The sequence below is a fragment of the Rattus norvegicus genome, chromosome 7 (genome assembly GCF_021556685.1).
Source record: "Rattus norvegicus strain SHRSP/BbbUtx chromosome 7, alternate assembly SHRSP_T2T, whole genome shotgun sequence".
NCBI classification, from domain to species: domain Eukaryota; kingdom Metazoa; phylum Chordata; class Mammalia; order Rodentia; family Muridae; genus Rattus; species Rattus norvegicus.
In genome coordinates this window covers 137,918,657-138,207,014 of record NC_141540.1, presented here as the reverse complement: position 1 = coordinate 138,207,014, position 288,358 = coordinate 137,918,657, and the positions used below count along the sequence as shown (strand labels likewise).

General features: G+C 46.7%; 3 protein-coding genes, 2 long non-coding RNA genes and 1 pseudogene across 25 annotated transcripts; 3 read left to right on the top strand and 3 right to left on the bottom strand.

The window, feature by feature from the left end:
• Positions 1–10,862: 10,862 nt before the first annotated feature.
• Positions 10,863–11,407, top strand: Tpt1l1 (tumor protein, translationally-controlled 1 like 1). The gene is given in 2 exon segments (XM_087559864.1): positions 10,863–11,200; positions 11,203–11,407. Coding segments are annotated over 2 exon segments (516 nt in total). The 5' UTR covers positions 10,863–10,872; the 3' UTR covers positions 11,391–11,407.
• A 42,804-nt stretch (positions 11,408–54,211) lies between these two features.
• Positions 54,212–54,822, bottom strand: Btf3-ps7 (basic transcription factor 3, pseudogene 7; annotated as a pseudogene).
• Positions 54,823–60,483: 5,661 nt separating this feature from the next.
• Positions 60,484–194,512, bottom strand: Pced1b (PC-esterase domain containing 1B). Of its 19 annotated transcripts, none has more exons than NM_001039454.1 (5): positions 193,993–194,061; positions 162,297–162,379; positions 159,222–159,287; positions 83,629–83,764; positions 60,484–62,130 (listed from the first exon to the last, which is right to left on the bottom strand). In NM_001039454.1, the coding sequence occupies exon 5, from the start codon at positions 62,074–62,076 to the stop codon at positions 60,778–60,780; it is 1,299 nt and encodes a 432-aa protein (NP_001034543.1). In that variant the 5' UTR covers positions 62,077–62,130; positions 83,629–83,764; positions 159,222–159,287; positions 162,297–162,379; positions 193,993–194,061; the 3' UTR covers positions 60,484–60,777. The 19 variants fall into 19 exon arrangements, with proteins under 19 accessions (NP_001034543.1, XP_087413697.1, XP_087413696.1 ...); XM_087557571.1 differs by lacking the exon at positions 193,993–194,061 and adding an exon at positions 194,334–194,512 and having other exon boundaries at positions 60,496–62,133; XM_087557570.1 differs by lacking the exon at positions 193,993–194,061 and adding an exon at positions 194,334–194,512 and having other exon boundaries at positions 60,496–62,130.
• LOC148004966 (uncharacterized) lies at positions 156,289–161,481 on the top strand. The gene is made up of 2 exons (XR_015625984.1): positions 156,289–156,550; positions 157,444–161,481. It is a non-coding gene; the product is annotated as an uncharacterized LOC148004966 (long non-coding RNA).
• Amigo2 (adhesion molecule with Ig like domain 2) lies at positions 194,248–197,370 on the top strand. Of its 3 annotated transcripts, none has more exon segments than NM_001437904.1 (2): positions 194,248–194,526; positions 194,916–197,370. In NM_001437904.1, a coding segment is annotated over 1 exon segment (1,563 nt). In that variant the 5' UTR covers positions 194,248–194,526; positions 194,916–194,973; the 3' UTR covers positions 196,537–197,370.
• Positions 197,371–209,333: 11,963 nt separating this feature from the next.
• On the bottom strand, positions 209,334–211,021 carry LOC134479563 (uncharacterized). Its single transcript, XR_015625983.1, has 2 exons — positions 210,930–211,021; positions 209,334–209,625 (listed from the first exon to the last, which is right to left on the bottom strand). It is a non-coding gene; the product is annotated as an uncharacterized LOC134479563 (long non-coding RNA).
• Between the last annotated feature and the right edge of the window lie 77,337 nt (positions 211,022–288,358).

Here is a 288,358-nt window from a genome sequence, read left to right as displayed (position 1 = left end):
AAATTTCAAAACGCCTGGTTATAAAGAGAAGTTTCTAAAAGCTGCTAAAGAGAGAAAGAACACCAAGAGTGCTTGGTAGTCTTTCAGACGTCTTTTCCCTTCAACTTCCTGTTTCCTAAAGCTTCACTCAGTGTTTATCTCTGAATTCCCTCATTACCATTCCTCTTGTTCTTCCTATTGAAGATGGAAGTCTGTCACAAACACGAAACAGTAACTTCTCCAACTTCTGTGTTTCCTCTTTTGAAATAGTCTCTCTAGAAAGCCCAAACTGACCAGGAAATCATGACGTACCCCAGGATGGTTTTGAGTTTTTGATCCTCCTGCCTCGGACTCTCAAATGTTGGAATGACAGGCATGTACCGCCACAGTTGGATTCCTCCTCTCCTAACCATTTCTAGGTCTGCCCATCTTAGGCTGATACACACACACACACACACACACACACACACACACACACACACACACAAATTCCAATGAGTCACCTCTTCAGTAATCACCTGACCTGGGCAGTAGTCAAGTGTGGATCACATCTTCCCACAGCCTGGCCGACCTCTGTTACCAGGCTGTCTGCAGAGACTGGCTCCTACTGGCTCCTGTAGCAGCTTCTCGCTGTCTCAACCCCAGGTGGTAGGAGGTAAGGTTAACAGGCAGGGAGTAATTGCCACAATGCACACAAGACATTTTAAAATCACAAACGCCATCATGAGAATTCTCCGAGACGAGTTCCTGATGGTACAGCCACCCATACCTCGGTCTCAGTACCATAGGGTTGGGACAGCCACCCATACCTCAGTCTCAGTATCACAGGGTTGGGACAGTAAAGCAGCAGAGGGAGACTGAAAGCACTAGCTATCGTGTCTGATTCAGTCTCTCTCTGACCTCTCCCTGGTCTCCCTTGTGTTGTAATGATGATTATTGTGTTATGCTCTTCTTGGGGGTGATGATAAGCTCATACCTCAAGTTCCTTCTGGAACTATTTCATTAGCCCAAGTTCCTGTGTCCTTGTAGATCAGAGATGCCAAAAGCTAATCCAGCATTCACCTTCAGATGCCTAACAAATCATCCCCAAAGTTAATGGCTCACAATAATGGCGTGTCTGGCAGTTCTCCTCTTCCAGCAAGTTCTCCTGGGACTGGTCACACGGCGACTGTCTTTTTCCAATGGAAGATGAGAAGCCAGAACCTCTTCAAGCTTGGGCTTGAATTCCCTCGTTAGCCTTTGACCAGCTTCTACTGATTAAAGCAGGGTGAAAGGCTGTTCCGGATTCAAGTGGTACCTGACTGCTAGGAGGGAAATGTAAACGTTTATTCTGGCCGCTTTTTACAAGGCCATCGTTACAATGTATCAGTGGAGAAAAAAAAAACAGGATTAGAGGAGCAGAGAGAAAAACCATTGCCTTTCGTTTATGCCATCCTGTTTTAGTTAAGATATGGAAAATCATGAGTAGTGCATATACTTCAGCGACAAAATATTAAAACAAAATTCAAAGCACTGTCTTGTACTGCCTTAGTTAACCGTAATAATAATCTTACCCATTTACATTTTAAAGAGCCAAGACATTCAGTCTGCATATGTTTTGGGATTCTCTAGTTATAAAACCAAACAGGTTTTATATGGTAACCTCCAGAATGGAGCTTGGCCCACAGTGTCTGCTGTAAATGCTTTTCAACCCTGAGTCTGAATGAGAAGTGTGTGTGTGTGTGTGTGTGTGTGTGTGTGTGTGTGTGTGTGTGTGTGTAGGGGGTGTGTGTTGAACGAAAGGACTAGACTAGCAAAATCTGTTCTAACAGCTCAGTGTTTACACACAATTCTCAGCCTGGCAGGCTAGCCTTTAACTGGCAAGAAAAGAAACTTGACTCCCATGTCATGCAGTGTGGATTGGGAGACCCAGTAACGGCAACCTCTTACTGCATGGGCAGCAGGAATTGTAACCTCGGCAGAACCACCACTGATCTTTAGTCCCCAAGGCGGCCACTCAACTGGGAAACATTGTATCTTTGCAGACACCAGGCTTGCTCCTCATCCTGGTCAAGAATCACCCAGAGGAATTGTCTTTTGTTTTGTTTTGTTTGGCACTGGGAACACAAGTTAGCCTCTTTATTACATTTGACGTACTTGGTGGTCAGTCTTATCTGGTGTGCTCACCAGTCCTTCCTGGCTCCCCAGATTGAATGCTGATAACTTGAAACAATGGAGTTCACCTCAAATACTCTTACAGACTCATCCTTGAATGATTTTCCCATCCGGAATGAGCTTTCCTAAGTTCTGCTTGTTAAACGTTGGTAAGAATAAGCTGGCTGTTCATTTAGTGGTCATTAGAAGCTGCCATGGCCCTTCCCAGGAAGGTCAAAGAGTAGCTGCTGTCGGATGGATGCCTAATTTAAATGAACAAAGGAAATTGCTTTCATCGTTCACGCTGCCCTTCTAATTGAACTGAATGTCAAGTTTCCACTCCATGTTTCCCAGCAAACGCTCGAGCTACTAATGCATCCAGACCAAATCAATCTGCATCTGTCTACTCTGTACCCTGGGACCGCATACACTTCGGATGCATATTTATTCTGCGGATTTCATTTCCATGTTAATTAGACCGCAGGTTCCTGGAATTTCCTTTCTGAGTATAATCTTCGTCCTACAGTCAGTCTGACAAGGATGGCTACGTGCTGTTTACTTCGTGAGAGGGGATGTGTCTGCCTGGCTCTCATGATCACTGAATATGGACTTTCTAGATCAAAACTGTACTCCTAATAGAATAATAATGTTCATTTACTGAGGGCTTTCAGACTCTATTGACTCGCCTCAGTGTTTTGAGGAAGGCACTAAACACAACAAAGTGTGTGTGTTTTCAACAACATCAAACATTGTGACCTTTCCTCCAACAACCTCTGCTCTCTTGCCGTGTAGTCTTCTTGTAAATAACTAGTTTTATTACTAAATTTATACATGTAAAGTACCAAAGAGTGGGGAAACAGCTTAGTGATAGAACCCTTTCGTAACATGCTTAAGGCCCTGTGTTCAGCCTTTAACCTAGGCCAGCCTGGTCTACAGAGAGACTAGGACAGCCAGGGCTGCACAGAGAAACCCTGTCTCAGAAAACAAAACAAAACAAAACCAACAAATAAACAAAGACCCTGTGTTCAATCCCCAGAACTGGGAACAAGCACACTGTGCATAAAATCTGGAAATTATCATCACAACTACATTTTGATGCCTTTCCCACTCACACAGGTACATAAAGAATAGGTTTTTAAAAAGATTTTATTTTTTTATATGTGCGTGTGTGTGTGTGTGTGTGTGTGTGTGTGTGTGTGTGTGTGTGTATACACATGAGTGTCACACCCACGGAGACTAGAAGGAGACATCAGATCCCCTGGAGCTGAGTCACAGGCAGCCGTGAACCACCTGGTATAGACACTGGGAACTGAACTAAGTTCTCCAGAAAAGCTTCATGTGCTCTTAACCACTGAACCGTCTCTTCAGTCCCAAGAATAGATATATTTACTCTGGAAAGCAGGGCAGAGTGAACTCTGGTCAGTTTATCACTATTGGGGTGTCCCAGGCAGGGGAGTGAGAGGCTCTGCTCAGAGTAGGGGGTCTGGGGACAGCATCTCTAGTGATGTAATATTTTAGCAGAGATCTGAAGGATCAGAGGACAGAGGGAGCTATGCCACGGCCTGGGGAGAGGTTGATCCAGCATGGAGGGCAAGGAGGGTTAGAACCCTGCAGTTGGGGTGTGGCTGGTATGACCTGAGCAGGAGTGAGGGAAGTAGGTACGTCCTGATTGGAGAATTGACGAGTCGGAAGCTACCTCAGGAGGACAGGATGGTGGGAGTCTCAGGCTCCTGTTTCCATCCCGTTCCCTCATGTTGGGTGAGACAGGCTTTGGCCTGGAGACATGACACAGCATATCCGGTTGGAAACTCTTGCTTGGTCCTAACATTTCCCAGTTACTAGGAAATATGAACGAGCTTGCAAGTGTGGGGAAGGAAGGGCTGCTGCATTAACTGTGTGAAATGCGTTGATGCTTATGAAAGTTTACCGTAGTTCAACTCCCGGACATGGACTGTCGATGAGATTGCAGGAGAGAAAACTCCCCTCTGCCCTCCTAACAGTCCTCAGTTGGCCTGAGAAGTAAGCGGACATCAGACAACGGGGCAAGGCGTACAACTGAATACTTGGTGTATATGTAGGCATCTGCAGAAAGGAAAGGAAGATCCCAAAAGGGTAGGGCCAAAAGGTTTTTACACAAAGAATAAACTCTGGGGACATAAGGGGACACTAGGATTTAGGCTAGAGGCTGGGAATTGCGGGGCACTGAGTGGCAATTCTTTGTGCCTGCCTGCTTTGCCACCGTTTCCTAGGTTCTGATGAAGGAGGACATTCTTTCCTTAAGGAAAACTTCCTGGTCTGCTTCTAGAGCAGTGGTTCTCAGCCTTCCTAACACTGCAGCCCTTTAACATAGTTCCTCATGTTGTGAGGAACAAAATGATTTTCATGGCTACCTCATGGCTATAATTTTTTTTCTACTTTTATGACTGTAAATATCTGAGATGTGGGATAGCTGATATGTGACCCTGTGAAAGGGTTGTCGGACACTTGAGGGGGTCGTGACCCACAGGTTGAGAACCACTGTTCTAGGAGAAAGGGGGGGCGGTGTGTAGAGAGTCTGTCCATCCCTTACTGGTTAAGTGCCTTCAGCTGAAAATACTCACTCACCGTGTCCATATTTCGCCATGGCTTCTCTGAGTCCCTTCACTCATGGGAAGGCTGAGCTGAGGCAGCAGCAGAGACATTTCAGAACAAAGGCTCCAGATCCTGCAGGTTCTGTTCCTGTTGCTTTTGAGATTTCCATGCTACCTTTCCCGGGGAAGGACTTGGTGACCGCAGCAGCAAGCATGCTTCTGTCAGCGTGACAGGAGGGGCAGCACCTACCAGGGCGAGAACAGCAACCAAGCTAACCAATGTAAGATAACCTTCGTTTGCAAATCTGAGGAGCAAAATTACAGGGTTCAACTCTAAGAGACAGAGGAAGCCCGGCTCTGGATGGTCATTGTGATGCTCCTCATTAGTGATTGGAAGATACAATGTTACAACTCCAGCAGCTCACCTCAAGGGAGCAGGGATTGACTTCATCATCAAGGGAAGTGGGGACAGCTAAGTGATCACCAAATGCTATCATGACATCATTTGTTGAGACTAAAGGTCTTTGGAGGTCGGGGGGAGATCTGCTAATCAAAGGAAAACATAAACTGACTTTCTAGTCTTTTTATCCCCTATGGTCAGAAGAATGTATTCTCTGCCTGTAAGTCAAGAGGGAAGAAGGGGCTGGAGAGATGGCTCAGCGGTTAAGAGCACTGGCTGCTCTTCCAGAGGTCCTGAGTTCAAATCCCAGCACCCACATCGTGGCTCACAACCATCTGTAATGGGATTCGATGCCCCTCTTCTGGTGTGTCTGAAGACAGCTACAATGTATTCTATACCTGAAATAAATAGATAATTCTAGAAGGAGGAAGAGGAAGAAGAAGAGGAGGAGGAAGAGGAGGAGGAGGAGGAGGAGGAGGAGGAGGAGGAGGAGGAGGAGAGAAGAAAGAAATATGAAGTTAGAAATTGTCCCAGGAGAAATTTCACCTTTCCCTAATATTTCCATGCATGTTGATTTCCTAATCATGGACAGCAATTCACCAGGCATGTTGGCTGAGTTATATATAAGCCTGTGTTTCATTTTCTTACCCGGAGACTTGGGGCAAGTTAGAAAGATTCCCGAGTTTCCGTCTGCTCTCACTCAGTAGGAGGAGTAGCCAGAGAGACTGGGCAGTGGTGAGGGTAAAATGAGATGGCCGTAAGTGTGGCGCCATGTTGGAGAAGTGCTGGCTCTGTATTGCTATTGGCAGGAAATGATACAAACAAGGCTTATTTTTAAGAAGCATTAGAATCAGGAAAGAGGTTTGGGATTCTATGGCTTACTTACCCTGCATGAATCTGCTATGAGGTCTAGTGCAGACAAACTTTCTTCTCTTTTCCTTTTTCTTTTTTTTTTTAAGGTAGAAGTTGAAATCCAGGATTTATTTATTATATATGAGTACACTGTAGCTGTCTTCAGACACACCAGAAGAGGGCATCAGATCCCATTACAGATGGTTGTGAGCCACCATGTGATTGCCGGGATTTGAACTCAGGACCTCTGGAAGAGCAGTCAGTGCTCTTAACCACTGAGCCACCTCTCCAGTCCCCGAACTTTATTATCTTAATGGGCATCTTCCCTGGAAGCATTAGGAATATAGGAACAACATGAATGGCTACAGATCTTGAATTAAAACCATGGGTGCCAAAATAAAGTGGCCCACTCTAAAAAATTAAGAGGAAACCTATACTTCTATATGCACAAAAAAGAAATCCCAAGATAATGAAATAAAGGTATTTTCAGATTAAAGAAAACCAAGACTATACAGCTAGTGGACTCCTATGAAACACAGGAAGGAACATGTCAAGGAAACTGAGATCCACGGAGTTGATGAAACAACGATGAGAAGAGAACTATCCTGGTAAATGTCATTTAGAGTTGAATTCTTTTTTAAAATGATGGGCAACCGAAGCAGACACAGTGATACATCACTGTACTTCCAGCCCTCGTGAGACTACCAGGAACACTGTAGGTTCCAGGCTAGCCTAGGCCACACAGCAGCAAAACGGGGGAGACGGGAGACGTTTTATAATTGAAAGGAGAGATTATTCTGTGGTAGGTTCTTTGAGTGTCTTCGTGTTGATACTTAAGATAGACTGCAATATAAAGGAAGTGGTAAACGGAGCTACAGGGTGGTAAGAGTGCTATATCTCACATTAACCAATATAATATTGAACTAAATACTTAGGAATATTAATAGTTTGTATGTATACTCTCAGGAAACCGTGTGAGTACTGGGTAATAAAGGGTTAAAATATATAGCGTTATCAATTTAAAGGGGGAGGGTGTAGTGGTGTGGCTAAATGGCACGGACCACTTAGCACACATGAGGCCATGAGTTCTGTTACCATTACCAAAAAAAGAAAGAAAACATAATAAAATGGAACACAGCAAAATGTTCAACATCTCCCAAAGAATGCGGAAGGGGGGCACAGAGACCAGATAAAAAGGGAATAAAGAGAACATAATGTTCAAACAGCAGCACTAACCCAAACCAAACAATAGTTACAAACCGTTAAACAAGAAGGTTTTTATTTTCTATAAAAGGCCAAGTAGTAAATCTTCTAGGCTTTGAAGCTATACATGCTGTCACAGCCACCGAATTCTTCCACCGAAGAACAAAGAAACAGGCGCCCTGTGCTCTCACAGAAACTCAGTCACAGGAACAGAAGTGGGCTGGACACAGTCCGCAACCATCGCGCTGCTTAGTCTAAACCCAGCCAAGAGGCGGGGTCTGATGCGCTAGCTGACCAAGCGTAGACTGCACTGAAACCCACTGCGAAAAGTAATGTAAACTACAAGCCAGGTAAAACTACAAGGGAGAAGGCATTTGGCACAAAGAAAAGAGCTGGAACCGTAAAGGGACTCACCTGGAAACACTTTCTCAAACATAGCAAGGAGCAACGTTTATCGTGGGCACCCTGCAGGGTTCTCAAGTCGATACAGGCCAATGTATAACCAAAACCACCAAACGAGCTCGTGCCAGGACTGAGACATTGGTTTAGTATTTAAGTCACTCAAGTACATCCGCCATATTAACAGACTGGGACGGTTAATTCTCCGTATCAGTGTGACTAGATTTAGAATCTCCATGGACACAGACCGCCAGGCATGTGCTTGACACCAACCTCTGGGCAGAATAAAAAGAACGGGAGCAGAGCACCTTCCATTCCTGTCTCTGCTTCCTGCCGGCGCAATGTGAGCATGCGCCTCAGCTCCTGACGCCATATCTGTGCTTGCCAGCGGAGCCAAAATAACCCTTTCCTTCCTAAAGCTGCCTTATCCAGGCATCTGGTCACAGCAGCAGAAACACACACGGCCCAAGGAAGCAACCTCACGTGGATTAGCAAAAGACATCAGAAATTAACACGGATGCACAATAAAATTCCTAACAAGCTAGGGAGAGACAGCGGCTTCCTCGGTCAGTTTAAGTCAATGTAAAAGCATCTACAGTGATGAGAAAGTCATGAATCTCTCTCATAATAGGACTAAGAGAAATATAGTCATACCTCAGTATCTGAGGGAGTTTCCCCAATCCACAGGTGTTGAACCTGAGTGCATAAAATGACGTTATACGTGCATGTGACTCGTGCATAATTCTTACGTGCGCCTGTGACCCGTGCATATTCTCTTGAGCACCCTAAATCATCTCTAGTTGTCTCACAGTATCAGACACTTGGGGACGTTCTTGCATCCTCTTCTTAGGGAGCAGTAACAGAAAGCCTGAGAGCTGCTCAGTACAAAAGCAGCTTTTATTTTATCTTTTTCAAATGCAGTCTATGCAGAGTCTATCTAAGGATACGGAAGTCTGGCTATGTGTTCTTTAGAGTGCGAATTCAGAGGGTATAACTCCAATACAAAGCAAAGGATTGCACTGTACCCATGCCAGGATAAGGAAAGGTACTGTAGTTTTGAAGAGGGAAACGAGGTGTGGGGGTAAGGGGCATCATTTGTTTCTCGCCCTAAAACTCGTAATTTCTTGGACGGAGTCTCCGTCAGGGTCACTGTTGCGGGGAAAGGGTTTGGGCTTCCACCTCACTGCTCACCATCAAAGTATGTCAAGACAGGAACTCAAGCAGGACAGGAACCTGGAGGCAGGAGCTGATGCAGAGGCCATGGAGGGGTGCTGCTTACTGCTTGCTCCCTGTGTCTTGCTCAGTCTGCTTCCTTATAGAACCCAGGACCACCAGCCCAGGGATGGCACCCCCCACCATGTGTTCAGCCTTTGCAGTCAATCACTAATTAAGAGAATGTCTTACAGGTTGGCCTGAAGTCTGATCTTACAGAGACATTTACTTAATAGAGGTTCCCGCCTCTCAAGTGACTTTAGCCTGTGTTCAGATGGCATAAAACTGTCCGTCACAGATAGGCACACCACAGTGACTTGTTAAGTTGTATGTTATGTTGGTTTTATGTGTTTCCCTACATCCCTGTTACACTTCACATTAAAAAAAAAAAAACTGAAGGGAAAGGAAGTTATGTGTTTTATTTTGTTGTTGGTTTTTTTGTTTTTTGTTTTTTTTTTGTTTTTTTTTGTTTTTTTTGTTTTTGTCTCTGTGGTGTTGGGGACCAAATCCAGTGACCTGTGACTGGTAGGAAGGTATTCTATTAAACTATGACCCAATCCATATTTAAAAAATTTTAAAGTTAGTTTTGCTAGAAGGGATAATTTAGGACTAGAGAGGTGCCTCATCGGTTAAGAGCACAGGCTGCTCTTCCAGAGGTCCTGGGTTCAGTTCCTACATGGCAGCTCATAACCATGCATAACTCCAGTCCTGGAAGATCCCTCACCCCTTTTCTACCACTGCAGATGGGGTATATGCATACATGTGGTAGACAAATGTACATTCAGACAAAACACCCACACATGTAAAAATAAATAGCTTTAAAAAATGGTTTGGGGACCTGGAGAGATGGCTCAACAGTTAAGAGCACTGACTGCTCTTCCAGAGGTCCTGAGTTTGAATCCCAGAAACCACACGGTGGCTCACAACCATGTATAATGGGATCTGATGCCCTTTTCTGTCATGCAGGCTTATAGAGCACTTATATACATCAATCAATCAATCTTTTAAAAAGAGGCTTGGCCTCTTACTTCCCATAATTTCTCACATTTCAATATTAAACTCTAAGTACTACACAGAGTGGTGAACTCCTCTCAAGGTCTTTTAGTCTAGTGGAACAAAGACCATGGTTCACCTGCTCAGCAAAGGGGAGGAGTTTTAGCTTTCTTATCTGTGTGGTGAGACTCAGGCTAGCGAATGGTCCTCCCTGTCTGTGTAAGTCAACTGTCAATTACTATATAACAAGATTTGAAATAACTAACTTTCCAGAGACGAGATTTATTTTGGCTTAAAGTTCTAGACACTATGTATGTTATTTCCATCAACCTGACACAAACTAGAGTCATCTGGGAGGAGGGACTATCAGTTGAGAAATTACCTCCATCGTTCTGGCCTGTGGGCATGTGGGGGGGGCACTTTATTGATTTATGACTCATATGGGCGGGTCCAGCCCACTCTGGGTGATACCATCCCCTAGCAATCTTGGGCAGTATAAGAAAGCAGGCTGAGCAAGACTCAGAAGGTGAGCCAGTAAGCAATGGTCCCTCCAGGTTCCTGCCTTGGATTCCCATCTTGGATCCTGTCAATGGTGCGTTTTCGTCTCTGAAGTGGAAATGTCTTGGTTTCTTTGGAAAGTTAGTTATTCCAAATGATGCTTCGCTGGGGCGCACAGGTGAAAGGATGTCTCGCTAAAGCAGACACAGGAAGGAATTGTCTTCCTAAGCAGACGCTGCCGCAAGGCAGCTGCTGAACCTTGCAGTTTCTTCAGGATTGAAACTGTAGCTGCTGGTTAATACCTGGTGTCTGCTTGCCTAGAGGACTGGTCCGTAGCTGCAGAATTGTATTTGGTGTTTGCTACGGGACTGAACTGCTACTGAAGGAGAATGAGCTCGCCCCCAAAGAACTTTTGCTGAACAGGTCCACTTCCCCCACATCCTAATAACTTTTCTCTTCAACTACCTCTGCTAGGTGGTGGGCTAGAGGAGAGGTTGAATCCTTATTCAAATTTGTGCCATAAAAAATTATGCCTACTTTTCCGCCCGCTCTCCCCTCCTCCCGAGCGCCACTCTGGCTGCACTGCGTTCGCTCCGCGCTGTCAGGCTAGCGCCACTGTCTCCAGCCGTCACCATGATCATCTACCGGGACCTCATCAGCCATGACGAGCTGTTCTCCAACATCTACAAGATCCGGGAGATCGCGGACAGGCCGTGTCTGGAGGTGGAGGGCAAGATGGTCAGTAGAACAGAGGGTGCCATCGATGATTCATTCATTGGTGGAAATGCTCCCGCTGAAGGTCCGGAGGGCGGCCGTACCGAAAGCACAGAAGTCACCGGTGTTGACATTGTCCTGAACCATCACTTACAAGAAACCAGCTTCACAAAAGAGGCCTACAAAAAGTACATCAAAGACTACATGAAATCACTCGAGGGCAAACTTGAAGAACAGAAACCAGAAAGGTAAAGCCTTTTATGACTGGAGCTGCAGAGAAAATTAAGCGCATCCTAGCTAATTTCAATAACTACCAGTTTTTTATCGGTGAAAACATGAATCCAGATGGCATGGTTGCTCTCCTGGACTACCCTGAAGATGGTGTGACTCCATTCATGATTTTCTTTAAGGATGGCTTAGAGATGGAAAAATGTTAACAAATTGGATCTATCGCCTGTCACCCATAATTGGCTGCTGCTTACCATCCATACAACACCAGGACTTAGGACAAATGGGACTGATGTCATCCTGAGCTTTTATTTTGACCGTGACTTATTTGGAGTGGAGGCCCTTTTTTTTTTTTTTTTAAAGAAAAAAAAAACATGTCATGCGGGTTGTCTAAAAATAAAGTGCATTTAAATTCACTTAAAAAATTATGCTTACAAAATCTAAGACAAATAAACCCTATCCTCTCCAAGTTGATTTTGGCCATGATGTTTGCCACAGCCACAGAAGGCAAACCAGCACAAGAGTTCTTCCAGTTCGGGTTGATTGGCTTCATTGCTTTTGGTCTTCTGGTGAGGCAGAAGGGCTTGCTCCATCACAGCAGAAATTCAGGGTAGAGCAAGGCCTCTGACATCATGAAGCAAGGAGCAAAAGGGAAGAGGAAGGGCTCAGGATCACGTGACTTCCTTCTGGACACGATCTTAATAATCTAAGGGTCTCCCACGAGATACCATCCTGTAAGTGTCACTGTGAGGACCAGCTCTTTACCACATGGGTCCCTGGGGACAAACGACATCTACAATGTAGCGAGGGAGGGCTCTGGGTTGGGCCTGCAGCACATCAGCAATCAGAGAAGCACCAGCCAGCAACCTCTTCAGTCTGTTCTCAGCCTCAGTCAAAAATCTTCCCTGATTGAAAAACAATGTCGCAAATTGGCCTTAATTACCTAAAAGCTTTTTAATATAAATCCCTTTGAAGATTATTTATAGCAGAGCCATTTTGTATCATTAAGATAATTCTATCTACATTTGAAGAAAACTTACTTTAAATTCCAGTTAATGACTCAAAATTCTTTTTTTTTTTTTTTTTTTGGTTTTGCTAACTTAAAATAGTGCTTAGAAATAAAAATTGGGTCTAGGAGCTAACGGGAATTTTGAAAATAAGCATAGATAGCGTGTTAAAGGTGGTGGGAAAACCACCAAATTAGTACCAACTCCTATCAGCACTGCGTGGAAAATACAGACCCACGTAGGCAGACTGGAGCAATTATGCTCTTAACAAAGTCCATTGCCAGAGCTGGGACAATGGCTTAGAGCTTGGGTTCTTTTTTGTTTTTCTTTTCTTTTCTTTTTTCTTTTTTTTCGGAGCTGGGGACTGAACCCAGGGCCTTGCGCTTGCTAGGCAAGCGCTCTACCACTGAGCTAAATCCCCAACCCCTAGAGCTTGCGTTCTTATTGGGAGCATTAATTCTCTCCAAAATTCGCTCGATGGCGAGTGGAAGCTTCTCTAGAACACCCAGTTTAGTAGCCTCTGTGTTTCCTTGTTCCTGCTGAAGTTTTCAACTTGTAAATTGTGAAATCTCCAGTTCCCTTCTTCGGGGTTGGTTTCTAATAAACCTTTTCGTAGGTGGCTGGAGAGATGGCTCACAGGTTAAGGGCACTGGCTGCTCTTGTAAAAAGCCTGAGTCTGGTCGTCAGTGATCACACTGGGTAGCTCACGGCTGTTGGTAACTCAGCACTGAGGGATCTGACACCCTCTTCTGGATTCCGCAGAACAAGTACGGAAATAATCAAATAGCTCCTTGAAAATCTTTATACTTAGAAAGTAGCTTGCCCCTCTCACCTAATAGAGTAAATTTACTTAAATAGAGGGAAGATGCCATACACAGGCACCACTCTAGGTATACCCACAGCTGAAAAAAACATTTCCTGCTCTTGTAAAACACATTTGCGGAAGTAAGAGACAAAAAGGAAATATATCGTATGTTGTTTTAGATGGTACTAATGGACATGGGGGGGGGGGAAGAAACCACTTAACGATGTGTGGAGAAGTAACAACAGGTAGGGGGTTGGGAGGTGGAGGGTTGATACAATTAGAAAGAAAATGGTAAAGCCAGTTGTTTGAAGAATATTTAAAAGAGATCAGAAGGTGAGTCACACAGACACTTGGGGAAGAAGCTTGTAAACAAACAGAACAGAACTGCAAAGGCTCTTGTGGCTAAACACCTGGAATGCTCAGGAAAGTGTCTGAGTTCACTATGGCTGGAGCGAATGGGCACGAGGCCCATGGTTGGAGTGGCCAGCGTGGCCTTTCTAATGTTGCAGGGATCTGCTATTTCCTACATAAACGAAAGCCATTGGAGAGTCCCTGGTCTCGGCTGGGTGTTGACAGGAGGAGTCTATCTCTGCAGATGGAGTAGATTACAGGGAAACAAGAGCACGGAGAGATATTAAGAGGATATTACAGTGATGCAGGCGAGGGAGCGTAATTCATGCTGGAAACCACCGTGTAACAGTGCACGTGGCACTACATTAAATATAATGAAAGCATAACAGCAAAGGCTCGGCCTGGAAAGGAACTTATTTATAATTCGTAATTCCCTTGGGAGATGAGGTTTATTAGGACAAAGACCTCAAGGCAGGAGGGAGAGCATTAGACAGAAACATTGTAACGCATGAAGAATATGAGTGTGACCAGCACTTAAAGAGGAAAAAGAGGGGGCTGGGGATTTAGCTCAGTGGTAGAGCGCTTACCTAGGAAGCGCAAAGCCCTGGGTTCGGTCCCCAGCTCCAAAAAAAAGAACCCCCCCCAAAAAAAAGAGGAAAAAGAGGCTTCTGCAGGCCTGTATTTTTTAAAACCTACTTTAACAATGGTTCCTAAATGCTTCAACCTCCCTATTAGCCCACCAACCAAAGGTAGGGGAGGAAGATGGCTAATAGGACAAGGGGGACCTGTTTAGAAGTAGTTCTTTGGGAGCCATTCCAATTTTCATCGTCTGCAGTCCAGTCCACTAGCAAAACACCAAACATGAATCAGCAGCAGCAGCAGCAGCAGCCTTATCCAGAAGAAACCTCTAGGCTTAGCATGTTGGTACAAGTCTGCTGAATCAGCAAGAAACGGCTGGAGCACCGTCAGAAGTTCTGTGGTGCACTTCTCTCTACAAAGTCACTGCAAGCGAAGATCAGAAAAGAAAGCGAGACGAGCCAACACAAGAGTGTCGTCAGTGAAGACCAGCGTCAGAGAAGCCCAACAAGGACCAGCAAGGCGAACCAATGCCAGAGCATCGTCCGCTGTCTGCCGGGTTATACGTGTACTCTTCCCAACCATCACGTGTCCTCTCAAATGTCCACTCCAGCAAACCATCACATGTCCTTTCACCAGGCAGCTTCCGGAAAAACATCCACGACATAAGTGAGTGCCCCCAACAAAACCAGAAAGCCCCACTTCAGGCTTCCCTTTAAAGCTTGGAGAGGGGATTCATTAAGAGTTAAGGATAAGAGAGCGAGAGATAGGAATGGGGAGAGAGGGAGGGAGGGGAGAGAGAGAAAGAAGGAGGGAGCCAAAGAGGGAAAGAGAGAAAAAGGGAGCAATCACTGCCACAAAGGGGATAGAACAGAGGAACCTCCAAAGCCACCTTCATCAGTCCCCAACCTAATCCCCAGGAGAAAGAAAAGAGAGAAAGAAAAGTTACGTTTCGTAAACTTTTAGTGGTGGTGGGAAGTTTCGCATCACATGATGTGGTTCAGCATGATATGTGCAACAAGGAGCACGGTACTGGGTAGAACCAGAAATCAGGGGCTGTTGTTAGAGCCACAGAAATGTAACTTTTTAACTCTCCCAGAGAAAGGGCTTCCTGGAAGTCTGGGGTGTGGCCTGAAGGTGTGGGACCATGTTCTAACAGTAACAAGGGGTCAGATTTGGATACAGGTCAAACAGAGAGACAAGAGAATATACTTGTGGAAGAAAGAGATAGAAACCACTGAGATGAAGGATATGGGCAGGGAAAACACGGGACACATTGCATCCATTTTCACATTTGAAATGTCTGTTTGGTGACTGATGGCAATGTTGACTAGTGTGCTTAGTCTTGTCCTTCCAAAATTCGTGTCCACCCGAATCCTAGGATTCTCGTTTTTTTGTAAGCAGGGCTAACATAATAAATTAAATAAACATGAGGTCCTCCTGAACTAGGATGAATTAAAAAATCAGGGACCAGAGTGACCCTCTTAAAGGTTCACTTTGGGGAACCAATGAGTTTATTGGGTTTCCTTACAAAGCATAGGTGAGGGGGAGGTTGAAGAGATGGCTCAGCGGTTAAGAGCACTGACCGCTCTTCCAGAGGTCCTGAGTTCAATTCCCCGCAACCACATGGTGGCTCACAACCATCTGTAATGGGATCTGATGCCCTCTTCTGGCCTGAAGATAAAGCACCCGTGTGTGTGTGTGTGTGTGTGTGTGTGTGTGTAATATTTATATGTGGTACCCACACATGACAATATATACCGAGATCATCAGCCTAGAATGCTCTCTGAGCCTCAGCGTTCAGGTGTCAGGGCTCCCCTTCATAACATGGCTGACTTCAGGTCACTGATACTGATGACCCAAATCCCCAACTCAGTCACATGGCAGATCTTTCTGGAGAGCCCATCCTTGTTCATTACGCTATCTAGGAGTGGTCAGTCCCCACCCAGAGTTGCATTGTCTATCCACTATGACTTGGGACACTCTAGTAAAGAAAGACATCAAAGGTAACCCCCCCCCCAGGAGCCAAGGATAAAGGCCTTTGGAGATTACCGACTCACTGCAAGGTGTAACTGGCCTTCCCTTGCTTCCTGTGTTGGAAGGGAGTGAGGGAACTCACAGCTTCATTGGCCATTCGGTTTTTTAAACTGCTCCCGCTGTTCTATAAACTGTCTCCTCTTCATTCTCAGACTGAAATGGAATCCACCCTGCAGACGGAAAAACAGCCCTTAACCAACCAGCGCCACACACAGGATACTCCAGCCGACGCAGCCAATCAGCCCCAGATACAGTGCCGAGAAAATTACCTTTAATATTTCATCCAAATTTCACAGAGACCCAAATGTTTCATTTAAGTGTAAAACAAAGATAACAGAGTGTTTTTAGCAAAATGTGCCTTTCTTCTAACCGAGATGTTCGTTCCCAGGCACTCAGGATCCTCACCCGGCTGACAAGTTACCCTAAATCACCTTCCCAGCATGCAACGCTCCCGTCAGAGGTCAAGCGTGTTTCAAAAGCTTCTTCAGTGCACTTCAGAGACATGTCAGCCAGTCCATCAATGACCAACACTGGAAGGTACAGAGTCTTGCTCTTGGGGTCTCGGGGTCCAAGGGTAGAGAGGAAAGGGGAGGCCTCACGCGGACTTAAGTGGGAGGTTACTGTTACAGCCTGGGGCTCAGGTCTCCATACTTTGTCTTCGCGGTGGAGGAGACATCATGTGACCCGGATCATTCGTTTGACTTTGGCAGCAGTTTCTTTTTGGAAGTCCTAGCCTCTGAACCCAATGAGGACCACTGGACTGTCTTTCCACCAGATGTTAAGTTTTTTAGTCATTCTTTCCTCTGCCAGGGGTGCCTAGACAGATTTAGTCCCACAACAGGCCTAGGGGTTGATCTGAGTCCTGGCGCTTTCTCTGGGAGCTTCGAGGAACTGTGAGATAGGAAGAATTCATGTTCTCAGGAAAACAGAGTTGCTTGCATAGAGGGCCACCACTGTGCTGGCTCAATGGGTGACAATATTCAAGGATACGGAGTAAATTATTATTAAAGCCCTCATTGCAACTCTCATGCTAGGTGATTGTTTTAAGCCACTAAGCGGTTTCGTCTACTCCGTAGTATATCATTAGGAAAACAAAAGACTTTCTCTTGTTGGGATGTGGCTTGCTGGTAAAGCACTTGTCTGGCATGTTCAAAGCCCTGAGTTCAATCCCCAGGACCACCACCACCACCACTACACACACACACACACACACACACACACACACACACACACACACACACACACATACACCCTAAAACTGGAACAAAACCATGTGGTTGAGGTGAGAGTGAGATGTAGAACAGCTACCACACCAAAAATAAGAGATCAGAAGCCCCATCTTGACCCACAGACAAATTTTTGCCACCACTAAATTAATTTTTTTCCCATGTAAAAGACAAGTAGTAACTCCTTCCATTGCTCCCTGTGTCCACATCATCCCATCCATACACTCTGTCAGATGGATTGTCCAAGAAAGGACAGGACAGTGCACGTACACAGTCAGTCACTCCATCCCGGCTACTCTGCGGTGCTGCACACGTCCCATTTGCACGGCCTCGGAGTAGCTTACAAGAAAGAGCCGCCCTCCACACTCCCTTCACTTCACACTCTGTTCCTACCGCACAAACAATGAGCGGTTTCTCTGCTCTGCAGCAGGACGGGATTCTCACCTACCACCTCGCCCTCCAGCCCAAAGAACCCCCTGTGTGTGCTGCGTCCATGACAGCACAGAAGAACACGCACCAGGGGATCCTAGAGAGGCTTAGCCTGGGGCATCTCAGCAGGAGGGTACTCAGAGGCTCACAGGACCCCCTGAATTGGTGAAACGTTTAAAGGAGCAAAGTTTGGTTCTAGAAAGGATGGCATCAGGAGCTGGAGGGATTCTGGTGTTCTTACCGTAATAAGTGCTATCCAGGAGGCTGACACTGCTCTTGGTAACTGTCACTCGTTGGTAGCTGGTGTAGACAGTGGTTGGTGTTCTGTGTTTTGTCTGTGCTCAGACAGCTGCCGAGTGACCTTGATTCTACCTTCTGCATGGAGAGAGCAGAGTTGCCTCGTCTGATAGGATGGCCGTGACTCTGTCTTCCTTAGACAGAACAATGGAGCTAGCTACCATTCCAGAGCAGCCCACAGTAACACTAAGCCCAACTTATGTTAGCACACCAACTCTGGGTGTCGGGCTGCCCTCTTCCTTCTTATGTCTCTGAGCACACCATTGCATGATGGTCCTTGGAGCTGGGGCCATCGAGGTAAGTAGAAGGCAAACTCCAGGAAGAGCTCACTCAGGCACCAGCCCTGTCCTGGGGAGTATCTCCTCAAATTGTGTGCCTCAGGCCCTTCAAGTGGGTCGCCATCCTGCTCCACAGAATCCTTGCATGTTGTCTCTGTCTTCCTGTCCTTCCTCCCTTCTCTGCCTGTACCTCACCATCGCCATCTTGCCGTGGGCTCACTAATGACTCTGCAGTCGCCACACGGATTTGTCTGGCTTCTCACTCACACTGTGGACCATGACCTGGATGGCTTTCTTAGCATTCATGTCTCTTTTCAAGTGCGACCTCAAAAGAGGCCTTCCCAACCCACTCCAATGAAGGCATTCCCTGCCCGGGCACTTCCTGTGTCTCTTTACTTTGTTTTATCCTTCATCCACGTGTCAGTATTTGGACATTTTTAATGATTCCTTGTCATTCTCTGTCTTCACCAGCGTCTGGATGCTTGTTAAGTAACACAGGCAAGCATTTGTCTGCCTTGTTCAGCCCTTCATCTCCAGGCTTGACATGGTAATGTTTTCAAAGGTCAATGCACATTTATCTTATAAAAAAACAGTAAACAAGACGTACGTGTGTGTGTGTGTGTGTGTGTGTGTGTGTGTGTGTGTGTGTGTCCTCAAAGCATGTGTTGGCAATGAGGGAAGGATACTGACATAGGATAGCAGAATTCTGGGCCTCAGGCATGGAGTATAATAAAGTTTAATAACTGCTTATTTGATTTGGCCCACATAAACAGGTTTTAGTAGATTAAAAACCCAGATTCACATATTCACGAGTATCTATGCATATGCAGATACATGTACAAACACATTGCTAACGGATGCCCTGCTTGCCAAGTATTTTAAAAGTTTAGCCTAATAGTTTAATTCAAGTAATACCATTAATAACCATGTTATACTTTAAAGGGGAAGTTTTGATATTCAGATTTTTTTCGTTCCCTGGTTATTTTCAAATCCACAAGATTTTAAAAGTTAGAGATCCGGCAAGGGTTCAATGCAGGGTTGAATTGCTGACTCAGCTGTCCCTGAGCCATTTCAGGAATGAGGATCGGATGTAGGATGGAGATAATAGGGAGAGAGGGAAGGCAGGTTCTCACTGGTCAGGGCCCCTCTACCGATTATCACCTACGGCACGGCTAACGGTTGGTTGTGGTAAGAGTCCTTGGGTTCATAGCTCCAGAAACTCACTTCACATGGGCTCAGTAGAGACCAGGCAAATACAGCATCAAACCAGGTAGGGGTCTTGTTTGGGGTGAGTGGCCATCTTCTCCTCATAACCAGATGACCCCCACGGCTTTTGACTTCCCTGAGTCTTTACTGGCTCAGCCTTCATAGGCACTGAGAATTTGTGAGTGTGTGAGGCCCCTGCCCGACCTGACTGGGTCACAGACATTTTCTAAGTATCGTTTTGTCCTCCCTGGAGGCCCTGCCAGGCAACCTCTACAGGGTACACAAGGTCACTAACAGCTCTTTGTCTTGCACCTCACACTGACAACAGGGCGGTGTCTTAATTGACTTTTGGCAAAGCCTAGTCTAGGTACCTACCTCCTGCTTGCCCAACTGCCTCTTCGTACAGCTTAGCAGAAGTTCTCTCTCCTAGCCTCAGGGATCTCTCTCTCCCTGCTTTGTGCTGCCCAGGATCCTAGGATCCCTACGTCTACCCAGCGAACTGCACTTTGTCGGTCCTAAATCCTGCCTGCCTCTCCTGCCTCCCGGCACCATCCGCATTCAGTGACAATGTTTGACTGTTTGAAGGACTGGGGACGCCCCCTAGACATGCTTGCACATGCTGGGAAAATATTTATTACTAGGCCTCCTCGCCAGCCTTCCCACTGGATGAGGCTTGAACAGAGTAGAACTTGGTCACAGCTGTTCTAGAGATTCGATGTCCCCAGCTACCTACTTTAGGTGGAACAATTCTAGGTGGCAAATAAGTAAGATAAAATAAGTCGGACTCTGCATGCGCAGATGCAGGTCAGGAAGGCTCCCCGGTCACCCTCTGGGGGACAAACGGGCTTTGGGAAATGGGGTCCAGACAAACTTGGGCTTTAGATTGCACTGCTTGAATTTTCTAGTTGGAATATACTTTTATATGTTATCTATATATTCGATATGTTTTCATTTGAGGCTGATAGTGAGACAGGGTCTTACTACGGTGGCTTGGCTTGGAACTTAGGATGACGTCACACTGACTCCCTCTGCCTCTGCCTTCTAAGTGCTGGGATCACAGCTATGTGTCACCACGTCAAGAGTCTTTAAGGCAGTGTCTCATACATCCCAGGCTGGCCTCAAACTCAATTTGTAATTTTGGACAACCTCGAACTTCTGGTCCTCCTGACTCCACATCCCAAGTGCTGGGATTGCAGTCAGTTTAAGAAGTGTCGGAGACTAAAGCCAGGGCTTCGAGAAGGCTACGCCAGTGCTCTAAGAAAGAGGAGGCATCTCTACAAGGGGAGAGTGCTTCACTGGCACAACCAGGGGTCATGACCTATCCATGGGGTGAACGCTGAGTGAATGGGGGTGGGGAGTGGGGGGGGTGAGGGTGAATGTGTAAAACTACCAGGACATTAAAGCTATTTTGTAATGATTCAGTTGGGGGCAAGGTAGATTGTTTAGAACCTGGAAATATTTTTTTTTTCTGTAGGTGAAACAGAACGGTCAAGCTGGGAGCCAAGCCACTGGTTTGGGTTAGGGACTATAACCCAGTACAGTCTGATTCCAGGCCATGAGGCAATTACCCAATGTTCTGCCACCTGGGCTAGATCCCTAGCTGTGGTGGCTTGGATGAAAATGGCCCCCCACAGGCTCATAGGGAGTGTACTATTAGGAGGTGTGACCTTGTGGGATGAGTTATGGCGTTGTTGGAGGAAGTGTGTCACTGGGGGAGGCTCTGAGGTCTCAAGATGCCCAATCCAGGCCTAAGGCGGCCTTCTCTTCCTGTTGTCTGCCAATTCGGATGTAGAACTCTCAGCTCCTCTAGCACCATGTCTGCTTGTGTGCCAGCATGCTGCCCGACATGAGGATAATGGTCTGAACCTCTGAAACTGTATGTCAGCCCCCAATTAAACGTTTCGCTTTATATGAGTTGCCATGGCCACAGTGTCTGTTCAGAGCAATAGAAATCCTAAGTAAGATACTAGCTCAATAATTAAAATGATTTAAAAAATAAAGGCTGAGGAGCTGGAATGAAAGCTCAGGAGTTAAGAGTACCTACCACCTTGGAGATGACCTGTGTTCTCTTGCTAACTGTGTTACCCAGATAAAACTGTGGCGTCCTGCAGGCTAAAGGAAGCCTGTCCCCGCCTGGATTTGATTGGCAATAAAGTACTGCTATACAGCCAGTGGCTGGGCAAAGGGAGATGGGGACTCTTAGAGTTGCTCGGGCTAAGACACAGGGGGAGGAGGGGAGAATTGCCATGAACAGATTTAGAGTTGCAGAGGGGAGATCATCCGAATTGTAGGCCTAAAGGGAATATGGCCTCCATATTCCCTAAAGGGAATATGGGCAGCAAAGATCAATGGGCTTCACAGAAGGTAACAGACAGCAAAGTTAAGAGTAGATTCAGAAGTTGTTGAGCCAGGAGTAGAGGGAGAAGGGCATGCTAGCTGCAAGAGGCTTACAGGTGCCCAGCCACTGAGCTAGTGGGGCATGTTAAAAATAAGCTTGTGTGTGTGTGTGTGTGTGTGTGTGTGTGTGTGTGTGTGTGTGTGTGTGTGTGGTTTCATTCTCGGATCCAAAAATAGCTCCCAGGCAGGTCAGAGTGCACCAGGATCCATCAGGAGTCAAAGAGTTGTAGCAAAAACCTCACCACTACAATGACCCAGGTTCGATTCCCAGCACCCAGGTGTTGGTTCACAACCACCTGTAACTTCAGTTCCAGAGGCTCCAATGCCCCTGTGATCACCAACTATGGGCATGGTACGCGTACATACGTGCAAACAGAACACTCATACACATAAAATAAAATAAATATTTTTAATTTTCATTTCCTTGTTTGTTTTTTTTTTTATTTTTCCAAACAGAGTTTCTTGGTGTGGCCCTGGCTGTCCTGGAACTCATTCTGTAGGTCAGGCTGTCTCTGAACTCAGAGATCACCTGCTTCTGCCTCCTGAGTGCTGGGGTTAAAGGTGTGCACCTCTATGTCCCACTTTAAATTTTTCCTTTTTAATTATGAGTTTAAAGGCTGGGTCCCATGGGTCACCACTATAATCCAGCACTTGGGAGGCTGAGGCAAGAGGATCTTCACAAGTTCAAGGCCAGCCTGACCTATAGAGTAAGGCCCTATCTTTAAAACAAAATAAGTTTGGGAGAAGAAGTATGTAACGACTTGAAAATAGAAAAAATAAAACCTTAGCTCTTTATATGATTGCATATAATTTTTCTTAGACTCCTGGCCTGGGAGTAAAAAGAAGAAAGCAAGCGAGCGTTCCTGAGGCCTCTGGGATCCCTGCGTTTCTTACTGGTGACGCATGGCCTGCCGCTCACCCCCAAACTCTGCATTCTCCAGTGAATATCTGTGCATCCTTCTCTGTATCCTCCTCCCCTGGCACCACACGACTGGCATCTGTTGTAGTAAGAATTCATTGGGGGTTTCTACCCAGCCTTCGATCCAGAGAAAAGACACAAAACCTTTATATTTATAATAAGCCTTATTAGCACTAGAGCTGGCAGATATCAGCCCTCTATGCTATTGTGTCTACTTCTCTGTCAATAACCCCAAGATATGTCTTGCAATGTTCCACCTAGACTTCTTTTACTCCAACTGTTTGGCTCTCATGGACAGTTCTCTCTTACCCCATAGTGTCTTTCCCTCTCTCTTCACTTTCCTCTCTTCCTCATGGTCCCATCCTCAGACCCCAAGCCCCAGGAACCAATGCCCTGCCTACCTCTCTTCTGCCCAGCTGCAGAAGTTTTAAATTAAGGACCAAGGTCACGGGGCATCATTTGGTGTACATGAGGATCTCCTTGTCTGTGAAGTAACCAGATCCTGGGGGCCGATATTTATCATATTTATCATCACAGTACGGAGCAACAGACCAAACCTCGACAGGCATCTTGCGTGGATCTCCCTTCCCTGACAGAGGCAGTTCTTTTCACTGCCATTAGCCACTCTCAACACCACTAATTGCCGGCCAGATCAACCCCTAGACACTCCGAAGGGAAATAGATATACGACATCTCTCCTAGGGGCTAGCCCTGGCTGGACTCCTCAAGTCAAAGGTAACGAAAGTCTGGTGACTGCCTAGCACCCTGTGAAGCACTCTGGCAGGGAAAGCTGTTGTAGATGCGGTTATGGGGCCGACGGCAGAGCAATTCTGGGGAATTAGAAATAAGAATCACGGAAACAGATGAGAAACTTATTAGTGACGGTTGTTAAAAACATGCACGGAGAAAGGGGCCTTGAAGAAGAGTCCTGACAAACTCGACGTGGAGGGAGCAGCACATGCAGGCAGACAGGTGCTAAACGAGAGAGCGAGGGCAAGAGGATCAGACACACAGAGGGGAAAAGAAGGGCGGGGCTTTGGGGAAAAAGGGCGAATCGTGTAGCTCCGACGAAGCTGTACTGAGTACTGACGAAGCTGTACTGAGGCGCGAACACAACTCAATGTTGCTCTATTGTGTAGTCTTGCAGCAGGTACAGCTAATTTCAGCAAAACTGTAAGCATGGTGCGGAAGAAAGCCTCCATCCACTCCAGAAAGGAGACTACCCAGGCCCCAGGCAAGGAGTTATAGGCGAGGGAACCCAGGAGGAGAGCTGCACTTTTGTCGCGGCAGCCATGTTTCCTCACGGTCAGAATTTTCCTTTGTGGTTAAACATCCTTGATTCTGCGTTAGATTGACCCCACTCTATCAGGAACTAAGGTTCCAGGGCCTTCACCTACACATGTACACCGATAAAAGATCTGTACCCTCAAAATCAAACTCAACATCATACCGGGCACCGGTGGCACACACATTCAATCCAGCACTTGGGAGGCGGAGGCAGGCAGATCTCTGGGAGTTTGGGGCCAGCCTGGTCTACAGAGTGAGTTCCAGGATGGCCAGGGCCACACAGAGAAAGCCTGCCTCAAACAAAAACAAAGGACAAACTTCAACGTCATTGTAGAATCAGTTGTCACAGTGTGGCTTCAATAGCCCTTCTCTTTTGTGGGGATCATAGGATGAAATGCTCTATAAAAGATCTGGTCCAGCATGGCTTGGGACAGAAAAGGCTCACCTTGTTGTGTTTTGAAGGGGGTTAGTTCAGCGCGGAGTGAAATGGATGACCGGGAGTACCGAGTTTATTGGAAGAGCCATTTGTAAAATGAGATAGAAGTTCTAGCTAGCCCATATAAAAGATACACAATCCTGGTATTTTATTTGCGAGCTGCAAGTCTACACTGGGCAAGTTTGGGGCTATTCTAACTCATATCCCAGCCATACGTGCCTTGTTCCTTGCTGTTTCTCCTGGCCATGTCCTTTCATGGTGGCTTGCTCCTCTCTTTGTGTTCTTTCTCCCTCTCTACCTGTAACCCCAGCCAGGTAACTGAAAACCTGCCTACTATTGCCCAGTCACAGGCTTTGGCCTTTGATTGACCAGTTAACTTGGGGAGCAAGGTACACACAACAGAGGCTGGTATACATGACAGTCCACAAACAGATCTTGGGGTACGGAATTTAGCATTTGAATACAAGCTGCACCTGAGCAACCTCCTACAGTTATTAATGCCTTAGACAGAAAGGCAGTAGCGCTGGGGGTGGGGTAAGGGGGTGGGCGTGGGGTTCTGAGGAGAGTTCAGATCCCAGCGCCCAAAACAGACAGAAGCATAGCAGTTTCTGAAGGGAGGAATTGCAGTCTCTGTGGCAGAAGAGGGGTGTCTTAGAGCTTTCTGAGGATGGGGGAGGTCTTGAAGCAAAAGCCTGCCACCAGGATCTCTGATTTCCAGGCAGGAGGCAGGGAAGGGGGTGGGAGCAGGATGAGTGGTATCAATACCACCTTTGATGTAATGAGTGGTATCAATCACCGGGACCCACTCAGTAGAAGTGGTTTCCACAGGTTATTGTGATGCCTACTCTTCGTTGTCAACTTGACCATGTCCAGAATTTACTAAGTGTAGGATGATGTCATTACGCAGGTGAAGGCCGGTTCAAGATAGAACGAGGTCTATCATTGGACGAGAAGGAAGGATAGTCAGGAGAGAAGTTTTAGAGAGAGGAGGAGACTGGATCGAGGGAGAATATGGAGGCTGATGTTAAGATTCCTCTCTGCACATACATTTACAGGTTGTTATGAATATTCTTAAGGGATGGGTGTGTACAGGGCTTTGTGTGTCTAGGTGGGCAATTATATCTTATCAGTTGGATCAGAGGTTATTGTGTTGTGTGTTCTTTCATGTGGAGATTTAAGTTCAAGAGAATATGTGGTGGTTGGAGACACTAGGCCGCCACAGAATTGGGATGTGTATTTCTAGCATGGTGGCAGCCTGCCTTGGGAACTAGATGGGTGGAGAAATTGTTGCCAGGCTCAGAGAGAGGTCATCGGCGGTGTGGCATGGGATGGAGCAAAGCGGGTGAGACGGTAGAAGACACGGAAGAAGGAAGCTTGCTTCTTACTTGCACTCTCTCTGGCTGCAGTGTATTCCTTCACTGGCGTTAGAGCCTACTTCTCTGGGTTGCCAGCATACACTGAAGGCCAGCCGAGAGTGAGCACCTACCGGATTCTTGGAACTTCTGTTGGTAGACAGCCATTGTTGGAATAGCCGGATCACAGCCCATAAGTCATTCTAATAAATCACATTCATATACATGTATTAATAAATCTATTATGAATGAAGATGATGAGTCGATATGTATTCTATCAGTTATGTTTGTTGGGGAGTCACCCCAAAAGCCACATGAACACCTATCTCAGTCAAATTGTGGTAGTTTATTGAACACACAATCCCAAAACTGATCCATCAAGACCACAGCCCACAGGCTCAGGAGCTGGAAGCTGCAACCCCAAACATTGCTACACAGACAACCGTGAGCTCTGGATGGAGCATTCATGCCCACTTGGACACAGCTGTATCCACTTCTGTGGGGTGATGTGAGGTGACCCCAGGAAACTCTTCCCTGGGTAGTTGAAGGATCAGGGATCCCCAACACTGACATTTTCCGTTTAGAAACCCTCCTTTCAAATAAATTGCACATTTACAAGATGGAACCTTTAAAATTATTTTATTTTTTAGGGGTATGGGTGTTTTGTCTGATGTCTGTGTTCCTACCACATCATGTCGGGGACCCACAGAGGACAAAATAAGGCATCAGATCCCTTGGAATTGATGTTACAGTTGGTATAAGGGGTGTGTGTGTGTGTGTGTGTGTGTGTGTGTGTGTGTGTGTGTGTGTTTGAACCTGGCTTCTTTGGAAAAGCGCCCAATGCTCTTAACTGACGAGCCTCTCTCCAGCTCCAACATGGGGCCTGAGTTCTAATCCCCAGCACCCATGTGTGCTGGTTTGGGTGAGAAATGTCTCCCCTATGCTTTAAGATATGAACACTTGGTCTCCAGTTGGTGGCACTGTTTGAGAAGGATTAGGAGGCGTGGCTTTGCTGGAGGAAGTACGTCAGTCACTGGAATTGGGGTTTCAGACTTTATATATTTGGTTGTGAGCCTAGCCTTTAACGGCTGAGCCATCTCTCCAGCCCGGTTTCAGACTTTAAAGCCCAGTTCCATTTCCTATTTGTGCTTTCTGCTTCCTGCAGCCACCACACCTGCAGCTTGCCATCGTGCTTCCCTATAAGAACAAGCTCTTACCCTTCTGGAATCATAAGACAAAATAAAGTCCTTTCTATAAGTTGCCTTTTTAACACAGCAGCAAAAAGGAACTAACACAGCAGATAAAAAACAGGATAGCACCACATGTGTCTGTAGTCTCTGGGTTACCACAGCAACATATGCAACAGAGGTTGCCTATACAACAGAGAACATGTGTCTCCTCAAATAGGGTAAAAGGTGAGCGAGATATCCAAGGTTGCCTTTTGACCTCCACACATGTGTCATGGCACGTACAAACTCTTACTCACACACATAAACCCACAAACAGCATACAACAATTTTAAAAAGTTAAAGGAGAATGTCTAGAACATTGTCTTTAGGACCTGTCACCTTGCACATTGAGTCATTATGTTGTGCACATTAATGAGTCCAGTTATTTCACATGATTAAATGACCTGGGATGGGGATCGAACCAAACCACTTTTCTTCAGTTTCCCATCATTATTCAGACACATTTGTATTCCACCACCACCATCTTCATCATCATCATCATCATCTACCATCACTATCATCAATCGTCAATCATTATTATCAATCATCATCAATCAACATCATCTATCATCACTCATCATCACTCATCATCACATCAATCATCATCAATCATCATCATCAATCATCATCATCACCATTATCCTTATCTTCACACATTTAAGAAGTGATATGGCTATGATGGTGGTATATTCTGGCAATGCCAGACTGGGGAAGCTGAGGTAGGATTGTGAAGTCATGGCCGACTTGGGCTAATTGGGGTGGGAGTGGGGAAAAGAAAATTCCAAAAGAAGACACTTGTTTGAGTTTCCTGAGAGTAAATATGCACATGCAAGGCTCTCTCCACACCTTAACTCCCAGACTCCCTTTTCTCAAGGCAAGAAACTTCTGTCTTCTGGGGTTGAAGTGGCCAGCCTGAGGTTCAGCAAGCTCTTGGTGACTGTCACACCTGAGGCAATTCCATCAGGCAGAAGCCATTCCGTAACTTGACCTTCTTGGCTTCTCTAGAACAGTCCAGAGCACATCCTGTTCTTTTGACAGAGAGACATAGAAGCAAGAGTAGTCAAACTGGCCCAAGCCCCCTGGTTCTCCTCTCATAGTTAGGGTTGCTGCTCACCCAGAATCCTCCCCCATCTTTTCCGTGACCATCAAGAAGCCATACTGGAACCACTTCCTCTGGACCCAGAATTCAGTCTGCTGTGGACACTGAAGTGCAGTGGTTCTCAACCTTCTTCATGCCGTGAACCTTACAGTTTTTCATGCTGTGGTGACCTCCAACCATAAAATTATCTCATTGCTACTACATAACTGTAATTTTGCCACTGCTATGAATCAGAATGTACCTATCTGATACGTGACCCCTGTGAAGGGTCATTCTGTCCCCCAAAGGGGTCACGACCCACAGGTTGAGAACCACCGACAGAGCGTCTATGCTTGGCCCCTACTTGGAGAATTCTAGGCTCTTTTGCTCATTCCTCTCAACCTGGGGGTGCTTAGAAATTACTTACTCATTAACTAATTAGTGCAACGATTTGTTAATGAATCTAACATCTGTTCCCCACCCCCAACAGGCAGAAAACAGAAAACTCCCAACGAGCCCTGGGGCTTGGTCCCCTCTGCCGATCCATCCTACTCAAATTGACTTGTAATCTGTCCATCTGTCCATCTAGATCCAGTCAGTGCTTTGCTCTACAGCTCAGCTCAACCCCAAGGCCCAGCTCAGTCCAGAGCTGCAGGTTCTGCACTAGGTTCTGCACTCCTGGTAGTTCTCCAGCTGGACTCCTTAATACCGAACCAATAGCTAAGCAAACCTTCTGTCTTTATCAGTTTTGTTCCTCTGTCTCTAACGAGGCTAATGTGAACTCCTTGAGCTCACAGAGGAGTGTGCGCGCACACACACACACATACACGCACACACACACTTACCGTGTGCCGTGCAGTGCATGGTCAGAGAGTTAATAGTAGGAACGAAGGCTGAAAGGGGGAACTTGGCACTACTTGTCAGACTGCAGCCTATGGAACTGACCTAGCTTATGAATTTGTTATTCAAAATTCTGACACTGTGGAAAGATACAAACTGTCTGGGTTGCTGGCATTTGAGCTCATTTGAGCCCTCCCCTGCTCCGACCAGGCGCCTGCTGGCTCCCTCTGAATAGGAGCGCTGGAGAGGCTGGTTCTACAGGACTCTGTGGCTGACTCTCCTTGGCTTCTTCCAATTGTTTTCTCTGAATTCCAGATTTCCCCTGCCGAGACCTGACTGCATGTCCATGTTTGCATCTGGTCTGCTTCAGGGAAACGTCCCCTTGTTTTCCCAGGTTCTCTTTCTGAACGACAAGAAGTGGCTCTCTGGGTAGATGTGACAGCGCTCCCTCTAGGAGAGCCCCTTCCGGAACATGTTGGAGTCCCTGGAGAGTCTTTGCGGCCTCCTTACAACTCAGCTGCTGTTTACGTTTTTTGTGGATTGAATGTTGGCAATTACAGCGGAAGGATCCCCCCACCCCACCCCCCACCCCCGTAGCATATGCCGAACAGGATGAAATATTTAGCACATCTTCCTCTGGACTCATAATTACACTGCATTATTTCAGCCCATTTATGACCAAATTAGAATATTCAGGAGAGTTTGGTGACAACTCCCACACTCTGTAAGCACCAAGGGGGAAAAATAGAATTTATTTAATTGGCTTTCCCTTGGAAGAGAAATAACCCCCACTTGAAGCATTGCTGTGTTAGAACAGACACTGTATTGACCGCAAAACTCACAGGTGCTCCTAGCTTTGGGAAGTAACATATACCTTCCACGGACGAGCTTGCAAAAGACACCCCAGGTCTCAGCCATCCCTCCCCAGCCGTGCAGGCCCACAGGATGGAAGCTACTGTTGGCTTCTAGGCCACGAAGACAGACTAGACGACATCCTTCCTCCCAAAGGTCCTTATGGGACACCTGCTCTATGACAGGCATTCGATTCTGAGATGAACTGAACTTGTTCCTTTCACTAAAGAGATCATAGGGCAGGGGCCGACCAGAAAAGCCATGACTCATACTTTTAGAGAAGGGGCACTTTGGGGCTACCTAATCCTCCTGGTAAGAGGCAGAAAGAAGGTGAACAGGAAATGTAAGAAATAATGGCAAGAGCCTGTGGAGGGCTTTGTGTGTGTGTGTGTGTGTGTGTGTGTGTGTGTGTGTGTGTGTGTGTAAGCTTCATTCAGCGACGCTCTGTCTTAAAACAGAGGCGGGAGAATGTGGAAAGCAGGGTAAGGTAGAGAGGGATCCAGAGTGGGGGGAGAGAGATCCAGTGTGAGAGGAGAGGGATTGGAGTGGGGGGAGAGAGAGTGGAGTGGGGGGAGAGAGACTGGAGTGGGGGGAGAGGAATCTAAACTGGGGGGGGGTGGATCCAGAGTGGAGGGAGACAGATCCAAAGGGGGAGAGAGACTGGAGTAGGGGGAGGGATCCAGAGTGGAGGGAGAGGGATCCAGAGTGGGGGGAGAGGGATCCAGTGAGAGAAGAGAGGGATTGGAATGGGGGGAGAGAGACTGGAGTGGGGGGAGAGAGACTGGAGTGGGAGGAGAGGAATCTAAACTGGGGGGGGGGATGGATCCAGAGTGGAGGGAGACAGATCCAAAGGGGGAGAGGGACTGGAGTGAGGGGGAGGGATCCAGACTGGGGGGAGAGGGGTCCAGTGTGAGAGGAGAGGGATTGGAGTTAGGGGAGAGAGAGACAGGATTGGGGGGAGAAGGATCCAATGTGAGAGGAGAGGGATGCAGAGTGAGGGGAGATGGATCCAGAGTGAGTGGGTACAGCAATCACAGTGCTGAGCTTTGAACTTGAATTTCATTCCGAGGCAGCGCAAGTCTCCATGTTCTCTAGGATACAACCCAGGAAAATGGGCAGGAGCTGGATCAAGGCTGGTGAACCTGACGTGGGAGAGATTGAGGAGGACGAGATATGTTCTGTGTGTAGATAACCTTATTTCAAGAGCGTCCCGGCAGAAAAGCTGGGCTCCAACACTGTGACGGGTCAGGCATTCTGCTCCAGTAGCAGGTAACCGTTGCTGTGAACAAGTCTGGGTGAAGGGATCGGTAGGCTGTTGTCTGTATGCAGGTGGAGGCGGGCAGGTGTTGTCTGTATGCAGGTGGAGGCGGGCACATGATACACATGATAAGGCAAGGCCTGTGATTGGGCAGTGAAGAAGTAAGGCGGGCACAGAGTTTGAAGGGAGGAGAGAGAGAGGAGAAAGGAAAAAGGAACCAAGGTGGAGGAGGAGAAGGACGACCCAGATCTGTGTGGCCTTAAAGGGCCACAGGTAGTTATGAATATTTCATAAGGGATGGAATTTTTTAAAAGATTTATTATATATGAATACGCTGTATAGCTATCTTCAGACACACCAGAAGAGGGCATCAGATCCCATTACAGATGGTTGTGAGCCACCATGTGGTTGCTGGGATTTGAACTCAGGACCTCTGGAAGAGCAGTCAGTGCTCTTAATCGCTGACCCATCTCTCCAGCCCCAGGAATGGAATTTTATTAGGACAGTTTATCTTATCTTGGTGGGCAGTTTATATCACTATCAATTGGTTGTGAGTTTATTATGTGGACGTTGTGTGGAATGAGAATTTAAGATATAAATATGATTGCTAAATCACAAGCTTATTGAGTTCTGATTTTAACTGGCTACTGGGAGTCGTGACAATGACCACAGCGGGCGGCTGCTGGGAATGTGAGCAGAGTCCGCAGCAGGAGAGTTGCCGCCCTTTTGAGTCCTCACCTGCCTTGGAACAGAGGTCCCCGCTCTTACTCCACACTTGAGATCCAGAAACCAAACCAAGAGAGGTTAAGGAACTGATTCAAGGTCACAGCGCAGAGCTGCGATTTGGACCGTACCTTCAAGGTCTCAAGTATTCCAGGTTAGCCTCAGACTCATATGAATCCCAGGCTGACCTTGAACTTCTTCCGTTCTTCCTGCCTCTCCCTCCTGAGTGGTAAGATTGTGGGTGTGGGACATCATGTCCAGTTTATGCTGCATTGGGAATCAAATCTGGGACTTCACGCGTGCTAGGAAGTAACTGTTCCAATCGAGCTACGTCTCCAGCCCAAGCCCTGTTTTAATTTGAAGTTTATGTTCTTTATCGTACATCTACTCTGGAATAGAAATGACCGGCATCCTCTTTAGTGAACCCACAAATTAAACAACGGATACACCATTCTGGTGGTCCCCAAGAAGATGAAACAGAAAGTCTTCCTTTGAGTTCTGTTAAGTGTAAGATAAGAACCTGTGTAGGCCGGCTGGTGAATGCAGGGACCACAACTGTCATCTGGGCTTTAAGCAGGGTAACTCAGGGGTCCTTTGCTTTAATTCTGGGAGGCAGGAGATTTCCCGTAGAGGATGGTATTTTAAGCACTGGGATACTGAATATTTATTGGCGGGGGAGGGCAGGTGTCACTTGATGAAGCTGCAAGGCTCCGGTCACTTGTACAAATTCTGTTCATTCAGTCTGAGAGCCTGCAGGGGTCACTGTGATGGTTTGTATATGCTTGGCCCAGGGAGTGGCACTATTAGAAGGTGTGGCCCTGTTGGAGTGGGTGTGGCCCTGTTGGAGTGGGTGTGGCCCTGTTGGAGTGGGTGTGTCTCTGTGGGCGTGGGCTTTAAGACCCTCTTCCTAGCTGCCTGGAAGTCAGTCTTCCACTAGCAGCCTTCGGATGAAGATGTAGAACTCTCAGCTCCTCCTGCTCCATGCCTGCCTGGATGCTGCCCTGCTCCCGCCTTGACGATGATGGACTGAACCTCTGAACCTGTAAGCCAGCCCCGATGAAATGCTGTCCTTATAAGAGTTGCCTCGGTCACGGTGTCTGTTCACAGCAGTGAACCCTGACTAAGATTCCATCTTAACCCTTTTAAAGTCTTTATAATTCACTTCCCATTTAATGCCTGTTTTAAGTGCTAGCGTTCATTTTGTTTTCCTGGAGGAACCATGACTGTCTGGAAAGAAATGAAGCCATTCCAACAAGGTATTTGACCCTCAGCTATTAGACTATTGAAACACAGACTCCCATACAAGAAATTGGAAGTTTCCCACGCTGAGGAAGGACCCCAATGTCAGCCAAATTGGGGTCATGGAATGGGGGCAGGGGTTGTGTTGTCTCCTTTGAAAATATCAGTTTTGACAATTGATTAAATCACCTTGCAGGAAAAGCTAGAGCTGAGACAATGACGGTCAGTGATAGGTGGGACCACAACCTTATGATTAAGTTACCTTAATCTCCTTGCTCTGTTTAAAGCTAAGTATCACTACACCAAAGGTAGACTTGGGATGGGGGTGAGAAATGGGTCATCTCGGAGGTCGCCATGTTTTGTCCTTTACACGAATCAGAAAACTGCCCATTCAGGAAATACAGGAGAGAAGGCTACAGAGAAAGGAAAAGTTAACAACTTGACCCTCTGGGATGAAAGACTTAAGGCTGCAAGTCTGCCAAACTGACGCTAGCTTAGGCACCAGGGTTGGGGGTTGGAGGGCAGCCCAGGGATGGACGGCCAGGTCCCAGAGAGGAGGTAAGGAGTCAGAGGAGGAGGACTGAGTCAGACAGCAAGGCTGGGAGAATCTTGCAGCTCTCACTAACTAGCAGTCACATTGCTTCTTTATTTATGCAGATCTCATAACACAAAGACTAGGGATTTTCCAAAAGATACAGATTATATCATTTTGTCCCCGAACTCGTGTTTGATTTTTCACTGCATGTCCAGAGTCGCAGGTCTAATTACAGTTAGCAAGTACAGATAGGACATTGTGTTTCCGTTATCAGTCCCATAACCCCATGTCAACGCATCCACAGAATATTTCTGCTAAACCAAGCATAATCTCTATATGGAAGCCCACTCTCGGGCTGATATTATTAACCCTTGGTGTTCAAAATGCTACCTGCAAGTCAGCCTGAGCCTGAGAACATCCTCAGGCGTAAAAGCCGTGTGGCTGTTGTTCAATCCGAGGTATAAAGGTGATATTGTATTCATGGTCTCCATAAAAAAATCTATTTGTCTTGGAAAAGACTTTTGTTCTTAGTTAGATACTGTCACCAAAGCCTGGTGTGGACCAGTCTTTTTATATGAATGATTAAATACTGTCACCATAGCCTGGTGTGGACCAGTCTTTTTTTTTTTAAGATGTACTTATTTTATTTATATGAGTACACTGTAGCTGTCTTCAGACACACCAGAAGAGGGCATCAGATCTCATTACAGATGGTTGTGAGCCACCATGTGGTTGCTGGGAATTGAACTCAGGACCTCTGGAAGAGCAGTCAGTGCTCTTAACCGCTGAGCCATCTCTCCAGCCCAAAACAGTCTTTTTATGAATGGTTAGATACTGTCACCATAGCCTGGTGTGAACCAGTCTTTTTATATGAATGGTTAAATACTGTCACCATAGCCTGGTGTGAACCAGTCTTTTTATGAATGGCAAATCCTAACACCTAACTCTTTTTTTTCTTATATCCTTATGTCATCTGTTCGTACCATTATGTAGGGAAAGGACATACCCTCTATGACCCTCTGTCTTGTAAGTCCCAGTTTTCAGGAAGGTCTGAGTGTGTTGTAGGATGAAGCCTCTGATCTGTTGCCAATCCTCCCGGCCAGTTGGAGCTTGTCAGCTTCCGCTAAGTTTATCCTGTTTCTGAGTTTGCGTAGGGATGAATGTACCAAGAGGATCCTGGAGCTGTGGCCTCATAAAGTGCCTTCGTGCTTGTAACAATCTGCAGGGCTTACGGAAGACTCCCAAATAGAGCCCAGTAAGGTTATTTCCCTAAAGCAGAAGGGATGGTAAGTTAGGACTGTCCTAAAGAGACTCAGACGTGGGCTGGAGAGATGGCTCAGCGGGTAAGAGCACTGACTGCCCTTCCAGAGGTCCTGAGTTCAATTCCCAGCAGCCACATGGTGGCTCACAACCATCTGTAATGGGATCTGATGACCTCTTCTGGTGTGTCTGAAGACAGCTACAGTGTACTCACATAAAAATAAAATTTAAAAGAGAGAGAGACTCAAACGTGATTTTCTTGGGAAAAGACACACAGTGAATCATAGTGCAGAAAGCACCCGCCACCCTACCCTCTGACAGGCAGAGACTCAAACTGAAAGTGAGCGATGGAGGCGTGATGTGACAGCCATTACAGCATTTGCCTCCCGTGCTAGAACGGCATCAAACAGCCATGAATTCACCTTCATGAAGTGTGCTGTGCCACTTAAGTATTTTACTGGCGCCCGGGACCTCCACTTTCCCCCATTGGTCCTTTTAGGCACCCACCCCTGTGCCTTCCCTTCTGAGATCCAATTTCATGGGTCCGGTTTCACCTTTCTTTGCCTACCTATGTCCCTCTAACTTTTTTTTTTAGGATCTATCTATCTATCTATCTATCTATCTATCTATCTATCTATCTATCATCTATCTATCTATTTATTTATTATAAGCACACCGTAGCTGTCTTCAGACACACCAGAAGAGGGCATCAGATCCTATTACAGATGGTCGTGAGCCACCATGTGGTTGCTGGGAATTGAACTCAGGACCTCTGGAAGAGCAGTCAGTGCTCTTTTTTTTTTTTTTTTTTTTTTTTTTGGTTCTTTTTTTCGGAGCTGGGGACCAAACCCACAGTCAGTGCTCTTAACCGCTGAACCACCTCTCCAGTCCATCCCTCTAACTTTTCTTCAGGTAGTTACTGGACTCCTTGGCCATGGCTGCTGCAGACCAGTGAGTGCTTGGTTTGAGGTCGGTCTGTTTGCTGGCGTCCCTCTTGACTCAGTGTAAAGTGGACATTTCCCGCCTGTTCTTCAACTGTAGCAAAAGCGGTCCCGCCTCTCTTTCCTGACCAGGAAGTGGACTGCTTTACGTGAAACTTCCCCCTTCCGAGATCTTAGCACTACTCCTGGGTTCCCACGGAGCTGCACACCTGCTGTTTCTACAGGGACAGAGAAAGGCTGGAAGACAGGAGTCACTGGATTGATTAGACCATACTCTCATACTCTCTTCCTCGGTAACTTCGGGACACCACTGTCCCCAGGCTGGGCTCACGTATGTGCATGGATCAAGCCCACCATTGTTTCTGCTTCCTTCCCAGTTCAGTCTCTCATCTGAGATGTGCACAGTGCTGTCTTAGTCCTAACACCACAGCTACTGTGGCCAAAATTTATGTCTTCCAGTACTGAATCGCCCCCCTCCCCCTCCTGGTTCCTAAGGCTCACTCCTGTTCCCTTTGGTTGAGCTTCTGCTGGGCTATTCCCTACCCCTAGGTGGTCTGGCTGCTTTGGGGACACCTGGGTCATCTGGATGGCGTCTTATCTACTTGAGTGTACGTGGTTTAAGTCTTTTCTCTAGGAGCCCCTAAGCCAATGGAGGATTTGAATGTATGTCAAAGGTTTTCCCTGAGGCACGACCTCCAGAGGCAGATGAGTCTTAGTCACAACCTATTTCAACACACATTTTAAAAGTCGTGGCCTTTGGCAGAGTCCTGCCTTCTGGATTCCAGCCATGCTCTTCCCTAAGCCCCCATGAACGTTCCTCAGCTGCTGTGGCTCTAGCCCTTGGAATGAAGTCAGACAAGAAAACCTTACAAAAGAGCACATTTCTTCCTGGCTCTGCTGGAATTCCCCCAAGGGGGCCAGGACTCTGGGGCAATCAATCATGCACTCTGCTGTGAGGAGGATTTGAACTGGCCTGTAGCCTGGTGAGCTTGGTGGTCAAATAAAGGTTGGTAAGAATCCCGCACGCACGGATAGGTGTCCTGAAATTCTATGTGTTTCTAACAACATTTCAGTGATGGAACGGTTAGTTCAGCTGCGTGGTCTTCCTTCCATCTGGATCCTCCACACAGCACTGGGGCCTGGTGCCCAGAAGAGGGGCAGCCCGGGCCCTGGTGCACAGCAGGTCAGCCAGTAATGAGCTGATAAAGAGTGAATGAATGGGTCATTTTAAACATTGTTTCTTCTTCTTCTCTGACCATGACTTTCCTTCCTCCCACTCCTCACAGTCCCCCAACCTCCCTCCCCCCCAACTCCTCCCAATCCTCTCCCCCCTCACCTCCCAGTCCCCCACCTCCCTTCCCCCACCCTTGAAGTCCCCCCACCTCCCTTCCTCCCACTCCTCCAAGTCCCCCTACTTCCCTTCCCCCCACTCCTCCCAGTCCCTCCACTCCCTTCCCCCACCTCCCTTCCTCCCATTCCTCCAGTCCCCCAACCTACCTTCCCCCCAACTCCTCCCAATCCCTCAACCTCTCTCCCCCTCACCTCCCAGTCTCACCTCCTTTCACCCTCACTCCTCCCAGCCCCCAACCTCCCTTCCCCTTAACCTCCAAGTCCCGCCACCTCCCTTCCTCCCACCCCTCCAAGTCCCCCCACCTCCCTTCTCCCTACTCCTCCCAGTCCCCCTACTCCTTTCCCCCCACCTTCCTTCCCCCCACTCCTCCTAGTCTCCCACCTCCCTTCCCCCACTATTCCCAGTCCACCCACCTCCCTTACCCCCTCCTCTCAGTCCCCTCACTCCCTTTCCCCCTAGATTTACTCCCTTATTTCCCGCCTGACAAAAGCAGGCGTCCCAAGGACACCAGCTGTACCTAGCACAAGATGCAATTACAAGACCAGGAGCCTACTCACAGCAAGGCTGGTGAAGGAAGGGGATCCCAAGAACAGGCACAAGTCAGAGACACCCTCGCTCCCTGTCAAGAGTCCCTACCCCCAAAACATTAAGCCAACAACCATAACAGATATGCAGAGTACTTAGCACAGACCCATGCAGCTCTGATGCAGCAGTAATTTTTATATTTATGATTTTTATTTGTATATGATTGTTTTGCCTGAATATATATCTGTGTAACATATTTGTGTAGCAGAGTTCAGAATGGGCACTAGGTCCCCTGGAACTGACTTTATAAATGTTTGTGGGCTGCTGTATGGGTATCAGGACCCTGGGTCCTCTGGAAGACCCCCCAGTACACTTAATCTCTGCAGTATCTCTCCAGCCCTTGACTGACGTGAGCCGCTCTGCTGCAGGAGAGACCCGGTCTTGCAGGAACTTGACCGGTCATCTGAAAACTGCTGGCTTCCTCTTTCTTCACAAACCCTGGCTCTGATTCCCTCCTCGTTAATCTTGATGTCTTCTTACGTCTCCTCCCCTGAAGGCTGGTTCTCAACCTTCCTAACGGTGTTGCTTGATACAGTTGCTCATGCTTTGATACAGCTCCTCATGCTGTGTGTTTCCTGGATCCTCGGTGGCTGTGATTTTGCTACTGTTGCGAATCATAGTGTAAATATCCAAGATGCAAGCTATCTGACATCCAGCCCCCTGCAAGGGGATTTTGTAGTGAGAATTTCGGTTTCAATAACAACAACAACAACAACAACAACAAAACAGAAATAGGAATGTGCTTGTGTTTTAATCCCAGTATGGAGACGGGACGGGGCTATCCGCTAGATGATAGTAGGTTTTTTGCTATTGGTTGTTGTTACTTATGGCTTGTTAAGGGGTTGTGCACATAGAAGAAACAACAAGAAGTAATTGGATATCCTGATGGTGAAGATCAAACTGGCCCCAAGATGCAGACAGTAATCTAATAATGTCTAATAATAATCTAATAATGTCGCCCCCTTTCCTTTCTACCCCCTTCGCTCTCCTATCTAGTGTTAGAGGACAGAAAGGGTAGAGAAGGTTGGAAGAAAGAACTCGCACAGTAGCAAAAGACAGCTGCGCTGTTGTGACCCACAGGTTGAGAACCACAGCTCTAGATGCTTGCCTGTGAGCAGCAAACACTGCCGTTGATAGAGGGACAGGGGGTTCCCTTGAGAAATGGAACCCAGGCAGGGTACAGGGATACTTTCAGCTCTAACAACCCACCTGCCTCAGGTGAGCTGTCTGACTCCTGCACTTAAATTTATCACCTCAAAAAGTTCTCAGTAAAAGTAGTTCTATAGGTTTGCATGGGCGATAAAGGAGGGGCTGGAAATACAATCTTGAAAGCTAAAGTTGTTTTATTCATTTTTATTGCTCCTTCTGGGGATTGAACCCAGGGATTAATGCATGCTGGGAAGGCGCTTTAGTACTGAGCTATGTCACCTACTCTGTTTATACTTTTAATCTTGAGATAAAGTCTCACAGACTTGCCTCGGATGACCTCCAACGTGTTATCTTTTTGCTTCAGCCTTTATGGGTAGCTACCTGTGCCACCTGGCCCAGCTGTAAAGCCCCGTGTTTTATAGCAGGCATTGTTCTGTATGTGACCACAGAGGGTCATTTGATAGCCCAGCACAGCGAGAGCCTTCACTCACTGAGGTCCACGGACCTGGCATGGTGTGGGTGCTCTCATGGGTGCTTCTGTGTAGTCTCATTATCAGTGTTTCACACTTAGAGTGTGGGGCGGGAAGACCACCCAAGAGTGTCCAGAGGGTATTTCTGGGAGGGGACAGCTGTCTTCCATGGCAGAGAGCTATGGAGAGAAGCTTGAGTCTTCTGAGAAGACTTGTGTGGTATGGCCCACGTCAGTAGGGACACCAGAGTAAGACAGGGATGGGTATCTGTGAGAATTGGGAAGGCGGCCGCTATGAACAGCAATGACACCTGGTTCAGCCAGGAGGTTTGCTTGGTGTGTGACGTTTGTGACTTCTCCCCTATCTCCCACTGCGTAGGCTCCTGGAGGCTCCAACCAATTTCAGTTGCTCCAGCTCAGATGCTAGAGTGCTTCCTCATGTTGCTGAGGATGCCAGAGTCATTTGTCTCCGAAAGAAAGAGGAAGGAAGAAAAGGTAAAGAAATAGAGAGACCAACATGGGGAGGCAGGGAAGGAATTCTCTTTTCCCACTACCATGTCTCGGTTCCTCGGTGTGAATTCAGTAAGCCTTTGTGGAGTGACTGAATGTAAGATTAAATATGGAGTCCCAGAGACTTTTCTGAGGGTACAGAAGAGAAAACAAAGAACTTGGGTCTACCTTTTCCCACGCCTCCTACATCTTGAGAAGAGATGTAAGGCAAGCATTTCGGCACAAGGATAGGGAAGCTTCAGGTGGGTCATTTGGGAAATACGGCAGAGCAGGTAACGAGGGTGAAGGGGAGCTGGGATTAGCAGGAAGCTCCTGTTCCCATGTTTCTATGAATTCATCAGTGGCTTCTGAACTCTGTTCACTTGGGCGAGGACCACTAGGGCGTCTTGATAATGTCACATGACCTGTTATCCTTGTCATATTTCTTATATATTAGTATACCAACTTAGCATATACTATGTGTTTGAGAGGATGATGTTGAGGATTGTGGTATCAATTTAAATGACAGGGGTGTTGAATAGGTCCAGGAGTCCAGTCGGGTCTGCTCTGAATGCACATCTTCCGTGGAGATACAGCTCAGTAGTAGAGTGCTTCTCTCCAGTGTAAAATATCCTGGGTTGGTTTTTGTTTTGTTTTGTAACAGGGTCTCATTATGGAGCGAAAGATGGCCGCAATTCACACTCCTCCTCGCTCACCTTCTGAGTGCTGGGAACAAGGTGTGTATTTCCCAGCCCAGTGGTAAGAACCCGTTCAGTTGATACAAGTATAAGACAACTACCACACCAAAAGTAGATTAAAAATTATATCAGTAACATCAAATACGAATCAGTATTCAATTTTCTCCAAGTTGAACTCTTTTTAAGACTTCTTTTTTGTCAAATCATCTCAATAAGATAAAAACATACAGCTTGCTTTTTTTAATTTTTAGCTAACATAGAATATCACTATGACATTTTCATACATGTGTGCCACTAAACTTTGTTCTGGTTCATCTGCCAACCGTATTACCTTATCCCATCTCTCCATACTCTCTTGTTGGTTCCTACATTTCCGATTCCATGTCATAGGAATTCCGTTACCTTTCCTATCTCCCTTATGATTTCCACTGCTCTGCTTCCTTGATTCATCACACACACACACACACACACACAGACACACATATACATACACACATATATACACACACAGAAACACATCTATATACACATACATTTACACACACATAGACATGTACATACACACATATATACACACACATACATAGACATACATATACATACACACACACAGAAAGACACACACATTCACACACACACAGAAAGACTTATACAGGAAGACATACACATACATACACACACAGAGAAAGACATACACAGAAAGATACACACATACATACACATGTACATACACATAGACACACACATACACACACATACATACATACACACACAGACATACACGTACATACATACACACACAGACACATACACACACATACATACATACACACACAGACACATACACACATATACCCCTAAGTCCTGAATATGAGAGATAACACATTTTTTGGGGGGAAACAAACTGCAAGAGGGAAGGCAGGACTCTGTTCAGCACAACTTGGTTAGCCAGGTTCATTCAAACTCCTGGAGTCTGACCCCAAGCGATTTATTTTTGACATGTTTAAATACAGTACAGCTTTGGGAAAGGTTTTTTTTTTTTTTTTTTTTTTTTTTTTTTTTTTTTTGGAGCTGGGGATTGAACCCAGGGCCTTGCGCTTCCTAGGCAAGCGCTCTACCACTGAGCTAAATCCCCAACCCCGGGAAAGGTTTCCTTGTAACAATCATCACAACCAAGCTTAGGGCATGACTACATTGGAACTCCTTTGCAAAGTCCAGGTCTTTAGCAAAGTACCTGTGACACCTTCTCCGAGAGTGGCTTCTATTGACCGAGAACCGGTGCTCAGGATAAGGGCCAAGGAGGAAGGGTTTGTAACGAGCATAATAGCAAAACTCTTTCACAAAGTACAAGGACCTCTTCTGTAAGGATGGGCTCTATTGACAGAGAACCGGTGCTCAGGGTAAGGGAGATTCAGAAAAGGTTCTGTCTCCACAGGACAACAAAAGACCACTGGGTTCTTAGGCAACATCCACTTCAGCCTTCTAGGCACACAGGTGTCAGTTTCTTCCCTTGAAGAAAAAAGATTGTGCTTAACAAGTCTGCTTTCTCTAGCACTCCCTGTAAGCACATGGACCACATGCCCTCAGTGGTCTTTGTCTGTCTGAGTCTGGCTTATTTTGATGAAATAAGTATTCCCAGTTCCATCCATTTTCCTGCCAGTGTGATAATTTCATTTCTCCCTGTGTCTACGATGTCTAGGAACCACATTTTCTTTATCCATCATCTGTTAACGGACCTCCAGGCTGGTTCAACTTCTTGGCTATGTGACTACTACACCAGTAGATACCGATGTGCAAGTGTCTCTGTGGTGTGCTGCCTTAAGTGTCCTCCAGGCGGGACCCAGTGTTGTACGGTTGGGCCGAACAGCAGTTCTGTTTTAGTATTGTTTTAGGAACCCCTCCTCATGTTCATGATGACTGTATAAATTTACAACCCACCAGCAGTGAATAGAATAGGGGTTCTTATTTCTTAACAGCTTTTTCAACTTTTGTTAGTTGTTGTGGTTGTTGTATTTAAAGATTTATTTATTTATTTTATGTGTATGAGTGCACTGTAGCTGCCTTCAGACACACCAGAAGAGGGCATCAGATCTCATTACAGATGGTTGTGAGCCATCATGTGGTTGCTGGGAATTGAACTCAGGACCTCTGGAAGAGCAGTCAGTGCTCTTAACCGCTGAGCCATCTCTCCAGCCCATGTTGTTGTTTTTTTAATGACAGCTATTCTGACTGGGATGAGATGGCATCTCAAACGTTTTAATTAGCATTTCTCTTATCGCTAGAGATGTTTACACTGTCCTGAGTATTATTGGCCAATTTTATCTTTCTCCCCAAGAACTGTCCATTCAGCTTGTTAGCCATTTGCTGACTGATTTGTGTGGGTTTTGTATTTAACCTTTGAAGTTATTGATATATTTTAGATATGTATCCCCTGTCTGGGGTGTGGTCAACAGTGGTTTTTCCCCATCTAATAGCTGCAATTAATGTATAAGAATCTTTTGATCTCTCATTCTTTCCTGTCACCATCCTCATCTCCATCCTCAGAGAAATTAGAGAGTACAATCTTTAGTTGATTCAATCACACCTCTAATATGTAGGCATAAATTCTTCTCAAGCTACTTTAATAAGGGTTCAGCCTCTAGCCCACGACCCACCAGAGGTAGTAGAAAAGAATACTTATTAGGACACAGGGGAAGTAGACCCGTTTAGAAACATCTCTTTGGGGCAAGTCCAACCTTCGTTGTTCTCAGTCCAGTCCACTAGCAAACACCAAATGCAAATCAGCAGCTGCAGATCAGTCCACTGGGCAGACACCACACACGAACCAGTCAGGCCAGTTTCAATGCAGAAGAAACCCCAAGGCTCACTCACCAGCCCGAGGCAGCAAGGAACCTCACAAGAAGTTCTTTAGTGAGCTCCTCTCTAAGGTGTCACCACTAGCAGAACTCAGCGATGGCAATGTGAGGCAAACCAATGCATGCGAGGCAGAGCAAAGCAAACCAATGCTCAGCGCCCTCAGTCTGTGGGGGTCTTATTTATATTCCTTTGCCAGGTGTCCTTTCACACGTCTGCTTCAGCAAAACATCCTTTCACCTGTGTGCCCCAGCAAAACATCGTTTGACAACTGACTTTCCATGGAAAGCGGAAGTTTCCACTTCGCCAATGTGTTATGGAATAATAAAACTCTCTGGGTTCTTGTTTCTTTTGAGAAGGGTATTTAATTCTAGGAATGTCAATATATTTCTTTAGCAGGAATTTAATGTTTTTAGCAAGAATGCCTCATGAGACGGATTGTGTGCTTCTCCTGGGAAGAACAGAGTCTAGACACTTCTTGTTGAGAAGCTTGTCTCCAGTGAGGATCATGAATTAGAAGCATTCTGATTAACTGGAATCCTCCAAATATACTCCTCCTCTTCCTCTTCTTCCTTCTCCCCTTCTCTCCCCTTCCTCCTCCTCTTCCTCCTCTTCCTCCCCCTTCCTCCTCCTCCTCTTCCTCCTCCTCCCTTCCTCCTCTTCCTCTTCCTCTTCTTCTTCCTCCCTTCCTCCTCTTCCTCCCCTTCCTCCTCCCCCTTCCTCCTCCTCCTCCTCCCTTCCTCCTCTCCCTCCTCCTCTTCCTCCTTTTTCTCCTCCTCCTCCCTTCGTTGCAGTGCACATGGGGAAAGACAGCTGAAGCTACTTGCCTTTGGACAGGAGTGGGATGCTCCAGCATCCTCCATGGCTTCCAGCTGTGGGTTCAGTTGTGGTCGTCCTCCAACTATTGAGCCATCTGATGTCTGCCAAAGCCAGCCTGACAGGAACCACCTCCTGGTTATATGGAACCAGGGCCCATTGCCTGCCTTTAGGATGGGGTACTTACGGGGAAGAGAAAAGGGGGCTGAATATTTTGCTTGTTTGTTTTGGTCTCTAGTCAGTCACTGCCAGGGGTAACTAGGGAAGCAGGGCGTGTAGTTGGTTAAAGAATGGATGGGCATGGCGGTAGATACTACTCAGGAGGCTGAGGGGGGCATGTCTCTGTGAGTTCGAGGCCAGCCTGGTCTACATGGTGAGCTCCCTGCCAATCAGAGTTGCATAGTAAGAGTGAGACCATGTCTCAAGGGGGGCGGGAAGAGAGAGAGAGAGAGAGAGAGAGAGAGAGAGCGCACAGAAGGAAGAAAAGGAAAGAAAGAGTAGCAAGAATAGAGGGTGAGACAGAGGGAGGAAGGAAAGAAGGAAGAAGGGAAAGGAAAGAAGAAAGAACCCTGGTAACCGGAAGTTACTGGTGGCTTGACAGTGTGGAAGTGAAAATCTCTACCAGTTCTAACCTAGACACTAGTTCTAGGAACTGTCAAGCTGTCATCAAACTGGAGGAGTTTTACAAAATGCCACGACCAATGCTAACAATAAACCCAGTGTGTGTGCCATCACTAGCGATGTTGTGTTTCAACGTGGACTTGAGTGGACTGTAGATAGTGACATAGTGTAAAAAGATCTCCAAGGAATTCTAATGTGCACCTGGGAGGGGGAAGCACGCGATTATGAGGTTCAGAGAGACGGTGCTTATGACTGGGTTTTGCTTCCACGAGATGGATGGAGGATGCAGCTCAGTCGGTAGGGCGCTTGCTAGCTTACAGGAGGCCAGCGCACGGTAGAAACCAGACACTGGGGAGCAAGTCTGCAACAGCAGCTCTTGGGAAGTGGAGACGGGATGGACACAAGCTCAAGATTGTCGGGATAGCCTAGGCTACATGGGATCCTGTCTTAAAAGAAAGAAGGAAGCTGGCCCAGGGACTGAGCCTTCTCCTTTGTTCATCAAGAATACCCTGAGCTGCAGTCAATGCATTAGCATTGTGGTGCTTAGTTTCTCCACCAGCGCTAAGACTGATGGTAGCGCGCACCCAGAGCCATTAGATCACTGTCCCCTACAATGCCTAGCACACAGTAGGCCGTCAGATTTTAGTTGTACTGAAAATTACAGCTCAGGTCAGAGTCTCATATGCCCAACTGATACTCTTCTCTGCCTAGATTTTTCTCTCCCTATAGCCAGAACTGTAAACACAGAAATCTGAGGAGGAAACTGTGTTCCACACAAACATCTGTGAAAAAGAGTTATCTTCTGTTTAGAGTGATGAACAACTGTACAGAGGAAGGCTCCTATAGCTCATGATATATTTAAATATTTCGTGATTGAATAAACAGAGACCATTTGAGGACCCTTGCCTAGATGGGTTCTCTGGCCTCTTGCTCATGTTTGCGGCTGCCTCGGTTGTACCTTCTGTTCCGCAGAGGTCAGGGTCTTGGTTTTCTCATCTACACATTATAAATTGGGAGCATTTCATCCACTATGCTGTGTGCTTTAAAGAGGCAGTGTTTTGTCTTCCAGACGTCCTGATTTGTCATCCATAAAGACTACAGACAAGATAGTCTTTAAGAGACAGATGCTGAGGAATGAATTATTCACGAAGAAGTTAGAAGATGAAATATGTTTACTAAATCCTTAAAAAGATATATTTCCTACCTCCGATTCTAGAGATCTGTCAACAGTAGAGAAAAATGTATACAGGTGAACACTGGTAGGGCCAATGGGATATTCAAAGGACTTAAATTTTAGACAGTGGTTTCCAATCTTTCAAATACTGAGATCTCATTATATGATTTTCAAATAGGCCGAACCAAACAGCTTTTTTATTTGTTAATATTCAATTTATATATATATATATATATATATATATATATATGTGTGTGTGTGTGTGTGTGTGTGTGTGTGTGTGTGTGTGTGTGTGTGTATAGTATCCACAATCATCTATAACTGAAGAGCATCTTGGGAGGAAACTTCTTAAGACACAGGATGTGAAATGAGAGGTGAAACAAGAACAGGTTTTAAGCTGTGTGTTTACAAGGAGTGAAACAACAGGATGGTCTAAGGAGAGGCAAAACCCTTAATAAGACAGGAAGTAAATTCAAACAGCTTCAGGAAGTCCCTGAAACTGACCAGATTCACTAGACTTCTCTCCTCCAGAGTACATAATCAGCAAAGATTGTGTCAGTCACTCTCTGACAAGCAAAATTGCCTATAAGATCCCCAGATAAGCAGAACTGCCTGAAAGACACTCAGAGCAACTGAACTCCCTGCTTAGCACACCTCCATCCTGTTGATCTGCCCGCAGTCTTTGCAGTGTGCTCCAGATTGCCAGCTTTCATGAGCTGTCACTGATGCAAGCATGGGCTTTGGTGATGGCAGCTGTCTGAGTCATTTCTGCTTCTGTAAGTGTCTGTGTGTTCTATTGCTGTGAAGAGATACAATGACCAAGGCAGTCCTTGTAAAGGAAAGCCCCATTTAATTGGGGCTGACTTAGTTTCAGAGGCTTAGTCCATTTTCATCATGGCGGGGAGCATGGGTGGCACACAGGCAGGCATGGCGCTAGAGAAGTAACTGTAAGCTTTACATATTGATCCTCCTTGGGTAGCAGACAGAGACACTGGGTCTGGTGTGAACATTTGAAACTTCAAAGTCCATCCCGAGCAATGCAACTCTTCCAACAAGGCCACTTTTTCTAAACTCCCCAGTTCATTGGCTAAAGATGCAAATATGTGGGAGCCATTCTCATTCAAACTACCATGGTAACCTTAATAAACTCACTGATTCACCAGGTTGGACTTTGCTGGTATCCTCACTTTGGGTAGCTGTTAGTGCTCTGTTGGCGTGAGTGGATATCTATTCCAGCCTCCCCCAGAACAATGCCACACAACATACTAGGAAAAGGCTGAGGCCTGTTGCCAGTCAGATGAATTTGCCTCCCAGGAAGAGAGTTCACACAGTTGACAACTTGGAAGACCAACTGGCATGAGAGACAGAGGTGAGCTGGACCACACCTTGGTCAGTCATTGCTTAGTTAGTGGGGGTGTCTTTCTCTTTATTTTAACTCAAATATTGAAGAAGGATCTGAAGGCAGGGCACCTATCATGAGTTCCTCCTGGAGCCTCCAGACTCCTGAAGGTTGTTCTCTGACCTCTCCGCCCCACCCCCATGGGTCAAATAATACAGAAAAACTTATATCTTAGGTCAGTACTCCAAGGGTAACCTTGGGTTGGGGCGGGTGTCCTAGATCTCCTGATTTGTTCCCCTTCCTAACATGACCACATTGGGTTCATCTCCCTTCTCTTTGTTGACTGGAAATTACATCTTTAATTGGCCTACTGAGGACAAGTGGTGGGGCCCAGCATGTTAGGGCTTCCAGGACCCAGGCTTCATTGCTAGTCTGGTACAGAATGAGACAGCCAGAATTGCTTCCCTGATGTATTAGAATTCCAGCTAAAATGTAATTTCAGTTCAAGAGTGGGGTTTTTTTATCTTTAATTAGCAAAGATACAGTTTTCCCTAGTGATAGGAAGATTGGGTCTTGTGTATGTGGCTCGGTGGTAGTGATGGCCAACCATTTGTGAGAGTCTGGGTTCAACACGTAGCATCAAAGATGACTGAGAGCGACGATTCTGACATTCCTCATTTTAAACCCCTGCTTGGCAGAATAATGGCCTCCCTGCTCCCCGCTCTCTCTCACTCCCAGCAAGAAGGCTGTACACGCACGAGGTCCCTCCCCTCAGACTAGAACCATTTGTCCTTGTGTGTGTCCGAGCCCTTGGCTAGTCTCTAACAGGCTTTCCTTGTCCATCCTGCTTCTGAGTTCTTGTTTCCATGGCCTTCATCAGGACCAGGTCACCCGTGGCCGGAGAGGCCAACCTTGTCTGGTTTTTCCAAGGCAGAGCCACTGCCTGTAGTGTCCCCGCTCCTGTCCTTACAGGTTAGCTTCCCCTCCCTTAGATCTGGGTACTGTTGTAGATATTTCTCTCACCCAGGAGCAGTCACTGTGTCATCTAGATTAAAGGCAATGTGAGTATGCTGGATCTCCTCCTCCTTCCTCTCCCCCTCCCCCTCCCCCCTCTCCCTCCTCCCCCACTCTCTGTGGGTGTGGGTGTGTTGCCGGAAACCGGACTCAGGGACTCATACATCCTACATACATCTCAGGCAAGTGCTCTATCTCTGAGCCACATCCTGAGACCTTTATCATATTTTAAATTCCTGACGAGGATCATCCTTGACTGGTCTCTAAATCTACAAGACTTGAGACAGTTTATCTCCTGTGAACTTGACAAAGTCTTTTGTATATGTGTGTGTGTATGTATGTATGTATGTATGTATGTATGTATGTATGTATGTATGCGGAGAATCCAGAATAACCACATGCCTTCTTGGGAAGGGATAAGAGAAAGAATACTGGCGTTGTCCCGTAGGCCATCATCCTCTGGGAGGACTGGGCACTGGAGCCGTGGCTGAGGTGACAGGGGAGGCATATCTGGGCACTGGAGCCGAGGCTGAGGTGATGGGGGAGGTAATCTGGGCACTGGAGCCATGGCTGAGGTGACAGGGGAGGTGATCTGGGCACTGGCGCCATGGCTGAGGTGACAGGGGAGGTGATCTGGACACTGGAGCCATGGCTGAGGTGATGGGGGAGGTGATTGGACACTGGAGCCGTGGCTGAGGTGACAGGGGAGGCCTATCTGGAGAGTTGCAGCTCTGGCATCTCTTGGATCCTTCCCTCTGAGATCTGGTCACAAAACATGGATGTATGTTTCTCGACTTGTGTTACACAATATCTTTCTGGAAAGAAACCGAGAGGGAAGCAAGCACATCCAAGTGCTGCGTGTATGCCTGCTAATGTATCCAATTCAAGGCCAGCATTTTTAAAGAGCAATGGGATGTTTTGTTCAAACTTAAGGACAAAGGCTGCCTTAGGCAAACACCAGGTAGAATTTAGGATAACACCCTGTTCGAGGAAATGAGCTAACCGTCCTTAGCAGGGGTCTTTCACCACCCTCTCTGCATGCCAAAGATATTTCCCCACCAAGGGCCTCCAAAGAAAAGGAAAATAGGCGGCCACCAATGAAGTAACAAAGTAATAGGCCCCACCAATGAGAAATTACCAACTCATGCTGTAACCTAAAGCCTACAACCTGAAACAGTATAAAGGGTGTGGGCCTTTGTTCTTCAGGATCACCCCAGTGCACTGGATTATTAAACCTCTTGCTTATTGCATCGATCTCCATCTCTGTGTTTTCGTGAGTGGGACCTCCTGGACGTAGGGCTGATCGGGTCCTACAACGCTTTTGTAGCTCTGTCTTTTCTAGGCCTATGGGATTAGAAAGCACCATCAATGTGGCTTGCTAAGGCAACTGTCCTGGCTGTCCTCTAGCCATGGTCTTTCTAAAGTAGACGTCTGACCCTAAAATAAATGGAGGTGCTCTGGCAGCCTTCTCCCTCCTTCTTCCTTTGCTAAGCCACAGACCCCACTCCTAAAGCTTGCCGCCAAGGCGAGCTTTCCCCTTATTTGGACACTCAACTGTCCAATCAGAATGAACCAGCTCATCCTAACAGAGTTCCCCTTTTCCCTTTAAAAGCCAGCCAATGGCTAGGGCTGCCTCCTCTCTCTCCAAAGGCAGTCCTTTGTTCCTCCAGGGCAAGTATCCTCCCCCCAACTTCCTGTTCCTTTTCCCTTCTCCCGAGTCCTCTGTCTCCTGTCTTTGTCTCTTATTCTTACCCCCTGGGGCAGATCTCCTCAGTGCTGAGACCTTGGTTTTGCTGAGTGCTTTGCCAACTCTGGTCCATTCAATAAGCAGCCTTTTAAAGACACTTGCTTCCTAAGCCAGGGAACGTTTGGTGGACCTTTTCTTTTTAGAAAGCCAGGGATACCTTTTAAATGGGTTTATGTTTTAGTTGAATGAACTAGTTACTGTACGCTCAGGCATAACACTAAGTGCTTTCCAGCTCTTAGGCCATGTACAAGGAACAATCCCAGGCTGTAGGAACTCGGTTTAAAGAGCTCTTTAATTGGTTTTTAAACTGTGTGTCTTTGAGTATGTACCCATGAGTGTAGGTCTCTGGGGAATCCAGAAGAGGACAGGATCCCTGGAACAGGAGTTGAACGCAGTGAGAGGCTCCTGATGTAGGTGCTGGGAGGCAGACTTGAATCTTCTGCAAGAGCAGTACTTGTTCGTTCTGGCTGAGCCATCTCTCTAGCCCTGGTGTTGTCATTTCATAGTTTAGGTGTCTGTGCTGGAATCTGACACAAGTTAGAGTCACCTGAGGGGAGGGAGCCCCATTTGAGAAATGCCTCTATAAGACGGGGCTATAGGCAAGCCTATAGGGCATTTTCTTAATCAGTGATTGATGTGTGAGGACCCAGACCATTGTGAGTGGAGCCATCCCTGGGCTGGAGGTCCTGGGTTCTATAAGAATGTAAGCCAGGCTTTGTAGTCAAGGCTGGCTCTAAGCTCCTGATGCTTTCTTTCATCTCTTGAGCGCTGTGGTTTTGTCTGTTGTTTCTTTTATGACAGAGAAAATCCAGGCCATCCTGAAACTCAGCACATAGCCCAAGTGGGTCTCAACGTCACTCTAGACCTGATTCTTCCTCCCAAGTGCTAAGATTGCAGGCATGGGGCCCTGCCAGCTCTGCCCATATTTGCAGTATTAACTGTACAGCAATCACCAGCTCTAGGGGCTGTTTTTGGTTGTTGCCATTATGAGTAACCGGGGCCTCGTACATTCTAACAAGCACTATACCAGCGAACAGTGGTACCTTCAACTCAGTACCTGCAACCGGCAACCCACGGAGCTCACAGTCTTGACTCAAAGTTCATGACACCCCCTGAAAGGTTAGTTCCATCATTCTTCCTATTTTATAAATGGAATATTTTTTAAAATATCTTTTATTATTATGTTTTTGTGCGTGTGCAGGTGTGTGTGTGAGCGTGCCAGCATGCATGCACATGTGACGTAAGACAACGATTCGCAAGAGTCAGTTCTCCCATTCCAACACACGGGAGCAGGGGATTGAGTTCAAGTCATCGCGCTTTCAGGTCAAACGCTTTCCCACCGAGCAACCTTCCAGTGCCTGCCCCCACCCCTGCACTGTATTCATGTATAATGTAGTGCTTCATCCAATATTTGGAAAAAGGCATTATTATTCTTTATAAAGTAAATTACATTATGTTAATACAGACGTTTAGTTAATGTTTTAACGAGGCTTAGAATAAATTTAACCCTTTGGTAGACTATGGAGGTTTACTATACTTGGTAGTCCTCTACCATTCAGCTTTAGTCTCCTTGTAATTCCCGTGAGAAGGTTCCAGACCCCAGTATTAGAGAATTACTTAGCAGCAGGGTATGGTGGTTCCCTTTTGGTGGAGGTAGAGACAGGAAGAAGAGTCAGAGTCATCCTCAGCTAAACGCTGAGCTTGAGAGCTTGAGCTTGCTACAAGAACCTGTGTCAGAAACCCAACTGTCTTAGTCAGGGTTTTATTCCTGCACAAACATCATAACCAAGAAGCAAGTTGGGGAGGAAAGGGTTTATTCAGCCTACACTTCCACATTGCTGTTCATCACCAAAGGAAGTCAGGACTGGAACTCAAGCAGGTCAGGAAGCAGGGGCTGATGCAGAGGCCATGGAGGGACGTTACTTACTGGCTTGCTTCCCCTGGCTTGCTCAGCTTGCTCTCTTATAGAACCCAGGACCACCATCCCAGGGATGGCACCACCCACAATGGGTTGGGTCCTCTCCCCTTGATTGCTAGTTGAGAAAATGCCTTACAGCTGGGCCTCATGGGGGCATTTCCTCAAGGGAGGCTCCTTTCTCTGTGGTAACTCCAGCTTGTGTCAAGTTGACCCATAAAACCAGCTGGTACACCAACCGAACCCAAAAGAAATCAAAGGAAAACAAAGAGATGTCTTTAGGAAGGTGGACTCTTTCTTCCTCCTTCCTCAAATACTCCTGTATAATGTAAGTTTCTTATCTAGACTGTAAGAATCTGTATGTCTTTATACCTGTCGCCATGAGAATTAAATGTCTTTCTGGATACAAAATACCCCCCTCCCTTTTTTAAATTGAGTTAACAAATATGCCTTTGTCAATAAACTTGAAGACTAGTCCGCTAGGACAGCATGCCTTAATTCACATAAACACGAAAACACCGTCAGTCGATTATGTAGACATTTGCCGTGCCTGGTTAGGAAAGATGAAGTCTCACAGTGTGGATGTTGTTACATGCAAAGGATTTCCCCGCTACTGTCAGCATCAACAGTAAGGGATAATTTTTATAAAGTCTTATCTAATGGCCATCCATTGGCTCTTTCTGACCCTCAAAAACAAGAGTTGTCACCAGTCTAGTATTGATCTTACTTCAACCACGTCTGTGTTAACACTGGGTCTCCCCAGTTGTTTGAAAGCCCTAGATTCTATTGAGGACTTCGTTTCATAGAATCAGGGTCAAGATGCTCACTGCTTAGCTCTGTTGGTGGAGGTCAATCTAACTGGAATGAGGTTCCTGGCCTCACCCGTTGCCATACTTTGTGGTAGCCAACACGAAGGGCAATTCAAGGTTACCAGTTAGCTCTGGTGAATGGAGGGGAAAATGTAAATCACCATCTTTCTACCCTCAATGAAAATATTGACACATGAATCACCAGCGGCTAAAAACATTGCGTGAAAACTTACAGGAACTGGAATATTCACAGCGATCAGAGCATCGCCTCACAGGACCCTCGCTACCTGTAGGTTCAGAATCGCAATCGTAAGAGAGGCTTCCAGCTAGCCTGGAGTATGTGAAGACTGGTGTCACTGCTGAGAAAATGCCCTTGAACCAGTCTACCAAAACATGTCGCTTGACTCTACCCCAGCCTTCTGCTTGGTAGGAGACACAGGCTGGGATGAAAGTAAGATAACACAAGGAAGAAACCACTAGACAAAGTAAGAATGGGACCTCCTGTAGGACACATGACCTCAGTGCACCATAGCATTGAAAGGGGCTGTGTTGGGATTTTTTCTAGAACTACAAGATTACAACAGCCATGATAGTCAATAATTATGGACCCTTTACTGGCCCCCACTTTGAAAAGTGGCAGAAACCATTTTTGAGGGGCGTCTTAGTTTAGGGTTTTACTGCTGTGGGCAACTCTTCTAAGGACAACATTTCTTTAGGGCTGGCTTTCAGGTTCAGAGGTTCAGTCTATTTATTACCAAAGCGGGAACATGGCAGTGTATAGGCAGGCATGGTGCAGGAGGAGCTGAGAGTTCACCGTCTTCACCTGAAGGCTGCTAGCAGAATGCTGGCTTCCAGGCAGCTAGGATGAGGGTCTTAAAGTCCACACCCACAGCGACACACCTGCTGCAACAGGGCCACACCCACTCCAACAGGGCCACACCCCCAACAAGGCCACACCTCCAACAAGGCCACACCTCCAACAAGGCCACACCTTCTAACTGTACCACTCCCTAGGCTGAGCATTCAAACCATCACAAGGAGAGAGGGCTGAATTTCAGCGGCTGTTGGCATCGATGCCACACAGTATTAAACTTAAACGCCCTTATTTACATACAAGTTTATGGAACATATTAAAAACGACAAAGAAATGAAGTATCTGTTGACAGTGGCTAAACCCCGCATTATGCTACACAAATTGGAAAACATGCCACACCTACCCAGGTGTTCGGTACTTCTTTTTTTTTTTATTATTATTAACCTTTCCCAAACTTTATTCCCAGGCGTCTTCAGCTTAATTTGCTGCAAAGAATGAATTAGGCATAAGCGAAACTGAAAAGAGCTGCAGTGTCGGGGGCGCTTGGGTTTAAAAATATTAGAGATCTAGATTTTATCAGGTCCATAATAAACAAAAAAATTTTAAAAAGCAGTCATGATATAAAACAGCAGCTCCTGTTGTAACTTCTGCCAAGCGCCACCTTCTTCAGAAGTCGCTCAACTCAGTCTGCCTCGTTCTTAGAAGCTTCATCAAAATTCTCCACCAGATCTGGAACTTCATCCTCCTCCTCCTCTCCGGTAGCAAGTGGTGCTTTTCCATCCACAGATTGTTTGGGCAGAGCTTCAGCCGGTCTCCTCAGACTGGTCAGACTGTTCTGGACCAAGCTGGTTGAGGACGCTGGGAAGCATTTCTGTCAGCTGCTTTGTCTCGGCGTGGCCTGTCATGGTGAAGGTGTTTGCTGCCAGAAACGCCTGGACCTTAGGGTTGTTAAAATGGATCACTGTCCCTTGGTTTGTAAACATGTTCACCTCTTCAATACCAGAGATGTTGTTTACCCCTGACTTCTTTAAGGAGAACTGCAGTTTTTTATCGTCTGCTGTGGCTGTTCTGTGAACCACCTTCTTCTCTCTACGAGCAGTTCCTTTCCCAACAATGCGCACTCGTGCCTGCCGTTTGGCGAGTTTTCCCTGGTTCATGATCATTTCTTTCATCATGTCAGAGTGGAAATGGAGCCTCGAGGGGGACTAAGGTTCACACTCAGGGGCTCTCGGGCAGACCAGCTGAGATAAGGCGCACACTCTCGGGGATGCAAGATGGCCTCAGTACTTCTTTATACATCTATGTATTGTATATTTTAGGAGGAGAGGCGTGAAGAGCAGTGGTTTTGAGCATGTCCTCTTCTGTGAACTGCCTGGATATCAAAATCCAAGGGGTTCCACTCTGGACACATGGACTTGAAGTTTGGGGACTTGGGAAGGCCTTGTGGCACACCAAATGACATTGAGAAAGAACACTGGCACCAAAGGTGGTGTAGACTGCTTATGGGGACAGTCACTCTGCTGGTGGGACACCATTGCACAGGCAGCATACACAACCAAACTTTACTAGGCAAGGGGCTAGAAAGATGGCTCAGTGGCTAAGAGCACTTGCTGCTCTTGCAGAGAACCCAGGTTCGATCCCCAGCAGCCACCTGGCGGTTCACAACTATTAATAACTTCTCTTCCAGGGAGTCCAGTGATCTCTGACCTCTGCAGGCACCAGGCACCCACAGGGTGTACATATATACAGGCAGGCAAAATACTCACGCTAGTAAAATAAATAAATCTAAAAGCAAACAACGAACAAGCCACTTGCTCAAACTAGCCCGTTCTATTTAGAGCCGGGAATAAGAAACAACAATGCCAGTATCTTCACTAATACACCATGATTCCAAGATAAAAATTCTGCCTGTATCCTACACTATCCAAACAAGACCAAGTTAGTGCCAGCCCCTGCTAGAACAGCCTGCGGGTGTAAAGAGATACCACATATGCCAAGTTCAAGAAGTCCGCTATCAGCCAAGGCAGAGGCCAATGGGAGCATAATGCTACCTGTCCCCAGAGCCCAGATGTGGCCATGAAACCGTATGGGCTACCCAGAGAAGCTCTGGAGGCTCTTGGATTTTTAAGACAGGCCTTGGCTCAGGACTGGAGTCCTGCTCCTAAACGATGGTGACCTGTGTTTAAAGAAGGCATCGTTGTTGGCAACTGACGACTCAGTTTGAGAACACTGCTCATTCTCGATTCCCAGTAGCATGTTCCATTGTAATGCATCTTGGGATATTCGGTGACCCTGATACAGGCATCAAATGCCTGGGATAATGTCACGGTTTGAATATGCCTGGCCCAGCGAGTGGCACTATTTGGAGGTGTGGCCTTGTTGGAATAGGTGTGTCACTGTGGGCATGGGCTTAAGACCTAGGTGCCTGGAAGTCGGTCTTTCACTTAGCAGCCTTAGATGAAGATGTAGAACTCTCAGCTCCTCCTGCACCATGCCTGCCTGGATGCTGCCATGTTCCCACCTTGATGATGATGTACTGAACGTCTGAACCTGTAAGCCAGCCCCAATGAAATGGTGTTCTTAAAAGACTTGCCTTAGCCATGGTGTCTGTTCACAGCAGTAAGACCCTAAGACAGATACACACCACACTCTGCAGGCTGTTCAGGCAGGGGCTGGCACATGGTCATGTATGGATAATGTAGGATACAGGGAGAATTTTCATCTTGGAATCATGGTGTATTAGCCAGGGTTCTCTAGAGAAATAGAACCAATAAAATGAATATATTTCCTTCTTCTCGATTTCAAGCATCTGTCGACTCCAGCTTTCAGGGCAAATCTCCCAAGCCTGACTATTTCCCAGAAATCCCTCCAACTCCCCGTTGAATCTGTCACCTTCATCTTGCTTCTTCATGGTCCTTGATGGTGGCATTGGTTTCTGCAGTCCCTTCAGAGATGTGACACTGTTTTTGGTTCACTGTTTTCCTTTCCTTAAAGCTTCCTGGAGGCAGCTTTAAGGCTTCAATTTAGCTTTTCCAACCATAATAGTCTCTACACCTCAGGTCAGGGAACCGATGTGAGAACCCTGTCAACTTCTGAGTCTATCTCTGTCCCAGTGATACATTCTGGGACTGGAGAAATAACTGTAGGGTGAGTTCAGGGACACACCAGACCTACTGTGCATCAGACTTACCTCAGCCGAAACTCTATTAACCACCTGACCTCCAAAAGTCCCTACTTTAACTGGAGGGCCATGATGTGTTTTGGGTGTGTGTAGCCTCCTGGAATCAGCTTCAGTTCAGACTAGTATCCAACAGACCCGACTGTTCCCTTTCCCTCAGTACACAGATACCCCTGTACAAGGGCACAAATCCCTCTTAATCCAGCTTTGCAGTAGCCTCTTCAACCCTAAGGTCTGCCCCAAGGCACAGGGCTGTAATGACAACTCTTCAAATGTGCCGGGGCCCCTCTTACCATTTTGCATCTTATAGGATTCATGAAGGGAATGTCTTCCGGGCCTTTTCATCCTAGAGGATTGGGTTTTTTTACACAGCGTATCCACTCCAGCATTGCCGTGTCTCTGAGCCTTGAAGTCTCTTCTTCAGCACTAAGCCAAGGACTATTATCTCCAACTCCCTTTCAGCACTCCAGAGTTTTCTGGTGAATGCTTCAGTCCATCAAAAGCCTTTTGACACCTTTTAGAAACTGGGTGAGCTTCCGTAGGATGTGCACATAAACCTCAGCCTGGCCCAGCTTTATGTCCTTCCGCCATTATCCCCCACATTTAGACTCTATTCCCATACATGTCCCCAGACTCCTGCTTGAACCAATTAACGGACTCACCAAGTTCTTCTGTACGTAGCCCACCTGCCCAGGAGCTACACTTCCTTTTTTTTTCCTTTTTTTTTTCTTTTTTTCGGAGCTGGGGACCGAACCCAGGGCCTGGCTCTACCACTGAGCTAAATCCCCAACCCCGGAGCTACACTTCCTATGTCCTCTCTAGGAGCCTGCTTAGCCTTAAGTCTGGTTGTGGGTCTAGAGGCGACATCAGACTCCGTGGGCTCTGGGCGGCATCAGAACTGTCTTGCCTGGTGTTTCCTTCAGAGAAAAACTACTGCTGCTTTAGCAGTCAATATGGGATTAATTTCTTCCCATAGAAAAGTCGATATTTTGGAGAGGGAGGTCCATGGTCTGCTGAGGGTGGAGAGACTCTTTCCTCAGGTGAGATGAGCCTTTGAGAATGAGGGTTCAAGGTTCTCAATAGGGTCCTCCCACGCATTTCTTATCCCGTTTTGCGAGAGCCCATTCTTTAAGTGCCAACATTTTCTGAGGCTGGGACTGAATTTTGGCAGTGATTCAGACAACTTCATGAGGGCTTTGGTTTGATTTTCTGAAACTTAAATGTTGCCCCTGGAGAGGTAATTCTCTTCCGGGGCGCACTTAGAAACCTTTAGAGTGTTATCTGAAGCTGGACAGTTCTATCATGGCGTTCACTGTCCTTCATTGTACTCTGAGATGCTACCAGTTGGTTAATTTTAGTGAGAGCCCATTCTCTTTTGCTAGTTTATCCAGAGACACTAAGAGTGGCCAACTAGCATCATTTTCCTTATTTTCTCACACATTGTCTAAAAGTCTTACATACGGGGCCCCCAGATCTGTTGCCTCTTACAATTGGTCAGTCGGGATGATCAAGTGCATTTCTCTCAAGTTTGTAGAACAGTTCCAATCGTGGGTTTCCAGTACTCGCTGAGCTTCCGGGAGAAGCTTCGGTAACTGGAGAGGATTGGTGACTAGGTGTTGGCAAATTGGAAAAGCTTATGCTTAATGCTTAATGTACCTAAAATATTCATCCTTACGCTCTAGAACAACTCCTGGTACCAAAATCTGAATTAGGGTTCTCTAGAGGGACAGGACTAATAGATGAAAATATATGTATTAGGTATATACATACATATATATGTATATAAATACATATATACACACATATTCATATGCATTCGTATGTATATTTTCATGTTCACATGTGTCTATTTACACACACACAAATACACACATATATGTAAATATGAAAAGGGGATTTATTAGAATGGCTTACAGCCTGTGGTCCTTCCAGTCCAAGAAGTCTGTCTTCCCGAGCTGACTAGGTTTTGGCTAATTTCAGACATGGTCAAGGTGACAGTTAAGAATAGCCGTCACACGTGGATTTCAGATTCGTGACTCCCCAAAGCTGTAAGAGAGCACGGCTGGGTAGGCAAACTCTACCCACTGAGAAACAACTGTCGGGGACCGGCCGTCACCATTGATGCGTAACCCAGGAGCCTCACCATCTGGCTCTCAGCACTGTGTCCAGAAACATGGTTCACTGGCACGATGGGGGAATGGGGACCAATACTTACCGACGTAGCTCAGCAGAGAGATACCCGAGCATGAGTTTACTGGCTTACCCCTGAAAACACGAAAGCTCCACGTGACTCTGATCGGAAGTTATACACTGTTTGGGAAATCAACCCGGAACTAAGGTAACTGAACAGTGTGTGGGCTGATGACGCCAATCCACTACCAGTCATTGCCCTCCCCGAATCTGAGACAAATTGTTTTTTCCACATTTCTAGGGTCCTCAAAGGGCGTCCCTGTGCTGCTTCAACGACACTCTGTAAGATGCCCTACACAGGTGTTAGTTTACAGGATCTTAAGAAACTTGGGGTACAGCCATACCCACACCTTTGTAAAGCATATCTCCATATTCAACGAAAAACATTCATCATGGGGGTGCTTGTCACTCCCAGGACCTAAGATTCCGGGACCTCTGAGGTAAAGAGCCCTTTCTCCAGGAATGTGCTCTCTGGGGGACAGAGTGCTACTGTGTATCTACAAAACCATCTGGCCTTGATTTCTGGTGTTATTATGGATTCCGAATTATTACATTTAGAGACGGTGGGACCAGGGTCCTACAAACCGGACTGCTCCATCAGTAAAAAATTCCCATCGCTCAGGTTTTACTCACATCTTAGTTGAGCATTTTACCTGAGAGGGAAGGGGCCTAGCACTTAAACCCTCAGTGACTTACACTTAGTCTTACAGGCAGAATACTAGATGTGGCCACTTCCTCAAAGCTGAACCCGAAAGGGCTTATGACTGGGAGTCCCTAACAACTTGCGGCTTTATTCTACAATGGTAGCTCACAGTAAGTGTGGCTAATCTTTCTCCAATTTCCTCACGCCCAAAACGACAGGACTCGTCAAGGGCTCGCCAAGAAGATGGTGAGCCTTCCCTTGTACATACACAGCTTGCTTAGCACACGATGGAGCCCTGGAATGGATTCTCCATATCCCATATACAGACACAGTAGTGCATATGTGTAATCCTAGCACTCAGGAAGCAGGAGGATGAGTTCAGTCGTGTTCACAGTTTGAGACTGGTCTTACATGCCTGAGATCGAGCTATCTCCCTCTCTCTCTCTCTCTCTCTCTCTCTCTCTCTCTCTCTCTCTCTCTCTCACACACACACACACACACACACACACACACACACACACACACACCTACCTTAATGTAAATGGTAACAAGTTCAGAGTAGGAAAGACTAGTAGAGTCATTTGTTTGGACTCGGTTCTCTTGTTCTGCAAAATTTCTAACTTTCACACCTCTAGTGTTTCCAGTTCTAGGAGTGACTCCTTGAGAAAACAGCATCCTTTACACTGTCAACTGTTTTGAACAGTTTACTAAGCAGCTTTCAGTGCCACCATTTAGTACATACAGTCCTTGCTAAGAGCTAATGGTTTAACTGCAAGGAGAGCCTGCCATTAAACACACACACACACACACACACACACACACACACACACACACACACACACACACACGTCCATACACACCACATACATACATACAACAGGCAAAACCACTTTTGGAAACAATTTCTGTATTTCAATTTTATTTTTACAAAAAGGCAACAAGAATAGCGAGGGGGAGGTAGTAAGAATGCTTGCTTGGTCACTCAGGGGGAGGAGATGGCCTCAGGCAGGAGGAGTGGGCCAGTCTGCTCTTCCCTACCTCTGTTTCTAACAGCAATACACAAAGAGAAGTCCAAGACAGGACTGGCTGGGTTTAGGTTAGCAAGGTCACTGTGTCAGATCAACAATGAGACAAAAAGACAGACGTCACATGGCCCCATCCAGAAGTAAGGCTTGGTCAGAAGACTACTGGGGCCTTGACTCTAGGCAGGCCGGGGCGTGTTTTTGTGGTCTCCGGGGCCTCTCTCTCCAAGGCATGTAGGGGCCTCGAGGAAAATGCCTTGGGAAGCCCCTATGCACTACAGGGGCCTGGCGCTGATGACAGGGTGGGCGGAAGTTGGGCATGGGTGGCTGGGGATAAAAGCTAAAGTCGCCCTCAAAGGCATATCCAGTGTGGTTAGATGAGGGGCTATCTGAATGGATATAGAATTCATCTGACTGGAAAACAGGGTCTGAGGAAAAATAGGAAACTTGTGGATAGAGCGGTAATGGGGGCATCGGCTGGGGTGGGGGCAGGGGACATCCTAGTAGGGGTGGGGGTCTTATAGGCAAGCCAGGGGACGGGAGCAGGGGAGGTGGCCTGGGAAAAGGATAAGGTGGAGACTGGGCAAACTGAGGACCTATGTTGTCTTGGGGCTGCCTTTCCTCTACCTGGCCCGAACTTTCCCATGCCTCAAAACCAGGCTCCCAGGGGTCTCGGTGGGGCAATTCCACACCCCATGCATCGGCCATGTGTGCCAGCAGCAGGTAGGAGAGCTTGCGGTGCGCATGCTCATTCCAGTGCACGCCATCTCCCTGCAGGTGCTTTCTGGCTTGACGGAAGTGGAAATTTAAGTCCAGCACGTCGAAATAGTGCTTTGTTGCTTCCGCATGGCTGTAGAAGTTGGCTTGGGTCACTTTCTTTTTCAGGGTGGCTACCGAGATCCGGGGGTACTGGCCCTTACACTTCTGTGGGAGGAAGGCCGCCTTGATCTTGTCACCCAAAGGCATCGCTGTGTTCCAGACTAGCAGGCACGACTTGGGCAGCACCTCGTCCATGCGCCCAAACAAGTTCTCCAGGTTCTGCCTGTAGCTACTCAAGGAATTCCGCCCGTACCTGGAGACATCCCAGAGGCAGGAGTTCATAATGATCACATCTGGGGCGTGATTGCCGGACTGCAGCTCCTTCAGGACGCTCTCCATGTATTCAGAGTAGACCCGCGTGAGGAAGTAGAAGCGCACCAGGTGATGGTCGGAGCAGAACTCGCGTACCTCGCGGTAGTCCGTGCGGTTGTGCAGGGTATCCAGCTCGCCTCCCATCATCAGCTGGTCCTTTTCGAAGCTCAGCTCCCCCTTGGTTCTGAGCTGCTTGTTAGTGAGCAGGCAGTCCTTCTGCAGCAGGAGCACCAGGTCCTTGTACACTGCCCTATGCACAGAGTCCCCGAGGACGACCACAAACTTGTTGTGGAGCAGTTGCTGTACTTCGGAGGCCAACAGGCGGACCATGATGCCTGCGGTGTGCCTCTTAGCTGCCTCTTTTGCACAAGCTGGGCCTGGGAACTGCTAGAACAGAAGAGAGAGCGCTGGGAAGGACTCACCTTTAGGCAGAGCAGCAAGCATTAAGAAAGGTAGGGGAAGTAGAGAATGGAGCTGCTGACCAACGGTGCGCCGCCCCCCAAGGGGTGGGGGGAGGAACTACAATGCAGGCTCCAGAACGTGGAGCCTGAGGGCTGGGAGGAGGAGGAGTAGGTAGGGAAGAGGGCAGGAGGAGGGGTAAGTCCTCCTAGATCTGCAATTCCATTTTACTATTGGACAGCTCTGGACTACCCAGGCTCCACCCAACCAGAGGCGGGCTCCACCGTCACCACTTAACTTCAGACAGGTGGCCACCTAATTAAGACTTTGGGGATTCTCTCGCTTAGGTTTAGATTCTATCTGCTCTGATGGGCCTGTCACCTCCGACAGTTACCATTCCTTGAGGCTCAAACCATTTTTAATATATTAGAGATCCAAGCGCTTGGCTCAGTGGGGAAAAAACAAAACAAAACAAAACAACAACAACAAAACAACCAGGAACTGCGCACGCTAGAGGATCTGTGCTCAAATCCGCAGTACAGACAAGCAGATCCCAGCTTACCTGTCCAAAATGGGAGGCTTCCGGTTCAGTAGGAGAACCCATCTCAAAAAAATAAGGCGGGCAGCTGTGCCCGGTGATGGCTGCCCTTAATCCTAGCATTTGGGAGGCTGAGGCAGGCAGCCTCAAAGGCTAGCCAATGTCTACCGATTCTAGAGGGGCCAGTGCTACGTAGGGAAAGCTTATCTCAGACAAAGGAATGTGAGGCGAAAGAGTGGAGACAGACCTCTGGCCCAGAGAGACAAATATTACATCTCCTCCAAAATAAATACATAGATAAATAAATAAATAAATAAATAAATAAATAAATAAATAGGAAGTTCCATGAGTGCACACATGTTTGTGTGCACAAACCACCCTGCAATGCCACCCACCCACCTAAAATTAATAAAAAAAAAAAAAGGCTCTGGAGACATAGGCATCACCTATAGAAAGCTCTGGTTGAGTCTCCTTCATTTATATCCAAGGGGAAACCTCTAAAGACGTACAACAGTGTCTCACCTTTCTCCCAAGCGTGGTGTGGTGTGGTTTTTGTTTGTTTTTTGATATCCTGTTGTAAATACCAAACTTGATTTTTCTTTTCCCCTGTCAACCTGGTTAATCTGCCCGTCCCCAGGGACTGAGGTAGGTACAGAAAAGGTTCTGCCTTACTAAACCCTCTGGGGAAATGCTGACAGACTTGGGACTCAAGCTTTGAAACCTCAAAATTGAAAGCGTGACGGCGCGTGCCTTTAATTCCAGGGCAGCAGAGGCAAGAGGATCTCTGTGAGTTAAAGGCCAGCATGGTTTACATAGTTCCAGGTCAGCCATGGCAGTGTTGTGGGACTCGGCCTCCAAACACACAAAAAGTACAAGTCACCTTCATTCAACTTCCCACTTAGGATTCTCTCCCGGGACAATTAAGAGGTAGAGACACAATGCTGCCAATAAACCGACAGAGGGGTACAGAATTCACTTCAGGGCTGGGTATTCTTTTTTTTTTTTTTCCGCGGAGCTGGGGACCGAACCCAGGGCCTTGCACTTGCTAGGCAAGCGCTCTACCACTGAGCTAAATCCCCAACCCCCAGAATTCACTTCAGGGACTTAGTGTCATCCACTTGAGAGCTGCAAGATCATGTACACTGCTAAGCAGGCACGGATTGAGAGCTGGCACGACATTGTTAATTATTTTCTGAGAAAAGGTTTGCTGTATATTCTAGGCGGGCCTTTAACTCCCAATCTTCCTATCTTGGCCTCTGGGTGATGGTGTTAGAAGTATGCACCACTACATCTGAAACTTTTTTTTTTCTTTTTTCTTTTTTTCGGAGCTGGGGACAGAACCCAGGGCCTTGCGCTTGCTAGGCAAGCGCTCTACCACTGAGCTAAATCTCCAACCCCTGAAACTTTTTTAAAAAACAGGGTCTTTCTAGGTAGTTATTAGGTAGGGTCCCTATTTCCTGGAATTCACTGTGTAGACCAGGCTGGTGTTAAAGAACACAAAGAGAAGATCGGCTGTCTCTGCCTCCCAAATGTTGGCGTTAAAGCCATGGGACCACTGGGACCAAGTGACAGATAAGATGTTAAGGCTGTGCAGATTGTGGTTTTGAGCGGTCACAAGTATAAATTATGACAACAGGGAGAACAGCGAGTTTCCATAGACTACGTAACAACGCTGACTTGTCTTTGCCCATTTTAACTATCGCAATCAGAAAAAGGTCTTGCGGGGCAGTGGTGCACCTTTATTCCCAGCACTTGGGAGAGACATGCAGGTATCTGTGAGTTCGAGGCCAGCCTGGTCTTCTTAGTGAGCTCCAGGAACAGCCAAGGTTACTGAGAGCCCTGTCTCAACAAAACCAAAAGAAAGCTCATCAACGGCTCATCCTCACGAAGCAGTAAATGAGGCATGCCATGACGTAATGGGCCCACGGGGCTGCAGATGCTGCTCAGGTGACAGAGAGAGAGCCAGGAGTGGGATCCCCGTTATCACATAACCAGGGGTGGTGGCACAAGCTGCAATCTCAGTGCTTGGGAGGTAGGGAGGTAGGAAGATCAGAAGTTCAGGGTCATCTGTGGTTACAGAGTGAATCTGAGGCCAGCCTGGTGAACGGGAGACACTGTCTCAAAAGACACAAGCAAGCAAGCAAGCAAGCAAGCCAATAAAAAACGAAGAAGACGAACAGAAACAGCAACAAACAAAAGTAAGATTAAGAAAAAAAAAGAAAAGGGAAAAGAAAAAAAAGCCGAGTTCAATGTTATTTGTCCTCTGAGCTCACAAACACTTTTTAACTGGGCTTAGTAGTATAGAATTATGTAATGCTAGCTCTTGGGTAGCCCCATCCTGGTCTACATAGCAAGACCTTGTCTCAGGTAAAAGGAGGGTAGGGAGAGGATCCTCACTGATAACTAATGTAAACCTGGTACGGTGGTGAAAGCCTGTAATACAATACAGGAGGATCAGGGGTTCAAGGCCAGCCTTGGACAAAACCACACAAACATACTAGAGGACACTTCTTTGGAGCCAAGACACCATACGGGGTGGGACACCACTCTGCTTGCTTCAGATAAGTTACTTAAGGACTACAGTTCTCACATCAATTTGATGTGGGGATCGAGTGTTAAGTTCTCAGATACTGTTTATTCTCGTAAGTCTGCAGGTCCTCACAGGGACCAGAGTGTAGGACCCCCTGGAGCTGGAGTTCCAGGCAGTTGTGTGGAGCCTGAGGTGGGTGGGCGCTGAGATCTCAACAGCGGGCTCTCAACCTGAGCAAACTCTCCAGCCTGGTAGTACTGTCAAGCTCCTAGTGTGAGTTAGTGATTATCGGTTGTCAGCAAGCATCCCCCAAGAGAGAGGAAACCGTTCATCTGCCATGGGGGACCTACAAGACCAAAGGAGGCGATGACAGGTGAGGGTTTTGAATATAATGCTGGCATTTGCAGAATGGCTCTTGGGTGACCGATTGAAAACATTCCCTCCGTTCCTAGTCTATAGAAAAGGTTATAGAGGGAACGGAACTAAGGTTTACTCGTTTTACTCATAGGCAGCTAACTACCCGGGGTGGACAGTTGTGTGTACCTGGGGGTGGGGCTGGAGGGAATGAATAGACGTCTCGTCATTCGTTCTCAAGCATGAGACACAAATATTAAACCAGGCGTTAGCATAACCCAGGAAGACAAAATGCTGTAGGTTGTGACTTCCCCGAGGGAAACTGTGGCTCCTGGTATCTTAGGCAGGGAACCTTGGATCACCCGCTGCTCCCAAGGCTCAGGGCCAAGTCAAGCAGAACTGTCTACAAGAATTCTCCATTGTCCTCCATGGGGAAGAAAGGTGCAGATAGCATCGGGGAGAAAGGGGAGGAGAGAAAGAAGCATTCCAGTGAGCAGCTGAAAGAAAACTCAGGAGGAGGAGGAGGAGGCAGCAACCAGACGGACAAAGTCAGACACCCTCTGCCCCCGTGAGAAAGAGCAGCTTGGCGCTCAATGCAGGACAAAACCTAAATGCTGCTGTTAGTGGACCGAACGACTGGTTAGAAGGGGTGAGTCATCTCAGACAGTTAACTAAGACCGGTAACTTCCAGTTCCCGGTTCTTATAAGAAGTGAAACAGAACAGGGATTTGATCTACCCCGGCTAGAGGAATGTGCTAAGCCCCCCCCCCCATTAGTTTTTGGAAGCTGTTTTAATGAGAGGGGAGCACACAGTGGGTCAGCTGACGTGGTGGTCAAACACCCATAATTCCAGCACAAGGCGCCAAGGATGAATCATTACTGCAAGAGAAAAACTAAAACGAGTTGGCCTCTTCCCTCCAGGGGAGAGATAAGAAAAAGCTGCCAAGGACAGATAGGATGGGAGCTGGCCCTGCAGAGGGATGTGTGCACACAAGTGCCCAAGGCTGTCAGAGGAGGGGGCGGGGCTAGAGGCAGAGGGGTGCAAGCACTGTCATGGCCACCTACCACTCCACTCTTTAAAATGTGGCTCGCTTCCCCAAATCCTAATTACTTTCTGTTTTGCTGCAAGATCCTTGGGCTGTGGTGAGGTGGGAGGGATACGCATTAATGACAGCCAACGCTACTTTAAAAAAAAAAAAAAAGACTTTCAAGGAACTTGCTTGTATTTCTCAATCTGGGGACAATTAATTTTTCAGGAGCTTCATAAGGCATGAATTATAAATCTCTGACTATTACTTTATAGCTATCCCAAGCCAAACCCAGAGCATTTATTTTTCATTAATCAATGTTTTGTAGTAATTAGGTTAGTTTTGGAAGACTGACAACAAACTAGGCCAGTCACCCTAGAGATGGGACAGAGGTCTTAAATCATACAGACAGACGAAACAATAGGATGCTGCCTGCCTGGACTGCTCGCAGGGAAAACTAGTTTAATAGTTTCATGCATCTGACTAAATTACCCACTGTAGCACTGTCCTAGGGTTATAAATAGCTCCTTTCTGTTTAAAGGTTTTTTGAGAGAATCAAATTTATTGTCTGTCTGTCTGTCTGTCTACCCGCCCATCCATCCAGTTTTTTTAAGACTGGGTTGCACTACGTAGCCTGGAACTGATATTTAGATCAGGTTGGCCTTGAACACCGAGGCCTGCCTGCCTCTGCATCCTGAATGCTGAGATTTAAACGGCCCACCTCAGATCAGTATTTTTGACTTTTCCGAGATCTCCTTCAGTTTTAAGGCAATTGTGCATATAGACAAGAAAATACTTATTTTTTTCCTCTGGAGCTGAGGACGGAACCCAGGGCCTTGCGCTTGCTAGGTAAGAGCTCTACCACTGAGCTAAATCCCCAACCCCGAAAATACTTATTTCTAAGGGACTCACCCGCATACCTGGCTTTCCTATGTTCTGGTATTAGTTTAGCTTCCTAGGTCGAACTAAATTTGTCAAAAAATTACATGGCCTGCAATGGGCCTAGGTTAGATTGGACCGAGCCTACTAAGACACTTATGAATCTTAGGATGGCCCACAAAGCCTTCTACTGGCTACTGATAGTCCGGGGAGAGGCAGTCACTGGCCTCTGAACTGGGAATTCACCATAGACTTTTGATTATCCCCCCAAAGCAGTAGAAGTAATATTTTAAAGGTGGTTTTAGGGTCACGCCAAATACATAAAAGTACTGTGAAGAACTGTGGTTAAGGGTGGCCACAGAGAAGCTGTGGCCGGGGAGCCACTGGGAGGACCAAGTCTCCCCTTCAGGCCGGTGGTGCCACCTGCTTAACAGGCCTCAGCCCTTCCTAGGTCTGTAAAAAAACGTAGTTCGCAATGTGTGTCAGGGCCTTGACAGCTGCCGCTCTGCACATTTAACCTGGTTGACGCTTTGACATAATTGGGAATTTGAACCACAAAGATGCCCACACTTCAAAGTGGGTTCCAGGTGACCCAAAGTCCTGCTTAGGCAGGCGTTGAGACGGACAGGCCGAGCCCGTGGCTTTCCGTCCCTCCACGCTAATGCCTAACCCTGCAATTACACGCTTAAAAACCTTAAAAACCCTAAAAGCATCTCGAGGCCAGCCCTGTCTACGGAGTGAGTTCCAGGACAGGCAGGCCTACTCAGTGAAACCCTATTTCGAAAAATCAAAAGCGACAAAAACAACCGTTCACAGATAAAAGAAACGCAAGGAATAAAATTAGGAACGAAATGGAAGCCCCTAATATTTGCAACGCAGACGCCTTTTAGAGACAAAGATAACCTTTGGACAACTTGGAGTTTCTCTCTTCTTGTTTTTTTTCCCCCACCCCGGAGACAGGGTTTCTCTGTGTAGCCCTCGCTGGTCTAACTCGCTCGGTAGACCAGGCTGGCCTGGAGAATTCCTGCCTCTGCCTCCCGACGGCTGAGATTCAAGGCGTGCACACCGCTGTGCTGCTCCCATTTGGATCGAATTTAAACAATTCGAGAGGATTTCATTTCAATCGCACACAGCTTCTATAATCTGTCCTAACGGGGCAAGGAACATGCTCCAAGAAACACCAGTGTCATACTGGTCTCAGTCTCGAGACTCGTCCTGCGGAGCCTCGGTTTCCCCTCCCGTAACAGAGAGGATGAGACCCGGGATCTCAAAGGCCTAGTCACGACTGCGGGACACCGGGGCCCCTTTCAACGCCAGCACAACAAACTGGCCCCACTCGGGTTCTAGCGAAAGCCCGAGGACCCGACGCCCCCCCCCCCCCCATCCCCAGGTCCCCCTTCCCACCGAGCGCAAAGGCAGACACGTACCTCCTGGGTTAGGTCAGCAGCCAGACGCGCCGGGCGCTTCCTACATCTCAGGCTACCTCCCCGTGGGCTGACCCTGCGCTCTGCGTTCTAGTCACTAGTCCTAAGGTTAGCTCCCACCCTTCTAAATTCTCCCTGCTCTGAAAAAGAAAGGTAACTTCGCTGGCTCCACCTCCCGGGCCTGTCCCACCGCCTGGCCTTCAAAGCCACTTTTTTAAAGCGCTGTTTGCACAGCCTGTGTCCGGTCCTCTCCCTCCCACTCACTCCTCCTTTGACTTTAATTTGGCTCCCAATCGCATCAAACCCGAAGACATTTGTCAGTAAATCACCACTGGCTTCTTGGCTTCCTTTCAAAGGCCGGTTCTCGTCCTTCCCAGCTGCTGATGACCGAACTTCTGCAACGCCCTCCTGAGTCCGTGTCACTGGCCCCGCTGGGTCCTGTCCTCCCTGGAGCTTTGGCTGTACCCCTCTTGTCTCCCAGAAGGACTCCCTCAAAGTTGGTCTTTCTCAAGGCCCTCTCCTCTGCTCTCCAGCCCTCCTCCACCTTGGTTTCAGTCACCCAAAAGCAGTCCCTATTTTACCCCAGAAAGTACTTGCTTTCGCCCGTCTCCTCAGCCAGATTGTAAATGGCTCCTCTTCCCCAGACCGAGGAGGAGGAAGACAAAGGACCACCCATCACCTTATCGATACTATTTGTATGCAGATAACTCAGATTTAGGCAGTAAAGCCACCAGGCTGAGAGGGAGGGCCCGGGATTCGGCCCTGGGGTTGGATCCAGCTGGAGTTCCCCGCCAGATTTGCAACTCTGGCCTAGAGAGGAGGGCAGCCTAGTAAATTACCAGCGGTTTCTTAACCGTTGAGGGCTAGCATGAAGCTGCCACATTTCAAACCAGCCCTTTCTCTACCCAGGGGTTCTCAAGCTCCTGGCATTCAGGTGTGTAAAGTTCTTCAGTGGGGGGAGGGAGGAATAACAATACCTTCCCTGATTCTCGTAGGTTCTTTATCCTCTCGTTAAACTGACAATTCCTGAGACAATTCCCTCCTGACCTTTGGGCTGTCTTCCTCAAGGTAAATATTGGTTGTGGCTTGGAAAGATGACAGCCTGCTCTTGGTGTTCAGAACTCCACTCCTGGTTGGAAATATATGACTGGGTGGAAATAAACTCCCTCCAAAAAGCTGGCTCCAGTCATTTTTATTTTTCATAGATGTCTGTTTCCACCATTCTTGAAACATCCAAATCCTTAAAATGGTAGTAGCTTAACTCAAGTACTTCTTCCATTTTTTGGGGGTGGGGGTGTGTGTGTGCTAGAGATCCAACCCAGGGTCTGGCTATCACTAGACAAGACACCTGCGTCTACATTACACACTTTGTAACAGATCCCCACACGTTTATATATTAGTTATACCTACAAGATAACTTATGAATACATTGTATCATGTATGTAAGGTAGACACACGTGTATATTGAAAACATACCTCAGGATTTTGCAACATTTTCAGAAGCTGAGCAGTGTTCAGTTTCACTTCCGTTTTCACATAGTTTGCATGACTAATTTTTGGGGTGTGTGTGTGTGTGTGTGTGTGTGTCCATCCGTCCATCTGGGATCAAATACAGGATCAGTTTAAGATCTGCTCATTGAAAGTCAGTTCGGTCAGAGAGTCTTCCTTTGTCCTTCAGACAGGTGTCTGTCTGTCTGTCCTCCTTAATGCTTGGTCTGCCGCTACAGTTAGCTAGGCCTGTTTTGCAGGTTGTCCCCAAACATAGGTTCCTCCTGCTCTCAAGAGCCCTCTGATCCTGCTCTCTTCAGATGTGCCCTCACTTGCCCATGCTTCCTCACAGTGGACATTTAAGGAGACGACTCTGGCCGGCCGGTTGGATCCTCACAGGCCAGTCAGGTAAAAACTTCAGTTTCTACTTAAGGAGAAATCAAGAGAGGCAAGCAGAGGTTATGCAAAATCACTCAAGATAGTTCAGCTAGCAAAAGCCAGAACTGGCCTGCTATTGATAGCCAGTCTTCTGATGAATTAGATAAGCTTGGGGCTTAGGTTTCCTTTCTTAGGAGATAATATACTATATAAATATATAGTATACAATATACTACACACACACACACACACACATATATATATATATATGGTTTCAAAACCTGAGCCTTTAACCCAGCTATAAATATTTGCTCAAATCAAAAGGAGGAAATAAAATTATCTAGAAAATGTGCATGTTGTTTCCCTCCTGGCAATTCTCTGCCGGGAAAACTATTTCCCACAAGGAGTTCCCCCATTCAGGGTGTTAGCTAGCTTTATTACTAATTATCACTATTACTCGCGGTGAAATGAGGCATTTCACCCGATGGTTTAGCCACACCAATCGGGTAACATTGCTTTAGCTCCTGAGTCCACCTTTAAGTGTTTTACTCGCTTAGCCTCTCAAGAAGCCTAAGAAACAGGCACTTTTCATTTTCTCCATTTACAACATTCAAAAATCAAGGTGGAAGATGGAGTGAGCCCCCTCCCGCCTCCTGCTTCACAGACACCGGGCTTGGAAAGCCGGGTTGGAGGGCCAGGCCTCTGCGGTCAACCACAACAGAGAAGATTGCATAGACAATAAATACACGCTGCACCTCCCTTTCCTTCAACACCGAATCGGCTGTTTTCCTGTAACCTTCTCTCTCTCTCTCTCTCTCTCTCTCTCTCTCTCTCTCTCTCTCTCTCTCTCTCTCTCTCCCCCCCTTTCTTTCTTTTAAAAAAGAAGTTTAATTGTTTACCAGTGCAGACCACACCACAGCTTGTCCTTTTGGTGCCACCAAGTCTGGTGGCTGGAGTTCCCCATCCCCCCAACCTGCCCAGTGACTCCTTACAGTAGTAGGGGGTCTGAGAAAAGATGGTCAGAAAATGTAAATGTATATTTAAAAGGAACCGGGAAGCAGGGCTCTGGAGTCTCACAAGGTCTTTCTCAGTTAGGTAGGGAGGAGGAGGAGGACAGCCTGGGCTATGAGAGACCCATTAGCAAAAGAAAAAAAAAAGAAAGAAAGAAAACAGAAAGTACTTACTTACTGAAACCACGGGTGACTCTTTTTAAAAAAAAAATAGGTGTCTCCCTGTTGATTCTAGATCCTTCCCTAGATAGAGTCCTTCCCTGGCTGTATATCAGAGTGGGCCAGACTCGTCTTCGGGGTAAGTAAGTTCAGGGCTGGGTGCTGCAACTTTCACAAGCCAGTGTCTGGGGAGGTGATGCCATTTCCGGTGGCCTCTGGGGCTTATGACAGGATATACACAGCCTTTGCTCTCTTGCTTTAGGAAGAAGGATGACCGAAGTTTAAGACTGCGCCTTAACGCGGATGAAACCTGATGTGGTGGTTTGGCTCTGAATTCATTTTCATGTAGCCTTTCTCAGTAATTTGAATGTGACCCTTCCTGTTCTGTAAGAGTTTGGTCCCTCGGTTTTTTGACTAGTCCGCTGTTATGCGAGGTAGAAAGAGTTAGGCGTGGGGAGGAGAAGTTGGGGGAAGAGATTTGGGGAGATAAGAGGGATTTCTCCCCGAATTTTTCTGTTTAGTAGCCATGATCCTGTGTTGGGGGAGGAGGGGCTCTGCTTATAACCCAGCCTCCCAGCATCCCCCTCGGTGTGCACGCAGCCCAGTAGGTGGGAGCCCAGCCCCTCCACAGCTGGGATTCGGAATATGGGCCCAAGGCGGCCCAGAAAAAGGCGGAGCTGAGAGGAGGAACCAGGTAAATGCCTTTAAGGTCAGAGCCAGCCAGGTCCCTTCGGCTCCCTCTCCCAGACTCCCACTGGAAACTGTCAACTGCTCAGAAAGAAAAGGACCTCTGATTCAACAGATAAGCAGTAGCCTTGGGTTCTGGTTGGGATGATCTCATTTGGGGGAGGGACTCTCCTACAAATACCGAGATGAAAGAAGGAGGAAATGAATCAGAAAAAAAATCAAAACCTAGGAGAAGAGAATCTTAAAAAAAAAACAAAAACAAAAACAAGAAAAAACCCAGCTTTTTTTAAAAATAGTGACTCGGGGGTTGGGGATTTAGCTCAGTGGTAGAGCGCTTGCCTAGGAAGCGCAAGGCCCTGGGTTCGGTCCCCAGCTCCGGAAAAAAGAACCAAAAAAAAAAAAAAATAGTGACTCATAGGTGTTCTAAACACTTAAGAGTAAGCAGCGTTAGAATGGAGACTACTCTGTGTGTGTGTGTGTGTGTGTGTGTGTGTGTGTGTGTGTGTGTGTGTATGTGTAAAACAGGCCCTGCCCCCTCTCCCTCAGAGCTCCAGCTTCCAACTTCCATTACAATAAACAGTAGACAAAATGAAAGAAGAAACGCTCTGCGTGAGGCCAGGTGTAGTGGCCTGAGGTCACAACCCCAGCTCCCGGGAGGGTAGCAGCAGGATCTCCACAAAGCCCAGGCCTGGAATCAGACTTTTGGCTACTTTGTGGGTTCCTTTTTCTTCTACCCTTCTCTCTAGCCCTCTTCCACCCTTTCAACCCCGGAACACTAGGCAGGAGAGAAAAAGGGGTGAAGGGGAAGGGGACCTACAATATCCGTAGACTACTTCCTGTGGGTTAGGGGCACTGAGTTCCTTGGAGTAAGCTTGATCTCCGTCAGTGTATCTATTTTCTTCTTTCCCTCTCTTTGTATATAACTACGTAACAAACCACAACCAGCAGCATCCAACCGCCGGCCAACCAGCCCTTCTACCGGGGCCCTGGCATTTATATATCCAATGAAAAGTCCCTAGAATCCCAAAAGTCACACACTGGCAAAACAAACGAACAAAAAAAACCATCTTCAGCTGTCAAAACCACGCTGCTGTGGACAGTCTGAAGCAGCCCCCACGTCCCACACCTGGGATTAAAATGAAAACGTATTCTTATAATAGTTCTGTGTTTAAAAAGCAAACCCAAAATTCTCACCACACGGGCCAACCTGGGCTATAAACCGAGACCCTGTCTTCAGCACAAACAACAAAGGATCCCAGTACAGTCCTGAACTCCCCCTGCAGGCTCTGCTTCAGGCCCTGCTTTTTCTGCTACCTCGGTCTGCCGTAGGCTAGGCTACGAAATGGGCTCATTGGCGTTTCTTGAAAACATTTCATCCCCTCCACCAGCCCACATGTGCCTTAAAGTTTAATCCTGTACCTTCTGTGCTGTTCTCATCGTGCCTAAGTTATTTTCCTCGTCTTGACCAAATTGTTTTCTGTGTTTTAATGAATTTTAATACGCTCATTACAGTGTCTCCAGACGGGCCCTCAGTCTGGAGCCCGTAAATTCAGAACAGTGTCTTAGGTAACTTGAGGGACTCTGCCCTGACCTGGTCAAGGGTTCTGCACACAAGGTGCAAACGTTGCCAAGGTCTGTGTGCTCTGAGAACCAGATGGGGAGGGCACCAGGTTTTCTGTAATCACCAGGAGAAGTAGAGAACGCAAACAGCGGTCATGTTTGTAATCTTTGAATTTAAACGTCTCCCTTCTGGCGTCCGTTATAATGCATGCCATCAGCCAGCATGGCTGACCTGGCTTCTTGTCCTTACCCACCCCTAAAATGCTCTCTCTCCATGACAGGAGGCACGCTCTTGTCACCTACAGTTTGCAAATGGTGAGACTGAGGCTGTGCAGGGACGAAATGACTTGACGCCATGATGGAGGAGGACAGGCACTTTGGAGTCTGTCCGTCCATCTGCACGGCGGTCATCTTTGCTATCATGTGGGGTACGTAGCTAGTACTGTCATTCTTAAATTATTTTGTTTATACCAGGTGTGGCGGCACGTGCCTTTGATCCCAGCACGTGGGAGGCAAAGGCAGGCTGATCTGAGTCCACGGCCAGCCTGGACTATAAAGAGAGCTCCTGGACACCCAGGGCTACACGGAGAAACCCTGTCTTGCAAAACCCTAAACGAATGAACAAACCAAAAAGTATTTTCTTTAGTTTTAGAAAGAATACAAAGGGCCGTGGGGTGTTTCACTTGGTACAGGCCTTGCCTACTATTCATAATGCTACGAGTTCTACTGTGCACACAGCTACGAGTTCTGTTCCCCACATAACCTGACTGGGGAAGGTACCGTTTGCCTGCAGTCACCGAGATAGGGTGCAGGCAGGAGGATCAGAAACTCAAGGTTGGGCTGGGGAGATGGCTCAGTGGTGAAGAGCACTGACTGCTCTCCCGGAGGTCCTGAGTTCAAATCCCAGCAATCACATGGTGGCTCACAGCCCTCTGTAATGGGATCTGATGCCCTCTTCTGGAGTGTCTGAACATAGAGACAGTGTACTCACATACAATAAATACATCTACCAAAATAATAAAGGAAGGAAGGAAGGAAGGAAGGAAGGAAGGAAGGAAGGAAGGAACTCAAGGTCATTCTTGACTATATGTGTGAGTTTGAAGTGAGCCTGAATTACATAAGAGGGAGGGCGGGAGAGAGGAAGGGGGAGACACACACACACACACACACACAGAGAGAGAGAGAGACAGAGATAGAGACATGAGAAGAATATGTTCCCAAGTCTCTTCCCCTCTAGAAGCAGCACTACCAACGTTGTCAGAAACATTCTATACAGATATCCCATAGCTGAAGAGACTCTATGTTCTCAAGTCAGGATAGAAAGCAAAGGAACTCTGGGAATCACCGACAAAGCCAACGTTGCCTTGTCGTCAGAGGTGACTGAAGTGTGTTTGCCTGAGACACGTAAGTCAGAGGCGATAAACTGTGCTTCCCGACAGCTGAGGTGCCTGTTAGAATTGGGTTGTGTGTATAAACCCTTTACCCTCGTTCCTAAGTCTGAACATAATACTCATACATAAACATTACAAGTTTCCTTATGGAAGGAAGTCCTCTTGTGCCTTGTTGTGTGTTCTACTCTTTGAGCAACTCGACCCCCCAAAAACCCCACAGATCTTGTACACAGCCACCGTGAAGACGATAAAGATGTTGGAGACACGGCTGAGTTGGTAATGGTGCCTATGCTAAAAATCCACGTTAAAAAATTGTCTTTTAATAAACTTCAACTTTACTTCATACCATCCTGCCTTGAAGTTCTTTTCTACGGCCGAGTGAAAAAGTCAAAGGTCCCGGGCTGACGATACCGTTCAGTGGTAAAGCCGGTCGGGCAAGTGGCCTGGAGCAAGAGGCAGACCAAGTTGTCCTGTGGCCAAACAGCCTGGCCTTAGAGCGCATTTGGACATGTGACTGACCCTGGTCTGGGGTCTGTGTCCTCCACTGTGGAGAGCTCTGAGACTGAAGCTCACAAGTTACTGGGTGACTGCATGTCCACTGGTGGTGTGGACAGAGGGGAAAGCAACGGTGTGGGATAAGTGAACCTGAGACCTCTGGCTCTGGGGACAATGGAATAGAATTACATTTGCTTCCACAGCAGTGCCCAGAGTCTGCTCTTTCATTTGTAAAACAGTGGTGATGATCTCCACTACGGGAGTGCAACTGAGTGAGAAAATAAACCTGGTACACTGTGTCCAGAGAAGATCTCTCTCTCTCCTCCCCACCCCCCTCTCTCCCTCTCTCTCTCCTCTCTCTCTCTCCCTCTCTCTCTCCCTCTCCCTCTCTCTCTCTCCCTCTCTCTCTCCCTCTCTCTCTCCCTCTCTCTCTCCTCTCTCTCTCCCTCTCTCTCCCTCTCTCTCTTTCTCTCCTCTCTCTCTCCTCTCTCTCTCCTCTCTCTCCTCTCTCTCTCTGTCTGTCTCTGTCTCTCTCTCTCCCTCTTTCTCTCTCCCTCTCCCTCTCTCTCCTCTCTCTCTCTGTCTGTCTCTGTCTCTCTCTCTCCCTCCCTCTCTCTCCTCTCTCTCTCTGTCTCTCTCTCTCCCTCTCCCTCTCTCCTCTCTCTCTCCCTCTCCCTGTACCCCCCCCTCTCTCTCACACACACACACACACACACACTCACACACACACAGCCACAATAAACAGGGGAAAGATGATACAAAGAAGAGGAAGGTTGTCACAGTCAAGTCTTTGCCCTGGTAAAGGGACAGGATATCAAAGTGTGTGTCTGTGTGTTCATGCATGAGTGTGTGTGCGCATGCGTGTGTGTTTGCATGTGTGTGTGTGTGTGTGTGTGTGTGTGTGTGTGTGTGTGTGTGCAGCTGCAAGAAGCAGAGGGTGGAACCCTCCCCCTGGATGAGGAAGAGACTGGCCGTACCTGCCAATCGACATGTAGAGATCCCTCTCTGAAACCGCTGGGTTGAGTTCTTAGGTTTTCCTCCAGTCTACCTCAGCGGTGGGTGATGACATAGAGCAGGCGCAGGGGCCATACTTAACCAAGACTGGAGCTCAACCTTCTCTGCGAGATGGGGCCTCACCATGTATCTGTCCTGGAACCCTGTATGTAGATCAGGCTGGCCTTGAACTCACAGAGATCCACTTGCCTTTGCCTCCTGAGCTTTGGGAATAAAGGAGTGGTACCTCGGCCATTTGTTTGTTCTGAGATAAGTCTCCACATGTTGACTAGACTGGCCTCCGCCTGCCTCTGCTGGGATTTTAGAGGATTTATTATTATTATTATTATTATTATTATTATTATTATTATTATTATCATCATCATCATCATCATCATCATCATCATCATCATCATCACCATATGTGAGTGGAGGTATGTGTCTTTGCACAGGAGTGCAGGTGCCTGCAGAGGCCAGAGGAGGCTATCAGACCCCTGGTGCTTGAGTTACAGGAGCCGTGTGACAGAGGCACTGGAGACCCAACTCAGGTTCCTGCCACAGCCGTGTGCACTCCTAACTGCTGTGCCACCTTCCCAGCTGTGGGCTTTGCCTTTTGATCTCCACTCATGTAGACTGATATTAAAAATAACAATCTGCTTAAAGTCATGGCCTACTCGGAACCAAGCACATAAAACCAATACTTTCATTAGATAGTAGAAGATATTTTTAATGTAAGGTGAGTGCTTCCTTCCCTCCCTTTTCGGTGGCGTTGGATATTGGACTTAGAGTCTCACGGATGCTTGGCAAATGTTCTGGACCCTGCCCAGTAGTGTTCGATATCAACAGCACTTTATTAGATCCAGCCATGGAGTAATTAAAGCTTATCTGCTTCTCCCACCTTCTCTGTTTGAAGGGACAGTCGTTTTTTTTTCCCCTTCTCTTCTAGGAATCAAGTGCTCTTAGTGGGCCAGGAAGCAGCCCCTTCAATATTTACGTATAGATGCATTTACTTCAGCCAACCAACCGGTGTCTGCGTTCAGACTTACGTTGGGCTGGCTACCTTTAAGGGATGGCCGAATTTAGCAAATCAGAAAACAGGCTTTTTTTTCTTCTTCTTCTTCTTCTTCTTCTTCTTCTTCTTCTTCTTCTTCTTCTTCTTCTTCTTCTTCTTCTTCTTTGCTTGTATGGATATAATGCCCTGCATGGTTTTGGTTATTTCTCTTCTAAGAACTGGTGATCTGTGCCTTCAAGTACATATGAGTAAGTCGGCTGTATCTCAGTTAACTCAGCACTGGGGAGCATAGCCACGAGGGTTGCTGAAAGCTTGAGGCCAGCCTGGTCTACATAATGAGTGTGAGTGTCAGTCGAGCCAAACCTGCATGTACACACACACACACACACACACACACACACACACACACACACAGAGAGAGAGAGAGAGAGAGAGAGAGAGAGAGAGAGAATAATCTATCTCCTCTAATACTGTATTAAGAATTGTGAGGAGGAAGGGCTGTAGCTCACTGTAGAATGTGTGTGAAGCCCCGGGTTCAATCCCCAGTAACGTATAACAACCACCACCTTCCTTTACATTTAAACCTAACATGGTAGTACACTAGGTCGGCAATTCCAGAACCCGGAGGGCTGAAGGAGGAGGGTCTCCATGAGTTTGAAAGCCTGGACTACTTAGTGAGACCCTGTCTCAGAAAAACAAAACAGTAACAAAAGGATTTTGAGGAGACTGTGTTGGGGATGGGTTCTAATGTTTTGTTTTAATTCAACTCCTAAAATCACACAGGAATCTGCATGTCTAGCCAAGGATGAGGGACCCTGTCCCCAACTGGTTTTTGATGAATTGATAAAGAGCCAGCGGCCAATGGCTGGGCAGGGTGAAAGAGGCGGGACTTTTAGGATTCCTGGGCAAGAAATATAGGAGAAAGGAGGAAGGGATTCCACCATGAAAGGGGGGTAGGGACAGACCATGCCATGATGGGGAAACAGAGATCAGAATTAAGAGCCCTCTGACATGTAAGAACCCAAGAAAGTGGCCCTAGGGAGTCACTTCCCCAATTGGGTCTGGGGTAACAAAAAATGAAATATAGATTTTAAAAGGTGTTAACCAAGAAATACCGGAGGGGAGTTTGTGCTAGTCCTGGGGAGGTTCAGAAAGTACCAACCACTGAGCTAGTAAGGCATATTAAAAATAATGCTCTGTGTGTGTGTGTGTGTGTGTGTGTGTGTGTGTGTGTGTGTGTGTGTGTTCATTTGTGAATCCAGAGAGCTCTGCTGGTGGCTAGAACCATGACCCGCCAGGCTACATAGGGCATTAACGGTTCACCTATACAGGACTGGAGAAATGATGCCACAGTGGTTAAGATCGTGCACTACTCTCAAAGAGAATCAGTTCCCAGTCCTCTCATCAGGTAGCTCATAACTCCAGCTTCGAGGAAATCCAATGACTCTGGATACCTTGGGCACCTATATGCACACACACACACACACACACACACACACACACACACACACACACACAAATGCAAGCACACAAATATGCATGTACAGACAGGGGTACACATGTACACACAGACATGCCAAATAAATCTTTCTTAGAAAACAGAAGACTTTGGAAGCCAGGTGTGGTGGCAGACATCTATCTGCAACCCTAGTTCTTGGAGACTCAGACCAAAAGGTCACAAGTTCTAACCCAGTCTGGACCATATGGTAAGATCTTGCCTGTACATAAATGAATCGAACTTTGAGATCTGGATTAAAACATCTCATGACTTCTGCTTTAGCAAGAGAATTAAATCTTATACTAAACCAGTATCTGTCAACTTCTCTTTGGCTGTTGTTCAGCAGGGACTTAGGAGATGTGAGAATGGATGAAACAAGAGACCCAAGATCCTAGTCTGTTGATCTGCCTCGACTGCCCACAGGCTGTCTTGGAATCCCTTTGTGCAAAGTCTGCATGGGTTTTGCAGGCCAAGAGAGTCCTAATCTCATGAGCCATGTGACTCAGGGTGCTTGACTCTTCTAGACCCATTTCCAGGGTCAAAAATTGATTGTGTGGAATGAGCGGCCCAGTTTCCGATTCGCTACAGGTAGTGGTGTGTGCCGGGGTGCAGCTCCACACAGCTACAGGCAGCTTGGCTCCGTTTGCCTCCTGGGCAGTCAAGGCAGATATCCCAAGGCTTAGAGCAAACAAAGTTGTTAGGACAGTCAGCCGAGCGTGGTGTGCCAACCACTGATGCCCAGATTGTTCTTAACTGATGTTTTGAGAAAGAACAATACATTCCTGTTGGCCACGGCCTACCTCTGCGTAGCTCAGCATGGAGAGCACCAACCTTGTGTTTTACAGTGTGAGGATCCTCTTGCCTTGTGGCTGCTCAAGACATCGGTGCCCTTCAGTCTCCAGTGAAGTGCGATTTGTGTAACCCAGATCGTTGGCCCCTTCTCCTTGGTGTCTTAGGTCCCTTCTGCCTGTGGCCTCTGGCTCTAAACTACTGGGAGTGAGGCCTTCCTCATATATAAAATAATACTTTGAACGATTAGCCACAGGTAAAATACAAAGGCTTGTAAGTACCCTGTGTTACGGGCTGTGATGGTTTGAATATGCCTGGCCAAGGAGTGGCACTATTAGGAGGTGTGGCCTTGTTGGAGTAGTTGTGTCACTTGGTGTGGGCTTAAGACCCTCACCCTAGCTGCCTGCAAGTCAGTATTCTCCTAGCAGCCTTCAGATGAAGATGTAGAACTCTCAGCTCCTCCTGCTCTATGCCTGCCTGGATGCTCCCATGTTCCTGCCTTGATGATAATGAACTGAACCTCTGAACGTCTAAGCCAGCCCCAATGAAATGTCGTCCTTATAAGAGTTGCCTTGGTCACGGTGTCTGTTCACAGCAGTAAAACCCTAACTATGACATGGGAAGAGCTCTGGGCTGTCCTGAGAACATCCTGTAGGAACAGACTGCAGGTGGGCAAGGATGATGTCGGCCGGGGAGAGTGAACAGCCTTCCCCACCCCAGTTAGGCTCGGCAGTGAGCTTAGACCATGCAGCAGGCTTCCTGTGGCTGGTTGTTTTTTAAAAGCTTGTTAACCTTTTCACAAAGGATACTTAAACAGTGCCTGAGGAAAAAAGGCCTCACGCTATATTAGAAAGGCACCCCTCACCTGTAGATAATGTTGGGCGACTCCAAGCCACTAGCTCAGTGTGTTCTGAGTCCCGTTTTCTGCACAGCTGAGAGGTTCATTTGTATTTGACGTCGGAGGGTTCTTTCTCATTCTGCCAATCAGAACCTACACATCTCATCCCCTCTCCCTGAGGCCCTTCCCGCAGGTCCTTGAATTGCTCTCAGCATTCCCCATGCTAGTAGCGCTCATCGGCTACTCCTGGGTTACCACTGCCTCTCCTCCTCAGTCCACCAAGGCTGGCACAAACTTGGAAGCTTTATCCTAGCCAGGGGTCGTCGAGGCACGCTCTTTTGACCCCAGCACCCAGGAGTCAGAGGCCAGGCAGGAGCTCAAGGCCAGCCCTGTCTTCGTAATGAGTTCCAGGTAATCTAGAGGTACATTTGAGACCCTGTGTCAAAACCTCAAAAACAAAACCACCTCATCCTTAGACCTGAAAGAACACCCAGGAGGACACAGGCAGCGGGAGCTAATGGAGGACATTCCAGTACTTTTCATGTTCGTAATTTGCACTTTAAACTTTTCTCTTACAAGTGATGTTTTACTAGCCAAGCAGAGGCAGCACACGCCTTTATTCCCTGGACTCAGGAGGCAGAGGCAGGAAGAACTCTGAGTTCGAGCCCAGCCTTGTCTACTAAGTGAGTTCCAGGGCAGCCAGGGCTACACAGAGAAACCCTGTCTAAAAAACAAAACAAAACAAAACAAAACAAAACAAGACTTTTAACTTTTGTTTCTGTCTGGTCCTATCCAGGCCCTCTACTGACAGTTTTAAACGGTTGGAATATTAAAAAGCCCAGTGCTTTTAAGTGGCATTATTAATTAATCCTACCAGCGGCAACCTTGTTTTTCCCAAAACCAAAATGCTAAGCCCTAACTTACTGATCCCACACAGCAACCTCACAGATGCAGTAATTTTCAAAATTGTCAGAGTCTGGTAACACCGTCTTTCTATAGAAAAGGCTCCAGCGTTTTCAAATGCTATTCACAGCTAAACTCCGGAATGGGAAGCTGGTTCTGTGCAAGAAGGAGGCAGCTCTGTGTTGTGTGGTGAATTCTATTCTTCCTTTCTCCTAGCAGATAAACATCCCCCCCCCAGGGCCTCTCACCTGCTCACAGTGCTTGGCAGCAGTGTTTCAAAATACATGATAAAAAAAAAAGCAGCAAAGAACAAAGAAATGTTTCTTACAAACACCGAATCTTCAAGGACCTGACTTACAGCACATTCTAAATGAAAGATCTCACTTTCCAGGCCCTCCGTCCACCACCACCAGATTGTCTCCAGCCAGAAGCTTCCAGTTCCTCTTAGCTCTTTTCCTCCCAACTACCTCACACTGGAGAGTGTGTCGCAAGCCGTTCTAACCAGTCCACTTCTCTGGCCACTGCCTCTACCTCGGTTCACAGCAGGAAGCGCCGGGCACCTGTCTCCCCCCCTTCCAGTCTGTGTTCTAAGACGCACATCTTGCCACTTCCCTGCCCTTCACAGAGTGACTGTGTGTGAGCCTCAATAGTGTCTGAAAATACCGGCCTTTGGGCAACCTGGGAGCCACCCCTTTGAAGAGGCCTGCCGTCTCAGCCCACAGAACCTCCCTATTCTTTCAGGCTGCAACAGTCATTCTGAATGACTCTACCTCCAGTGTCTCTGATTTAAAGAATCAACTATTGTAGCTGCCGTTTCCTGTGAACGATCCCCACACGTCTTACACCCACTGTTACCTTGAGTGCCACCTACAAATTAGGAAGACGTGTCCGTGGAGGAAAATATTTCTCAGCAGGCCCTGTTTGTCTCGAGTTGCAAGGCCTGGCCTGCTGTGGTACCTAGGAGGAAAACTGAACCCTATTCCATGCCCACAGGGTGATGTCTACAAAAAAACGGAAACACCAGAGCAAAGACAAGAGGCTGTTTTGACTTTTGATTTGGAGGGGAACTGAGGCTGCCGCCAGCGATTGCCAGTGACTGCCGTGGTTTCCAGAATGTCGTGGGCCAGCACGTGTCTAGGGGTAGTGGGTTTACAAATCCGTGAAGGAATAGTGGACTCACAGAATCAGAATCTTGGGAAACCTCATTTATTTAAGGCTGTCTTATGATTGCATTCCCGGGGGGGGGGATGAACCCCACTAAACCTTGGGGGTTTGGAGAGCAGTGTTAGCTGGCAACGTCTGAGGGAGAAACTGCTTGCAGAATTTGATTGACCACAGGAGGAAGTAGGCTAAGAAACCTGCAGCCCTGGACCACAATGTCTGCTGGCGCTTAAAATCGCTCTGTATGGAAAGAGGCCCCGCTAGTCTCGTGTGAGCTTCACGGTGGATATCGCAGGTCTGAGGCTCTTTGAAGGTGGGGTCTGTGCTTGGTGTGCGCATGTCTGTCGTGGGGAGGGGCGCATACTTACGTGTCTGCGCAAGGAAGATCCTATTGTCCAGTCCCTCCATCGCTGGGCGCCGAAAAGGAAAGAGGAAGGAAGGCAAGAGGAGAAAAAGGTGGTGATCTCTGCAGAGCCTCATTCTCATTGCTGAGTCATTCTGGCCCTGTTGGGAGAAAAAGAGTCAGCACTTCCTTCGCTAGCAGTGGGTGGTGCGGCTCTGGGGCCGCTGGGGCAGCGGTGGGGCTTCCTCTTTGGTGGAGTTCATAAGGTGCAAACTTGGCTCTTCTCCGGACCACAGGATGAACCCCGGTGCCAGCTCCTTGGTTCATCTCAGCCAAGCCAAGAGGCTGAGCACGCCAATACAGATCAGAACCGCGGTCTGTTCTACACATGTGGGACAGAGGCCGAACCTAACTCAGCCCTCCCATCACCTTCAGTCCCAAGGCCTTTTTCCTCTCCCGGAGGCCTCGACCATAGGCTTCATTAAGGTCCTGCTGACCATTAGGGCTTTCCCACACTCCTTCCCTACTGAGGCGACAGAGAGGTCAGACTGCCAACAGCACTTCCAAAGCCTGGCAGAGACCTCTGACACCGAAGCCAGGGACACTGGCTCCAGCTTCTCAGGAGGAGTCTGTGGAGTCCATGATCATTACCAAGCAAGGTTCTTCGGGGGTCAGCACACTCCGGGTAAACTCTCCAGGCTCCCTTTCTGTAGTATGGGGACGCTAGAGTTTGGAAGCACGGAAGGAAGGGTGAATTGGAGCAGCATCCTGTCCACATCCCACTGTTTCCTCTATTTCTTTGGCAAGGCTCACGGTCAGTGCTTTAAACGGCAACATATTTTTTTTTCCTTTCTCTTGTTTTGCTAAATTTTTGAGACAGGGTCTTACTATGTAGCCCTGGTTGGCCTGGAACAGTCCATTTAGACCAGACTGTCCTCAAACACAGAGATCCACATGCCTCTGCCTCCTGAATGCTGGAATTGAAGGCTGTGCCACTCTGCCTAGTCTCTTTCCTTTTCTGGTCGTGAGAACATTTTTCTTCCTGCCGAGGACCAAGGTTCAATTCCCAGCACCCACACTTCAGCTCTCAATCATCCATAACCCCAGTTCGTAGGACCTAACACCTCCTTCTCACTTTCACGGATTCCAGGCACACATGGGGCAGGCACACGGCCGTACATGTGAACGTCACACTCCTACATATAAAAGAAATCTTTAAAAATTTAAAAGAGCTACTTGCTTACTGTGTATGAATTTGAGTTTTGTCTTTCCACCATGTAAGTTCTCAGGATCAAACTCAGGCCATCGGGCTTGGCAGCAAGTGCTCTCACCCACTGAGCCATTGATGACCCCCGAAGCTTACTGTTTTTATTCTATGGGCCCATGCTTGGTTTCTAAGCCTTTTCCTAACACCTGTTTCTAAGCAGTGTGGAGACAAGGCAAGAGGGCTATGAGTTCAAGGATACCCTGGCACACATAAGATGAGTTTCTGTCTCTTTTTTTCTTTTTCTTTTTTTTTTTTCCAGAGCTAGGGACTGAACCCAGGGCCTAGCAAGCGCTCTACCACTGAGCTAAATCCCCAACCCCGAGTTTCTGTCTCAAAACATCAGCAAACAAACTCCGATTTTCCCCTCAGACAGAGTCTTGCACGGTCCCACGAGGAAGTCACTCGGTAGCCAAGCTTTGAATGCTGATCCTCCTGCCTCATCGTCTGCCTCTTCCCCCCCCTAGAGACAAGAGCTCAGGTAGCTGCTGTTGGCCTTGAGTTCCTGATCCTCCTGTCTCCAAGCCTTGGGATTATAGATGTACCAGCTCATTTCAACAATCTATCCCCCAACCCCCCACGTACCAGCTCATCCTGCCCAAATATCTACCTATCTTCCCCTCTGTTTTGGTAGGGTAGGGATGCAGCCCCACCCCATCCCCATGTCCTGGAATTTACTCTATAGACCAAGCCAGCCTCAACTCTGCCTCTAGGATTGAAGGTGTGGCCCATTACTGCCCTGCCAAATATTTTATTTTTAAGTGATTTTTTTTTCTGATAAAGGGGGCTGAACAAAGGGGAAGAGGCCTTTTGCCTCATCCCATATGGTTAAAAAAAAATACAGCAGAGAAGTAAGTAAGGCACACCTGTCCCAACACTAACTAGGCACTGGCTGATGGCCAAGGCCTTCCCCCTCCCCTCCCTCTCCCTTTCTTTCTTATTTGTTTCTTTGTTTCTCCTCCCATTCCATTCCATCCCCTCCCCTTCCTCTCCCTTTCTTCCTTATTTGTTTCTTTTTCTTTTTTTTTAATTGGTTAAGATAGTTCCTGGTTACACAAGCCGTAAGGAACATGAAATGGTTAGGGAGCAACTGAGCCAGGGTGTTCCGAAGCTTTTACATGCAGAATCACAGAGTGTACAGACCGCACTCATTATTGAATTAGAGACAAACATGACGGCCCATGTGTAGACATCAGAAGTCAGGACTGGTTAGAGAGTGAGGCAGGCATCTCTGGAGAAGCCATTAAGAGCCACCTGGAACCCTAACTCCCAGGTGCAAGGCAGATGGGTTGGGGGTGGGGTGGAGCGCAAAGCTGTAGGGAGAGGGAAGAGGGGACCAGCAGGGTCACTTGTCAGTAGCTGGCCTCCTGCTGCACACTCACTCTAAGAATGATCTCTTGTCTCTTTAAACAGTTTCACCGGTAGCCCTGGTTGGCCCGTGTTGGCTTGGAATGCACTGCAGCCTTCTTTCCTCGGCCCTTGAAGTTCCCATGCCTGGCTTAACATGGCATGGCGCTTATTGGTTTTATGGATTGAACCATGCCAGGCCAGGCAAGCACTCTCCTACTGAGCTGTAGCCATAGCTCATTTTCTACTTTGTATTTTGAGACAGACTCTAAGTTCCCCAAGCTGGCCTTGAACACATCACCCTCTGGGTGTATGAGGTTATGACCCGCTGCTACCTCACCCGACCTCTTAACCTCATGGGTGGCCTGTCCTCCTTCCCCACTTCTCACATGGGAGAGGCACAGACATGGGAGGGCAGTGCTGGTGAGTGGAAACTAATGCTCCCTGTCAGGGACAGCGGGGAGCGGCTCCTGGCCTTGCTGGTACAGTAGGTATCGAGGCAGTCTCACTATGCAGAATGTGTGCCGTCTAAGTGGTAGAGTAGCAGCAGCAGCTCTGTTTGGACAGATTACCTCATGACGAGATACAGCTTTGGTACCACCAGGTATTTCAGGGAAAAGGCTGAGGATAAAGGTTTCATGAGCAATAACCTGATTTTTAAACACCGGCTTCAGAACAGGCATGCGCAAAACACAAAGCAGGAAGAGCAGGTGAGAACTAAACACTTCAGAGTTTTGCTGATATTGCTTTGTGTGTGTGTGAGTGTGTGTGTGTGTGTCTGTGTGTATGTATGTGTATGTATATGCATGTATGTATGTGTATATGTACATGTGTGTATGTGCATGTGTGTGTCTGTGTATGTACATGTGTATGCATGTGTGTGCATGTGCATGTGTCTGTGTGTATATGTATCTGTGTGTATGTATGTGTCTGCTTATATCTGTGTCTGTCTGTCTGTGTGTATATGTATCTCTGTGTGTGTCTGTGTGTATGTATATGTGTATGTGTCTGTGTGTGTCTGTGTGTATTTATGTGTGTATGCATCTATGTATGTATATGTGTATGCATGTATGTGCATATGTGTGCATGCATGTATGTGTGTATGTAAGTGTATATGCATGTATGTGTGTATTTGCATGTGTATGTGTGTATTTATATGTCTATCTCTGTGTGTCTGTATGTGTCTATGTTTGTGTGTGTATGTATGTGCATGTGTGTGTATGTCTGTGTGTGTTTATGCATGTATGTATATGTATTATGTGTATGTGTATGTATGTGTGTATGTGCATGTGTATGTGTCTGTATGTCTGTGTGTATGTATGTTTGTGTGTCTGTGCATGTTTTTGTGTGTCTGTATGTGTATGCATGTGTGTATTGTGTATGTATTGTGTATATGTGTATGTATATGTCTATATGTATGTATGCATGTGTGTGTTGTATATGTGTGTATATATGTATATGTGTATATGTGTATATGCATATGTGTATTGTGTATGTATGTGTGTGTATATGTATGTATGTATGTGTATATGTATGTGTGTGTTATGTATGTATGTTTATGTGTGTGTATGTGTATATGTATATTTGTGTGTGTATGTGTACAAGCAGTAGTCCAGACTGTGAAGGCCCAGATAAAACTGGAGCAGTGGATAGAAGAGAAGCAAGCCGGAGGCCTGTAAAGCTAGAAAAGCCATTAAGAGAGGATTCTGAGATGGCTCTCCACTTACCATTGCTCTTCTTGCTAGAGCAAAACCCAATAATGGTTTCCTAGGTAACAGACAGAGTGGCACAGACTGACTGGAATCCCACGTGCTTCTACAGTACAGCATTGATTTGATAGGTGAGTTTGCACAGGATTTCTTAGGGTCTCACCAGTGCAGGGATGGATGCTGACCTGGGGTTACCTCCTAAAAAGTGGCCAAATTTACACCTCTATTCAATATGCAGAGCCCTTAATAAACCCTCATTTGTCTCTGTAACACACTGAAAGCGTTTCTCCAAGCCCAGGTACCTCCCAAGTATAGTTTACTATCTATGTGTTAATCAATTTTATGTGTGGCCACTTTGGCGACTATAAATAATTGAGTACTTGTAACACTAATATAGTGATCTGGTTATTGATCAGTCTGTGGCTTTTAATTTTTGCAGCTGGGCAGAACCTAGAGATTTAGTTTCAAGTTGATTCTTGAAACTAAGTATGTGGGTTTACTCATGTTACCCTCTGCAGATGAACTTAAAAACCTTTGCTTCCTGACGCTGGGGCAGAGGATCATTCCAATTAAAGAAGTCTTGGCTATCGGGGCTAGAGAAAGAGCTCAATGGTTAAAAAGCACTGTCTGCTCTCGCAGGAGACCAGAGTTTGATTTCAAGTACCCACAGGTTAACCCACAACTAGCTCTAACTCCAATTCCAAAGGTTCTGACTCCCTTTTCTAGCCTCTGAGGCCATCATACAAACACATGGTGTATAGACAGACAGACAGACAGACAGGCAAAACACCTGTGCATATAAAAGAAATGTAAATAAAAATTAAACAAGAAGAGTTCCTGGCTAGGCTGGGTAATGCATTATGACCCTGTTTCAAAAACAAGATAAGCTTTATATCCTGAACAAGGGCAACAGAACTGTGTTAGGACTGTATCGATAACCCACACCATCTACAGCTTTAGAGACCCAGGGTGACATGACTCTAGTGTTCATTGTAACTGCCATTCTGCCACCAGGGTGACCCTGGCCTCCCCAAGTTTGAAGGGCAAACTGATGTGGACATATTACTAGCCAAAGTTCAGAGTTTACATTGGGATTCACGCTTCATGCTAGCTCTGGGGTTCTCAAACTTCCGGAAGCTGCAACCCTTTAATACAGTTCTTCATGTTATGGTGACCCCCATTGTAAAGTTATTTCCATTGCTACTTCATAATTGTAATTTTGCTACTGTTATGAGTCACAACATAAATAATTTTTGGGGGGGTTGTAGATAGAGGTTTGCCACAGAGGTCGAGATCCACAGGTTGAGAACCATGGTGTCAGAATGTTCAGTGCATTTTTGAGAGGCTGAGGTGGCCTGTCAGGTTTAGCTGCCAAGCTTACAACATCAGCCCAATCTCAGGGAGCCACATAACGGAGGGGGAGAACCGACCCTACACGTTGTCTTCTAACCTCCACCCTGCCCCGTAATAAATAAATGATAAGTAAATAAATGAACGTAATTAAGACAATTTAAGTTCTGTGTTTGGCAGTGCTTAGCTTCCATCACAGCACCATAGAGCAGAGTTTCATTTCTAGAACGCCGCTTGTGTTTCACCTACTTACCCACCTTACCTCCCTGGGAAATAAACCCTGGCCACCATTCCTCCTCCTCATCCCAGCCTTGTCAATAACCGCAGTTGCTGGGTCACATGTAAGACAGTGCTTGGCTCTGTGGGGAACAGCCAGTCTGCCTCCTGAGGAGGTTGTCCTCTTTTGCACTCCCAGCTGCAGCAACAAGGGTAGTTTCTGTCGCTCTGCTTCCTCACTAGCCTTTGGTTTCGTTAGGGCTTTGGATTTTTAGCCATTGTAACGGGTGCATGTCAGTCTATCAATATTGAAGTTTGCAATTTCCTAATGACCTATGATGCTGGGTCTCTTCGTGTGCTTGCTTGCTGTCTGTACGTCCTGTTTCACCGAAATGCCTTTTCCTTTTAAGAAATCAGAGAGGCACAGACCAGTCAGAGAGGGCTTGCCTCACTGGCACAAAGCTTTGAGATGGATGCCTTGCACTGTATAAACTGTGGGATGTGTCTCACGCAGCCCAGGCTGGTCTTGAACTCACGGCGGAGTTGAGAATGACCTTCAGTTCCCGATATCCCCGTCTCAATTTTCCAAGTGCAGGGATTATAGGCACGTACGATAATTATGATAATGTAGTTGACGCCTGGCTCACTGGTTGACTTCTGAGCACCCCGAACCTGCTTCATCAAACCTATTTGACCATGGTATGTAATTATTGTATACATCGTGGGGATTAATTTACTAGTATTTTGCTGAAGACTCTGGCATCTGTGCTTATAAGGGACACTAGTGCTGGGGTCTTTTTCTCTCATCGTCCTGTTCTTGATAACAGGGTGACGCTGGTCTCAGGGTAAGTCAGGACCTGGCCCTTTGGCTTCTGTTTTCTGGAAAAGATGAGACAATCGCTGTGCGGTAGATTTGACCCAAGAGCGTATCTGGGCCTGGTACTTTCTGTTTTGAAAGGCTGTCAGTGATGAATTCGCTTTACTTCATTGATAAGGGGTGACTCCAGTTACTTGCACACAGTGGGGCTCTCCTGTCTGCGCACAGAGATCTTCTGCTGTATTGTTCTTTTGACGCGTATCAAATAGGTTATAATGCCCCTCTGCCTGGTATTAGTAATTTATAACTTTTCTCTTTCTCATATACACTATGTCTTTATTATGTTTTTATTATGTATGAGGGCAGATATGTGCTCCCGTGGCCTCTCTGATTTCCTTCATACACTGTCAGTTTGTGTGCTTTGTTAGTTTTCTATTTCATCCAAGGATTAATAAATGTTAGACAGATTAACCGGTTGGCCTGTTGTGTACGCTGAGGATGAGGCTCCACCCAGCCTTTTCCTCCTACTAATCTCACATTTGAGATTAGAACTCTCCAACTGTTTGCTTTTGCGGGTAAATCATACAGAATTCAGTTGTTTTAGTCTCTTCCTTTGCTATTATATTAAGTAATACTTGGCGCTTACTGAGCTCTAGCTGCGAATCAAGCACTGTGTGTAGTTGATTTCCTTGTAGCATCTAGACTACATCTCAAGGCCTTTGTTATCTCCAGTGTATGGATCAGAAAAATGAGGCCCAAGTAAGTGGAGGACCGGGCTGGAGAGATGACTCAGCGGTTAAGGGCACTGACTGCTCTTCCAGAGGTCCTGAGTTCAAATCCCAGCAATACATGGTGGCTCGCAACCATCTATAATGAGATCTGACGCCCTATTCTGGTGTGTCTGAAGACAGCTACAGTGTACTTATATATAATAAATAAATAAATCTTTAAAAAAAGAGTTCTGGGGTTTTGAATTAGCGATGCTTAGTCTGTGCCATCTACTTCAAGGAAAAAAAAATCTAACCACAAGGCAACTTTCATGTTTAACAACTGTTACTATTCATATAGGCATAGTAAAGTGAACAGTGAGTATATAAACACACACACACACACACACATCATACACACACATACACACACACACTTAAACACATCACACACACATACACACACACAAACACACATACACCATACACACACACAAACACACACACCATACACACAAACACACACATCATACACACACACACATAAACACACCACACACACACCACACACACATACACACACACACAGACAGACAAACACACACACACCATACACACACAAACACACACACACCATACACACACACAAACACATGCACACATTGTACACACACACACCACACCATACACACACTATACAAACACACACACACGTCATACACACACACATCATACACATACACACATCATACACACATACACACACCACACACATACACACACATACACATACCATACATACACACACACACACACACACACACACACACACACAGCCATACTAAAAATGGAATGGAAAGAGAAACTAAGAATGGAAAAAATAAGACCAAAGAACCCGGGGTGGCAGTGCACATCTTTAACCCCGGCACTTTGGAGGTAGAGACAGTAGAATCAGGAATACAGGGTCATTTCCAGCAACATAGCAGGTTTGATGTAGCCTGGGCTACATGAGTCCCTGTCTCCAAACCAATAAAACATCCTCGTTGGCTCTAGCGGACGGAGGTCTGTTTGCTTAGCCCTCTCTCTCTGCCTTGCCTCAGTATCTGATCATACACTACAGTGGGATGGCTCTCACGCTAGCCTGTCACTCATGGTAACTATAGTTCCAATAGCCCAGCCTCTAAGGCTAGCAGGCTCAGAGGGAGTCACCACCTCTGTGTGAATTAGAGATGCCAGGAGAGGATAGACAGATGGATGGAGAAGGAAAAGAAGCCCACACTCAGCCAACATCATGCCCGAAGATTGTGATGATCTGAGTGGGAAACTTTCGTTTTTCTATGATCCTCACTGGCTTCCTTGGGACCGAGCTCTAAGTTTTGCAAGTATTTCTCAAGACCGTCTGCAGTAGACTGAAACAGGCCTTCCCTTACAGGAACACACTCTTCATTTAACAAGTTAAATATAGAGCGTTAATAAATAATTCACGGCACTCAAGATGAACTCAATAACTTTAAACAGAATTTTCGAGCGGGGCGAGTAGCCAGCGTTGTTTCTGAACACAGCTCCGCTTCCTGTCTACTTTTTGCCACGTGGCCACCTTCCTCGTCCTCAGTGAAAACCCTAGCCATACAGTGCTGCTTCTCTTGGGTAAGGTTCGTTCTTTAAATAGTATACAGAACTCCCTTGCCAGGGAGACCTCCTTCTTCTTGGCAGCTCATCTGAGAGTCTTCAGCAGAGAACACTGTCCCCAGAAGAGCAGGAAATCTTAATATTCTGAGAAGCCTCATTGCTGAGTCCAAACAGTCTGCCAAAAATAATTGGTTTTATTTGCTGTGTAGAGGCTTGTCTTGTGTAAGTAGGCTTCCAAGGGCCTTTTTTGGTTCTATACTAGTTCTAATACTTGTGGAGAGACCCAGGCTCACCTACAAGGCCCTGGGGAAACAGGCCTACATTGGCGGTGAAGGGTGGGGACTGTAGGAAGGATGGTTGTAGCCTTGGGACTGGACCCAGAGTCTTACACCTGACAGGCAAGCCCTCTATGGCCGAGCTACATCCTCCTCCCCTCTCTCCTTTTGCATCTGGTCTCCCTGTGCAGCCAAAGCAGACTTGGATTTGGTATCTTCCCGCCTTGTTTGACTTACAGGCCTGTACCACTAGGTCTGACTCACAGGGAAGTTTTAACCGAACATGGCCACATTTTCCTACAAGAGGCAGGGCACAACCCCCTGTACCAAGAACACAGGACACTTATTCAAAGTCAAAAGAGGAGAGCAGGGTCAGGTCCCCCACAGGAAAGGCAGCGATGAGCAGGATCAAGACAGAAACAACAAGGGGGAGAGTGGTTGTCAGAACTGGGCCAGCCTGGTACATTCTGAAATAAGCAGGGGAAATGAAATTCAAACAGCCAACTAACCAACCACCAACACCACCATCACCATCACCAACACCACCAACACCAATACCACCATCACCAACACCACCATCACCAACACCACTACCACCACCACCACCATCACCAACATCACTACCACCATCACCAACATCACCATCACCAACACCACCAACACCAACACCACCATCACCAACACCACCATCACCAACACCACCATCACCACCACCATCACCACCACCACCATCACCAACACCACCATCACCAACACCACCATCACCAACACCACTACCACCACCACCACCATCACCAACATCACCATCACCACCACCACCACCACCACCACCATCACCACCACCATCACCACCACCACCACCACCACCACCACCACCACCACCACCACCACCACCATCACCAACACTAACAACAACACAAAGAGCCTCAAACAAGGCTAGACCCTGGGAGACTCTCTGGATGCCCAACGTGGTTGGTAGGGCTATAGTAGTGTGTGTTCCTTAGTCTGCAATTTATGTTCAAGGACAGAAACACAACTCCCTAATGAACAACGCATGAACTACTGTGGGCCAGGGGTGTGAGGTCTATCTGTATCTTTAAGAAAGGTCAGAAATGCTTATACATAAAGGCCATCCTTTTAATCTTTGGTTTTGCAGAACTGCCAATATTGCAGGTTTTCTCGCCATTGTAACGGTGATATGCGTGACACGTGGGCTGGTGACCGTGGGATGGCAGAACAAGGGGACATGATGATGACACAAGAGGGGCCCCCAGGCCAGAACTGCACGCAGGGAAGTACATGAGTTCCCTGGTGTCCCGTTTGCCGGTGCTGCAGCAGGGACGGCCACAGGTAGCTGCCTGTAAAATATGGCTCCCTCTTTACTTTCTCTGGGAATGGAGCCAATTGCTTGACCTTCCTGAGCCTTTACCTATAAAGCTGAGAAGAGGTTTACTTTACAAGGATGTCATGAAGACGAAATGAGGACAAGGGGAAAGGGTCACACCTTGACGCAGACATATTAGCTGGCTGCCGACCCCTAGAGTAGGTGTTAAAGTAATGCGGTAAGTCAAACAGCTCTGGGCAGCCTGTAAGCCAGGGGAGACTGTGGAGAGACTGCACACAAGGGGACAAGGGATGGAGTAGGCACCAAAGTGCCAGGATGTCTCAGGTGTCAGAGCAGCCCCAAAGCTCCAGCCTGCTGCAGCCTACACCGCATGCTTTCCGTGTGAAGGAGAGACTCTAGTGGGTTTTCCTGAAGGTCATTCTGAGCGGAAACGACTCCGGCCCTAACAGACCCAGTTCCACAGAGCTAAGCAGTCTGCATACGCAAACAGCTTCACTGATGCTCACTGGACAACTCGGGCTCCTCAGCCAGCTAAGCCCAATCTCTCTCTCTCTCCACCCCTGTGACACTCCGTTCTCAACAGTGTATTGAGTTTTATATCAAAGGACAGTGAAAGCAAAACAAATTAAAAATTTAAGTTCTGGGACAGGAGAGATGGCCCAGCACTCACAGACACCCTGCTGCTTTTGCAGAGAACCCAAGTTTAACTTGTGGTACCCATATCTTTCAACTCACAACTGCCTGTAACCCCAGCTCTAGGGGATCCGATGCCTCTGGCCTCCTCCGGGCACTTTGTATCACACACACACTCACACACGCATACCCCGCCACCTGAAAACATCTCTAAAAACCTAGCAAAATCCTAAGTTCCGTTTGTAATCAACAAACCTGCCTAATCCATGGTTAGGAATTGTTTGTCAAAATATAAAAGTGAGACGATGACCGAGCATCACAAAGGAATGGCTTTGAAGATAAACCCATGGTTGCTGGATTTGATGCTCTCTGTGGTGGAAGACCTCTGTGTGTAGCATTGTGTGGTTTCTAAGGACTAGTCAACCATTGAAAATTGAGTAAACACGAGTGTGTTCAAGATCACTCGGTTAGACTTTTCTTTTTAAATTGTGAGGACGCTTTGCGGTAATGATTTGTTTAAGCAAGGCCACAGGCTCTTCTCTTAAACAGAGCAGCTTCGGGCTAGGCAGGAAACTCCTGGAACGAGGGGGAGGGAGAGGGGGAGGGGAGGGAGGGAGACTGCAGTCTGCATTCTCTGTTTCCCCAACCTGGCATGCTGGTTTGGGGCTGTACCTGGCCTGGTAAAGGGATGCTGTGATGGTTTGTCTATGCTTCCCTCAGGAAGTGGGTGTGTCTCTGTGGGCGTGGGCTTTAAGACCCTCCTCCTAGCTGCCTGGAAGTCAAGTCTTCCACTAGCAGCCTTCGGATGAAGATGTAGAACTCTCAGCTCCTCCTGCACCATGCCTGCCTGGATGCTGCCCTGCTCCCGCCTTGATGATGATGGACTAAACCTCTGAACCTGTAAGCCAGCCACGATGAAATGTCCTTTATAAGACTTGCCTTGGTCATGGTGTCTGCATGCGACTGACACAAACCAGGCCCCTCATAGGTCAGCGGCAACACAGTTTTAGACGATCTACAAACACAGCCTTGCTTGTCTGCTTAGATTACTTCTTAGGGAGATTTCCGGACTCTGGGGGTAGGAAACCAATCAGCAGGCAAGACAACACAGAGACACTGGAGGGCTACAAGTGACCAGCGACAGAGGCAGGTGGAAGCTGTCTCTCTGGGGCTGAAGAGACCTAGCAAAGGGGTGCTGTTGGGGACCGGGGGTTGGTTCCCGGCGCCCGGTCACCTGCAATCACCTGTGAGTCCAGCTGCGGGGAATCTAATGCTCTCTTCAGGCCTAAGTCGGCAGTGGCCTCATGTACAGCAGAAATGAAAATGGAGTCTAGAGAGGTATTTTTTGATAAAGGCACGAGGAGCCTGGCACTTAGATGCAACACTCACTTGCCCAGGGTGAGGAAGGTACGCTATCACTAACAACACAGCTGTTCAGGGACAGAACAAGTAATAGCAAAGGGCGGACCTCTGAACTTCTTTGCCTGACCATCCTAACCCCCTCTGCCCTCTGCCCTCTGCCTGTTCAGTGTCTTCTTGCAACAGAAAAGATAGAGCAGAGATTTATACCCCAGCACGATGATGAGGGCATCCTCTGTTTGTCCCCCTCTGCCAGGCTCCTTCTGCCCCCTTGTTCGTACCTTTACCTGTCAACAGCACACTCAGATGTCAACTCCAGCAAGCACCTTGGTCCTAAAACAACCTAGGAAATGGCTCCCACCTCAGCTACTCAGGAAGCAGAGGCAGGAGGGTGCTGTCTCGAGTTTCAAGCCAGCCTGGACTACAGAGGAAGGTCCTGAGAATCCTGAACGTGTTCCCCACTGTCTGTGGCCCTCCATGCTGGATTCATTATCACATCCACGGCTCACCTTAGTGGCGGGAGAAAAGTACATTTAAATACACTAACGTAAAGGGGCGTGGCAGGAGAGGCTGATATGGGAATTTGTGAGTTCAAAGCCAGCCAGTCTGAGCTACAGTATGAGCCCCCTACCCCCTACACACACACACACACACACACACACACACACACACACACGGGGCTGGAGAGAGAGTGTTCAGGGGCTCAGAGCGGGCAAAACCTTGGTGCACACAGAGGAAAAACAATAAAATTTAGGGAAAGCATGGGTTTTTTTTTTTTTTAAACTGTTTATCTGTTTTGAATTCACAGACTAAAGGTTAGGAGCAGGTCTGCAAAATCTCCACCTTAGATTTATGTAAATGTCACTGTTCTCTGGATCTATCACCTATCTATCTATCTATCTATCTATCTATCTATCTATCTATCTATCTATCTATCTATCTACCTACCTACCTACCTATCCAGTGCAGAGCCAGGACGTCTGTCCTTGTGAGGACAGTGACGGAACTCTCTCACCGGGCGGGTCACTCAAATTGCTTTCTTGCACAACCCAGGAATGACCACCTGTCCAGGGGTGGGAACGCCACAGGGTACAGATGATCCTATAGCAATCAACTGTCAAGATGGCCTCTGGGCCAGTCTGCAGCAGGTGTGTCTTCAAATGAGGTTCCCTCTTCCCAGGTGACTCTAGCTGGTGCCAAGGCGAAGAAAAGGGAAGAAGAACACAGTCTTAACTCTGTAGCCTCCGTTGGCTGCCACCCCTAAGTCCTCCGACCTCAGTCCTTGGGCTGTTAGGATGGCAGGTGTATGTCAGCTAAAATACCGCTTCTCTCATAAGAGCGAGGATTGTAATTTGTTTTATAAAGGGAAGGGGGGAAGGGGGGAAGGGGGGAAGGAGGGGGGAAGGGGGGAAGGAGGGGGGAAGGGTGGAAGGGGGGAGAGAATCCTAGAAATTAGTTTTTCTCCGGTTTTTAAGTGTACTTTTTCCTTAGCTCTGGACATTCAAACCTCTGTGTAGAGAAGAGCATCTGCTGGTCTCACCGTGAGGGGCTAGACAACGGGCTGTTTGGACTGCTTTGGCAGATGCTTGGAGGACGCTTGCAAGAGCAGATGGTTCGATTTCCAGGAAGTGACTGTGGTGGCCTGAAATCTGACGTGGCGGGGCTATTATTTGCATCATGAGCTCCACAAGTGTTAAAAATACCCCCTCCTCCACCTGGCTGCTGCCAACCTGCATCTGCACTCTCGGTGGGAGGCCCTGGGGCGGCTCCCGCCAGTCAGAGCCCACTCGAGACTGATGTGGACTCTGTGCACCGACTTATGAATGTATTCTGAAAACATTCCCACACTGCTCTTTAACCTTGGGGGCCATGTCCCCCCGGAAAATGTCTGCTCTGCCTAAGCAGGAACCAGGGCTGCCTAGTGGCCATCTCTACCCTCAGCACAGTGCTGAGGGCCCTTTTATCCTCTTAGGAGCCATTGCCGGAGGCTCCATGGACATCATACCCAGGGAGGGAAAAGCTATGAGAATATAAGATCACAAGAGCAAGCCAGAGAGAGCCGAGACCACACACCCTTGCCTGGGCAAGCATGTCTGACTAACATAGCAGACTTTGGTAGCTCATGAACGTAACCCCAGGGCGAAGGAGGCTGGGGTAGAAAGGTAAATGTTCAAGGTCATCTATGCACCAAGTTTGAGGCTAGCCTGGGCTACATAAGAGTCTGCCTTCGGGGGTGGGGGTGGGGCAATTAATAAAAAACACCCCGGTAACTTCAAGAAGTAAAAATCACCAGGACGTGAGCTTTTGTATATTTTTAAAATTACCTTTTTTACTTACTCTGCGTTTGTGTGTGCGTGCATGGAGGTCAGAGGACAATTTGCAGGGTTCAAGGACTCAGTTCTCGCCTTTCTACCGAGTGAGTCCCAGGGATTAGAGGCAGGTTATCTTTTTTTTTCTTTTTTTTCTTTTTCTTTTTTTCCCAGAGCTGGGGACCGAACCCAGGGCCTTGAGCTTGCTAGGCAAGCGCTCTACCACTGAGCTAAATCCCCAACCCCTAGAGGCAGGTTATCAAGTTTAGTGACTACCTTTACATGCTGAGCATCTTGCCAGGGCCCAGGACATGACTCCATTGATTGATAAATGGATCATTAGTGCGAGAAACAAAGGTTCCATTACTCAGCCTGTAAGTCAAAATGGGAAACCCCGCTCCCTCCATCTCTGAGCTAGCAATCTCCTGTTCTGGAACCTCATGAAGGAAACCCCAAACACTAACTGGGAGTGGAGCGCTCTTACTCAGCGGGTCCTCTGCCTCTCAGGGCAGTACATCCAAAATTTGTCCTTCCTCTTCACCCTTAATAAAACTCATTCTTCTCGAGTGTACATCTTTTCAAATTCCTTGAGGAAGATGCCAAGAACCCGGGAGCATCTGACCCAGGCTCTGACCACCAGTGACCCCTCTCAGGGGCTGCCCTGTCTCTTTCTCCTCCTTTGGTTTCCCACTCTCCCCCTCCCCCTCTCCTCCTCCTCTCCCCGCCTCTCCAGTTCCCTTAACTCCCACACTCGAACTGCCCTCCCCACTCTGACAGACTGTAGGTCTGAACTGTGAACCCCCGTAAATCCTTCCTCCTCAGTGTCCTTTCAGCAACAGAGAAACTGAGACACAAAGGATCCCCTAAGCTTGTGGTCACTTCAGCTGGTCTTTTCCAGCTCCTTCATTTATGGCGGTTTAACTGGGTTCAGTCCTCCAAAAGTCCCTATCTAGAGGAATGGAACTATTTGTGGCATCAAAAGCATATCAATGCGTCCCCAGGGGGAGCGGGCTATTCTTAGCGTCTGGTTCTGTGCCTGCCCGCCTTGTTGCATTGTTATGATTCTGACAGAGAAGTTATGGGATGTTTACTGGGGCGGAAGGGACTCGGTGGCTGCTTACAATGTACTGTCCTTGATTAGAACAGACAGAATTGGGGGCTTTTCACTTTCTTTTTTCCTTCAGGAGAAGAAATAAATTAGATTGAGGAGAACACAAACTTGGGATTTGTAAGCACATAAAGATCCAGCATTCTTTCCTATGCCTGTGGTTTCTGTATTGTGGTACTTAATCAATCAATCAATCAATCAATCAAACAACCACAGTTGAACTTGAGACCCCTCCCATGGGCAAGTACCAGTCCCTGACACTATTAATGATCCTCTGTTATGCTTGCAGACTGGAGTCTAGCATGGCTGTCCTCTAAGAGGCACCACCTAGCAGCTGACTCAGACCCATGCAGACAACCACAGCCTAACAGTGGATGGAGCCTGAGGACTCTTATGGAAGAATAGGAGGAAGGATTATGGGTCCCGAAGGGGATAGGAACTCCACACAAAGAAAGACCAACAGAGTCAACTAACCTGGACCCTTGAGGATCTCAGTCTGAACCACTATCCAAAGAGTATGCATGGCTGGACCTAGGCCTCCCCACACGTATGTGGCAGACGTGCAGGTTGGCCTTCATGTGGGTCTTGAACGACTGGAGTGGGAGCCTGTACGTGGGATACGTTCTACAAGCTGGGCTGCCTTGTGGGGAGTGCCAGGGTGGGGGATACCCGGGGAGGGGGCCACCCGCTCAGAGGGGAAGGGGAAGAAGGGAAGGATTGTGGGTGACTGGGAGGGGGGCGTTGAGTGGGATGCAAATTGAATAAGTAAAACATAAAATTAAATTAAAAAAAAAAAAGAAAGAAAACACCATTGAAAATACCAATCAAGACCTAACTCCCTGGGAAACACTGCTGAGTCTAGAAAGACGTGTGTCTATGTACTGTGTGTGTGTGTGTGTGTGTGTGTGTGTGCTTACTTCATGAGGCAATCACAGAGGCATTTCCATTTCTGTTGTACGGTCTAAGCACAAAATTATAAACGATTCTTAGCTTTTCGAAATTAACTTCACGGTAACTTCCGGGTTCTTTATGTCATGCGGATGCTCTCCTGTCCCCAGCGTGAAGAGAGCTGGCTCTCAGACATGATGCTGTTCAGTTCATTGTAGTTTGGGTGGTGTTTTTGCCACTGTATGGTCTTTGTTCCTTTAGCTATTAAACCCTCTAACCATGACCATTGTAAGCCTGCTGCTGTTGGCCGGTGTCTCCAGTGGCAGCACCCCATCTTAAGTAGGAACTTAGGGACTCCCGGCCCCTAAACATTTATGCTGAGGCCAGTGCAGGCACTTCAAATTCTGGGCAGAATGAGGCCCTTTCCCAGTTCCCTGGTCATGTGGGCCATCAAGAAACAGGGATCTTTTCTAGAGCCTTTCTATCTCAGCTGGCCTTTACTCTATCCTCAGAGCTTGAGGTCAGCAAAGAAACCCTGTCAGCACCTGTCAGCGTCTGTCCCTGGCCAGGGCCTCTGCTGTTATTTTGAAAGCATTTGCTCTATCTTTCTGTCTCCCTCCTAGCCCACCCTGGGGCTGGCCTAGGACATCAGTTAGGCACCATGCCATAACTCTTGGCCGTCTTCCCTCCAGCTCTGTTCTTCGCCTCATTCATGAAGCGGAAGGCTGCACACGCATTCACCCGTACCTAAGGTTAGGTGTGACGGTAACAGGAGCATGGTGTGTTCACAGGGGCAAGCGTCGGTTCAGATATCCACCCTCCTATTTTTCTCCACGAAGAAACAGACCCCTCCCCTGCCCAGTCCTTGCACAAAGGACCGATGATCCTCAACTTACGAAAGGGATTACATCCAGGTGAAGCCATAGTGAACTGAGATTCAGTCAAAGGAGAAGGCTCCCAGCACAGTGGCCTACTACATCCTATAGCAGCCTACCTAGTACCTACCTACTACACTAGTGTACTACATTTTACACCAGCCTACCCAGTACCTACTAGTACCTACTAGTACCTACTAGTACCTATCTAGTACACTACATCCACACACCAGCCAGCCACACCTACCTAGTAGGTGAACTAGGGCACTGCACCAAATACACCAGCCAACACCTACTTAGTACACTGAGGTACTGTACCAAGCACATTGGCCAACACCTACCTAGCACACCAGGGTACTGCACGGTGTGTGCATCAGTTCTCTACACTCACTGAAGCCACCTGTAGGAAGATACAGCCGTCACTTGCTTTCCCCATCACCAAACACGAATCTACCTCCTATCACTAACCTGGGAGGAGGACTGAGTATGGTTTCTACTGAATTTGTGTCAACTTCCCATCACCAGAAAGATGAATGAATGAATGAATGAATGAATGAATGAATGAATGAATGAGAGGATGGATGGATGGAAGGAAATACATTGATCAGACCCCACAGCCATCGTGGGGACCATCTGTAAGTCCTTCAGTATATGTGTTATCCAGGTAGGCCCTGCCTGCCTACCCGTGCCTGTGGTTAGTCAGGCCCCTTATCATTTCCTCCCATGTTCCTAGATGGTTGTGGTGGTCAGGTACCCCAAATCAATGTATTACCCAGCATCCCCTTTGGCATCTGAATGTCTCTCCACCTGTTCAGGCTACACCAAAGGGACAGCCACCTCCCCTTCTCTCTTGACCCAGCTACTGTTTTTTTTCTGCTTGCTGATCCCGTGGGAGAGTGTTTGATTCTTGCTTAGGGACCAAAACGATCTGTTTTTTCCTCCCGTGCTCCTTGCCCTCAAGCTTCTGCGAACAGATGCGCGAGTTTCCCAACACCAGGCGGCCGGTCTCCAACTTAGCTCAATTCTGACATAGGGGTGGTGTGTCAATCACAAGGAATGGGGTCTCGGATTGGTCACAGCTTCTGTCCGACTTGGGTGTAAACCTGAGGTTCCCACAACTTCCTACTTGGCTTAGTAGTTTCCTAGAGTGGCTCACGGGACTCAGGGAACGGATTTGCTTCCCGCTGCGTATTTATTGTTTTTTTACATTTATTTATTTTGTATTTGTGCGCACACGTGCGTGCATGTGTGCCGATGTGAGTGCAAGTGTCACAGTGCATGTGTGGAAGTCAGAGGACAACTTTCGCTGTCAGTTCTGTTTCAATGTGTCTTGGGGCTTGAACTCTGATTTTTACCTGCCGAGTCATCTCACCAGCCCTTGGTTGTCAGCTTGTTACGAAAGATCTTTTATTTTTATTTTTAATTACATGTATATGTGTGTGGTTATGTGCATGTAGAAGGAAGTGCCAGATCTCCTGTGAGCCGCCACGTGGGCTGGGAATTGACCTCTGGTCCTCTGGAAGAGCAGCCAGTGCTCTCAACTGCTGAGCCATCTCTCCAGCCTGCTACGAAGGATCCTTTAAAGATTACAGTGAAAGGCGGATAGAAGAGAGGCACGCAGCAAGCTAAGGGAGTGGGGCATGGGCCTTCCATCTTTTTTCTGGACAGCTGCCCTCAAATGCCTTCACGTGCTTAGTAACGGTGCTGGTTAGCTTTCTGTCAGCTTACACAGCTAGAATCATCCAGGAAGAGGGACCCTTTGTACCTCCTGCCTTGACTTTCCCTGGTGATGGACCGTGACCTGGGGTGTGTAGGCCAAACAAACCCTTTCCTCCCCAAGTTTCTTTTGGCTGTGGTGTTTATCGGGCAGAAAGCCAAGTGGCCAGACATCAAGATGTGTTGTAAATTCAGAGATTTTGATGGAGGCTTCATCATGCAAACATGATTACTAGGTCAGTCCCTGCTCCTTCTCCCTCTCAGAGGATGGGGTACAGCTAGCTGCAGTCTCTCTGGTGACCAGCCCCACCAGGGAGCCCACCTAGGGTTTCCTCACGAGAACAGAGGTACTCCCATCACCTAGGAAATCCGTGTCAGGAACCACAACCAAAGGCCGAATTGTAGACTCAAAGAAACATTTAGCACCTCTAATGCTCAGCGAGATACGGGGATTTAGGAACAGTATACTGGGAAGGAGAAAGGAAGACGAACGCACACATTTCCTGTCCACCCACATCACACTCTACTTCCTCATGTTTTCCTTTCAGCTGGTCCGAAGTCCAGCCACTTTTAAAATATTTATCTTTATTATTTTAAAAAGTGTGTGTGTGTGTGTGTGTGGGTGTGTGTGTGTGTGTGTGTGTGTGTGTGTGTGTCTACGCACCGATGTGGCTATTGCATGAGAGCACAGGTGTCTATGGAGACTGGATCCACCTCATGTGGGCGTTGGGACACTGAATTCAGGTTCTCTGGAAGTGCTCTTAACCTTAACCACTGAGCCATCATTCCAGCCCCAAGTCACTTTTCAAATGGAGGATCTAATCAGTTAATATTGAAGGAAATACTGACGAGGGTCTACACTAAGACTGGGAGGAACAAGCAGGTAAGTTTCTAGATTCCACAGTGGGATTCTTCACGTTAGACGGAACAGATTCTAGTTCCTCAGCACTATGGGCGAGTATTGTTCTCAAAGAGCCTTACACATTTTAGGAAAACAAAAAACAAAACAAAAAACAAAACAAAACAAAACAAAACAAAACAGGAGAGGTCACCAAAGGCGCCAAGTGGAAACAAAGGACGAGGGATTTGACGCAGAGTGCGCTGATTTTTCTTCTTGTTTGATTTTTGCAGAGCTTATGGTCGGAACTCCCAGAGCCTAATACACACCAGAAGTTCTCTACCAATGGCCCATGGCCCCGCACTCGTCCTCCTAATTTATGTGTTGAGATGGCACGGTGAAGCCCACAGATATGACAGAAACGTCTTAGAAGTCTCTGCGATGTGACTTTTAAAAAAATGATGATAATAATCGAGGTGATAATGTGATAAGATTAATAGTAAGGTTTGGCTCCTTTGGAAAAAGCCTCGAATAAATTTAACTCACGAATATGAAGGCGCTGTGCAAATTGATACTGATTTCCCAACCCGAATAAACACGAGAGCTCAGGAGGAAAGTCGTTTTTATTGTCTGGATATAATGACACTCAGGTACTCTGTGTCTAGGATAATATGATATTTAAAAAATGCTATCAATGTTTCTAATATAAAACTCATACCATATCTTTACTACAAATATTTTACTCAGTCAGAAATTCAGTTTTCCACCATACAACCCAATTTCCATATTCTGAAAGCCAAAGGATAGAATGACAGAAATTTTAGGATGGATTTCAGAGAGCTTTTAAGAATAAAATGGGCATTAAAATTGTGTGTGTGTGTGTGTGTGTGTGTGTCTGTGTCTGTGTGTGTGTGTGTCTGTGTCTACATCTATGTTTGCATGAGTCTATGCATGTCTTTTTTTTTCAGGATCTTATGTAGCCCAAGGTGGCCTTGAATTTACCGTATAGACAAAGAAGACCTTAAACTGATTCTCCTGCCTCTGACTCTGAGTGTATTGGATTACAGGTATTCAACATGCTTGCCTTCTACATGGGTATTTTAAAATAATTAAAACTGAATAGCCAGATGGTTCAATGGATAAAACACTTAGCAAGCATGAGGGATGGAGATGAGATGCCCAGAAACCATGTAAAAGCCTGTCTTATGTGGCTTCCCACTTGTAATTCCAGTGTGTAATCCCAGAGACAGAGACTGGGGAATGATTCCCTGGGGCAAGCTGGGTAGCTGGATTATCTCAACTGGCAAGCTCTCAGTTCAGAGAGAGACCGTGCCTCAGTAGATAAAGTGGACAGAGATCAAGAAAGACACTGAGGGTCAACTTCTGGTCTCCACATATTCATGTGCACATGTGTGTGTATGTGTGTATACATATATATATGTATGTATGTATGTATGTATATCAGTGCTACATACATTTGTACTCATGCCTGCACACCACACAAACATACATGTATATATATGTGCTATACACACAGGGACACACATACTACTCGTGCCTGCACAACACACAAGCATACATGCATTTTCATTCACAGAAATGAAATATAAACACAAGTGCAAGCGACATAGAATCCAATGAGTGTGTATTCTACACGGTTAACGTGTGTGACAGGTGACAACAGCTGCCCTTTGAGAGGCTCATCGTGCACAGCTTCTGACAAACCATTACTTATTTGTGTTGATCACATATGAAATTAACAGTCTAATACCCATTGCACAGGTGAGGGTAACGGTCGACGACCTCAAGCAACCTGCCCCTGCAGATTCACTGTGTAGAATGTTTTCTGCTATAAACAAGGTTGATATCAGTATTTATGTGTCTAGCTCTCAGAAATTTCCTCCATTGGGATCAAGCTGTGTTCAACCAGCTTCAGTTGGCATGACTCCCACAAACTGCCTTCCAGGATGGTTGTCCGCAGCTTGTATGTGTGTGTGTGTGTGTGTGTGTGTGTGTGTGTGTGTGTGTGTGTGTCTGTGTCTGTGTGTGTATGTATGTGTCTGTGTGTGTTTCTGTGTGTATGTGTATGTGTGTATATGTATGTATATGTGTGTGTGCATGTGTGTGTATGCATGTATGTGTGTGTGTGTGTGTGTGTGTGTGTGTGTGTGTGTGTATGTGCCTTAAGGAAAGTCGAACCTATCTGTGTTGGATACCTTAACAATTTCTGTCCAGGATCTACTCGTTCTTTTTTAAAATTAATCCATTTGCATGAAGGGCTGGGGTGGAGTACCTTTGGAGTTATCCGGACAACTTATAGGAGTCAGTTGTCTCTCTGTAGGTGTGAGAGACTGAACTAGGCCGTCAGGCTTGGGGGCCTTTACCATTGAGCCATCTCATGTCCCCAGGTTTGCCCATTCTTCCCATGCTCATCTTCCTTCTATGAGGCCGTACCCAGGCTCGTTCCAGTTTCCACTGTCCTCTAGAGTACCTGAAGACGTGCTCCTTGGCCCTCCTCTTGTAAGTCCTTCTGTGCCTCCCTCTCCTGAGTTTTGTGTTCCCTGAGAGGCAGGCCTGGAGGACTGGGGCAGAGCATTGCCCTCACTTGGTTGGACTCGGAAATCTGGCTACTGGCATGGGGATTTTGCCCTACAATCTGAATCATGGGGGTGGCTAGATTTGTAGATTTCTAGTGGCAACAAATGGTACCCGCATATGTGGGTGTCCTGGGAAGGCGTTTTGCTCTCCTGTTGACAGAAGGCTTGCCACGTTGGCCTTGGTCTTTGTGGTCAAGAGGACAATCAGGGCTGGGGGACTCTTCCCAGATCAGGAGCCTGCAATTTGCTGAATTTATAGGACACTACCCACCTACCTGACGAGCCTAGCTTGTTAGGACTGTCAGGACTCTGATGTGGATCTAAACTATGCTATCCACTGTTCCACAGCCCAGGAGTGCCTCACCAAGACCGGCCTGGAAATATTCAATCATCTTCCATGCCATCTGAGGTAGGAAAATCAGACAGGAAGGGTAGGTGATAATAAGAGTCAAGGGTGGTGGCTGGAGAGCCACCTATGAACCCATGGGGCTAGTATCTGCCTCTGAAGCAATGGTTCTCAACTTGTGGGTTGTGACCTCTTGGGGTCAAATGACCCTTTCACAGAGGTTGCTTATCAGACATCCTGCACATCAGATATTTAAACTGCAATTCATAACAGTAGCGAGGTTACAATTACGAAGTAGCAATCAAAATAATTTTACAGTTGGGGGTCACTACAAGTCAAGAACTGTGTTAAGGGGTCACAGCACCAGGAACCATTGTTATAAAGTGGGGGCATTTATGCCCCTCCCTTTGGGCATCAGACTATTGAGTGGCTCCCAAGAAATTGGAATTTCCCTTGGAATCTCATCCTGGGAGAGGGAAAAGACCAGCGGCCCTGGTGCCAGCCGGGGGTGGGGAGGGTGGGGGAATTCATCTCTCAGGAAAGGATTTCACACAGTCTGGCAGTTTGTCAGATCAAATGGCAGAGAGGACTGATGCTAGGACAATGAAGGGTCAGTTAGGAGCAAGGGCAGGCCTTGACCATGACTGCCCAGTTTTACATACCCCTCCCTCTCGATCTGAGCCTAAACCCTCCATTAGTAGCCTGAAGCTGGGCTTGGCACAGGGAGAGTGGGCCCGCTTCACTTTTCCAGTGTAGTCACACTGGATAAATCTCTGTTCTCTGCTTTCACGGTTACTTGTCTCTTTAGTCGGATTATTGAGATTGGGCGGGCTGACCCGGCTTGTTAGGACTGCCAAGATGCAGGCTTGGCTCCAAACAATGGCATCAAGCAACCCAGGCGTGCTTCATCAGGACTGGCTCAAAAATATTAAATCACCTTCCATTCTGCGTTAGGAAAATCAGACTGGAAGGGCAGGTGATAACGCTCAAAGGTGGCGAGCTCTTGAATGAACAGACGCTAGTGGGCGAGGGTGTATCACACCTGAGTAGTATCAGCAATAGGAAGTTGCTGGTCTGGACCAGGAATGGGTCTTGGGGTTGGGGGGGAGTTCATGCTATTTGTGCAGAGTAAGCCAGGTCTTGTGAGAGGGGATTTTCATATAAAGAACAAGATCGGTGTCTTAGCCAGGGTTCACTGCTGTGAGCAGACACCATGACCAAGGCAACTCTTACAAGGACAACACTTAACTGGGACTGGCTCACAGGTTCAGAGGCTCAGTCCAGTGGCATAAGGAAGGCAGGGGCATGGCAGCATCCAGGCAGGCATGGCTTGGGACACACTATCCATCAGACGGTGTGGGGCATGGGGCATGCTTGAAACGGAAGACATGTGAGAAATGGCAGATGCAGGAAGGGGGGACCCTCCTAGGAAACACTACCTAAGACCATGGTGTAAGTTACCCTCCCCTGTGAGGGAAGGAGCATCTTCCCCAAGATGAGGGGCAGAGTAGGCAGTGGTGGGGTAGGGGTGGTGTAGGCAGTGGTGGGATAGGGGGAGGTGTAGTTGGTGGTGGGGTAGGGGGTGGTGTAGTTGGTGGTCGGGTAGGGGTGGTGTAGGCAGTGGTGGGGTAGGGGTGGTATATAGTTGGTGGTGGGGTAGGGGGTGATGTAGGCAGTTGTGAGGTAGGGGTGGTGTAGGCAGTGGTGGTGTAGTTGGTAGTGGGGTAGGGGGTGATGTAGGCAGTGGTGAGGTAGGGGTGGTGTAGGCAGTGGTGGGATGGGTGAGAACAGACCCTGTCTCCTGTCCTCTCTTGCCCACTGCCCCTGGCCTTAAGTCCCCTTTGCAGGACCACAGTCCAGAACATTTCATCCTGCATCAGACATAGCGGGAAAGTAACAGTTTAACTATTTCTTCCCGTCTCAAGACCATTTCCCTAGGAAGGCTTCTGAGGCGGTATAATAGTATTAATAACTGTGTGGGCTCTTCTTTTGTTCATCTGTCTTTTGCTCTGAGCGTCTCAGCCAACAGCTGAGCGCTGTAGGAGGAAGAGACACTTTCTTCCCCTCTTTTAAAGTACTTTTCTTAGAAAGTACCGAGTAGAAAATACTCATATTTTTTGTGCACTCGGGCAACGTTATGAAATTTAGTCATCTTCCCCATTACTGAAAAAGAATGCTTTCTTTCTTTTTTTTTTTTTTTATTAACTTGAGTATTTCTTATATACATTTCGAGTGTTATTCCCTTTCCTGGTATCCGGGCAAACACCCCCCTCCCCCCTCCCTTTCCTTATGGGTGTTCCCCTCCCAACCCTCCCCCCAGAGAATGCTTTCTTTTAAAGTCAGGTTTTATAGACTGTGCTTGCTGACAGAAAGGAGAAGGAGGACAAGATTTCTAGATGCGTTAAGAATAAGTATCGGGGGTGGGCGAGAGGGCTCAGGGGTTAAAAAGCACCTCCTTGTTGTTACAGAGGCCCCAGGGTCCGTTCCCAGCACCCACACAGTGGACAACCATCTGTGACTCCAGGTCCAGGTGGGCACTGGGCATGCGCGTGGTGCACATACATGCCTACAGGCGAAACACTCAAGACGTATAAGATAGAGGTAAAGCAAACTTGGAGCAAAAGTCTGGTCCAACTCTAATCGACGCTTGTTTCTTAATTTCCTCTAAAATGAAGCAAAATCAAGCTGATGCTCCTGGTGCTGGCTACCTAGCAACAATACTCTCTTTTTTCTTAGGTAGAAAAAGAAAAAAAAATAAAGTTATAAGGAGCAAAATTTACAAACAGAAAAGCCAGGAGGTGAGTATTGTAGTGGAAAGGCAAATGCACAGGAGCTCGGTGACGGCAAACACAGGAGATGGCGGATGTGCAAGACAAGGAAGCGGAGGGAGCAGCCCCGTGGAGTTGATGCCGCCGTCTCTGAAAACCTACAAGTTCCTACATCAGATAAACTAACAGAACCAACGACGGATGTCCTGACAGTGTTCTAATTGCTGTGAAGAGATACCAGGACCGCAGTACCTTGTAAATGGCATTCGATTGGGTCTTACAGTTTCAGTGTTAGTCCATGATCCTCATGGCAGGAAGTGTGGCAGGAAGTGTGGCAGGAAGTGTGGCAGGAAGTGTGGCAGGCAGGCAGGCAGGCATGGCGCTGAGCAGTAACTGAGAGCTTACACTGATCCACAGGTTGGTGGCAGTGAGGGAGGGAGACTGGGCCTGGCGGGGGATTCTGAAACAAAGTCCATGCCCCAGGACACATCTCCTAACCCCTCCAAAACAGTTCCACCAACAGGGACCAAGCATTCAAACACAGGAGCCTATGGGGGCATTGCCATTCAAACCACCACAGAAGCACAGAACTTGAAGAGTTAAAATGCACAGAAGGAACTGAGGGAGTTTAATGTCGGAGGCCAACCAACCAGGTGATTCAAATACAGACCTTCCTCGAACAGAGCAAATGGAGTGTCCATTCTAACTTTCTGCCTTTCACTCACCTGAGACTACCACCCACCCAACTCACCCCAACACACACTCACTCACACACACTCACTCACACTCACTCACTCACACACACACATGCACATGCACAGACACAAACTCACACACACACACACAGACACACAGACACACATACAGAGCCACACACAGATACAAACTCAGACACACACATATACAGATGCACAGACACACATAGGCACACACACAGAGAGACACACACACAGACATATACACACAGACACACACAGAGGCACACACAGACACACACAGAGGCACACACAGACACACACAGACACATACACACACAGAAACATAGAGAGACACACACACACATATATATATATATACATACACAGACACATAGACACATACAGACACTCACACACAAACATACACAGACATAGACAGATAGACAGACGACAGACAGACAGACAGACAGACAGACACACACACACACACACACACGACACCTACCACCAAATGCTGACTTCCCAGTTTCAAGATGGCTTCTCCTTATCTTCTTCCCAACCACTTCTCCTCTTCAAAACCTAACCTTGCTCTGTGTGTATGCCGCCACCCCCTCCCCCCAAGGTAGCTTTCCTGAGCCATGAGGTCCCTCTTTCCTTCTTAAAGGGTACAAACTCCCTCATGGTGGTATCTGCCAGCAGAGACCTTGACAGAATCCCATGAAGAATACTCTCTCAGTTAAGATGGTTTTGGCTTCTAGTCAGAATCCCAATTCACAATATTGAAGGAGACAAGGAGTCTACTCCCTTATGTATGTGCCCCCAATGGTGGCGAGCTGTCAGAGTGAATGATTCTGGGCCACCCTTCCTTAACACTGTTGTTAGGATGACTCCAAGGTCATACTTCGGCTGGTGTTCTCACAAGGCCACCAGCACAGCTCGGAACTCCAGCAACCGTAGAGCACACACCAGTCCCATGCCGGGGAGGCACCGTGTCACCGGGTGCTGACAATCTGAGCAGAGTCTCATAGAGCGGCCTACCAGTGATCTACGCTTCAATTCCCATCTCCCTTTGTAATCAGCCTGGAGAGCCAGCTGGGGTCTCCCTGGGATGCACACAGAGAGGAAGGTGTCCATCACTTGCAGCGTCTGTCTTGTCCACGCCCACCTTTGGATGGAGAAGCAGCAGGACAATCTCCCCCCATGGTTTTCTGATGAAGGAAGTCCTTTCCTTTGACTTTTTATTTTTACATGCATTTGTGTTTCGCCAGAACGTATATCCGTGAGGGCGCCAGATCCCCTGGAACTGGAGTTACTCAGAGTTGTGAGCTGCTATACGGGAAGGTGCCCGGAAGAGCATACAGTGCTCTTAACCACTGAGCCATCTCTCCAGAGTTTCGTGTTCCTCTACAACTCCTCAACCTTAGCAGAGAAGCAAGGTGATAACCTTCTCTTCCTCACCATCCTAGAACTCGCCTTTCCTGCCTGGAAGCCCAAGCTTTTGTTTGTTTAGCCCAACAAGGCACAGTGGGCTCCACCCCTGTGGCTGAATCTGCAGGCCACGGTTTTCTCCTTGAATTCATAGGTAAGCACTTAGGTGTGTGTCTAACTTAAAGCATTTCCTTTTTCCTTTTGTTTACCTTTTATCTGTTTGGATCTGTGGGCACTAGTCGTGAGCTTCAAGTGCTGTCCAGAAAAATTCACACCCTCCTTAAGCCATTCTACAAGGTTGGCTGATTAAAATGTCAGTGATGGGTCCTAGAGAGGCGGCCCAGAGGTTATGCAATTGCTCTTGCTCAAGACCTAGATTCGGTTCCTAGCACACACATGGTGGCCCACTATGCCCTCTAGTGGCCCCTGAGGGTACCACAATGCACGTGCTGCATACACGCACAAAGGCATATCATACATAAAATAAATACATCTTTTCTTTTAAAGTTTTTTCTTTTTGTCTTAAAAGCGGAGACTGCAATGCTTCTGGCCTAGAGCAAACTCATCTTGGGTTAACTTAGCCTCTAAATATCCAAATTGTTTGCCCCCTGTTGGGACCACTAGGTAAGCCTAGCTTCCACCATCCCAGAGGCTGAAAGTGTCATTGGAAAGTGTATGGGGCCAGGAATAGGTTTTCTGTTTCCAATCTTGCATTTGCAAAGTGCCTGAGTTATGACTTTCTTCTCTCTTTGCTTTGTTCACTACAAACTCAGACATCAGAACAGAGTGTTCAGGTAAACCGCAGCTGCGTTTCTGGGCCTCAGTCTAGAATAAACCTTTGGCTCTAGAACAAACCATTCCTCACTTCTTCGAAGCAACAGGTGGGTTTCCTTGTTGGTAACAGGGACGTGGGGCAGTGACTTCCTTTTCTTCTGTGGATCGGTAGATAAGGGGCTCTTTTACCGTGAACACAACTGACCAGTTCGTCACCCATTGCTTGCCTCACTGATTTTGCAGCAGGAATGGGTTAGATGGTGTTAGATAAGGCTATCCTCCGAGCTGAACTGCTGCCACCTCTAGGAATTCATCTGTACCTGCTCACCCCAGACCATGAGCTGTCAGAAACCTCGTTACAAAAGCGTGTTCTACGGGAGGGAGGGCGAGTCCTGGTGGAACCCTGGGAAATCACAGCCCAGCATTGATCTTTTGTTTGTTTTTGAGACAAACAAACAAACAGCACTGGTTGTCCTGGAACTCGATCTGTAGCCCAGGCTGGCCTCGAACTCTCAGAGATCTGCCTGCCTCTGTCTCTACCCCATGAGTACGGGGATTAAAGGAGTGTTCAACGATGTCCAGCCACAGCATTGATCTTCACAGGTGCATTTGTTGCCCCATGATTCTGCTTAGCTGATAGACTTATAATTCCATCTGCTAAAATATGTCTAATCAATATCACATGCTGGTCTTTTAAACTGATCAGAGGCCCAGTTTGAAAACTGCTGTAAGAGCACCTAAGGTTTCTTTCATGCTTCGTCTTTTTCCCGTGTCCCTTCCCTTCTGGCTAGTTTTGCGTGTCAACTTGACACAAGCTGGAGTTATCACAGAGAAAGGAACCTCCCTGAGACCCAGCTGTAAGGCATTTTCTCAACTAGTGATCAAGTGGGGAGGGCACATTGTGGGTGGTGCCATCCCTGGGCTGGTGGTCTTAGGTTCTACAAGAGAGCAAGCTGAGCAAACCAGGGGAAGCAAGCCAGTAAGCAGCACCTCTCCATGGCCTCTGCATCAGCTTCTGTCTCCAGGTTCCTACCCTGTGTGAGTTCCAGTCCTGACTTCCTTTGGTGATGAACAGCAATGTGGAAGTGTAAGCTGAATAAACCCTCTCCTCCTCAACTTGCTTCTTGGTGATGATGTCTGTGCAGGAATAGAAACCCTGACTGAGACACCTTGGTTTCCTTTTTATCTTTTTCTGTATTGGGAACTGCACATGGGGCCTCATGCAAGCCAGATAAGCATGCACTCTATTACCGACCTATCCTACCGCCACACTCAAGACACTTGTAAGTCTTGAGTCACAGCACATGCACACAGGCACATAACTGGCTCTGGGTGGCTCTGAGTGAACTATCTGGAGTAACGATTTTTAAGGAGCACCATTTTTTGAGTGTATAACTCAAACAATTACCTTTTGTCTAGCTTTATGTGTTGATAAAACCACCGATAACGAAGTCATAGAAGCCCATGTGCGACGACCCCTGACGACAGTGACACTAGCTGCAGTCAACTATCCTCTGAGTTCTTTTCTTTCAGTTTAGAAGAAGCATCGAAGCTGTCGACATCTCTGTTCTCTCTGGAGCTGCTGCTGAAGGGGCTGCGTGTCAGACCAGCTGCAGAACATCCCTAGAAACTCGGGCCTGAGCGTGTGAAAGCATTCACGAAGCCGACAAAGATGAAAGGCGGTTTTGGTAAGACGCCCATCGTGCAAGCCTTACTGATGACAACGGTGTCCTCTCTGAGATCCTGAGCAGCCCGCGTGGAACAACACTCAGGGGAAACGGGGTGTTTTTCTACATCATACTCTGGTGAGACTGCTTCAGCATGATGTGTTGAAGGGCCAAGAGACGGGGGGGGGGGAAATCCCATCTTACTACAGATCACATTTGTGCTTGGAAGATGTCAGTAGATCAGAGATGGAACATAGTCCTGGTTGGAGATTTGTAGACTCAACACCAAATATTTGGTCCCGGGCATGCAGAAAGCACTTGGGAAATGTAGGTAGATGGAGTTTTAAGATGTACATTTTAGTCACATGCAAGCAAAATGTTTGAGATACTGAGCAGTGGTTATGTTTAACTGGTCGGGTCGCCACTGTGTCAGTAGTTTTTTGTTTTTTGTTTTTTTTGTTTTTTTTTTTAAAGGGATGGCAAGAGGAAGGGCGTTTAAACCGCTCAGTTACAAAGAAGCCAGTTAATGCCTCCCTCCCTCTCTGACTCTCAGACAGAGCACATGATTTTATAGAATGTTTCCAATACCAAAGCTCCCCTGGGAAGATATAGCCGAGTGGAAGACAGAAGCAGGAAGATCAGTAGGGTGACTCCTACGCCTGTGCCACTGGGTTCACGGCCCTCAAAGTCAAAGCTGATTTAAACCTCATTTAGCAGGGACTTAATTTTGTTTATTTGGTTTCTATGCCAACCAGCTAGCAGGACTCTATACAACACTAATTCCCTGGGGTAGACTCTTGAAACAATCAGGCTTTAAGAACTGCTAGATCCCACACTGGAACTTTGAGGCTGTTTCCTTTTAGCCCCAAGTCTTCTCTCTGTGCGTCTCTCTGTCTCTCCAGCCCAAGCTTTTGCACAGTTGTTCGTGTATCTCTCCCCTTTCTGGAGCATGTGCTTACCACGCCTTATTAATATTTATATTTCTCCTTACTTCAAAATCTTTCCCCCAAATCTTTGAGGTCTAGGCAGAGAGCGATGCTTGAGGAACACAATGAATCAAAACTGGGGGTTCAGAGGAGCTGAAGCTCCGTGGAGGCAGTATGGACGCTGACCGAGTGGGAAGAGACGGACATCAAAGGCTCGGTGCAGAGAAAACCCCTGGCCGCCCAAGATCTCTCAGTGCAAGGACAAAGAGGCCCCCCAAACAGCAAAGAGACGCAGGGGGCTGCTCAGAAGGACTGCGCCCCATCACCAGAAAGGCTTGAATGATGAGTCGCATGACTGGTTTAGAAGGAGGGGGAGGGGGTTGGGGATCTAGCTCAGCGGTAGAGCACTTGCCTAGCAAGCGCAAGGCCCTGGGTTCGGTCCCCAGCTCCGAAAAAGAAAAGAAAAGGAAAAAAAAAAAAGAAATGTAAATAGAAGGAGGGGGGGAATGCTTCATCTAGAAGTGGGCAAAGGTTTTCCCGTAAGCGAAAACCCAGACTCTACGGTGGTGTCAGTCACACCGTAAAGGAGAACCTCACAGACAGCAAGCTTCAGGCTGGGTGCCGATGCAAGGCTTTGCCTTTGGAGGCATGACTGGAGTGTTTCTGAGAGGTCACTGCAAACACACCTCCGCGAAGGAAGGAAAGAAGAGGTCCCACTGGCTGATACGGGGATGACGCCATGCGTTCGGTCCGGTTACGAAGGAGCTCAGGCAGAGTCGCGAACACGTTCCGCTAAAGCAACCTCAGTACAGAAAGCGCCCCGAGCTCCTCAGCGCCTTGCCCAGTTCCTACTGAGGCCCAATCCTCTCAGAAGCCGACTAGGAATTAATGCTTAACAAAAGGCTAAGAAAGAGGTACGAAGACCTGTGCCACAAAGATGGCTGTGCTAACCTTAGTGTAAACGCCAAACAATCTGAAATGATCTTGCTTCAGGTTGTATAATTTGTAACGGGTCAGAATCAATACCCCCCCCCCCAAAGTTTAACAAAATCTCTGAACATAGTGCGCTCTCTCTCTCTCTCTCTCTCTCTCTCTCTCTCTCTCTCTCTCAACGCTTCTTAAACTTTTCCACCACCAAAAACACATAGGAAGGAATATTTCCTAATTCACTGTGTTACGCTTTCATTACCCGGATACCAAGAGGCAGATGAAAGCCCTACAAGAGAAGCAAACAGCAATGTTTTTCATAAATATCAATGCGAATGCCTTGGAAGCTGTGAGAGGGAAATTCTAAGCCCCTACTCATGAAGGACTCATCGGTCAGCATTATAGCAGGAGCCCCCGCAGCCAGGACAGTGACTGACACAGTCGGGGCCCTGTGAATAAATAACAGGGCTCCTATATTCTATGATAAAATGATAGAAAAGTAAGGTTAGTACAAATAAAAGCAACTCGGGGCCATCAACCCAGCACCCCAGAAGATACTTAGAAGGAATGCTATGCACAGGTGAGGGTGGGGTGGAGGTGATGGTGGGTGGTGGGGGTGAGTTGGGGAACCAACCACAATCATGACTGATGGAGGTGATGGTGGGGGGCAAGAACCAACCAGAGTCATGGCAGCTAGAGAGAGGAAATGCCTCCTAAGAGGGACAGATGAACAAGAGAGGATTAGGAAAGAAACACATCCTGTTCTGCAACTCAGCAAACCCTTCCCGTGACCAAGGAAGGAAGATTAGAACCGCAGAGAAACAGTTCAAGTGACACATAGTAACTTTAAATGTGAACGATCTTGACCATGAGCTGAAAGACCCCCCCAGCAGGTTGAGGGAAAATACAAGACCCAACTGTGGGCTGTCAGCTACAAGAACATCTGGGCAGCAGAGACCCAACACAGACTGCAAGGGAAAGGAGGGGATGGAGCACACTGGGAAACGGGATCCAAGCGCAAGGGGCAGAGGTTAGACACCCACCTGACGCAGTCGAACCCAAGCCAGGGAATAACAAAGGCTCCTGGATACAAACAGAAAGCAATCCACCAAGGGGTCACGATCATCAAAATGTACTCGTCAAATGCTGGAAGAGTGAGGGTCCGATGTCACAAACCAGAGATAAAGGGCAGGGAAGTCAGATACAACAGCAACGGGAGATTTACACCTCAGACAGACAGATGAACAGATAGAGCATCCCTATGCAGGTGTGCAAGAATAACAAGGAAACTTCAGAGTCAAACCCAACCGTAAATCAAAAGGACTTAAACATCAACAGAGAGCTGTGGCATTCCTGTTCTTCTCTGTCGGCCATGAACTCAAAGCCTTACAGTTTAGGCCACAATACAGGCCTTTTATTTACGTGAGACGGGGTCTCATGTATCTTAGACTTGCTTTAAATCTGCTGCATAGCTGAGGATGACTGCACTTCTCATCCTCCTGCCTCCTCCCTCATGGGATTTCCCACATACTCTACAACACCTGATCTTCTGCAGGGTTGGGAATAAACCCAGGGCTTCCTATATTCCAGGCAACCACTCTACCAAGTGAGGTACTGTGCTGGCTGGTTTTGTGTGTCAACTTGACACACGCTGGAGTTATCACAGAGGAAGGAGCCTCCCTCAAAGAAATGCCTCCATGAGATCCAGCTGTAAGGCATTTTCTCAATTAGTGATCAAGGGGGGAGGGCCAGCCCATTGTGGGTGGTGCCGTCCCTGGGCTGGTGGTCCTGGGTTCTATAAGAGAGCAAGCTGAGCAAGCCAGGGGAAGCAAGCCAGTAAGTAACACCCCTTCATGGCCTCTGCATCAGCTCCTGCTTCCTGACCTGCTTGAGTTCCAGTCCTGACTTCCTTTGGTAATGAACAGCAATGTGGAAGTGTAAGCTGAATAAAACTTTTCCTCCCCAACTTGCTTCTTGGTCATGATGTCTGTGCAGGACTAGAAACCCTGACTAAGACAGGTACACCTACAGTGCCATTTTAAGTTGTATCCTATCGGATCATTATAGAAAGAAACTAAAACTCAAAAGCAAGAGAAACTACAGAAAACATACAAAAAGATGGAGAGATTCAGCAGGACATTTTTGAGTGACCAGTGGGGTCACTGAGAACATCAGAGGAGAGATCTAGAAATTCCTAAAACTCCAATAGAAATAGAGCAAACATTTTGCTGTGGGACACAGCAAAGGCAATTCCAAGAGTTTATAACAGTGAATGCTTACACCAAAAACTCAAAGATTTCAAATAAATGACAGAATTAGTAGAAAGGCAAGCTAAGATGGTCAGTCTTGGCTGTCAACTTGACTGGATCTGAAATTAACCTCAAACAAGCACCTTAGAAGCAGGTCTCTGAGGGCATTTCCAGGAAGGATTAACTGAATGGGAAGGACCCTCCCACAAATTGAGTAGTATCTGCCAGCAACCGTCCAGACAAAAAGGGGTCTGATGGAGAAGCAGTGCTGGCTTTGCCTATCTGACTTCACTGCTTACCTGTGCGTGCATCTAACTCATTGCTGCTACCATGGCCAACTTCCGCTGTGAACAGAACTGAACAGATAAATATCCTTGATAAACAAAGATGTAAAAAAAAAATCTCACTGAAACACTTGAAAGTAGAAATCAGTAACATGCCATGATTAACCCGATTTTCACAAAAAGTGTAATTATGGTTCAACACATGGAAATCAGCAAACCTATAACAACATATATAATAGAATCGAGGACCAAAAAAACAAAACAAACAAACAAACAAAAATCACACGATCATTTTAACAGATGTGGTAAAAATCCTTTGGCAAACATACCACACAAATTATAGAGAAACTAAGATTGAGGGAAGCGTATCCCCAAAATGATACTAAGTGGGGGAAAAGCTAAAAGCATTTTCCCTAAAATAGGGACTGAGATGAACATTTATTCAGTCTCACGACTCTCCTTCAATCTACTGCTTGAACTCCTGGCCAGAGCGATAAAACAAGACAAAGACATAACAGAGACGCAGACAGCAGTGGGAGATTCAAACTATCCTTATTTATAGGTGATATTATACTAAAAGGCCCTGACATTTTACCAGAGCACTCTTAGATCTGATAAGCATGCTTTGCCAGGTAGCAGAATACAAAACCAGAGCACAGAAAAATCAACAATGCTCAACTCAGTAAGAAGGAAGCCAAGAAAACAACAACCTCATTCAAAATAGACTCAGAATAAACCCCCCCCCCCCCAGAGCTCTCAGCCTGGGCTCAGCCAAAACTGTTAAAGATCTAGGCACTGAAAACTATACAGAAACACAGTATATGTGCGAGGACACGGTGCTACAGAAAATAAGCCTGTCACCAGATGACAGGCACTGTATAACCCCACTTACAGAGCTGAAAATAGTTGTGGGGATGGGCAGATGTGGCAGCAGTTGTATTCTGTGAGCTTATCTATGAACACAGAGCTGCAAACCTCCAGATGGTTACTGAGGTCAATCTTATGCCAGGCACATTGTATTATAATAAAAGACCCCAAGAGTTAAATTAGACTATCTCGATATGATATAAACATACACATGAACAGGGGCATGGGTGAGAGGGCACACCCTAGTGGCATCACAAGTGGTCTTCCATTTTTATAATTTATAAAATTTTAATCAAAGGATATGAGTTAATCTTATAGTGAAAAGCAAGAAAGGCTTTTCTCTGTGTATGTGTTAAGGATACGCACTATCTATTGGAGAATTCATTTGTCCATAGAAAACCATTTCTCAACCACTGTTGTAGGGATTCAGGGAAAGTCCTCTTATGCCCAATGTCAGGATCTGAGTATCCAAAAATAAAAGACAAGGTCCTTGTCCTCAGAAAGCTTTGGTTTTAAAAGGAGGTAAATTTTCTGTATTGCATCCTGAGTCCATACTGGGTTGCATTGCAGTGTGAGCTATACCTTGAATCCCTTAACCGATGTGCAGCAGATGACATCACTTTACACAGAGGAAGCTGATGCTAACAGACACCAGGGTCATGCCTCACAAGACCATCTGAAATGCAGAAGAATAGAAAACCCACGCAGGTGGGCCCTTTCTCTCCTTCACCAAGAATGCCTATGACAACTACAACCACAGAGACATTTGCCAAGACGGAGGTGAACACAGGCTGCTGTGTTCAACACACACACACACACACACACACACACACACACACACACACACACACAGCCAGCTCTGTGTGGGAAAGGTTGTGGAAGGCTTCCTGGAGAAGATGAAGTCTCCACAGAATGGAATATGGGTAGGCACTAAATGGTGTTGAGGCACAAGCAACTGTGCATGCCTGTGTTCAGAGGACCGAGGGACTGGGGCAGTATGGTTGGAGTCTTGACCAAAGGGTCTGGTGCAAAGTTGGGTCCTCGCATCAAAAGGACATTTGCCTTACTCAGCAGTATTATGCAAATGAAAACCATCCCATCTCTGCAACACTGTGGGGGTAGGAAAAGGGTTAAGTTTTAAACCTCCCGTTGTTCCAGTTTGATGGACTACTGCCATGGTAACCCAGCAGCAGCCTCCTGTGTCAAGGCTCTTTCTTTGGGTACAGTAATAAACAGTGCTAAAACATTACCTCGGGGCTTTGTGTCTCTGCCATCAGCTAACCTCCTGTTCTTGGCTATAGTGAAGACTTAAAAGACAAAGCAAAGTGCTTCTTCCCCGGGAAAGGTAAAGGCTAGCAGAGGGACTCGATGACTCTGCAGCAGCACAAACCAGCAATGACTTCTGTGGAGAGAGCAGCCACCCCCTCACGGCTCCCTTTCTTTATACCATCTAGAGGAGATGAGCAGAGTCGCACAATTACTGCTGTGTGACAGCTGCGTGACGGGTGAGAACTTGTTTCCTAAAACAATCCACAAATATTTACATTTAGTACCGCTCTCAAAACCACGCTCGACTCGGGCAACTCCTTCAAAAGCGAGCGGATTCCTAAAGTAGCTTTGAGGGAGATTCGGCTGGGTTCAAATCTCAGGAGCCCTGCTCGGCTGTGTAAAGCGGGATTTCTTACAGCCTGCCTTACAAGACCTGAGGTAATGAAGGCCAATGTGCCAGGCACCCATGGGGTTCAACCCACGGTCACAGACTCAAAGGATAACTAAGATCAGAAAGCTAGTGATTGGAATGGGTCAAGAAAAGAAGTTGATCTCCAATTTACAAATTGTGGTGGTGGAATGAGAAAAGTCCCCAAAGTCTAAGGTGTTTGAACACTCGTTCCTGTTTGGCACAGCTCGGGAAGGTTTAGGGGGAGTGGCTTTCCTGGAGGAAATACGTCACGGGGGGGCGGGCTTTAAGGATTTAAAGACTCCTGCCTCGTCCGGTTTGCCTGCTCTGCTTTGTGCCTACGACTCAAGACCTGAACTCTCTGCTTGCCTTCTGCTCCCTTCATCACAGATTCCTTTCAAGCATAAGCCCAAATAAACTATTTTGTCCGGAAGTTGCCTTGATCACAGTATCTTATCACAGCAACCGAAACTAAGTAACTACGACACCATCCCTCATCAATTCCAAAACACGGCGCCGGGTTTTCATATCTCTGAATGTGGGAAGTGTCTTGCAATGTATGCTTTTCCGCCACTGAACAGGTGGCAATTTTTCTTCATCCATCCCAAAATAATGGAGCATCTTACAATGGAGGTGAGTCCCTGAGCAGAGAACCTGGAGTACTTCCTCCCATCACACAGAACACTGGGCTTTGGCTGCAGGCCGACATTCAAAAGAAAGAGCCAAGATTCTAGTCCTAGTCAATTAATCTCTGACAGAAAAGACAAGGCTCCTGGCAAGTCCCCATCTCATCCTTCCGAACTGTCGCAGTCTGGCAGCACACCTGTTCCCAAGAGCCAGTGGGTCAACAGTCCCTCACCTACTCGGGTCCTACTGTGCCATCCGGGTGTGTCACCAGGGGCCACCATTCACGTCTCCTGAACCCCTCCTTGCCACATAGGTTCCTTCTAAAACAAGGCAAATGAAAGAAGAAACACTTAAGATTTTCAGAGTTATTTCTAGCACAGAAACAGGAATGAAGACGCTATATGTAATTTTTCAGGCTTGTGGAAACCTGCTGGGTGCAGAGAGGAAGAAAGGTATGAGGGAATGGAGGGAGCGGTGACCCCCATACTGGTGGTATCACTTGCTTGGGAACAAGACACACACAGGTGCGCGCGCACACACACACACACACACAAACACACACACAAACACACACACTCACACACACTCACACACAAACACAAACACACACACACTCACACACACACAAACACACACACACTCACACACACACACTCACACACAAACACACACACAAACACACACACAAACACACACACACACACACACACACACACACACACACACACATTTAATGGCACAGACAGCAGAATCTGATTATAAAGCAGGCTAGGAGGTATTTGCCCAGGGACCGGATCTCTAAGAGTACTGAAATACCAAATCCACAAATCAGAAATACGATGTGAGCCAACACTTCTCTGTGGTGACTGCGACACAGGTTCCTCTTGTTCCCATTAAAGGAGACACTGACCTTTTTTGAAAAGTAGTTTAAAACTAAACAGAATAAACCCCCAATTCCCTAAGCCTATTTTAAGTGAGTTTTCTGTGGTGCTTGCAAGCATCACATAGCACCCTTAGGGGAGAGGCTGCAGGTCCTAGAAGTCTGGACCGGAAACCGACAGTCATGCTCTGAAAAGGGCTGCCAGCATCTGCCCAGGGCTTAAGCTCTACCTGGATGTCAGGCAAACAGGGTGTCTGGCAGAAGCAAGGATACTGGTAGAAGGCATAGGTTCTTGTTAGATGGTTTAGAACAAGGTGCCATCAACACTTTGGTTACAAGAGCTGCAGAAATGTGAGGAAGCCTAGAGAACCGTCTCCCAGCAATGAGGTCCTATGCTGAGTTCACGAGTTAAAATGGTTGTTGCCCTCACTCTATTAGAGCAGTATACACAGAAGCACACATAGATGGAAGGAACACAGTAAACACGGTCCCGCTCCAACCTGCAGCACTGCGGGATTATTCCTGGCGTGGTTTGAATGGGAAGCTCAACTCAGAGAGGGAGATGGATGTGTGTGTGTATGGGGGGCTAGAAATGAGGAATAGCTCTTTTTCTTTTTCTGGTGAGATAAATATTCAGTATTTTGTAATTCAGAGGTGAGAATAAAATTGGATGTCTAAATGGGGTTGGAAAAATCTTTCCCTAAAGGCATTGTAAGAGTTCAAGATTTAGTTATGGAGAGCTACCCCCTCCCCCTCACTCCTGTGTCTGCACAGACACCCTCTCATTTTCTTTTGGCTGTTATCCAACAGCTCGCACTGCCTTCTCTGTATACGTCAAAAACAAAGTTACCAGATTTCATATGAATGGGACTTGACCGCAGTTTGAATGTAAACCCATTGGGAACATTTTGCATGAAGTGTGTAATTCAGCTAACTTGCCTTTCTCAGTCTTCAGGCTTGGAAACAGTCCTCTTTTTGCCTTTTACAATGTTACATTAAACGTCGTAACTGTATTCATTGGCAGGGCGTTCTATTACAGAAAGTAACACTAACGCAATACTACTAACCAACCAGTGAATGTCACTCATATTTCACACTTTGTGGATCTGTCTGGTTTAGTCTAGGGTCTTCAACTGAGTGCCATTTTGTGACATCTTAGACTCTTCCATTGGGATAATTTCTTAGTCTTTATGTTTTTATAACTTTGGCTTTTGAAAAATCCTTTAATGTGGATTTGTTATTTTCTTGTGACTAACACTGAGCAGCTGCTGAATTAACCTGATTCGTATTTCTTTAAGAAATATCTTAGATGTTTTAGATGTCAATGGGAAGTGTTGGCTGATAAAAAGCCGCAGGCACGTGGACTACCAATCTGTGCCGTCCCTTGCTTCCGTATGACAGTGCCGGCAAGTACTGCGTGTGACTCAGTCTGTTCATTACAGTGTTTGCTCTCAACACACTCCCCCACACCTCCTCTAATGGCTGCGAGCCCTTATGTATAGGGCACATGGCTCATTCCTCCTGAACCCTCTACGACGAGTATTATTTTTATAATCAGAGAAAAAGCAAAACCGTTGAGCGGCAGGTTCACGCGGTACGGTAGAACTCGGCGCCCACTGTGAGTTACTAGGATACTGATCCCATACCGTGTCCTCTTGAGGGGGTTTCCACATCAACAGGCTCCAGGGTCGGCTTTTAAAGCAGCAACTCAAAAAATATTTCAAAGCGTATTTGTACCCACAAATAGGCCACGTGTTATTACGTAAGCCAATCTAAAAAGGAAGTTATACCAAGTCACTTAAGGCGGATGGAAATGACAACAGCAAAAAGAAAAGGGGGGGGGTAGTTCGTTCTTGATAGATTTTGACAAAGAGAAGAAAAAGAAAAGAGGAAAAGAGAAAGGGGGAGGGGGAGGGGGAGAATGGCGAGGCTCATTCTGCCGCATTTAAACACGAGGACAGATCGGAAGGTGGGAACGACGTAAGACACGTGAAATGCATGGGCTGCAGGTTAGAGATGGAAGACAGACACAGAAGTTGTCTTTAAAGACAATGCCATGAGAGCAACTGAGGGATGCCTAGGCTGAGAGATAATAGGTAGAAAATGGTTTCTGCCAGAGTGTGGCCGATTTATTTCTGCTGATTGAAAAGAGGGAGAGTAGCCAAAGGCACTTTTAGATTAGTGGATTGTATCCCAATGAACTGACCGGGGAGAAGCCTGGACACTCTGCTCCACAGAAGGTCACAGTGGAGGAAGAAATGGACCAGGGGCAGGAGTAGGGAGGGTGAGGAGAAGGTGGGACTCCCATAGGATACAGGATAGACTTAAGGGTGACTGAGAATGGCTGCAGTTCCTCTGCAGAGGCTTGTCTGAGATTAAAGGGACTCTGCTTAAGAACATCAAAATCTGGACCAAGGAACAGACAACATATGCTCACCCAGGGCGGATATATTTGTGAAGCAAAGGGACGCCTCTGTCCCAGAGCAGTGCTTTTGGTTGTAAAGAGCACCTGGGCAAAACATGGAGGAATGGAACTTCTGTGAACATCAAATGCTGCTCTTCAGACCTTTGTTTTTGTGTCCTGGGAGCCATTTACTCTGGGGAGGCCAGGCATTAACAGCCCCAGGCACTTCTGAGGACTGGCAGTTCCCCAGCAGGGTGGTGGATTCCTATGGATGCAGGGTTTCTGCTTGGTCTCTTTGAAGAGCTGCACATTACCTTCTGTATCTATTTCACGGTTTCTAGGAAACCACAGACCTTTAGGAGCCCCACCCCGCGTCCAAGTGTTGATCCGTGATTGTACTGCCCAATGGCCAATGTTTCTTCCTAGTGAACACCTGGACAAGAACAGTTCCGGCCATTGCTTGGGACTGGAAGGAAACTCCTAGGGGAGGCTTCTGGGAAGTGTGTCCTTGCTTTTTAAAAAAGAAGCAGAAGGAAAAAAAAAATCTTTCTTTCTTTATGCCTTTGTTTCTTGCATAGGAGAAAATGACACAACTCCTTTACCCACTGCAGCCGTTTTTTTTAACCACAGGCAAAGCTGCCATCCTCAGGGCTGCCATCGGAATGGTTGGGTCTCCTCCTCCCCACCCCAGATTTCCCGTTTGAAACTCTGTCCTAAGAGGAAGGTAACGGGTGGCTCATCTGGAGTGTGGCTAAGTCATGAGGTCACCGTCCTCCTGAACGGGACTGGTGAGTGAGTACCACTGGGATCCTTGCCGGTTCAGCCTTGGGCGGGCACAGTGGGAAGGCCCACCCTGCCTGAGGAGCAAACAGGAGCCGAATCACAAGAATCCCTGGCTCTGATAATTAGCGGAGCAACTGAAAAGGCTCACAGCCTCTGAGGAGCTACACATGAACCAATGAATCAGATCTAGGATTCCGTTCTTGAGCTCAGAGGCCGCCAGAGCTCTTGAAGACGCCCAAGGACTGTGCTTACTTGGGCTGTAAAGCGTTAGTTAGCAGACCTGGGTGCTTAAACCTTGCACGTTCCAAAGAGAGTTCCAGCACTTGCATGGGTCCCTGGAGACAGCATCTGAATGGACTGACCCCTCAGACCACAGCGGATTGAGGTAGCTAAACATGACTCGTGGTGGATACCTAGTTAATTGCCAACACCCAGAGTCGTGCTACAGCATTTTGTTTCAAAGAGAGAGCAGTCAGGCCAGCCAATCAGCTGTAGCTTCCCCACTGACCCTCGGAATGGCTCTCAACATCAAAGCATCCTAGTTGGTGACAGTATCTTGAATGTATTCTCACATTCTCTCCCGGGGATTAGCACTTGCTTATGTAACTCTCCCTTCCCGGTAGACAGCTGCAGCCTCGAGGCTGGACTCTCCTAGACTCTGCCCCGTCCACTTTTGCCTTGCCAGTTTGAATCTGACTCCCATCACTGATAGAAGTCATAACCGTGTGGTTCCAGGTCTTCCGCATTCGGCGAGTCCTTTGGTGATCACTGAATGTGGCAGCCGTCTTGGGATCCCAATATGGCTCCCACGGAGCAGCCTGTTGAGTCACATGGGTTTCATGCATATTAGCCCTTTGGATTGTCCGTGAAGTTTGCCGGCATTGACTCATGCCCTAGGCTGCCTTCTCATCTTGTGGTTTCCTTTGATATACAAAAGATAATAGCTTGATACCGGCCCAACTGTTTATTTTTGCTTTGTTGTCCATGCTTTAGGTACCGCATTTTTAAAAAAGCGTTACATGGGGCTGGAGAGGTGGCTCAGTGGTTAAGGGCACTGGCTGCTCTTCCAGAGGTCCTGAGTTCAATGCCCAGCAACCACATGGTGGCTCATAAATGCACCTAATTCTAGTTCCAGGAGATCTGATGCCCTCTTCGGGCCTCAATGGAAGGATTTCTGACTGCGAATTCCACTTTCTGCCCCCAGCCTAATATGGCTGCCGGCCAGATACGAGGTTGTCTCTGGTCTTTGCTGGATGCTCTCTCTCTCTCTGCATGACTTGATGGAGACTCTGGGAGGATGAGGAAAATGAAGGCGGCCTCCTGAGGCTCTGGAGGATGAGGAAGGCCTGCTCATTCGTGTTTTCCTTTATTTTTTTTTGAATACTCTCGTCTAAACTGTCCTAATAGAGACTAATCCAAGAAAAGCAGCCAGCTGAGCGTGGTGGAACGGGTCTTCAATCCTAGCACTCAGGAGGCAGAAGTGGGCAGATCTTTGTGAATTCAAGGCCAGCCTGGCCTACATAGTGAGTTCCAGGACAGCCAGGAACACATAGTGAGCCTCTGTCTCAAATATAAATAAGTAAGTGAATAAATAAATAAATAAATAAATAGCCAATTTTGATCTTGTCATTCACCCGGCAATGACAGGAATGGCTACTTCATCTCGGCTTTCCAGAACCCTATCACACATTTACGTGGGTCTCCACAGCCTGTACTCCCTTGGTGTCTCCCCACCTATGGCATTTCCAGCTCCCAGGTTGCACCTCTGCACCCTGATCAGTAGTCTTCCCCTAGTTCAGTCTTTCTTCAGACTCTCGGGAAAGCACCACCTGGATGACCATGCAGTCCCTGGTCCTGGTGCAGCTGGGGGCTACTGGCAAGCACTCCTGGCACTGTCGGCTTTTCCTCCACTTCTTCTCCTCCACTTCTTCTCCTCCTCTTCCTCCTCCTCTTCTTCTTCTTCCTCCTCCTCCTCCCTCTTCTTCTTCCTATTCCTCTTCTTCCTCTTCTTCTTCTTCCTCCTCCTCCTCCTTTTCCTTCTCTTCCTTCTTTTCTTCTCCTCCTTCTTCTTCACAGGTCTCATGTGGCCTCAAGTTCAAACCATGGACTCCTGACCATCCCGCCTTTACCTCCAGTCCTGAGGTTGCAGGTTCAATGCCTGCACCCATCAGTTATCTCTGTAGAGAGCTCAACTAATATATTTCCTTCCTCTTCGGCTCCTTCTCTCACAGGAATATAGCGTATTGTTTTTTATCTGATTCTTTCCTTGCTAGCACAGGGATGGCTACCATATTTCATTCAAGATGGTGTCTCACTAGTATGCCCAGGCAGACCTTATAGTTACTCCATAGTTCAAGTAAGCAATGAACTTGTGGTCCTCCTCTTTAGCCTCCTGTGTATCTGGGACTCCAGGCTTGCACCAGTAGCCTTGGTTTGTAATTTCCTCATTAATTTTCTATCTACAGGATCTAGAATTGTTCCAAGGGGTTATTAGGGTCATATATATATAATATATATATACATATATATACATATATATACACATATAACCTTAATATATATTATATGTAATATATAATACATATATAATATGTTGAATATATGCTTCCAATTATTATCATACTCTCTTTCTTGAGATACAGGCTCTCACGCTATAATCCTAGCCATCCTAGAACTCAGTGTTGTCAGGACTGGCCTTGAACTCACAGAGATATGCCCGCTTCTGACTTCTGGTAGCTGGGATTAAAGGTATAACGTCACCATGCTTGGCCTACAAATTCTTGGAAATCATAGGATGGTAAGAACAGAAACTTCCCCTTTTACTGTCATGTTTTCTGTATCTTCAATGGACACTCAGTAGGGAGGAAATTAAGCAACAGCTGCTAGGCCAGTGTTTCTCAACCTGTGGGTCATGACCCCTTGAGGGGGGCATAGGACCTTTTCACATGTGCTGCCTAAGGCCATCTGCATATCAGCTATTTACATTATAATTCATAAATGGTAGCAAAATTACAGTTAGGAAGTAACAACAAATATATATATATATATATATATATATATATATATATATATATATGGTTACAAGGACGACATGAGGAACTATATTAAAGGCTTGAGGCATTAGGAAGGTTGAGCACCACAGATCTAGGCTTGCAGCTGGGACTCAGTGACTGACCAGCCACTCCTGATATAGTCCACTTTTTTTTACTGTACTTCTCTGAATTTGGTACCTTAAATGCAAAACCTCTGAGAGACGTGTGCTCTGTCATCTGAAAGTCCCGAGGGTGTCTTAGAAACCGACCTCTGCTTGAGGCCACTTCAGGAAACGCTTACCTCATGCTCTGTGCTGGTTTTGCTCAGGATATTTAGGGGCAGTCCAAAACAACAACCTAAAAGAGAGAGAGGCTCACTCCCTCGCTGGGCTGTCCAGTTCTGCATTCCATAGATTTCCTTTTTCTGTTCCAACACACCCAGCACGGCTAGAGAGAAATCTATTGTGTCCTCTGCTTTCTTCTGAGATAATGAAACCTCGGTGGTAAAGCAAAGCTAAGCCTTTCAGCCTTGGTCGCTTTGTCTATGTGGGTCAACGAGGATGTGGTGTGTCATCTCCTGTCACCGGCTGGATCAAGACAGAGGGCTTATGTACAGATATTAATGCAGAAAACAAGGGTGACAGCGACAACATATTTCTCTGTCCTTGACACTTGGATATACATTCCTTGGCAGCCTCAGGTGCCAGGGGCCATAAGAGACTCTAAAAATTAGGTCAAGAATCCTCGGCTTCCAAAACTGCACAGATTTTAAAAGCACGTCGTACTTCTTCAAAATGTGTTTTTGATTTGTTTCAGCGGTGCTTTGTGACACTCTATTTAGCGGTGCTGAAACGCGCTAGATCTGTGTCGTTGATGAGCAGCAGAAGTTGTATTTCAGAAGGCATCAATCCATTATTTAAAAAAAACCTAGAGCAGCCAATAGCAGAACCCCTTGTTAGCATGCATCAGCCTGCACAAGGTGGTCTTTAAATTTGGGAAGATTGCTCTGCAGAAAATAGTCACAAATTGAATATTTCTTTTCTTTCTTTTTCCCCAAGCTAGAGATTTTGATCTCTCCCTCATCAAATCCACTCAAGGCACTGTGCCCAAGGAGCCAGCACAGAGTTTAGATTCTGTTCTTAAAAGTCAGTTCCTGATGCTGCCTATAGTGATCTTAAAATCTTGGAACACTAAGTACTCTGAGAAAAGTAATAATCCTTCTACAACTGGGAGCCAGGGTTTCCAAGCGCTGTCAGCAGGAAGTCAAAAGTTCAGCACAAGGCAGGACCAAAGTCAGATTCCCTGTCTACAAATGTGCAAATTCCACTCCCTCCCCAAAGGTAAAAGTCTACGGCTGCAGGGCGAGAAGGAGGTTCACAGGTGGCCAAGAGAAGCAGACAGGATTCGAAGGAAAAGAGATGACAGACAGCAACATCTCCTGAGGAAACAGCCCACCGGGCCCCCAAGCCCCGAGTGTCTTTTTGTTGGACATTCTGTCCATGAGGCAGGCATCACACTGAAGTCTCTTGCTCTTTTAGCAGGTCTATTTCAGAGTCTTCCGCTCCTCCATGATGCCCAGCTCTCAAGGGAGGGCACTTAAATCTTTAATCTTAAATCACTGAAGTAATTCAGCGGCAATTCTATCAAAGGGGACCGTCTGCACTTAAATCATAATGACCTCTTCAGAGTCAAGGTCAAACATCCGAAGGGTTTCGATGTAGACTGGAGACTGACTGGGTTTGGGGAGTCCACAGCCTCTATAGACTGTAAGCCTCAAAACTATTCCTTCTGCTGGGGAAAGAAGCACAGTAAGGAACTCATTTAAGTACAGATCTCTGTCTGTCTGTCTGTCTCTGTCTGTCTGTCTCTGACTCTGTCTCTGTCTGTCTCTCTGTCTCTGTCTGTCTCTCTGTCTCTCTGTGTTTGTGTGTGTGTGTGTGTGTGTGTGTGTGCGCGCGCGTGCACACATGGGTGCACAGGAACACATGCATCTGGAGACCAGAGGAGCCCTTCACTACTCTCTACCTTAGTTTCTGAGACAGGATCTCTCACTGACCCTGAAGCGCCCCATCTGAGCTACACTGGTCGGCCAATGAGCTCCATAGATCTGTCTCTGCACCCTTCCCTCCACAATGGTAAGGTTACGGGTGCCTGCAGACATTCCTGGCTTGGATGTGGGTGCTAGGTATCTGAACTCAGGTTCCCTGTCCTCACGGCAAGCTCTCTACCCACTGAGCCATCTCCTCAGCCCAAAGAGTGTACTTTATAACGCTTTCATATTTTGTTTCCCGAAACACAAATCCTATTTGTCAAGGACGGCTTTGGGTCTATGGATGACTTCAATTCTGTGCCAAGTTATATTTGAAAACACACACACGACGAACACGGCCAAAAAAGACAGATGTGCATTTTTTATCAAAATAGGTTCTTAGCTATTTAAATATTCAAGATATAAAGCAAAATCAAAGCTATCATTGTACATGTCTCCAGGAAAGTCTTATATCCAATTTTGTTATGATCATCAAAATCTTTCCATGAGTTGGAGAACACAGAGGCATCAAGCCATCACTGAGCGTAATCTGAAGACATCTTAGTTCTCAGCTACTAAAGCTGGTGGGAGAGTTCCACAGTTTTCACACTGCCTTACTTTAGTATAAGGAGCAAAGCAACCCATTTAATGGGTAGAAGGTTATCATATTTCCATTTAGTTGATGAAAAGAATCAGAAGGGAGTCACCCAAGATTACCTGTTAAGAAAATGTCATAAACACATCTAGAACCTAGTGTCCCTAAGTATAGCCCAGCAGCCCCAAGAGCTATCCAGCAGCCCAAGAGCTACCCAGCAGCCCCAAGAGCTACCCAGTAGCCCTAGCCATAATCCAATAGCCCTAAGAGTAATCTAGCAGCCCAGAGTCATCCAGCAGCCCTCAGAGTCATCCAGCAGCCCCAAGAGTCACCCAGCAGCCCCAAGAGTCACCCAGCAGCCCCAAGAGTCACCCAGCAGCCCCAAGAGTCACCCAGCAGCCCCAAGAGTCACCCAGCAGCCCTAAGCACAATGGCGTCTCTGTAGCATGCTTCTCTGGTTGGTTCTGACTCTCCTGCATATGCCAGTATCCTTTACATTTAAAGACCCCATTACTGTTGTTTCTTGGTGATGTCAGATGCTCAAAGTGCACTCTTGTCAGTGGCATCACTTCGAGTTTGGAAGATTCAGACTGTTTGAAAGATGTTAAAGACTTACGTAAAAGAGCCTTTCTGAGCTCTGATATGGTGTCCACACAGATGATAAAGGGACGGACTTTGGTTTCTTTCCCAAGTGTGCTCACTCACATTTTGCTTGGGTACATCATGTTGCCTTCTTTCTATTCACTTGCCTTCCAAAGGAGGGGATAGCTTGGCTCTTAATATCTCCTGAATCTCATTTTTAAATAGAACCGGGCTGAAATTCTTTGTACAAAAGGTCTTAAGAATCCCATCTGTCGAGATGAAGGGATAATTGATTTCAACAATCATGAACCTCTGACAGATGGACACCTCATTTTTTCTTAATTTACAAAGATCTCGTTCAAATCACTTAAAAGTGAGCAAATCAATAGAAAAAAAAAAGGGACAAGAGGTATTGATCAGTGACTCCGTGTACAAAGTAAAAATAGCAAATAGATGGAAGACGCTTTTAGTAGAAAGAAACGAATAGGAGAACATTAAGTTTCCATCAGCTTGGCAAGAAGAATGAGGGAGAGGAAGAAGAGGAGGAAAGGAGGAGGAAAGGGAGGAGGAGAGGGAGAAAGAGGGGACAAGGGAAAAGTGGAGGGAGAAGGGGGAGGAAGGAGGAGAGGAAGAGGGATGGAGAGGAGGAGAAGGGAGAAGAGGAGGACAGAGAGGGAGGAGGGGAGAGGGAGGAGGAGGAGGAAGAGGAGGAGGAGGAGGAGGAGGAGAGAAATCTCATGGCTGGAGAAGAAGATGTGGATGAATGGTAATTAGTGTTGGTGAAGGTAGGAGGGATGGGATCTTACTCCCAGCTGGTGGCCATGGAGACCAATTTATCACTGTCTATAAAGATCATAATTGTGTATATCCCTTGAAGAACCAGACATCTTGTATAAAACTCACTGTGTGGAGGTTACCCAGATCTATGGATATGGACACCAAATCCATTAACAAACACATTGTTTGTAATGATAACCGCAATTAACTATTTCAGTCAGCGGGAACTGGCAAAATAGAACAGGGAGAACCTGCGAGTGGAGAATACACAGCAGCATTTGCTCCTTAGTGGGGCCACTGCTCATTAGTATTAGCAGAGGATAACTCCCCAGCCTCAAAAGCCCATGGTTTGCCTTACTACAGTGATCATGGAGGTTTGGGCTGAGCATTGTGCAAGCCTCTCTGGCTCCCTCTAATCCATAACATGGTTTATAGAGCAGCTGGAAAAGGTAAGAGGCAGGGCCTTCCACCTCATAGCCCTCACCTTATACCCATCACAAAGGCAGACCCCTCTTCTCTATCTAATGGAGACTAGTGCCTTCCCGGAGCCCATGGTGGGGCTGATGCATTGACTGCCTGGCAAAATAAAGTTGGCATTCAAGCTCTGAATCACAGGTCTTTCTTCAAGTCATTTTATTCTCCCGCAGCCTTGGCATACTGATTTATTTCAGAGAACAATTCCTATTAAAATGATATTAGGGCTTCATTTTCTGTTTGAATAAAAAAGACCAAAGCTCCAGACTGTTAAACGTAAGAACACACATGAATAAAAATTAATACCATGTTTTTATGGGGGCCATTTCTCCCATAATTATGATTATGTGAATCTACTTTAATAAATCAAGGCTCGGTCTCAGGCCGTTTAGAAGTTCACATGCAAATGAGAGAGTTCACAAAAAGGGAAGAGAGATTAGTATGAGTCCTGATAGCCAGGCATGGTTGCTTTGTTTCTTTGTTTCTTTCTTTGTTTCTTTGTTTCTTTTTGAGATTTTTAATACATAGCTACTATATCTATCTACATCTCTATCTATCTATATCTCTCTCTTTACACACACACACACATACACACATATATATATACATATATATATCTCTTTTCTATACCTCCCTCTCTCCTTCAACTCTTCCCATGAAGCCTACTTACTCCCTCTCAAATACATGACCTCTTTTCTCAGTGTGTGTGTGTGTGTGTGTGTGTTTTATGAGTATGAGTGTTTTGCCTGCATGCATGTCTGTGTATCACATGTGTGTAGTACCCATGGAGACCGAAGGTGAGACATCAGAGACCCTAGGATTGGAGTTACAGACAGTTGTGAGCTGCTATGTGGGTGCTGGGACCTGAACCTAGGTCTTTTGCAAGAGCAGCAAGTGCTCTTAACATGTGAGCCACCCTTTCTGCCCCTAAAATAATCTGATTTAATGGAGCTTTTACAGAGGTACGCTGCCCTGATGTGGCGGTATCCCACAACTGTCTCTATGTCATCTTAACGTTCATGGATTTACCGTTGGTTGAAACAATCAGCCATATGTCAATATTCAGCCACATGGTCCTCCGTAACATTTCAGACATCAAAATAATTGTGATAAAGATGAAAATGCGGAAGAGTTGACTAACTTTCCTATTTATCCTTCCCCGAGGCTCATTCTTTTTAACGGAAAAAAATGAGTAAAATCTATTTAAGTGACATAGGTTTCAGTAACTCTTAGCATTTGAAATCGAGCAGAGCCACTCGCTCAAGAAACACGCAACACTCTTGTTCTCGGTGCTCAGCGTGGAACCCAGGCCTCTGCACATAACAGACGAGTGCTGGACATCTGGGCTGTGACCCAGCTCAAGAACCGCCCTGCTTTAAAAAAGTTTCCCAGGCAAGAGATCTTCTGCTCCTTTAGCTCACTGACTTGCAGACTCTTGCGAGCCGTGTAATGCTATCCTCAAGTGAAATTTCATTTGGAAATATAATACGCAAAAGTGAGTGATACGAAACTGCTGTGGCTAGAAAGGGCACACAGAGGGCAGAACCCGCCATGGGCCAGGCACACTGAGGCACACAACAAAGCAGCTCTCTGTGATACTAAGTCCAACAAATGTAGGCTATACCACTAGTGCTGCCTACCTTTATGTCAGCTTGACGCAGCTACAGTCACGTGAGAGCAAGGAACCTCAATTGAGAAAATGCCTCTATAAAGTCGGGCTGCAGGTAGGCCTGTAGGACACTTTCTTAATTAGTGGTTGATGGGGGAGGACCTGGCCCACCGTGGGTGATGTCACCGCTGGGTCTGTGGTCCTGGGTTCTCAAGAAAGAAGGCCTGAGCAAGCCAGGGGAAGCAAGTCAGTAAGCAGCACCCCTCCATGGCCTCTTTATCAGCTCCTGCCTCCAGGTTCCTATTTGGCATGATTCCTGTCCTGACTTTCTTCAAACAAGAACAGTGATGTGGAAGTGTAAGCCAAAGAAACACTTTCCTCCCGTGTTTGGTTTGGGGCATAGTGTTTTACCACAGTAACAGAAGCCCCAGCCAGTACACTGCTATTCTACTGAAGATAACTACAGAGGTGGACAGCGTTCCATGACTGCCGGGGTCCTGTACTGACTGACTGACTGACTGACTGACTGACTGACTGACTGACTGGACCAGGATGGGCATCTGAAGCTTTCTTCTGTTAATGACCAAGGGATGTTCTGGAAACACAGCCTCCCTGAGAGGCACATTCTGGAAGGTTGAGTTCCTCTGTGGGAAATGGCTCGGACTTGAAATACACACCGAGGAAAATAAACAGGTAGATAAGCAGAAAGACGGCAGAGAATGGGAGCCCTGGGTGACGAGATTAGGAGCTGTCACGGCAAAAGCACAGAAGAGCAGAGAGCAACGAGGCCAAAATGACAGGATGGAGTGATGAGCTGCTCCAGGACTCCCTGGTCGGACCGCAGATCACTGACAAGCCTCAATGTTAATTCCAAGATGGCTTCCCACACTCCCCGGTTTCCACGTCCTTATCTAAGTCTCTACTACACAGTGAGCATTCTCTGTCCGCCTCAGTCCGGAGAAGGCTCACTGACCCCGCCCCCGCCGCACAGTTTGCTTGGGTTCTCCAACATGCGATGGGGCTGAGCCCTTATCCCAGGAAACCGGGTTTGAATACTGGATCGTTCTATTATCTTAAGACCAGACGGACATCAGTAACCGAACATCCTCTTTTCATGCTGCTAATAAGACAGCAACCAACTTCAGGGAAAAAAAACAAAACAAAACAACTGTTCCCTGGGCGGTTTGCCGATCCATATTGTTGGCACGGGGTTGAGATCGATGCATTAGTCTACTTCAGTAAGTATCCGGAACTGGGCTGTCTTTCTCGTCGACCACTAGGGTAAACCTAGGGTTTCCAGTGCCCCGCAAGGCTAAGTCTTCGGCTGCAGAGCACGGGTAAAGATGACTTCGCTCCGACCTTTGTGTTTTAAACGCTTTTAGACTTTTAAGACACTCTTACCCGTCACATGTACTAGAGTCTGGTCAAGTTTAACTCGGCGACTGTTCCCGCAGCTACACAGTAAGTAAGAGTCACCAACACCATCGCAGCACTCGGAACACTGTGCTCTGTCCTCTGTCGGTCACAGACTGACTTCTCGGTCCAGGAGCCGAATGATTCCAAACACTGCTTTACGTTATCACCGACGAGGGATGCACTTATGGTAGTGATCATACATCTTCCTCGTGACATTTGCAGCATCCTTCTCCTCCCAAGTGTTGATGAAGCACAAAAAGGTCTCACGGGAGCAAAAATAGGTGTTCTTTCCATTAATGATTGAACTGGACAGGCCAGAAAAAAAAAAAAAAAAAAAAGCAAGCACACCGAGGCCTCGAAGGGTGCTATAAGCTAAATTGATTCATGTAACTCACCTAACACCAGCAAAATATGCATTTTTTTCAGGCCTTTAGCCAGGTACACAGTATTCTAAGCCATAACATGCATCAAGTTTTTGAAAGGTCTTAAGGCATGAAATATATTCATTTATCATCAACTGAACTCAACCCCAACCGTCATTGACTACAAATCAGCAGCAGGAAGACAGCTACGGAGTTCTCAAGTCTAAGAAATTAAATAGCTTAAATGTATACCTAGTGACTTCTAATTATAAAGTCTCCTAAACTAGACACAAGCAAAAACACAATGATCTGCGGGTCACAGCCAATGCACTTTTTAAAATGCCCCTCTCTGTGCTAGAGAAAGTGAGTTCGAAGCTAAAATCCACACACGAAAGTCCAAGCTCACGTGACTTTCCTGCTAAATCTAACCAAATATGAATTCCAAAAAATTCTTACCAACTCAGGGTAGCATCATCCCAAGAGCTAAACCAAAGGTATCACACGAAGAGAAAATCTGCATGGCAGCGTGATCTGATGTAGACGGACTCTAACCCAGAGAACAGAATAATACTTCATAACGAGTTGGATTCATTCCCTGAACCCAGGGCTGTCTTCATGTTAGAAAACGGATCGACATAACTCACCGTGTCATCAGACCAAAACTAGAATCTTGTCATCACCCCAGAAGATGAAGACAGTAAAGTCCAAGTTCCTTCCTTATAAAAATTCACAGTGAATTAGGAATAGAAGGGAATGCATTCAACCAGAAAAGGGGGCTTTAAAGAAAACCTCACAGTCATCATCACCTCTCATAGTGAAAGTACACAATGTTACCCCTGTAACACTAAAATCAAGGCAGAAATGTCAACTCCCACCAATTCTACTAGACATACTAGAGCTTCAACTAGGCAACATTATTTTTATGTTTTATTATTATTTTATAGTATAAAAAAGAGTTCACTTTCTCCAAAAGATTGTTTGAAAAGACTGAAACAGACACATGAGCCTACTTGGAGATGCGATGACTGTCTATACAGAAAGTGCTAGGAGGTTTACTTTTAAATGATATCAGAACTCGTGAATCCCTATAGAAAAGCGGAGTGCCACACCCGCGCGCAAAGGCCGGTCACATTTCTGCACAGTGGCAAGCAATGAGCTGTCAGAAAATTAAAGAATAGCATTTACAATACCATTAAAAAAAAATAGGTGAAATGGTAAAAAAAAAATCACTGAAAACATCAAAACAACAACAACAACTCAACAACAACAAAAAGAACAAAAACCAAAAAACAGAAACATAATCTAAAATTTTAAAAAATAGTGGAGAAAAAAAGGTCAAGAGCTAAATAGGTAAGAAGATTCACCGTATACACAGATCAGAACATCCTAGCCTCAAACAAAATCTCACAAGTTCTCCCTTCCCCCAACAACTTTTTCAAACTTACCCAACAGATTCCAGTTCAAAAGACTTAGAATGGCTCCAACAATACCAAGAAAAGTCTTCTGCCTAGCTCTGGCCCAAAACCCCTGCTGCAGCCTCTCTTCCTATCGGCTCCCAGCTCCAGTGGATCACACAGATCTTCCCCTCTCACCTTCCTTCCCCAGCTTCTCATCACTTTACCCCACCCTGCCCAACCCCCAACTCCAGCAGGCATTCCCCGGGAGCCCACCAGCCAATTCTGCCAGAGAAACAAGTAGGCCAGCTAAGTATGTAGCCAAACTTCAGATCTTTATTCTCTCTCCTCTCCTCCAAAAACAACCCTCTAGTCTCATCCGCAGTTCTGTAGCAGGCTACCTGTTGTGCCCTCTCCTCACTCTCTGCCCCCATTTCCAGGGGACTAAGCAAATCCTGAGGATTTGCTTCATTCCCCACTCCTGAGGATCCCTTCAGACTACACAACTCCTAGCCTATCCCCATTCCCAATCGTCAGCTCCCAATACCTAGAAAGGCATTTCCCCCCAGAATCCCCAGTGGCCACACCCATCAGGATCCTAGAAGAATGTCTTCCAGGAAACGCCCAGTCACTACATCTTCCTAAGGATCGGAAATAGCAACAGAAACAAAGGAACATAAACCAGCCAGCCAACAAAGAAGAAACCAGACGTCAGCACCTAGAACCGCCATCTTCCCAAACCCTGACGCTGAGATGCCAGGGTAAAGCACAAGCAACATCGGCCAGGACACCGGCTTCACTACAGCCCAGTAGCGCTGCCCAAACAGGCCCTGAGGACTGCAGCACAGATGAAGCACACGACAGAGACCTTAGAGCAGCCTCAGTGGCTACAATAGAGGTCCTCAGAGAAGAAAGACGCAAAACAGTGGGAAGGAGTGAGGAAACCAGTTCAAGACCTGGAAGCGGAAATGAAATCAAGAGAGAAAACCCAAACTGAAGGAAATCTGGAAATGAAAAATTTTAGGAATTTGAACGGGAATCTCGCAGGCAAGTCTAACCAACAGAATATAAGGGGCGGAAGAGAGACTCTTAAGCATTAAATGAACAATGGAAGAAATGAATAGCTCTGTCAAGGAAAATGTTAAGCCTAAAAAAACCCCTAGCACAAAACATCCAGGAAATCTGGGATTACGATGAAAAGACCAAATCTAAGAATAATAGGAATAGAGAAAGGAGAAGAAACCCAGGTCAAAAAGCACAGAAAAAAATATATCTTCAACAAAATCATAGAAGAAAATTTCCCTTACTTAATGGAGATGCCTATCAAGGAACAAGAAGACTATAAAATACCAAGCAGACTGGACCAGAACACAAGTCCCCTAGGCACATAGTAATTAAAATAGTAAACATACAGAACAAAGAAAGAATATTAAGAGCCTCAAGGGAAAAAGACCATATAACACACAATGGCAGGCCTGTTAGAATAAACACCTGACTTCTCAATGGGGACATTAAAAGCCAGAAGGGCCTGGACAGATGTGCTACAGGCAGTAAGAAATCACAGATGCCAGCCCGGACTACTATACCCAGCAAAACTTTCAGACACTCCATGATAAAACCAAATTTAAGCAAGATCTATCTGCAAATCCAGCCCTACATAAGGCACTAGAAGGAAAACTCCAGCCTAAAGAGGTTAACCACAGCCCAGAAAACACAAGGAATAAATAATCCCACAAAAACAAAATCAAAAGAGGGAAAATAATAAAATATGCACACCATCACCACCCCCCACCACAACAAAATAAATCAACAAACCCTGTTGACTGATATCTCTCAACATCATGGTCTTAATCAAGCCTCCAGTAGAAAGGCACAGACTTTAACAGAATGGATGTAAAAACAGGATCCATCTTTCTGTTGCATCCAAGAAACACACTTCAACATGGAGGCTAGACATAATCTCATGGTAAAAGGATTGAAAAAGATATTCAAAGGAAATGGACCTTTAAGAAGCAAGTTGGTGTGGCCATTTTACTACATGATAAGCTTCAAAGCAAAACTATTCAGCAGAGAGAAGGAGGGCACTGCATACTAATCAAAGAAAAGTCCACCAAAAGGACATTTCGATTCTTAACATCTAGGCACCAAACACAAGGGCGCCCAAGTTCATAAACACTCCCAAGCCAGATATTGACTCTCACATACTGATTTTGGGAGACTCTTGCCAATAGGCAGGCCATCCAGAGAAAAACTAACCAGAGAAATGCTGAAGCTAGCTGACCTTGTAAATCAAATGACCTACCAGATATTCACAAACATTTCACCCAAAGACAAATGAATAAACCTTCTTCTCCACACCCCATGGAGCTTTCTCCAAAATTGGTCACATACTCAGATATTAAAGACTTTCTAGAACTGAGTGAAAATGAGTACACAACATGCTCAGACCAAATTATAGAGGTCTTGTCCTAACTTAGCAGCATACCCGAGATCTCTAGAACAATAAAGGAAGGAATCACATGCAAAAGGAGTAGATGGCAAAAAATAAACTCATTAATGAGACGTGTGAGTAAACTTATTAATGAGACCAATAACATAGGAACAAACAACATCAATATATGCAAAAGAATCAATGAAACAAAGAATCGATCACAGTAAATGTGACTCTTTGAGAAAATCAGTAAGACTGACAAACCCTTACCAAAATTAGCTAAGAGGCAGAGAAAGAGAGAGAGAGAGGGAGAGAGAGAGAGAGAGAGAGAGAGAGAGAGAATATGAATCCAAGTTAACAAGAGTAGACATGAAATCCAAGTAACAAGAAGGATATAACAACAGACACCGGGGAAATCCAGAGAATCCTGTAAAACCTCTATTCCAAATTGGAAATCTAAAAGAAATAGATAATTCTCTCAATAGATAACCCATACCAAAGTTAAATCAAGATCAGAGAAGCAATTCAAACAGACCTATAATCCCCTAGTGAATAGAAGCAGTCATTAAAAGTCTACCAAAAAAAGGGAGAATTCTTCCAGACTTTCAAAGATGAGTTAATGCCAATACTCCTCAAATCATTCCACAAAATTGAGACGTTGCCCAATTCACTTTACAGAGCCATAGTTACCCTGATACTCAAACCAAAAAGACTCAACAAAGAGAGAGAATTACAGACCAAGTTCCCTTATGAACATAGATGAAAAATTATCAACAAAATACTTGCAAACAGAATCCAAGAACACATAAGAAACAATCATCACCATGAGCAAGCAGATCTCATCCTGGAGATGCAGGGATGGTTCAACATTTATAAATCACATAAACAAACTAGAAGATCAAAAGCACATGATCAACTCCTTAGATGCAGAAGAGGCCTTTGAGGAAATCCAACATCCCACCATGAGAGAAGTCCTGGAGGGACTAGGGTTACAGAGACATAACTAAATACAAGAAAGGCAGTTTACAGCAAGCTCATAGCCAACATCAACGTAAATGGAGAGAAACTCAAAGCAATTCCACTAAGCCAGGAACAAGACAAGGTTGCCCACTCAATCCGTACTTATTCAGTAATCTTAGCTAGAGAAATAAGACTACTGGAGTAGATCAAGGGGATACGAATTGTGAAAGAAGAAGTTAAAGTATCTTCATCTAAAGATGACAGGATAGTGTATGTAGGTGGCCTTAAAACTTCCCGGAGACCAGGAAAACAAAGCCCTGCGAATCAGCACGATCCAAGTTCACATGAACTCTGGGAGACTGAGGCAAGCCACAGGACCTGCACAGGTCTGTATCACATGGGCTCCTAGAAGTGAAAGAAGAATGGGGAACAGCCCCATCCCTAATCCAGAAGCCAACTCTAATTGATAACCACTTGCAAATGAACATTTAGTTTTCTCTAAAAGAGTCTCTCTGGGGAAACAAACTACTCTTAAGTGTAGGCTGCGTTCCCAGCAGTGGATGGACAACAAAATGAACTCAATGGCACCTTTGGGGAGTCTTGTCTCATAACATCATCTCGGGACTTTCTGTGTGTGTGTGTGTGTGTGTGTGTGTGTGTATCTGTGTGTCTGTGTGTCTGTGTGTGTGTGTAAGTGTCTGTCTGTGTGCACGTGTATGTGTGTGTGTCTGTCTGTCTGCCTGTGTCAGTGTCTGTGTGTCTGTGTATGTATGTGTCTGTGTGCACATGTATGTGTCTCTGGTATGTGTGTTTGAGACACACGCACATTGTCGACTGATCAAAAAGGCAATCCACTAGCAGTGAAAGCTCTTCTAGAAAACAGTGCTGACACAATCTCGCCTATGTGCAAAGAGAAAGCAAAAGAGAGGAGCTAATTTGGCCTCCAAACAGTGCAAAGGATGTTGACACAAAATGGATCATGATTTATAACTATATTTTTTGAGACAAGGTCTTGCTTTGTAGCCTGGGCTAGCCTTGAACTACAGTCCTCTTACCGCTGTCTTCCAGTGCTCTAAAAGTAAAAGACAGAACTGCAAGTCTGCAAATCACATACTCAGGGTCCAAACATTCTATCCCTCCTAAACGCTTATACTCCAGACCTGAAGGACGTTACTACAGGCAACAGAGAAGCTTCTCCCTGCTGTGGGGGAGATGTTCATACTTCAGAGAGGACTGTTAGGTGCTGAGAGTAAAGGTTGAAGGGAGGTGGGCTCCCTCACTCCAGTCCTGTCCCCCCCCCCCCCCGCCCCTCCTCTCTCCCCCTACATCTTCTGGCTAAACGAGGAAGCCACTGCAAAATGTTTGACGATTTTTTAAATTCATACATAGAAATTACGGCATAAGATACACCAGGATGATGAGAAAGGCCAAACTTGAAAGGGAAGGAAGGGCATGTGTGGATCCAGAGGTCTCTGCGTGGCTACGGAGAAATATGGTGCCGTGTGCAATTAAAACTAAAGCAACTCTTCTGTAATGCGAACACGTAAGTCAGCGGTAAATCTCCCACGGTGCTTCACTGAAAGGGGGCACCAGAGTGAGTCCTTTGGCTGGACATTATGACAGCGCACTCATTTGAGGCTGTGATGAATGTCCCACAGCCACGACCATGCTAAGCACTTAAGCGTGATTACTCACTGAACGCGAAGTTCGTTTTGTCATCCCTATGAATGCTTTTTTATAGCTTCCCAAGGACTGAACCACGAGTACGCCCAACTGCCGGGCAGGCGAAGGGAAGGGAACGGGTGTCGCCCGCGACTGCATATCCAGACAGCCTCCCACGACTGCCGACTCCGTATCCTGACAGAGTCTCCCAGGACTGCGGACTGCGACTGCGTATCCTGACAGCCAGGACACAGCCAGAGTCTCTGGTGGGCTTACCAACTCCTCCACCACCAGTTTCCTCAGGGAAGCTGTCTAACCTCAGAACTTACATAAAACACTGCCTCCCATTTCATTATAATTTTATCTTAATGAAAAATGGAAGAGTACGTTAAATAGGCATTCTTGTTCTTACCCACCAGAGGAAAACTGTCAAGATTTCTGTTTTAGAATAAAAGTCACTGGGACTGGGGAACTTGCTCAGCAGATAAAGAACTTGTTGTGAGGGCATGAGGACTGGGGCTCAGCTCCCCAGAACCCACATTACATGTCAGGTGGGTGTGGCAGTCAATCTATAATCCCAGAGCTTCAAACACAGACAAAGGGGATCCCCAGCTTAGGGGTCAGCTAGACTAGACACACTGGTGAGCTCAACTGAGAGACCCTGCCTCAAAGAAAAGGGAAGGTTGGCTAGAGAAAATTTCTGATGTCATTCTTGCACACAGACAGACAGACAGACAGGCATACACACATGTGGACATTCATTCTCATGTATACACTAAACACACCAAGCATAGTTAAGAAGAATCATGCACACACATGTATGCACATACATGAACATGTATACACATGTGTTGACATCCATACACATATGTACATCACACGTACAAAGCATGGGTAAGAAAAAACATACACACACATGCACCTGGGCACACATGTAGACTTTCATGCACATATGTACAATACACACACACACACACACACTCCTATTAGAATGAGCCATGTGGGGCTTGCACACTTGTAATTCCAGCATTTGAGAGCCTGAGGGAGAAAGGGAATGAGTTTGAGGCTAACCTGGGCTGCAGAGTAAGACACTGCCCCCCAAAACAAAAGAACAGTTTATATTCATGGTTGATACAGACCAAGATCTCCTTCTCTGGTCTAGTTACCATTAAAACCTTACTCTATCCCAGTAGCAAACTATTACAAAAGACTGTGCAGCCTCCTATGTTAAGCACAGAACTTACAAATTTAGGAACTGAAAAAAAAAAAAACTTAACAAAACCCAATCTATTCTTTTTAAAAAAAAACCCACAAATCAAAACTAACCTTTCACTCTTTTTTTTTCTTTTTCTTTTTTTTGGAGATGGGGACCGAACCCAGGGCCTTGTGCTTCCTAGGCAAGCGCTCTACCACTGAGCTAAATCCCCAACCCCTCACTCTTTTGATAATAAAGATGTCCCCTTTTGTCACACTGTGACCCACAAAGCCTTTGCAGTATTAGATTGACATTTGGCGATGAGAGATGACTCATGTGCTTTGACAGGCTTCGTGCATCTTGAAGGGACAAATGATTATTGGTGTGGACAGAGGTTATCGGAACGTCTTCTGGAGTCAAGACTCACCACACTGAGGGTGTGTCTGTAAACACTTATATCACACGATGCTAATGGTGTTCCAGGAACTTGGCACTGTGTAGGAACAGCAGACTAACTTAGCAGCCAAGGTCATTTTAAAGAGAAAATCCAGAAAATAAATGATATTTTGAAACAAAATACTATAGAAATGTCCTGGCAGAAATCATAAGAGTTGGAGATGTCTCTCGGCTGTGGAGACTCTATCTACCACACAGGAGGCCCTGGATCTAAGCCTCAGAGACTGGGAATGACGGCCAAACATGTGAGACCAGCCCTTGGAAGGTACAGGAGGATCAGAAATTCCAGGTCATCCTTGCCTAGATAAGAATTTGAGGCTAGCCTGGGCTACATGAGAGACCCTGTTTCAAAAAGCTCAAAATGATTGATTCTGAATTTTTTTTTGTGGACATTCTTTGAATATTATTTCTTTACTGGGCTGTTTATTATTTATTATTTCGCTTTGTGTTTCAAGATAGGGTCTCTTCTGTGTAGACTTGGCTGTCCTGGAACTCACTCTGTAGATCAGGCCGGCCTCAAACACTCAGAGATCAGCCTGCTTTTGCCTCTGCCTCGAGAGTGCTGGGATTAAAGGTGTGTGCTGCCACCAACCATTCATACTCTATTTTTTTTTTAAATTATGCTTAGGAACATGGATTTTTGGTAAACTGATTTGAAGGAACAGAGGCTGACCGATGTGAAGTAGAAAGTTCTAAGCTCTCAGAGGCCGAAAGACAGACCACACGACTTCCCAGCACGGGGCCCCAGCCGGAGGCTGACGCTGTAGTTCACTGGTGCTTTCTGCATGCACAGGAGACACAAGAGGACCCGCCTATCGAAGGGCTGTGTGAAGATCTGAGAGAGAGACCTATGGGATGGTTCCAGCAATCACTGTTTCGCCACACCATGTAGAAAACACACGGCCGACAGGTGACTGAGGCACGTGGCCCCCGGGGTGGAGAAAGAAGAGCCGATTGGCGCCATAATTTTCAATGGAAAGAATTGGATTGTTTTCTAATTTCAAATGTTTCTAGAAGGAGAGGAAGGAAGACTGGGGAAAGTGAGTATTCACAACTTCCTCTTTAAAAGCAGTTTTTTTAGGTGTCCCCATGAGCACGGCTGTAGCTTTATGTCCCCATGAGTGTGACTGTAACTTTATATCCAAACATAAAGAGTGGGAGGCTCGGAAAGACTGGAAACATTAGGGCCGGCAGGAAGACAGGAAAGCGTCCACCCAGCAGGAACCATATGAAGAGAGGACGCTGCCAACTGGTCTGTCCCTATGCCATCATTGTAACGGAGAGTGCAGAGAAGCCGGCAACTCTCGGTTTAAGCGGGGCCCTGAGACCATTTATTTACCCATCATAACCTCTGTGTCATGGTTTGATGACAACCTTCTAATGCACTTAGATGACACCGTGTTTAGTCAGACCCTAGTGAAGTAGTCTGGAATTTAATTACGTTGCTGGACTATAGCACTGATATTTTTGAAGGAGGTCAACTGGCAGTTTAACTGCTAATGTGGTGGTTTGCAGATGGTTGGCCCGGGGAGTAGGACTATCAGAAGCGGTGGCCTTGCTGGAGTAGGGACTTGTTGGAATAGATGTGTCACCGTGGGCATGGGCTTTGCTGTTGGAGTGACCTTGTTGGTGTAGGTGTGTCACTGTGGCTGTGGGTGTGGACCCTCACCCTAGCTGCCTGGAAGCCAGTCTTCTCCTAGCAGCCTTCAGATGAAGATGTAGAGCTCTCAGCTCCTCCTGCACCATGCCTGCCTGGATGCTGCCCTGCTCCTGCCTTGATGACAATGGACTGAACCTCTGAACCTGTAAACCAGCCCCATTAAACATGGTCCTTATAAGAGATGCCTTGGCCATGGTGTCTGTTCACAGCAGTAAAACCCTGTTTAAGATGCCTGTCCTTCTCCCACCTCTATGTCCCTCATTACGTCTTGCTCAGCAAGCAGCGGCAACCGTGGGAGCTGACTTTCCTGAGAATGTGCCGTGTCAGGGAGCAGGACAGCTTGATGGGAGCCAGATGCTCCCTCTGCGAGGCTCCCCCGAGCCGTGTGTCGTGTTGGAGGCAGTTGTAGGTGGCTGAGATCTCCGTCCCGTCTGCAGCTGGAGGGTGTGGTGCCAGCAGCCCTACGCTTCCGGGACAGCAACACATGCTCATTCCAGAGAAAGAAAGCACTGCACACAGGGCAGGGAGCAGCAAGAGTGAGTGGCAGGGAGGAGAGGCGGCTGTGAATAAGCCCCGGCAGCAGACTTGTGAGCTGGAACTGAAGCGTGTTAAGAAAAGGTTACAGGGCAGTCACAGGCCTGTCCCGGGGGAGTGCTCCCTGGGTACTTCCCCGGGGCACTAAGGTGACAGATGAGAGAGTGAGAAAGTGGGCCTTCAGGATGGAAAGACAGATCTTAATGAGCTGAACTGCCTCTCCTCAGATGCCAAACGAGTTATACTTGGAGGCAGAGGGCCTGGGCCTGCATCTATAAACTCCCGCCATTATAGTCTTTCTCACCCAATGGGATCCGTCAGCATGCCGCTCTTTCTGCCCAGCTAGAGGGTAGAAGGTGAGTTTCGGCTGCGGTGTGTACAACGCGTACACAGGACCTGAATTCTGGCAGCCGGGTCTCTGCACAAGTGTGCCTCTCCGAACAGCGCTACACCTCTCCCTACCCCCGGAAAACCTTGAACAGGTCTCCAAAGACTCCAACTTCAGTGTTTATTCCTGCCTCCCCAGTAGGAACGGCAGAAGGGAAAAAGGAATTAGGAAGACATACACAAGGCTTCCGCAGTGTGCACCTCTGGATAGATTCTGTGATTCGCACAGCCAAGTCTTCAAGAACACAAGCTGAGAGGAATATTCCTCTACACACCTGTCGCGTAAACTTAAAGGCAGTTCAAGTCTGGTACAGGTGGGCTGTCTGGATCCTTCCCGTCTTTCTTTTGGGGCATGGATGGGGTCGAAGAAGGGAATGAATGAGTGGTGAAGCTGAAGGGCTCAGCACTATGGAGGAGAGTCCTAAAGAGTATGAATATTGAGCAAAGAGACATAGAAAAGCCCCCTGCTCACTTCTACACACGGAGGGGAAACACCCCACCATGCCTGAGTGCTGTGCTACACCCTGACTGTGAGCTGCTAAGGAGGTGCCCAAGCTTCGTGTGTGTGTGTGTGTGTGCGTGCGTGTGTGTATGAGTGTGTGTGTGAGTGTGTGACTGTGTGTGTGAGTGTGTGAGTGTGAGTGTGTGTGCGCGTGTGTGTGAGTGTGTATGTGAGTGTGTGTGAGTGTGTGTGCGTGCGTGCGTGTGCGTGCGTGTGTGTGCGCGCGTGTGTGAGTGTGAGTGTGTGCACGCACATGTGCAAGAAAGGCTGGGCCCTGAAACTCACCTGTGATATCTAAATCCAGGGCTCTGTCCACCCTGCGACCTCCCACAGCTGTCTCTCAACCACATGCCTACATCCTGGACTGTGAGACGCTCTCCTCCTCAGTCACAAGCATTCGTGTGCCTGGGAATGAGTCCCAAGCCAATACCCTACACTCCTTCAGGGGAATGAATGAGACATTTCCAAGTAGATGGGAGGACAGTGTGTGTCCCATCTGGTGCCCAGTTTCAGATATCGGACGAAGAATGCAGGCACACAACTGACCCATCACCACATCGGCTTCTACCCCTGTGAGGGCCCAGCCCTCGGCCTCTCCCACACAGAAACTCTTCCTATGTGTAACAGGCTGGGACTCTTTGCAGCTGAAGGACACCTCGGTCAACTGGCTGAAGGGAAAAAGACGCACCTAAATTATACCAGTGCCTTCCAGAGGCCGACAGAGGCGGGAGGAGCCTTTGGAAGGACACCGGAATAAAGCAAGTGTAACAGTGACAATTCCTGTGACTTCATTTCTATTACATTATTAATCCGACTTCACACACTTCTACTATAGGATTGTAGTGTTAGAAGGCTGTGCTGATCCGTCGGTCTGACACAAACCCAACCGTATCTGTGAAGAGGGATTCTTAAATGCGGGAATACCTCCATGAGGCTGGTCTGTAGGTATGTCTGCAGGGCATTTTCTTGATGAATGACTGCTGTTGGGAGAGTCCAGACAACTGCTTGAGGTGCTACCCCTGGGCAGGTGTCACTGGGGTGTATAGGAAACAATCTGGGCAAGCCAAGGGGAGCAAGGCTGTAAGCCGCGTTCCTCCACAGTCTTTGCTCTCATCCCTGCTTCCAGGCTCCTGCAGGGAGCTCCTACCTTGCTTCTCCCAATGGACTGTGATGCAGGAGCATTAGCCAAATTAACCCTTTCTTCCTCAAGTTACCTTTGGTCATAATGCTGTATCTTAGTGCACTGGCTGGTTGTGTGTGTCCACCTGACACGAGCTGGAGTTGTCACAGAGAAAGGAGCCTCCCTTGAGGAAATGCCTCCATGAGACCCAGCTGTAAGGCATTTTCTCAATTAGTGATCAAGCGGGGAGGGCCCATTGTGGGTGGTGCCATCCCCTGGGTTGGTGGTCTTGGGTTCTGTAAGAAGGCAAGCTGGGCAAGCCAGGGGGAGCAAGCCAGTAAGTAACATCCCTCCATGGCCTCTGCATCAGCTCCTGCTTCCTGACCTGCTTGAGTTCCAGTCCTGACTTCCTGTAGTGATGAACAGCGATGTGGACAGTGTAAGCTGAATAAACCCTTTCCTCCCCAGCTTGCTCCTTGGTCATGGTGTTTGTGCAGGAATAGAAACCCTGACCGAGATACACAGTAATAGAAACTGGGTTAAGAAAGAGTCATTCTGGTGAAGCACTGTGCTTTGGGTGTTTCCTGGGGAAAACACCCAGATTTCAGTATATTGAGGTGCAAGACATAAGAAGTCTGTGACAGAAACCACAAGCAAACCTTCAGCTAAAATTATCATCTCGAGGATAGAAACAGCCAGGGTGAGGGGTGGGATATGGAGATATGTATTTTCCTCCAAGATAAAAATTTAATGAGATATACAGAAATTTGCCTAAAGACTACTAGGGAAATGGCACTTACTTAAAACAAACAACCGGGACATCTCTAAAACACTTTAAGGAAAGAAGCCACCCTTAGGTGGCCTGGGAAGATCACCCTGAAGCGAGTTTGTCAGAAGTGTCCCTTGAATAACAGGGAGCACATCGAATGGCCCCAGGTCTGACGCTGCACTGCGTCAGTTCGGGACGCGTGTTAAAGAAAATAACAGCAACGTGTGACACGGAGGGTCTGAGTCTCCCGTTTTTACCGTTATTACCCACATACCAGATGGCAACACACACCCATAATCAAGTACAGAGCCCCTGTGGGCTGGGGGCTGGCGTCAGCTGAGTCAGACTGGCCTCCTCGAGGAGCTGATCCACCTCCACAAAGGGCTTTTTTGTGCTGTGGATTCTCTGTCTCTCTGTCTCTCTCTGTCTCCCCGCTCAGTTCCCTCTTCTCCCTCCCCTCTCCTCCCCTTCCCCCCTCCTCCTTCCTCTTCTTCTTCTCCTTTTTTGACAGAGTCTCACTATGTAGACCAGGCTAGTCTGAAATTTATAATCCCCTGCCTCAGCCTCCTGCCTCAGCCTGAGGTGACAGTACAGGTGCTCTTGAGGGCTAACGGTACCGGTACCGTGGATGGGTTTCGAGCACCTGTGAATAGTTCTCCCTTATGCTACATTGCATCCTGTCAGAATTAAGACGTGGTGCAGAGACCCTGGAACATCTTAGGTAGAACAGGCACAGCTGGCTACACGAGAGTCTTAGCTCTCTAAAAACATCTCCTTTAGACTGGTGTGCTGAGCGAAAGAAGGCAGTCAGGACAGACAAACACCGACTGACCGGGTCCATTCAGAGGCGGGAGGTAGAATGGAGCTGTCAGGTATGGGGCAGGGGTTGGGGGGACGGTGAACGGAAAGTTTCCATTTGGGGAATGCAGAATCTCAATTTTGCAAGGTGAATGAGCTGTGCCCGTGGATGGTGGTGACAGCTACATGTCAATGGGAAAGCATCAATTCCTACTCCTAAAATTAAGATTCATGCTGAGGTCCGAGATGAAAGGGTCAGGGGTATTCCAGGCCACCCCAGACTACACGAGACCCTATCTCAAACACAGAGAATGTGTTGCTTTTGTGTATTTGCAGTAGTTTCTGTTGGCCTGGGGAGTGGCACTATTAGCTAGGATGGCCTTGTTGGAATGGGTGTGGCCTTGTTGAAGTGGGTGTGGCCTTATTGGAATGGGTGTAGCCTTGTTGAAGTGGGTGTGGCCTTGTTGGAATGGGTTGGCCTTGTTGGAATGGGTGTGGCCTTGTTGAAGTGGGTGTGGCCTTGTTGGAATAGGTGTGTCCTTGTTGGAGGAAGTGCGTCACTGTGGGAGTGGACTTTGAGATCCCCCTCTTAGCTGCCTGGAAGACGTTAGTATTCTGTTTGCTTTTGGATGAAGATATAGAACTCTCAGCTCCTCCTGCACCGTGCCTGCCTGGATATTGCCATGCTCCTGCTTTGATGATAATGGACTGAACCTGTAAGCCAGCCCCAACTAAATGTTGACCTTTATAAGAGTTGCCTTGGGGGCTGGGGATTTAGCTCAGTGGTAGAGCGCTTACCTAGGAAGCACAAGGCCCTGGGTTCGGTCCCCAGCTCCGAAAAAAAGAACCAAAAAAAAAAAAAAAAGAGTTGCCTTGGTCATGGTGTCTGTTCCCAACAATAAAAACTCTAACTAAGACAATATTTGGGTACAATTAAAAAATACATAAATGAAAAATATGTAGAGAAAAATCCAGTAATTATCTAATTTCCTCTGAGGTGAGAGAGGTCTTTGGTCACACTCTTACTGTCCCAGAATCTGTTTTCCAAACTGTCTTTCATGAGGATACAGAGTCCCCTGTATCAAGGTGACACCATCTTTGTTTCCTTGTGGCTTTGTGAAGGCCTTTCTCAGGGCAGGCCAGGCCCAGGCCAGGGTCTCTATTATTAACAAAACTGAAATGTTAAGTGGACTTTTCAATTCTACCAAAAAATCATTTTTTTAAAAAACATCCTTCTAAAGCAACCGAAGTCAGTGGGAGGAGGAATGTATTTCTCTTAGAAATGTGAAGTTATGTAAGTCAAACTTCAAAGAGCCCAGCGCATTCCCTCATGCTGTGTGCAGCTTCTGAACTGAAGAGTTCAAATCTCTGTGGTACTCTGACCTCCTATTTCCCTGTACCTGTGGCCTGGGAAACCAAATTTCACAATGGACCAACCTCTCTGCCTGTGCCTGTTATTGACTCAACAGAGAAGGGGCTGATGGGAAGCCATCTATAAGGACACGCTGGTTGGATCTGTAACACAAAACCCATGTTTTAATAATCAAAACAGCTTCCCGGGGAACCTTAGGGATTGGGTCCCTGAACGGAGTCCCAGAGAGGTCTCAAACAGTTCACACTGCAGGTCCAGGTGAGACCGTGTCGCTTGCACTTTAAGTCTTTGTCAGGCACATAAGGAGAATATGAAGGGCCTTTGTCCTTCAGGAGTTTTGCCTACTCAGAAATGTTCTAAGTCCCGCCTTCGGCAGAAATGCTATGCTTTATTGATAAACTCAGGACACGCCTTAGGCAGCCACGTCGTGCTTGTCCATCACAAACTGGCACGGAACATCTCCTAACGGAAACGTACTGGGTTGACTTATTGTATGTGTATGAATGTTCTGCCCACGTGAATGGATGCGAAGACAGCACTGGATCCCCTGCAGCTGGAGCTGGGCATCGCTGTGAGCTGCCAAGTGGACCCTGGAAATCAGAGCCAGGAGCTCTGCAAGAACAACTGCTCTGAGAAACAAGAACCCTCTCTATGGCCCCAACTTGTTTGCTGTCTGTTTGTTTAAAGTTTGTTCATTTACTTTTTAGGTAGGGACCTGCAGGTGCCTCGGCACACGTACAGAGGTCAAAGAGCAACTTGCAGGAGTCTCTTCTCCCTTTCTACCACGGCAGTCCAGGAACTGAATTCGGGTTATCCGCTTGGCAGCAGGCTATCCCAGCTGAGCTATCCCAGCCAGCCCGGAAAGGCATTTACAGTCGACTGATTCGCAGTAGCTGACTGAGAAAACAGTCATCCGTTAAAGTGGGTCTTCCTGAGACCCCACTGGGCTTGCCTCTTTATGGGCGACAAACTGCAAAGCTCACTTTGCACCTCCATCCATGGGAGAAGAGGCGACTGCTTGGGATTAGTGAGTCACGTGACTCACCACCTACAATTAATCCACTCTGCTCTGATCACCTACTTTTTTGGCTCAATAAAGAGCTCATAAGGCTTCATCTATGGAGAAAGTGGGGTGGGGGGAGGGAGGGTTATAAATGATTCCAGCCTCTAGCGAGCCTTTCCAGGCCAGGTACTCAGCCTGGTTATCAATTCCACTATACCACGTGGGAAAACGGAAACTCGGCTTCATGGGTTAAAGGTCACAGAAGAGCTCGACTAAGACCATCACACACCGCACAGCACATTCCCACTGCACGAGAGGACCATCTGTGAAGTTAGTTTTTCTTTTTTAAGTATTAATATATAATTCCTACTCACAGGGACTTTTTAGTAGAATTGAACTGTCCTTTTTTTTTCCTAAAGAAAATCTAAAATCATCTTTTAAAAGGTTTTCAGGTATTTCCAATGTGTAGCTAGGGCTGACCATCACGGACATAGCCCAGTCGCTTCCCTGTTCCCATCCAGGAAGGTCAAGAAGACGACAGACAACCGGCCCACAGTGGCAGGATGGCCGCTGGAAGCACGCAGCAGGGGTTTCTAGAATTCTCAACTGAGCATTCTAAACATCCTGAAACTCCTGTCTTCAAACGCCGGCCACACAGGCTGCTCTTTAGCCAGAGCGGAAACATGATCTCGCTTGAGCCGGAGTAATCTGGAGCTGAGCTGAATGGTAAATTATAAAGTTTAACTTTTCACTTCTAGATGTGAACCACGATGACTCCACACGATGAAAGAGTTCTAACGTAAGGAGTCTCCTGAAAGAAGGCAGACTAAACGTGTGTGTGCCACGAGACGCTGCACAGCTGTAAAGTTAAACAGATGACCTAGCCTTGTGGAGTCCACAGGAAACTAAAACGGAGAACGGCCGCAATGAACGTGGAGTCCCGAACCAACTCTTAAAACGACTCTGTTTTGTTAAGTAACAGAATCCTAAGAGAACGTGCAGCTGGGTGATGAGCGGAGGAAAAATGTTTAATCTCATCAGAGACCGGGAAGTGGGAAATAAACTACAATTTACTGGATTAACAGAAAGTGAAATTCTGATCATCCAGCTAAACAAAGGTGGGAGAAAGAGGATGATCTGGGGTATACTTGGGGATTGTGTTTTGTTTCAGCATCAGGAATGTGTAGGTACAAAGGATTCTGGGAGGGGAAGTTGATAGAAAACGTTCCTCTCCATCGTCCCTACAACCGACTTTCCCTCGAAACTGCTGAGTCAACAGAGCCAGGTCCTTGTTCAGTGCACACACAGTTCCCACATCAGCCCTTGAGCTCCTCCCCTTGCTATTTTCCCTTGCCATTCCCCAGAGCCCACTCCAACAGCAGACTCCACCGTCCTCCAGTAGGAGACCACAAGGCTTCTCTGCCCCCCCCAACTCCCCCACTCTCTGCCCGCCCCTGGTTCAAGGCCCTGGCCAACTCAGTTGTTAGACATCCCCACACTCTGAATGCCCACTGTCTAAACAGCTTCTCACTTCCTCATATTGCTTTTGTCCTCAAACAACCCTAGAAGGTAATTATTATTGCTTTAATTTTACATCTAAATAACAGATTTGGGGGGGGGTGTTAAATGGCTTTCCTGAGGACACTCTGCCTGCAATTGGCAGAAAGGGTTCTGATTTTTCGTTTGAGAGCATCCTTTGTATGGAAAAGATACAGAGTATTCTTTGTATTTAAGAGTATCCAGAGTGAAAATGCAGTTTTCCCTCCTAGAAGAGTGACCCTAAACAGATGTCTGAGGAACTGCCTAAGGGTTGGAGGCTAGCCAGGGTCAGGGGACTCTTAGGAACTGCCTAAGGGTTGGAGGTTAGCCCAGGTCAGGGGACTCTGAGGAATGGGCTAAGGGCTGGAGGCTAGCCCAGGCCAGGGGACTCCAGCACTTGGCTGAATCCCAAGGCCTCCCTCTTTTCTGTTCTGAGGCATTACATCCTGCTCTGCCAGGGTCATTCTTTGCCTGTTGGGCCTTCTGCCACCCCTGGTGTACATGACTGGAGGGAGAATGCCCTGCTCCCAGTGACCCTGCCTACCAGGATCCAGCAGACCCTGGGCTTATGTCAGGGCCTCTGTAATAGTTAACAGTGACTGTCAGCTTGACAGGGTCTAGCACCACATAGAGAGGAGCCTCTGGCCATAGCGATGGAGGAGTGGATTGACCAGGTTATTGAGGTGGGAAGGCCATCCTCGACACGGTCTGCACCATTCCGTTCCGTGGGCTGTGGCCCTAGACTGAATAAAATGGGGAAAGCCAGCTGAGTGCCAGCATCTCTGTCACCTGAGCGGGGATGCCACAGGACCAGCTGCCCCAAGCTCTTACCCTCGTGGCTACCCTGCCAGGATGGGTGCACCCTCAAACTGTGCACCCTTAAACCATGCGCCCTCAAATCATGGGCCAAAATAACCTCCCTTCCCTAAGTGGCTTTTATCAGCTGCTTTGTTAACTTCCCTCATGTTCTGAATTAGGCTCACCGTCTTTTGATTCCTCTGAGAAACAGAAAACCCTGGACAAGTTCACCTCAGTTCACCCTTATAAATTTGGGCCTTTCTGTCTGCCTTCTAGCAGAGGACCTGCAGAAGGGGAGAGAGCCCCCTCTCACCTTACAGTGTATCATAGCCCTGTGCCAGAGACCAGTCTGGAAACGCAACACGGCCATCCACAGAGATGGGTAAGTCTGACCCCACCAAGATCCCAGCCTCTTGATCCAATCGTAGCTGTATCTTAACAAGTGACCCAGGACCCGAGCACTGATCAGTCAGAGTTAGAGCCTTTCGATAACATGAATTGATAATGAAAAATATGAAGGCTGTCACGTCCTGTCCCTAAATCCAAACAAAGACGCAGGGCACACGGTATAACTAAGAATTACCTCAAGGAAAACTACAGCCTCGGTGGATTCAGTGTAAGAATTTTCCAGGCAGCTCTGCCATTGGTAAGTTCTCTACCACGAGAGACATTTATATTCACGTGCTTGATTTCTGTGTCAACATTGCCATCAGCAAATAACAGTAAGGACTCAAAGTCGCCATAGTGGGTATAAGAATTTAAAGTCTCCTATGCCCCATCCGCAGAAAAAGCCACAGATGACGGGTCCAGGGGCCGCCTGAGGCTGGAGCGCCTGCTTTGGGAGTCTCTGTGTTGGTCTCTCATCTCTGCCTCTCTTTGCCCATTGCTTTGTTCTGAGTGGAGGAGCTGGGGAAAGAGGATTACCCTAGCAACTGCAGGCTGGACTTTAAACCCTTCTACCTCGCAGGCAGCAACTTCTCAGCAGACCTGGTAGGAAAATTCTGGAGAAGGAGTCAAACTGGCTTCTTCTGGACAATGTGGCCCTCTCTGATGACTGAAGCGGGCTTTGTTAGCGTCAACTGGGGCTAGGGATGCAGCTCACTGTCGGAGTGCTTGCCTGGGAAGTGCAAAGTCTTGGTTTCTATCCGCAGCACTGCAGGAAACAGGCGCATCTGACTCTCGCTGGTGATCCTAGGACCAGAGGTAGGGGTACTGTGCACAATGTACTATGTACTGTCTACTATGTACAATGTACTATCCACTGTGTACTATGTGCTGTGTACTGTGTACAATGTACAATGTAGTATGCACTGTGTAAATGTCCTATATACTACGTACAGTGTAATGTGTACTATGTGCAATAGACTATGTACTGAGTAGTATGTACTGAGTACTATGTACTGTGTACAATGTACAATGTACTATGCACTATGTACTATGTACAATGTACTGTCCACTGTGTACTATGTGCTGTGTACTGTGTACAATGTACAATGTAGTATGCACTGTGTAAATGTCCTATATACTATGTACAGTGTAATGTGTACTATGTGCAATATACTATGTACTGAGTAGTATGTACTGAGTACTATGTACTGTGTACAATGTACAATGTATTATGCACTGTGTACTGTGTACAGTGTACTATGTGTACTATGTAATGTGTATTATGTATGGGTACAACGTACAATATACTATGTACTGGGTACTATGTACTTGGTAGTATGCAATGAGTACTATGTTCGGGGTACTATGTACTCGGTAGTATATACTGAGTACTATGTACTGGCTACTATGTACTGGCTACTATGTACTGGGTAGTATGTACTGAGTGCTATGTACTGGCTACAATATACTGGGTAGTATGTACTGAGTACTATGTACTGGGTACTATGTACAATGTACTATGCACTGTGTACTATATACAATGTCCTATGTACTATGTGCAGTGTACTCTGTACAATGTATAATGTACTATGCACTGTATACTATGTAGTATGTACTTTATACACGAGTCCCAGTCTCAAAAGGAGGGGTAGTAGGTAGTAGAATGTGAGTAGAGAATGAAAAACGCATATTACAATTTTATTTCCCAGGATTTGTTCTGTATTCATCATAATGCTGGTGCAGAGCTGGAATCCAGCATCTCCTTTCAAGTAACTGAAAAAAGAACTGCCTTTCCTCTCCATGCAAAACCCGATGAAAGTGAGCACTGGCAGATCGAGAAGCTGGAACCGTACAGTAAGAAATGCCGTGAGGAAGAAAAAACAAAACCAGGACGCTGGAAGATATAACCAGCCTTGCTGCTAACGGCCATCTAGGGAATGCGTGGAGAACCGGTGATTTCAAAGGATGAGGCTGATGGCCAAGCATCAAAAACTGAAGATGTCATAAAATGAACTGGGTCTAGCTGTTCTAAAGTGCTGAACGTTTGCAGGAAGGGCTGACATGAATATTACATGAAGGGCAGGACCAAGCTTGGGAGACTTCCTACCTACCACTGCACTTGTGTGATCCAGCTTCAAGATGGAAATACCATCAGGCCAGACAGCCAGACAGATCTCTTAAGTGGTCTGTGCTTAATGAAACAGGGTCTAATGAGAATCACAATGCGTGAGTACTTTCTGGCTTGGGCTAAAACCTCCACCTTTCAGAGACTATCAGTTTCCCATGTCCTTGCTTTGGGCACATTTTATAGAGCATCTCTCAGCCTCTCCAGATTAAGCTCCATACATGTGTCCCAACAACTTCCTGTGTCTTTACCAAGCCAGGCCCCGGAAGAAACATCTGCAGGAGAGTGGGTGGGTTCCGGATATCCCTTCTCAGCACTGGGGAAGGGATGCCACAGAGAGACGCCACAGCCTGGGATGGGCACACAATGCCAAGCCTAGATGTTTGCTGGAAGCAGAGGCAAGCCATTTCTCACCGGTGAAAGGCAGTGACTGAGAAGGAAAGGGCCGGGTCTTTACAGAATGGATTCTTCTCTCTGACAGTTTTATGTGAGCAGTGACACATTCCATAGTCTTCTGTTGCTGTGCAAATACCCAAGAGAAACGACTTAAAGGAGGAAATATTTATTTGTGTTCACGCTCTCAGTCCAGGGCAGGAAATCACAGCAGAAGTGTGTTATAGATTGCTCACCTAATGGTGGCCAGGGAGAGAGTAGAGAAGGGGATGGGGGGATTTTGGGGGGCAGGGAGAGGGAGAGACAGAGACAGAGACAGAGACAGAGACAGAGACAGAGAGAGAGAGAGAGAGAGAGAGAGAGAGAGAGAGAGAGAGAGAGAGAGAGAGAGGCAAGGCTGCAAGGTAAATTATAATCCCAGTGACCTAGTTCCTACAGCTCAGCCTTACCTCTTAAACCTCCAGAACCTGCCAAAATAGAGTCACTAGACACAGAGCCAGAGACCTTCAACACACAACTATGGCAGCGGGGAGAACAGAACGAAGACTCATGGGTGCTCAGGGAGAGGAGCTTCCTCAAAGACTGAGAAGAGATTCCCGGGCTGCTGGAATATCTGGATGTAGGCTCCCTGTCTCTACGTGGTGGACCAGAGAGCAGCATTTGCTGACGTGTCTGCACGGGGTCTCCCCAACCCTTAACTTCACTAAGGGGGCGGGGGCGGCGCTCCCTGAGTTCTACACTTTCCCATAGGCGCCTCTTTCCTTCCCACTGGGCCACTCACTCTTGAGTCTTTAAAGATGTCATCAATAGGAGGCTTAGTTCACGGCTAGCTAATTCTACAAACAGAAGCGTAATGCTTACAACAGAGAGAGACGCAATGAACGCGCACCCGTTTAAAAAGTTGTTTTTACGTCATCTCCCCCATTTCGGCCATCGCCATCCAGGACTCTCGCGAGTCCAAGTTCTTACCTTCAAGCAGGGAATCAAACCCGGAGCTCTGGGGGGAGGCTTTCCGCGCCCGTCCGGTTCATTCCTCTGAAACATGATACAGTGAAATAGAAGTTGTCGGGTTTGGTTCTCTCACGGTGATACGTACTGTTCAACTGTAAAAATCACACAACTTTCCAACTCGGCCACGCAATGCTTTTCGGAGCCTAGAAGCATTTCCACCCGCGGCTGAGGAAAGGAGGTCGCTATGAGACCCGCCCCTGTGTGCGCCCTTCTGAAAGGCGTGACCCCATTTCTGTGACTGCTGCCCACTTCCCCTCGGACACTCATTCTTGTAGGAACAGCTTCTAGATGCCATTTCCCAGACTCCCTTATAAAGGAGCGGCATTTTTTTTTCTAAGGCCGAGCATTTTGAGTAAAATAATGAATGATACAGCAGAATCTGAGACTCAGTTCTGAGCGGTAGCGGCTACACTCTTCCATATAATCAATGACCTGCTCAAACGCGCCTTGTTGGCCTTTCTGTTCTCAGGCTGCTTTAAACACCGGGCTCGTTCCCTTCTTCCTGTTCAATTATCTACGCCACTCTAGTAACCATAGCACTATGCACTATGTTTTTTTTTTTCTTTTAGAAATTCTACTTTTGCTCTCTACCATCCATAATGACTGATATCAGGATAAATCCCAAGACTGTGTTCCAACCCCTAGACCTCTTCCTGCTGGCCAATCTGAGCGCTCCTAGCCGCCATCACTGCCCTCTGGACCCAGTTTCTGTGCCATAGTCCAGACTCTGCTATATTGCTTCCTTACCCAAGCACCTTTACGCTTTCCTTTGTCAGTCAAATCTTGGGTCTATTAAACTCAGCCAAGACCTGCCTTTTCCTTTAGAGAAGGTTCTACATCTTCACAAAGCAAATGAGAGGAACTAAGACACCATGACGTTTCTGTGTGGAAATAGAACCAGGGCTTCCTCAGCAAGGTTGGGTACACTGTTAGTTGGAACAAGCAGCTTAAGAACCCTCAAAAAAAAAAGTTAGATGAGACAGGAGTCAGAGGTAGAGCCTGACCCAACTGATCCCTGCAGAGCAGTCTCGGGATAATCTGGGGCGAATGGGCTTCTCTGAACAACGCAAAGTAAAGGGCTTCAGTGACGGGTGGAGTCTGACAGGGATTCCGATCCTGCCCTGGAGGCTGAAGTGGGTGGCTCTGTACCCATCCACAAGGTGGCCTTGTGGGGGTCACTTCTACCCTCTTTTTATTTCCCGTAGCTTCAACCTTTTATCATAATTGAAAGGTTTGGTAGAAGTTGGATTTCCTAACACCCAAGAGACCTGGGTTTTTATCCAGGTCCTAAGATAATTCACCCTTAGCCTTTAGCCCAGTGAATCAAAGGAAGCTTGAAAGCCCTGCAAGTGAATACGTGGCTGAGGCCTGCCACTACATCGCCCAGTTTGTTTGTCTGCATCACCATGAGGCTGTCAGACTGCACATGCAGACTGCTGACTGTGTTAGGCATGGTTCATTCACTCTGCACTTGAAGCTTCCAAAGGATGCCTCTGCACGTTCACACCCCAGAGAACCCGGAGGTCAAATGTTCACAGCTCTTACGGTTTGAATACAGAATGCTCCACCCGAGGCTCAAGTGATAGTTTGAATATGCTTGGCCCAGGAAGTGACATTATTAGGAGGTGTGGCCTTGTTGGAGTAGGCGTGTTACTATGGGCGTGGGCTTTAAGACTCTTATCCTACCTGCCTGGAACTCAGTCTTCCACTAGCAGCCTTCAGATGAAGATGTAGAACTCTCAGCTCCTCCTGCACCATGCCTGCCTGGAAGTTGACATGCTCCTGCCCTGATGATAATGGACTGAACCTCTGAACCTGTAAGCCAGCCCCAAATGTTGTGTTTAAAAGAGTTGTCTTGGTGTACTGGCTGGTTTTGTGTGTCAACTTGGCACAAGCTGGAGTTACCACAGAGAAAGGAGCCTCCCTTGAGGAAATGCCTCGATGAGACCCAGCTGTAAGGCATTTTCTCAATGAGTGATCAAGGGGGTAGGACCCAGTCCATTGTGGGTGGTGCCATCCCCTGGGCTGGTGGTCCTGGGTTCTATAGGAAAGCAAGCTGAGCAAGCCAGGGGAAGCAAGCCAGTAAGCAACATCCCTCCATGGCTCCTGCATTAGCTCCTGCCTCCAAGTTTCTACCCTGTGTGAGTTCTGGTCCTGATATCATTCCTGATGGACAGCAGTGTGGAAGTGTAAGCTGAATAAACCCTTTCCTCCCCAACTTGCTTCTTGGTCGTGATGTTTGTGCAGGAATAGGAACCCTGGCTAGGACTCTTGGTCACGGTGTCTGTTCACAGCAGTCAAACCCTAACTAAGACAGCTCAGATTTTCAGTTCAAAATATCCAGATTTTGCTACTATATGTAGCCTTCAGGGCAGTGTTTCTCAACCTTCCAGATGCTGTGACCTTTTAATACAGTTCCTCATGCTGCGAATAAAATTATTTTCACTGTTACAACTGTAATTTTTTTTTTGGTTCTTTTTTTTTTTTTTTGGAGCTGGGGACCGAACCCAGGGCCTTGCGCTTCCTAGGTAAGCGCTCTACCACTGAGCTAAATCCCCAGCCCCACAACTGTAATTTTGCCACTGTTGTAAATCATAATGTATTTATCATGTCTGATACGCAGGATATCTGATGTGCAATCCCTGTGAAAGGGTTGTTGGACCCCCTAAGTGTGGACCACTTTAGGAGATGTGGCCCAGGGGGCGAGAGCAGGTCCCCCAGGACAGGCCATTGAAGGCTAGACTCACTCACCGCTGGTTCAAGTCTAGCTGCCTCCGCTCCCTATTCTACCTCAACGTGAACATCTGCTTCACGCTCCAGGCAACCTCCCTCCCAGCCAAGACGGATGGAGGCCTCTCTGAAACTGTGACAAGTAAACCCTCAGCCCCTCGAGCTGCATTTGCTGTGTGTTTTAGTCCTGGCGGTCTCTGAAAGTCAAAGGCCGGCTGTAAGCAGTGTCAGCATCTGGTTCCGGTTTAGGCAAAGAACGTTAGAGGATGCATTTTCACCACAAGAGACAAAGCTGAAACTCACACGTTTGCTGGAGACCGGATCCTCAACTCGATCCTGACTTCTTCTCGTAGGGTGTCCTCTGGGATCTGAGGGCCTCTCATTACCTGAGATATGGAAATGTCACACAGTTAATTATTCATTTCCTATCACCCTTAATGAGGGGATTAACTGCAGAATGAAACAAAAGGAAATAGTCCGACCTTCAGGCTGTCAGGAAGCGATAATTAACTAAAACCTCAAGTCCCTTTAAATGGACATATGAAAGGGTTTTACCGATCATGGTCTAAAATGAGTCATCGGGGGTCACTAATTGAAGTCGCATAATGGAGCCTCGACCACGAGACAATAAACATGCGCTAAAAATACAATTTCTTAATTATGCACACCTGATGTTTTGTGTGGAGGGGATACAATGTCTCTCTTACTGTGGACAGAGAGGGACAGGGAAGGGAGGCTGCTTGGCAGGGTGTGGGAGTCAGTTTGATCTCGGAAGGAGCAAGGTGGAGCGAACTGGGAGATGTGCTAATCAGGGCCTTCACACTAACAGCCTGGATTTCCCTGACTTGGTTTATTGGTCTGACCAAGCATTACCATGGCAATGAATCACGGACACATTCTGCTGCGCGGCATGTAAACACAGCCTTCTAACACAGACCTTCGCTGATACGATGGACATGAATAGCTTCGAATTACTACGGCTGTGCCACCTGGGGCTTCGTCGCAGCCTCATGGCCAAGATGGAGCCATGTTCCAGGCGTTGTTTTAGTACCTGCCTTCCCCAGAGCATTTAATGAGCACGCCTGGTCGGCGTGCCTTAGATGACAGAGTGGCACCTTCTTCACCGTCATCTCTCCCAGGAAACACAGTTTCCCAAAGACCATCAAGCCTTGAAAGTCTTCACACACCAATACTGTGAGACAACATACAAATACACACACACACACACACACACACACACACACACACACACACACACTCAAAATACGGCAGATCAAATCACTATTAATAACTCAAAGAACCATGGGGATCCAGTCAGCCCAATTCCTCTGCCAAAAGTCCAGAACATTTGCTCAGTACTTCTGATTTATTTTATTTTTTTTTAAATTCTGTTCTTGGTTTGCTTCAGTACATTTCCCATTTAGATCTTTTACTGACTCTGTCAGACTTTGTCTGTGACCTTACTAGGACATACGCAAGAATGGCAGGCCTTCAAAGCAATTAAAAAAAAAAAAAAACTATGCTTGCCAAACAAACGTTTCCCATTTCTCCATAGCAACCATCATCTTGGCCATATAAGCAGAAATGGCCAGAGGGAAAGCAAAGGAGCCCTACTTTATTTAGGTTGGTAACAGCATGCTATTATTAACCGGTTCTTGAATATCTAATGCTCCCAGACTCAGTATTTCTATATGCAATTGATAACCACTGCCTCAATCCCACACAGCTTATGTTATTCTGATCTCACAAACTGAGACCCGGCTGTTATGGCGCTGGCCTGACGGCCCACAGGCCATGGCTGAGGAGTTCAGGCAGGAATTCAGCACCAATGTTCTTCAGCTTGAGCCATGGGAAACCAACCGCCAGGAGTCGGTTAGCCCTTACCCAAACCGACAATTTTATGGTGCGACCCAATAATGTAATATGTTGCCCTTAAAAGGAAGCCTATAATCTCCTGACATCACAGAGTCTCTCTAAGCTGTCAGTGTGTGGACTGGAGAACCATCTCGTACAGTATTGGGGTGGGGGTGGAGCTGATGGTAACGGAATCCACCCCGTTTCTGCATCAAAAACATGCATGAATGACACGGCAAAGTAATGTCAAAAACCCGTTTTGATACATTCTATCCGGAAACCTCCACACGGAATCATGCTCACTAGAGTTTTCTAACCACTGAACTGACTTCAAGTATTCAGAGCCAATGATGCAGAAATATTATTTTGGTGGGCCACTGAGCTAGTAGTGTACGAGCAGGTGTGCGGTCCAATGATAATTTGGAAAGACAGATTTAACTCCACAGAAACTACGTGGGAGTCAATACTAGGGTACTTTAGAAAGAAGAGACAAATATTTTCTACGAGTTCTCCTTTTGGGAATAATGAGCAATAAACTGAAATTTCCATTCAACCCACAGTTTCCGCTCTTGACACAGTCAGGATGGAAGAAGTCGAGGGAAGGGGGTTTGTGACGACTGCACTGGAGGTACACCAGCTCCTAACAATGGGCTGATAAGTGCATCTGATTGGGACACTTTGTGTTGCCTGTCTTTCTCCGGATAAGTCACAGGGGCAGCCAAGGAGAATTAAAGTGAGCTATGAAGCCCTGGGGGAATCTTTTACTGAAAGGAAAGCTGAATCACAAGAGTTTCTCACCAGGGACAGCTACTCAATACACTGGCACCATCATAGTGACCAGCATCAATCACTTCCTAGATCTAGGGCCAATGCCCAGGCCTGGGTGCCAACCCCAGCCAATCACAGTCCAGTTCCAGTAGTATTTTTCCACTACCACCTATATTTACTTCCCTGGAAAAGGATATACGGAATAAACAATTGTGCCCTCAAATTAACATAATAAATAAAATATCCTACAGAGCTATATTTAAGAGTCTCCTCATCTGAGACAAAATGGCCAAATAACTTTGAAAGCCAGCATTTACTTAAATACAAGCAAAGAGGAAACAGATTCGTCAGTGCATCCCACACGTGTTCTCTCACCCTCCCTTCCTAAGCTCATCTCCCATTTGGAAGGCACCTGATTGACACAGTGGTAGACTGTGCACGACTCAAGTTTACAAATCAACACTTCATAGGATCTGAGCCATGACAAGGTTAATAGCAACTGTGCCTTATTACACGCAAGCCAAAGAACAGAACTAAAGTGAAGGTGCTTTAAGCAGAAGGCCGTCCGATGTCCTTTTTAATATAATGATGGGTGTATGAAAGAAAAATGAAAATAAGGATAATGATTGAAGGAAGAAGGAAGGATAGATGATGTATGTATGTATGTCTGTATGGATGGATAGATGGATGGATGGATGGATGGATGGATGGATAAATGGATGGATGGATGGATATATGGAAGGGTGGATAATGGATGGATAGGTAGATGGATGGGTGGGTAGAAGAATGGATGGATAGATGAAAGGAAGGATTAGTGGATGGAAGGAAGGAAGGATGAATGGATGGATGATTCATCTGGTTCCCAACATCCACAGTGACTCATTCTGTAAAGCTGGAATGTTTAGAAAATAAATCCTACTGCTGTACCAGAACAGACAAGGACATAACATGGTAGAGAACAAAGTGCGCCAAAACCATCCTTTTCTTTCACTTGTGTGTGAGTTCCCCAGTGCTCAGGACATTTCTCTTGCTTCGAACGATACGGAAAATACAAACGAAAGAGTGACACTAATCTGTCAGGAGAAGTGGTTCTTTATGAGTGAATGCAAGCATTTCTGAACGGTGCTCTAAACATTTCAAGATATATTTATGTGTGCGCACGCACGCGTCTGAGTCACAGCACGCATTATGGAAGCCAGGGAAATCTGCCAGGGTCAGTGTTCTTCTTCCACCGTGCAGATTCAGGGACAGCACTTGGGTTGTGGGGCAAGTGACACTACTCACTGAGCCACCTTACCCTTGAAACTGTGATTGGATGGTCCTCAACTTCTACTGACGTTCTCTGCATGGGTCTTCTAAAGAAACTGTACTTCCCCCTGTTGCTCTTAGGTGGAATTTGTGCAAATGGCCCTTTCCCAGAGGATGTTATATCCTTCCCATGACTGGCCTTCAGGACCACTTAAATCCACACCAATGCCAACGACGTGCTGTGTGCTGCTGGCTTTTCACTGGACTGGCTTTTCATTGTGATTGGCTTAGGATGGATTCTGGCCTGAGGCGGAGCTACAGTAGCCAGATGGCGGGTGACGCTGGCTCAAACAGGCCTTTCCAATGGTTGACAATGGCTTCCTTAGAGAACACTCTGTGAATGAGGTCTAGCCAGTTCTTTCTAGCCAATTCCAGGTTTTTCATTTCTCTCCCTCCTCTCTTCCTCCCTCCCCCTTCCCTCTTGTCCAAGAAAAAAACAATAGTGATTTCCTGTCTCCCTGACTGTTGTGGTTTGCCTTGGAGTTCTCTCTGAATTTGTAAAATAAAGGCAGGAGCTTGAGATTTGGGCAGAGGGAGGAGTCGAGAGAGAGGGGAGGAGTCAGGAGGGGGAGGAGTCAGGAGGGGGAGGAGTCAGGGGAGGAGAGGAAAGAAGCGAGGAGAGAGTTGTCGTGGGAGAAGGAGAAGCTGGAGACCTGGCAAATAAAAGGTGCAAGGGATGAGGGATTTGGGAGCCAGGAATAGGACAGTGTAGGGTGGATCTGCCCAATCTAGACGCTAGATTGTTTTCATATTAATTGAGTTGCGTTTTCTTTGTACTGGCCGATTCGGGTTGGAGAGGAAACTGCAACACCTGACACACTTTAAACAGTTCTAACGGGACTCAATGTTCAAGGGCAGATGACAGTCCACAAAGCGTGCCAAAGGTGGCAGGCATGTTCCTGAACATCGGGCTAAGGGGTGCATACAAGCAGTCAGATCACATTGTGCGGATGGCAGGCAATCAGCCTTGTATGTGTCATATGAAAGTGCCAAGTCCGTGACAGACACCCGTCCTCACTGGTGTTTCTATGGCGTTCCCAGAGGAGTTTGCAGGGTATGCACAGTGCAGAGAGTGGAGAACTGGAGGGTTCAGCCTTTTCTGGCAAGGCACGGGGCTGGCTGCTCAAACACTAAGCAAGGTGAACCTCTTACCCTGCATGTCAAGACACGGTGACTGTCAGTCCCTATCGTTGTACGTGGCCTTCCCACACTCTGCTCCTCTGTGAGGCTCCTGGAAGGCCAGAGAACAGCCGTGAGAGCAGGACCTCTTTCCTGTCAGGAGAGAGCAGTGCTGGGCCAAAGCCCTGGGAGGCCATGATAAGGGACTGTCCCCTAACCGGAGGCTGCTGGTTGCTAGGAATCAAATCTAGTTGTAAGTACCTGAAGTTGAAAAGATGATTTGCTGTAAGATAAAGCCCGTGAGTTCACAGAGCTCCACGAGCAAGAAGCAAACTCCAGCCCGGCTCTGTGGCCACCCCAGGTGGGAAAGAGAGGTCCCACGCACTCACACTGCATTCTGGTTCGCTCACTCTCATTTTTGGTGTTTGACCAGGCCGGTTTTGTTCTTTAAAAGCACGTCAGACTTCTTCTCTCCATAAGCTCTGGATCCCTCTAGTTATAAGGGAGAAATGCTACAGAGTATGTCTGGTTTTTACCTGACTCTGGCTTGCTCTGATGCTAGCCTTAGAAGTCCCTGAGCATGGGGCCACCGAGGCATCCACAGCCTGGCCTGGCCTGGCCTGGCCTTCATATCCTGCCTCTAAATCCTGAGAGACTCTGAGGGTGGATGTCCACAGGTCTTACCCACAGTGTTAAAGGGTGGGTCAGGACTGCCGAGTCTGTATTTTCTAACTGAGACTATGAAAGGCAGGAATTCTCAGAGAAGGGAGCAGAGAAGGTCGCAGTGATGTCCCTGTACAAATGAACTATTCTCCCAGGCCAAGTATCCCCCTCCTCACAATGTGGCATGGGCCGGGGCCAGGAGAGAGCTACACTGTTTCCCATAGGGTGTAATGTACAATGAATTTGGAATAAGCATGAATATTTGATGTCTGTTTCTCCACCCTTCCTCTACTACAAATGTCACACACACACACACACACACACACACACACACACACACACACACACACACACACACACACTACAGAGCTGCTGCTGTCACAAGGGCAGCAGCCACCTCTACAATTGTGGTTAAAAGACGCTATGGACACAGCGACGAGGCAGAGCCCTGGACTGAGGCTGTTTGCATCCCTTCATTAACAAATACAGCGAGAGTCCTTTGTCATCACCTGTATCACACCCTGGGCAAGAACGGCGCTGTACCCACCCAGAAGCCCTTTCTACCAATCACCGTCTGGTTCATGAGCTTTCCACAGAACCACCTTTTAAATACTTAGAACTTGACCAAATATTCCTGAAATCTAGCGTTCCTAAAAATATCTATAAGCAGAGCCGTAATAAATTTAGATAAACAGCGATTATCTGGCTCTAGACACCGAGTTCAGTTCAGCACCTAGAAACAAAAAGCAAGCAGGAGGGCTAAAATAAACATCATAACACGGGCCTCGCCTTCTCTTCTCCACACTGGGTAGCTTTCTGGCCCGCCTGCAGGAAGCTCACTGTTTGCCTACGGCAGGCAGATGTTTACCCGCGTGGATGCTTCAAATCTAGTGAATTAGTTATGTAGGAGATTGTAATTACGCCGTGTGCTTTGAAGGGTGTGTTTTCCATATGTGCATCCATTTTGAGAGACATAGGAGTTATTTCGGGAGGCCACGGAGCCAGGCAGCACAGGACCCGAGTTCAAGTTTTGACTTTGACAATCTAGGGCGCGCAAGGGTGACTCAGCTCCTTGATCCCATGATCCTCCACTGCTCCGTGCTCTTTATCCTCCTATCAGGTTAAGGAGTTAACCAAGAGGATGAATACTAACATTCTTCAGAAACTGTAACTACCCCTCTTCTGATTGGATTCCCCTCCCCGCACTCCCCCCACCCCCCCACCCCCGTGTCCACCTGACTAGCTCGGGAACCTCGACTGAGAAAACACCCTCAGAATGGCCTGTGAGCCACTTTCTTGATTCATGATTGATGGTTGATGTAGGAAGGCCCAGCTCACTATGGGCAGCAGCAGCCCGGGATGGGTGGTCCTGGGTTCTACAAGAAAGCAGGCTGAGCAAGCCACGGGGAGCAAGCCAGTAAGCAGCAACCCTCCATGGCCTCGACTTTGGTCTGCCTCCAGGTTCCTGCCTTGTTTGTACTCCTGGCTTGGTTTCCCTCCATGTTGGATCGTGATGGGGAGGTGTAAGCCAAATAAACCCTTTCCTCGCCCTGCCAGGGTGCCTTTGTCATAGCGACAGAAAGGTAGCTAAGACAAGTACCTAGCAAGTGTTGTGTTTGAGTGAGTAAATTCGCTACTTTACAAAGGAATGAATACGGTTGCCTGTCCTTACTACTATGACTATTTTGCACAAATGTACACATTTATTTTCAGTAGTATTTAACTAAATTTCATCTCAAGCAAACTTTTTAAGGCTTTAAGTTCTGGATCTGGGTGTGCGTCTGTGCTCAGGCGGCCTTGGAGGTCAGGGGGATTAAGAACCTCTGGAGCTGGAGTTCTAGGTGGTTGTGGGTGGGAACAGAGTTTGGGTCTGGGATAAGTGCAGTCTGCTCTTAAGAGAGGAGCCCTCTCGGGGCTGGGGATTTAGCTCAGTGGTAGAGCGCTTACCTAGGAAGCGCAAGGCCCTGGGTTCGGTCCCCAGCTCCGAAAAAAAAGAACCAAAAAAAAGAGGAGCCCTCTCTCCTTCAAAGCTCTGTCGCACCATAGGCAGATTCCAAGTTTATCTTCTAAAATACGCAGTAGGATGAATTAAAATAGACATTAAGAAGCAGGTACTTCCAAAACAGACAACTAGGCAATAAAACTAGGAACAGTCACAATATCCATTTGCCAAAAAAGTCTGCTTTTTTTTTTAATTTGGGGGATTAAATCTAGGGCCTCATGCAGCTAGGCAAGTGTTGCATTCCTGAATTATAACAACAGCCCCCAAAGTCTGATTAAAAATACTCATTTTTCTTAAAGCGAGATCAGATTTTGTAATTCAACCTGACTGACTAAGCCAACAGTGTGTCAGGGGTAGGGCAAAGAGCTTCAGAGGCTGGCAGGACACAGGGAAACTGGCTCTCTTTCCAGTAGTTGAAAAGAGAACAAGATAATGGGTAAGTTAAGTAAATACAGGTGAATTAATTTCTCTGAATATATATGTACATATATACACACTGTTATATTAATATAGATATAGACTAGCAGATAACTCTGGTTATAAAGATAAAGCACAACAGTTTTAAAGATAAGTAGATTGTTGAAATGAATTAGCCCAATTAACTAAATAAGGTCTGTTTATTCTTCCAAGTCATGCTTATCCAGTGTGCAATATAGGATACAGTCTCTAACCAACAATGAGGTAGTCCTAAGACCCTGCTAGTGCAAGGACACAAAGCCACACAGAAACAGGTTTTCGGGAGGCTGGAGTGAGAGCACAGATCATGTGCTGAGACCTCAGGGATGCCACTACACCGACGCTTTCGGCTTCTCTCGCCCAATATGAGATACGGTCTCGCTAAAATAACAGCCAGTACCAAATGAGATGCCGCTACTGTGAGCATCCTCTCCCAGTGAGGTTAAATGCAGGCAGCACAGCCATCCCTGACTAGAGATGTAATGGTCAAGTGAAGGCTGAGTGACACACACAACAAGGGGCTAAGCTTTGAGGGGCTGGTGAGATGGCTCAGCGGATAAGAGCACTGGCAGCTCCTACAGAGGACATGGGTTCATTTCCCAGCACCCACATCAGCTGGTTCGTAACCACCTCTAACTCCAGCTCCCGGAGATCTGACACTTGGCCACCTCAAGCACCTGTAGACAAAGTGCACATACAGACAAGCAAGCAAAACTCAGATACACATAAATAAAATAAACTTTAAAAATTTTAAAAATGGCCTCTCTTCAAGGAAGGAAGGTAGGAAGGAGGGAGGAAAGGAGGAAAGAAGGAATTTGAAAAGTACTTTGGGGCTGTCGAGATGGTTTACCAGGTAAAGTAGCTAGATCCCTGGAGCTCACAGAAGATGAACTAACTCCATGAAGCTGGAAAGATCAGGAATTCAAGGCCCATACCTAAATACAGTAAAAGCCATATACAGCAAACCAGTAGCCAACATCAAACTAAATGGAGAGAAACTTGAAGCAATTCCACGAAAATCAGGGACTAGACAAGGTTGCCCACTCTCTCCTTACTTATTCAATTTAGTACTCGAAGTCCTAGCCAGAGCAATCAGACAACAAAAGGAGATCAAGGGGATATAGATTGGAAAGGAAGAAGTCAAAATATCACTATTTGCAGATGCTACAATAGTATACTTAAGTGACCCCAAAAGTTCCACCAGAGAACTACTACACCTGATAAAAAACGTCAGCAAAGTGGCTGGGTATAAAATTAACTCAAACAAGTCAGTAGCCTTCTTCTACTCAAAGGATAATCAGACTGAGAAAAGCGATAAGGGAAACGACACCCTTCATAATAGTCCCAAATAACATAAAATACCTCATTGTGACTGTAACCAAGCAAGTGAAAGATCTGTATGACTAGAACTTCAAATCTCTGAAGAAAGAAATTGAGGAAGATCTCAGAAGATGGAAAGACCTCCCATGCTCATGGATCGGCGGGATTAGTATAGTAAAAATGGCCATTTGCCAAAAGCAATCTACAGATTCAATGCAATTCCCATCAAAATTCCAACTCAATTCTCCATAGGGTTAGAAAGAGCAATTTGCAAATTCATTTGGAATAACAAAAAACCCAAAATAGCAAAAACTATGCTCAACAATAAAAGAACTTCTGAGCGAATCACCATCCCTGACCTCAAGCTGTATCACAGAGCAATAGTGATAAAAACTGTATGGTATTGGTACAGAGATAGACAGGTAGATCAATGAAATAGAATTGAAGACCCAGAAATGAACCCACACACCTATAGTCACTTGATCTTTGACAAAGGAGCTAAAACCATTCAGTGGAAAAAGACAGTATTTTCAGCAAATGGTGCTGGTTCAACTGGAGGTCAGCATGTAGAAGAATGCAAACCGATCAACTCCTATCCCCCTGTACAAAGCTTAAGTCCAAGTGGATCAAGGACCTCCATATCAAACAAGATACACTCAAACTAATAGAATAAAAAGGGGGGAAGAGCCTCGTACACGTGGGCATTGGGGAAAATTTCCTGAACAGAACACCAATGGCTTATGCTCTAAGATCAAGAATCGACAAATGGGATCTCATAAAACTGCAAAGCTTTTGTAAAGCAAAAGACACTGTCATTAGGACAAAACGACAACCAACAGACTGGGAAAAGATCTTTACCAATCCTACATCTGATAGAGGGCTTATACCCAATATATACAAAGAACTCAAGAAGTTAGACTACAGAGAGCCAAATAACCCTACTACAAAATGGGGTACAGAGCTAAACAAAGAATTCTCAACTGAGGAATTTAGAATGGCTGAGAAGCACCTAAAGAAATGTTCGACATCCTTAATCATCAGGGAAATGCAAATCAAAACAAGCCTGAGATTCCACCTCACACCAGTCAGAATGGTTAAGATCAAAAACTCAGGTGACAACAGATGCTGGCGAGGATGTGGAGAAAGAGGAACACTCCTCCATTGTTGGTGGGCTTGCAGACTGGTACAACCATTCTGGAAATCAGTCTGGAGGTTCCTCAGAAAATTGGACATAGTACTACCTGAGGACCCAGCTATACCTCTCCTGGGCATATACCCAAAAGATGCCCCAACATATAACAAAGACACGTGCTCCACTATGTTCATCGCAGCCTTATTTATAATAGCCAGAAGCTGGAAAGAACCCAGATGCCCTTCAACAGAGGAATGGATACAGAAAATGTGGTACAGCTACACAATGGAATATTACTCAGCTATCAAAAACAATGACTTCATGAAATTCACAGGCAAATGGATTGAACCAGAAAATATCATCCTGAGTGAGGTAACCCAATCACAGAAAAATACACATGGTATGTACTCACTGATAAGTGGATATTAGCCCAAAAGCTCAAATTACCCAAGATACAATCCACAGACCACCTGAAGCTCAAGAAGGATGACCATAGTGTGATGCTCCAGTCCTTCTTAAAAGGGGGAACAGAAATATTCATAGGAGAGGATGTGGAGACAAAGTTTGGAGCAGAGACTTAAGGAATGGCCATTCAGAGCCTGTCTCATCTGGGGATCCCATACATATATGACAGAAGCCTGATACAGCTGTCTCCTGAGAGGCTCAGCATGACAAATACAGAGGCGGATGCTAGCAGCAAACGTTTGAACTGAGAACGGGGTCCCCATTGGAGGGGTTAGAGAAAGGATTGAAAGGGTTTGCAACCCCATAAGAGCAGCAATACCAACCAACCAAAGCCCCCAGGGACTAAACCACCATTCCAAGTGTACACATGGACAGACCCATGGCTCCAGCTGCACATGTAACAGAGGGTGGCCCTGTTGAGCACCAAGGGAGGAGAAGCCCTTGGTCTTGCCAAGGCTGGACCCCCAGTGTAGGGAAATGTTAGGGTGGGGAGTCGGGAAGTGGGGTGCTTGGGGAGGGGGAACATCCTCATAGAAGGAGAAGGGGATGGGATAGGGGGCTTATGGATGGGAAACTGGGAAAGGGAATAACATTTGAAATGTAAATAAAAAATATCCAATAAAAAAATTACCACAGAAATAAAATGTTACATAGAATCGGAGTTATAGAAGGATGTTGATATTAAGTTCAAAGCAGTATTTTATTATAATATGCTCATAAGAAATTCAAAGCAACAGGTTTTTTTTCATGACCATGCCTTTCATACTGAACACCTGTGACTTTATCCTTGGATGAAAATGTTTTTTTTTTCTTGATCACAAATTTGTCCCAGGTCTATTTTCCTTTTCAGTTTCACTATGAAAGCTCACTGTTTTTCTTTTGATGCAGCCTTTGCTTACTCTTATGAGGCATGTGTACATTCTACTCACTATTCCAATTTTATTACATCTTTCTGGTAAAGCAACTAAGACAATTATTAACAACTTTCTTTCTAAAATAATTTGAATAAAATCAGAAATTCTATACAATCAAAAAAGTTATCCTCTGGCTTCCATATGACTGCCAAGATACATGCATGCATGCCCTTACACACACACACACACACACACACACCACACACACCACAAACACACACAACACACACACAACACACACAACACACGCTACAAACACACACACACACACACATTAAATAAGTTAAATTTAAAAAATAAACTAATTTCTTAGCTGTCTAACTTACAGACGAGCTAAACATTAATTTCCAGAAAAGGAAGGTTAAATACCTGTGACAAGCATGATAAAAAATATAAACAATTAACAAAGGGGGGAGGACTTTCTCTAGAGATAATGTTTAGAAAAAGTTAAATGGTCATCCAAGGGCTCGCAGCATCTCAAAAATATCTGAAACAAAGAAACAAATCGGTTTTTCATCAGGTTGGACAAAAGCCGCATCTGAGAGCTGGGATTCCGTCGGCTGAAAGAGCGTGGAAGCGAAAGACGCAAGAGATCAGAAACAGCAGCCAGAGACAAGCCACGTGGAACCTTTCACATTCATGTGCGACTGGAGTTCCAAACACCAGAGATAATAAACAAAACAGGGATCGCAACGGGTAGATTCAAAAACTAAGATTAAACCCTCGGAGAAATGCAAGCAACTGCATCAGAGTCAAAATAACGCAAACCAAAGACTTTGCAAAAGTCCCGAAGTTAGCCAGAAGAATAAAAAAGAGACATTATCTTCAAAGAAGCAACATTAAGATTTACAGTTATGAACAGAGACAGTGGATTCCAGAAGACAATGATGTCAACTTTAATGGCTCAAGGAAAGTAGATGCCGGCCTAGATTGTATCTCGCGAAACCATCTTTCAAAAACGAAATGGGAATAAAAAAATATTTTTTTTTGAGAAACTGAAAGATGGTCTCTAAAGCAAAAGAAAAATAATCTCAGGGGGAACTTGCAAGAAGGAATAGGAAAAGCACCAGAAAACACACAGATAAATAGATATAACTTACTGTCGTCCAAATGGTAACTGCTTGGAGGTACACTGTATATGTAGAAGCAAGCGCCATTCTAAGAACGCAGTACTCATGGGGACAAATGGTTTGAAAGGTCTTATGGATCAGGAGTACAGATGAATTGTCTTAATGTTTATGCTTTCCCCAAATCCATCTGCAGGGAGAGCTGGAATCCTTGATCGGTGGTGGTGTGGCAGTACTCACTGTCAGTGTGAGAAAATCTGGACTCCTCTGGGGAGAGAGGCTCAGGGAGGAAGTGTCTGGATTAGGTTGGCCCGTGCGCATGCCTGGGAGCATTTGCTTAATGGCGTCGGTTAACTGAGGTGGAAGACCACTCAAAGGCAGGGGGCGGCATTTCGTAGGCTGGGCCTTGGGCTGAATGAAGAGAGGTGTGGGTGGGCTGAGCGCCCGCAAGCAGGCATGCATCCTCTCTGCGTGAGACTGTGGATGTGAGGAGATGCTTGACGTCCCCGCCACCCGTGACTTCCCTGTTAGAGACGATAACCTGGAGCTGTGGGCTAAAATACTTTCTACACGAAGTTGATGTCGTCAGGGTGGTTTATCACAGTGACGGCTAGAAATAAATCTAGGGCGTTAGAGTATAAGGCTAGACCATTCACAGATGGCGCGCGGTCCTTGTAAAAACAACCAAAGAAGTATCTTTTGCTGAATAAGGAAACTGCCAGAAGGCACAGTGAGGACAGGGCTCGAACTGCTGCCCTGAGACTAGGTACTCTCCAGCCTCCTACTGAGAAACAATTCTGTGTACGCCGTACAGTTTAGGGTATTTTGTTACAGCATCCTGGACAGGCTAAGACATTCTGTGACAAGTCAAGGCCGTGCAGTATGGTTTCTAGGATGATTACTACAATGCAAACAATACATAATATTTTTAGTTTTCCAAAAGAGGCAAGGAAAATGACAAAAGAAACCGAAAATGATAACAGAAAAGCTAATAAAAAAGAGGATTACTGCAAACTCAAAACATCAGCCCTTATACCGAACACAACAGAACCAGTTTTGAAAAAAGAGGTGAAGACTGTCACTCGATTTTTTAAAAATTCCAATTATATGCTATAAATGTAATAAATGCTTGATGTAAAAGGAAAGAGAGACATGCTCTCCCAAAACTAATCAAAAAGAAAATAAGAAAGCGAGCGGGACCTATACTTTTTAGCAGCGCGAAGTTTAAGCAGAATGATATTACGGACCTGAGCATGTACGCACCTAGTAGCCCGGAGGAAAGAGCCTTTAAAATGTCTAAAACAGCAGCCCCTTGGAGAAGAATGAACACATCTTCAGTGACTGGCAGACAAAGGCACAAAAGAAAACTCAGCAAGTATAGAGAACTCAGGAACAGCACGATTATTAACGCCTGAGATCAGTCCCGTATGTGTAAGACTTGTGGCTTCTAGTGAGCAGTTCACGTTCATTTCACGCGCGTATGGACAAACTAAAAGGCATATCTTATAACAAACGCTCAACGATTTCAAAATGCTGATATAAAATTGAGAGCATCTTCTTATAATCTCCGCCACACAGAGACTAGAGGAACCCGGCTGTATGACGTAAACCCCGCCTCCTTGCTTATCCCCAACAGCACGCCTCCTGTTCGGCTGTAACCCTGGCTCCCTGCTCAACTGTATGTGAGAAGCACATGCATTTCCAGGGTGCTAAGGGATCTACATCCCAGAGCCTATTCTACCTGACCCCAGATTTTTTTCTGTGTCCATCTGCCTGTCTCTTCTTCGTTCTCTCACAGCCCGTAGTGAGGCCAAGTACCTGGAAGCCCTGTGAAGGCTCAACAGCCACCTATTTTAACATACAGGTTGTGTCTGCATTTGTGTGTGGGATAGTTATGCTAGGCAGAGTTATGACTGGGCTGTTGCTTTCATTTGGAAATTCTATTATTAAGGAGATGGTGGACTTGGGATGTCTAACCTTTGCTGTCGATTTGACTACATCTAGAATGGACTAAAACCAGAGCAGGTGGGCGTGTCTGGGAGCGGTCTTCTTGATTGGATCATTTGAAGCGGGAAAACCCGCCCTAACCGCTTACGTAAAGGGACATGGAAGAAGGGCGCCCTGCCTTCTGCCTGCTTGCACTCACCCCGGCAAGTTCATGTGTCCTATTGCTGCACGGTCCTTTGCTGGTATGAAAAGAACCTGCTTCTTCAAGATGTAGACTGAAGCCCAGCAGCCCTCTAGGGATTCCCCGGGACTCCCACACCCGACTGGACTGCTGAGACACCCACACTGAACGATTACCAGATTCTTGGCTGTTTTGTCAGTAGACAGCCGTTGCTGGACTATGCCAGGCCACAGCACGTAAGCTGCTCCAATTAGTTCTATATAGAAGCTCACAGAGACCGCGCTGACAACCAGGGAGCAAGCACCGGATGGACCGAGGCCCTCTGCACATAGGCAACAGTTGTGCAGCTGAATCGTCATGTGGGACTCCTAAAGAGGGAGCAGGGGAGTCGCTGACTACACCGCCTGCCTTTGGATCCCTTTTCCCTAACTGGGCTGCCCTGTCTAGCACCAACAGAAGAAGATGCACCTAGTCTTACAGCAACTTGATATGCCACGGCTGGTTGATAACCATGAGAGGCCTCCCCTTTTCTGAGGAGACGGACAGAAGGGGGAAAAGAAAAAAATTAAAAATGAATAAATAAACTCCACGTATACTCAAATATACAATGTATGCATGTATGTATGTATGTATGTATGTATGTATGTATGTATGTATTCTACCAGTTCCGATCCTCTAGGAACCCTGACTAATGCAGGTAAAGAGCAAGGAAAAAAGAGAGCCTCACTGAGGATCACACAAATACAAGAAATGAATGATGAGAGGAAAAATAACTTTATGCAGAGGAATTTCATAATGTGGATAAAATGGCCAACCCCCAAAACTAAAGCTTACCAGAGCTGACAGAAGCAGACAGAAAATACAAGTATTTCAATAATGTATTATACATGAGTCCTAGGGTCAGTGAGAAGGCTCAGTGGGTGAAGACACTTGTCACCAAACAACCAAACCAAACCAATCGCTGGGACTCCCAGGCTGGAAGGAGAGAACTCACGGTTCCAGGTTGTCCTCAGACTACCTATGTGCTGTGTGTACACACACACACACACACACACACGAGCGCGCACACACGTACTGTTGATGATGATGGTGATGGCTATAAAAAATTAAATGTAGCCTATAGTTGAAGAGAAATTTCTCCCTAAAGAAAATCCAAGCCAAGATAGCTTAACAGTGAATTCTTCCAAACATTTTGAAAAGAATCAATACCTGAATTCTAGAGTTCTTCAGGAAAACGAAAGCCTCTTAGACATTTTCAAAGTATTAAAATAACACAATGTGATTTAAAAACTGGGATAAGCACTATGAGAAAATAATTGCACTTGTCTCCTCTTCCAGAAACATTTTAAAATGTGTTAACACAGTATTAGGACACCATTGTGAGTTTAGTTCAGCCTACGAATGTAAGGAAGGTCTACAGTTCAGAACCAGTTCGCCCAAGAACAAACAGGAGGAAAGCCTTCCAAACACCCCAAAGAGGAGAAGCACATGAGAAACTTCGGCTCCTGGTTTATTAGAAATTAGAAACGTATTTGATACTACTGAGAAAACGCTATAGAGTCAAATGAATAGAAAGCACACACGTGATTATGCCAATAGTGCATTGTTATAGTTCCAAATGAACGCACACTTCCAGGCGGCACCCTGGTCAAAACCCAAGATGCCTGCTGGCTTATTTGTTGTCAGAAATTGACAAAGCTTTCTAAAATTAACACGTAATGACGAAGGGCTAGAAGAGCGAAGACGTTCCAGAAGGACTGTGGTGGGGGTTCACCGCATGAGCGATAAGTCTGTTGTTGCAAAGTTACTGATAATCGAAAGGAGTCTGTGGGTCCTGGAACAGTGCGTGTCCCACGGAATTGGGAGTAATCCAACCGTGGCCCTCCATCTCTACCATCACGCGGCCTACGAGAACGTGAACCTGTTAACTCAGGAAAGGTGAACGGGGGTGAGGGGTGAGGGGACCATTTCTTGTCGCTACATACAAAAGCCAATCCCCTGTGGCAAACAGAGGTGAAATAGCGGAGCCTTCAAAGGCAAACCTGGATGCTGAGGTTCTGTTTTTCACTGTTTATTCTAATGCTGAGTGGGAGTGGGGGCTAGACTTGGAGTCTGCAAGCTAGCCCCTGTGCCACGCCCCCAAGTTCATTCTGATTGGTAAATAAAGATGCCAGCAGCCAATAGCTGGGCAGAAGAGACATAGGCGGGGTTTTAGGTTTCACGGGCTTGAGAAGAGAAGTAGACCACGAGGAGAAGGATGTGCAGGAGGAAGGAGAGGCTGCCATGGGTTAATGATCAAGAGAGCTTGGCCCCAAGGGCTGCCCAATTGGAGTTAAGGGCAGCCCAGATGGACCATAGTAAGTGATAACTCGGGGTTATCGATAGGAGAGTAGGTTCTAACAGCACGGAGGGTAGGCAGATGCCCAGCCATTGTGCTCGTTAGGGCTTATTGTAAATGAAAAAGCTGTGAGTGTGTCTTTCATCCGGGAACTCAATAACCAAGGCAGGGTAGAAACCCTGGGCTGGGATTTTAAATATTTCCTATAACATAGAGGCAGGCTGGGATTTTAAATATTTTCTATAACATAGAGGCAAACCTGGAGCCTTCAGAGGCAAACCCCTGCAGGGGCTTGGGGCAAACTGCCCTTAAATACACACAAAACAAACTTCTACATACACTTACAAACATACACACAAAACTACACTTATACACACAGGTATACACAAAGCACACTTATACACATGTATACACAAAACACTTATACACACAAATACAAATCACATATATACACATACACACAAAATTACACATGTAAACACACACAAAACACACTTATACATACATGTACACACAAAAACACATACACACTTATACACAAGCACAAACATATACACACATATACCCAAAAATACACATAAAAACATACTAATATACACACATACACACAAAACCACACTTATACACATAGGTACACACAAAGTACACTTATACACATGTACACACAAAACATACTTATACATACATGTACACACATACACACACACATGCACACACAGAGGATACCCAAATGCCCTGTCAATGAAATGGTTAAAGAAATTCTAATATTGCCACACAGAGGATTATCACACAGACCTACAGTTAACCACAAGCCAAAACTCCAGATGAAGCTCTCAAAGTTTATCACCAAAGCAGACGGATTGTGAATCTCCACTAACATAAGGTATAAGCTATCTGCATTGTTACAAGTCAGGAGGCTCTGTCACTGGAGGTTGGTGGCTGCAAGAAAACCCAGGGAGCTGGTAGAAGCCCTGTGTGGGGGCTGCCTTTGGGGCATACAGCTCTTCTGCTCACCCCGTTCTGTGAGTCTGGTCTATTGCCTGTCTCGTCCCCATCCAGCTATCTGGACAATTTTCCCGAGGCTCAGCAAAATGCCTGCTTCTGCCGACTTAACTTCTGAGCCTTTCTCTCTCGAGGTAGCTCCCTGGCATTCTGACAGTCTCTCTGACATGATTTCTCCATTCTCTATCCACGTGCCTCTTCCTCGTCACGAGTCTACCTTATTTACAGCGAGGCTCTTCCTCCTCTGGTGATGTGCTGATAAGGGGACGGAGGGAAGAGTCTAAAGACCAACAGCGACTTTTTTCAGGAGGGCACGTTCAGAGGTCGCTGCCCAGCTTGTGTAATAGGTTCACCGCAGCCGACCGTGTCGCTCTGTTGGTGCAGTGCCTAGCAGGCATGAAACCAGCCCTGCGTGACGGGGAGTGGTGGCTTACTCCGTAACTTCAGCATTGAGAAGCCCAAACAGGAGGCTCAGACATTACATACTGAGTTCAAGGCTGGGCTGGGATACTGAAGACCCAGCTTCAACCAACTGCCACCACCACCACCACCACCACCAATAATAATAATAATAAATGTCATTTACTGAAAAATAGGAGTTGGTATGTGCTTGTTCTCCCTAACACATGGAAGGAAGAAGCAGGAGGATCACAAGTTTAAAGACAAACTCTGTTTCAATGAACCATTACTTGTGAGATCTCTCTTGTATCATAAAGATTATAATAGCTTGATACTGAGAAGCCAAACCTACTCTATCTTGGAACCAGCTTCCATTGAAGGAGGGGGAGGAGGAGGAGGAGGAGGAGGAGGAAGAAGAAGAGGGAGAGGGAGAGGGAGAGGGAGAAGGAGAAGAGGAAGAAGAAGAAGAAGAAGAAGAAGAAGAAGAAGAAGAAGAAGAAGAAGAAGAAGAAGAAGAAGAAGAAGAAGAAGAAGAAGAAGAAGCAGCAGCAGCAGCCTGAGACTCTGGCCTGCCGCTAAACCCAAGCTGCAGTCACGCAGGCCTGTCCTTGGCCTCCCTAGCTACTTCCTAGCAACGGCTAATCAAAGATGAGTCTGATTGTTCCAGATGTACTTTCAGACCATTTGTGATTCGTGATTGTATACAGTCTTGCTTCAGAGCACCCACCTGTCGGCTTATGACAGCCATTTAGTTAGATGCTTGCCAGGCTGGGCACCCCTCCCCCTACTTCAGTCCATTTCCTGTAAAACCCTGTCCCAGTGAGAGTTTGGAGCCGCCTCACCAAAATCCCTCCCGTGGGCCGGCAGTAAGCCCAAACTGTTTGTAATAGAGAGGCCCTAACGAGATTACATCCGAAATGGCTCCTCGGTGGTCTTTTGGGGTTCACGAACGCTTCCTGGCACAACAATATTACTAAATGCTAAGCATATCAAACCGTTGTATTTCACACTAAACATACGCACTCATGTCTATAACGTTGGTTTCTCAAGGCTTTCCTTCAGGCCTGAAGTACAGCCAGACTGAAATCAAGTTCTGAATCGGTGAACCTCTGCTACAAATTAATTGGTAGGTATTCTCTGGGTTCTAGTTTACATCCAGTTTACTCCATGGATGAAAGGTGCCAAAAATACGAAGCTTCTAGTTTTGCAGGCAGGGGCTATGGCTGCTGCTCCTGATCTGGCCCCACCTGGACCACACGGCAAAGCTGGCAAACGCGTTAACCACGCACTGATTCAACAGGCAAGAAGCCAAGACTCTCCCAGCCACTGCGATACCTATGACTGAGCCACAGAGAATTTTATTCTGACGCAAATGTGGACAAGCGCCACAGTAACGTGCTCTTGTCCGCCTGTCTCTACAACGTGGGGAACGCCAGTGAGCACACCCGGGCAGCCTGTCTGCCTCTGCTCAGTAGCAGCCAAGAAAACCCACAGCTCCTCCTACTGCGACTGTCCGAGGCGCTATGGGAGGCAGGGGTCGGCACGACAAAACTCCTCTCCAAAGTGATAATTTTGTTTTTGTTTGTTTGTTTGACTTTGATTTTTCTCTAGTGCCCTTTGGCTATTTTCCACTGAACACGAACGGCCCCTCCTTACTCCTAACTTAAAAAGGCCTCCACCAAAGAATCCACCCTCAGCAGTCCCCAGGGACTCTGAGAAGCACGGGTGGCTACACCAGGGGACGCCAGTCCTCTGCAGCAGCAGAGAGAAAGCAAGGTGGGCCGCGCACCCAGGGCCTGCTGTACTCTGGCAGAACAGGGCTCGAGGGAGCCACATAATTGGCATAGCATACTGTGGTGAGGCACCTCTCCAGCTCCGTTTATTTTGAACATAAACCTTGCCATTAGGTTCAACAAACATTTATTAAACATCTGAGCTATATCAAACCACAGCCAAGGCCAAGGGCAGTAAGACAAATTACTCTTTTATAGCTTTATAAGTCTCCGAGCCCTATTCACCTGTCTCGACCTCCCAAGACCAAGCTGCCTCTCCGTACATCACGCCGGAAGCTTGGGATCCGGAAGTCTGACTTCTTACTCAAGATCACACAGCCAAGAAACAGAGCGTTTGGGACCCAAATCCAGGATTGACTCTTTATTCGACGGCCCAGTTTACCCCATCACCCTATTTCTACACGCTGCCATCTGGCGCTTAATTACAGAGTGTTTTCAGACCCGCCGTGCAGGCCACGAGATGCATCTTCCTTTGCTTATAAATCTTTGTGGTTAATACCATACAGAAGAGGATTACCATGGTTTCTTAATTCCCTTTTATTGTCAACTGATTCTGAGTCACCGTCTCAGGAAGCCCAGGCTAACCCTAAACTTGCCACATAGCCAAGGCTAATCTCGAACAACTGACCCTCATGGGTCCACCTCCCAAGAATTGGGATTACAAGCGTGGGTCGTTGGGTTCTACATGGCCGCTTAGTTCTGAAACCATTGTTTGTCTCTGGTTGCTTACTAGTTTATCCCAAATTATGTTTTAACTTAGACAGGCTTCGAGTTGTTGAATTGGGGATTCTGTCAACAAGATGAGTAAGACCATCTTTCTGGGGCGAGCATCTCGGCTCCGGCTCGGAGCTGCGTTCTCTGTACTGTGTCATTGCTGATATTTTTTTCTAATCACAATACAGGTTCCTAGAAGAGAGCAGCCACATTATAGTTCTGGGAGTGTGGCCAGGACTAACAATATTTGCTGAATGGAATTTAAATCATGGCTGGCCCCGCTACACCCTAAATGGGAAACATTAGCACTAATGGTTAAGAGCTTGCAACTGGGGGAAGAAAGACCAGGGTAAGGGAGCGGGCTCTGCCTCCGATCTTGGGTCAGTTCACTAAGGCCTGTAGCTCTTGGTGGGAAATTGGAGGGGGTCGGGGTTAACGGTCACTTCCTAGGGTCCTTGTAGCAGTTCAGTGGGAAGCACCGTTCAGAGTGTGCTGAAGTGCGGTCTAGATCACGTGCTGTCTAGACTGGGAGCACTTGCGAGGACCACTTCCTGTGATCTTTCCGGAAGTCTTCCTCCCGGGGAATGTGATGTTACACTCCGCTACTACAAACCGAGAGGTCAGAGTTCCACCGCAAAGTATCCACGGAGCACCAAACACAGAAGCCTATGTTTGCTGAAAGCAACTGATGGAGCACTGTGGTCATGACGGACGGCAGCGTGACAGCGAGGTTTCTCTTTGGCTCCCTCAGTGTTGTCTTATTCCGTTTGTGTTACCGTGAGCGCGCCAGTGACATTTGCCGTTACTTTGAATAATCACATTTGCCTTTATAAAACCACGGTAATTAATGCTACATGAAATTCTCAAACCTGGGAGCTTTAAATGTTATCAGTATGCATCGGAATGACAGTGGTGACTGCGGTTTTCAGGATATTATAGCATTTAGGGATTCAATTAGATGATCCCTCCAGGCTAGTAATTCGATAAATGAAAATTAGACCCCTACCAGTTATGCCCTAGACCCTAAGAGGTAATCATAATTACATTGTTTTGGCATACTTGAGTCTTCAAAACTGTGTTTTTGTGTGTGTGCATGCTGTGTTTATGTGTGTGTACGTATGTTTGCAGGGTGTTTACTCATGCATACATTTGTGGAGACCAGAGGTTGACGCCAAACATATTTACTCGCTCTCTATTTTTTTTTTTTTTTTTTTTTTTGGAGCCAGGCTCTCTGACTGAGCCCAGAGCTTGCAGTTTCACCTAGACTGTCTAGCCCGTGAGCCCCTGGGGGGCCACCTATCTCCAGCGAGTGATGGGGTTACAGGAGTGTGGGTCTGGTTTTGTATGTGGGTTGTGAGCATTTGAACTCATGCCCTCATGCCTGAGCAGTAAACTCTATACCCACTGAGCCATGTCCTCAGCCCCACGGGTTTTCAGAAGCAAATTCTTACCTGTGAATTTCATCCCTAAGGCTAAATTTGGTATATGAAAGAAAATGGGCATATTTTTATTTTTATAAATATATTTATGTGCATTCCTATAAATTCAGCATTTGGAAGGCAGAGGCAGGAGAAACTTTTAAGGCTAAGCTGGGTTACATAGCAACAAGAGGAGGAGGAGAAGGAGGAGGGGCAGGAGGAAAGGGGAGAGGGGGGAGGGGGGAGGAGCAGGAGTGGGGGAGGGGGATCTGGATGTTGGGAGCAGGAGGGGAATAGCAGAAAGTGGGGAGCAGGAGGTCTGTTCCTAAGAATGCGTAACTTTGACAAAGAAGAAAATCATTTTCCTGACTTGTTTCTCACTCCAGTGGACTTATTCTTTGAGCAGAAACTTTAATTTCCCAGCGGCATTACAAACGGCAATTCTCTGATTCCATTTTTCCTCCACCTTCCCGTCTTTCCGCAGGAAGCACCCAGCATTTTCAGGATTAGGGGAAATGTCCTTGATTACTATTATTTTCATTTCCCATCAAGAACCAAACGGTGATGTGGGGCAGAGGAGCAATGTGACCTTCCCAAAGGCTGGTCTTGGGAGGACTCACAGTGTTTTGCAGTGAAATTCAACAAACAATGTTGAATCCTAACCTGGAGCTGAGGCAGGAAATGTTTCCACTGTGCACCTCTCTGCATGGCGCTGTTTCCACTGTGCGCCTCACCTCATCTGCATGGCGCTGTTTCCACTGTGCACCTCTCTGCATGGCGCTGTTTCCACCGTGTGCCTCACCTCATCTGCGCCTCATCTGCATGGCTGTTTCCAGTGTGCCTCATCTACATGGCCCTGTTTCCACCGTGTGCCTCACCTCATCTGCATGGCGCTGTTTCCACCCTGTACCTCATCTGCATGGCGCTGGCTTGGCTGCTGGATCATTTACATAGTGCTATAATCCTCTAATGTAATCCCAGTACACTTCGGTGCTTAGTAAATGATGAACAATTGTCCTGCCAGTTGTGTCTCCCTTTTGCTCCCTCCACCTTAGGGGTCACTTCACTGGAGGTACCGGAGGACCTGGCTCTCTGAAACTAAAGTGGGTGTTTATTAAAAGAGAATCCTGACTAACCAGAAACTAACTAGCTAAATATTTCTGCTGTGTTTTTCTCACCATAAAACATTGTAGAATACTAACTAGAACATAGAGATAAGGGGGAAAAGGGTTTTTTTTTAAACCCACTGGTGATGTAGGAATATAATTTGTTCACATAATGTATACATAACCTATAATTCGTCTATAAACATATATAACAAGAATTATAACTACCATTTTGTAACTTTGATGCCCTCAGATAGTACCCTTCAATATTATTTTAGATATCAATATAGCACGGCTTCTTAAGTTTTTCATTATTGCCCTACAAATTTCTGCAAGACAACTGATATATGTATGTATTTATGTATGTATGTATTATATATGTATATATGCATGTATGTATTATATGTGTATATATGTATGTGTGTGTATATATGTATGTCTATATGTATGTATATATGCATGTATGTATATATGCATGTGTGTATGATAGCTTTATAAACTGAAAACATATTGGAATAAAATTTTATTTTAAAACAATTCTCGGTATATAATTTTACTATTTATTGGAGATGAACACAAACTTGCACTGCCATGAGGTAAAGGTGGTTGTTACTTTTTCAGAAAGGCTTAGATCTTGGGACTTGAGGGACACAGCTCATTGGTAAAGGCTGGGTGATGTTCTGGTGGAGGACCAGAGACTAGTGATCAGTTCCCAGTACTCAGACTAGATGGCTCACGACTGCCTGTAATTCCATTACCAGGAAATCCAACGCCCTCTGCTGGCCTTTGGAGGTACTGGATCTTGCCTGCGTGTGCATTCATGACCACACACACACACACACACACACACACACACACACACACACACACACTTAAACAGTAACTGAATCTTCAAACCGTGGCAAGTGTTTGACACTACAGGACACTGTCACAGAGCACTGTCAATGGTTTTTTTTTTTTTGACTTGATTGATATTTTGATTTTATAGTCAGTCACCAACGATGATAACGCTCTGCATAAATACGCAACACAAAATGGCGAAAGTATGTTTCAGCTTTTTTAGGAATTCTATGCTGAACCTAAGCCAACTTTTTGCTTAATGCTTTTTTTTTTTAATGAAACGTCAGCATGCCATTCAAACAATAATATTTAAAGACAAACCAACACAACATAATCCAAACATACTAATTCGGCATCTGCTAATTAAATACTTTCCTTCTTCATAACTAGACTATCACATTTCTGTATAAGCAGAAAGCCTTATGTATGTAGTAAAAACACTGCGATTCACTGCACCTAAGCTGGGCCGTCTCCGGCAGCTTTCCTGGGTCCTGCACGGCAGGACAGCAGAAGTGTGCGTGCTGCATGTTCAGAACCAAGGCTGCAGTGACGTCACATAATGCAGCCCAGGTGAGCCCTGCCCGACACGCCTCGGATTCACTCTAACTCTGAATTAACTTTTAGTTTTTGAGTGTTCGGAAACGGGTGGAAGAGGCGATAAACCAGCGTGACGATAGCTGTGTGCACGTGAATGTTCGCCCACATGCCTGCCCCACGAAGAACGCACCCCCTTTTGCTGTTAGAAAAGGTGCTGTGGTGAACATGTGATACATAGTCACAGCTCAATACCTAAGCCAAGTCTGCTGACACACCTGTGACCCCAACATTCAGGAGGCCGAGACAGGAGGATCTGGAGTTTGGGACTCCATAGTGAGATCCCCACCAGCCCGAGCTACATCACTAGACCTTGTTTCAAAAAAAAAAAAAGAAAAAAAAAACGAGAAAAACCAAAAACCTCAACTAACTCACCAAATAAGTAATTAAAAAATTACATACTTGATAAAACGATCTGTCAAGTGTAAACAACTGCCTTATATTGCATCTGTTGAAGGAGCAAGATCTGGGCACCAACCACCCCGGAGACGGAGAAGGCTATGTGCCCAGTGCAATGGCGACGACCATATGAAAAAGTTTGCCCAGACCTGTTCAATTCCTCAGCACCTGCTGTTTACAGTCAGCATCCCAGCCTTGAGCCACAGAGGACAGACATACTGCCGACTGAAACTCAGGATAAGGTACCTTAAGAGAACAGTGTTCGTCGTTGCCACATTTAAGCCATGGGGATTCCGGGCAAGTTAAGAGAAACCTGCAGGACACTTGATTGTCAACCTCAGGGCACTGGTGGAGATCAATGCTCACCCAGAGGTCTCAGGCTGTCAGAGTTCGAAAGTCTGAACAAATGGGACTGTACCCCCTTCCCTCTTTTATGTCCAAGCACTGCTAAACCAACTATGCAGGGACTTCAATGGGCTGGCTCCAACGCCACTCAAACCTTTTTTTTTTTTTTTTTTTGGTTCTTTTTTTCGGAGCTGGGGACCGAACCCAGGGCCTTGCGCTTCCTAGGTAAGCGCTCTACCACTGAGCTAAATCCCCAGCCCCCACTCAAACCTTAAAAAGATTATCGAGTGACGTTATACACTGAAGGCTGCACACCGTAAGAAAACGTTCATGCACTTGACTGGAAAGGAAGTGGGACAGAGCTTGAAAGGGCTGGGAATGGTATAGTAGCTATTTTTCTTATGGTTGTGAAGGAATAATTTACAGGAAGTAACTCGAGAGAGGGGTTCCTTGGCTTACAGTTTAAGGCTGCACACCTCATCCTGTTGGGGAGGCGCCATGGCAGTAAGTCACTTCCTCCAGCTGGACCTCACTTCCAGGTCTACACTTCCAGGTTCAAACACGTGAGCCTTTAGGGAGACAGTTCACATCCAATCTTCAAAAGAGAGGAACAGGTACAACCTACTTAACCCACGTTGGCTTAGTGCTGCTTGGTGCACACCGCTGTTAAAGCATGGTAAAACATGACGTTAGAATTCAGGACAAGCTAAACTGGAGAGCTAAAATGTTTAAAATGGTGACCTTTCTCTCCACTGACTGAGGAAGCCCAGGGCGTGGACACAGCTCCAGGGTTGACCACCTGGCTTCTCCCTGGGCAGGGGATGTAGCCCCTGGACCATTTCCAACCAAGTAGAGTGTGTGTCCAGAACAGCACGGCAGGCATCCGAGCTGGAGTCTGAGTCTTCCCTGAAAACACATCTTCAATAGTAAGAGGCATGGGACAGGCTGCTGCCACCCTAGCGGACACTGGACACAAACCTGCAGGGGCCGGCCAAGACAAGGAAAGGTTGCTAACAGTGGGTGCACTTCTGGGGCTTCTGGGCGAAGTCACGCATTTCCCTTGGGTCAACACTTTTGGGGGGAAAACCCTATTGTAGTAGTGAACTAAAGGTTAGGGATAGAAGGGATACCAGAGGCATTAGCTAACTAAACTGATCAGATGAGAGGAAAGATGGGGCCCTGAGTCAATTCTAACAGGTGAGCTGGCTCCCCCAAAGACCCTCTTTCTGTTGCTGTTGGAATGTTGCAAGGCACTGTTGCCTTCCGAATATCCTTGTTTCTAACGCAGCCAATTATAACAGGCTTCATTGTGGGTAAAAGAAAAATGGTTTCTAAGAAGCCTCCACCTGTTCCACAAAGGGCACACCCTGTAGATGGATAGCTACATCTGAAGTAACCAAGGAAAACAGCGGTTTTATCTTTGCAGCTATGAGGGTAGTTAGCTCCCACCGTGGCGGAACTGCAGGTTGATCACGGAAGCAGGAGAACAAAGAGAGAAGAGAATACACAAGGGCAGGCAGACCCCACCAGGGTCCAAGAACGCAGCACCTGGAAGGTCCAAGGCCGCCGCCGCCATCGCCAGGGCCAACTGCCAACAGACAGTCAAGGTCAACAAACAAACAAACAAGACAAAGATGAAGAGGGGGCCTCAAATCTCGACCGCTCCCCTGAAAGAGCATCAGGTGTGCAGCCTGTGAACATCTCCCTGTTGGGCACGCACAGAGTGTGGGTCTCCGCTGGCTCCCCTTGGGATACACTCAGAGAATAAACCCATCCTAACAGAAGAGTCTCATGCCTTCCTTTTGCTTTTTTTTTTTTTCTCTTTTCTTTTTCTCGGAGCTGGGGACCGAACCCGGGGCCTTGCGCTTGCTAGGCGAGCGCTCTACCACTGAGCTAAATCCCCAACCCTCATGCCTTCCTTTAGTGTCTGCCAACCTATAAAAAGCCCCTAGACAAACAGTTTAGTGGGTTTCCCCCTCCCTTGGAACCTCTCCCGAGCTCTGCTTTCTGCAACAGATCTTTAATCTCCTTCAAGCTGCATCTCTATAATAAAAAGCTCTCTCCTAAGAGTACCCTTCTTGTCTGTGAATTGCTTTCTTGGGCTTGTGAGACAAGGACCCAAAGTAGAGTCACTGACTCATTTGTGTGACCCTTAGTGCCCGGTGCTCTAACTCCTGCATAATGCATACTCGATATAAGAAAGCTCGCTCCAAAGGACACCCCCTTCCACAGTCCATTATTATTAGTATTACCTAGCAATGAGGTATACATGTGTACACACACTCGCACACACACACACACACACACACACACACACACACGAGGGGGGAGGGGAGGGGGGGAGAGATGGGGAAGGGGAGGGGAGGGGGAGAGAGATTTCAATGGATCACAGAAAACTTGCTAGATTCAAAGGAAATAAAGACCATGAAAACCCCACACAGGCCCCACTGAATGTTTGTATTAGCGAAAGCTATTGGTTCCGGTTAATCTCGCTTGTCAAATGAACTGGATCTGGAATCAACTGAAAGGCAAGCCATGCTGGGCAAACCTGAGGGGTTTTCTCATCGAGGCTATTTGAGATGAGAAGACCCAGCCTGGATGGGGCGCACATCCCCATGGCTGCACAGATGAAAGCTTTGCTCTTTGCCTGCTGGCCCTTGCTCTCACTGGCAGGGTCATCTACCCCACTGCTGCCATTGCCGCTCGATTCCTTTGCTAATATCAGAACCTAATGTCTTCAGGTTTCCAAGAATGGACTGAAGACTGGTCAAACAGGAAATGTTCTAAGCCTTCAGAGCCAGGCTGGGCCTGCTGAGGCATCCAACCTCACAGACTGACCGCACGGCTACCAGGTCCTCAGCCTCTCCAGTGTGAAGACAGCTAATGACAGACTACTAAATCCCCTCTTCATATCTAGATACATTGTATCCATTCTGTTCTGCTAGAGAAGTCTAATACACTACGGCTATAATAATGTCTTGCTTTTGATCTCTAATTCTTCAAGGTTTTAAATCTAACCTGAGAAATTGGAAACCACAGAGCTAGAACCGGAAACCTCAATCACGACCTCCAGACAGGAGAAGCATCCAAGACCAGGAAGGTTCACCATGACCACGCCCATCTCAGCACACTAGATTCAAAATCAAACCATACACTGAAGCCACTTCCTACTATCCACTGGAGTCATCGTCAAACAGTCAGAAATACCAGGAGAAAATACCACTCGGACGAGAGCAGAGGACTATCCATCTGTCCTATTTTAAAGCCCGAGACGGCACTCAGCCATCTGTCTTGGTACCCATTCCAAGTTGGAGGAAGAAACTTCTCTGTTCTGTTCAACTTAAAACTCTTTAAGTGGAGCCTCAAGACCATTTCGGCACATTCCCCTTCCAAACAATTTGGAGTGCAGCTTTTCATCATCTGGGTTATTGGACGGTACCAGGCTGTAGGGTTCCGTGAACGAGTGAGCTACTGTACGCCAGCACAGCTCAGTCTGGCACAGAGGAGCACATGGACAGCTCACACCTCCACTGAGTGCACTGGGTCAGTCACAGGGGGTAGAAGCACGACGCAGAACAGTGCACCCAAAACAAAGAGGGAGCAGTAGAGGATACAGGTAAATAAAGCATTTGGTGGCTCTCAGGCGTGGCTGGATCCAGGGCTCTAATGTTGGTCATGGTCCCCTGCTTTCAGACAAGCTTTCTGAAGTGTAAGGGATAAGAACAAGTGAACTGAGACCATCCCCATCCGGAATAGGCATCCTGTTCGCTGGTTTCATTCATCAAAATGTTACTAAATACCAACCAAGCGTCAGCTGTGACCATGACAGAGGAACCGGTTGCCTCCACGGAACTTTCCTTAGAGTGGAGAAGGGATGCTATGGTTTGCATATGATTTGAGTGTGTCCCTCCAAAATCCACTTGAGAGAGGCTTGGCCCTGTGTGACTGTATTAGGGTGTGAAACTTTCCCGGAGGTGGGGTCTAATGTCAAGCCATCCATTCATGGAGGCTCACCCACGGACCGGATTAATGAAGGTCTCAAGGGACCACAGGTGGTGAAGTTGTTATACCAAGAACAAATGAGGCTCCTGAACCTCTCTGGCATGCTGTGCCTCCATCTGCCCTGCTGGGAGTACCGTGCGATTCTTCTCCAGAGTTAGGACTGAGCAAGAGGCATTGCCTCGGACGGCCAGCCTCCATAATTGTGGGCTCAATTACATTTCTTTGAAAAGGGAACCCCGTTTAGGTATTTTGTTATAGCAACAGAAAACAAATAACAAATGCCTGAAAAATAAAAATATTATCTTCCACAAAGGAAGGTCATACCTTTTGCTGTTATTAAAGGCAGCTTGTTTGTATGCTAGCAAACGCACACCTTTTGTGCCCCCTCTTGCCTGATATATGTGGGAGCCCAGAGATCTGCTCTCAAATAGACCTGCCTGTGAGTTTGTGTCCAGCTGGTTTATGCTGTGGGGGGATAACATGATACTTCTGCGGGTTGCCTCCCGGTATAGCATGACTTCCACTCTCCGTTTCTTAAAAACTCCCATTTTAGATCATTTTCTGATAAGTACAGGTTTAACAGCCTTCCTGATTTCCGTCCGTTAGGATGTTTGTAAAATACTGCAAAACCCAGTCACATACTGGTCATTTAAATGGTATTCCTTTGATTGCCTGAATTCATTTCTAGGTGACCCTTTGGCGTTGTGACTTTGACCGCTTTAAACCCAAGTTTTTTGAGAAGCCAGGGGGTGTGGTCTGACAGAAAATCTTAACCTATTTCTCTGGGGAAGTGAAGAATGCGCCCTAGGAGCGCACTAGGCTGGATGCTTATGTTAAAAGTCAATCTTTAGTGAAAGTGAAACTAACAGAAACCAAGTTGCCCTCCCTAGAAAACCCTGACTCGCAGAGCTATTCCGGAACCAATTCACATGATCACAACACAGAGGTCCATCAGATCCATGCCAAAAACTCACTCAGGAAGTTTCCCCTAAATTTAAGGGTGCCCGGGAGGTGGGGTAATCATTTTGGTTTTGAAAGTTGTATTCATGTGCTCTGCCCACACCGTCTCTCCAATTTTGTATGCCTTTCATTGGCTCCCTATCCCTTCTACTGTAGTTAGCATGTTTTTAGGGACAGTCATTTATTTGTTTTAATCCGTACACAACGGCCAAATGGATCATTTGGCTCAGTCAAATCCCATCGTTTAAGCCTTAAACAAAAATGGATTTTTTAATCAAAAAGCCCACCAGCCTCAATCTCTCTACCTCATTTTCACATGGCCTTGTCCAGCTTGTGCCTTCCCAGAATGCTAGCTCAGTCTACTGGAGCCCCGGTGGGCTGCACGGCCTCTAGGGGACAAGTCCTTCTGCGTAGCCATCCCTACAGGATTAATCCTAGTCCCGAAGCCTCCAGCACGACTCTGGATTTTTCTGTTTGTTTATTTTTTTAAGGGTAATGCCCTTATCTGTGCATTCCAACCGGAAGCCTTCTTATCCTGCCCCTTTGCTTCTAGAACTGGGCCCGGTGCCTCGCGCCGCCGTCTCTGAGTTAGGAAAAGGGCTCGAACTTTCCCAGGGAACCGGGGGGCGTCCCCGCGGCGCCTTTGCACCCCCTCCCCCCGCAAACCCCCGGTGGTGCCGGAGGGAACGCGCCGCGGCCCTCGCTCCAGTCCTCCTCCTCCTCCTCCTCCAAACCCGGGCAGGGACCCCAGCAAGCACCCGGTGCACAGCGCCCGCCAGGCCCCTCGCCCCAGCCCCTAAACCAGGCTCCGAGATCGGGGTGGGGTGCCACCTGCGGGCCACCGCGCGCGGGCTCCGGTGCGCGGCACCCCGGCACCCTGGGCGGCTCCCTACCGGGCTGGGCGGCTCCCCCGCGGGCGCGGGGCGAGGGGCGCGGGGCCTGGGGGTGCAGAGTCGCAGGCCTCGCTGCGGTCCCACCCGGCCGAGAGGCGGCGCGGAGCCCGCACGGGGCCGCCTTTGCGATTGGCTGCGCCCCCCCCTGCTCCGCCCGCCGCGGCGCCCAAGGAGCGAGGACGCGGGGACCCGCCTCCCGCCCGCTCCCGACCCCGGGCGCGCGGGATAAAAGGCGGGCGGCGGGCGCGGGAGCCCGGGCCCTGCAGCCTGCGAGCGCCACCGGCGGGCCGGCTTTCCCCGCCGCCCACCCCGCTCCCGGCGCGGCCGAGCTCCGGCGGTACCTGCAGCCGAGCCAGAGAGCCGGGGAGCCCGCGCCGCCGCCTCGAAACTCGCCAAAGTTGAGAGGCTGCCGCCCACCGGGAGCTGGAGGGAAGGTGCGAGCGCGCGGGGCGCGAACCGGCAGGCGGACGCGCGGACCTTCTGAGCGCACCGCCGTCGGCGGCCTCTCCCGAGCCGCTGCGGCTTCCCCGCGCTGTGAGTGGTCGGCTAGACCGACGGCTGGCTAAGTATTTCCGTTCAATTGTTTATGGGATGCGATTGTGTATTTTTTGTGTCGGCGGAGGGAGTTAAGGCAGAATGCATCCTTTAAAAACAAAAACAACAACAACAACAAAAAAAATCCTGAGTTTCTGATAGTGAGACTGTTGCATTGAGAGGAGGTACCTGGAAATCGTACTGAGTTGGAGTAATCTAGGAAAAATGCATTTAACAGGTTCTTTTTTTTTTTTTAAAGACCCCCCCAATTGGAGATGGAACCCATCTCAAAAGTTGATTGGAACGAAAGCAATTACGGAATAACTCTAAGGGGTTAACTAGTGGCAGTTAACTTGTACTTCTCTCCCGTTTTTAAATGTTGTTACCAGATTGGTGGGAGGCTGTGCTGGTGAGAAGCGACTGGCAAGAGGCTCAGAGGCGACCATAATGTCGTTAAGGTTCCACACACTGCCCACCCTGCCTAGAGCTGTCAAACCGGGTTGCAGAGAGCTGCTGTGTCTGTTGGTGATCGCAGTGATGGTGAGCCCCAGCTCCTCAGGACTGTGCCCTACGGCTTGCATCTGTGCCACTGACATTGTAAGCTGCACCAACAAAAACCTGTCTAAGGTGCCTGGGAACCTTTTCCGACTGATTAAAAGACTGGATCTGAGCTATAACAGAATCGGACTCCTGGATGCCGACTGGATTCCGGTGTCGTTCGTCAAGCTGAGCACCCTGATTGTTCGCCACAACAACATCACCAGCATTTCCACGGGCAGCTTCTCCACCACTCCAAATTTAAAGTGTCTCGACTTATCGTCCAATAGGCTGAAGTCGGTGAAAAGTGCCATGTTCCAGGAGCTAAAGGTTCTGGAAGTGCTCCTGCTTTACAACAACCACATTTCCTATCTGGACCCGGCAGCGTTCGGAGGGCTCTCCCACTTGCAGAAACTCTACCTGAGTGGGAACTTCCTCACGAAGTTCCCTATGGATTTGTATGTCGGGAGGTTCAAGCTGGCTGATCTGACATTTTTAGATGTTTCGTACAATCAAATTGCTTCCATACCAATGCACCACATAAATTTAGTGCCGGGAAAGCAGCTGAGGGGCATCTTCCTTCACGGGAACCCTTTCGTCTGTGACTGTTCCCTGTACTCCTTGCTGACCTTCTGGTACCGTAGGCACTTTAACTCTGTGACGGATTTCAAGCATGACTACACCTGTCGCCTGTGGTTGGACTCCAGGCACTCCCACCAGCTGTTGCTGCTCCAGGATAGCTTTCTGAACTGTTCTCACAGCGTCATCAACGGCTCCTTCCACGCACTTGGCTTTATCCACGAGGCTCAGGTTGGGGAAAGGGCGATTGTCCACTGTGACGGCAAAACCGGTAACGGGAACACCGATTTCATCTGGGTGGGTCCCGACAACAGGCTGTTGGAGCCGGATAAAGACACGGGGAACTTTCGAGTGTTTTACAACGGAAGCCTGGTTATAGAGAACCCTGGTTTTGAGGACGCCGGGGTTTACTCCTGTATCGCCATGAACAGGCAGCGCCTGTTGAATGAGACGGTGGACATCATGATAAACGTGAGCAATTTCACCATAAACAGATCCCACCACGCCCACGAGGCATTTAACACGGCTTTCACCACCCTGGCTGCCTGCGTGGTCAGTATCGTCCTAGTGCTACTGTACCTGTACCTGACACCGTGTCCCTGCAAATGTAGAGACAAGAGACAGAAAAACGCACTGAACCAAAGCAACGCCCATTCGTCCATTCTCAGTCCCGGCCCCACCCGGGATGCCTCTGCTGAGGATCGGAAGGCAGGTAAAAGAGTGGTGTTTTTGGAGCCCCTGAAGGATCCAGCGGTGGGACAGAATGGAAAAGTCAAGCTTGTCCCCAGTGAGACCGTTATAGCCGAGGGCATCTTAAAGTCCTCCAGGGCAAAATCTGACTCAGACTCGGTCAATTCCGTGTTCTCAGACACCCCCTTCGTGGCATCCACTTAACCGTGTGCCTGTGTTCGTCTGGTGTCGTGATTTGACCTCTCCCTACCCAACTGCAGTCCACGAAATTAGTAGCAGGAGAGAAACTGTTTTGTCTTTTTTGAGAGAAAACCAAATGGTGTCTTTATGATGGTTGCTAGGAAGTGAGGCAGAGCACCCTGGTTGCTTCCTCGTGCTGGGTAAAGATCCAGTTGATTTTGAGAGTCTTAAGTTCCCAGTAACAGCCATCAGCATCTTTGAGGATTTCAGGCTGGCCTGAAGGCGGTAGGACCAGCCATTATCTCCTGGTTATCTCAGAGGGAAAAAAAATAAAGCTATGTGTTAGCATTCTTTAAAAATAGAACCTTTTAACTTACTAGAGCCAAAGTTGAGCTGAGCTTTTCTTATTTTTAAGAAAAACACGAGTGGCTTCTTTCCCCTCTAAAAGATGTAGAAGGAAGAATCGGTTATTTATAGATCATAAAGTTAGCATAGAGGTTTTTCAGCCGAAACCATCATTTCGGACCAGGATAGACACACTAGTAACATCCACAGAATCATGCCACGTCCCATGGAGTGCACAGGGGCCTAGCTTTTAGCTGTCTTCTCCGTCATCTCTGTGCTGTATCCTGGTACAAAAGATGCCCCCCAAAAAGTTAAAGGTGTCTTTATGTGTTGCCAAGAGTATGTGTCACTGCCAAACTGTCTGAGTCACTCCCTACACCCTCACCGCAGCAGACTCAGGTTTGTCCACCTGCGTGTGTATATGTAAAACCTTAAGTTCTATGAATGGCCATATAGACCCCAATGTACTGTATTCCAGACATTTAAATCAGCGTAAATACACGTGCTCTGTGACTTCGTGCTTTGCTCGCCTGCTTCCCAATGCAGTATGAGATGTTCGATGCGACAGGGTTTGTGTCTGTAAAGCACCATCTCCTGGCAGACGCCTCTCCGATGTTCTTGTTATTACAGCTGGGACCTCTGAGAGGGAGACAACAGCTTTAATATGTTCCAGCCAGAGTTTCGCTCTCTGACAGTAGGCATTCCAGCCGGGTCTGGGAGACCCTCACGTTCTGGTTTTAGGACAAGCGACTGCCGAGGGGGGGACCTGATGATTCTCCTGTCTGCCAAGAGATAATCACGTGCCTCTCTATGGCACTGAGACAGAGGGCTCAAGACCAGTTGGTGTTTCAGGTTCCTTTCGTATTGGAACCCGGTCTCCCAGGAGCCCTAGCACAGAGTCGCACTGGCCTTCTAACCCATACCACATCCTGAGGGAATGTAGCCCTGGGGTTAAGATGGATTAGCACAGCACCACAGCTCGCTGGTGTTTCAATGGAGGAGGCTCAGAGAGATGGTTGGTTCGGATGACCAAACAGTGAATGACAGCCACAGAGTGGGTGAGGGGAGCCCAGGCCCAGCATCTCATCCAAAAGAGTGGTGACCCTTAACACCCGTGGGCATGGAGAAGGACTAACATCAAGAGTGGCCAAGGGCAGGGGAGAATCGGGTGGGCATCTCGCTAGGGAAAGTTGGGTATGGTCAACAGCAGCCCCTTAGAGAGGCAGAGAGGAGGACAGAGAGTTGACTGTGACACTGGTGACTAACAAGGTTGGTGATAGCGGCCCTGTGGCAGCTCTCTCAGGGCTGTCTGGCGTTCTCTGCAGCAGACTGGTCAGCAGGGGGCTAAGGGGCAAGTGGTCTGAAGGAGCCTTCCTAGGGAGTAGGCTGCAGCACTGTGAACAGCGTCACGAGGTGTTAGGAATGACCACGCTGCTTCTTAAACCCCTCACCCTGTGGACAGAGTCCATCAGAGCCGGGCTGCCAGCCAAGATTTTATTGTAGTTGCAGCCATTGAAGTGTCAGAAGATGTATGGAGCTGGTATGACCAGGGAGGCAATCTTCTCTTCCTCAGAGCAGCCTCGAAGGTGAGGGAGGGAGGGCATGGCTGTGCTGCCTCTGGGATGCGATGGGGCTGGCACCACTCTGGCAATGAAGTTGAAAAGGGTCCCTAAATTGTATCTTATCTCGCCTGGATGAGATCCCTAAGGCCTTCCAGCTGCCGATCCCTAAGAAATAAGTGTTTGGCTTGGCAGACAACTGGGGGCAATACTGGGAGTGGGGTGGTGATGGCGTCCAACCACAGTTGCTTCTCATGCCCAGATCCCAGGTTAGGGCAGGATAGACTTAGGTAAAAAATAAGGGTTTTTTTTTTTTATCAGAATAAAACAACAAAAAAATCCTGAGTACTTAAAAACTCTTGTTTCTGAGCAGACTTAGGAACCAAAAAAAAAAAAAAAAACCGATGGTAAGTCCCGGGACTGAGTGTTTTGGTGTAGACTCCGGAGTGCTTAGGAATACCAATTTTTAAGCAAGAATCCGATCTCATGTATTTTAAATATAGGTACAAAATTAATGTGTGCTTCGTAAGTTTGTCTCACGAAAAACTTTTATATAACTTTCCCTCTGAGCAGTAACCCAGACTTATGCAACTGGGTTGCTCTCTTAAGCCAGTGTGGAGAGATGGAAAGTCGTGGAAAAATCAAGTGACAGCCTCAGGAGTGGCTATCTTCTCCCTCTGTCCCTCTGTCCCTCTGTCCCTCTCCCTCTCTCCCCCGCCCCCCGTGTGTGTGTGTGCGTGTGCATGTGTGTGCGTGTGTGTGTGCGTGTGTGCGTGTGTGTGTGTGTGTGTGTGTGTGCGCGCGTGTGTGTGTGTGCGCGTACAGACCACAGGTGCCTGGAGTCAGGGTTACAGGAGTTGTAAGCTGCCTGACTCAGGTGCCTGAAATGTAACTCTTGTCCTCTATAGAAACAGTGCATGCCTTTACCCACTGAACTACCTTCCCTACCCCTGATGTGAATTTTCCTTGGGTTTAGAGCATTTTCACTGAAATAGAGATTCCAGAGTGACACTTTTCTGTATGTATTCACAGTAATCCTAATTCTGAGATAAACATTTTAGGGTTTCAGGGGCGAGGGGACTCAATAGGTAAAAGCCAAGACTGATGGCCTGAGTTGGGATCCCCAGAGCCCAGGTAAAGTACAGTACACTGCAGCCCACCATCAGCCATCCAGAACATCTCTGTGGCCAGATGAGAGGTGGAGAGAGGAGAATCTCTAGGAGCTGGAGGGCAGCAAGCCTGGCTTACACAACAGTGAAGAGACTCAAACAGTGCCAGCTAAGGCCAGCATGAGAGGGTTGTCCTCTGACTTCTACACACCCCATGAGGCATGCATGCACCTAGCCCACACACAAGTACACAAACACACACAAGCACACGTAAGTACACACGGAAGCACAAACACAAGTACACATACAGACAGATACACAAGTGTACATAGAAGTACACAAACACAATTCATGTACAAGTGCACACATGAAAGTATACAAGCACACACACAAATATACACAAGCACACATCAAGTACACACAGAAGCACACACATAAGTACACATACATGCACACATAAGTTAATTTCTACACACCCGATCAGGCATGCATGCACACCCTGACACAAGCACACATAAGTACACACAGAAGCACAAACACAAGTACACATACATACAGACACAAATATACACAAACAAGTACACAAAGTACACAAACAAGTACAAGTGCACACAAAAGTATACAGGCACACACACAAGTACACAAAGCACATATAAGTACACACAAGCACAAATAAGTACACATAAGCATGCACATGTACACAATTACACAAGTATACACATGCACACAGACACATAACTATACACACATGAATACATAAATACAAGAACTCAAGTACATAAGTGCACACAAAAATTATACAAGTGCACACATGCACACAAACAAAAGAACCCAAATACACAAGCACACACAACTATACAAGAAAGCACACACGCACACACATACACACACACACAATTAAAAAACTTTTTTTTTCACCAGCGAATCCGGTACTTTATTAAGACATCTTAGGCTTCCCTGCATTTTCGAAACCAGGACTGCTCTATTGACTGAACACATCAAAAGAGCTCTGCAGAGTCCTTGGGGGCCAGCCACAGGAGGTGTCATTGATTCTGCAGTCCCAGAGCATGGCAGCTAGTGTTTGCAATCACAGGAAGCAGGCAGTCAGTTCTCCATCTGCCTAAGGGAAGGTATCCTTCATTCTTTTGAAGGACTGCCTTCAAGTCACAGCTCAATTCCAGTGTGCAGACTCGGTCTCTAGGACTGGGGACAAAGGCACACTGCCAGGTGCAACAGTTTATGAGGCTCTGCCTTTTATATATGCCAGGCTCTGGGAGGCAGAAGCCCAGGCTGGACCAACCGCTGCTGTGGGCTGATGGCCTTAGCAGCCACATAATCTTCCCTTTGATGTCCAGGGTCTAAAAAACTTTTGAGACTAACATCCTGTAAGGATGGCCTAAAAGGATTTCAGAATGTAGACGTACGTGGCTTCTGCGCTATGCCTCACTGCCGCCCAGTTCGATAATTTTTAATTTTGCTTGATTAAGCCTAGGAAAATGAAATTTATATTTCCAAATAACCCCCCCAAAAAACCCCACTAATTAGGAAAAGGAACAGGTGACATTTATGAGGGTAGACTACAAGAGGAGCAGCCAGATAGACTCTCAGTACAAGACCTGAGAAGACACGTGGTTGGGGAATCCTATTAAGAGTTGAAACAGACTCCAGCCTCAGCACCACCATCCCTCTTGGCTGCGGCCAATTCCTGCCACCCTCCACCGTCAACTGACTACCGTGAGGCTAAGCAGGGAGCACACAGCCAGGCTTCCAGTAAGTTCCTCAGGGAAAGTAGGATAAACAACAGCTTCCCACTCTCCCAACCGGAGTCTGACTTGGGAAGCTGGGACAGAGCCTACCAATCGTATTTAAATTTTCCTTACCATATGATTCATATTCTACCTGCTTTGACGAAACACAGGCTATGTGGGACCATAGCAGAATTCATGGGTCCAGGCCCCGTCAAAATACAGTGTTACTTGTTAGTGGATTTATTAATAAAAAGAAACGTCTTAGTCCCATAAAGTAGACTAATTTAAAAATAAAACAAAACAAGGTGTTGGTATGCTGACTCTTAAGTGGGCCCCAAGGTAAAGCACCGGCTGGAACTTAGGGCTCGAGAGTTTTTGTGAATTATGAAATCTAAAATTACTTTAGTATGGCAACCCCGATTCATTCAGTTTTGCGATGTTTTTAGTCTGGAGGCAGCTACAACAGATTGGGTCTGCAACAGTGAGCACCGAACCTTTAGAGTCTGATCAGCTCATAGCACGGTTAACATATACGCCTAGACTCTGAATGCAGGTTCCATTTACAGAGAAATGCCATCGTTTTTCCAACATACTAGAATATTCCTTTTAAAATCCACTAGATCTTTTCCCAGTCCCCTCCTTCCTCCCTAAGGACAGCTCCGGGTCTGTGTTTCTATTTCTCATCATGGTCTATGTGGGGAGAAGGTTATTGGTTTGAAGCATAAGGTAATTGGGTTGTTTGTATCACGGTAATCATTGATAAGTAATCTCGTTAAATACTCATACAAGTATTTCCTGGAATGGCTTTGCAGGGCATGGGTTATACATAAGCTTTCTCTGGGTCCTAGTCTCCATTCTGTTGTCTTGATAACAATGTGACCAGAAACAAGCTGGCGACAGAAGGCTTTATTTTTTTTTTCTTTTCTGTTTTTCAGAGCTGGGGACTGAACCCAGGGCCTTGCACTTGCTAGGCAAGCGCTCTACCACTGAGCTAAATCCCCAACCCCTATTTTTTTTAAATATTTATTCTATGTATATGAGTACACTGTAGCTGTCTTCAGACTCACCAGAAGAGGGCATCAAATCTCATTACAGATGGTTGTGAGCCACCATGTGGTTGCTGGGATTTGAACTCAGGACCTGCGGAAGAGCAGTCAGTGCTCTTAACCACTGAGCCATCTCTCCAGCCCAGGTTCATCTGTCTTACACATCCTGATGCAGTACATCACTGAAGAACCATAGAGGCAGGAACCATAGAGGAATGCTGCCTACTGGCTTGCTTGATCTTCAAGACTTGCTCGGCCTGTTGTCCTCTATATCCCAAGATACCTACGTAGGAGTGGGGCTGCCCACAGTGACTGGGCCCTTCTACATCAGTTGTCAATCAAGGAAATGCCCCCACAGACATGCCCACAGGCCTCTCTCTGATGGAGGAAATGCCTTCTTTGAGATTAACTCTTCTCAGGTCTGTGGAATTGATACAAGCTAACCAGTACACCCCTTGTATATATCCTGAACAATGAAGACTGTTTTGCCCATAGGCCATTGCAGTGGATTACAGGGAAGGCAGTCCTTTAATAGTAAGGACGGGGCTAAACAAAATGGTCAGATAGACACTTTAGAATAAAAAAACAAAAACAAAAACAAAACTGGCGTTTATAGTGGATTCTTGTATTAAGCACCTACTGAATACCAGGCATATAGTGAGAAGTAGTAGAGGCTTGCTGTCATTCCAACAGTCTGGGACAGATAGGAAGTCCAGCCAGTGGGGAAAGAAGTTCACAACAGAAAAGGTAAGTTTTCCAGGTGACCTGGTTAATGACTGGTTTTAAGTCCTACAACCACTAAACAAACAAGCAAACAGCTCCATATTCTCACATAGGCATTCTATAAGTGGCTCTGTAAGTCATGAGCCATAAGGAAACTTTCCATAAAATTGAAGAATGTGAAGGAGGCCTGGGAGGATGGCTTGTGTGACACAAGCAGGAGGACCGGAGCTGTGCTCCCAGAACCCGCATAAATGGCTTGCACCTGTTTCCCAGCGCGAGGGATCGGATATTGGGGTGCAGTAAAAGGATCCCTGGAGCTTCCTGGACCTCCAGTCTACCCAATTGGTGAGTTCCCGGTTTAGTGAGAGATGATTTCAGAGCCCAGGAAGACCCAGCTTCGACCTCTGGCACAAATACATATGTACACACACACACACACACACACACACACACACACACAGAGAGAGAGAGAGAGAGAGAGAGAGAGAGAGAGAGAGAGAGAGAGAGAGAGAGAGAGAACTAACTGAGAATAACTTGGGCTTTTGAAACCTCCATAACGTACCTCTTCCAAGAAGACTACACCTTCCAGTCCCTCCCAAACTCTTCAACCAACTGGGGACCAAACATTCAAATTCAGGAGCCTATAGGGATCATTTTTATTTAAACTGCCACGGTAGCCCAGGCTTCCCCAGATTACTGACTCATTCATTAATCTGTTTCTACTCCTCCATACAGCCACTTAAGATGCAGAATCAATTTCTGCTTTGTCACTATAAACTATATATCAACACATTTACACGAATAAGGGATCAATTTCAGTATTCTGAGAATTTTAAATTATTCATGATTTCTAAAGTAAAAGTTTTATTTGAGGGAGAGCAGAAAAATTCCTTTCAAATTTCCAGGAAAATGATGTGAGCAATTCGAACCCTTTCAGGGATTTCCCAAACTAATTTTAAAATCGGGTTTCTCGGGATAATTTAAAAACTATTTTTAAAGTACCAGTGCTAGCTTATTTTATTAAAAATGTCTATTAGGTAATAATTCTAGCTGAGCACCAAATATAGTTTCAGATATTTTTGTAGCATCCGTGGCACTTTGTTTCATAGGGTGACAGGACAAGGGGCCTCCACATTGGGAATGACAACGTTCCTAAACGTCGCCAGTGCTATGGACCATAGGTATTGCATGGTAACTACGCCGTCCTCCTCAAGGGCACTGTGGTACAGAGTGTCTTAGCTTGGTTTCGTTGCTGTGATAAAACACTTGACTAAAACCGACGTGGGTAGGAAAGAGTGTATTTGGCTCATGTATTTCAGGTCGCAGTCCATTGAGAGAAACCAAGGCAAGAACTGAAATAGACACTATGGCTGCTTACGGCCCTCGTAGCAGACTGAGTGCACTTTGTTACACCATCCGGGACCCCCCTGTCCGGGAGTGGTGCGCCACCTAGAGGCAATCTGGTGTAAACACTCCTAATTGAATTTCCCTGTTCCCAGATATATGTCTAGGTTTACGTCAAGTTGGCAAAAATCAGAGCAGCCCAGAGGAAAATCAAATAAACCTAGAGCGATTCAAGAGTGGTAGAGAGTTGCCTGCTAGTTAGTGACTATAACAGCCAATGGGATAATGTGGGGGAGGCTTGAACACCAGTTCAATAGCCCCTAGGTCAGTGGCTCTCACCCTGTGGGTCACAACCCCATTTGGGGGTCGGAGATTAGATATTTACCTTATGATTCACCACAGTGGTAAAATTACAGTTGTGAAGTAGCTATGAAATAATTCTATGGTGGCGGGTCACCGCAGCACGGGGAACTGTATGGAAGGTCTGCAGCATTAGGGACGGATCTACCTGCTGGTGCCGTACAGAGGTAACAGTGACCTGAAATGAGTGTCAGAGGTCCCGTTTCAAGTCGTACTGCCTGTGGCTTACTACCATCCACGATCCGTGGGAAGGCCATGCTAGCCCGTTGCCTAACTCACAGCCCCAAGTCTCACCACCACCCACAGCAGAATGAAGTTTTCTTTTTTTTTTTTTTTCTTTTTTTTTTTTCTTTTTTTTTTTTTTTTTCGGAGCTGGGGACTGAACCCAGGGCCTTGCGCTTGCTAGGCAAGCGCTCTACCACTGAGCTAAATCCCCAACCCCATGAAGTTTTCTTAATGTGTGCTGCCAGTCACGAGAAAGGGAACGGTAATGATTATTTCCTGTGTGTTAGGCTCCACGGTAATGGCTTTGTACACTCTGTCTCCTGCCTTATTTTAACGTACCTTCTTTGAGAGGGTAAGCTCAGAAGTGTATGGGGATCTGAACCTCGTGGTCTGGATGCAGACCACCGTCTGCTGTAGATGTAGTACGGTGGTTTTCAATCTTCCTGGTGTGGCCCTTTAATACAGTTCCTTTAATACAGACCTTCAATTTTTTTAAATCCTAGTTTTAATGATGGTTTTTAAACGCTTTAATCTCCCTTTAGCTCACCACCTACCAGAGGTAGTTGAAAAGAAAGGATGGGAGTGGGGGGTAACGGGACCTGTTTAGAAAGGATCTTTGGCTAGAAATTGGCAGTTCAGCTCATAGGTTAGCAGCAGTGGCAGCAGCAGCTTAGGGATACACCAGCAGCGCAGTTTGGTAGAGTCGGGTTAGCAGCAACGGTGACGGTGACGCAACCCAGCAGGGACAGCCAGGCCTCAGCCATGGTGGCTCCAGTCAGCAGGAGGGACCAGCAGGGACACCAGGAGAAATTCTCGGCTGTGCCTCTCTCAGCAGAGCGAAGATCAGGAAATACGTGAGACCCACAAGCGTTGCACAGTTAACTGTACCAGCAAGCCAAGCTCTGCCTCCATCACTCCGTGGAGTCCTATTTATCTCCTCTAAAATCCCGCGTCCTCCACGTGCCTTGCCTCAGCATGATCTCGCCTCACCATGTGCGGCCATGAGCATGTGCAGCTACATGTAAGGTGCAAGGTAAGGTGGACCAATGCAAGCATGTTGTCAGCGAAGAAACCTCCCTCACGTGTCCTTTCACGTGTTTGCTTTAGCAGGACTTCCTCTCTCCTGTGTCTGCTTCAGCGAAACGTTCCTTCGTGAGTCTGCCTTAACCTTTCGCCTGTGTCCCCTTCAGGAAAACACTCCTTCATGTGTTTGCCCCAGCAAAACACCGTCCAACACAACTTTCCAAAGAACCCTTAAAGTTTTCACTTCAGACCCTCCCAATGATAAAATTATTTTCGTTTCTACTTCGTAACGGTACTTTCGCTACTGTTATGAATGGTATCTGATAGGCAGGTTATTGACCCAGAGGTTGAGAACCACGGCAGTAGCGCATTAGCCTGCAGTATCTTTCATCTCCACAAGAGGGCTCTGCTCTTGCTGCACTTCTGTTTGGAGGCTGCCTTCCCTTCAGTGGTCCGGCTGTTTTCCAGCCCTGCAGAGACTGCCCCTCCCCACAGCCCCAGCCGAGTCTGCCTTCCATCTCCAGCCTCTTTGAATGGGGTGCAATGTAAAGACCCTCCTCACTTCACAGTTCTGCCCCTCTGGTCTGGAGATGCAGCCCCACGGACTGCCTCCTGGCTCTTCGGGAAAGCCTAAGTGGCTTACATAGATCCGTGTGTTTTGCTGGGCTAAAGAGGGTGCGAAACATTAGCTTCTCATTCGAGGCTGGATTGTGATGAGGTAATCCTACTTAATTCCGCTGTCACTCTGTAGACCAAAAAGTGTCTCAGAGCTGATGTTTACCCAAGCCTCGTTGTAATTAAATTTACATTGCTAGCCCACATATTGACTGCACTAAACCAGTTTTGTAAGAGTGAATGTCTTCGGTCGAAAGGGATGGAAAAGGGTGGCTTTGAAGGGTAGACTCTCAGACTGACCCGCACGATGTGCATGTGTGGTGTGTGGGGTGTGGTGTATGTGTGTGTGTGTGTGTGTTTTGCTTAAACCACACTCCCTCAAAGTCTTGCCTTCTAGAACTGCTGCGCACATAAAAGAATCTGTTCTTCGTTGTATTTCTTTTTCCAAAGAACTTACCTTGCCTGGGGAAATGAATACCATAAAAGATCTATGAGGAGGGAGTTTAAAAGAAGCCGATTGTTTTGTTTTTAAATTTGTTCTCAGATTTTTAATATTCATGGTTAATTACAACCTTAGGGATATCTTCAGCTTTCAGTCTGACCTACTTCAAGTCAGTGGGGAAAATAGCAAGCATCTCCCCTTAGCAACCATTTATAATAATTTTGACCTTTCCCCCAAACCCAGAGGAAACACACTGCTTGATCCTGGGCCAAGTTTGTCAGGAGCTGTTTGTGCGGTAAATCCTAGTCATCCTAGCATCCGACTGGAAAAGCACAGCATTGATTGTTTTGTATAATTTGCAATAAGGATCATGGTCGCCTATGATATACAGTGATTGGAAGGACAAGACGTTACTGGGGTTTCTTTTTCTTTGTTTGTTTTTGTTTTGTTTTCTAATGTAAATGTTCAACAGAATGCAGCTTAAGAATCTAGCAGGGATTTTGAAGATAAAATCATACACTGTCCCATACAGGGTCTTGGATCAAAGAATCAAGTCCGGCCATTACTTTACATGGATTTTGCAATAATGTGGCTGGCTGGCTCCCTGCTGTTTGTCTCTGGGCTCTTGGGTTTTAAGCACCACACAGTGAGGAGGTAGGAATGTCACCCTGCACTTCTCTTGAGTGTGGAGATAGTGGCAGGATCGCTGTGAGGCACTGAAGCCCCTTCCCACAGGGTGTAAGGACTCAGAGCTGTGGGCAGAGGCATTTCTAGGTTTCCTGGCTGACACCTTCATCTCCTCTAATTCTAGAAACTACTTAGAACATAAGAACTAAGAACTTAGCTGCTGTCAAACCACCTTAAGGAAACTTAGCTACACTTGCCCCCTAGCTTCTCCGTACCTCAGAGGCATTTAGAGAGCACTGCTGGCCCAGGGGCATTCCCCTGCAAGGGTTTATGTTGATCTGAAAATGTCTTCTCAGTTCTACCCTTGTCCTTTCCTGTAGAGGAATTTTAATCCAGCATCATGGCTGCTCTGTCCAGGGGTCACATCCAAAGACCTTCTAGGTCTCTGCATTCTGGCTGGAGTGCAAACACACCTTTGGTACACATCTTTAATCTCTAATGATGAAGGTAAGGTTAGTTCGTAGAGGGAAGCACCCACATTTGAACGTGATGCCTAATTGAGGGGCAGACAAAGTGACGAATCAGAGAAAGATTTGACAGAAGGAGTCAGAGATAGGCTGTGCCCAACTCTTCCTCATCTCAGTCAAATGGCAACTCCACCCTTCCCATGGCTCAGGCCCCAAACCATCTTGGATGAGTCCCTTGCCCTTTCAAGGGACCTGCGGGAACATTCCCTAGGCTCCATCTGCAAATCACACTTGGTATCTGACCACTCTTCGCTACCCCATCTCATCCTTCACTCAGGCATCCAACCTCGACTTGCTTCACCGCTTCCATGTTTGCCCCAGGGTCAGTCCTTAGCACCAGGCACACCACAGGGCTCACCTGAAGTGGAGGGGAGTTCACTTCATCCTCAGCTTAGAGCCCTGTGATTCCCTGTCTCTTCCTTGCCTGCACCACACTGGAAACATGTACAGCAAGATTCCAGAAGCATTCCAGGGCTGGGATCCACACGAGAGACTCACTTGAGTGAAAACCTTGCGGTAAATTTGTAAAGTGCAGCCAACCTCAAGTCCATCCCACGGCCTGCTGGCCCTCACTCCCCAGCCCCACCAGCTTTCTGAGGACCAGACTTAGTCTGAAGTCACCTACCGTCTCTGTGTGCTCCAAATGGCGATCTCCTTATTCAGGACCTTTTTGCTTCTCTCTCCTCTTCCTAAACACTTTCCTAGGGAGGTTAGCCTCCTTTTCTTCTCACAGGAAGTCTTCTAGTCAGACTCACTATGTCCTGCTTTGATTGCTGCCTGACCCTGTCTGCCCTTGGGGGTTGGAGGTGAGGTGGTAAGGAGTCAACTCCGGGAGCAGGCAAGAAACAATGCAGCTGCTGCAAGCTCCTTTTATATCCTCCGCTGGCACCCTATTGGTCCCAAGAAAGCGTCTCTTCTAAACATCAGTTCCCGATTGGTTGGCATTGTCTGCGCCAGCAATCCTTGGTCTCTTAGGCAGTCCTCAATTAGGTCCTCCTGTAGCAGATGCTTTTGCAGCTGCGAGGCTCACGGTGTTTACACAGAGGTGACCCCCCCCTTGTCCCTGCTACAGTTTGATCTTTCTCTGCTACGTAACTACAATCAGAAACACATGTGCCACACGTTACCTACCATGTGTCTTAGTTGGGCTTTTATTGCGCTGAAGAGACAACCAAGTGTAGGCATCAATCTTTTGCAGCCTATTTTAATAGACATTCAATCTCTCCTCTTGCCCACCAGCTACCAGAGATAGTGGAAGAGAAGAGTCCGTAGGATATGGGGTCGTCTTAGCAATATTTCCTTGGTGGGTGAGCTCAGTCTTCTTTGTCAGCAGTTCAGTCCCGTAGCAAACACCAAATGCGAACCAGCAGCTTCGGTCCAGTCCCTTCTGCAGGCACAAACCAGCAGCTGTAGTTCAATCCTGAAGAAACCACAAGGCTCGTCAACCGGCCTGAGCGATTGCTGCAGGAACCTCACAGCAGTTCTTTCTGCTATCACCATAAGTTTAGCACAATACTAGCTCACTCACACAGGAAGGCGAACCAGTACATGCCCGTCGTTAGCAAGGAATAGTGAGGTGGAGCAAAAGAAACCAATGCTCCGTCTCCCGCTGTCTGTAGGGTCATATTTATACCCCATCACGCATCCTTTCGCATGTCTGCTACAGCAAAACATCCTTTTATCTGCGTGCCCCAGCAAAACAACATTTGTCATAACGAGCTTTGCAAAGAAGCTAGAAGTTTCCACTTCAACCATGACCATGCAACTCTTATAAAGGAAAATGGTCAGTTGGGGCTGGCTTACAGTTCAGAGGTTTAGTCCATTATTGTCATGGTCGGAAGCATGGTGGCACACAGGCGGACATGGTACTAGAGAAAGAGCTGAGAGTTCTACATCTTGATTGTCAGACAGAGACAGCAAGATAAGATGATGATACACTGGTCAGGTTTGAGCTTCTGAATCCTTAAAGCCTTACTGCCTAGTGACACATCTCCTCTAAACAAAACCACACCCACTCCCACAAGGCCACACCTCCTCTAAGCAAAACCACACCCACTCCAACAAGGCCACACCTCCTCTAAACAAAACCACACCTACTCCCACAAGGCCACACCTCCTCTAAACAAAGCCACACCCACTCCAACAAGGCCACATATAATAGCGCCACTCCCTGGATCTCTGGGGCCATTTTTATGGTTACCACACCATGTAAGTTCTACAAGAGTGAGGTTGTTTATCTGTTTTGTTTATTATTGTGTTCCCCGAGCCAAGAACAGAGTCTAGGTCAGCAAATTATAAATATTTGTTAGTAAACAAGTGACTACGGGAACTTCCAGGAGGAGCTATCTGACTGCCCACTGATGTGAACCTGAGGGGTGGCCAGGCAACATAAGCACACACTGTTTACAACACAGTTGACTTCCACTTGACTCGTTTTCCACCGGTGCCCCATAGTTTACAACATCTTCCCCCTTGCCCCTCAAAAGAGCACATGATGAGTCTTGCCGTGTTCTCGGAGGAATAAGCTGTCTAAATACATCTAAAGTACCAATCTGAGTGTCATGCTGAGTACAGGAGAGGCAGGAAGCTGGCTCTATCTCCTCTCAGCGTCTGCTCACAGAACCGTGCCAATTAGCATGTGTCAGAAGCCGAAAAGGAATCAGACTGGGCTGAAAAGGCATCAGGCGGGCAGGCCTGACACACAGTTAACAAGCCGTCTCCTACCTTTCCAGCAGGTTTTCTTAGCATCTCGTCCTGTCAGGAGGATTGCTGACTGCTTGAGCACACAACTCGTGTGTTTACTTAGTCTCGGAAGGCCAGCTGTCAGAGGTGACCTCTGTGAGGGTGTGCGGTCTGACAGGCCAATTAACTGTTCTCCTGTCAATATGAGGCAACTTCCTGCAACTCCCATGGCAACATATTTTCTGAGGTAGTTCCTGGTATGAGGAGAAATCTGCATTATCACAGAAAGAAATTGAGCCAAAGAAGGGACCCCCGAGTGGGGTGTGGTGCGTAGCATAGCCCTCAGGATATCTGCTTCTCCAAAGGAGCACCTGGGGAGGAGGGTAGGCCGATGGGTGGCCAGGGCTGTGGGAACTGTGAGACGCAAGGCATGGATGGCTATTGGGACAGTTTTCGTGGAAAGTCTGTCAGACCACAAATGGTTTTCTCTAGAGTCCCTGCAGCTTCTCCCAACCGCTGCCCCTCTGCTGTGTGGTGTCGAGCCCAAGTGGGGCAGCATGTCAGTTTTAATAGGGTCAGTCTTTTTGGAGGAATATACAGGCATTTTGTTTGGAATATACAGATTTGTTTGGCCTCAACACCTAGGCTGTGTGTGCCGTTTAAGACCAACTCTTATTGACCCATTATTGGCATCCTGTGTCTGGAATTACCATAGCAAACGCTGTTGGAAGCAGGTGTCCTGATGTCAGCCACTGGGGTTGAAGAGCCTAGAACTTCTAGTGTTGTTTAAAAAAAAACTAAAGATTGTTTTTTTGTCTGGAGCTCAGCTGTAGAGTGTGTGTCGAGCATGTGGAAGGCCTTGTGTTTTGTGGTCTCCCGAGGGCTGTGAACAAGTGGCTCCTCACCCTGAATAGGACACTGTCTCAGGTTTACTGCTGTGCGCAGACACCATAGCCAAGGCAAGTCTTATAAGAACAACATTACATTGGGTCTGGCTTACAGGTTCAGAGGTTCAGTCCATATCATCAAGGTGGGGTCAACATGGCAGCATCGAGGCAGGCATGGTTCAGGAGGAGCTGAGAGTTCTACCTCTTCATCTCAGGGCTGCTAGTGGAAGACTGACTTCCAAGTAGCTAGGATGAAGAAGGTCTTAAAGTCCACAACTACAAGGCCACACCTCCAAATAGTGCCACTCCCTGGGCCAAGCATATTCAAACCAGGACAGATTAAATGAGTCCACGAAATCAGAGCTTAGAGAACCAACAAGCTTATTGCTTATGTACAGGACGATGGGTGAGAGGTCACGTACGGGGGCAGGGGGTGGGTGACTCAAAGGCAGATGCATGGTGGAAAAGCTCTCCAGCATGGTGGTGACTCTCAAAAGCTTCATCCACTGAACTCCCTTTCCATGTTGCATGCAGTTCCGCTGTCTGCTTGAGAGTCTTCTGTCGGCCCAGCAAGAGCTCACTGCTTTTCTTTTTTCCTTTAACAAATTTGTTATGCATACATTGTTCTGCCTGCATGTGCACCTGCAAACCAGAAGAGGGCGCCAGATCCCATTATAGATGGTTGTGAGCCACCATGTGGTTGCTAGAATTTGAACTCGGGACCTCTGGAGGAGCAGCCAGTGCGCTTAACTGCTGAGCCATCTCTCCAGCCCACTCCAGTGCTCACTGTTTTTAAAACATTGGAGGGGGAGCTCAAAAATCCCCTCCCTTTTTTTAGGTTAGTTTTATTTCTTTGACAATTTCATACACACACACACACACACAGCTGTCTCCACCAGCTACTCTTCCCAGCAAGTCAGCAAGGTCTCAACCCAGATTAGCGTCTTTTTGACTTGTTTTTGCTTTTGCTTTGTGACTTTGTGACCCTCTGTGTTTGATCAGGGAAACCCTAGAGGATGCTGGGAGTGGGATCATTCACTGTCACTCATCAGCCGCTGTACTACTGAAATGACTCCTCCCTTCCAGCAGCCTGTGACAGCCAATAGCTCCCTAGATCAGGGCTTAACCTCATGAACATTTAACCCTTCTATGACTGAATGTTTGCGGGTTCCATCTAATACAGTTTCTGTGAATTCATGTGTGCTGTAGCCGTGTTATGACCACAAGACATGGCCCTATACTCAGCCAAATCTTGCATTCTTGTCCCCTCTCCTGCAGTGTTCCTTAAACCTTGGAGGGGGTGATGTGGGTGTTCCATTTAAGTCCCTTTTTCTTAGCGCCATGACGAGCCACGAGTGTTCGCATCGGTCGACATTGTCAGTTGCGGTGGAGACAAATTTCTTTGATCAAGGCTGATGGTATGCACAGAAACAGGTAAACGCAAATATTTGGGGGCCCATTTGACAGCATGGCCCTTTAACCAAACACAAGATGGATTTACCTTTTGCGTCTATAACCTCTGTGGTCTTTGACCTGGTCTACAGTACTGGGCATGAGGACCCTCCTGCAGAGAGTGGGCCTCAGAGACAACCATACACCTGTAACAGTGTTTCCACTTTTGTATCAGGAGGCACATCTCGCCTGGCAACTTGGTACTGCAGCAGGCAAGAGCCTTGCAAGTCTTCCCACTTTCTGACCCAGCCTTATACATTCATGACCTCTCTGAGACTCCCCGGATCTGTTTATGTTCTTGAGTCTTAGGGGCCTCCCTCTAGGAGGCAATGTTTCAGTTTGGGGGAAATAGCTGTGTAACACCCCCACATGAAAAGCCAGTGCCCAGAATTTGAACAATGGAGAAGCGCTAAGAGTGACTTCTGTTGGCCTCAGGTGTCTGCTAGAGTCAGGGTCTCTGCTTAAATTACTGCCAAAGAGTTATATCATCCTTGTGGGTTACACACCACAGACACGTTTCGGACGGGAAACTTGCTGGAGATTTTGTAACAGAGCTATAACAGCAGGGAATCAGGATGAAACCTGATTTCTGTCCCTCACACTCAAGCATGTAGCTGCTTGCTGGTTTAACCCAGTCCTCCTCCAGTGGTCATCTAGACAGCTTAGCTGCACATTTTAAGCACTGCAGTAGAAGAATTTAGACCCCAGAACTCTGGGCATTCCTGACCGCACTGGGGAGCTTTTGCCTGGGTCTGCATCAGCATCACAGATGGGAAAGTGATTCTCCGCCTCCCACATTTGCCCTCTCAGGGATGCCAGTGTGCCAGCCACCAAGAAGACCCTCTCAGGGCTGCCGGTGTACTAAGAAGACCCTTGGCATGGAAGATTCCCATCACAGATCTGACATTTCTAAGAGCACGTCCTATGCATAGTAGGCCTGGTAGCAACTCGACACTGAGGCCATACAGGAAGACACTAAGTCGTTTGCCCTGCCTACTCTTCTTTATGCCTGCAGTTACAGTGAGATTAGCCTCGTCCTAGTTCTCAGGGCTTAGTTTGTTCAACTTCTAGAGACTTCCAGGTGGTATTTATTGGCAGTCACATTGGCAGCTTGGTGTTTTCAATAAGTGTGTGTGTGTGTGTGTGTGTGTGTGTGTGTGTGTGTGTGTTTGTCTGTGTGTCTGTGTGTCTGTGTGTCTGTGTGTCTGTCTGTGTGTGTCTCTCTGTCTCTCTCTGTGTGTATATGTGTATATGTGTGTCTGTGTTTGCATGTCTGTCTCTGTGTATGTGTATCTGTGTATATGTGTCTGTCTGTATGTCTGTATGTCTGTGTGTCTGTGTGTGTCTCTCTCTGTGTGTCTTGTCTGTCTGTGTGTTTCATTTTTGCAACTCTGGGAAGGAAACCCAAGGCCTCCTTCTTGTTAGGCAAGCAGTGCACCACTGAGATGTTTCCCCAGCCCCAACAAAATATGTTCAAAGTCAGGAGCTGCTGTGTGATTTTTTTCCAGTGATCACTCACCCAAACATTCTTACATTGTTTAAATCCTCGTGGTAGAACACGCCATTGTGTGAGCGCCAGTGCTTATACACCATTTCGGGGTCTCCTGATACGGTGTGAGAATGAATCAGGTCTGTTGGAGGGGGTCTCAGCAACACTGAGACAAGTTTATTTCTAGCAATCTAGCAATCGGACGTTTTGTACGCGTATCCAAACAGAATACAGTGGCAGTTGCAAGTTAGATGGGTCATATGAGATTAACGTCCAAGACTGATTGTACTGCCCAGCTTCTCCAACCTCCACCATCTATGGATTGCAGATTCACATAGGTGACCTCTATGTGGCCTCACTGCCAGGGAGTGCCTTGGTGTCTCAGGAACACATAATACCCCAGGAGTCATGGAGTCAAACCTCAAAAGCCATGGTGCATGCCACTCAAGGCAGCTGGACCAGCCAGGCCAACTCCACAATTTCCCTGCATGGCTGAATTTGGCAACAAACACCGAGTCTGTTCTCTCTTTTCTAAAAATGTATCTTCTTATGAATTCATCTTCCTCCCTCCCCCATCCCTTCCACCTCTGCTTTCTCTTCTATTGTCTCTCTCTTTTCAAGTTATGACTGGCTGTTTTATAATAGTTTTAGTGCTGGGGCTGGAGAGATGGCTCAGCGGTTAAGAGCACCCGACTGCTCTTAGAGGTCACTCACCCCCTCACCCATCATCTGAGAGCCCTTCCTCGCTCTGTCTCTGAAGACTAAGGGGCACAAGGAAGAATCTGAATGATTGGTTCTGGTAAGCCCCAACCCATCCCCCATTTGCCATCATTGAGTCATAGCCCCTGGTTCCTCAGGCTTCTCTGTGACTAGCGACCTCCTCATCAAGCCTGGGCCATAACTGGCAACAGCTTACCTTTTGGTCTTCATTTCTGAAGGTCTTCATGTAAGATAAAACATATCAAATAAAAATTTCCTCTGTCCTTTTCTCTCTCCCTCCTTTACCCAATCCCCTTAAACTTTTTGGAGACATTTTTATTGTATGTTTATGAGTGTTTATCTGTATATGTGTCTGTGTGCCAACTACATGAAGTGCCACTGGGGTCCCAAAGTGCTGTGAGCCACCATGGGTGCTAGGAATTAAACCCATGTCCTCTGGAAGAGCCGTCTCTCAGCCTACTTTTTCTTTTCTGTTTCCTTTCTTTCTTCTTCTCCTTTCCTTTTCTTTTTTCGGCAGTGCTAAGGGGCCATCCCAGTGCCCTGCTTTTGCTAGAGAAGAATTCTAGTACTGTCTGCACTCACAGACCAGCACATCTGGAGCTAGTGTGTCTGTCCTCTGTTATGGGGACACTTTCCACCTCTTATAAAGCATTTATAAGAGATTTTCATCCCTTGTAAAATGTATGTGTGTACAGTTTCATCCCTTATAGAATACATGCATGAAGTATATATGTGAACAAGTTAGACTAAGCTTCTTCATTAGACCCTGACAGACCAAACCAAAATGAAGTCATTCATGTTAAAATTCCACGAAGATAAAATAGCTTAACTTCCTTCAAAACGTGGAAGGGGAAGAGAGACAGAGAGGGAGGGGGGAAGAAAAAAGGGAGGGGAGAGATAGATAGATAGATAGATAGATAGATAGATAGATAGATAGATAGATAGATAAGGAGTTGAATCTGCCAATAGGCCCCACAGTAAGGAAGTCCCTCCCTTTAATCTTAGAAGGAAAGTAACTTTGGAATAACGCAACTGCTTTTCCCCACCCCCTTCTTACTGCTGTTTTTTCAGTTTTCTGTCTGTGGTGCTCTCTTAGTTTTTCCTTGGTTCCCTGCTTTGTGAGCCATTCTTTGCTCAAACTGTTAAGTTTATTTTGTCTGAAGACTTTCTCTTTTGTTAAATAGCATGAACACACACTTAAAAACATAAAGCCATTACTTTGCTTGGATACTACAGTCACTAGTGGTTTTCTTTTAAACAAGTTTTCTAGGTCAATCTATTCCAGTTATTTTTCATAACAGGATGTTAAAGTGATAAGTCTTTGTTGGGATGTTGTGTCTCCTATGAACTCACAACGTTTCACCAACATGACTGCCCTAAGAAACAATGAGCTGAATGAGGACACTGATGAACATACCAAACCAGATGGGAGGAGGAGAGCTCATAAGGCCTCACCACTACACAAAACTACAGCCAACAGAGGTGGGAGAGGTGACCCGTCCCAGGAAGGGGCACACTGATTGGTTATCCAGTATTCAACCTGGAAAACGTACATATCAGTAACATTATATCTATCCAACAGGTTATATTTAGGAATATCTATGTATAGACAAATATATATATATGTGCACACAGTAACAATGGATGAAAACAGGATATGAATCTGAAGGACGGGGGAGGATTCCATGGGAGGAAGGGGAATGGAGAAATGTTGTGATTAAATTACAATCTCGGGGGGTTGGGGATTTAGCTCAGTGGTAGAGCGCTTGCCTAGCAAGCGCAAGGCCCTGGGTCCCCAGCTCCGAAAAAAAGAAAAGAAGAAAAAATTACAATCTCGAAAACAAACAGAAGAGCAAAGTGATAGGTCTTAAGACGACGTCTGTGTAACCCACATAGCTCCTCTCCCCCAGTGTCTGTCCTAAATGCTTTTGACATTGCTGTCTTTGCAGTTAAGATCCTTTGAGATGCTGTCTGTGATCTGCCACTTCAGAAACCTTTCCTAGCCACTCCCTCCCATGTGTTAGTCTCAAGTAGGGGAATTAGGTGCAGAGCCAGACTTCTCCGTCACTTAAAGTCCATTCCAATCTTATCTACACAAGGTCCTTGAAGGGGGTTCTTGCTGGTGTGGATGCTCTTCTTAAGAAGGGAATAGTTTATGTGTAGTCCCAGTATTCAGGATGTAAGGATAGGACCATGGGGAGTTGGACATTAGCTTAACTATAGTGGGTTCTAGACTAGCCTAGAATTCATGATGAGACCCTGTCTTAAAACAAACAAGGGGCTGGAGAGCTGGCTCAGTGGTTAAGAGCACTGACTGCTCTTCCAGAGGTCCTGAGTTCAATTCCCAGCAACCACATGGTGACTCACAACCATCTGTAAATGGGATCCGATGCCCTTTTCTGGTGTGTCAGCAGCAGGATGCTCAAATATATTAAATAAATAAATCTTTAAACAAATGAACAAATAAACTCTCAAACATTCAACACTCTCTTAATCTAGAAAACATAACAAAAGTCCCATTGGTGTGAAGCCGCCTGTGAACTCACCCATGGATTTATACATGAGAGCAACATTTTCAAAATATCTACCAATGCTGTGATAGGAGAATGAAGAACGCTGGGCACCCAGAGGAGGTCCTCTAAGGATACAGCACCCAGGATGAGCTCGAGGGATGAGCCTAGAAGCAGAGTAATGTGGCAGGAGAGGGTCGAAGTTCAGTCAGAGAGGGCAACAGGGTTATAGGTGAGAAGCAGGAGAAAATACAGTTCACAGGCTGACTTGTAAGTAGCTTTCTTCTGCCCGAATCACAGCTGAATCAGGCCAGACACATCTTTATCCACCCAGGGGAATCTGGCAAAGCAGGCAGAAGTTAGATTATGAAAGGCACCATATAAGACCCATCTATCAACCAGGGAAACGCACCACAGGCTCACCTATAGGCCAATCTGCTTAGGGCATTTTCTCAACTGAAGTTCTCCTTCCCCAAATGACTCTACCTTGGGTCAAGTTAGCATCAAACCAGCCATCAAAACACCACCATGCCATTTCAGACCTAATCTGAAAGTCGTGGAGTCCTGGGGTGGATTTCAGCAGCTGGAGCGATGTGCAAAGAAGTCAGCGTTCTAGAGAGGGGTTTCTAGTGCAGCAAAAGAAACAGAAAATTCAGGGTATTCTAAGTAATCTCAGAAGAAGTGGTGCAGGCTTGAACCGGATGTGGTAACAGAGATGGTGACTGCACACACATCAGAGAAGCCTTGAGGTGCTAGAGTTGACCAGATCGTTGCCCGAATGTGCATAGGGAGAAGGAAGGGAGCAAGACTAGCTGACTGGTTTATTGTGTGACCCACACAGTGAAGGATGGTGTTGTTTTTCCCAAACAAGAATATGTTCAAGAGAGAAGAAAGTGGGCCTTATGTTAGATGTGCGGCACTTGCACAGCTTGTGAGGCGTCAAGGAGAAACTGCCCAGCACAGAGACAGATAAAGATGCTCAGAAGAAAACACTGAACCAGAGATGTGGATTCCTGCCGTTGGTATTTAGTTAGGTCCAAGCCCTGGGAGTGGGTACAATAAATCAGAGCATATGTAACAGATAAGAGAAAAGGAACCGAGTGGAGATATCGATATTTAAGTGGCTGAAAAGCTGGAAGGGTGTGGTGAGTGGGGGTGAGGTAGGTAAGGGAACAGAACAGTGCTGGAGTGGAGACCCCTTGAAGATAAGAGGAGAGGAGGGTGGAGCTCAGCAGGGGAACATTTCAAGGAGGAGAAAGCCTGGAATGTTCCTTAGATTTCGGAGCAGGTGACCCTGCCAAAGTAATGAAGTGGGGGAGGAAGGCAGATGGCAGTGGGCTGAGGAAAATGCTCCAGAAAGAAGGAAGTGACGCATGCCTTTCGGAATTTCACCCGGAGGGAAGGAAAACAGAGGAGGGCACCCGAACTCTGAAGATACAGAACATGGGTATATCATCAGGGTCGGGCATATCTAATATTAGGGTCTTTGGAAATTAGCATTTTTTAGAGTCAGAAAAGAAACACCCAACTAAAGTGAAAGGTATTCCTCCAAAGCAAACTTCTTCGGTCAGCGGGCAGAAGCGTGGATGGCCAATAATGCAAGAAAAAAAATCTTGGGGTTGGGGATTTAGCTCAGTGGTAGAGCGCTTGCCTAGGAAGCGCAAGGCCCTGGGTTCGGTCCCCAGCTCCGAAAAAAAGAACAACAACAACAACAAAAAATCTTTTATCTAACCTAATAATGCAAAGAAGGCTTGGTTTTTCCTCCTCGCCCAAGATTCGGCCTCACAGTTGGTCACAGATCGGCTGGCTAATTTAGAACGCAAGGAAAGAAGGAGAGAATCCAGGGAGAATGCAGAACTAGCTACGCCTAGATTTTTGAACATTTCAGAAATTCCACAGCCAATTATACATGGTCTAGCAAGTTTATCTGACAAAGGATTAACAAAAGAGACTCTGGGAGAGGGTATGACATGGCAAGTAGGCACACAGCCATTAACCTGTCTGTAATAAAAGAGATGACTGAATCCGCTTGCAGAGAAGCCAGTGGAGGGCAGGCAATGAAGGCCTCCCTACGAGAGGGCATGCGCAGTGGAGCACAGGAGTGACAGGCGAGAAAGCAGGAAGAGTCTAGGAAGTGGGTAGGTCTGGACACAGCCAGAATCTGAGGACAGAGAGGTACCAGAGGGATCTTCCTGATAAAATCATGACTCATCTGCCAATCAGCAGAGGGGGTCATTTAATAGAAGTCTAAAGAGCAGTGATAAATTGAGAGAGACCGGGGCTGGGGATTTAGCTCAGTGGTAGAGCGCTTACCTAGGAAGCGCAAGGCCCTGGGTTCGGTCCCCAGCTCCGAAAAAAAGAACCAAAAAAAAAAAAAAATTGAGAGAGACCTAGAGCAGTGGTTCTCAACCCATGGATCGCTATCCCAAAGACCATCAGAAAGTGTAGGTGTTTGTTACAATCCCTAACAAAAGCAAAATTACAATTATGAATTAACAATAAAAATAATTATTTTATGGTTGGGCTCACCATGACATGAACTGTATCAAAGGGTCACAACATTAGGAAGGTTGGAAACCACTACACTAGAGGGAGCGACTTTGACTTAGCCATGGCTGGAAAGCAAAAGAGGATAAAGAAGTGTGGGCTGGAGAGATGGCTCAGTGGTTAAGAGCACTGACTGCTCTTCCAGAGGTCCTGAGTTCAAATCCCAGCAACCACATGGTGGCTCACAACCATCTGTAATGGGATCTGGTGCCCTCTTCTGGTGTCTGAAGACAGCGAAAGTGTGTTTGCATAAATAAAATAAATAAATCTTAAAAAAAAAAAACCCAGAAGAGTAATGACGTGTAAATGTTGCTTTTATCTGCCTGATGTAACTGTTGTCTCCAAGACTTACTGCTGAATAAGATCACTCTTTCTAGTTCTTTCTGAACTCTGGGTGGCTGGTTTAACTCAGCTGTTCAGGCTCAAACTCCTCTCCAAGCTGACTGATTCAATCTGACTTCTCTCAGTGTTCTCACTGAATTGCTCTGCTTGACCTCAATCTGACTGGCAATTTGTTCTAATTATCTGGCTCCTCGTTACTCTCTGGCTTTAACTGCCTCTAATGACCTGCGCTGAACTGTATGAACTCAGGAACAAACCCAACTCTACAGCACTGCACTCACTACACTGATCCCCCAACTGATCCCACCCCCAACTGACCCCACCCCCAACTGACCCCACCCCAACTGACTCCACCCTCAACTGATCCCACCTCCAACTGACCCCACCCCCAATTGACTCCATCCCCAACTGATCCCACCTCCAACTGACCCCACCGCCAAACTGACCCCACCCCCAAACTGTCTCTTCTCCTTTTTGCTGCTCTCTTTAGTAGTCTCCCTCTCCTGTCTGTTCTCCTGAGAGTTGGGTGTACCCTACCTCTGACTCATTCTGTCAAATCTTTCTCTGATTCATCACTTTGTCTGCCCCCCAGTGACATGTCATTGTTTGAGATTAAAAGTGTGTACTAAGGGGTTGGGGATTTAGCTCAGTGGTAGAGTGCTTGCCTAGGAAGCGCAAGGCCCTGGGTTCGGTCCCCAGCTCCGAAAAAAAAGAACCCCCCCCCCCAAAAAAAAAGTGTGTACTAAGAGCCCGTCTGTATTCCAGCCGGAGGATTGAAGATATGTGCTGTGCCTGCATTCCAGCTGGATCACACAGACCTAGAAGGTCTTTGGATATGATCAGAGTGGCCATATTGCTAGAGTAAAATGTCTCTACAGCAATGGGCTCAGATTCCTTCCGGGCCGGTAGGTATGGGAGTAGAAGCCCTAGGGGAGCTCTCAGGGGGACTAAAGCCCCAGAGGAGGTCTGCGATTAGCGTTTCACCAGAGTGGTGTGATAGGAAGACAAGTTGCCAAGAGGCTGCGGGTTACCCCTGTGAACTCCCGGGTACAGAAGGATGCGAAGACCAGAAAGGATGAGAGGGGTGGAAGGAAAACATCACCAGACTGAGGAGTGAGTACAGCTGGGAAGTTCTAGGGAATGGGCAAGAAGGGAATCTAGAAGCTTAATGGATTTGGAAGGAGATATGGGGTGTGGACATTTGAAGTGTCATCCACTTGGTGACATGCGTGGATGAGTCAGGAAGAGCAATTCTTGGTGCCATAACGAGAATCCTCCCCACCCCCCAATGGCTTACTATCGGTGACATTTGTTCCTCGCGCATGCGCATAACTGGCCAACTTGGGCTGGCCACTGTGTTCCAGGCAGACTCTCAAACACTCAGAATTTGAGGCTTCTCCTTTACATGACTCCCTACCATCTTGTTTCCGAGGTTCCCTTAAAACAAAGACTTGGGGAAATAAAATACCAACACGGCCATACGGATGCGAACATTTAAATAAAGTGCCAGCAGTAATAAAAAGAGGGGAAAAAAACACAGCATGACCCAGTTTGTTTACTTTAGGTGGGGAGGAAAACGGTTATGCCTATACGTGCCTGGCGAGTTGGGCGGGATAGAAACATTTACTTCGCTCGGCGTCCAGCAGCTCAACCAAACATCCATACATCACAAAGTCAGAACTGCCGGCCTTATACTTCAAAAACCAACGACGAGATAAATCTCCTCGGCACTCTGTAAATCGAAAGGTTCGTTGTGGGACCGGGGAATTTCTGAGCACACAGCCCCAACCCATCTGGTCCTGCGGTTATTTATGGGGGTGTTTAGGACAAGAAGTTTAAGGTGTGTCGTGGCTTCTCTTCCCAGTCCTTGGCGCCTGGTTGGGAAAGGTGAGTTGTGAAGTTGGGAGAACATGTAGAACAGAGCTACAGACAAGGGACGTGCGTGTTTAGAGGTGAGAATATGCAGGAAGGATTGTAGACCAGCGAAGGCCTTAAGATGTGAATGCCACTGTCAAAGCTCCACTACTCAACTTCTACAGAGCTAAGTGACCCGTCCAAGACTTCAGTAGTAGAACCGGAGTTTGTTTCCTAGGGTCTGAAATTCTTAGTTCCTAGAACAGAGATCTTTACTGTCATTCCCCACCCCCTACTCCCAAGATCTATTCTTCCTGGCCTTTTCCTAGGGCTGTATGTGTTAGAGAGAGAAATCATTCAGACATTGCTCCCAGGGGAACTTAGCAAAATGGATTAAAGAGCTTCCCAAGGTCCTCACTTGCTCTGTGAGGACTGTGAGCCTTTCTTTAGTCCCCTTTGTTGGCGATCAAATGAAAGTTCAAAAAAAATGGAAGAGTCTGACATTTCGTTTTATCTTCAAACTAACTGGCAAGTCAGCCATGACCCCTGGTTGCTGTGGAAGACATAAGAGTCCTGCAAAGAGACGAACGGTCGTTTATTGTGCAGCAGTAATAATCAAAAACATTTTTCTAAGGGCTCCGAGTCTCCGTATCCAGTGGGCACTATAGGAAAGTTGACAGTGATATTTGTACATCGGAGGGGTGGCTTGAGAGAACAGCTGATCCGAATCTTCCACGACAGACTGTCTGCTCTTTGCTCTGAGAGAAAGTGCTGTATTTATGTCATTACGCTGTACCTGATTGCCATCCCTACTTACTAAGGTTGTTTTGCACACACAAACATCCTTGATAGCCCACAAAAACAGGGAATCAGCATTTCCGCAAATAGCCCAAACATCGAGAGACCCATGGAAAAGTTTCTCCCAACAGCATGATTCTATGAAAAGCAGCCGTCTCCAAGTCAGCGGGGATGGCTGTTTTTATATTTTCAGAGTACTTAAGGTAAAAAAAAAAATTCCTACTTAAAAATTCAGACGCCAGTTTCGAATTGTTTCAGTAAACCTTCCAACGAGAGAAGCTGATTTTTTTTCTTTAAAACCCACTCCAGCTAGAATAACTCAGAACCAAAAAGAACAGTGCAATGCTAAAAACAAGAGAGATGGGCATTTCCCAAGTATTCCGTTCTTCTAGAAAGGAGGATGCTTTCTTATACATTTGGTTGTGAGCCTAGCCTTTAACGGCTGAGCCATCTCTCCAGCCCAAGGAGGATGCTTTCTTAAATACGCAAATGATGAGGACTGCTTTCTGGTTTGGAAGGTGTAATGGAAAGGCAGGTAGTAACTTCTCTCTCTCTCTCTCTCTCTGTTTCTCTCTGTCTCTCTGTCTCTCTCTCTCTCTGTCTCTCTCTCTGTCTCTCTCTCTCTCTCTGTGTGTGTGTGTGTGTGTGTGTGTGTGTGTGTGTGTTCGCACAGCACACACCAGGAGGTGCTCCTACCTGGATATGTGCAAATTAATAACACGATAGGATCTTTACCTCTTTATAGTAAGAAGAAGAAATTATTTGGAGTCTTCAAACCATGTGCATCCTCTGGAAACATGTTTAATGGTTAGAATGTTTTGCCATGAATGTAGCAATATCCCCCCACATACACACACTCATTGATAATATCAGCCATAACTTGTCATGTGCCCCACGTTCAGGCATTGTCATGATTTGAACTAAAATGTCCTCTACAGGCTTTTTGTCTTTACATACTCGGTCCCAGCTGGTGGTGTTGTTTTAGAAGGTTGAGAAGTTTGGGGGGTGGGGGTGGTGAGCTGGAGGAAGCGGCCCACAAGGGGGCAGTCCCTGAGAGTTACAGCCATCCCAGCCTTGAGCAGGAGTCTCTCTCTCTGCTCTCTGGTGTGCAGAGATAGGAACAAGCAATTCCATGCTCCCACTGCCATGGAGCCACCGCCACGATGGAGCCGTGCCTTCTTGTACTGTAAGAATACATCCTTCCTCCCTCAAAGTGTTTCTTGTCAAGTATTTGGCCACAGTGATGAGAAAAGCAACCGATCGTCGAGTTTGATTTTTACAGAGGCAGGTGGAGGAATCGAGATACACAGCTAGAGCCGGAGCAGCCAGGACTCAGAGTCGCCGCTTCTGACAGAGATGAACGGCAGACTCTGTTCTGCAGCGTCTCCTGTAGGTGCCCTTTATTATTTCCTAACTCGGTGCTTCCTGGGTAGGAAACCCCTTGTCTTCATCGTTGTTCTATTGCTCTGAAGAGGCACCGTGACCGAGGCGACTCTTATAAAGGACAGCGTTTTCACTGGGGCTGGCTTACAGTTTCAGAGGTTCAGTCCATTGTCATCATGGCTGAAAGCATGGCGATCCAGGCAGACATAGTGCTGGAGAAGGAGCCTAGAGTTCTACATTTGAATTGGCAGGCATCAGGAAGAAAGAACCACACTAGGCCTGTCTTGGGCATCTGAGACCTCAAACTCCACCCCCAGGGACACACATTCTCCCAACGAGGCCACAGCTCCCAATAGAGCACACATTGTCCTAAGTCTGTTTTTCTAGTATTTTCTCTCTCCTACTCAAGAAATCTGGGGTAGGGGGCTGGGCGTGGGGACAGTGGGTGGTTCAAAGAAACACACCAAGCAAAGGACAATAACCTGTGAGGTTCTCTTTATACTTTTAAACATCACCTGTCTCAAGTTCCAATTAAATAAAATCATGCTATGAGACACTAAACGACTGCAAGAGAAATGGTTTGAGGTTGGCAGAGTGAAATGCTTTGAGAGATATCAAACCCAACAGCTCTGCAGTTTGAGCTTGCCCTCCTCAGCTGCACCTGTTAGACGCTTCATTCTCTGGGCGATGGTGCGGGGAGGGGTGGCCTCATGGGTCTGTTTGTCTGGAGGGCTCTGCCTTTCTGAACAAGTTAACACCTTAATAGAAAGCTCCCAGAGGAACAGGCTCCGTTTGTCTCCTGCCCTTTGAAGAAGTGTCCCACACCCCCAGAGCACACTAACTTCAAGCCACTCTACTCCCTCCTAAGCAGAGGTAAGGCTCGCCCCTCGTCAGAATGCACTCTAATCTGGGAATTAACTTCTAAACCATGAGAGGCAAAGTTATGGTTTGTTTGTTTTACTTTGGTTTTTGTGCTAGGAATCGAGCTCAGTGTCTCACCTGCTAGGAGCCCATCTCCAGTTGATTAATGATTTCTTTTGGTTTATTTTTGATTATTTGGTTTCTACTATTGGCATATAATGGACGAAAGGGTCTAATATTGGACAATTATTGGGTAAGCATTTTAAATACTCTGAGGAGAGCCTGGTGTGGTACTGCTGCATACCTTTAATCCCAGCATTCGGGAGACAGAAGCGGATGGATCTCCAAGTTCAAGGCCAGCCTGGTCTACAAGCTTCAGGATAGCCAGGGTTACACAGAGAAACCTTGTCTCAAAAACAATAAATAAAATACTGTATGGAGATGCTACTAGTTTTGTTTATATTTATGTAGTCATGACAGCAGTTCCGATACATAGTTTTTCTTCCCTAAAGTCAGCACCAATGGCTGTCAGTAGTCTCTCTCCTCTGATCTACCTACTTTTGTTATTGGTGGTTGGGGTCTGAGCTGGGCATTCTCAGGATCTTGGCCTTTGGTTAAAGAATAAAATAGAAAAGCCTACACAGATAGCAAAAGAGCAAGGAAGACTTGTATAAAGTAAAATGAGAGAATTGGAATGTACCAAAGAGAGCAGCAGGACTTTCTCTGCCTCTCTGCCTCTCTCTCTCTCTCTCTCTCTCTCTCTCTCTCTCTCTCTCTCTCTGTCTCTCTCTTTGTCTCTCTCTGTCTCTCTCTCTCTCTCTCTCTCTCTCTCTCTCACACACACACACACACACACACTAATGAAAGAGCTCAATTGGCTCCTGATCACTGCTCAGGGCTTCCTTTCATAAGGCTCAAGAGAAGGAAGGGTTTGTGGAGACTCAGATTTTCCAAAGCCTGCTTTATTTAGGGTTCTTTAATGCTTTAACCTTCCTTCTAGCCCACTGACCATAGGTCTGCATCACACGACATATCCAGAAACTTCCACCTCAAGAGGTAGGGGAAGATGAATCCTGTTTCCACTCCAATGCCCCCCTCCACCGTGCATCTGATTTTGATCATCTACGTGGACATTTGATGGTAAATGGGGAGTTCTCACTAAAAGTTCACTGAGGACAGTTTTCCTTTATTGGCCATGTATCCTAAAGCAGTTTAGGCTCTGTAGGATTTGGGTTTTCTTCTGTCTGTATAAGGAGAATACAATTGAATGGGATCTGTGGTGATTTTTGAGGAGAGGAGAAACATATTCAAGAAACTTGTTCAAGGAGGGATGTGCACGGGGCCCGATTCAGATGGGAGGCCTGTGGTGTTAGAAGGTTGTTAGGCTCCCTGTCCAGAGTAGGGTATGTGTACAGCATACTCCGATGGGCGTCTCGGGCCGCCCAAGCGCATTAGTACCAGAAAGGAGTGTGCGTGCAGCCTCCACCAAGTGGAGTCCCAGATTACTAAACTATTCCCTATGCTTGCCTGTCTCGTTTCTTTTTAAAATTCAGTATATTTTAAAGTCCTTGGCTATCTCTGATTTAGAGCAAAGTGCCAAGCAATTCAAAAGCCTCTCTTAGGAAATCCAGTTTGTTTTTTATTTGCTGTTATATTTTTTTCTTTTATGCCTTGTCTGGTACACTTTTGGAATTTCAGACAATCAGAGTGGATCAAATAGCATCCCCCAGAAAGTCACATCTTGAGATAAAATAATCTTGGGTTTTGGAAGGTCCTACATCCAACAACTAACATCCTCATCTGACAGGGAGTGGAGGGACAGAGAGGCCTGGGAAGAAAGGAAGGAGGTATAAAGACGGAGGCAGAAACTGGAATTATCTAGCCACAGGGCAGTGAAGGCAGAGACGCGCCAGCACTGCCCAACAGAAGACAAACAGCAATTTTTATTTCCAGAACTTCAAGGGAATACATACGTTTAGTTTATTCTCTCTTTCCCCTTCCTCTCTCTCTCTCTTTCTCTCTCTCTCTCTCTCTCTCTCTCTCTCTCTCTCTCTCTCTCTCTCGTGTGTGTGTGTGTGTGTGTGCGCACATGTGTGTGTCTGTGTGTTCATGCACACTGAGCACATGTTCCATCATGTAGAGGTCAGAGACCACATTGTGCAGTCTGTTCTCTCCTTCCAGCTTCCTATGGGACCAGGCGCAGGGGACAGATGAACCCCTTTTATCCACCGAGCTAGATCGCTGGCCCGTTTCTGTTATCTTTAAGTTACCCGGTTTGAAGTAAGTTGTTATGGCAATCTGAGGAAACTAAAATAGCAATACAGAAACCATCTGAGAGAATGAGAATCGTGTTTACCCACGAGTGGTGTCTTTCCTAGCCAAGGTAAGTTGAGAAGAGCAGACTGCCTAGAAGACGTTACTAGATTTGAAGGTAGGCGCTGCTGGGGCCTCTCAAACTCAAGATTTTCCTTGTTAAACACCTGCGAGTGCAGAGGCCGCTTGTCCTGTTACCTTTGTGATCCTCCACACTGTGGACTACAAAACATGATTACTGGGTGTCAAGGACCCTTCTGATGCCCTGCCACACTCTGTGTTCCACGGGGCTAGAGAGACGCCTCGGCAGGACAGCACAAGACAACACAGGCCTGACTCAGGCACTCACACAGTGGCTCATGACTGTCCATGATTATAGTTCCAAGAGATCTGATGCCCCCATCTGGCCTGGCTGAGTACCAGGCATGCGCTTGGTGCACCAACATACATGTACAGAGAACACCCATGCCTATAAAATTAAACATATATCTTAAAAAAAAATCCTCTGTGTTCTAGTGAGGTGACTGGCATGTGGCCAGTTACAGTAGTTAAGTAGTTATCAACAGAGGGAGAGAGAGAGAGAAAGAGAGAGAGAGAGAGAGAGAGAGAGAGAGAGAGAGAGAGGAGGAGACAGAGACAGAGAGGGACAGAGATAGAGAGAGACAAAGTGAGAGGAAGAGATAGAGACAGAGACACAGACAGAGACAAAGTGAAAGGAAGAGACAGAGACAGAGATAGAGTAAGAGAAAGAGACACACAGAGAGAGAGAGAGAGAAGAGAGAGAGACAGAGACAGAGAGAGACAGAGATAGAGAGAGACAAAGTGAGAGGAAGAGACAGAGTCACAGACAGAGACAAAGTGAAAGGAAGAGACAGAGACAGAGATAGAGTAAGAGAAAGAGACACACACAGAGAGAGAAAGAGAGAGAGAAGAGAGAGAGACAGAGACAGAGAGGGACAGAGATAGAGAGAGACAAAGTGAGAGGAAGAGATAGAGACAGAGACACAGACAGAGACAAAGTGAAAGGAAGAGACAGAGACAGAGATAGAGTAAGAGAAAGAGACACACACAGAGAGAGAAAGAGAGAGAGAAGAGAGAGAGACAGAGACAGAGAGAGACAGAGATAGAGAGAGACAAAGTGAGAGGAAGAGACAGAGTCACAGAGAGAGACAAAGTGAAAGGAAGAGACACAGATAGAGTAAGAGAAAGAGACACACAGAGAGAAAGAGAGAGAGGAGAGAGAGAGAGACAGAGAGAGAGAGAGAGAGAGGAGAGAGAGAGACAGAGAGAGAGAGAGAGCACTAACTGGGAATGGCTTAGGCTCTTGAAACCTCCATGACATTCCTCTGCTTTCCCACCTAATTAGTAATGGTGTCTTCCTTGATTTTCGAAGTATCTGAATTTCAAATTGATTTCGTTGTCATCACCCTGACAAACATTTGTCACATGTGTGAAGGCAACATTAAACTGGTCTGTGGAGAAGGGGAGCCTTTAAGAGAGAAGGGACATCTTCATCTCAGAATTTAAGGTGTCATTTGCTGCTGTGGACCTTGCAGCTGCTGCTGGTGTTGGACCCGGGTAGAGCCTTCTCACCATCACTTACTCTGTGCTTTTTCTTCACGTGCCAGCTTGCAGTTTCTCCATGGAAGGAGCTATCACAGCTACCAAGGAATAGCTCTTTTCCTTGGTTACTTTGTATCTAGCTCCGGGTCTGCAGGGCAGTCTGGAGAAGTCTTCTTCCTGGAGTAGGTGGAAACCTCTGCTTAGAAGCAGTCCTTACCCACAATGCTCAGCAGTAGTTGGTTGCAGTCAGCTGCATTAGAAGCAGGTGTCTGTAAATGGCAACACTGCTGTACTCGTGTTCCTTGGGTTCTGTGGAAGCTGCCAGCCAGCCTGAAGACTCCTGTTTCTCTCAGAGCTCTTCCTCTTACCTGGCCAGCGTGGTTATCTCAAATCCAGCAGAAAGCCCTTTTATCTCTCAGCCTAAGCGTTCTGTCTTCATGTTTTTAACTCTAACATTCCTATGAACCCCAACCTCTGTTTCCAAGAAGAATTCCCACCTATTGGTAATTTTCCTTTGTGATGGTTTCAGTTGCTACAATCAGCCACACTCTGAAAATATGTGTGGAAAATTCCAGAAGTGACAATTCATCAGGTTGGATGCAGCACCATGAGATATTTCAAGAGAACATTCCTATAGTTTATTGCAGTATACTGTTATTATTTTTATTTTATAGTTGTTGGTGACCTTACACTATGCCTAATTATCACATTAAGCTTTATTATAAATATATGTTTAGGAAAAAATCTAGTATATGTTTACCGTCACTGGGGTGGTGGTAGAACGTAGCCCCTGATGATGGGGGGTGGGGGAGGGGAAAGACTGCCTTGCTGTTCTGGGTATTTTATTTGACCTAATTCCTTTCTTGCTTACTTGTTTTTAACCATAAAAATCTATGCATGTATCAGTGCGTCTAGAGTCATCCTATTAGCACTCATCGGATGGCTTCGTGCTCTTCTCTCCTTTCCTCAAACCCTTCTGTTCGCTACCATTTTGTTGCAAGTATAGTCAGCAAGTCTGCAGTGCTCTGTAAGGTGCCATTTACGAAAAAATACAAGGCCATACTAAAAACAGTAAAATAAAGGAAATAATAATATATTTTGGGTTAATGAATTTTATACAAAGTGATCAATTTTTTTGTTTTTCTGGGTTTTTTTTTGTTTATTTGTTTTTTGTTTGTTTTGTTTTGCTTTGTTTTGAAGATAGGGTCTCGTGCAGTCCAGGCTGCCCTTGAACTCACTAACCTGGTCCACATCTTTTCTCCTTCTGCTTTTGGGTCCACACAAGCTGTCCTCCTTCCTAATACTCACATGCACATGACTCTGACCCAGAGCATCAGTCCTGTGGCTCATAAAGACTTAGTTACCAACATGGCAGGACTGTAGCTCCCACAGCACTTGGCCATCATGTACACCAAACATCTATCACAGGGAAAAGGAAGCAAGCAAGTGAGCCGAGCTGGTAGTACATGCCTGTGATCCCAGTCCTCAGGAAACAGACAGGATGGTTGCCGTAAGTTTAAGACTGAGCTGGGCTACATTGGGCATTCTAGACCAGCCAGGAATATTTGTCCAATGGATGTTTCACAAACAAAACAAAATAATAACAAGCAAACAAAATAAAATCATTGGTGTTCAGGTTAAAATTATACTAAACTTGGGTAAGTTACATTGAAAATGCTAAAATAAAGGAAATAATATTTTTTTTCTTTTCTATTTTTTGGAGCTGGGGACTGAACCCAAGGCCTTGCGCTTGCTAGGCAAGCGCTCTACCACTGAGCTAAATCCTCAACCCCAGGAAATAATATTTTAAGATAATAAATGTAATAACCTGTAGATATGATTTATACAAAGTGATCATTTTTCTGCATTTCTAACTGTTAGTATTTTGCTGCCTTTTTTAAAAAAAGATAGGTTTTATGTAGCCCAGGTTGCCCTTAAACTTGCTATGTTGCAGAGGCTGGTCTTGAACTCCTGATACTGCTGTCTGTATTTCTCAGACACTGGGATTACAGAACACACTCAGCTAAAAGTAGCTATTTGAAGGGATGGAAAATTCTAGCACAAAGGTATAAGCAAACAACAGGACATAAAAGGGCCATTAAAGTTGTGAAGACTACAGAGTAGCAAAACCAATGATAACAATTTTGAAAACAGGTGAAATAGTTTAAGAAAAATATAAGTAGGCAGTACTGGATTAAGAAGGTGTCTGTTCCTGATAGACGGTACTAAAAACCTTTCCTCCTACACAGGCATTGAATTTAGAGATTCTTATTCATGAGTAAAAGGTCATCCTTCTTTTTCATAAACTGTTATAGAAAAGAATAAAGTTTCATTTGTTTTTATGTAACGTATAATTTTGATAGCCAAATGAGATAAAATAGCAGATGTATTACACTTCAGGAACCTATTTATAAAATGTGTGTACATCTCAGGGCCAGGCTGATGGCTCTCAGTACAGAGCTTGCTCTGCGAGCATGGCTGCCTGAGTTTGATCACCAGCATCTGTGTTTAAAAGTGGGACATGGTGGTACACTCTGCCATCTAAATTGTGTGTGTGTGTGTGTGTGTGTGTGTGTGTGTGTGTGTGTGTTCTGTGTGTATATATGGTGCATGCCAGAAGAAGGCATTGGATCCCATTAAAGATGGTTGTGAGCAGGGGTTGGGGATTTAGTTCAGTAGTAGAGCGCTTGCCTAGCAAGCGCAAGGCCCTGGGTTCGGTCCCCAGCTCCGAAAAATAGAAAAAAAAAAAAGATGGTTGTGAGCCACCATGTGGCTGGGATTTGAACTCAGGACCTCTAGAGGAGCATCAAGTGCTCTTAACCACTGACCCATCTCTCCAGCTGTGGCACACTATAATCCCAGCACTGGGGAGGCAGAGAGAGGAGGATCCCTGGGTTTTGTTGGCCAATCAGTGTAACTGAATAGTGAGCTCCAGATCCAGCGAGGGACTCTATTTATAAGGTGAAGGGGTGAGTAGCTGACTCAGCAGATAAGGTACTTGCTATACAAATGTGAGGACCAGAGTCCAGATACCCACAACCCACATGAAGCAGCCCTCCCTAATCTGTTGTGGGCAGGATGGAGACTGGGAATTCTGGTGGAAGCTGTCGAGTTAAGGCTATCCCAGCCAGCCAACGTTGGGTTCCATGGGAGAACCTGTCTCAATATGTAAAATGAGGGGTGAAGGAGGTAGAGGCATGGTGTCTACCTCAGACTTCCGCATGCATTTGTACACATGTACACATGCACCGACAGACACACACTCATGTATACCACATATATATGCAAAAATAAAGGTGTAGAGCAATTGAGGAGGCCTGGCCACAGCATTTGTGCATACGCACATGTATTCACACACATGAACATTGCACACACACATAAAATATGCCCACAAATATTTGCTAATTAAGTTGGGCAATATAAAAAATGTAGTAAACGGTTCAGCACTAGAAAATGCATTGATAAAAAAATTCCTAACAGTATTGTAAAGAGAACACTTATGTGTTAATCTTAGCATATGCAAGAAAAAAATAGTTAAATTCACCAATGGTGAATTTAAAAAATAATCATAGGGTCTACTGGTGGTTAAAGAACAAGTTCTAGTAAGAATTTAATAAATAATGCCAATTTCATGAAAACTTGTAGATCATAGAAAGAGAGGAGCATTTTCCCAATCAATACATTTAGTACAAGTACTAATAGCAGAACAAGACAAACCAATGGAAAAATAGGAAGCTTACAGACCAATTCCACTCAGAACATAGATGTGAAGAGAGGCTGGATGAATTACACAGTGCACAGTTTAGTCACTGAATATCACAGATAATTAAACCCTGTGCTTTGACTCTGGGAAATGTTCTAGGCCTTGGAACATCAGGTTTGATTGGAGTGTCCCTCCCTGGGAGACGTGGATCTAACAGCATGATTTAAGGTGGGATTTACCTGAACCCAAAGACAAAGAATAAAACGTAGTGCGTGGGTCCTTGGTTCCTTCCTGAAGGAAGACTAGACGACAACATCAGCCTCAGGGACGCTCAGCTATTTCCATGTCAGGAATCAGCATGCAGTAAAAGGTCAGGACACCAGGCTCAAGGCAGCCCTGCAGTGGCGATCTGAGTTGATGGTCACATGTTGATACCGAGGCAGTATTGTGCCAGCGGGTCTGTGGGAAGCAGGCAGCAGCGGTTCCACCTCTGGGCTCCTGGACTCTCTCCCGTATGCTCCGGTCCTTGGTTTTACTGCCTTGGTTACTGTAATAACCTCTAAAGGAGTTTAAGAACTTCCAGTGACCTCCATGAGTCCCTTCTCTCAAATTACTAAAGCCCAGGTGGATGTGGGAAGACCCTCGGCTTGTACTACCTGGAGTGGAAATGGTCTTGTGTGGGTCGAGTTCCTTTAAACCGCGTGCACACCAGTTAACACTGCGAGGAGAACAACTCTGGGTATCTGAACAACTGTTACGAATCCCTGTCCCCGGGGTACAGAGTGCCCACACTCTTCACATCAGTTCTGATCCCCTTTCTCAAGACGTACCCACAGGACTGAGCCCCTAACATCCCCTTATAAAGGGATTAGGGGAAAGGAAAAGCAACCAGAGGGGCCTGCTGGCGGATGATTTCAGGGCAAATATGGGGAGATCTGTGTCAGGCTTGAGCCTCTAGGGGAAAACCGCAGACAGCCAACTGATGCCCCTCTCAAAATCTCAGTCACAACCCGACTTTAAGGTTTATGTGAAAGAGCGAAGCTTCGGTAATCACCTGGGATTTTCCAAAAGGAAAAACTGACCTTTTGCAGTTTTGTATCAAGACCTATTACAAAGCTCCACCATAACTTGTTGTCTTGGGCTGGGCTTTGTCCGTGGATAAAGTGCTTGCCTTCGGATCAGAGGCAGGAAGGACTCCTGTGAATTCAGGATTCATGTGTGGAGGCAGGGAATCCCTGAAGCAAGCTGACTAAGCTATCTGGAATTGCAAGCAACAGAGAACGAACCCTCACTTCCACTTCAGCCCTCCACATGCAGGCACATGAGTGCACATGCATGCTTACACACATGTGAACACATGGGCACGTTCATACACACTGCACGCAAATACACACGCAAAGGACCAAACTCTCACTCAGCACATAGGTTTATCAATAAAACCCAACAGAGAGCTTAGAATAGACTTGTCTATGTGTTGACAATAGTCAATGAGAAAGAAAAAATAACCAAAGGAGAAAGGAAACGTGATTGAAGCCAACGCTTGGCTCGGAAGCTGGCTAGCAAGACTAGATATATCGGTGAGCTCTGGGTTTGATTGAGACACCCTGCTTTGGTGAATAAAGTGGAAGAGCCATCGAAGATGACTCCCAACACCAAGCTCTGGCCTCCACATGTCTGTACACACATGTGTACGCATGGGCATATACATGTGCCCACACACATGCATAAGACATACCAAAAACAAGAAAAATGGAAAAAAGGAAAACACAATTCTTTAACATTTAAAAATGGGCAGTGGTGATTTTGTTCACATTTAATATACATTTGCAAAAGGATGTGTGGAAATATGTCAGGATTGGGGGATTAGAGAGAGGGCACTGGCTGCTCAGACCCAGCTCAGTTCCCTGCATGAAATGGTAGTTTACTAATTCCCAGTTCCAGGGGCTCTGAAGTCCTTTTCTGGTGTTGGCGGGCATCAGGTGTGCACACAGTACATCAGATACGTGGAGGTAGAAGACTCAATACACAAAAGTAAAAGCCAATAAATCTTAAATGAAATATATCAGGAACAATAAAGAACATTTGTGACTTACCATCCAGGTTAAGATATACAAATGTGTGTGTGTGTGTGTGTGTGTGTGTGTGTGTGTGTAAGTGCATATATAATTGTTATATAAAATACATATAAGTATATACAGTAGACTCTGTGCTGTAAGCAGACTCTATACGAGCGTATTTCACTAGAACTGTACTCTCTTTCAGGAACAATCGCTAGTTTGGTTCCCCCCACTTTTACTAATGATTTCTTTGTTTTTCTTTATTTCTTTCTGTAACATCTTTGTGACCAAATACTACATTGTTTAGTTTTGGCTCATGTAAACTCAATATAAAACTAATTATCCTGACCTTCTGTGAGCTGAGGGTGTTGATAGTTCATTTCTGGCCCCTGCTTCTAAGTACATTCACTTCCTTATGAGAATAAAACACCAGTGGCCCATTTCTAATGCTAACGGACGCTCGGGTGTTGGGTTATTTCCTGGCCGCTAACATTTGCCACTCAGATAGCTGACAAAGTATTCTGTTGGGGTGACTTTTTTTTAACTTCTTATAATGGTGTGTCCCTGCATTTTCAATTGTCGATTTTGTACTGGTAGAGAGCTAAGTGCTGGCAGGATTTTGGTATTCTCATTTCTACCGACCATCACTGGTTTTTCTATTTTGTAAATGTCCATCCTTCCTCAACCGCCTTGGGGGCCATCTAGAGATGTATCAGAGATTGCCTCACTGCTGATTGGTTATAATAAAGAGTTGGCAGCCAATAGCTGGAATAGGAAGGAGGGGGCGGGACTTCCGGGCAGAGGAATGACAGGGCAAAAGAGAGACCCATAGAGAACTGAGAGCAGATACAGAAGGAACAGACCTGGACAGGAGCAGAGGAAGGCACAGAGCTAGCCACATGGCGGGTCATGACTCGATATTTGGGTTAAGTTTAACCGGTAGCTAGGAAATTGTCCAGAAAAAGGCGTGAGTTTTTAACATTATTAGCAGCCTTCTTGTCTTATCTAAACCACTGGCAGGTCCGATAAAAATCCCAAAATAATGTCCCAAGGTGGCCTAGCTTGTAGCTTGCTGATTACAGCGAGGCTGAAGTGTTTTTCAGATGTTTACAGAGTGTCTGTGTCTTCTATCCAACATCTATTTATGTCTTCTGTTAAATAAAGATAATACTTGACTCTTATATACTTGGCAAAGGTCAAGGTACTTTTTTTGTTTTGGTTTGTTTTTGTTTTTGTTTTGTTTTTTAACATTTAGGAGCGAGGGCATAAAGTATGGCTAAGTCACAGTTGGTTGTCGTATTAAGAAAGACCAGCACCGTAGTTGTGTCGGGGTAGAACACTTGCCTCACGTGCATGGTGCCCTGTATCCCCAACTCAGCAAAGGGAAGAAAGAATAGGAGAGGCAGGTGGACAGGAGAGGGGAGGAAGGGAAAAAAGAGGGGGAGGAACAAAAGAAGGGAGAGATGAATGGTCCTGGGACCCGAGGGACTTCCTGTTAAAAAACATTGCTAAGAATTTAAAAGTAGAAAAGTTGAAAACAAGTGGTGGCCCATATCTGTAATGCCAACCCTCAGGGGGATGGTCATGAAGGTGAAGCCAATCTGGGCTATGTAGAATTCTGGGCCAGTGTGGGCTACAGAGAAAGGGCAGGTCTTTTTTATTTTATTTTATTAAGATTTATTTATTTTAGTTAAAGAGTACATTGTCAGTATCTTCAGACACACCAGAAGAGGGCATCAGGTCCCATTACAGATGGTTGTGAGCCACCATGTGCTTGCTGAGAATTGAACTCAGGACCTCTGGAAGAACAATCAGTGCTCTTAACCGCTGAGCCATCTCTCCAGTCCAGAAAGAACATTTCTAAACAAAACAAACAAAACCCAAGAAAGCAAAGCAAAACAACCACCAAAAAAACACCAAAAATGCAAAACAAACAAACAAAAAAAACCCAACCAACCAAAAAACAAAACAAAACAAAAAAGCAAACAAACCCAAATAACAGCAAAACCCACAAACACAAAACCCCACTAAGTTAAAAGAATTCTGAGACGGTGTCTGCAGATCCAAATGTGGCCTCTTCAGTCCTTAGAGTGTGTAGCGAGGACGAATCGTTCTCTGTATCTCCCCCACTCCTCTGCTCGGATACGCTGGTGTAATCCACAGTCTGGACTCCCCCCAGAGAAAGCCACAGCATCCAGCCAGGTTCTGAGAACCTAGGCGAGTACTTTAACTGTTCTTCTTTCGCTCAAATAAACGACCTGTCTGCTGCTCTCCCGTGGCATTCATTCACCAAAGCTGGAATAAAACCCTTCACACGGCAATGCTGGTTTTATTTTAGGTCTCCTTGGTGTCTTTTTAAAAAAACAACTGTCAAATACAATGAATAAATCAATGTTCGAGACAGGGTAACTGTGGTACATTAATGTGAGAATCGTTATAATGCACCAAAATCGATCTTTAATGGCGTTCAGCAGAACCGCCCTCAGAATTGGTTCTCATGAAAAAAAAATTTTTTTTTAAATCTTCTCTACTCTAGGAAAGATATTTTGGAACACACAAATGAACGACACCAGCTTCCACGACTTCTGTTTGGATATTTTGATAGAACAACCGGATGCCTTTTATTTAATATTAATCGCACTCCGTGATTGCACCCAGTCGGCTCCCTGTACCCACTCAGGGTTAGACGTACACTGGATGCAGGTGCGTGGGTTTCACTTGTACACACGGTGCCTCTGAGCTCCTCGGAATAAAATCCACTGCGCAGTAAAATTTCCACAGAGACTGATTCACTCCGAAGAATCCACATGCAGAGTTGCAGAGCGTCCTCAGAGTATAAGTCTATGAATGACTATAAACTATAATTACAACCCTCACCCCCACTTTTTTTTAAGCAGAGAAAATGTCCTAGAAGGTTTCAGATAAAATGTTTCTGCTTGGCTTCTCACCGGAGGACCTGTACGAGAAGCTACAGATGGTCCCTGAAGGAGTTAAAAGGAGGACATAGGGGTAGCCTGTGTTTCTTTTATTGTCTCTGTCTGTCTGTCTGTCTGTCTGTCTGTCTGTCTGCCTGCCTGCCTGCCTGCCTGCCTGCCTGCCTGCCTGCCTGCCTGCCTGTACTGGGGATTGAACTCTCGAGATTTTGCAACGCTTGGTGAGGGTTTACTGAGCCCTCTTTTCTAATTAATTCCCAAACAGGGCCTTGCTATGCTACCCAGGCTGGCCTTGAACCAGCCCAGACGCAGCTCGTCAGTCCTTAACTTCGTGACCTTCCTGCCTCACCCTCTCCAGTAGATAGAATTTCAGGCCTGTGCCACTGGGCCCAGCTAAGCAAGTTTTAGATGCACATTACTGTGGGTGGATTTATTAGATGGCACTGTAATCGATTTCCTGAAAGTGTGCGTCAATGGCTGTCGCCTCAAGAAAAAGTCAATTCGTAATTTATACCTTCCACGGTTCTGTCCCACAAGCTGGTGAATCAGCCCGCAGCGCATCGGGGTGGGCGTGGCAGGTAGAGACACTTCCTATCACGGTTCTTCACGTGGCCACCCGGCTAATGGCTGGGAGGAATTGAGGGAACAGGACTGTGCTGAAATAAATGTCTTTTGACAGAATACCCTGGAGCCTTTCCATTTCCGTGTGCTAACGTGCTGCCTCTCTAGCCTCGTGGTTTAGATAATTTGAAGTCCAAAGACCGCTGGAAACCGAGCCACTTGCTAATAGCACGGGTTGTACTTGGAAGATGGCTTAGGGGTGGCTGCTTTAGAGGGGGCTCAAATTTAGTTCAGCCACCCCATTTTAGTGACTCACGACCGCCCGGAATTCAAGCTCCGGGAGACCCTATGTTTCCTTCTGGTTCCCACAGACTCCTACATGTATCTATGCCCCCTACCTATATATACATAATCTAAAATATAAAATAAAAAACGTTTAAAATAATTTTTAAAATTGCTTGTAACCTAAGCATTCAGGAGAAAGCAAAAGGATCCAGAGTTTACGGCCGACTGGTGCCGCACAGTAAGACTCTGTCTCAAAAAAAAAAAAAAATGGGGAGAGAGTAAATCAACCAATTAAAACAGTGGAATTTCATTTTTTTTTTTTACTAGCCAGAACCACATTCTTGAGCTAGCATAATCTTATGAGCCACCCTCAAACTTTTCTCCCTCCCCATGCTGTGCCTGCCTGAGGCCATTATTCTGTGTTTACTTTTCAATTCCTATCAGACTATGAGGTGTTAGAGTGCCAGAGTTTATTGGCCATTTTCATGGCTCCTTCTCCTCTTCCTCTTTTTTCTCCTCTTCCTCCTCCTCTTCCTCCTCCCCTCCTTCCTTTGACTTCTTTATCTTCCCTGGAGTTGAGAGTGTAAATTGTGCTTTTGGGGGCTGCTTGAGAGTTGGTGTCTCTTATATTCTATTTAAAATTTTAAAATTAGGAAGCTACTTTTCTGTCATATTTTCTTAAAGTTCTTTCATTTCCTTCACATTTTTACTTTAAGATTTTTTTTTGTTGTTGTTCTTTTTTTTTTCGGAGCTGGGGACCGAACCCAGGGCCTTGCGCTTCCTAGGCAAGTGCTCTACCACTGAGCTAAATCCCCAACCCCTAAGATTTTTTTGATTTTATTTTTATTAGATTTATTTTATGTGTATGAGTGTCTTGCGCGCGCGCGCGCGCGCATGTGTGTGTGTGTGTGTGTGTGTGTGTGTGTGTAAGTATCATGTACATTCTTGGTGCCTGCGTGGATTAGAAGGATACATCAGGCACCCGGAACTGGGGTTATAGACAATTGTGAACTATCATGTACGTGCTGGGAATCGAACCCAGGTCCTCTGGAGGGCTAGCCACTTTCCCTCCACTGCTCTGTGACACGACCTTTCTCATGAACCAGATGTCTGTGTGGCCCCCCTTCTTTTGGCTGCTTGCTCTACCCATCTAATTACTGTGCCAAGGTCCTTCGACTGCAGTTCTATGGCCTTGGTCATCAGAGGTCCAGCCTTAAAACAAACGATATAGGTAATCTTGCTTTTGTTGAATATTTAGATATGTTCAGAAAGAATTGTGCCCAGGGAAGGGGGATGCCGGCGGGGGTGGGGTGTGAAGTGGGGGTAGGGGTAGGGAGCACCCTCTCAGACATAAGGGGAGAGGGGATGGGATGACGAACTCGGGGAGGAGGGACCAGGAAGGGGACAACATTTGGAAGGTAAATAAAATACTATAAAAAAGAATTATTGTTTACTGTTTTGATGTTTTTGATGCACGAATTCATCTCCTATCAGTTTTTAGGCCTTATTGCATTTACGTTAATAATCGTTTCCTATTTTCTGCGTAGCAGTCTGGCATTGTTCTTATAGATTTTTTTATTAACTATCATTTCATGTATACACTAGCTAGTTTTATGTCAACCTGACACATGACAGAGACGTATGTAACAACAGGGACTCGTATTCGGTAGCCCCATAAGACTGGCCTAAAGGAAAGTCTACAACACATTTTCATGATTGATGTGGGTGGGTTCAGCCTAGGAGGGGTGGTGCAAACGGTAGATGGGTGATCCTGAGGTGTATAAGGAGCAGGCTGAGGCAGCCATGAGGAGCAAGTCAGTGAGCAGCACTCCTTCATGGCCTCTGCGTCAGCTCCTGCCTCCAGGCTTCTGCCCTGACTTCAATAATGAGCTGTCACCTAGAAGCAGAAGCTGAAATGAACCCTGTCTTCTCCAGCTTGCTTTCAGTCTTGGTTTTTTGTCACAGCAATGTAAACCCTAAGAAAGACATTGCGTGCAGGCATTTTGTCTGTATGCCGTGTGGGTGCCTAGTGCCCAGGAGGCCAGAAAATGGTACTGGATACTAGTCCTGCCTTCGGATTCACTTATTAACTCTTTCAATATGGCTGTGAGTTCATAATCATAACGTCTGCAAATAATATTTTTACTTTTACAATAATTATACTATGTATCCATTTTTCTTTTCATATTGCTCTGGATAGGTTCCTCAGTGCCATTTACACACACTCACTCACATACACACACACAATATAAATACAAATTATATATAAATTATTTTTATGTATTTTCTTTTTGAGACAGGGCCTTAGATGGCCTGCAATTTACCACATAGACCAGGCTAACATTGAACTCACAGAGATCTTCCAGTCTCAGCATCCAAGTCGTGGAATTAAAGGCAAGCACCACCAAGCCCAGGTCATACTATCTGCTCATCTATTTAACTATCCTGTTTGTTTGTTTGTCTTTTTCAGACAGGATTTCTCTGTTTAACAGCCCTGGCTATTCTGGAACTCAATTTGTAGGATGGCCTCAAACTCAGAGAGATCCTCTTGCCTTTGCCTCCTGAGTGCCAGCACAACGTACGTATCTATCTATCTATCTATCTATCTATCTATCTATCTATCTATCTATCTATCTCTATCTATCTATCTATCTATCTCTATCTATCTCTATCTATCTATCTATCTATGTGCCCCCCCCGTGTGTGTGTGTGTGTGTGTGTGTGTGTGTGTGTGTGTGTATAGTAAAAGAGAATGCTTGCCTTGTAATCTCAAAAGGGAAAATTTGCATTTTATCATTTAATGTTAACCAAAGACTGTTTTGTTTTATAAATACTGCTTATTACGTTAAGGAAGTTCTTTATGAAAATTTATAGTTTTGAAAACTTGTAACTGCATATTGAGTTTTATCAAAACTTCCTCCCAAATGTTGAAATACATCTTTTTGTCTTTTATTCTGTTAATGTGATGAGTTTATTCACATAAAATCAAATTCGAATCTGCGTTCCTCAGACTGAATTCAGTGTGGCATAAAACATTCTTGCTTTTTACTTTTTTTTTTTTTTTTTTTTTTTTTGGTTCTTTTTTTCAGAGCTGGGGACCGAACCCAGGGCCTTGTGCTTCCTAGGTAAGCGCTCTACCACTGAGCTAAATCCCCAGCCCCTACTTTTTAAAGTACCAAATCGGGCTGGAGAGACGGCTCAGCGGTTAAGAGCACTGGATGCTCTTCCACAGGTCATGAGTTCAATTCCCAGCAACCACATGGTGGCTCACAACCATCTGCAATGGGATGCCCTCTTCTGGTGTGTCAAGGACACTGCGGTTATATGCATAAAAGTAAGTAAATCTTAAAATACCACGATCTACAGTAGTAGAACACAAGTTTAAGGAGGCAAGTTTGTGTTCCCCGCTGCATCCCACAGCAATTGTTGAGTGAATGGTTAATCTCTCGGGATCACGTCAGCTCGGTTCTTTGATCTGCCTAGCTGCCTGGATCGAAGCAGTTTTTCCCTGTCTGGGCTGTGTTTGCCAAGACCCAGCTCCTTCCCAGAGCGCATGCCCAGAGCCTCCAGTATCACCTAAGCATCCTGTCTGGCTTCTCACCAAGGCGGCCAGAAATCCTGTGTTCCGTACCCAGGGTTTTGCAGTGATCACTTGACCCCATGAAATGGGCACAGCTGTCCTCGGCTGAGAGACCAAGCAGCCGTCTTCCCTTGACCCAGAAGTGAGTGTCTAAAATCTCATATCCTGGCAAGAACTCTAATCTGTTCCCTGAAGGTGGTCTGTGAACAGACTAAGAGTTGAAGTCCATGCCTTTTATCTGCACTCTTGAAATAAGGACGGAGGCCAATGAGTATTTGACAGATAAACAGATATTTACCTTGTTCCCTCTGTCCAAAGCATGAGAGATGCCTTAGAGTATCGAGGGATTTATTGCCAAACATTCTGAAGTTAATGAGAAAAAAAAAATCCTCGTCATTTTTAAATGCTCAGTGGACCGTGGAGTTAACAAGCTACTGAGGAACAAAATGGCAAGAACTCTTGGCCCGGTCTCATTATTAATGATTCTGCGGTGCTGCCTGCAAAAAAATCGCTACAGTCATAAACAAAACACTCAGCCTCGGTTATTTTAGAAGTCTGCAGCCCTTCACGACTCTCCTGACCACGTCTTTCCTCTCCTACAACTTCTGCCCTGAAAGATTCCAATTCTCAGCTAAGCCTGTCTCCCTATCAGCTTCTTGTTCCACCCAGTGCCAACCCCTCAGAGGGCTTCAATACAACTTTTCCCAGCAGCCTTTTCTGACCTGCTCCCCATTTAACCTCCTCCAGTAGGAATCAGCTCTCTGTGGCTCAGTGATGTACTGGGTTTTTGTTTTGTTTTGTTGTTTGTTTTAGAGTCAGTTGGTGTTGTTTTCTGCATACGGGTGATTTGCCTGTGTTTAAGTCTGTATTTCATGCGCAAATCTGGTGCCTATGGATGTCAGAAGAAGAGATTTGGATCTCCTAGAACTGGAGTTGTGAATGAGCTTCTGTGTGGGTCCTGGGAATCGAACCCTGGTCCTCTGCAAGCACCGTAAATGCTCTTGAACCCTGAACGATCACACCGGCCCCTCCACAATGCACTTTGGCGGTACCTTGGATGCTTCCAAGTGACATCATTCCATCAATGTTATGTCTGTCTTCCCTGAGGACTAAGCACTCAGGCTGGGACCAGGTCCTCTTGCTTGCTGTGGCCTCACAAGGCTCTGGAGCGGTCCCTAGACACAGCAGAGGCTCAACAGAGGTTGCATGAAGGAACAAACAGTCAAAATCTTAAATTCTTTATATTCATGCATCATTAGCTCTGACCTGTGCTTTCCTAAGAAGACCTACATCGGCCACAAGGTTCCTACCGTCTGTATCCCCAAGAGATGCAGGGAAACGTAACCTTCCCTATGATGAGGAGGGATGATTTAGGGCTAAGAGCCTCTGCTCAGTCCCCAACACAAAGCAGGCAATCTGGGCTTAAATCCAACTCGGATGCTAACTATGTGGCCTGGGACAGGTGACAATTTTTGTGTGCCTTGGCTACTTTGGAGATGAACTGTCGGTCCTAATACTAGTCCTATGGTTGCTGGTGAAGGATCTGAGTTTAGTTTAGTTCAGTGCCCAGCAGACAATGAACGGCTAAAGGACATTCTCTCTGCAGGGAATAGTAAGTTAGGCAATACTTGCTTTTGGGGTAAAGGGCTTTGGTGAGGGGACTATTCAGCCTTCTTGTAATCTGGTAGTGGGAATGCCAAAGGGTGTGTGTGAAGTGCCAGTCACTGGTTTCAAATCGAGTTGGGTTACTGGGTCCTCAGCTGCCTAAAAGACAAGCGCTGGACAGTGGAAAAGCCTTTGTACATAAGGAGACAAGTTATTCTTCTTTGAATTTCTGGTCCTACGCAAACGAGACGGAGCAAACAGGAATGTCTATTGAAGAACAAACTCCCTCTCACTCTTCCTCTTAATCCGGCCAACTGCCCTGAAAGACCGGGGGTCACAGATGTACCAGGAGCCCTGCTCAAGCCTTCCCTCCAAGGCTCGAAAGACCTAGGCTCGAAAGGGTTTTGTGGGTGGGTGAAAGAAAGCCTTGGAGATGTATTAGCATGGCCCACACCATGGAGCATCTGGCGTGATTCTGATCCCAAGACCCCTCTCACTAGCCGCGTACCAGACAAGGCGGCCCCATAACAAAACTGACAGATTAGATGTAAGGTAGAAACCATGCCCTGTGTTCTCTGGGAAAGTTTGGCTTTATTGACTTTGAATAGGAGAGGGACAAAGGGAGGGAAAGACTAAGGGAGGGAGGGAAGGAACTAAGGGAGGAAGGGGGAGGGACTAAGTGAGGGAGGAGAAGGGACTAAGGGAGGGAGGGGAAGGAGTAGGGGAGGGAGGAGAGGGACTAAGGTGGGGGGAGAGAGAGAGAGAGAGAGAAGGACTTAGGGAGGGAGGGGAGGGACTGAGGGAAAGAGGAAGGAGGGACTATGGGGAGGAGGAGGGACAAACGGAGGGAAGGGGAGGGACTAACGTAGGGAGGGGCGGGACTAAGGGAAGGAAGAGGAGGGACAAATGGAGGGAAGGGGTGGGACTAACGCAGGGAGGGGAGGGACTAAGGGAGGGAGGGGAGGGCGTGGCTAGCATGACTGACTTCCCTCCCTCTTCATCCTCCTTCCTGACACTTTGCATGACTGCTGTCTTGCAATTCATAAGAAAACAGGTATGCTCACCAAATGCTTCCAAGCCGGCGAAGGCCAGTGGGAAGAGAAAAGCCCAGGTTGGTTTTCATCCAGAACAGATGAGTGTGTCTTGGGCTGTCCAGCTGCCATTTGTGTTTTCTGATTCCCAGGACACACGTTTGTGGATTCCTGACTAAGGAACTTGCACGTAGCCTGAAGCTTTACACTGCGCTGTCCATGCACATTGGTTCTCTCTCTGCTCCGCTGGGTCTTTGTTCCTTGTAGGTGGGGCTCTAGGTTTGTTCATTTCTGTAGCATCGGTGTACAGTGGGCATCCCACAGATGCTTGACAAGTATCTGTGTCATCCGAGATGCACCATGACTGGTGAGATTGTCATACTTGTTGTGGAACATCTCTAGGTGCTGGTGTGACCATCTTGCCAAGAATGAAGACATCCAGGAGACATCGTGCCCCTCCCTTTGGCTAGCTGGTGGCTTTGGAATTCTCCTCACAATTGGAGAATTGTGGAGATCCCAGGGTCTCACAAGGAGAGCAGGAAAAGACCGGATGCTTGCTGCCAGCCAGAGGGAGAGATATCTCTCAGGAAGAGATCTCAGAGTTCTGACAACTTGTCAGACCAGATTCTCCCCTGAGAGACTGGAGCGAAGGCAGAAGGCAGTGATGGGCAAGACCAGGCCACAACCAGAGCTGCTTAATTAAATGCATGCATCCTTGGTGAAGGCTGTTGTTTGTGTGCATCCTTTTCCCGCATTTCACTATTATGTCCCATTCTAGTGAGTTCACACTGCCAGGGCCCAGGACATGAGCCTAAGAGCCTAGCATGTGAGCCTAACCGTCTGAGGATGTTGGGTTTCGTCAGAGAATGGTGTGATACGCTTCTAACCCAGTGCTTGTGCTGCTGGGTATGAAGTCATGATCCACTAGCAGACTCTTATATCCTTCATTTCTGCACTCATTGTAATGACAAGCAAAGCCTTTTAATAGATAGACACACTCGGGCTTCTCTGTCTGTAACAATGTATCTTTACTGAAGCACAGAATTAGCCTCAACCAGAGAACAGTGGGGTGGTAGGAAGGAGCCAGCAACCAGCGACAGAATGGATGGTTTTTCTCCCTGACTGGTCAGGGCTGTCTTTCCTCATCTGCCTCCTCAGTCGCCCGTGGCGGCGGTTTCCACTTCCTTCAGCCTTGCTGGCTACCGAGCCAATTACCCGAAGCCTTCCTGTCATCTGCGTCAGCTCTCCTCATCCCTCCACAGTTTCTGTTGCGTAAGCATTTAATGATTACACAACCTCGGGTCTGTTGGGGTCTCTGGACCTCAGAAGATTGTAAAGTATCGGCTTGAATACTCCTCGTGTTCCCTGTGGCAAGCCTGATAACCTTCTTCAAGATTTCTGATTCCCAGCAGACTTCCCTCTGGCCGGGAGACAGGGAACAGGGTGGGGAAGATACAATGTGGACAGGATACCCCAAGCTTTTCCTTCCTTCTAAGAAGAGGCTGGGAGTTTCTCACCATTTGTGTGCTAAGCCCTTCGCAATATGGTGTTCACAGGATCAAGGCGCTGCACGACCTCATTCATTTGTCTGTCTCTGTCAGTTAGACGGTTTATAGTGCTAAATACAAATAGCATGTTAAACAGCCCATAAACACGGCCTTAGTGGCTAGTATGTGCTAAGAATTTATTATTCTCTGCTGGGCTTTGTCAGGCAAAGGATACTTGAGTGACTTACTGTAGCAGTGACAGAGACAGAAATTGAAACTGGAGAGCCATAGTCCATACCCCTGTATGGTGCTAGCAGGTCCGGTGGTGCTGTGTGAAGGGTCACAGTAGGGGACACACTTTACTGTGGAGGCACGGGGTTCTGAAAGGATCCACATGGCATTGCTTCTTATACTGATGAGCAGAGATCCTTCCTCCACAAGGACTACTTCCTCCTCTGTCACGGGGCCACGGCCAGAGGCTCCCCTAATTTCATCCACACTGGGAACAGGCAACTGTTGCATTTGTACTAGGAAAAGCCACTCTGGGTTGAAGAGAAGCTGAAGACATCCCCATGTGATCCCAAGAAGAGAATGCCACTGTCGTGGGGGTTAAAGTTCATTCAGTCTGTTAAACAGGTAAGTAATCTGCAGCAGACCTCGTGCCTTTTCATAGTTCTCCCCCTAGATTTTATACTTCAGCAAATGGCTAGATTTTATTTTTCTGCACAGGTCTGCTTATAGTGTGTGTGTGTGTGTGTGTGTGTGTGTGGGTGGATGGGTGGGTGTGTGTGTGTGGGTGTGTGTGTAAAAGCTGGGCTTTATCGCCATCTAGTGGCATCTTTTTTCCTTGTGGTTTGAGTACAAAAATATTAAAAGCTACCATTAAGCAAAAGAAAGAAAATAAATTCCATTTTAAAAATTGATCCAAAGCCACCTTTTAGAGGGATTTGCTACCCTGACATCCAAGACTGTCCTCTGCCATTTGCACTTTCTGGGCTATCCAGGGTTGAAGGAAAATAGAGTATGGCTGTCAGCACATGTCCAGTAGCATCTGATGAGTCTAAGGTACATTCAAGGCTTCTCTCAGTGAAAGTCTCCTGAGCTAGCAAGAGCTGGCTCCCCAGATATCACCATCACAGCCTGCTGCCTAGACAAGCCTGGCTTTGTTGCTCACCCCAGAGCTTTGGTATCAGCTCAGCAGAGGGTAAGGCAGATACTGGGGGTGTGGAAGATTGGGTGTGGGAGAGAGTTCAGTTGGGCTTTTCAAAAAGAAGGCTCGGGATTGGGTAAGAATCAGCGTAGAGAAGTCCAAGGTTGAAGAAACTGTCAAGGTACAGGACTTTAAAGTCCAAACTGCCAGATGATGGTGTCTTTAGAAGTGGTGGTTTGTTGGGAAGCCTCCTGAAATAAACAGCCTAGCCCAGGGAGAAGACTCGCAGAAAAGCAAGTTGACACTGGCAAGATAGCATCAGAAAGCTCTGTTAATACAGACAGGGAGGTGGCTATAGCTCTTATTGTCCAGGCTGAGTATCAGGGGTGGCCATTTCTGCTCTTAGTGGCCGTCCACAGTTAAGATACGGGCATAATGGGGTTGGGGATTTAGCTCAGTGGTAGAGCGCTTGCCTAGGAAGCGCAAGGCCTTGGGTTCAGTCCCCAGCTCCGAAAAAAAGAACCAAAAAAAAAAAAAAGATACGGGCATAACATCAAGCAGTGTTAAACATGGAGACGCCACCATAAACAGTCACAAGCAAGGCCTGGGGTGTGGCTCGGTGGCAGAACACTTGCTTAGTGTGTGTGTGTGTGTGTGTGTGTGTGTGTGTGTGTGTGTGTGTGTATGTGTGTCTGTCTGTCTGTCTGTCTGTTCAATCTCTGACACAACAACAACAAAAAAGTAAGGGAGTTAATCGTGCTCTTGTGTCAGGGGCTGAGGAGATGGCTCAGTTTTGAAAGGCTCACAGCCAAAATGGAGTAGTTATGTCGGGCGGGGGAGATAACTCAGTCTGTGAAATACGTGCATCGCAAGCACAAAGACTCGAGTTCAGATTCCCAGCACTCGTGGGAAAGGCAGATGTAGAAGCTTCTGTCTATAACCCACGGTCAGGACAAATGGAGAGGAAGGATCACCGGGGCTTGTTGGCCAGCCAATCTGGTCACACTAGAGCTTTGGATTCAACGAGAAACCTTATCTCAAAAGACAGGTGGGTAGGGCCGGAAAGATTGTTCTGTGGTGACCAGCATATACTTTTCTTGCAGAGGACCCAAGTTTGGGCACTTCACAACTGTCTGTAACTCCAGTTCCTGGGGTATCCAATAGTTCTGGCTGTCAAAAGTGCATGCATTTGTATGCACGCACACACATGCACACACAATTGAAAATAAATCTTAACAATTGGTAAACAATTAGAGAACCCGTGCTGACCCTGACTCCACATGTACACACAAGTACACATGCACCCACCCCACACAATAAGGTATTCTGGTCCCCATGTGTGCACACACATACATGTGCACAAACATGTACGCATGAATGCACACATACACACATGGTAGAGGCAGTAAGGACTCGAAGTTGGCAGATGAACAGAAGCCACAGTTCAGGGATCGGGAACTGCCGGTTGAATACGTTTGTTTCCCAAACTGAACCTTTTGTGCTAAGGAATGTTGAGAAGATGGGAGTAAGATATCAACTCCAGTGTCCTCAGTACCAGCCTTCACTGTGAGAGATCTGTGCAGTTTTACCAAAAAGGGGACGGTGGCACCACTCATGGCACTCATGGGACGATGTCCCGATCTCTGGTGTGATCTCATTGTGGCCCCCTGGTTTCCTTTCTGCAGCTCATGCTCTTTTGCAGTCTTCAGTGTGGTTGTGGTTCCGAGAAAGAAAGAGTGGTGAAAACGTCAAAGAGAAATGGTACCGTACACTTTTAAACACGGCCAGGCAGGTTTCCTCTGAGCTTGTACAGTACAGAGGTCCGTCAGAACTTCACTCTGATCCAGGTACCTATGTCTGCAGCTCGGTGCTGTGCTGCCCAGCCATGATGCATTGTTGTTGTTGTTGTTGTTGTTGTTTTTGAGACAGGGTTTCTCTGTGTAGCCCTGGCTGTCCTGGAACTTGTTCTGTAGACGAGGCTGACCTCAACTCTTAGACATCTGCCCGCCTCCGCCTCCGCCTCCGCCTCCGCCTCCGCCTCCGCCTCCGCCTCCGCCTCCGCCTCCGCCTCCGCCTCCGCCTCCGCCTCCGCCTCCGCCTCCGCCTCCGCCTCCGCCTCCGCCTCCGCCTCCGCCTCCGCCTCCGCCTCCGCCTCCGCCTCCGCCCCCCGCCCCCGCCCCCCGCCCCCGCCTCCGCCCCCCGCCTCCGCCCCCCGCCTCCGCCTCCCTACTGCTGGAATTAATCCATCTAGAAAAGTGTGAAAGGGGCCATAGCAGAATTCAAGATATTCAAAGAGGCCTTAAGTGGTTGAGGTGGGGGAGTAGGGAGAGGGTAGCAATGCTGAGAGTCACTGCAGATGCCTAGAGGAAATGCTAGCCAAGCTAGAGAGCCACCGCATGACCACGGCCAAGCTCAGGGTCAAGCCAGGCAGCAGACCGAGATGATCTATTGAAACAGGGTGCAGAGTGGGGAGACAAAGTGCAGGACCGATCTGGATGGATGGACAGACAGAAGGGCAGATGGAAGCTTGAGTGGGCTGTGTCGAGCAGCGGCATTTGTTGGACCCTTCGTCCGCCTTATGTATTTAGTCAGCTCCGGGCCTAGCTTTTGTTGTTTTAATGAGTTTTTATACTCTTGTGTGCTCACATGTTCCCAGTCCACTTTGGCGTCCTCTATACGGAAACATTTTTCCTGCTAGGAATAAGTACCTCTTTATTCCGAGCCCCGTGGGTGATGCTGGACGCAGGGTGGCTTCTAAGTAGGTGCACAGTGAGGTGCATGCTGCCTTTCTGTCTGCACTCAAAATGGAGCCGGATGCCATTTTATAAAATGGAGTCTCTCAGGTCAAGATACAGCAAGAAGGCTACTGTTATACGCACTAGGCGGTAACTGACAGCAGGGCACAGCCTGAAGAAATCTTTAAAAACTAGATAATGTGGAAGGAGGGGGAAAGGATTCAGTGATGGAATGGGGAAGGCAGGGGGATGGGAGGAAGGAGCAGAGTGTGTGTGTGTGTGTGTGTGTGTGTGTGTGTGTGAGAGAGAGAGACAGAGAGAGACAGAGAGAGACAGAGAGAGAAACAGAGAGTCAGAGAGATAGACAGAGAGATAGACAGAGACAGAGAGACACACACAGAGCAAGATAAGAATATTAGCCAGACAAAATAAAGTATTATGAATTTGCCACAGGGAAACCTGCTACCTTATGAGCTCATTGAAGCCAAACAAAATAGAAAACAGAATTGATGGTGATAAACAGTGAGATTATCTGGCAAGTGACATTAGATGAAAGTGTGCATATGGTGTGTGTGTGTGTGTGATTTGTGTTACATGTAATCCTGTGTGGGGTGATTTATGTAGGTCACGGGCTCCAACTGGAAGACAAATACTTCTATCTTCTTTGGCTGCAACAGAACTGTCATTGCTTAAGAAGCCAATTATCTAATGAAAACTACCTTTTTTTTTTTTTTTTTGCTCTCTTAGAGACAACTGATGGAGTTAGGTGAAGGAAGAGAGAGCTTGAAAAACTCACTTTAATTCAAGTTTGGGGTCCCTTGACTCTGCTCACAGATTTCTCTTTCTTATGAGGTCTAAACAGATCAAAAGACAGACATATCTTGTCAGTTTCCCCAACTCCTAATTACGTGTCTTTCCTCCAATCTTTGTCTAATCCCAAGACAGGTAAGTGTTAAACAAGTAATCAATCACCCTCTAGAAGCAGCTCAGACTACCACACGTTGTAGCATAGAGCCACAGCCCTGGCACAGGCAGTGAGGGGCTTCCAGGGGCTGCTTAAGGAGCCAGTCAGGACAGCAGACATGTGTGTCTAATTCTCTTTTCAGCGACCTTGAGGGGACACACTGACACAGGCCATAGGAGGAGGAAGTGTAACGCATACATTGACCAGTCAGAGTTGCCCTGTCCCCTACATGGTTTTCCTTAGGAGCATGCAGTTGATTGGACACCAAGAATCCTTTGGCTTTTATTTTATTTTTTTCTCAGTCATCTCTACGTGATTTTAGGTGACAAATAGGACAGTGAAGGCTTGGACCGCTGGAGAAATCAAATGTTTTTTAATGTTGTATCAATACAGAGAATGGGTGCAGTCGCATAAAACTGCTTGTCTCTATCAGTTTTGATTTACAAAAATGGCCATAGCCATACGTCTCGTGTATTGTCCGATCTAATAAACCAGTCTGAGTAACAGGAAAACGTACGATCAACAACACCTGGAAACAGACCTCTCCCTCACAGGGAGGAATCCAGAGTCAGCATCAGCTGTGAGACGTTTGTCCTTCCTCAGCTGATCTTAGCTCTCTGAGTCAGGGTCACTGATGTCTGCTGTGCTCTCCAGAGACAGGACCTTTGACCCCAGCAAAACAGTAGGGAAAGACGAAGCGTTTGCTCTTTGGTTTTATCCATTTGTTTGTTTGTCTTTTTGCATATCCTCACCCAATAGCTTCCGTTTCCCATGGTTCCTCTCATACTAAGATAAACAAGAATACCAGTTGGGCTCAGACCAGTGACACTCCATCTCTGACCCCAGGGTTGGTGTCTGCTCACGCAGGGAGGAAGAGACTTGAGCAGCTAGCTACTTGCAAGGACCTGATCTTCAGAATACTTTCAACAAACTCAGCCCACTTGTTCTCTGGTTGCATCAGTACATTCTGGGGTATTTATAATCTTTTAAGCCAGTGGTTTAGCATCGTGCCAAGCTATTATGCAGCTTAGAAAAGCACGTGGCACAAAGGACACGTTTTATAAATGATGCACAATTACAGCATAGAGCTTTGTCCTTAAGTTCTCAACTGTCGTACTTGGGCCATTGCGTGGCCCAGCTCTCATGTGGGGTAAAATTACTAACCTGACATCTTGGCCTGACCAACATTGGTAAAAAAACAAAACAAAACAAAACAAAACAGCGTTGTAAGATAAGACATGTTATAAGACATTCTGAATGGAATCCTAGCGTTGGTCTTTTGGAGGAAACCTGAAGGAGTAAATATGCCTGAGTGGTGATATCTGCATCCTTTAAAAGCCCTGACAAAGTATTTATCTACCTTAGCATTTAAAGGTCATGCTCTCCCAGTGATTGTAAGCCTGGCTTCTGCCACAACGGCAGGTCAGCCGTTACTGACCCAATCAATAAACGGTCCAGGTTAAGTGTTGTGGATGGTCTGTCCACCTGATGACATCATTACAACAATTAGGAAAGCCCTCTCCCCAGCTCCTGAGTGTGCTCCACCGAGAATTACACGCAGTGTGTGCATCCGGTACGTGGCTTTAAGGTCCTTTTGGCCACATCTGTGAACAGGGCCTTCAGAATTAGATTCTTAGGTCTTATTCAAGAGTGGGTCTTAGTTAACTCCAGATGCTTCCTTGTCGAAGGCTCTCTGCCAGGTTGCTGATGAGATCAAAGGAGGCCAAGTAGCAGAGCACTTCCTCGTATTAAGAACATAAGTGAGCGACACGTTCTGGCCTCCATTTCCCCGGCCTCTACTTAAAGGCAGCTCTCCTGCACTGACGCTATATGTGACAACGGTTCCTTTAATAATCGTAATTGCAACGTTTGTCCTAGTAAGAACAACAGTGCTGCTCTGTGTTGGGGCAAACCTGGGACAACCCAGTCTCATGCCTGTTCTCTGTACTGCCTTACACGGTCATGGCCTGTGATTTTATGGTCTCATTTTCCCATGCAGTCACTATGCCTTCCCTCGTACGTTGTCTGTGAAAGGAAGCCCTCCCCCTTTACGTAGAGATGGAAAACAAGGGCTCCGAAGGCCGGTCTATAACCAAGAAGTCCAGGTGGTTCTCATTTATTTCGCTGTCTTTATTGAATATTCCGTACGAAAGTTAACGTATAGGGACACGTGGATACAGGTATAGATTCTCCAAAGGTCAATTAAAGTGACAAACAGGACTGCCTTCACATCAGCTTCTTGACAGATACGAAACCATCACTTTTAACTCGAAATCTAAGCAAGCAGAAAGCTCAGCGACACATCTCGAAACGTTAGCATTGAGCATATCTGTTCAGAGTGTAGAGCTGTGGGTACTTAAAAGTCCCCTTTCCTATCGAGAATAAAACTATAATTTGCGTGTAGTGTCAAACACTGCTTACTGCATTTTATGCTCTAGGTAAACAGTTGACATCCGTCCGTGCATTCTGTTTGATCACTGAACAAATACGTTGACTTGTTCTGAAGTATCCATTCTTTAATTATATTGACTAAGGATTTCTGTAGGCGCTCTCGTAAGTTTTTGGAAGGCCCAACGTTTTGTCATTGTCTGTATCATACAACAGTCTGATTCCTGTGTCCTTTCAAAGAGAGCTCATTGGACTTTTGCATGTGCCGGGCACTGAAAGCCTCTTCTACCTCAACAAAGCCTAAGGAAAAAAAATTAATTAAATCTTGCAAGATGTCCACTAGATGGCGGACTAACAACAGTGATTCTCTAGCTTGGGGGAACAAAATCCCATTTTTGAAATCTATAGAAAATTAGATCAGTGGATCGAGGGAATGTGCTTTTACGTTGTTTTTTATTATTTTTTAAAAGTGTAGTTTATATGTATGAGTGTATGTGTGTGTGTGTGTGTGTGTGTGTGTGTGTGTATTCTAAACTCAGCTTCTTGCTTGCCCCACAAACATGTTAATGACTAAGCCCCAGTGCCTACGTCTCTGTTACTGACCAAACGTAAGTGTCGAAAGGTTGACTATGGGGCCAGCAAGATTATGGCTCAGAAGGTAAAGGGGCTCACCTCCAAGACTGACAACCCGAATTCAAGGCTCAGAACCCACAAGCCGGAAGGAGGGAAGCAAACTCTTGCAAGCTGTCCTCTGACTTCCACACATGGCTATAGCATGCACATGCACACATAAGCTCATGCACACACACACACACACACACACACACACACACACACACAACAAATAAATAAAATATTAAAGATTAAAGTTGACTGTAGATGTGAATTTCCATGAGGCAAATTTCCTTTTTCCGTTTATTCCTATTATAAAGTCAAAAGATTTCCCTCACTCCCCCTCCCCCAAATATAGGAAATGTTGATGAAGGAGAGGTAATAAATTATCACGGAGAAGAGTAACAAATCTTTTATACTGACTTATTTGAAAGGAAATTCTATTTTTGACATGTTAAAGGGGGTGTCAAAATGTCACCCTTGAAGGCTGTGTGGCGAAGATTAATTTACGTTCGGCACCGTGTCGTACTAAAGAGGAATAAATGACATTTTCTCTGCCCTGAATAGATGGGTGAAAATCGCCAAGCTGCGACTGTCGGGCTGGAGTGAATCCCAGCAGTCATGGCGGTACGGGTTGGGGAGCGGGGAGCAGGGGGCATACTGAGGAATTCAGAAACAGATGGCCAGGATCAGAAGAAAGGAGAAGAGTCAAGAACCTCACAGGCAGCAATTAACGTGGACGGCAGGCAGACCACCATCCCCAGCAGGTTCTCTGAAAGCCCACGACAACGGACACGCCGACTGACCGGGGACTTGGAAAGGCTGTGCGGGTTTCATGAAGAGCTCTTAGTGACACAATGACTCCTCTTCAAAACCATGAATTTCCTTGTTAGGAAGGCATGTGAGAATGAGAACCAGATTCATTGCGGAATTAAACGAACACTTTTTTTTTTTTTAAGCTGCAGGTTGATTTCAATATCATTGTTTATCAACGATACCTCTTCAAGGTCTGATTCACCGCTATCTCAAATAAAAGTAAAATTCTCAAGTAGTGGGCACGAGTTTCCCTCAAACTAGCTACCTGCCCTTGTCTAACTATTTTCCTCTACCAGAAGCTCCATTTATCTCTTCAGACAAGCCTGCTAGCTGTCCTGGGTGTGGTTTATTTCTCTCCCCTTGTACTTGGCTATAGTAAAGATGGGTGGACTGTCTTTCCAACAGCACACACAACTCTCGACCTGTTTTTCTAAGCCCCACCCCTCCCTTACAACCAGATGGGGCTCTGAATAATTCTTGTTAGTGGGACATGACTTGAAGTAATGACGTGCTCCCTGGGCTTCCCTTACCAGCTGCTTGGGGCATGCTGGATGATCTTAGAGGCCCCATAAAGAAATTCCTAGAGACTCCTGCTTTAGAGTTTCAAATGTCAGTCCAGGTCAGGGCTTCCTCCGTCTCCAACCCACTCGGGCCGCTAGAGACACTTGTTTCAGTTTTTATGTGAGTGAGAAATGAACTTTTATCGTGCTAAGACCCGGGCTTCTGTTTGCCTCCTGTTTCAGACCAATCATCTATACCCCACATCCGAAGGGAATGGCTGGGCATGGGGAAGACCCTGGGGCTTTGACAGGACTGAAGAAAGGCAAGTGAGTGAAGCAGAAGTGAAGGGAGAGATGGGTAAAGGAGAACTCAGCCATGAGAATGGCTGCTGATAAACCCACGGGGAAGCCTGTTAGGTTTCCTAAACGAAGTTTGATACAAAAGATTCTTTCAAAGGTTTGTGTGGAGAGCCTTTGAGACCACCTTGTAGGAATTTGGCAGGAATTTGACCTTGGGGTAGCACAAGGAAGTAGGCTCAAGCTGAGGAATGTGTTCTTTGTGTCTTGATGGATTTTGCTAAGACTCTGAGTGCAGCAATCACAGGACCTTGTTTATGCGCTGTTTGTTCTGTAACTGCTCTGTTTATGCCTCAGGACTGACCATATTCTTTGTATGTACATAGAACTGTACAAAAACTGACTGGAAAACAAAAACAAAACCAAAACACTTCAGCTTCTGAACTGGCCGGGTAGTGTTACAGTGATATCTAATTGTCTTTTTCTTTTCAATCCTCTATCCCTCCCTGGAGACCCTGTTGATTGACTGACCGGGCTTGGTCTGGTTTGTTCTTATTTTTCTGTGTATGTCTGTGCCCTTTGGGAGCCTGTGGGGGGATGTTAGATTCCCTGGAGTAATGGGTGCTGGAATCCAAGCTCATGTTATCTGGCAGTGCATTGAGCGCTCTTAAACACCGAGCCTTCTCTCCAGCCTCCAAATTCGGGTTTTCACTTGCATCCACACCAGGTGGAATTTTCAAACAGTATTTAAGTCTTTTTCTTTCTTTCTACTCTCAGGTTTCCTCCTCAGCCCTCTGTACCTCCAGATCTGTTTTAGATTTCGCATTGCGTTCCAAGGTACATCTGTTTAAAACACAGTTCCTTCTATAAATACGATTCTAAAAGTAGATTCTTCAAACTCAGGAGAGACTACATTTGAAGGAAACAGGGATGTGGGTCTTCCTGAAGTCCCCATACCTTCTAGGCTCCCTTTGCGTCCAACATGGATGCCGTGTCTGTTCTGCAAAGCTGTCTCTGTTGTGGGGTTAACACAGGCAAGGGAGAAGCAAGCTCATTCATCCTCAAATTTCTGGACATCAGATTCCTTGGGTCTCCAATTTTCGCGGTGAACACCATCTCAGTTAAAACTAGTGCTGGGCATGATAGATAGCACACATATTAACCCCAGCTCTGGGGAGGGAGAGGCAGGTAGATCTCCATGAACTCAAGGCCAGCCTGGTTTATATAGGAAGTTCTAGGACAGCCAAAGCTACATAGTGGGACCCTATCACCCCCAGCCCTCCACCCAAGAAAGAGAAAGGAAAAGAAACGGACTGAGTAAGAGGTCTGTGGACTGGAAAGGGCTGTCTCTGAGTGACTGGGATTCTCCTCCAGCAGTGGAAAATTCCATCATTCCCAGTATAAATTCTGGCTGTCTCCTTTGGGTCTAATGTGACTGCAAAATGAGCAGAAAATTGCAACAGTGGGCTCACGAGGCCTGGAAGAATTCCCAGGCATCCTGTGGGTTGATCAAGCCTCTCTCTGAACAATGAGGGGACGTGGGAAACACAGCGGCCACCTTACAGAGCATCGCTGTTCAACCCTGAGCCTCCTTCTGTTCAGTGTCAACGCACTTGAAAGTTCACGAAAGTGGGTCATCTCAGGCTAAAGAGGGGACACTGAGTTATCTCAGACAGACTTTCCCGATTCATCTCTACACAGAGTGATAGCAACAGAGTATTACAAGTATTTACCCCTCATGAAGAGCAGGGAGGAGTAAGGCGCAGAATAAAACTCCCATGTTAGAAGTGTACCAGGAGGCTAACAGTCTCTTATCCAACCTTCTCATGAACCTTAGAAGGTAGGAATCACGGTTCTCACAGACAGACCTACCTAGGAAGTAAGTGGCTGACTCGGTGGTTAGAACTTTTGTCTCCATGTCAGTAGCTTAACCATGGGCGTGGCCTTCAGAATGCTTCCTTCTTGTGTACTTGAGAGAGAAAAGTAAAGTAACAATAGAAAATATGCGTGTGTGTGTGTGTGTGCGCGCACACACACACACACACACACACACACAGGAAACAAAGCCCTAATGAGCTGACTTCCAAACACACACACACACACACACACACACACACACACACACACACACACAGAGAGAGAGGAAACAAAGCCCTAATGCGTTATCTTCCGAAGATCCATGACTTATTTCTCTATTTAGAAATGAAGCAGTTCTCAGCCTGTGGGTCTCGATCCCTTTGATAAGCCTTTAATCTCCAAAAATATCTTCATTGCCATTCATAACTGTATCAAAATCACAGTTACGAAGTAGCAATGAAAATAATTTTATTGTTGAAGGTCACCACACGTGAGGAGCTGTGTTAAGGGGCCATAGTGTTAGGAAGGTCGGGAACCACTGATAGAGAGAAATGCAGTGCTCTGTAGACTTCCCATGCTGCGCTTCTCATGAAAATATTCATTTCTTTTTTTTTTTCTTTTTTCTTTTTTTTCGGAGCTGGGGGCCGAACCCAGGGCCTTGTGCTCGCTAGGCAAGCGCTCTACCGCTGAGCTAAATCCCCAACCCAAAATATTCATTTCTTGAGACAGGATTTCTCTATGTAGCCCAGGCAGGCCTAGAACTCACTAGACAGCTCTTCTCAGCCACACTGGAATATAGGATCAGTAGTGCTTTAGATCAATACTTTCAAGATCAGTGCTTTTAGACAGAAGAATACTTTCAAACATTTAACCTCTCTAGGGTCTCTGAATCTGTGTAATCACGATGCCCCGAGTCATTGTCTGGAGTCATCAACAAAGTCGTCTCAGGCAGGTGGGAGGTGAACAGAGGAGGTGTAAGGAGTGCATCTGAGCCGTGCTGGAGGGCATGTGAGGCAGAGGGCACGAGAGGAGAAATGAGCAGAGGTGGCAGAATAATGCCAGTCTGTGGGACATCGGGGCACAAATGTGACCTGTGGGAAAGGCACACAAAGAGTAGTTGCCAAGGCCTAGCTATGCAGCTAAGAGCTGCCAGTATGCAGCTAAGAGCTTCCAGTAGCTCTGAGACCCTTGTGAGCAGCTGGCGAATCTCACCCCTGAGCTGAATCCCGAGCTGCTCACCCTCCCTGGGTGGTCAGGGAATTTACTCAGGAAAGGGAAATCAGATGCTCAGGGAGCACGGCCGTAGTAATTATGACTGTGAACACTCCTGTTAAAGAAGTCTGACCTGATGATCTCTAATTTGTTCGGTGAGCTGAGTGCCGTGTATTTATTTCTAGGAAACATACCTGTTGCCCACCTTCGCCATTGCTATCCCATGGGTCAGAAACAGAAGCAGCAGGCCAAGGGCAAGTGCATCGGATGCCAAGGACGTATTCTTTGAGGATAGCGATAAAATGGGTATGTGATAGATGGGAGAGAGTTTGCACTAATTAATTGTCGTGACAGGACATCACAGGCTGATTGGCTTACATGACAGGATCTGTTTCTCATAATCCAGAGGTTGGAAAGTTTGATTTTTAGCAAGGGCTTGCATGATGCCTCCTCTCTAGTCTTCAAATGTTAAAGAGAAGACAGCATCCTCTTCCTCTTCCTCCTCCTCTTGCTCCTCCTCCTCCCTCTTCTCCTCCCGGCATCATCCCCATCAAACTGGACTCCTCCCTGTGACCTTGTTTAACCTAACTACCCCATACATATTCTACCTCCAACACTAGGGGTTTGGCCTCCATATATGATTTTGGGAAGAAAACTCACTTCATAACAAGCAAAGGTTTAGTCACGGCCACTGAATCAGTCAAGTGAGATTGTTTCGTTAACTCTGACTTCCGGAGACTGTATGGAAGAGAGAGAGAACTACAGCAGGTGATAGCTTCTCTCGTCCTCTCTCTACATTTGTAAAACGTTCCTCAATTTATGAACTGATAAAGATTATTCTTCTTCTATGTTGAAATGATGCAAAGCATGCTTTCTCTCTGGAATGGAATGGAGAGGTCGGCTGCCATATTTAAGTCCTTCCGATAGTGTCTATCGGATGGATCATCACGCATGACCTAGTTTACGTATGTCGTCCATTAAGCACTTCCATTCCACACAGGAGGAGAAAAACCAAAGTGCAGAGAGTTTAGCTGATAGTCCAAGAAACTGCCAGATTTCAAACTCAAACTTGGCTGATGCCTCAGCTGAGAAATCCCATTCTTGCTATTCATCTTTTTTTCTTCTTTTTTTTCCCAGACAGCGTCTTGCTATAGCACCCCCTGCTTCCCTTGCTTCTGGAGTGCATGTTCCTCCCCCTCTAGCTCAGGACCTCGCTGTTTTTGATATCCTATTGTCCTGTGCTCCATTGAGGATGTAAAAGATGAAATTGCTGTTTACAAAACACAAGACCCTGAAAGGCAGTGATCATCAGAATCAGTGAGGGAAATTAAAAGCACAAATACTCACATAAACTGAGTCAGGGGTGCAAAGGTCAGCTCGGGAATGAACGAGGTAAGAAGTGAGTCCCCAGACATACATTCACCCCTGATCTACTGAAGCTCTCAAGAGGACCTATATCGAAAGTCTTTGAAGATATATTAAGCGTCTCAAGATCAGCTCCTCCTGGTCATCTGTGTGGATGACCACCTCAATGACAAGTGTACTTATCAAGAGACACAGAACAGAGGCCTAGGAGACAGCTCAGCATGTGACATCTTGCATGAGTGTCGTAGTGGGAGGAGGGGGCCCTGGGATAAAATACAAACTGGGAACAGTAGAGGAGACATCCAAGCGAGTTGGCCAGTGTCTGGTGTGTACACTGGGCTGGTCAGTACCTTGGGTAGCCATGGAAACAGTGGGCTGGTCAGTACCTTGGGTAGCCATGGCAACAGTGGGCTGGTCAGTACCCTCTGCTACACGCTAACGCTGGCATGAGTGGAAGCCGTAGGAAGAGGTACTCTACCATCATCTTCTGTTCCCTGTACCTGTTCCTCCCCTGTGGGCTTCTCCTCCTCCTGGGGGACAAATGGTGGAAGTCACAAGGAATGCTTCTACAGTTAACATGGTGATGAAAGCCACTGTACCGTGGTTGTGTTGAACGCCATACCAATTACTCTTTTTCTTCTCACTGTTTCTTTTTACACCGTGTCATCCTGTAGAAGCCAGGAATTGGGATCTGAGTTGTCCTACAATCCGAGTTCGTTCAACAAAAAATGTTAAACTTTAGTCCTACTTTACGGCCAGCTAGGAGAATATTAACGCTGTGTTGAACAGACTCAATTCTCACTGTAAGCGAGGCCCTTAGAGATAATCCTTCCACACTGCCTCTCGCATTGATTAGTTTGATTTCTTTCAAACGTGTGTTTCCAGCCACAACCACATGCCTAAGTTCCAGACTGGAAACCTGTAAGTTCCGTCCAGGGTCACTTGCCATCCCTTCTGGAGAGCTGGGAGCAGGCTTCTCTTTCTTTCCCTGGACTTGCCTCTTCTCCACTCTCTCTGTTGACAGCCCTTCCACTTGTCCATTTGACCGAGTCAGGAACCAGAAACCATTGGTCTTTGGTTCACATAATCATCTTACCAAGGTCATTGGTATATCCTTCTGAGAGAGCCTTGTGTCTGTGGACACAAAACCGGCTCTCATCTCAAAGGGAGTAAGAGGGAGTTTATTCTGGAAGGAGAAAGACATGACGGTAACTCTGGAATGTGGAGCTCGGTCACCTCAGGTCCCATGAACCAGTGCAGGAGCACGGCCATGTTTTATTCTAGCAGAGTGAGGAAAGCCACAAGTCCATGTAACTTAAAAAAAGAAAAAAATTGATGGGTGCATCAGAGAGGCTGCTTGAAATCAGGCAGGTGAACTCGCTGTGATTTTTTTTAAATGATTTATTTTTATTTTATGTGCATTGCTGTTTTGCTTGCGCGTGTATCTGTGTGAAAGCGTCAGAACTCGTGCAGCTGGAATGACAGACGGTGGTGAGGGGCCATGCAAGTGGTGGAATGGAACCTCTGGAAGGACAGACAATGCCATGTTAACCACTGAGCCATCTCTCCAGTCCCTCCACCCAGTGGGTGGAGATCAGGATTTTGTTATCACATTTCTGTTTGCCAGGATTCTAGCTTCAGCTCTGCCCACTACTCCCAAGACCTGACGCAGAGGTAGGCAAGGAATAGCCGTTTGGTAGCTGAAGAGCACCTGAGAGAAACTGCGGTTTGGCTCTGAAACGGCGACAGTCCAACTTCTCCACATTCACTGGGGCTTTGTGCAGACACAGCTTCTTCCCAGGAATTTTGGTTTGCAGACCCTACTATGCCTGCCCCATTTTTCACCGCCTTGGCACAGACTCGCAGTCTCGCCAGTTCAACGTGGGCCTCAGTTTATCCTCTACGCAGGAACTGGAGTTCTAACATATTAAACCCCCGATGGCCCCAGATTATTTTTATGAAACGCGTGGGGTTCTATTTTTTCCCATCAGAAGGAGCTTGCCCACCACGGGCTCATATAAAAGTTGTTATGCAAACCTCTTCACCCTTCCCACCTGGTAACATTTTGTTTGTAGAGAGCCCTCCTCCAGCATTTCCAGAACTTGATCGCCAAGAGCAACCAACCTCTTCTCCCTTTTCTTGATTCTCTTTGCCCCAGTTCCTTTCAAACTCTCCAAAAGAAGAAAGCTTCCAATGCAGGCAATGGGGAAAAAGACACAGTTGCTATCTGTGTTAGAATAGAAACTGAGTGAACTATCCTGGCTACTACTATCCGCTGTGCTTGCTGGCCTGGTTTGGGTCCTGGCACACACACACCCCGCCCCCTTTTTCTTTTGCAAAAAGAAATTGCCTTGTCAGGCTACTTTCGCTTTGTTTGTGTGTTCCTTTGTCCAACGCTGAGATCATTCTTTGTTTCTTTGTAATGTTTAGCATGTGGCTAGCTGTTGGAATCAAACCCTCAAGCATCTGACTGTTTAGCAGAGAAGAGGCTACAGATGAAATCTGCATAAATCAGAGTAGGCTACCCCTAGTCTACCAGGTTACCCCTACTCCACCAGGCTACCCCTAGTCTACGTTCCATGGTGTATGGTGCGCGTCCCTCCTCTACGTGGCCCCAGATGGTTCAACCCATCCCACCTGCTTTCATATCACAAGAAGAGAAAGAGGACACATTCCTCCTCACGAGAATTCACTCCTGAAAATGTTCAACGCATTTCTGGTCACCTCCTAATGGAAAGAAGTTACTCGCGTTATCATACCCAATTTTAAGGGAGGGTCAGAAACGCATCCTTTATTCTGCATAATCATACGCTGAGCTGAAGTTAAGATTCTATTGTAGGCACAAAGTGAGGAGTCTTACAGAAGATGTCGTGATGCCTAGAACCGAGTACGTTATGGTCCAACAAAATGGAGTTTAATTTGGGGGTGAGCGGACTCATTTTTGGCCAGACTTTCTTACAGTGTGGCTGTAAGGATCGCAGGGCACCTTCAGCATATCGGTTTGAAGATTTTCACAGATGTTTCTATTCTTAGGAGCAGGAGAGGAACAATGGCCCAGAGGTGCATGGGGTGATCTTATTGTCCAGGCCCAGAAACAGACAGAATCTCTTTCCACCAGCTGGTCCTCAGCAATCTCACAACAGGCAATGCCGTGAAATCCATCTTGGCCACAAGCCCAAGCAAGAGAGAGTGGAGCCACGGATTCCGACCTCACACAGCATCCAAAGCTTTCCCGTGACTTCACTGACTCAGACTCTGCCTCACTGCTTTCCCTGTCGCAAGCTGACAGACTCCACTTCCACCCCAGGGTCTTTGCAACTCCTGCTTGTCTCCTGACTGGCTTGTGTCTCCGTAGATTCTGTACTAAGTAGGTTCGTCCACACCAGTGTGTCTACACCTTCTATATCATCGCTCTGGTCATTCCTGAGCATGATCAGGTCGCTTAATCTCACTTTTTTCTAAGATCCATCTCCTGTTTGCCAATTTACTTATTCTTTGGAGAAAGAGAACCGCCCACTCGCCATACTTGAAAACTTGGCACAGGAGGCATACGACAAGTACTGCTGGGTTTAGTTAACCGCCCAGGGTAGAAACTGCCTTGGTCCCCATTCTTACAGTTTGTGTTTTGGGAAGAACATTTCCCAGACACCTGATGTTTACCTCCGTAACTCACAGTCTAAGGGTGATTTTGTGCCCATTTCCTGGAGTCATTAGGACTGGTAAGGTGGTATAAGTTTTCATGTACAGCGTGTGCCACACATGGACAGTACCTTCTGACATGCGTGGGCCGTTGCTGGTCACATCCACCCATGCTGTTACCCACCATTGCCTGTTAGGAACTAATTAAACCTACCAAAGGAGGACTCCTTCCTTCAATAACATGGTCTTCAAATAATCCTTAATTTTTAAGTTTCATATAGTGGGTGTGTCTCTCTCTGTGTTATTTATCTGTATCTGTATATGTCTGTGTGTCTGTATGCATGTCTGTGTGTGTGCGTGTGTGTGTTCATCTGTGTATGTCTGTGTATTTGCCTATTTGTCTGTGTGCATCTATCTGTGTATCCATGTGTGTCTGTGTCCTTCTGTGTGTCTGTCTCTGTGTGTGTCTGTATGCATGTCTCTCTGTGTATGTCTGTGTGTTTGTGTGTTTGTGTGTGCCTGTATGAGTCTGTGTGTCTCTCTGTATGTGTCCATGTGTCCCTGTCTGTGTGTGTCTCTGTGTCTGTGTGTGTATAAACTGTACACTATAGCTGAGCTGCTGTTGCCACAGCTGTAAGGTAAGCATGGCCAAGTTCTGAACTGATTTTCATTTATCCAGATTCCCTTGGTTATAAGGGAATATCAGACCCCGGACCTCTGGAGCACTTGTCTGATTGCTATAATATAACAGCTTAGGAAATTGCAGCCATTCTTCCAACATGACGTGTTGGGAGAAAGCAGGACAAAGCCCCCCTGGCAACAGCCCGTGCTGTATCTAATGCATTATGGAACCCGACAGCGATTTCCACTTGGCTTTTACTTTCAAATTAAGAATGCGTTCCACCACACAGTTGACAAATTACCTGTGCAGCTCTCCAGTTGACGGGGCCAAGCGGAGGTGACGTAGTTAGGCTGGTTAATCTAGTGAATAGGAGCATTATTGGGAAAGGCCATAGTCGAAATAACCCTAAGCAGAACCAACCAGGGAATGGCTCTAGAATACCTACCCAGCCTGAGAATTCCCCATTAGTAAAGACGTTGAAGCAATTGCTTCGTAAATAAAGGCTCATTCTATTTGCACTTGCAGTGGTGATTTGAGACATAAACCTTCCCTTGAGTCTTCAGTATAAATATCTTGCTCTGGAATGCTATAAAGTAATTTCATAGGTGGAGAATTGAGTTACCCAGAGGCGAAGCAAATGATATTACCTCAGACGCCTTCGCTTCACGCTCGTGGGCAGTTCATATTTCCTGTCCGACCTATCCACAGAAGGTTATGGGCTACACGTATGATGACTCAGACGCGGCTTCTGCAGAAAAGAGTTGGGATTTCTGACAGCTGTACCCTCGAAGCTCCATGAAACTGTATGTAGCGGGGGACACAGAGTTTTCAGGTCTGTCTCTGAGCCCACCCCTCCTCAGCGCTAGTCAAACTGCTACCCAGTGCCACCGGCTTCTGGCTGGCTGTTAGCTGGGGCACATCGTCTCTGAATGGGCACAGAAATAGAACTGGTGATTGGGAAGGAGAGGAGATGGCAGGATGTTGTGTCCACTTTGGAGGGTGGGGAACTGCTCTTCCCCATCAACACCACTGGAGTTCTGGGATTAAAAGCATTGGGGAGGGGTTGGGGATTTAGCTCAGTGGTAGAGCGCTTGCCTAGCAAACACAAGACCCTGGGTTCGGTCCCCAGCCTGGAAAAAAAGAAAAAAAAGGCATTGGGGAGTCAGCTTTATTCTTGGTTGGGGCAGTTGTTCTTGCTGGTCCGATTCAAACGATCATGTGATTTCATCCTAGAACCTGTTTCTCCATTGGTCTCCAGTGGTGATTGGTCAGTGGAAAGTCCAACTGAACTTTGACCTATATCTTTAGCTTACAGCATCAGGACCAGATTTTTTTTTAATCCTTTGGCATATTCTTATGAGCATTTTAATAAGAAGTTAGAAGGAGGGGATGGAGGGATGGAACACTTACTGGGACCTGATTTGTTCCCAGCACACACATGGTGGCTCTTACAAGCACCCCTAACTTCAAGTTCCAAGGGATCTGACACCAATTTCTGTCCTCCGCGGGCACAAGGAATCCAAGCAGAGTGCATGTATGAGTGCAGGCAAAATGCTCACACACATAAAATAAAAGTCATAAATAAGCAAGAGAAAATAGAAGGGTGTGTGTGAGGATTGCTGTTTTGTCCAGCTTAGAAGGCTAATCCGCTTGATGGATTTATTATTACTACAGATGGCCCATTAGGCAGAATAGTTTTAATCCATCAGAATGGAACCAACCTAATGGCACAAGAGCCACCTTCAAGAGCCCAATCTCTCTGACCATTAGAGAGAAAGGAAGCTAGTTATTATCCAGCCTAAACCCTCACTTTAGTTGAAGAACCTGATTCCGTAGAGACCACCTGATTCACCCAAAGACTAACGGGGAGATTTGGAGAGCTGGGCGGGAGCCCTACCCATGGGTTAACATAAACCTGTGTCTCTTACTTGTCATTAAGGGCATGGAAGCAAGGAGAGGAGAAAGGGTTGGGAAGACTTCATGCCAAACACGAGTACATCTTTCTCCATCATGGCCAATTGAATGCCTGCTTTGGAGTGCACTCGTATAAATAAAAATAAATAAACAAATCTTTAAAAGAATAAAACAAAGCTTTCAAAGAAATCGGAAAAAGAAGGGGAAGAAAGAAAGGAAGAAAGAAAGAAAGAAAGAAAGAAAGAAAGAAAGAAAGGAAGAAAGAAAGAAAGAAAGAAAGAGCAAGAAAGAAAGCAAGCCTGCTTTATTATTTACATGCCAGTCAAGAGTGTTGCTTTTACTAAACCAGGAATTTTGGTCTCTAGTGACCAGAATGCATTTCTGTCTGGGACAACTCCTGGGAGCTTTGAGGTAGGTAGGAGATCACTTCAGGAATTCTAAACTGACAGGAATACTGTGGATAAAGGGTATGGAGGTGAGACTCCTGCTTTCCTCGTCCCCCCAGAGCACACGCATGACAATGCTTTGATCAGTCAGGTTCTTCACAGGACGTACACTAACCATCCCTGCCTTGTCACTCCTGGGCTTTCTCTTTCTATGACTCACACCAACTAACCAGTTAGGTTCCTGAGGTCTGCGTCCAGACGAGTAAGTAAAACTGACTAGATCCTCCCCTCTCACTGGGGTCCTCTCACCAAAGCCTTGACTGGAGTTCCCATTGTTGTCAAAGCCTATGATGGTTGATCTCCGTGAGGACCAGTTCAGCTCATTTCATGGCGATGTGGCTACCTCTTCCCTTCTAGAGGACAGATCTTCTTGGTCCCTTTCTAAACTTTAGGCGTAAATAAAAGTTTATCAGTTACTGTGACGAGATTGAGTGGTGGAGCGAGTTTACATCATGCTGTCTATGAGTAACAGAGGCTCTGCTTCGGAAGAGAGCTTGGGAGACGTCTTACTCAGAATACTTCTCACTTATGGTTGAGTGGATGCCCTAGAATCTATGGCTGAGATCAAGAACACAAAAACACGGAACCATGGCACAGGAGCGGCTCTGAAAACTCACTTTGGCTGACAATTCTAGACAGCCAGATGCCCAGCCACATGCCTTTAAACACAACCTTCCAAATTTAACTGCTTTCTTCAAAGCTTTCTGTCTCATTTTTTTTTTCTTGGAGAGATGTCCAACTGAAGAAGAATACTGAAGGTGTGTGGGGCCAGTTACATGGGGATGGAGACCAAAGTCAGGCAGATAGACAATGGCTGTATCTTGGATGGTGTGGCAGGATGAACTCAGACTAAAGACAGGAGTCATGAGGTCAAGAGCAGAGAAGACTTAACAGCCAAGCGGAAGCGGCTCTGTGTTTCACACACATATTAGACAAAATTTCCAGACATTCATTACATTAAGTAAAGAAACCAGAGGTGAGACCTCAGCATTGGTCTTGTTGGGAAAGGAAGGCTCTCCAGGGGGCAACCCCGGGCTTCTTCCCGCTCCACAGAGCTCAGACTGCCTCACAATCTCTTAAACGTTCTAGGAGGTTCTCTGCCACAGAGAGCTTGCCAGGGTTGTACGTGAAATGTTCCAGACACCAGGAAGCTATGAGACCACCTCAGTGAAGCAAGGCTATTTTTATAATTAACCTCTCGGTCAGTGTGTTCCTACTCTAAAGTCTTCTAGGGAGAGTTGAGAGGCAATTTTTCCCTGAGTCTGGCATTCCCCAGCCTTCTGAGCTGGTGAGATGAGGGAAGCACACGTCAGCAGGAGCAGAGACAGCTGCCCCTTCTTCCTTTCCCTTTCACCTCTGACCTCAGCAGCCATCCAGGTTAGATTTGAGCAGTTATCCGCTGAGCCCAGGGACATGGCCCGCTGCTAAGATGGCCAGTTCTCCACGTTCAAGAACAGCCTGCTCACTTCTCTAGGCTCCCTATCTGTCACCTGTTTTATGTTAGATCCTGGAACTGTCCTTTATGATGCTGGATACCCTAAGTGTTTAGAGCTCTAAGCCCCGTACTTCCTCCTGAAGTGTATGCTCTCTCCCTCTCCCTCTCTCGTTTTCTCCCTCCCTCTCTCCCTCTCTCCCTCTCTCCCTCTCCCCATCTCCCTCTCCCCCTCTCTCCCTCTCTCCTTTTCCCCCTCTCCCTCTCCCCCTCTCTCCCTCTCTCCTTTTTCCCCTCTCCCTCTCTCCTTTTCCTCTTCTCCCTCTCCCCCTCTCTCCCTCTCTCACTCTCTCCCTCTCCCTCTCCTTCTCCCTTTCCTTCTGCCTCTCCCTCTCCTCTCTTTCCTTCTCCCCCTCTTTCCTCTCTCTCCCTCCCCACCCCTCTCTCTATCTCTGGGACAGAAAACTAAGTATCCATATTGTGCTGTGAATTAATAGCCCCTAACTTACGATCCTATCCAGTTCCTAGTCCTCCATGCCCCTTGTCACATAAGCTTTCCCGTATTAAACCGTGTGGTTTAAATTCCCCACGACCACTCCCCCGAAAGGCTGTGAACATCGGGACATTTCTGTCAAGGCTGTCTTCTGAGCCTCCTCTTTCATGTTGCCTGAGGAAGCTATCTCTCTTTAACCTTAAGGCAGTGTTTCTCAACCTGTGTGTGGTGCCCCTTTTCGGGGGTGGATTCACATGTCAGATATCCTATATATTAGATATTTACATTATGACTTATAATGAGCAAAATTACGGCTACAAAGAAGCAGTGAAAATGCTGTGGTTGGGGGTCGCCACAATTTGAGGAGCTATATTAAAGGGTCACGGGTTGTAAAGGCAATCAGTCCTCTCGAGACACTTAAGGCTGGGACATGTCCTCTTGGATAGGGTGCAGGGTTCTGGTGCTCTCTTGCCTCGAGGCCTCCGTCAGGTTCCTGTGGTCACAATCTCTCCCCTGGGAATGCTTACTTTTGAAAGGTCGTTTGGTGTCAGTTGCTTTCCCACACCGACTACTGATCTCTTATTTTTAATGTTTTATTTACCTCGCTGAGAAATGAGTTTTTATTTCAAGATGGATTTGCCTAAAACCTGGCCCCTCATGTCACTCTGTAAGTGTTGGGACACAGGAGACGAGAGACCCATGTTTGCAACCTCAATCATACTGGAGATGGAAATTAAAGCTACATTAGGGTTCCAGCTTACTCCGGTCAGAACGGCTGTCCTTGGGGAACAAGAAACAAAAATAATGGGGAGACTGGGGTGGGGAGCCCTTATGTATGGACGGTGGGGAGACTGGGGGCATAGAGCCCTTAAGATGGGGTGGTGGGGATCCCTTAAGTACAGGTGATGGGATATAAGTTAGAGCAGATGCTACTCAGGGGCATTTTCCTTTGTGACTCTTCTAAATAAAAGAAGTTGAAATTGACTCAGAAGGAAACCCAAGGATGATTTTACTAGAGTTTGAGAGAAAAGTAAGTAAGCTCGTAGGCCCCAAGGAATTCCGGAGAGGGCTGGGTCACCTCTATCAGTGGCTCTATCTCTAGGGACATTCCAGGTGCTTGGTAAGCCTGGAAACTGTTGGTGGGAGAGTCTGGAAACTGCTGCTGACCCATTGCCCTTGCCTCAGGTCAGGTGACAGAGCAGCTTGTGAGGCCTGGACTTGCCTGGACTTGCCCAGTTCTTGTCAACAGGGACAGGCCTAGTCTCCTGAACTGCCGATTTGAAGCCTGTCATGGAGTCAGTCTGGCCTGTCTCATTGCCTTAGTAGAGGAAATACGTGCCTGGGGGGTGGGCTTTGAGTGTATAAAGCCTTCTGCTATTCCCAGTGCGATCTCTGTTTCTGCTTGTGGTTCAGGGGCTGGGGTCTTTGCTGCTGCCTCTGCTCCCCTCTCATGGACTCTGGAGCCATAAGCCAAAAATGAACTCTTTTTTTTTTTTTGGCCATGATGTATCATAGTAACAACAAAGTAACGAATATAGCTGGCTGTCTTGCTATTTCTTTTCCTCGCACCCACTGAGCTAAATCCCCAACCCCTATTTCTTTTCCTTCTTTTTTTTCTTTTCTTTTTTTCGGAGCTGGGGACCAAACCCAGGGCCTTGCGCTTGCTAGGCAAGCGCTCTACCACTGAGCTAAATCCCCAGCCCCTCTTTTCCTTCTTGATGTTCCCCTTTCCTCTCTCCTTTGCTGCCACAGCGATTCCTGTCCGTGGAGCTCCATGGGGGAGGGTTCTAATGTAACACGGCTCTTTCCGGAATTCCACAGAGGTTGTTGCTTCCTGGTTTGCTTGCTGCCTAAGTGACCCGACACCTGCCTCCTGCCTCCAACCCCCAAGCCTGCACAAAGCACTTTCTAGACCCTTGGGCTTCGGCAGAGGTGGCAGATCTCACCTCAGGTCGCCTCCTTTCTGGTAGATTCCTTAGGAGCTCCGCTCACTGTTTCTTATTGTGAGACTGAGGGAAATCGAGTGGGGGAAGTAAGGGAGGGGAACGCAGGGGAGGCAGGGTGGTGGCACAAATGAAGGTCGAATTGGATGGGTGAGACAAGGCAGGCTCTGTCACGCCCACCCAGCCGAGAGCTAAGGAAGTGACACCAAGCACAGCATGTCTGGAAACAGTGGGGTTTAAGGCTACTGGGCTGAGGAACGCCTGCAGGGCCTCTGGCCATGGTAGAAACTTTCCCAGCTACTGTGCTCAAGGTCACACTGCAGAGCGGCGTCAGTGTCTGTGGTACACCATCAGGTACATGTAGGTGCCCGTACCTCCGTCTCACTCCAGGAGATTCTCCTCTCTGAGGACACCTTCTTAATATGATGCCGGGACTTTCAGGTGTGGGCAGGACTTTGAGAGGCTTGGGGTGTAAGCTGTGCACAGGGGCCTTGGGAGCTTTCCACCACCACAAAGCACACACTCCTAACAGAGGACTCCTACGTTTTCTTTCCTGAGCTTTCTCTGTGTACTATAAACCCCCTTCCCCTTCATCACACAGGTGAGGCTCCATTCCATGACATCCTCGGGGTTAGGACGGGTGCAGGAAGATGATTTGAGAGCAAGACCACATTTACGGGACTCATTATAAAAGGGCGAGATGCTGCACAGTTTCCTCTATCCTGTATTCTGGCCGAAGCCATTCAGGTCTATCTGGAATTAGATCTGCCTCTCTCTGCTCCAGGTGTTTTCCCCGTGGTATCTCCCAGACCCTCTCCTCATGGCTGAATTCTCCCTTCCTCTTTCTCGCTTCCTCTCCTGGCTGGCAGCAGTCCATTAGCCGATCAACTTTATTGACATATTAGAGGACAAATGGGGAGCAATGCTTTCACAACATAGAGACTGGAGATTCTTAAAATAAGCGTTGTAATGTTTGGATTTCAGCAAGACATGCGGGGACAAGGGGATCAGTGTTTAAATCATACAAGGATAATCTTTACACAGGGCCCGTGACGCCCAGCAAGGTCTTTGCTTCAAAGCGGGATCCTCGTCAGGCAGAAGTGCACACTGAAAACTTCACAGAAGAAAATATATTTAAAGTGATCCTAGGAAGGCAGGAATGGTAGCAAGGATCTTGGAGTAAAACTGACTCTGGGTTGATTATCTGAAGGTGGGTAAAAGGCAGATGGGGGCTTAAGGCATCTTCACCCTGCTTTTATGTATAGTTTTAAAACTCTAAAAAGAGTGTGACCATCTGGATGCAAGATGGCAACTTCCTGAACACAAGGTGATTGGGTCACAGGCACAGCCAGGGCATAGCTGTGGATTGTTAAGCCACTCTGCAGAGCTCTGGATTCATGAATGAAAATACACACACACACACACACACACACACACACACACACACACACACACACACACACACACACACACAACTTCTATATTTAACTTGCCCTAACTTGCTCAATGGCTGGCCACTTCCAAACCTTCCTATGGCTAGCGCACACTCCCCTCTCAATCTGTTTTATCTTTGTTGCCCTGTTTCCTCCCATAGGGCTGCTTTCCCTTTGCACCTACCTTTCGGCCATCTTACCCTCCTGCTTCTTCACGGCGTGGTTCATCCTGTACCCTTCTCATGGCAGAATTCCTTTATCTTCCTTTCATCTCTTGCCTGGGAATCCCACTTCTGTCTCCCAGCCCAGCCATTGACCATTGACAAATGTATTTCCCAATCAGAGCCAACTGGGGGCAGGCTTCCCTTAGCCTACATGACCAGGCCAGTTTCAGGACGTGTTTGGGATATCTGGGGAGCAAGTCAGACTTCGTGGACTTGGGGATGGTAGCGGTGAGGAAGACAATATACGAGGGTGTCTGTTTTAAGCAGGACAAAGAGTTAGGAGGGAATTTGTGTTTAAGACTCCCCATAAGCTAGAAACCATGGGAACTGTTGTAAAACCATACAGGAGAGGGTCTCAGAGAAGCAGAAGCAGTCTAGCAGGACAATGAGTCAGGGGTGAGTGACACCCGGGGAAAGAGTGGGAAAGGGAGGTGAGAGAGACGGAGTTCTAAGGTAGTGACAGAAACTTAAAAATAACTGTTGTGAAGCACACAAAGGTTAGGTGTTTGTATCACTTCCGTTTGACACGTCTGTCTGTCTGTCTGTCCCAGCAGCTGACTTGTAGTAGCTTGGGTAGGAGCTCATCTATGGTAAGGCTGTTTTGCACTGAGGTGAGGTGGAGCCCAAGGCAGGAAGATCTCCCCTGTCGCTTTGGTTCCTTTCCCGTGAGTCTTCGTACAAGCACTTTATTGAAAAATGCTCTCCCCACATTTCCCTCGGAACATAAGCTATAGAGCCACATGTCAAACTAAGAATGTTCCAGACTGTGACAAGTCCCCAAAGCAGCGGTGGGCCAATCACATGTGCCATGCAGAGTGTGACGAGAATAAAGGCTTCACAGGGTGCATTCAGATATACTGAAATTGTGTCTCAAGGGGCTGGAGAAATGTGTCATATGTAAAGAGCATTTGCTGCTTTTCCAGAGAACCCCAAGTTCGAGTCTCAGCCCCTACATGGTAGCCCACAAACATCTGTAATTGCAGTTCCAAGGAACCTGACGCCCTCTTCTGGCCTCCCCAGACACTGCACCCATAGGGTGCATAGACATGCATGCAGATAACATCTAGACACAAAAAAATAAAAATAGATAAAATTAAATAAAAATAAAATATCGTGAGCATCAGATGAAAATATGCCTCTGTTCCTTTTACTCTAATTCATGAACTATTCACTTGAAGACTGAAGATTGGTTCTGTTGCCCTGTAACAGGTAGGAACAGAGGGATCCTGGGAGATCCTGAAGGCCAGGTCCACTTTGATATGTTGAATACGCACCTCAGCTCTGTGTCCCGCTTAGAAACTTAGCACACTGGATCAGATAAAGGTCTTTGGCCTCCATCACAGCCTTCACATGTGCTCCTTTCCCTGTGAAGGTCGGACAAGCCATCTGCAAACAGAGAGAACTTCGTGCAGAGAGTAAGTCCCAGATAAAAATAAACAACAGAAAGCTCTCTAGACGGTGCCGCAACCAAAAGGCTCCCCAGACGGTTACATTTTATGTTAAACAGAGGAGATTAAGTTGATTGCAAGCCCCAGAGTGAGAAAACCTTGAAGTTATAATAATATACACCAGCAGCCCTTGGCAGGGAGACAGCCCTGGCTGCTTGGTGGAGCCCCTCCTTTAGGGGCCAGGCTCCACGTCTCAGCACCTGCCAGCTCCCAGTCACACAAACGGACCGTGTCGCCACACTGGACACTTGACGGGAGCCTGATGTTCTCACAAAGTACAGACTACTAATTTAGGATCCTGGCAGCGCTGTTAGAATATCTACTAGGGTCATCTTGATGGCCCCAGAGACTTTCCAGAATCTGCTGCCAAAGGCTTCCCAAATAGCTAAGGTAACTTGGGCGCTCCAGGACAAAGGCCAACTGACCCAGGGCTCAGCCCGGGTTCCCTGTAGTGCTTCAGTCCCTTAAAGTTCCAGGCACACTTCCTATTTGAACCAGGCCATGGCAAGACCTGAATACAGGACAGACGGTGGAGAATGCAGCATATGCGGCACACGCTGACCACCAAAACCCAATCAGGAAAACACACACCCCAGCGATTGTGGAGAGGGCGCAGGGCGTGATCCAGTCAGCATCACGGTGCGCACCGTGAGAGTCACTCTCCCCACCGTCTTCCTCTGAGAAACTTTCCTAGCGCTGAACGGCAGATTTTAACCCAACTTTGTTCTGCACAGGTTGGGCAGGCTTGCCTTCGGAGCTTGTCTTGGGCAGCGATGCACAGGAAACAGCATAGCTCTGTTGAGAAGCTTCTAGACTCTCTAGGTATCGGGTTCCTGTTACTCCGGGGCATGCGGCTTGCATATTCGTGCGCAGTATTGCCCAGAGTGCATGCTGGGAGTTGCGCACCGGTGCACCTGTTAAATATGGGTCACCTACTATCCCTATACAGGCAGGCCCTGCATGCTGTCCTCCTCCGCCGACCTTCAGCCAGAAGCGTCTGTCACGTAGTCAGCATGTGCTGAAGGACTGCTGTTACTGCAACAGAAATATCCCACACACATCACAGTTTCTCCGTCACTTCTGCACGCACAAACTCGAGCGCTTCCGGAAGAGATGACCTTAGGTAACTTTTCATTCCTGTAGGGTGGCATTAGTCACCAAGAACAATCTTTTTAACCAAAAGAAAAACTCTGGACTCAATTATTGCACAATCTAAATGAGACAGTGAAGTTTGAATAAAGGTTAGTTTTGGTGGGTTTTTTTGTTTTGTTTCTTTTTGCTGAAAATACATCCATATTTATGGTTGATAACAATTAAAACCAGAGTAGACCTTTCAATATTGTTTCCCCCGACGTTTTCTCAAAGCTTGGGATAATTTTTAAACCACTCTAAGCTTTGGTATCCTCCCCAGAGCAAGCCACGGGTCAGCTAGGGAATCCTGTCTTAAATCCAGCTTTCTTAGCAGGCTTCCTAGAACAGCTCTGAGCCAGAGCTCCTGCCCGGGCTGCCTTTCAAAGGCCATCGGCAGAATTGCTGAGATGCTGGACTATGAAAGGTTCTCATAGCAGGGCATGGCTGTAACTTCATGCTGAGTGACAGAGAGTCACCATGGATATAAGTGGGACAAAAATATCACAGAAGCTGCATGTCACCTTGGCCCACGTGGCTTCACGATGAAACCAAGGAAGCGCACTCCACGTAGAGCTAAATCATTTCAGCCTCAGGGAAGGCAAAGACACGAGTTCCCAGAACACCCTATGCACACCCCCTTGTCAAGTGTAACTCCTGCATATTTCATGGTGCAATGGAAGCCGAGAACCATAGCAAGTCTTAGTGCAAACCCCTTTCAGTGTGCCCTTGGCAGAAGCCTCCACCTTGGAGACAGTTCCCAATCCCACTTGCTGGCTGCCCCCGATTGGTTGGTTGTATCAGCCACCAACCCTTAAGAGGTAATGGCCGAGTTTTTCTCGGGCAGTCAGGAAGAAAAATAAAAGGGAAACTGATATAAGTCATCTGGCAGAATGTGTTGAAACTCTATTTCTAGAACTCAGAATGCCTAGGGACCTGGAGGACACCAGGGATTCCCACTGGTTGGTTTGGTCTGAGTGACCTAACTGCAACTGTGGGTAACCTTTGACTACACATGGCTCGGGCAGCTGCATAGTCCTGAGTATCGAAAATAGTTTCACTGCTCATGGGGAGAGTTATCCTTGCCTCCACCCCCCACCCCCTGTCTCCATGGCTTCTTTGTACAGACATACAGGAAAATTAAAAAAAATAACCAAAAGCAGACTATGTACAAGGTCTTTGTCAATTTTCAAGTGAATAGTTCATGAATTAGAGGAAAAGGAACAGAGATGTATTTTCAGCTAATGCTCAAGGTATTATACTTAAATTTTATTTATTTTATTTTATGTGTCTAGACGTTATCTACATGCATCTCTATGCGCCCTATGGATGCAGTGTCTGGGGAGGCCAGAAGAGGGCGTCAGGTTCCTTGGAACTGCAATTACAGATGTTTGTGTGCTACCACGTAGGGGCTGAGACTTGAACTTGGGGTTCTCTGGAAGAGCAGCAAATGCTCTTTACGAATGACACATTTCTCCAGCCCCTTGAGACACAATTTCAATACATCTGAATGCACCCTGTGAAGCCTTTATTCTCGTCACACTCTGCATGGTACATGTGATCGGTCCTCCACTAGACATCTCTGACTGACAGCAAGTTCTGTCTCTAGGCTGGGAGTCACATATAAAAGACAACAGGAGAGCCAGGTGTGGCACGTGCCTTTAATCCCAGCCCTTGGGGGACAGAGGCAGGTGGATCTCTGTGAGTTTGAGGTCAATCTGGACTACCCAGTGAGTTCTAGAACAGCCAGGACTATGTAGAGAGACCCTGTATCAAAAACTAGAATGAGCAAGAAAGAAGGAGGGGAGAGGGGGGACAGACAAACACAGAGACAGAGATAGAGAGACAGTGAGACAGAGAACAGGAAACTGGATGATAGTTCCTGCTAACTGCTTCTAAGAGAGGGAGCAACACCTTTTCTCTCTACCCAAGATGCATCTTGAGAAGGAATGTTGACTGAACAGGTCTAGCGCCCAGAGCAAAACAAATTGAAAGTTTTTTGTCAACAATGTAATGTAAGCATTTTTGTAAGTTCTGTCAATGAACACACAGTAGGAACCTAGCTACTTAGCAACTTATATTCTATTTTTAATGGTGTGTGTGCACGAGTGTATGAGCATGCAGGTGTCCTTGGAAGTCAAAAGAGATGTTGGGTCCCCTGGAACTAAAGTTACAGGTGGTTATGGACCACACTGCACGATGCCATTGCCGGGGACTGACCTGGGTTCCTCTGCTCTTCACCCCCAGGCCCCTCTTAATCACCCCCGCCCCACATTCTAATTGTTTGAATTAATCCCTTTTTTAATTCTTTAAGATCGACACTGGGATTGCAGGTAACTATTGTTCCCTTTCGTTTCCCAACATTCCCCCACGTAAATTAGTCTATATATCAGCAGGTAAAGTGAATGCAATTTTTTTTGAGGGCACGTTCTAGCCGACAGTCGTGAATTCTGTGCGTAGGAGTAAAGTCTCATGGGAAAGGCAGAGCCTCCACGTTTAACCTTGATGTCCACAGGAGCTGACTACTGGTGCAGGAGAAATTTCTGTTCCTGAGAGATGAGGTTTGACTCATTGAAGACTGGAATTTCTTAGAAATCAATCACCCTAACGCCTTAAACTAGACAACGGTAATGGGCAAAGTTATCAACCTTCAGGATACGTGCAGGCGACATCCCCTCCTCCTTCTCCCCTCCCCTTCTCTCTTCTTTCTTTCCTGCCATCCTCCTCTTCACTCCCTTTCATCCTCCCGTCTCTCCCTCTCCGGTGAGTCTTCAACCAGGACGTTGGCATGCAGCGAAGGCCACCTCACCAGCTTTTCCCTCTTTGTTTGCCTCTCCTCAATCCATTCTCTATTGTTCATCTCCCAAGAAGCCAAGCAGGCTGGGTCTGTGCTCACCATGATTTGTGAACTTTAAAACACCATCCCAGAGGCTTTCAGAGAGAAAAAGCTGATTATTCCCAAGTTGTCTCCGGGTAGGATTGTTTGCATACATGTGCGGGGATAAGACGCATGTCTCCTCTGGAGGAAAAGCTGATGTTGGTTTTCTTTGTTCCTTGAAGTAAAAGGTTTTTCAAATCATTCTGAAGACTATCCCATAAGGGCTCATGCTAATCAGAATAACTCTCGGACTGTCGTTTTTGTAAGCTCTGTTGAATTCTGAGGTGAACAGGGGCTTGGGACACAGGTCTGACCCATCCGGAATGACTGCCACTGTCGCCCCCACACCAGTCTCATGTCAAAGGCTCCCAACATCGCTATCCTGCTAGATTCCTTGCCCTTTACAAACTTAAATTCATGGAGGTGTTCTGTCTTTCTGATCCCAAAGCAGTGTTGAGAATGCTTTCATGTCTGTTTATGTGCATGCACATGTGTGCGTGCATGTGTTGTATGTAGTATGTATTCACATGTATTCATTACTTCCTAAAATTTATTCTTACTCTGCATAAACTCTATTTTTCCATCTAAATCTATCAAAAGCTCCTTTCCCATGTGAACCGGTGGCTGTGAGACCTGGAGTTTTAGGACTTTCTTTCTGAAGTCTTAGGAGAGTCCCTCAGTGAAGATGCCTGAAGCTTTAGGCTTTACTTTTATTCCAAGACGTGCACTGTGTCTCTTTGTTGAGACGCTGGGTCTGACCTGGCATATGCTAGGTGAACCATAGAAAGTGTCTGGGGTAGAGATGACATCACTTTAAACTCCAGCTCACCCTTGCTGGCCCTGGGACACACTTAGGGTTTAGGTGCTTCGATCCCCTTCCCTGGAAGTCATCACAGTTGGTGAGTCCTGTGAATCTGCCCTTTGAGGCAGAGGCATCTGTTAGCACAGGACGAAGAGCTGCCTTGCGGAAGCAGGTTTAGGCAAGTTGAGGCAGGGGGCTGGAAAGATGGCTCAGTGGTCAAGAGTACTTGTTCTTAGGATTCGAGTGGTTCCCAGCACCCACACCAGGTGGCTCCCAAGGGTATGTAACTTCCAGTCCCGGAGGCTGAGGCAGGAGGATAATCCTGAGTTAAAGGCTAGCTGGGGATGCCCACACACCCTTTCTCAACAAGCAAGAAAGACACTGCCTTCTGGTTTTGAAACTAAGCCTTTCTCACAGCTGGTTAAACTCTACTGACTAGACAAAGACGACAGTGGGAAAGACCTCCTTTCTTCTAGCTTTAGAACTGAATTTAAATGTTGATACAAATGTAGATTCCCCAGAGCCTGTGGGTTTACTGTCTTAAAAGATCGATTTCTACGAACAAGTTCTACAAACAGTAAGGCTTTTTTTTTTTTTTAGACAATGTATCTATTTTAGACACTGTGTTAGTTATACGTGAAGTCATTAAACAAACTTACCTCTTTATGTTCTGATAAATATTAAAGTACATACGCTTTTAAAAATAGGAAACCGGGTTCAGTCCCCAGCTCCAAAAAAAAGAAGCAAAAAAAAAAAAAAAAAAAAAAAGGAAACCATCAGTAACTGCTGTAATTATTTTGGTTACAGCAACACTGGCACTTTTTTTTTATGCTTCGCTCTTTATTTCTTTACGACTTCCCCAGTGTGACACGGGGACACTTGGGTTCCCAGCAGCTCTTTCCTTACTGCCAGCTGCCTGCCTCCTCACATTTCACGAGCGGCTGACTCAGGCCACTGCCCATCTTCCTTGAAATGCAGCTTCTGTGGACACGCTTGGTATGGCTATTTTTATAAGACAAATCGGCCCACCAAGTCATGAGCGCTGATCTGGTTATTCCACACACACAGAAGTGAGTGTCGAAGAGGAGAGGGGGAGGCAGCCCATGCTGCCTTAGGGAGGGGCCGCTGGTCCAAGACTCCTAAGAAACTGAGCCATGGATCACAAGCCTTCTTCTGAGGAAGCAGTGGGAAAGACTCTGATGCTGAAGATTTATTTGTTATTGATCTATTTATTGCTATCAGGAAAAGCCAGCGTTAACGTTTTTACCCATTGCTTTTTCCTTCGTTCGTTCCTCCATTTGTCTGTGCCAACCACTGAACACTCAGGGAGAGCTGGGCTGACAGAAACACTCTGCAGTTCTAACCCCCAGAGAAGAGCGAAACATGAACTTCCATGGTGGGCTGACCTCCGTTGCACTGGGAGCCGTGTGCCTCCTGTTGTCCCTGGACTCTGTGAGCATCGTTTTCTGCAAAATGCTTGCAGACCTCACCATGCAGGCCAGGGCAGATGGCTGGAAGTGCGGCCCAGGTTCCTCATACTGAAAAATAATATCTTCCTGTGGTCTGAATAGTTGATGGATCTGCGTAGACAACCTTTGCATAGATACGGAGTCTTAAAGCTACCAAGTAGTTTTATTTGGATTTGGGAGAGTTAAAATTTTTACAAATATACCCCACCTTTACCCTAAAAATAATCATTTCGGTAACTAAGGTTAACCTCATAATCGTCAGCTAAGATGATAGTTAATGACTGTTGGGTCAGGGAACAGCTCAGAGATTTTGAGGTCAGAGAATGTGTTTCTTTTTTTGGGGGGGGGTTCTTTTTTTCGGAACTGGGGACCGAACCCAGGGCCTTGCACTTCCTAGGTAAGCGCTCTACCACTGAGCTAAATCCCCAGCCGAGAATGTGTTATATTAGGGAATTCTGCTGCAGGTGACCTGCACACCTAGTAGGTGACCGCCACATCGCCTCTTCATTTCAAAAATATTTAAATTTAAGTTTAAAAAATGTTTAACTTAAAATTGAAATATTGTCCCCAGCTCCGAAAAAAAGAACCAAAAAAAAATTGAAATATTTATTTTTAAATTTACCATAGATAAACACACCCCTCTTTTAAATCCTAACGCCGCCGAGCTACATTAGCATAAGTTACCGAGTCACTTCATGCGAAGTCATACAAAGCATATGCTGTCGGCGACTGCAGCCTTGGAAATTTGACACTAATTTGAACATTCGATGCTTTGAAGTATTTCCTAGCCAAGTGGGGAGCGTTGAAGAGCAGGAGCACCATTTCGAGTGAAATAAAGACAATTCACAAAGGTTCCCGTGGCCCCGCAAAGTCCACTTTCTTAGCTCTGGAGATGAATGTGGTGTGACAGCTATGGAACTGCATTAGCCAAGAAAACCCAGGGGTCACGAGGGGGAAGCCTTGAGGTTGGTGAGTTCGTTGAGATGAAGTAGCAGAAGCAGGTCGACTCACCATCCATCCATGAAATTGGCCAGGAGAAGGTTGTTAACGCCTAAATGCTGTAAGAGGAAAAGACTCCTATGGGCCTAACTCGTTGCTTCCGCCTCTCTCGGCCCTGTAAGCATTCTGTTGAAATATAAAATCTGCTGCGGTTGTGGTAGATGGGGGCTGCCATCCATCCAGAGTTGAGCCCTATACCCTATAGGTGACAGGGAATGAAGTATTGAAAAGTTGTCCCATAGAAGAAGAGAGCAGGGGACAAGGGCTGATTTTCTGGTTCACAGTGACCCCTTCTTGTGGTGCCTGTAGGTCTCTGGTTCCTCTTCCCCATAACCCAGGTCTATGCCTGTTCTCCCACTGCCCTCCCCTTTGAGACAGATTCTTACCGTTTAGCTCAACTGACTTTGAACTAATTCTCTTCCTGCCTCAGCTAAATTCCGGGACTATAGTCCTGTACCACAATGCCTGACCTTGGGGGGGCTCTCTCTCTCTCTTGCCCTCTCTCTCTCTTTCCCTTCCCCCTCTTTCTCTTGCTCTTACCCATGCTCTCTCTCTCTCACTCTCTCTCTGCACTCTCTGCACTTGAGTGTGGGTGTATGTGTGTGTGCACACGAATACTGCATATATGTGTGCGTGCATGTTGTATGCTGGTGCATGCAAACTGCATACATGTGTAGAGGCCAGAGAGACACCTGACCTCTGAATTACTCTCTTCAGATTCTCTAGCTGAATCTGGATGTAGTGGTCTCTTTTTAAAGAGGGCTCTTCTCTCATGATGCAATCAGTTTTTAACCACTCGCTAACCAGCACTCTTTGAACTTAGAGACGATACCTTATGCTAACAAAATAAAAAAAGACTGTGATACAAGAAACACAGGATGGCTGTCTTGTCAGTTTTAAAGGAAATGTAAATGTCCAGGAGCACTCACACTGAGGTCAATCTGACCAGAGCACAGTTCGTATTTACCCCGGGGACTAGGAAAGAACAGGCAGAGCCAATACGTGATTGGGATGTGTTATACCCGTGCTGGCAGCATGCCACACAGGTCTGCTTAAGAGGACACACTGGACAGGTAGGCTGGACATCCCACTTCTGGCTCTTGACTTATGTGGCCAACTAAAACTGAGCATGAGAGAGAGAGAGAGAGAGAGAGAGAGAGAGAGAGAGAGAGAGAGAGAGAGATATGCTCTCCCAAGGGAAGCATGTAACAGAGCTTTGTGGTCAGGAGACAAGTACCATGGAGAACAATAGGAGGGGTCAACCCGGAGGGCCAAAAGAGCACAAGGATTTCAAAGGGCAAATGAGGAAGGTTACAGAAGTGACCTGGTAGCAAGGGTTCTGTACAGGAACAGAACTGATAGAATGAGGATTTACTGAAGAGAGTTTATCAGGTTACATGATACTTACATGATAGAGCTGAAAAGTCCAACACTGGCTGCCCTGTACCGGATAGGCTGACTACCTGGTAGCTGCACCATCCACAGAGCTGGATGCATCATCGTCATCATCATCACCACCACCTCCATCATCACTATCATCATCACCATCACCACCATCACCACCATCACCATCACCATCATCATCACCACCATCATCACCATCATCATCACCACCACCAGTAGCAGCAGCAGCAGCAGCAGCAGCAGCAAAAACAAACTCACTTCTTAGAGTGAAGACTAACAGAAAAACAACTAAGGTTTCTTCTTCCATGACCTTTTTCTGGTTCCCTACAAGAAGGAGCCACCTATTTAGCACAGATCTTCGCATCCTGATAACCAGGATGGTGACCCACAGACACACCCACAGGACAGTGCCCCACAGACACACCCACAGGCCAATCTGATCTAAAGAATTCCTGGTTAAGACTCTCCTTCCTGGGGCTGGGGATTTAGCTCAGTGGTAGGGCGCTTACCTCGGAAGCGCAAGGCCCTGGGTTCAGTCCCCAGCTTCGAAAAAAAGAACCAAAAAAAAAAAAAAGACTCTCCTTCCTGGGTGATTGTGTCAAGTTGACAGTTACAAGTAACTGGCTTGGGTTATTTTGTAACAATTATCATCAGTGTTAGCATTAGTGACAAGGGTGATGTCAGTCCAAGCTTGAAAGGCAGTTCCTGTCAGGAAGCTACAAAGCTGGCCTCCCTGCAAGCACCTCATTGTGAAAACCTAAGGTGGTCCTTGCGCATGCTTGGAGCCTGGCTGTCTTCTCTTGTCGGGGGGTTATGTGTGACAAGATGCCTTCCTTCACGAATGCTTCCCTCCATTTTGTTTTCAGTCTCATCTAAGTGACTCCATTTTTATGCTGACAACTTTCAGATTTAGATATCATAGTTCAATTCCCTTAAAGTGCAATCTTCCTCCCCTTGTTGCCAGTTTTCGGTGACAGGCAGTGAGCAAGATGTGTGGTCTGAAGATACAGAACACCAAGATAGGGCTGTGTGATGCTCACATGCTACAAGCAGAATTCAAGCAGCATCAAACCCCCAAAGGCCAGAGACATGGACCAATATGGTGGGTGGATGCACATACTTGGCCCAGAAGTGATTCTCATTGTGCAAATCCTGTGAGGACGTGGGAGACTTCACTTGGTTTCGCTGCGTTCCTCCCCATGACATGGTAAACACTTCAGGCGGATACTGAAGGGTCTGCAGCCATTGACAGCCACGGTTACACGGGATTGTTTGCACCCTTCCCTAGGCTTCTCGTACCTCTTCCTTGACTGGAACTGAAGCTAGGTGCTTAGAGAAACCTAGTCGAATATTTTAAATTAGGACTCTCTTTTTCTTCTCAGCCTAAGAGCTGAAGTGGCTATTTATGTAGTTTTATAAATACAAAAAAAAATTGTTTTAACATTCTGATGATAATTATAGCCAACCTGGCAGGAGAGGAAACATTTTAAAAAGCTACACATGCTACATGAGACTATTGAAAACAAAATAGATCCAAAGATTTAACATTTCTGAGGAATCTCATTCAGGAGGAAGTACTGTAAAGATATTTAATCCAGGCTTTCTACCCCACCTTCGATTCCTTTTCGGGATAAAAGACACGCAATCTTCATATTTATAATAAGCCTTTGTCAGCACTAATGTTGGGCAGATATCTACCCTCTATGCTATTAAAATCTATTCCCTAACGATAACCCTGACTTATTACTTATTCTGTTTCATCTGGGCTCCTCTTAACTCCAATTGGCCAGCCCTCAGCACCATGCTTTCCTGACTCTTAATCCATGACATTGTTATCCTCTCTCCGCCTTCTTCTCTTTCCCTTCATGGTCTCCTCCAACCCCAAAGCCAGGAACACCAAGCCCCGCCCATATCAATTCTGCCCAGTTATTGGCTGTTGGTCTCCTCATTCCCCAATCAGAAATAACTTGGGGGCAAGGTCATCACTTGGGTCTGTGTGCAGACTCTCTCATTTCTGGGGCAACCAGGTCTTGGGGGCCTGCACTTAGCGTTACAGTGCATAGCAACAGACCAAGTCTCAAAAGGGAAGGGAAAGGCTGACACCCTCATGGCAGCCAGGGGAGGAATTCAACGCCCAGGAAAAGATTTCACCAAGTTCTGACCACTTGACAGAATGACTTTCAGGAGAGACGGAAGCTAAGGCAGGGATGGGCGGAGATGTCCCTCAGCCTGAAAGGCGTGGCCATGTCTATCTCTTCCTCTCCATTAAACTCACTTCCATTTCCTGAAGATGGACCTCTTTGTTCCTCTCCCAGTGTGGCCACACTGAATAAATCTGTCTTTGCTTTCTGTTCACCATTGCTAACTTGCTTATGTGTGTACTTGTTGGAATGCGAGCATGTCTGTGCAACCTGGACACACACACACACACACACACACACACACACACACGCACACGCACACATGCATGCATGCACAGTCACACTAGCATGCACATATATATGTGTGGCATGCAGAGGTCAATACTGGGCTTTTTTCCTCAAGAGATCTATACATGTTTGTTTTGAGACAGGGTCTCACTGTGCAGTCCCGAGGCCTGGAACTTCCGTGTAGACTATGTAACTCCCAGAGGTCCACCTACCTCTACCTCCCAAGTGCTAGGATTAAAGCCATGCACTTCCACATTGGCCTCTACAATTTTTTCTGGGTGTCTCATTGAACCTAGAATTCATCAGTGGCTCTCCCGACTGCCCAGCAAACTGCCTCCTTATTCTTTATATGGGTTCTGGCATTGAATTCTGGTCCTCATGTCTGCTTAGCATCCACTAGACTAAGGGAGCCATCAATCCAGTCCATTACCTTTTAACTGTTGCATCGTGAGCAGGTTGCCAAATCTAGCTTGTTGGGGGCCAGAGCCCAGAATCTTCAATAGCAGTACTGCCTCACTCCAAACTGGAAGACGGTTGATTAGACGATGCAGAAGAGATATTCCAGTCAATATAAATTAAACCCCAAAGTAGTGGGTTTCTTTCCTTAGACATGCTGTAAGGGTTCTGCTAACAGTTTCAGCCTTTCTTGGTGACTCGGGCAGTCTATGTGCTTCTCTCTGCCTGAGGGAACGTGATTCCAGTTCAACCAATACACATAACTAAGATGACCTACTCGATGTCTTTAAGGCGAGCCATGGTGGCGTGGGTTTTTAAACAACGAGGCCTCATTTGCTGGGTTGCCTTTTGGCAGCCAGGGAAAACATCTCAAGCAGTGGTTCTCAACCTTCCTAATGCTGTGACCCTTTAATACATACAGTTCCTCATGTTGTGGTGACCCCAACCATAAAAATATTTTTGTTGCTACTTCATAACTTTACTTTTGCTACTGTTATGAACTGTAATGCAAATAGTTGTGTTTTCCGATGGTGTAAGGCGACCCCTGTGAAAGAATCACTAACTCTAGGGAGTCACAACCCAGAATGAAAACCACTGGTCTAAAGACACATTTACTTTGTCCCAAATGGTATCCTGTTGAACAGCCTCATTGTTTGAGCTAGCATTGTAGACTGAGCTAGCACCGTAGCCTGAGCTAACCCCTTAGCCTGGGCTAGCACTGTAGCCTGAGCTAGCACTGTAGCCTGAGCTAGCACTGTAGCCTGAGCTAGCATCGTAGCCTGAGCTAGCACCGTAGTCTGAGCTAACACCTCATCTCCCTCTCATTCCTCCATTGCTCTCATCTCTATACTCTAAGAAGAAAAGAAACCAAACATTTCAACCACCAGGTCAAAGGTAAATAGAGTGAATTTGGAAACAATTGGGCGGTGTGTTCTGCTGCATGATCAGTAAGTGAACTTTGTATCTCTGGCTTCTGTTGTCCATTCATGGAGGTGAGGACAATAATTGACTCCCTGCCATCCAGGATTGTTGGAAGTGGCTGGGCAGGGGAGATGCTGTGGTTTGGACATTCTTCAAGATTCCTGTCGAGGTTTGGCCTTCAGTGTGGCAGTGTCAGGAGGCAGGACATAGAGGGAGTTTGGGTTGCGGGTAGAGCTCTCACAAAGGCAACACTGCCTGCCTTTCTCTCCTGCCTTCTCGTTTTCCCAGGACTCGCTGCATCACCAGGAGGGTGGTTTGTCACGGAATGTTGAAACTTCATCCTGCAGCTTCTAAATCCTGTCCTTTATAACCACCAGAACCATGAGTCCAAAATGAACTCTTCTTATTAATTTACTGTATTGGGTGTTGTCTTGTTACAACACAAAAGGGACAAGACACACTATTGGCCCCAATAGCTGGTGTGCTACTGGAGCTTTAGCTGATGTGGTACGGAAAGTTTTGGAGCTGGATAAGGGAAGACATCGGGAGGGTGAAGAACAGGCTATCAAACATCTATCCTGGAAATGGGATAGTAGATGCAAAGCAGTCTCGGAGAACAGAAAGGCCACGGAAGCCTGGGACTTCTCGGAGATGATTTTGGTGACTTTGAAAAGAGGCAGATAGAGCTTGGGACAGTAAAGGGAATTCCGATGAGGTCTCAGGTAGCAAGCAGACTGCCTTACTGGGGATTAGAAGAAAGGCCACTGGGGTGAGGTAGTGAAGGCCTTATATTCATGCCCAGGGCTCTGTGGAAAGTAAGTCTTTTTTTTTTTTTCTTTTTTAAAAAAAAATTTAATGGTTTTTTTTTTTACAGTCCAGATTTTATGGCCCTCATAGTCTACCCTTTGACTGTTCTACATCCCACATCTCCTCACCACCGCCCCCCAGGTCCCAGGAGGATGTCCCAACTGACCCTTCTCCCCCTACACCATCAGACCTCCCCACTCTCTGGGGCCTCCAGTGTCTTGAGGGTTAGGTAGATCTTTTCTGACTGAGTCCAGACCTGGCAGTCTTCTGCTGTATGTGTTGGGGGCTCATCTCAGCTAGTGTATGCTGCCTGGTTGATGATCCAGTGTTTGAGAGATCTTGGGGATCCAGGTTAGTTGAGACTGCTGGTCCTCCTACAGGGTCACACTCCTCCTCAGTTTCTTCCAGCTTTTCCCAAATTCAACCACAGGGGTCAGCAGCTTCTGTCCATTGGTTGAGTGCACATATCTGCATCTGACTCTTTCAGCTGCTTGTTGGGTCTCTTGGAGAGCAGTCATGATAGCTCCCTTTTTGTGAATGCTCCATAGCCTCAGTAATGGTGTCAGGTCTTGGGGCCTCCCCTTGAGCTGGATCCCAATTTGGACCTGACTCTGTACTTACTTTTCCTCAGGTTTTTCTCCATTTTTGACCCTGAAGTTCTTTCAGACAGGAAGAATTATGGGTCAGGGTTTTTGACTGTGGAATGGCAGTCCCATCCCTCACTTGA

Coding starts and splice junctions, on each gene's coding strand:
- Pced1b (XM_087557559.1), bottom strand. CDS start 70,497: ATGGACGGATGGACACACACACACACACACACACACACCCCAAAAATT. Junction 62,134..70,374: donor AAATGTTGCAAAATCCTGAG/GTATGTTTTCAA, acceptor CTTCTGTTCTAG/CAGTTCCCAGGCCCAGCTTG.